The 265,004-nt window shown below is 46.5% G+C and overlaps 1 protein-coding gene across 1 annotated transcript; it reads right to left on the bottom strand.

Moving 5' to 3' along the window:
• Positions 1 to 24,720: 24,720 nt before the first annotated feature.
• On the bottom strand, positions 24,721 to 240,395 carry LOC135388190 (uncharacterized). Its single transcript, XM_064617578.1, has 3 exons — positions 239,825 to 240,395; positions 50,144 to 50,304; positions 24,721 to 37,610 (listed from the first exon to the last, which is right to left on the bottom strand). Exons 1-3 carry the CDS (start codon positions 240,087 to 240,089, stop codon positions 37,548 to 37,550), a joined length of 489 nt encoding a protein of 162 aa, XP_064473648.1. The 5' UTR covers positions 240,090 to 240,395; the 3' UTR covers positions 24,721 to 37,547.
• Positions 240,396 to 265,004: the final 24,609 nt, after the last annotated feature.

The following is a 265,004-nucleotide window of genomic DNA, read 5'->3' as shown; positions in this document are numbered from 1 at the left end:
GCATATCTGATTAGAATAAATATTTGAAGAGGTGGTCATTTAAATACATTGTTATTTATAGCCAGTTTTTGGAATTTGCATTTGGAAACTGCATTGAAATTTCTTGTTCGGCGAACAGGAAATTTCAATGCTGTCGTGATACAGCTAGTAATGTCTAAAGGATGGAAAACAATAGACGAGGCAACGTCTACGTTTTCACGTCACTCAGTCCGTTGTCATTATAGAGTTGTAAGGTCGCAGCAGAAGCTGTAGGAACTCGTATAGACGTCAGACGTATCGGAGTATTGAGCTAATCAACCTCGACAACGAACGCCAATGCATAAATATCAACGTATTGTCTTAAGAACAATCACCGACACGTTCCCACTTCTGCACGCACCTGTTGCAACATTCATGTCCCAACTGTAGTTTCTATGGCCTCGTTATATGATATGTTCCCACATTTATTATTCTTTATGTATCTGCTACCATTAAAATAATGTAAAGGTACCAGTCCAATGAAAATCACGTACAGTAGACAGCTGGCACTTCTTATTGTGCTCCCGAGTGTATGTAGATTACAGAGTTGGTGTTTTTAACCGTCTCGGGAACCTTCTTAGGGCCTCTACAAGGTCCTCGTGCCAGACAATGTTACGTGTATAGTATGAAGACGATACTCTGCAAATGGGCGGAAACGACGTTAGTAGTTAGTGTTGCATCTGGTTTAAACTGGCTTAAACATAGGCGTACCGAGATGGAGGGAAGGGGGCCGTCGCCCCCCCCCCCCCCCGAAGCTTCAACGTCACCTGTGAACATTGTGCACGCTTTATACATAGGCCGTCATGATTCTTCTCTGATGTCATTACTATTAACCTCTCAATAGCCGCACAGTCCTCAGCGTCCGTCTCCCAGGAAAAGAGGTGAGGCGGTTGCACGCTTTCCCCTCCCCCTCCACTTTTGGTCACCGGACATTTCCTCAAGGCGGACAAATGGTTACCAAGTTTTTTTTCTTCTTTTCTTTCTTCTTTTTTTTTTTTTACGTGCCTGTTGTTTTCGCAAGTTATGTGTCGTGCTTGGTGGGGTGTAGGAAGAAATGGTTCCTGGTTGTGTGGGCGGAAAGAAATGGTCCCGTAGGCGCCTACGCGGCCAAAAATACGGGGGCGTAGTTGCGGATATCTGATGAAGCACATCACAGCCGACTGAGTGTTATCATTCGCTCTTCTGATTTGGGGACATATATCTGATGGGGACATATATATGGACACATTGGGAGACATAGCGCGGATTTTTTTGTATGTTAATGAGCAGAGGTGGGGAAATTACTTTTGGGGATTGCTAATGGGGAAATTTTGTAATGCATTACCGTTACTCATTATTTTTATGAAAAACTAATGCATTATATTACTCATTACTTTAACGAAGTAATGGCATTACTCTCGCATTACGTTTTAAGGCATAATTCTCGAATATGCATGCTGCCTTGGTGTGTTGTGCTGCACGAACAGTCCCTTGATTTTCGGGAACCCATCTAACGATTCTAGGCTACGGTTTATGTTTATACTTGTTCAAATGGTTATCAACTGCGTGCCTCGGTAAACCTCACAGCGCAGCGTCTTCCTTCATGATGTTGTGTGCGTTTTGGTGACGTGAACGGTTTATCCCCTGCGCTGTGACTGCAGATCTCTTGACCGTCTGCTTCGTGTATTTGGGTTTCCTCTGCACGAAATGGTTGCTACTCGCTACAATCTTAATGAATAGCCTCGTTCACAACTCAACGCAAGATCATGTGCGTTATGAGTGATGGTGATGATGGATAGAAAAAATAAAAATAAAAGGGAGGTGAGCACGACTAAGTCGGACTGCCTGCCCTAGTCAGTACACCTACGCAGACTATAGTATGAGTCTTATGATGATATTCTTTTGTATGAGAGTACAGTATGGGTTTCTAGTATGAGTCTTATGACCGCTGTGGTTATGACTGTAATCATATGCGTCGTCCTCATCACTTTCAAACTAGATACTTCGATTTCTTCAGCTATTATTGGAAGAAACGTGCTTAATTACGCTAAAGACATATGAATAAACAACGTTTATATAGCGAGTTTCGTTGAATAGAAAATAGCTTCACCCATAGACTAACGTACGGTAGAGAATCACTTTAAACCTAACTATGATTTTTGACAGTGTGGATTTTGAAAGCGTGGATTCATAACTGCTTTATGTCAGCGGATGGATTTTGACGCGCGGAATTTTAAGCATGGATTTTTATATTTTCTTTTTACTTTTTATCATGCACCTGTCTGCATTCCGCAAAAGAGAGAGGGGGAACAGAAAGAACAGACGCAATCCGCACATTAATGTCAATAAGAAAGCATGTCCCCCAATTTCAACAAATCAGGACGGCGTATACTAGCACTTGATAGGCTATGATCCGTTTCATCAGCTGTCCCCAACGACGCCCCTGTATTTTTGTGCCCGCGGAACCCGGCGGTAGCATTATTTCCGCCTAAGCAACCAGGGACAATTTTTTCCGGCGCCAAATTTTCCGGGTCAATTTTTTCCGGAACCGTAGTAACCTAGTCCAGCCACTGATTTTAACCTTCGCGAAATGCAGTGGGAGCGCATATAAGCCCTGTGGTCGTTTGTGAAAAATTGGGTTCGTGAAAAAAAATATTTATTTGATACCCTGCGGTTTTCTGGCAGTACACGGTCCTATCCATCGAACCTGAGTTAAGTTTCCGCGCCCCTCAGTCTCTTCCGCGTTCCATGGAGTGCCATGGAGTATCCACCGGTTCCACCTGAATGTTCCCAATACTGCTATGCTGTTTCGCAAGATAGGGAAGGCGGACCCGCCCAACTGCCTTGACTGTTGTGTCCTCCAAGATTCAGAGCATATACCAGTGTTGTGCACGCGATACTCTGATGCCCGATCTAAACTTCAGCGCTCGCTCGCGGCCCTAGACAGTCGCCCTCTTGGTTTATCTACGGTTTTGGGTGCCGACCCAAATTTTTCTCCACTCACTCACTCACGACTCACTCACTACTCACTCACTAATCACTCACTACTCACTCACTCACCCACTCACTCTCAGCTTTATCAGGCTATCAGCCGACGCGTTTTTCCCACCTCTTGCCAACCACAACAAAATATAGCCTCGAACCGGTCTTCTCGTGTCGTCACATGTTTGTAAACAGAGGGTCGTCTATATCGCGGCCAGATTGCCCTTGCGACGTCAATAGTTTTCCCCACGCAGGCTCTATAAAAACCGAACTTCACCCCATGACACGCTCAGAACTAACCCTAATTCAGAATGCTGCCTTTGTTTTTTTTAGATTTGCTTCGCAGTGTTGCTATATGCGAGTAGAAATTCAGTGACGCTGCGTATTGCGGGTAAAATGCGGGTGTACCCGCATCAGGCACCGCGGGTTGCGGATGCGGGTGGCACATCTGCGGGTGCGGTGTGGGTGCTGGTATGAATTTAATTACCCGCACTCACCACTCCCTCCGGGTTTTGCCGGTCCCTATATGGTCGTGTAGTTTAAATAATTCCGTTCTTTTTTCAACAGGCTACATGAGGCTAACGCTAGCGTCACTAGATAAGCTACGCTTCAGAGTAGCGACACTGAGGCAAAAGGAGGAGTTGGAGCCGCCATGTTGTTTCCGTTTCACTTCTAGCGCCACCTCTACTACGGCAGTAGATGAAGATGAAGCTCGGCAGTGGAAGAAGGCAACACTTCGAAGAGCGCTTCATGGATGGCGTTGGAGGTCAAACGGAAACCACATGGCGACTTCAATTTCACCCTTTTGCCTCGGTGTCGATACTCTGAAGCGTTGCTTATTTAGTGGCTCTAGCAAACGCATCCCACGGGCCTCCCTTTCCCTGAAGCAACTTGCTTCTGTTATACAGAGTGTTCTTTATTATTATTATTTTTACAGATTTTCTATAAAAAGGCTGTGAGAGCAGCGCTGATGCGACTTTTGCAGGCGGGTTATGAGGAAAGGCGTTTATCTTGCGTATGTAACTATTAGACGACTCATGAGCTTATTAATTAGATATTATTTTCTAGGAAATGCGAGATAGTACAATTGGAGGCAGTCATTACCTAAATCCACCTCCTTGTTAAATACCCTGAGAAGCGGAAATACTTAAGACGAAAATTGCCAAATCTCGCTATGCAAATTGAGTGAAACCATAACTACGTCCTTCTCCAGCGCGGAAACGACTAGACCTTACTTACAGCTTATCTGTGCCGGGAGGCGGTGGTGGTTGTGAAAGGGCTCGTCGTTGTCGGCATCACAGCGGTGGGCAACGTCACGACTGACGCCCCGGGGGGAATGTGCGTCCTGGGCCGACTTCTAAGGGAACCGTGCCGACATGTGTCTGAAAGCGTCCGAGGAAAACCCAGGAAAAACCTCGGACAGCAGCCGGCACCAGGACTCGAACCCGCGTGCCTCCCAGTCTCGACGTGATATCTCCCTCCCTTTTTTGTCCTAAAGGGAATCAACGATCGGAATCCCTGTAAGAAAGCCTTCCATGTGCACTCTTCAACATGTGCGCTGACTGGTGCAGTTATTCTTCATTATTCCTTTCAGTTCTCTACATATTCATAAATTATTCCTGATCAAGTATGCATGCTCAGGAGCTGGTTGCTTATGCATCGCTCCGTATGTCCAATGTACACTCTTGCGCATATGAAGGGAAGTTCATACCCGATTCTTGTTTTGCATTCAACGTAAATCGTGTATTGTCTCAAGCTTCTTCTCGCAGGTATCCTTGAGACGATTAATCTCCTTGGGAAGCGCCGGAAGCTTGTTTTCGGCAGCTGAACACCACACTTACTCCACATTGTGGCGCCGCTTTCGTAATCTTGTGGGAATGCTCACGGGAGCAGGGTATTACAACAGATCTAGTTTCTGGATTTTTTACCTCTGCTTGTTGTCGCATTTTTGCTTTATCCCAATGGAAACGCATTTGACCCCTTCTCGCGTACAACATCTTCATTGGTTTCCTTTATTTACTTATTTATTTTTATTTGGGATACTGTTGGTTCACAGGTGGCTAGACTGCAAAACAGGTTCTAAAGTTGCAACAAAATAATACATATATCAACTGGGTTCACAATGGCCACCCGGAAGGCTGTTCCATTCACGTATTGTGGCGTGGTGTGTGTATTCCATATACGTATTCACGTATTCAGTTTTGGATAAAACGAGTACTTAAAGTCATCCGTTGGAGCTACGATGTCATTTAAATGTCCATTATGCTTGCGTCTAGAAATGTGACAATCCGGGATCAAACGCGAAGAAAGCGGGGTGCCTGTCATCGAATGAAACAAATATTTGCCATTATATTGCATTAATGGGAAGGCTAGCGATTTATACGCTTTTAACCTCACATGCATCGTAAGATGAGTATCGTAGCAGACGTTTGAGTTGGAACAACCTTCCAAGAGCCCTTTGGACTCTACGTGTTTAGTCCATGAAAGATTTGATTGAAAGTGTACACCAAGATACTTGTAGGAATTGACTACGTTTAAGGGGACATCACATATAGAATAATTATACGAAAGAACAATACGTTTTCTTGTTACAGGCATAAACACAGTTTTCTTCGTATTCACTTTTAAGAATGGAAGACGTAGGAAGCATCCAAATTTAGAGATCTATTACTAGCTTTCATGCAGATACTGCCCTTCTTCAGGTCCTTGTCACTTTTAGTTGGAATTTATTACACCACTGAACAATACTCTCCATATAGATAGGACATACTGTCCTTTCGAGTATACCCATTCGAAGTTGTCATGGCATCATGGACGGTGTTACAATGGGACTTCAAAACGGTTGAAAGGATAACCGAATTACCGAAATCCAAGCAATATTACTTGGATTGCGGATATAGCATCAGGGCGTGAGGCGAGGTGTGTGGCTGACTACCTTATTCTCTATGAATTCTCTCGGGAGACCACGCGGGACGCCCATCTTTTCAGACGGACCTCGTTTCAGTATAGAACGCCACTTCAGAACTCTCGGGCAGCCTACGGTGCCTCCAATTCTTGGACGTCCAAGTCAAGGGTCTCGCGGGAGGACTGCATTGTTGGGGTACTGGAACGGGCTTATACTGATCTGAGCGATACTGGGCTGAGCGATATTCTGGAGGTTCTTCGCCGCATCCAGGTGTTTTATATAGTTCTGCGATGTCGTTAATTCGCTATCCGTACGAGACAGAAATCAATTAAAATGTGTTTCGTTGAGCCAACTGACTGCTCCGACTACAACAGTATACTGTCGCGGCTGCAGTGACCGGACTCGGGTCATGGCTGCGTGACAACCTTCTCGTTGTGCATATCTTTGCATATATTTCGCGAAGGCAAGGACATTTTCCACTGCATGATGAGATAAGAAACACATAAAATAAGTAAACAGACGCTTATGCATCTCGTTGCCAAACTCGTATTGAGTATTGTATGACGAGTATCGGTGTATCACCGTTAAAGTTATCACATACGCATAGGACACAACAAATACTGCCTAGAAGGAAACAAATACATTTAAAACGCAATATAAGGAAACAAAAACTTTATAGCAACAGAACAGGTTATTTGTTTTTGGAAACTTCTACACTGAATCGTTGTTTATCTGTCTCTATATCGCTCATACTGAGAACAAAAAAGGCCGTCGACCGCGTTATGACGCGTATCCAAGGGTTCATCCGGCGAGTGACGTCTTCCGATGAATTTCCCTCTGACAATGTCCGAAGTTTTTATAATGCGCACTGCTAGATTCTTTTCAGCCATGCAAATGGTGCTAAAGTACGCCCGATAATAAAAACAGACAGCACTTGGGGCAAAGAACCGATGATAATCTTAGTAGGACTCGGAAAAAAATTTATTCCGTCTTAAGAGCGAATTCGCATTTATTATGCAACACGACGAGGCATCTCTTAGCCGAGCTCGCAATGTATATGACGGTAGCACTGAAAAAGAAAAGGATTCGACGTTATGCATTCCTTGTCTTGGTGACAGCTTAGCTGTGCAAACTCATTGCATTCCCAGTGAGATTCGAAACGGATTCGCAGTGTAGTGCCCTAACCCATGACAGCGAATTTAGCGGCCGCATTCTTAAAGGGGTTGGAACACTTTCATAGATGTGGCTCATTACATCATGGACGCATTGTATTGCACTCCAGAACAGAGGAAAAAATAATTATTCTTCTACGTCTCGTACCTAGCGAGATGCAAGCCCTCGAGCACACTCCCGAGGAAAGCGCTGTCGTCACAGACCTCAGAGCGTCCATTCCTGCGTCCAGTCCTATTGGCAGCCGTAAGCACGTGACTTCTCGTGCGCTGCCTCGCTGGGGGCGCTGCCTCACTGTGGTGTCTGTGATGTCAGAGCTGCGTGAGTTCCGATATTCGCGGTGCCCATTTTCTCCGCCTCTATTACCCTCCTCTCTGTGGAACTTTCAACGCAAGTTCATCGATGCAAAGAACTGCTTTTTATGTTTATCTGGAATAACTTAGGATGACCTGTCGCAACCCCTTTAAACGATTATGAGCTCGACAACCCGCCTCGACTCCTCTATGTAAAAGAAAAAAGGGAGCCATCGGACTTCAATGGCGCCCCCTGGTGGTTCCTCCAGCGGAGAGATCGAGCCTCGAGTAGCTGTCCGTCGCCCCAGCCTCGTCTCCAGAGGTCTTTAGTACCACATCGACAACGTCCAACTGATATTTGAAACAAAGTTATGGCGAAGAAGTGAGCATAATAGGTTCTTTTATTTAAGACGTCTTCGCCACCGTCGTAAAGCTATTCGTCCACATGTAAGAAGAAGTCGAGGAACTCCGCGGGAGACTTGTCGGCCGCCTTTCCGCCCCCATCCCTCCCCGCTGGACTCGACTGGAGGATCGCTCATGGCACGTTTCCCTCGAGGTATACTCGAAGAAAGCGTGAAGGATGTCCTTCTAACGGGGGCATTCCCTGTCGAGGTCGATTTGTGAAGCACGAATCTGCTCTCTAGGAGCAGTTCGGGTGGAACGTCGAGTCGTTTAGGAATACGGCCGTTTCCGTGTTCTACCGACTGAGCTAGCCGGTCCTGGTGGGCCCAGAGTGACTGAGAAACGAAAGTGATCGATGTTCTTGGTCCTTAAACGATCCTCGACTCTACATCTCACCTGGACTCCAGTGAGTCGAGGAAAGAAGCGGTCCTCCACTTGATGAACACCAACTTCAAGGACACTCCGGTGGAAGTGGTGGTGATGAACTGGTAGCCGAAGTCTGCCACGCTCAGGCGGGCAAACATCACGAATTATCGCAGGGAGGAGCGCACGTCTTGGTGGCCTGCTTCACAGGGAACTGGGCCGACATTTGTCTTGAAGCGTCTGAGGAAAACCTAGAGAAAACTCTCAGACAGTATAGCCGGCGCCGGGATTCGAACCCGGTCCACTTCCCAGTGGTGGTGGTGGTGGTGGTGGTGGTTGGTAAAATAACAAGGGGAGGTTGAATTCGCGTAAGCGAATTCTGCTACCCCCCCCCCCCCCAAAAAAAAAAAAAAAGACGGTACACCCCAAAGCAGAAAAGAAACAAGAAAGGAAACGGTACGATTGCACCACAGAATGTGCGAGCGCACCGCAAAAGTTCACCGGGGTGAGCGTCTCGACCGCGACAACGCAGGACCGAGCGCGCCGTTCACATCAAGGATCATAGTAATGTCCACGCTCCGTCTAGTATAGAGTTTCTAGCCCAGATTTCACAATGAAATTGACAAAAGCATTGAAGGCCGCGTCCCTGTGGTTAGCGTCCCATACGCCTAAGACTTTCTCTGTGCTGAAGTCCCTGCTATCGAGATTGCCAAGGGTCTGCCTCAAGATGCCTCTTTGTGCAGCATGTTTTGGACAATGCATGATGATATGTTCAGTGTTTTCCACTGTCCCGTATAGTAGACAGTTGGGCGCGTCCACCTTGCCCAGTTTATGAAGAAACTGGCGACCATAGGGCACATTCAGGCGTAGACGATGCAGGAGAGTTTCCATGTGTCTGGGCGTTTTTGAAGGTATGGTAAAATTCAGCTCCGGGTCTAGCGTGCGCAGCAGTGACGGACCACTGTCGGCTTGGTGCCATTTTGTCCTGCGGATGTTATCAGTCATAGATTTTAGGAGAGACTTCCCAGTCTTTGCTTAGAATGTCATCGTCGTATAGCCACGGGAGCTGGTCGGCCACTCCGGTACATTTATAATATTCGGGGGAAGCACGAGCGATTTTCTCCGCTCGGATGACGTTCAGAATAAAGGTTGATTTCCGAAGCGCAAAACTGGTCTAGAGGAGCAGTTCGAGTGGAGGATCGATCATTTGAGAGTTGCTCGTTGCTCCCTCTTGTACTATGGTCCATGTCGCTACTGTGCTGGTGCGGCGTCACCGCTCACGGGCATGACGGGGGCTGCTGAAATCCGTGAGTGTGGGTGGGTGGGGGGAGGTATGTTTATTAGAAGAAAAACAAAAGGAGAGAGAGAGGCGAAAAGGTCGGCCAAACGGAGTGCCCGCTTGCTATTCAATAAGTGAAACAACATAAGTGCTAAACAGGGGTGAACAGAAGACGAAGCCAAGTCTGCTCGATGCTTACTGTACACTAAAGAGACAGACACGACTCTTAGTATAGACCTCTTATGTGGGACCTTTATGGATCCCTCCGTCCATACAGACTCACAATTGAGCATGTTATGCGAGGAGTAGGACTGCATGGTTGCATTCCGCCGTCTGAATTGTCGCTCGCTAAGGTTTCTTTCAATGGAGGCGAGTTGTTGCGACAAAGCTCCGGAGGGGCTTCTTCCCAGAAGATGTCAGATGCACGTGGATTTTTTGATCTCCTCTGGGATGAAAAAGATTCTCCAATGTGATCCTATGGTGATCGATAAACACTTGCCTAATATCCACATCCTTCTTTTATTGTTGTTGTTGCAATCTTCAGGATAGGAACTTCTACACTTTCACATGTAGATGGGTGCAAGCGGCATTTACCCGTAGCATCAAAGGGAAGAAAAACAATAGAGAAAGAGAGAAAAGGGCGCACGCAAAGGAAGACGTCTTGAGGAGGGTGATAGTTTCCCTTACCATTTTCCCAGCCAGTATTTTTTTCCCACGGCAAAGAATGGGAGGTTGTAGTAGTTCGGAGCCGGGGAGGGGGACCTCCGTCGGGACCGTCTGCAGAGAAACAGAGGGACGACTTGCACTTGATCTTGCCCACGGGCGGGTCCTGTGTGCACTCGTCCGAGTATGAGTCCGAATATCAATGCCGAGACCGACATACGACATGCAGTCCCTTGCCCAGCCACCTATGATCGAAAACTCGAATTGCTGGCGCGCATAACGTTTTGGCGCTTTCCGTAACCTGACGCTGCCAAGTCTCACACATCGGTAAAGCCTGTGTGCCTTCACGTTGTTTTGTTTCGAATCTTTCTCATGGCATCTTCGACTGCCAGCCTCCGATCGCTTTAGAGCGCTCTATCTTCGACTGCTCAAACCGTAGCGTCCTCTTAGAACAGACAGATTCATCAGTTGTTTCCGAGCGCGTGCCTCGAGCTCTGGCTCAGAGCATTGGTACTGCTAGTAGAATAGAATAGAATAGAATAGAAATAGAAATAAAAAAATGGAAACATAGGTCGTACTGATGCGACCAGCTGTTCCATGAAGCTTGATGTGTGAAAGCACTGAATGATTTAAACGATTATTTCAGCACGTATGTCCTTGAGGTAGTGCGCCAGGACACACAGCGCTGGTTGCTGGTGCTGGTTTTGCCAGCTCCCCAGTACCTTCTCAACACAAAGGACGGTTGTCAAGTTTAGCAGGGGCATCCTTCAGTGTTCGCCGACTAGAGTCGAAGCGCCGGCAGGTGACCAGCACGTCCTCCGTGTTCTCCACAGTTCCGCAAGTTGAACAGTTCGGCGATCCAGCTATCTTAGGAAGGAATGCTGCTGCGAACGGGACGTTGAGTTGCAGGCGATGGATGACTGACTCTAACGGCCTTGGCATCTTCGATGGGGAGCAGTAGATGCAGCTGTTCAAGACGTCGCCTGTCCACATGGTTTTAGAGAGGAGATTACGTAAGGAGGCGAGCAAGTACTTTGCATCACATTGCGTGAAGTAGATTGCCAGTCGAAGACACCTGTAAGAAAAGGGAAGATGAAGATTCGTTCGTGACGCGCGTGACATGTACACTTCAACGGCAGTTATTCCAGTTATCGTCATCCGCACAGTGTAACATCACGGTACCGTTACTGCACAGTTGTTTTAGTCATCCGCCATTAAATGTTTCCTATACAGCTTGATTCCAGCTCCTTTCCAACATTTTGGTGCCGAAACCGGGGATGGAGGCATCGTCTTCCCTATCTACGACGAAAGGATGGCAGGAACAAGACACATGGAACAGCTCTGGAACAGCTCCAGACGCTACGTGCTCCTCTTCGTTCCTGCATTCAGAAGCTGGTGGATGACATCATGACATCACTACAAGAAACAGCTCCATCCAGGACAGAAATTCATTTCAAACTCACCTCACTAACGAAGTCATCCCTGCTCGCTGATCTGGATCATCGTAGGCGAAGAAGTCCAAGGGTAAGGTCGCGCTTTAAAGCCCGACCTTACCCTTGAATTTCCGTTGCTTCGGAAATCCGTTGCTCTCGAATATATTCAAAATTTATAGGCTTTGGCTGACTTGGAGTCACCGGTTTTTTGAAAGGGGGAATCTAACGTTTCACAGACCTCCCACCGTAATCTGGACGGGAGATCCGATGGCTGTATGACGCTTCCTACGTGTCAACAGGTCCCCGACAGCCCAGCCGAACGACAACGGGTGGAGGGCACTTCCTCGGGTGATGGCGACAATCCGCAAGACATGAATGTTCCTGGTAACGCCATGGACACTTCGGTACCGGCCGCTCCCCAACAGACAGATGGATGAACGATGCCAACAGTGCCGCTTCCCTTCATGACCCGATCACCACTGTCACCTACAGGAAGAACCGAGCTGGTGGTATTCCCGTACTGTTTCGGCCAGCATCTAGTGACTACTCCTTCTGGAAGGTCAATCCTAATGCATCGCTAGTGAGTTACGCCTGCTAGCCCAACAACAGGTTATGGACTACCGTTTCCACCGAGATGGTTCTCTCTTCGTCTCCGTCTCGTCTGAAGCGGCTGCCCGCAACCTTTTGTCAGCTAAGTGTTTAGCTAGAATCCCTGTGTTACCATCAACACCTCAATCGTACGCCAGAAATATGGGCAAGATTTATGCTGTACCTAAAGAGTACCCGAATGTCTATCTCGTGCTCTACCTGAAAGACGCGGCGGTTATATCTGAAAGGCGACAGGTTCGACATTCCACGACAGAAGATGGCGGTGATGTGTTTGATGTGTTGACTTCGTTACGCAGCGTCATCCTAACTTTTCAACCCACAATCCGGCTTCCACACCGAAGTGCCCTCGGATTTCAGACCTTCATCGTCCACGTATACATATAGAAGGTCCAATGCAGTGCTATAACTGTCAACGATTTGGCCATATTGCTCAAAATTGCCGAGGTGCTACTAGGTGTGGCATATGCGCTGGGCCTCACCGCAGATCAGACTGTAGCAATAAGAGAGAGCCAACGTGTGCTAACTGAAAATCCGGCCATCCTGCATCGTTCTCTTTATGTCCCGTGAAGACCGCCGCCACAAAAAGACACAAAGATCGGATACTACGACTAGAGCACTGCACGGGCCGACTTCTCCGGGCCCGACCCGGCCCGGGCGCATCGAAAAATGGCCCGGCCCGACCCGGGCCCGGACCTTCATATTTTTATGCGGCCCGGTCCGGCCCGGCCCGGTGACCCAGTGACTAGAGCCCGGCGCGGCCCGGCGTCTAAGCAAATAGAGCCCGGCCCGGCCCGGCCCGGTGACCCGGCGAGTAGATCCCGGCCTAGTATTTCCAGCCGCGACGTACGCGTTTCTGGCGATTATCAAACAAATTTATAAGGAGAGAAGACAAACACACAAGTGTTGGCGGTTTAACACCGTAACCGCACGAGACCAAATTAAATCCAGAACGCACGGGGCGTTATCGTTACACTATCAAGATTTTGCGGAGATAGAGCATGCTGTCGACAAACTGCTTCTCCCAGTCCCTATCCCTCTCACCAAGCTTTGCCAAAGTGATTGTGAAATATGTGAGGAGTGAGGAGCAATGTAAAGTGGCTTGGAGAATGTTCTAGAGGGTCGAATCATATGCATAATGCAGTACCCTTTGCTTGTCATTGCAAAATATGCACAGGAATGACGCAAGCGCATGATGATATGAACTAATGCATCTCCAATGTGTGGAATTAGCTGCGTGGCCCGGCCGGGCCTGACTCTCGGGAACATATTTGTCGGCCCGGGCCCGGCCCGGCCCGCGGTGGTGGCGTATTTTAACGGCCCGGACCCGGCCCGGCCCGCGGTGCTGGCGTATTTTGTCGGCCCGGGCTCGGCCCGGCCCGGAGCACACAGCCAATAACAAGCCCAGCCCGGCCCGCGGGCCGGGTCGGGCCCGGGCCGGGTCGGGGGCCCGTGCCCGTGCAGTGCTCTAACTACGACTTCCGTCTGACGCTCCCAATGGTGGTAATGCCACCGTCACGTCTGGTATAAATGAACACGGCTTTCCTGCACTCCCACCTCGGTCTGCACAAGGCGAACAAGGTTGCAGAACACTATCAGAAGCAGCCACCCAACACCACCTGGTCCATCGAGGCCACAGTGGTGACACAAACCCGCCATTGTTGTAACTACCCTCAAGCGGGTGCTTTTGGCAACACTGCCATCTTGTTCTGGTCGCACGTCATAGAAAACGTCATTTTGAGGTCATGTGACTCTGTTTACATGTCGTTTTGCCGTTTACCGACATATTTCCGTCGTCATAGCACAAAGAGATGAGCGTATTTTGCCAGCGTAAACTATGCGGTGCTTCTTCCGCAACATGGTAGCCCATTTCGCATCGTCTCAGTGAGTGTTAACGTGCGGTCGTCATCACATCTTTGGAAGTCGTCAACAGTACGAGGCCTTATGTGCGAAACTCCACGTTTTACTGCAAGATTATCGAATAAAAATAATTACCGTGATTGAAAGACATCCAAAACGTTACGCAGAAACGACAACCGCATTGTTTACAAACGGTTTGGCCGCCGATCACGAGCGCCGCCATCTTTAAGGTGACGTGTGCCTTGACGTTTGCTGTGACGTGCGACCAGGGCCTGTCCAGGATGCATTGCGCTCGCCCAGCACGTTTTCGTCTACGATGCAATACATTGGATGCCACACCTGTGATCAAGGCAGATTACCCGCACCTACGCCAGTGCGGCAGAACCAGCAGGCATAAGAAGACAGTTACCACCATCAGCCACTGAGGCTGTGCCTTCTCTGACACTCTTCTCTGCGGTACTCACGGCAGTCAAGGCAATTGTCTTTGCATTTCCTGGTGCGTCGCAGCTGCGCGGTGTTCAAGCGCTTCTGGCATTGGAGGCATTATCTTTACCTCAGCATGATGGAATCCTCGCAGCCGACGCAACAAGCTCCCTGATTTTAAATATCATCTACAGCAGTACAAGTTCCCTCTCATGGCTGTATGCGAACATGGCATGGATGCTGCACATCGCGTTAATGGATATACAATCTATCGGTCTCGTTAATCCTCTGAGAGAGCAGAACAGCACTATACGTTCATAGTGACCTCGTTGCTGTACCCATAGGGTCACTTTGTCATCGTTCTTATGATTATGCCACCTGCAAGATCCACATGCTGTTAACAGTCGTCAGTATCTATCTACATCCTGCCGTACAGGTTCCGTGGACTGACCTCGAACGCTTATTCGATTCACTGGAATCCGGGTGACTTCAATGCTCATCATACGGCGTGGGGAAGCCGTAGGACGGACAGCCGGGGAAGTAGCTAGGTTGTTGGAAGCAATGGAGAATACTCACATGCATAGCTGGGCGTCCTCACTCATGAGGACCCTCATGAAGACTCCTCACCCTCACCTCATCGTCGTGAGGTGAAGGTGAGTGAGGCCAGGCCACGCTGAATGTTCCTCGCGAGGACAGTCGTGAGGCATTGTCTGTCATGAGGCCCACGTGAGGGCCCTCACAGATGAGGCCCTTTGTGAGGAACCTCACGGACGAGGCCGTGAGGCCTTTCGTGAGTGACCTCACGGATGAGGCCATGAGGCCTTTCGTGAGGGACCTCACGGATGAGGTGATGGGTTTGGGCTCCTCTTTGCTGATACCAAACACTAACGTTGAACCTCACTGTGACAGTAACAACTGTTACCGAATTTATCCAAGCACCGCATGAAACCCTATAGACAGTTTAATGGCGCGCAGTATCATTGGTACCAGCTACTGACACAGTAGTTCAACGCCGACATGTCATGTGAACATGACGGAAAGTTCTTTTGAGGCTCATGTGCCTACTAGTGGCTTGAAGACACGTCAGGCCATAACGGTATTCACGAGGCGAGGGCTCGTGAGACCATGAGGGTCCTCATGAGGTGAGGGCACGTGAGGATGAGGACTCGTGAGGCCATGTGGGTCCTCATTAGGCGAAAGTACGTGAGGCGCAGTGAGGACATGAGGACACTTTTGAGGTGAGGACACGTGAGGATGAGGACCTCATGAGGTGAAGATACATGAGGCCATAAGGGTTGTGAATAGTGTGAGGCAGAATCATCGCCATGATCATCACTGCATCTTAGCGCGAGTTGCAACCACCCGCATTCATTCTTCCTGCCCTCATTAAACGGCTCTTCTCTCGCCTTTTCGCTATCCCACATTTGGTGGAGGTGCGACTTGGAGATCCCGCCTCTCCTGACTACGCATTCCCCAATTCCCGTTGCCTTTTTCTAACTGTACGCTGGAACTGCGCTCCGGACGTTCCCTTTTGTCTATGGCTTCCCCCAATGTAGCAACCGGCGACGCCGAAACGGCGCCTGCGAGACTGCCTCAACCTCCAGCAGCACGTCAACGAGACCCGCCCATATTTTCCGGCACCGGTACGTCCGATATTGACGACTGGTTGGCTGGCTACGAAAGGGTGAGCAAATTCAATGCCTGGGATGACAGCTGCAAGCTCAACAATGTGGCGTTTTACCTGACGGACCTTGCGAAAACTTGGTTTATCAATCATGAAACGGAAATCAACTCCTGGTCAGTATTTCGCTCGCGTGCTGTTGATTTGTTTGGACGACCTGGACTCCGGAAAGCCGACGCCGAGCACAGGCTGACCCAGAGGACACAATTGGCCCACGAGACCTTTACTTCTTACATTGAAGACATCCTGTCCCTGTGCAACCGTGCAGATCCGACGATGTCAGAAGAGGCCAAGATCAAGCACATCCTGAAAGGGATCGCGCCGGATGCATTTCATCTGCTTGTAGTAAGGTCACCCTCAACTGTTCAGGATGTTGTTGCTGCATGCCAGCAACTTTGAGAGAAATTGAGAGAAATTTGAGAATTCCTTCCCAGTCGCTGCCGTTTGCTTCAGCCATTACTTTAGCCACATCGGATAGTGAAGCTGTACGGGCACTTGTTAGACAGATTCTAAGGGAAGAACTAGCCCGGCTGAGCTCAACGTGCCAAGTGTCTTCACCCTCTCCTGATAGTCTGCATGCGCTTGTGCAACAGGAAGTGTCCGCCGCGCTCTGCGCGGTCTCAGTAACGCCCAGGCAGGACTTTGTAACAGCGCCAACCAGTGCGGACGTGACTCCCACACGCCCGTTCCACCCCCTCCAGCCGATGCATCGCACATATGCCGACGTGGTTCGCACAGTTCCTGCATATAACGTTCCAGCGCCTCCATCATCGGACTACGAAGCCGTCGCCCCTGTAACTGCTCTATATCCTCAGAGAAGCCCTTACGTACTCCGTCGAGAGCAGCCGTATTTGCCCCCGCGCCGAGAATCGCGTACGTGTTTTTACTGCGGCATCCGAGGTCACATTGCCCGTGACTGTCGCCGCCGACGCAGGGACTTCGAGTATGATTCAAGGGCCTCAAGTTCATACAGCGCCTCAGGACCCCGGACCCGCCCTACGTTTTACGACCGGCCTGACGTGTCCCTTCGCACTGGCTACAGAGACCGTCCAATGTCACCCAACGGTCGTCGATCACGATCCCCGTCACCACGGTTTCGAGACCCACGGCCGCCGCCTCGCAACCGTAGTCGCTCACCGATGCAAGAGGAAAACCAATAGCCGCGGTCCGAGGAGGGCGGACTGCGAAACGGGTTATGACTCAAAATCCTCCCCGAAACCTCATCCTCATTGTCATTGATGGCCTCAGGCTCCATGCTCTCGTCGACACTGGTGCCACCACATCTGTAATAAGTAATGCGATTTGTAAGAAACTGCGCAAAGTGACAACTCCATATGATGGACCTTCACTTCGGAGTGCTGCAGCCACAACTCTCTCGCCTACCGGCATATGCACCGCACGTGTCGTCATCGAAGGAGCCTGGTATCCTGTTCAGTTCGTCGTTCTTCCTTGCTGCCCGCATGATGTCATATTAGGTTGGGACTTTCTCGGAGACCATGGGGCACTGATCGACTGTTCTGCCGAAGAATTATCTCTTTCTGGTATGCCCTGCTATGACGATCAGCACGTCAGCCTCCTGCCCCACAAACTACACGTCCTTTGTGACATATGCATCCCGTCCCGCTCCACCGTCTTCGTTTCCCTCAGCGCCGGCCCGGACGCGCCCGGCTCGACAGATATCATTGTTCATCCGCAAAATGGCTTACTCACTGCCAAAGGCCTGATTGCTCCTTCATGTGTGTGCACCATAACAAACAAGGAAGTGGTTATCCCGATCACCAATATCTCGGAGGGTCCCGTTTTGCTCCCCACAGGATCTTTCATTGCAACATGTGACTTCCACGATGCTCCTCATCTTATTGCTGTCCTGAATTCGACCGACGACTCCTCAATCCCTTCGACGATCCCGGCTTTTCAGCAATACGATGCTATCTTTCATTCAATGATGTCGCCACATTTACAGCCCTCTGAAAGGCAACAGCTTCTTGCGGTGATAAGACGCTACTCCTACCTTTTTGACATTGGCACATCACCACTCGGGGTCGCACGACATACCACTCATCGCATTGACACTGGAGATGCCGCCCCTTTGAGGCAGAGGCCGTACCGAGTTTCTGCTTCGGAAAGGGCAGTCATTGAAAAAGAAGTGGATCAAATGCTCTCGAAGCAAATTATTCGACCCTCGTCAAGTCCGTGGGCATCTCCAGTCGTGTTAGTCACGAAGAAAGACGGGAGTATCCGCTTTTGCATCGACTATCGCCGTATCAACCGCATTACCAGAAAAGACGTCTATCCCATGCCACGGATCGATGATGCACTCGATACCCTTCGTGGTGCGAGCCACTTCTCGTCTCTAGACTTGCGGTCCGGCTACTGGCAGATCCCCATGGCCGAGGCAGACAAAGAAAAGACTGCCTTCACTACTCCGGACGGCCTGTTCGAATTCAACGTCATGCCGTTTGGACTGTGCAATGCCCCAGCCACTTTTGAACGCATGATGGACTCTGTGCTCCGCGGCCTTCGCTGGAAAATTTGCCTCTGCTACCTTGACGACATTGTCGTCTTTGCGTCCACTTTTTCCGAACACATCAAGCGACTCGGTGACATCTTTCAATGCCTCGCAAAGGCTGGCCTACAACTTAACAGCAAAAAATGCAAGCTTGGGTACGACCAAATTAAGGTGCTGGGCCACGTCGTCTCTCGGGCAGGCATCGCACCGGATCCAGAAAAAATCAGGGCTGTGTCATCATTCCCTCAGCCAACCACACCCAAGGATTTGCGCAGCTTCATAGGCCTCTGCTCTTACTTTCGTCGTTTCGTCAGAGGTTTCGCGGATATTGCCGCTCCGCTCACGTGCCTCCTCAAGCAGAATTGCAAGTTCTCCTGGTCTCCTGAGCACACGGCTGCCTTTTCCCGTCTTAAAACAGCTTTGACGTCGACGCCCATCCTTTCTCACTTCGACCCAGCTGCGCTCACTGAGCTACATACAGATGCAAGTGGCGTGGGCATCGGGGCTGTTCTTGCTCAACGCGCACCTGATGCTCCTATGGAACCCGCTGTGGCCTTCGCCAGTCGGACACTTTCACAGCCTGAGAGGAACTATTCGACAACGGAGAAGGAGTGCCTTGCCGTCGTATGGGCTGTCAAGAAATTTCGCCCCTACCTTTATGGACGTCCTTTCCTCATCCTTACAGACCACCACGCATTATGTTGGTTGACTACTCTCAAGGACCCGTCGGGACGCTTAGGCCGCTGGGTGCTGAGTCTCCAACAGTTCGACTATACTGTGAAGTATAAATCCGGGCGTAAGCACCGTGATGCTGACGCACTATCTCGCTGCCCTTTGCCTGCCTTGACTCCTTCCGCAAAAGAAAGTGACACGACAATCAATGCTCTCTCTCTGCAACCTGTCGACCTTCCCCTCCTCCGGGAATACCAACTTCACGATCCCGACTTCACAGAGATCATTCACCACCTCGACGGCACAGCCCCTTCCTCCGACCGCAAATTGCAGCGTAAATGTAAGAACTTCACGCTGCTGGATGCCACTTTGTACAAGCGTAACTACGATCCTGAAGGCCAACGACTCTTACTAGCTGTGCCTCGGCAGCTCCGTCAGCAAATCCTCAACAGCTTGCACGACGACCCCACCGCTGGTCACTTGGGATTCTATAAAACCTACGACCGTGTACGAAAGCGCTATTTCTGGCCCAGAATGTACTCCAGCGTCTACAAATACGTTTCTTCCTGTCTTCCCTGCCAACGCCGGAAGCCGCCTGCATCCCCCTCAGCCGGTCTCCTGGAGCCTCTTCAACCCCCCCATGTGCCCTTCGATCGCGTCGGCATCGACTTGCTCGGCCTCTTCCTACCACGCCATCTGGCTACAAGTGGGTTGTCGTAGCCATCGACCACCTCACACGCTACGTCGAGACCGCTCCGCTTCGAACAGGTTCTTCCGACGAAATTGCCAACTTCTTCATACACTGCCTCCTGCTCCGCCACGGCGCTCCTAGAGTACTCCTCAGTGATCGTGGCCGTCCATTTCTTGCTCACCTCCTTCAAGATATTCTCAAGGCATGTTCCGTCGTCCATCATCTAACCTCCGCATACCATCCGCAAACCAACGGTCTTACTGAGCGGTTCAACCATACGCTCGGTGACATGCTGTCCCTTTATGTGTCGTCCGACCAAACAAATTGGGACACCCTGCTGCCCTACCTCACATTCGCCTATAATAGCGCCATCCAGTCCACAACTCAGTTCTCCCCTTTTCGTCTGGTCTACGGTCGAGATCCTATCTGCAACGTGGACACCATCTTCCCCTATCATCCTTCCATCGACCACAATCTCACCTTGGCCGATGCGACATCCCGAACCGAGGAATGCCGCCAACTTGCCCGGTGTCGCACATTCGGGCAGCAGGCCACGGCAAAGCACCGCTATGACGAACACCACAAGCAAGTACATTACGAAGTGGGCGACCTCGTTTGGCTGTGGGTCCCAATTCGCAAACCTGGCCTCTGCGAAAAGCTGATTTGCCGATACGTCGGGCCCTACCGTGTCCTAGCTCGGAACTCTGCCGCCAACTATGCCATCGAGCCTCTTCAACCACCTTCCGACCGCCGCTGTCGTTCCCGCGAGAACGCACACGTTTGCCGCCTAAAACCCTACAAGGAACGTCATCTCCCAGAACAGTGTGGAGCCAGGATGGCTTCCCCTTCGCCACGGGGAAGATGTGAGGCAGAATCATCGCCATGATCATCACTGCATCTTAGCGCGAGTTGCAACCACCCGCATTCATTCTTCCTGCCCTCATTAAACGGCTCTTCTCTCGCCTTTTCGCTATCCCACATTAGCTTCATGAGGTGAAGGCATGTCAGGATGAGGATGGTGAGTCCTCTCGGGATCCCGATGCCCTGAGGTGAGGTTTGTGAGGACAAAATTTAAAATGGAATGTGAGGGTGAGGGTGACTGAGGTTTAGTTAGTGGTGCGACACATTTGGTGAGGATGAGTGAGGCCAAGAAAGTCTGTGCTTCGTGAGGTGAGGATGAGTGAGGCCGCAGGAAAATGCTCACATGTGCCTACTTAACAACCGACAGCCAAGTGATATGCGATCACCAACGTCACTCAATGTATTGGATCTTTCGTGGTGCTCAGCCGACATAATTCGCCACTTGTCGTGCGCTACCGATGTCGATACCCGAGGTAGTGACCACTTCCCTCTGTATATTTCGCCACTAGTCAGCCACTACTGGACTGATTTCTTTCACGAACTGGAGACTCTTCCGTGCCAGCCTTCGAACATCTGTGCACACCGGTATGTCCCCAGAGGCTCTCTCGCAAGCCATTCGTTGCGCCATTCAGGACGCGGTGGCCCTGTCTAACAGGGTAACAGGTCACGTCGGTCATTCTCCAGCAATTAACCAGCTTAGGTCATTACGTCGCTGAACAGAAAGAACGGCTTGTCGAACAAGGCAACTTCCTGACATTGTAGCATACCGCCGTATGAAAGCTAACGTAACACGAGAACTTCAGAAAGAAGAGTGGAAGCGTTCGCGTAAGTTTTGTCAACACCTTTCACCGTTTGACCCGGCCACAAGATCTGGAGGACAATTTGAGCTCTGAATGATGCGCCCCCACAAAAGAATGGCTGCCGCGGCATTGGCTATCGCTAAGGGTGTAGACAAAAACACGCTAGCGACAGATTATTCGGTCGTACTAATGACACCGGCGGCTGCCTCGACGACTGCGGTACACAGCAGTTTTGTCCACGGCCGAAATTCACCAAGACTGGCCCCGTCTACCGGAGGTTATGGACCGCGACTTCACTCTAATCTAGCTAAAGACAGCGTTGGAACTTGTGAATGTGTGCTCATCCCCGGGACCAGATAGTTTGACGCACTTATCAAATCACTTATGACGCACTGCGAAACCTTGACGGGGGTCACTCCAAGCTCTCCTTCATATTTATAATACGTCTTCGCACCAGGGATCCCTACCACCTACCTGGAAGGAGGTTTAGTTGCTCCCGTCGTGAAGCCAGGCAAACCCCCAAATGCCCTGTCCTCTTTTCGCCTACATAAAGTCGGAATGCCGTGGTGTGTTATTGTCAAGCGATCTGCTTGCCAGTGATGTCGTCTTCAGCCAATCCCAGTAGAGGACTCCAAACACAAGCTTTCTGTGGCTACCAGTGGCTCCCTATACGACTGCCGGCGACTCATCCCCATAGCAACGACCCACAGGCCGTCAAAGTGGCCACGTCGTTTAAGCCATCAAGCATTGTTTATCTATAGGTCGCATTGGCAAAACCAGTTGTGTTGAGAGTGAGTGTAAAAGAGACACGGGAGGCCATTGGTATTGCTTGACCGAAGAAAAAAATATAGATTTTTAATTTCTTCACTCACTCGAAAATACATACGTTTTTCGTACCTTGCCCAATAATCGACATAGACCTGGTTGCAACGGAAACAGTCATGAATTCCAAACGCAAACTCTACGAACAAACAACTCTATTTTTTATACATACACGCCCACCCTTCTGAAATAAACGGGGCATTAATATATAGAAGGTGTTGTTCCAGGTAACGCAACGCAGCGGGCTAGCACTGCTTCGACTCGCGACCGAGAAAAGCTGGAAATGTGTCGGGTTCAAATGCGCGGGCTTCGTCTCGCGGCTGCGTAAGACCTATATGGCATCATGACGTAAAGTCTCCTACACAGCGGTACATTTATTGTAAGCCATTTGCAGTCGCTGTCACGTTGTATAGAGTTTACGTATACGCGAGAAAAATTCCATGCGCATTTCCTTTGTAATTTTTGGAATCTTTTCTGTGGAGGACACGATGGGTTTCTTACGGGTGATTTCGGCCTCTTCGCCTGCCATCCTGTCGTTGCTCTAATCTAGACTTGGAAAGCGGGACGGACAGGTGACAAGGGCGAAACCTGACGGGCCGTCATTGCTGTGCTGCAATGCAAAATGGTCCAGTTTTAGCGGCACAGCGTCAAGACGCAAGTATGCAAATGGTTGCAGACCTTGAACGCTGTGAACTGAAGGAGTGCTTGTCTCACTCTCTTTTCAGTGCAAAATTTGCGACATTCATGCAAATGGCTTTGTATTCATTTATTTTTGTAATACCTCCGCTACTAGCGGTCGTTTAGGTTGTTGAGGAAAAAAACGAAAGAAAAAAGAAACGCTGCTGTACGGCGGCCGACATCAGAGCGCGCCCGGCACTTTGCACTACCTGGAATTGCCCGAAGGTAAAAGGGGAATGGGAAGTATTACAAAAAGGGTGCGCAAGCTGAGGACAAACCTCCCCATTAGTACCTTTTATACAATATGTATGTACATAAAAATGCTCTCTCGCTGTTGTCCGCCGCCCATGTGGATGTTGTTGGCCAACATTTGTTCTCTCAACGCTTTTTTCTCTCATGCGTACACCATATGCTTTTCGAGTTACCAAGCAGTGTGCCTTTGCACGAACGTGGCAACAAAATGGAGAAGGTACGCGGATGGTACAAGTGGTGGTGCAGAGGCTGTACAGATCCGGTACAGGGACGGCACAGAGCCAGTACATGCTATGCGAAATCATCCGTGTTATCGGTAACAATTTTAGAATTACTTCATCGTGAACACGCGTTCGTGCTACAAGGGTACCTAATATCTCCTCAACGCACGTTCGACGTGAGGCGTCAACATTTGACCATGCGCAAAAGTATGATATTATTCACACAGAAATTTGAAGACATTTTGAAAAATGGCGAGCCTTTCATGGTTGTTTCTGTTTCCGTTTGCTGTTTAATATTGCTTAAAGCACACGCGCAGGGCTATCCTATCCAGCAAACTGATATGAAACGCACAAACTTTCAACATCGAAGTAAAGATCTAGCTCGCCTTGAAAAACTTTGAGTGAAAGAAAGCCGATGATTGTCAAAGGAACGTACAGAGAGTGTGAGGGAAGCGGAAAGTCACTGGGGTGCTCTCCGAGACGAGCGAAAAGCAGTTGCCTCAAAACAGTGTTCCTGGAAAAGCAGAAACAACACGTAGCACACACAGAAGGAGGAGAGTGAACGAAATAAAAGTAAATGAAAGGAGAGCGTGTGTGGTGATGGTTTGTCGGCACAACACTGTCATCACCCCGACTGAGCCAATATTGGAAGTGAATATTTGAAGAATTTGACAACCGCCAAGATCCAATTGGTCTGATTGGAAAGTTCGTTTCTTTAAGTTCGTTCTATAGTGCCCTTGTTCTGTCGTTGTTCGTTGTAAAATATTGATGAAAGTGTCGCCCTTTTTGGGTGATTAGATCGTGTACCTCGCTGGGTCCGCTGTTGTCCGTACAGTTTTTTGTTTTGTTTTGTTATTGTTGGTGTTGCTGCAGATGGAAGTTCGTACAACGAGTCTTGCGCATAGAGCTCGCAGCATACTCATACTGTAGTGTACACGTGCTGACAGTACTTCACCGGCACTGTAATCTTAGAAATTATCAATTAATTGTTAATTAAAGGGACCATGAAGAGATTCCCGAAAATTTCGGTGGAAAATGGCTCTCAAAAATTTACACCCAATTGCATTCAACGCAGGCGCGGTTGACGCACGCTCAAAAAAGAAAGAAAAAGTGACAAGCGTCTGCTTGACACTGCCCCCCCCCCCCCCCCCCCACGCACACACACGAGCGGCCTGACGTCACTTGCATCATTTGCTCACTCCAAGGTTGTACGGCCTGCCAGTGGGGAACGCGTTCTGTGTCTGACGTCACATAGAGTTTATCCATCGCGCCGGCAGCGGTTGGGTCGCAGCAATCGCCGTCTTTTTAGCCGTACTTTTTAGGTAATATCTACGTTATCAGAACCGGTGCTCGGTTGATACTCGGTATGGTGAATGTATTGGCGGCCAGCAATGCATTACGTATGCCTACAGAGGTTTCGAGGATCTCTTCATGTTCTCTCTCAGGATAAATGCTGAACTCACCACATGCATACATTTCACATATATTTCATCTTCATGGAGTTTGCATTTGGGATTCCGTGTTTGCGACATTTTCCTACGTGTAGATTCAACTCAAGAGTGGGACATGTTTTCTTCGCCTATAGATTAAATTAGGGAGAAAATGAAAAATATGTGGATATTTTATAAATTCGGGTTCTTTCGGCATCTAAAATTAAGGGGCAAAGTGAATGCTGAATATATGATGCTCGTGACTAGTGACATATATAAACGGTACGACGCATCCTTTCAAACTGACATATAACACCAGTAGGGCACGCGAAGGAACCCAATATTTGGAAGAGCGTGTGCACTAGCACTGCATTAGAAATGTGTTGACATCGTCAGGTACTTGCCTCATGCTCCTCTCATCGATTTCGCTGCGCCCACATGAGAACACATTTCAAAGATGCATTCGAAGCACGGGTCTCTAGGACCTTGATTAATAACATCTCCCTCGTTTCTTGAGAAATACATATTTTTGCATTCAGTAGTTGGAGATGTCAGCTACAGCGAAATCGATACACCAATATGTCATTATGGCGGTTGTCATCTCCGCACAGTGAGCAGCGATCGTGTTGAACGAGTAAATGCTTGTTTTTGTTTCATTATGGGAAACTTAAGGAGGGGTCAGCCTAGACAAGCGCGACTGGGGGGAAATTGAGGAAATCCCGCTCACTTGGTCAGTGAACGGGAATTTAGGGAGTGCGTTATGTAGTGCGAGGGGAAGGGGACGTTATACTCGTAAACACTGCGTATTTGGAAGATTTTATCAGACATATGAGGTGGGTAAAGTCCACAGATTTCGGAACATGTCCAAAATAAGAACAAAGAGGACTAATTTCCAGGTGTTTGTACGTATTTTTCAGCAAATGCCGGAAACAGGGAACCCTGCATTATAGCTTGACAGACAACATTTCTAAGTGGCAAGTTCGATTGAAATACACAAACCGTCATTCGTCGTAATGCAATCCAATCCAATCGAACAACATGTCACAATCAATCTGACTTTATTCAGCGCCACTTGGAGTAAAGAGGGCCTGCGCGATTCAGCTCCCCCTCTGTTCGCGTCGTGGACGTTTGAAGTTCTGATGCCTGCTCCATATCAATTCATGTCAGTCATAGCAGACGATTCCAAACTCAGAACGGCTCCGGCTACGAGTGGCTACCTGTGCGGACGGTGTCGCCTAGTTTCCATTGTAGTGACTGCTAGAAGCGTGGTTGTCATAGTAGGTTATTTCGAAAGGCGATGATACGTTGATCAGTTTAAACGGTGGATGCTGATGCGTTGCAATCCGGCTCAGAGAAGCACACCAGATCGCATGATGTCGCTGTTGGCCCATTTTATACCGGCGCCGGAACAGTGCGGTGGATTCCAGTTAAACTGTAGGTTCGAAGCTCTTCTATCTCAATTTCGATACATATTCTTCTAGCGTTATTATTATTATTTTTTTCGCATTGCCGAAAATTTGACTTTTCGATTGTGGGTGAGCAAGTCGTTCATGAAGACCGCGACAGGCTGTATTTTCTTCGATTACAATTAATTGTCTGTGAATTAGAAGCGGACAACATTTGTGTGCGGACCATACTTCTCAAATTGTGCGAATGCGAATAAATAAAATGAAAACCCATGCCTGGGTTCGAGGGTTGAAGTGAACTGACGAAAGATGATGATGAGAGACGGTGATTGGGCTATAAATTGGATGAAAATATTGAACGAGCTACTGTACTATAAACTTTAACTGTAACATATGTGTTTTTCCCTCGAATAGTGTCGGCGAGTGTTGCCCAAATATATTTATTTTTGCTTTCAGTCCCTGTCGATCCACTACATATACAACTCGCCTTCGAAACCGAGCATTGTTTGTTGCCCTCAGGATAAATGATTGTCCGTACGGCTTTGATGCGGTTAAGTTTAATTAACCGCTATACGCGACCTCTCGGTCTACGACTCTAATCATTGAACACGATCACGTAAGGAACGGTAGCAAATCATTTGGACATTTCAAAAATGTACTTTCGACTACGTCAAGCCTTGAGCATTGTCAAACTATAAGGGTAATGTTGTGTTTCGGGAGAAAATGTGTTCAGTGTGCCTATTAGAACACTGGAACGCGATTTCTTTAAAAACATGTTGTTGTTGCTGTTGTTCTGAAAAAATTAATCGCATTCACCCGTGGGAGCCCATCCGACGTTTCGATAACTTGTTCTTTTTTTTTTTCTGTTTCTTTTTTTTTAGGTAGTACAAAAGACCCGTGCAAGAACTACAGCAGAGTGCATCGTGGAATGCCCAGTCACACTTGCTTCAACAACGCTTCCGCAGGGCTTATTGACTGAGCCCGCTTTTCGTGACGTACTTCCCGCCAGTGTGGGCGTTCCTCGCGTGAAGCCTCGCTAGCGGCCCAAAAAGTGAGAATGTTCACAAGGACCTTTTCGCAACGCGCTCAACGATAATAATGGAGTAATAACACGCCGTTGCTCATTGTTTCCACATTTCAAATGTGCGTTATATTGCTTTTAAATTGTTTGACGTGTTGTATTCCATATTTACTGTTTCTGTAGCTCTGCTCAGCAAGAAATTGCATCAAATTGCGGAGTAGCTTGCTTCTCGCTCTGAAGATCGATATGCTTTTTTATATGTAACATACGTCGCTATGCTATAGTTAATACAGCGACTCAGTTTTTTTTTAAAGTCATTTGTGATTGTACATACTTAATTTTGCTCTACCGAGAGTGTAGCGTAGGGTCCTTCCTCGTACGCGATATTGATCCCACGCCGCGGACATTATAATTGCATCTCTGCCGCGTTTTCAGCAATAAGCATTAAATATCAAAATGAAAATTAAGAAAAACAAAACAGCAGTTACCCGAGCCTGAATGCGAGCACAGAACGCCTCTAAGCGCAGGCCACTTTAAAGCTTCGGAAACTTCGGCCCACGCTCATTCGTGAACAATTCAGGACAATGTATTCCTGCAACAACCGAAATGATGTTAAATTTTAATTCTCGCACGGCGCTACCTTTGCGTTTGTTTCTCTTCATTAACGTCGTTCGCCGTATTGTTGGCCGTGCGGAATACGTGTAAATTGGGCTGGCTATATAGCGTTGCGTCCGTCTTGCGGAAGCGCAATTTGGAACTCATTCGACATGCTGGAAAGACCGAAGTTCATCCGTGTAATTCAGGGAACAGGTGGGGATTGTGTTTCAGGACCTGCGACCATCGGATTCAGTGAAGAAAAAAAAAAAAAAGAGGAAAAGAAGCACGGCTCATTCTTCGTGCAACACGTATTCCCTTCGCACAGCATACACAGTCTTATTCAACATACGTGTAGTTTATATGAAAAAAATGTGTCTTGTTGCGGTTCAACGTGTAATGGGATGAAAGATATAGCTCGGTGTCTCTTGCCTCGCATTTCATAAGGTTCAGAATGTAAAGATTCGTGGCTATGTTCCTTTGTCGCTCTACTCATCTGTTTGCGCCGGAATGTTGTTTTCTTCGCTGGGTGTCGTTATCGGAGCCATTTCTTTTGATGACGATCAAACGCTGGGTGTTTCTATCGCGATAGGTAAGCAGATCTTCCAAACGAGGACGAAGCATGCTTCATAACAGAAACAATCGGTTGCTTGTAGCGTTTCCCCCCCCGAGTCTGGTGAGAGACGCGCACACGGGGAGGCAAAAACCCTCTCCTCTTTCTTGCCTCCCCATGGGGGGAAGGGGGGGGGGGTGTCGTGAGACTCGAGCGATCTGCCTTCCTAGATTGGCGGCACATTTCTCCGGGAAGGGATGGAAGGGGAAAGGGGGAAGGGGAAGGCTCACCACGCCTGGTTCTACAGTTCCTTGCACTAGAACCGACCGTGAGGGTCCACAGGCTCCAGAAAGTTCACCAGGGCTTTCTGTACGGATTTGCAGCGCTGGGGGTTGCCCGAGGTTGCTCTGATGTTCCAGGGAAAATGCCGCAGGGAAAATGTTAACAACAACCAGCAGCTGACTTGCATTCTGTTCCTATGTCCTACGGAATCAATCGGTACGAAATACGTAGATATGCGACGTACTTTTTTGTTGTTTATGTTGTTGCGCAAATCTTAAGAATCACGCGAAGGGGCGACAGTGGGCTCATATAAGGACCTTATAAGGGCCTATCCCCTCCAACTCCTCCTCTCTGTCTTCATTAACCGTACATGTTCTTCTACAGAATATGTTTTTTATATCTTTTCAGCGTGTAGTAGGGACGTTTTCCCTTTCATTTTTAAATAGACGCGTTTTTTTAACCCGTGGACTGAACCGAAAAGTGCAATAATAGCGCTGGAAAAGGTGTTACGAGAACTATAATTGAATTTGAAAAAGAATAACACGGCGATGTAAGCTACATTAACTTGGGTGCTGCCGATTGCAAAAAAAGAAAAGAAAACGGGAATTGAAAGCAAATGTTAAAAAAAATTGATTAGTGCGGCAACAAAGAAAAGGAAAAGTTTCACACCTGTGTGAAACCGTGTTTTACATAGAATACGGTTTAATAGAATAGAATAATGTTTTGTGTAGAATGTGCCATTTGACAACTTAGAAATTAATAAACCCCCTTTTGTATGGTGTGCATATAATGTGCAAATTAAATTACTCTGTAGAACCGCCTGCTGTTGAATGTGAGTACGATCGAATCAGCGAATCAGTACGATCGATGCTGTAATATTTACAAATTTTCTGCACTTTTATTGGGTCGTTTATTCCCCTCATGGACATGCCTCCGTTTGGTTTGTGGGATGAACGAGCAATTGCATGTGAAAACGATAGTTATCCAGGTATAACACTATCCAGAAAAACTACTACCTGTCTCGTCAACTATACGTTAGCCGTATTCTGAAATCGAGGAAGCTAGAAACTTAAATTTAAAAAATAACTTGAGAAGCTAGAAATTTAACTTCCGGAAAGAAAGCTAGAACTGCGAGAAGCTTCAGGAGAACTGCTATGTTGCGCAGTTTTCCAACGTTTCTGTCAATGTGTTGTGTGTGTGTGTTCCAAATACTTTTTTTTTTTCAACGTTTTCGGTTTCTCCTGTATGGCGGCTTTTTGGAGAAGGTAAAAACACGAAGACATGTAGAAGGGATGGATCTCGAGGTGTCGTCTGATGGGGCTGATTGTTATGGTTTTGAAGGAGGCCTTCAGCCTATACAGAAGCCACGGAAGTTCACCATAGAATTCAGATTCATATACGAAACATATAATAATAATAAAAACAAAAAGCGAGCGAAATTGCTTTAGGTATTTTATAATCAAGAATAAGAAGAAAAACATGAAGAAAGCGCACGATGTATTTCGCCAGTATCCATTCAGCCCGAAATTTTTTATTTGTTTGCGTTATTAACAGGGCCCAAGACGTAACGCCTTAGAACCACGTGGGGACCCGATAAGGCTACAGCATACAAGCAGAACGCGTTTGGGACGATGCCCAAAAAATAAAACAAAATTTTCTCATTTCCCTTTCATTTCTTTTATTGCGTGACTAATCACACGGATCTCGTAATTTCGAAGGTCTAGTAATAGTCACACGTAGTGGCTAATAATAACGCTTGACAATCGGCAAAAAGAATTTAATAATAATAATAATAACAATAAATAATAGAAATAAAAATAGGCATTTGGATTAGATTTACACGTAAGGTGTATCAGCCAAAAAGGAATAGCTGCAGCGCGTTATGAACGCTTCTAATCTACCTCTACATGTCACAACTATGTACCGCGCGATACATTTTCCGAACCTTGTACGGAAATGAAGGACTCGTGGGACTGTAACGCGCATCGAGGAACTACGATAAACGAGCCCCGCTTAAAGAAAAATAAAAACAAAAAAGCAACGAAGTCCCGCTTACAACGCTTCCGCTTACAGCGTTCTGGTGGAAATATGGTCCCGGCAGAATAGAAATTCCTCGCAGAAATGAAGATTTAGTATAACGCTGCTTTTAGTGCGGGATCCTCGAAGACAGACACGCTCTTTTCTCAAAACGCCGTTGTATACGCGTTAGCACTTCGAGGACTTCAATTATGCACATAGAGTACGCGAGCGCATCAGCTTGTACAGAGCACTGTGATAGCCGCCTCTGCCTTTGTGTGCGACGGAGCATATTTGTTAGTGACATCGCACCTCCCGAGGTGTTCCGAAGCTAAGCTTAGCTTTTCGTGTTTTTTGTTTTTTGTTTGTTACTTTCCTCCTTTGGCCAAACCGTGTCTCGATCGGAGCACTTGAAACCTTTGGCGTCACACCGTATAAACTCGAACACAGATAGAACCTAAATGTACGTCGTCTCCCAACTTATACATTGCTTTAAAAAAAATAAGAAGAAAACGGAAAAGAACACTATACAGAAGAAGACAAAATTGCACCAATAATAAATGAGAGGGAGATTACGAAGGAAAAGGGCACTAAAGGAAACGCTGTGCAAAGGACAAACACACTGGGCAAGTACAAGAGAAGCATGGAGAAAAGTCGAAGAGTCTCCGTATGGTATTCGAGAGAACAGGTGGCGGCATCAGTAGGGGGTTAAGGGCTTTTGGCTTCTTTGGGAGTGTCGTAAGGGTCACGTTACCTGAGATGGCCAATGAGAAGGCTTCGCACACGCCACTTCACCGAAAAGGGGGGGGGGGCATTGTGAGATGCTGCGGGCTATCCAGGACTCCCTAGACTACCCTTCAAACTTTTATTGAAGCAGAAGCCCGATGTTGGCACGTCGGTTATCGGCAAATCAGAATTTCACATATATATATATAGTTTCAATTATCGGCGTCTCCCGACCTGAGGCTGCTATTTTAATCTACGCTCGCCAAATCGATGGATTTTTCCGCTTTTCGGTTTCAAAACCGCTATGCAGGCAACAATGAAACCGAAACCGAAACACAAGTGGTAGCGTCACCCATGGCTGCCCATCAGCTTCGGCTTCACGTCTTCGAAGAAACCACGCTTCTCCGCTCCTCCGTTCCTCAATTAGTACAAGAAAAAAAAACAAGATGGCGGCATCCGCTACCCATAGTTGCGGAGCTTGGTTCCCGCCAGTGGCCGACATACTTATGTGGCGAAGGTCGGTATCTTCTCGCGCAGTTGAAAAAGAAAATAGTGGACGTATATCCCCGTTGACGCGGCTTTTAGTCCCCCGAAAGGATAAGTTTGAGAAACAAAGCTCTTCGGCTGAAGTAACAGTTATTATTACATACTGTGTTGTGGATACCTGCTGGGATATCTGTTGATATCTGCGTATGAAACGAAGAAAAGGTGCCGAGAATGTTCCAGCCACAAAGAGGGAGGGAGGCATGAGCAGCCGAGTGGGGGTTTGATCGTCTGATGTTTGTACGTGAGTGTGTGTGTGTGTATGTGTGTGTGTCTGGTGCGATATAGCATAATGTGTATTCCTGGCTACACCGGACGACAAGAGGTGAACTCTCTCGCGTGACTCATAATTTGCACTTTCTCATCAGGGGTGCTCTAATGTCAGTGAGGGTGCAGATCACGTGATCTCAAATCATAAGAAGAAAAGAAGAAAAAAGTAAGAGGCACTCGCTTCGTCCTCTCGCGCTCAGAAGGCGCCCAAGTGAAACAGCAGCAGAAATGCGACTGAGGAGCACCATAAAGGGGAGAGTTCGGACAACTTTGAACGCCACGCGCCGTGTTCCCGAATTTCGATATTCTCCAGAAAACTTAGATGCTTCAGTGGTGTCGTGTTACCTAGCGTGTTTTAATAGCGGTTTCTGGTATCCTCCTGCACTGTTCGGAATGATAACCGTCGTTGAATGCAGATGACAGGATATGCCCGTAGCAGACGGGCTAACTGGGGCGCCAAGCTAGGGAAAGGGCGCACAGGGGAACTAGAGGAAGTGCAGATGTCTTGTGTGCTGTACACAGCTACACCTGAAGAAAGGAAATGTGGGCCTGCAGTAAGGGAACGCCAGGGCGGTTCCGTCGGTCGCGTCATGCAAGTTTCCGCAAGCTCATTGCGATTTTTTTGGTCTAGAAGTGCAAGATAGGTGAATATTGCAGTATTGTTGTCTCGAGTGTTGTCTTCGATGGCGGCCACAAAATATAAAGGTGTTTACGAGCTACCCACAGTAGTCAAATACCATATCGGAGGGCCCTACTTATCACTGTGGCTTTTTCCGAGATACCAAACCGCGGGCCGAGTCGCCATTTTTTTGGCTTTTCTCGTTCTTTTTTTTTTTTTTTTTCAAAATGGAATCAGTTACGAATCCTTTTGCGCACGGCACTGGCTTCCTCGGCTTATCGGAAATCAGCCAGTTGGAGTGCTGATTCCCCTCTCTTCGTTGTTCGTTCTGTTGCGTTATTCCCCAACATGATGCCCTATGTACTGCGTTACTCCTGCCTGTTGCAGTGGCCCGCTTGCACTTTGTGTTCAGGAAGCATCAGCTCTTACGATTGTCACATCGCAAAAACGTCACAGGTAGATAACGCGTCCGCAACATTATGAGACGTCCGTACTGTCCGAGCCCTTCTTTTAGGTGCCACTCAACCTAGTTATGGTATTTTTTAAAAATAAAGAATTAATTATCTATGCAGTAGGTAATATAAGTACATATATTAATGCAAAACACTGATGCGCAATAATGCTAGAATAACAGACGACTTTTTCGGCAGAAATCTGAATATTGAAAGAAAGCTTACACGTTTTTTCACATTTGGCGAAACAACACATCCTCCATTCAGCCTTAGAAAACAGCCTCGTGAACTTTGGAGAACTCTCTCTGTTTTCCACTTACTCTAATTGGCAGCACATTGCAAATGTTTCATCCACTGAGTTGAATATCCTGTATCTACGTCTCGCAAACGCTTTAAAAACGCTCTAAAAATGCGTCTCTCACCGCGGCCGAGCATTTCATATCCAACATTGCCTGTGCCCTGTAAACCCGATACGTTGTTCCGCCAACGCAGCTCACGACTGTGCTGCGTTAGAGGAAATGCGACCATTTTCGTAACGTTGTTTCGAGTTCGAAAGGGTTTGTGTGAATAACTAAGGGCTTGGAATACGAGCTCAGCGTGCTCATTTCAAAGAAACTGAAATTTTAAACTTGCGAACTTTGGAAAATGCAGACCTTTTGCGATCCGGTAACTTCCCGCACGTCTACCAAAATGTCCTAGATATTTGTGGATCATTTACAAGAACTTAAACTGAGAACGAGAAAGGTTATTTCGGAAAGGTGCACTTTAAAACACAATGCAATCGGTAGTCGGCACCGTCGAACCAATAAGAGGGAATGACCATTTCGGCAATGACCAATGAGGCTTTAGATGCGTTCCACATGCAAAATTGTATTTCAGAAGCACGTAAGATCTCTAAACACGACTAGAAGCTATGAAAAGTGTTCCAGTGTTCGGTTATAACCATCGACAAAATGGTATTGCTGTCACGATTTCTTCTTCTTTTTTTTTTGTCAAAAGTGATGTTTTTAACCTTCGTTCTCCCCATCCTATATCGCTTCCTCCTGGTTCAAAACACAAGTCCGTTCGTGTACTTTTACTACTTTACATTTTCTAATTTAATTGGAAAGATAATATATTTCCAGACTAAGGTCTTGTCGGCCAAGGCTGATTCTGCAGTACTTTTGCTTCCCATCGGAAAGCCGAATATCGACGTATGGGTTCAACTTATATATATATGCCTCTTTTCGCACCACCCTTTTCGTCGAATGTGTGTATTATATATATATAGCAGGCAATAACATCCATAGCAGGCAGCGGACATACATAAGAAAAACAGTTGTCATGCTCACCACAACAATATTTTACAGCTTAGAGAATGTTTTTTTTTCATCACACATTTATAAATACAAACAATAAGTTCTCTAGAATGGCAGCAAATGAAAAGAGTGGAAATCGTCTAAGTTTGAAGCTAAAAGCGTGAGAGAACACGATGAACACATTTGTGGACACAGTTTTTTATATATATATATATGTATATAGAATGTCTTTTTTTAAAACTCTGTCTCTCTTTCAGTGACTTTTAAGATGGAACAAACCGACCGCAAAATGGCGGCCTTGGCTCTTTAACCGATCCTTGATTGCGGGAAAAACTGTTTCCCCATTTATCACATTTGTCTTACTGTAAAATTTGCTAGCTATATCGGGACAAGAAACGCGGGGGCAAACATTTTTTTTGTTTTTTGTTTCGGCGACGGAGAACACAGGCGATAAATTCTTCAGTATTGCGCATATATTTACAGTGATTAACTGATCGACACAACCGCGGAGTCGCCAGCGATAGAACTAGTTACTCCTTCAGAACTGTTTCTAGAGAGGAACACATAATTTCTTTCTTTCTTTTTTTTTTTTTTTTTCTGCCTTGCGGACCACCCCTGTTTCTGTTGATTTCGACGTGAAATATCCCTAACCTCTTATTCCCTCCCCCCTTTTTTTTGTTTTGATTGATATTAACTGTCACCATTCCATTTACGAATCTCTGACATTTTTTTTCTTTTTTTGTTCGACAGAATGATTCCCATGCATTTTGGCATCGTCCTACGAATTGGCTTTCTCAGGCAAAGGACATGTTTTGACGGAAAGAAACACCCATTGCTTGACAGCTTTGACTCTCTAACGAGGCGAATAACAGCTGTGAAGCAATGAACGGCAGAAGACTTTTCCGATAGGTACTAACAAGAAATGCTTGGTCGTATGGAAGAGGAATATGGAAAAGAAGTTTTGTAATGGCTTGTCTGGGAAGATTTGAATGAAGCTGAAGTGAAGTGAAATAAAAAAATATATTCCTCTTTCTACTTTTTCTTCCTACGTTTTCTTTTTTTTTTTTTCAGTACTGTGACGTTCACCCACAAAAATATTTAACAAGGGCAATGGGTAAAGCCATACCTTCTCCAAAAATACAAAACTTAAAGGCATAAAATTATTTCCCTCTCCCGAATATACCATGCTTGGCAGGAATCCCTCTGTCGAGGATATACGGTATTCTGAAAAAACCCAGTTGTCCATAAATGGGGAGGTGACAGTGTATACGGGGATTACGTCCATCGTAAACGGCGGTATATATCCGAATCGAACACGCGTGGTTTATTATATTCCTGTGGATATATGGGTCCTGTGTCCTTATATTCCGGTGGATATATTCCTTTTTTGTATTGGCGTACACATTGAATCGATTATTGGGGTGTCATCTTTTTTGAAAGCAAGGCACCCATGTAACCCGTGCTGTGTGGTGGCGTTTTAGAACGCGGAATGTATGTTCGTACCGAGGTAGAAAAATAAATTTACAAATAAATATATGCGAACGAAGTAGATTGTCGTGTTGTGGGGGAGGTCGCGACGAAAGGTGGAAAGGGTTCTCGCGAACTCCAGTAAAGATAATACATATCCACACACTGGATTGCAAACTGCTTAGGACCGATTGTATCTTTTTTTTTTATCCGGTCCCCCCCACGCGAGCATTACCCACACGACATACAACTGCAATGAGCCCTTTGAAGAGTGGTCACATAGTGCGTGACAGAGTGCTTGGAATGCTGACACATCGTATATTATAATGGCACGTCCAATTTTTGACACTGTGCCGTTTAACTGCGCCCTGAGAGTTTTGGCCGAGGCAAGAACTGCGAGACCTGCCATGCCACTCGTTCCGCAAGAGTGCCTAGAGGTATTCTAATGGTGGCACCAATTACGGTACAAGAAAATATCTCTTTTGGATGGTTCTATCCGGACGAGTCGTCAAGCAGAGAGCCATTCCTACCTCTCTTACGAGTAGCCGGAGTGAGAGGAGCGTGTCCTCCAGCTCTATCAAGATTTGCTTGATAAGTGCTGCAAGTGTGGACGCGTATCAGCCACGTAAACGTCATCGTTTTCTCTTGACCGCTGATTGGACGAGGGCACGCGACTTCTGGTCTTCCATAAAAGGAGTTGACGGAAACAGGTGCCGTGGTCAAAGCACTGGCAAGAGGTGATGAAGACGACGTCTAGGTGGGAGATACACGTACATGTTTTGGGGTGAAATTAGTCTCATACCCGTGGCACCAACCGAGCACAAATATTTCTGCTCTGCCAAAGTCTACTCTTGCGAAACAGACGTATCTAGTTGTGATTTTTTTAGTCCATACTACGAAATAAACGACACTTTCTACCTCTTCGTTAAGATTCCTAAGAGACATCTTTTTTTTTTCCTGAGTGAGAGGATCCTAAGACGAACCTCATGAGGGAGATGCCCTTCCGCTGTTGGCCACATCGGTACTCTATGCGACGAGTGTTATGGAAGATTCAATAGTCACGTGCACCTACTACACTCGATTGTCGGCAACCGATGGCAGCGTGGGTACCCCCTAGCAACCGTTACGAAACATGTGGGGACTTTCTCCGTGGCCCTCGTTCAAAGGAGCTCTGACCTAGCATAAAAATGGACCCTGTTGGTTACATAGGAAATGAATGATCGCCCGATGAAACTCCGTAACAGTGAGCGCAACATCAGTTCTTCTGTGGGAAGGCTCTTGCGGGGGGGACGACCAGGCGTCAGCCTCTAGTAGCGGCCCCGGGCCCACCTTAGGAGGGCGTCCGCTAGCACGTCCAGGTGTGCCTTTGTCTGAAATGAGAAAACGAAACAAATTACGACGTGCTCGAAATGGGTGGCACCTTTCACAACACATTATAAGCACTGTGTACAACCGCCGTTCACACTTAACCGTAACGTGCGAACGGCCTGCACAAGCGCCTGCGCCGCGAAGCGTTAGCCCCTACGTTTGAGACTGCATCCAAGACAGCAGGTTATTGTACCTGCAATCAGTCCCTGCTTCACAGATAGGGTCACCACTGGCTTCGCTCCACGCGCGCTGAGTGAGACCCAGCGGCCAATGCCCAGCCGTCTGTGCGGGCCACGTGCTCTCGTGCTACGATTACGTACGACCGAAGCTAGAGACTAACAAAAATTTAGCAATCATCAGAGAGGTTAATCTATATCAACAGAAAGTTTCATGACAAATACCCAGGCAACAATGGTTCCCTGGTTCTCGTAAACGAGCATTGTCGTTGATTTTGAAACCTGCCGCTTCTGAGCAAGAGTACTGACTGTGAGCAGAACTAACAACGTACCATTGTTGCCTGTTTGTTATGAAAGTTTCTGTTCATATTGATTAACAACCTCTTTGATGATTGCTAAATTTTTGTTGGTCTCTGATTCATGGTCACCGCCACAAAGGGGGCACTAAAGTGGAAAGGTTTATCCTCGTGGAATGGAAGATGTGGTTACATCGAGACCAATACCAAAGGAACTAGATAGCGTCTGCGTGATTTATGCGCGAAGCAAACCGCAATTGGTCTCTCTCATTGGTCTCCTCAAACGATTCGGTCAATCGTCCCGGGAGATCGCTTGAGGACACCAATCTCAGTCCTCCACGTATTGCCGCGCTTCCTGAGAAAGAGGTGGCGCGGTTTCGTTCACGCATGAATCGCGAACGCCGCAACGCATGAATTCAGTTCACTTTGTATTGCTGTCAAGGTAACCACATCTTTCATTTAATGAGCAGAAGTTTTTGTAATTTAGCGCCCCTCTAAGGGCAAACAGAAATTGCAAAGCAGGCTGTGCTGAAACGGTTGACATCAATGAAACGTGTTCACAAATGTCGAACAATATTCAATTGTGCAAAAGCGCGATTGGCAAATGATGATGTGAGGATGTCACGTCGCCAACAGAAATCATGAACTCGCACACAACTCGCGCTATCACCATTGTGCATGTTGGCGCGCTTCGGATGTCACGCGAGGACATCGTGAAGACCGTTTAGGCAGGTCGGGACGTTGCGATTACCTTTGCGTGAAAGCCAGTGGCAAGACGTGGTGCGTTTATCCCGCTTTACGGTGTATTGACAAGCTGAAGATGGGTGAGATGAAAGTAGGCTAATAAACAAGTAGCGCTGTATCGATTTGCTATGCTAGACCTTAGCACTGTTGTTATCAGCTCTGTCTTGAGTGACTCGCATTTGAACGACATTAGTGATGGTAAATCAGCCCGTCTCCCCTGGGACACTGCACGCTATACTGGGAGAAATGTGCGGTCCATACCACTTGCACGACATAGCAACACACATGTTCTCCGCCTGTATACAGTGAACCCTCGTTAATATGACCCCCGATAACCTGACATACGCGCTTTACGACCATACCCCTGGGAAGCAATGCAGTGAAGCCTCTGCAAATCCCCCCGTTGGATTGGATTTGATTGGAAAAGAAAGAAAAATATGGAGAGATTAATATGACAATTCCGCATTATGACCAAAAATTTCGTGAACGACCATGGTCATAATAACGAGGGTTCACTGTACACCACGCACCATCTCCTCCGCTTGGGCGGTTCTCAAGCAAGCAACATTTTCACCACTTCACACAACACTTGACCTCACTCGCTTCGTGAGGGCAACGCAGTATTAAAAATAAGCCAAGATCGTTCCACCAGTACCTGGCAGAACTTCGCGCATGCGTACACGTGCCTGTCATCTGCCACGGACCAGTGACTGCGCGCGCGTACACAGTTTGTTCGTCGGGAAATAGAATTAATCATTCTACCTGTCCAGGTTCGTCCCGTTCTTTATTTATTCGTGGCTCCAACAATGGAGAGGCGCAGGTGAGAGGTGCGCCTAATGGAGGGCCGCTCATAACGCAGTTAGGCGTCCCCCTAATAATTCAAGCAGCGCTATTCTCCAAGGTGCACCTTATCATTCAGGAAAACAAGGCTTGTCCCGCGGGCGCACTCTGGCAACTCGGTTATGGGTAGTAGACGGTGGGAACAACGGCGGGAACTTTGCTTTTAGTCTCCATCTTCTGCGGGCCTCACTTTCAAACTTGAAGTATCGTCGTTTCCTTAGTACTTGCAGAAGAACGACCGTTGCTGGTTATTGCAGACGTTTCCCCAGCACAAATTTTATCTGCATGCAAAGTGCTAATCTAATGTTCTCGGGCTTATTCATTATCTTGGAGATGGCTTTATGTGCGTCCTATGTGTTCCACACATGAGGCAAATGTAAATTTGTCAATAGCTCTGTGCGCGACACATTTGCTTAAGACCCAATCGCGTTCACTATTACGGTGCAAAGTAGAATTTATTGGCGAAGTACTGGTATACGGGGGAATGTATCGACCATATATATATAGAGCACGTCCATGGAACCGTAGACGTACATACAGCGTATTGAACCGGGCCACACCGCCACAGAATATTCTCGTGGAAGAAAAAGCAAACTATTCACAGGGCACAGCTTCCGCCACGCCTTATGGTCAGGCATTTGCCGGTACCGCAATATTGGGAATGATCTTCTGCAAACTTAGCAGATGATACTGTCGGAGTCTTTTCCTGTCGTCTGCTATGGAATGCCCTGTGGCTGCGTCGCAGGACGTTTCCGACGCTCACCGCGCTAACGTACGTAGCTATAAGCTATTTCGCATCTTGCGTGGTAGTATTCCGAGGAATGTCGTTCGTGTGAACACACTCATACTGCAGAACTACTCATTGTAACCAGAGTACTGACGGGAAGGAGAAGGGAAAGAGACAAAGGTTTCACATTGCAAGGAATTATAATGCGCGTAGTACACGTGTCGACGATTGAGTTCGGTGAACAAGAAATGCAGCTCTAGGGCCCGCATGTTGCGGACGTCAGAGCCCTCTGGTGGGGGTGGTGCCAACACGTAAAAGACGAGGCTTACGTCATTATCATATAGCCCTCGTATTGTGTTGCGAGAATGTTATTCTCATCACAATTCTTTTTTTTTTCTTTTGCCTGCAATATATTGCTGGCTTGTCGAAGACCAGCTGCGCTCACATTACACTCACAATAAATGTTTTCTTTCGTACTATCCGTATGCTGTGCGAATAGAGCATGTAACCCGTACCCAACCAGACCTGACTACAATTAACAACTTCACAATTTTTTTTCATTTCAGCGTACACTAAACTGAACTCGCCTTTTCCGCTGTTTAGGCGCACGTTCCATCAACTGCTCACCAGTCCCGGACGGACGATGAAGTATCACGTGGTATGCGCGCAAGGCTTAGAAGGTCAGCTCCGAAATGAACAGACAAGAGACACCTCGGCGTTCAGACCCACTGTACTTCTTACAACACATACCAAAATATGTGCTCTTTACATGCACGCGGTTGCTCGATGTTCTCATGTACTTTCTAAAACTGATTGAATATTCTCTTTACCCGTGAAACACACTATGAAAACTGAAAAATAATTACTACGTCCATGCTAAATACTTTCAGAAAAAAATAAATAAAAACACGCGCAACAACAGGCACAACGCAGTGCAGAAACTGATGTATCATATGTAAAGCCCGCAGGTTTATCATGGAAGTACCCAGCGTCGCCATCCTGCTATGAATACCCGCACGCTTCTTTACTCTTTCAATGTCAGCAGGGTATTTAAAGCGCCTCTGACACGTATAACACCTGTGGCTTTCGTTGCCCATTACTTATACTTGGGCACAGGGTTCGTTCGATCGCCGACCAACAGCATGACCCAATTTCTGCGCTCCCTGGTCACGTGACGATCGAACGGCGGGGAGCGTTGACGTCAACAAGTACGTCAAGCGCCACACGTATACCCGGGACAGAAGGAAAAAAAAAAAAAAACAGCGTGCGCTGAGGTGTCGCTTTGAAGCACGACTTTGCTAATTCCGCTCAAGGTTGCTACCTGTATGATCTTTGTTTTGGCTGCTCTTGACTGCACGGGCTTCGTGCTGCGGGAATGTATCGACCATATAGAACATGTCCATGGAACCGTACGCGTACATACAGCGTACTGGACCGGGCCACACCGCCACAGAATATTCTCGTGGAAGAAAAAGCAAACTATTCACAGGGCACACGCTCTTCATCACACAGCTGGAGTATTGATGAAAGGAGGGTGCTTCAGGCGGTAGTGCAACCTCCGTCCTTTGTTTCTCAGACCATGCGCTCGACAGGTGGATTCCTTTACTACACTGTTACGTATCTGTTGTAGACCTTGCACCTATAGCTTGCCACTGAAGTCTTATCGATTCTTGTCTGTGCCTGACAACCGTAGCCGTTAGAAAAATCGCGTAGGAGGTAAAAAAAAAATCGTATTTGATGATAATGATTGGGGAGTTTGATCGCCAGGGCCGGTAACCTATACCCTGGTGGTGATGTGATGAAGTAATAAGTCGCCTCACATGAGTGCCCAAGTACTACGGTGTCCAAAAAGGTCAGAAGAGCTTTGAGGGCAGAGCGCTGGTGGGCTAGATTCGGCCATGGACAAAGCAACTTTGTCAAAGAGAGGGGACGAGAGTTCAGCTGATTGAGAGACAGAGTGATTTGAGACGTATGTTTGGAGCGCGTAATGAGATTACAGTCCTCGCTTAGGCATCAGAAGAGTGAATGGAGGTGAAAATGTGATTTTCTGTCCGCTTCTGAGTGGTGTACAGAAGGGTTTCTAATGTCCAAATTGAAACATCCATTCTTCATAAAGCACTAGAAATCGCGGAAATCTGCCAAGACATAATTTCGTTCAAATTTCGCCCCTTCGCCCCTATGTTCCGGGTTAAGCTGGGTTACAGTAACACGGCGGTGTTTCCGGCTTGCCACACCACAGCTGTGATCCTCCATATCATCCTCCATATCATCGAGGAGCGTCACCGCTACACGTGTAAACACGACGGGTGTTTCGACGCCAACTTGAGCTCCTTGACCATTGACCATTCAGCTTGTACAAAGTACTTGGCCCATGGAGTTCCCCTGCGCATCAGTGCCGGGCTCTTCACTCCTTTTTTGCTTTCATGCAAGCCACTGTACTCCTCGAAGAGCCGTCGCTTACACTATAATTAATCCTCCCATATTAACTGCTGTTAAGTGGGGTTGGGTCCTGCGGTTACCATGGGGAAACATCTCGTGTCATCATCACTTCTCCTTCATTTATTGTTGTTGTTGTCAAATTCAACACTGAACACATCTTGTTATCCTGTCCACAGTATCAGCAGCACTAACTGTATCTACAAGCTCCTTTAGCTCAGCTGGATGGCAGACCCTTCGATGTTGTTAAGGTTCTGGGCCCTTGGTCATCCAACCATCAGTTCCACGCCATGCAGGCATTTGTGCGATTTTGCGCAGACTCCAAGTTGGTGGACACAATGTGATTGACAGTGTGTGGATGTCTGACTGCGTGTCTTCGTCACTCATTGTTCTTATTGTAGTTAACCATTATTGGTTTCCTAAGTGATCTGGAGTAGCCGGCTCTCGTAATCAGTGCCCATTTCTCCATTTTTTTTTCTCTTAAAGTCAATTCAATCATTACTCATGGCGCTACGATTTTAAAAATGTGATGGGGAGTTCCACAGAGGTTGAAGGGTGTCGCTTCTCCTTAAGAACGTTTCCTTCTCTCTCTTGATTCTGTCTTAGCGCCACGAAGCAGCTGTAGCTATGAGCGGCGCACAGAAGTGCGCAGATCGCGACGGGAGAGCAGGAAGGTGTGGAAGAGAGGGGTTTAGGTTGGTGCTGGCACGACTCCAAGGCGTAGCCCACGTCTACCTGGAAACCTTCACAGAAAAGCGAAGGAAAACCCGAGACAACACATCCGATATATGGGATTGTACCCAGTATACTCCCAGTACAAAGCATGATCCTGGAATAACCACCACCGACGACGACGATGATGATGGTTGATGATAGTGAAAAAAATATGGAAGCCACCAACGAACATACGCGCTTTATAAGCTTGTGATTAAGAAGCGACGTTCGCTCGAGCTCCCCTCTTTTCAGTAGAGCCGTGTGTTTTATTTTGTCATCACGTCGGTATTACATTTTTTTTTTTTTTTCAACGCAAGTTATCTGCAGTTTTCCACGTTTTAGAATACGCATTTTATCGCGCGTGCATGTTTTCTTTTTTTTTTTTCTCTCTCTCTCTCTCTGTCTCTCTCGAGTGAGTAATGTTGAAGACGCTTTCTTCCTCTGTGTGTAGAACACTCGAGTGGTGCCATTCATCCGAAGAAATAAACTCCTCACGACGGGACACTCCTACGATGAGCGCTCGTCCTCGAAGGGTGTAGTGTACTCATCCGCTTTCTTGTATACCCACTTGTAACCTATTCGCAGCACCATTGTGTCGCTGCTGTTTCACTTGCAGGCTATACACGGCGAAGCTCCTACTTGTTGCTCAGCCGTGTTTGTTACAAATAAGGTGGTAGGTATGTTTTCTATTGAAGTAACAGGGCGCTTAAGCTTGAAGAGGAAGTGGAATGAAACAACAACGCCTCGCTTGTCGCAAAGGCCTCGCCTGTATGCCCCGTTGCTATACAGTAAGCCCTCATTATAACGAACTCAACAGGACCGGGTAGAATTCGATATAAGCGACGACGAGTGAGGATAAAAACGAAAGTGCCACGAAAACAGTGACTGTATAGCCTCGGAAGCACGCGAGAACAGCACAGGAGCTCGAAAAAATAGCACTGTAGGAAACAAACAATCATTGGTGGTGAAGACCTTTGCACACTTTTTTAATTTATATGGATAGAGAGAGAACAAGACTGTGTATCCCGTACCGTGCGGGCTTTCGCTTGCTTGCCCTTCGCACTCAACGGAGTATAGTCTGGCAGGACACTTTGAAGAACAGGGTTCGAAACGCATGCACGTCTTGCATGACAGCGGGGAACTTCCAATAAACCGATTGTTAAAAAAAGGTTCGTTTAACGACGGTTGAGTGTACTTGGTTCAGCCAATATGGATGTATTCTACTGTTCTCGTCTCTTATGCGTGGCGAATTAGCGGTAAATAAAGATAAGCTCATGTGATTGAACGTAAAAGCTCGCCAGGAATAATAAGAAAAAAAGTTCACTCGTGTGCTGCTGCTGGCGATGCTACGTTGTCGATCGGTTTGCCTGCCAGTATGGCGACATGACCCTCGAGAGAGATTTTGCGTCCACAGCCGACTGCACATTACGACGCTGGTACCTCCGACACCCATACGATTGGTCAAAGAGGAATACATACACAGTTCTTTAGGGGCCGTCTTGTCTAAAAATAACCCTATATCAGCCGCCTCCGACTGCATACCAGACGCATACGCCCATGCACTATCACATATACCCTGCCATCTCGAAATTTCTTGCACGCCGTTGCCAAACGGATTCTCGACGTACCGGATGTAAGACTGACTTTGTCACCATGGCAACGAACGCCTCGAATGATTGATGACGAAAGATTTTCTTCCAAGAGGATTTGTCTCGCCCTTTAAATCGCTTCTGTGGTTCGGTATCCGTAGCACTCCTGAAGACGCTCGCCGTAAAGTATTGGATATCTTGCTGGGGGAAAACGGAGAGATTGGCCTGGAAACGGCTATGGGGTATAATTCACTGCGGGTGCATTGAGCCCGGATTAATCAAAGCAATGGTTGACGTCAGCAATTCCTGACAGTGAAGACTGCCTGGGTTTTCTGGAAAACGGCATTGAAAAAATTGAAGTATTTGAAATGTTTTTATTTTACTTTCGTGTTAGCGCCGCGAAGCAACTCTGGCTATGAGCAGTGTACAGACGGAGAGCAGGAGGGGACCCGGGCTTAATATGCGTCCTGGACCGACTTCAAGGGAAACTGTGGGACATTTGTCTGAAAATTCTTCAGAAAACCCAGGGAAAACCTCAGAGAGCACAGCCGGTGACAGCATTCGAACCCACCACCTCCCAGTATTCAGCCTGACCTTGGCTACTATCAACTGGCGCTTTAACCCGCTCGGCCATACCACTAGTCCTCTACATGAAACGACCCTACCTATAACGGTGACTAGGTGACTGTAATCTTACAGTTAACATGATCTCGAGGTCAAATAATCTACCTGTATAATATACAGGGTGTCCCAGAAAACGTGTCATTGAATTATAATAAAAAAACTACACCACCTAGAGTCATGCGGTCAATGGCATTTGTTCTTACTGGGTTTTTGCCACCTCCTCATGTGAATGTCGTGTAACGTACGTTTAATTAAGAAAATTTTTGCGAGCTTAAGCCGTAAATTTGCCTAGTAAAGGTCACTTTTTTACCCCACCAATGTGAAGAGCGTGTCTAATTTAGTCAAATAATGATAATTGACAGGCATATTCAGGAGCTATCCCATCGGAAAAAATAGCCGAACATCATGCTCTACGGAGGTCGCACAGAATAGCGCACGATGAATTTTTCAGCCCAATCTTTGTCAGTTCGACGAAAGGAGGTTGGAAACCCAGCCCTCCACGACATCGCAGAAAGAGATAAAACAGGCACGGCTTATCGCGTTCGACTTTCGCTGGGATAATGCTTTCCCTCTCCCAATTTTAGGAACTGTTACTTTTTCTACTATCACTCTGTGGGCTGGCTTCGGAACCTCCTTTCGTCGCACTGAGAGCGATTGCGCTCAAAAAGTCATCGCGCGCTATGGTCCGGTGCTCCGAAAAGCATGATATTCGGCTATTTTTTCTGATGGGATAGCTCGTGAATATCACTGTGAATTATCATGAATTTGAGTGAATTCGGCAGGCTGTTCATATTGGTGGGGTAAAAAAGTGACCTTTACTTGGCAAATTTCCGAGTTCAGTTCGCAAATATTTACATAATTAAACTTGGAGTACATGACATTCACATTAGGAGGTGGCAAAAACCTAATAAGAACAAATGCCGTTGACCGCATGATTCTAGGTGGCGTAGTTTTTTTATTATAATTCAATGACACGTTTTCTGGGACACCCTGTGTATCATATCATATCAGAACAAACAAGCTACTTGTAGGGCTTGTGCCAGTGTTACCATACGTAACTCTAGAACTTGTGGTGGGTAATGTTGTGGTAAGATGTCGCTTTCTGATCCTGAAGTCGCGAACTCCGCGAAAGACGCTATGATTTTGGTGGAATGGCGTGACATGCTTATGGCGAATTCCGCCACTGGGAGAGAAAGTTTTGCTCCATAACTAGCGTGGGCCAACCGCCTACTCCCAATGGTGTCATACGGGCCTGCGTTCTTGCCATCTGCCTTCGGTGGAAGCAAGACACACCTCGGGCACTGCGCGGCGCTGCCAATCCATGTCTTCTTTTCGTGGATTGGATCGACCAGACAGCCTACACATCGACGTAGTCAGTTCGGAATCGCGACCTCCTGCAGACTGTATAGTACTCGTTTATGCTTTTAATGCATTAATGCTGCATTAATGTTAGCGTTACCGAAAACACAAAGCGAGACACAGGAACTTTACAGACCTCACTTGTCGCGTGCATATCTGTTCCCTTCGTGTCCTGGCCTGGTCTGTTCGTTTTGCTCTCACATCAATTGCTGGACTAAAAAAGTTTTCCACCTTCGAATACTTTGGCTCTCTCCTCCCTATGGAACATTCCAAGCCTGACTTGGTTTTGCCAACGGGACAATTTTTGCACCTTCCTGGAGCAAAACAATATGGACGTGTTAACGACTCCGGATCGTATGGAGCGCGCTCCTTTTCACTAAACGGGACGTCTCCTTTTACGGAGTGTGGCGCTCCTGCCCACAAGTTGGACTGCTTCTCGCGCTCTCCGCCCTCCTTTCCGGTTGGATCCGGCTCTACCGGAAAAGAACATTCAGTGACACCCAGAGGCCTAGAGGCGCTTTGCACGCGCGACGCGCACACATCCATAGCTAGGCATTGCGGGCCGCGAAACTCACGATCATCATCATCATCTGGTAAGGCATGAGCTCAGCCCGCCATAGCTCAGCCGCGTGCTACGAACTCACGTGAAGGTCGACACGGCGTATCCCTGAGCTCGATCATGCCGCATATTAGCGCACTCACCGGGTAACCTCACATCTGCGGACAGAGAGTCGGCAAAATAATCCATGCTCTTGTCACAAGTGTGATGTTATCCGGGGAGTGGTCTAATATGCGGCATGATCGGGCTCAGCGATACGTCGTGTCGACCTTCACGTGAGTTCGGAGCCCACGGCTGAGCTCATGCTTTATCAGATGGTTGTGATAGTGAGTGCCGCGGCCCGAAATTCCGAGACATGCACAACATCACGTGCACACGCTCCGGCACCTGTGTTTTTTAGGAGACACCATCTCCATATTTTTCTTTCAGAATTCCAACTCCAACTGTAACGCCCACACGCAACGCTCCCTTGGCTTAAAAGAAAAACAAAAAACGTTTAGCAGAGGCTCCGGAGCGAGAGGGACACAGTGGACGGAGCGCGCTCCGCGGAGCCGCTACCCTTTGACTCGCTGCACCCTTTGACTCTGTCCTTGCCGATGGAATTAGTCATTAGAGGCGTCCGCGAGGGACGTTAAATAAGGAGTGTCGCGTCCGGAGTCTTCAGAGCACGTTCAAGTTCCCAAAAAGCAGCATCAAAATTCATCTAGCGACCGACCAATGTGACGTGGTTCATGAACGTACTTATCTGGCTACTTAACGTTACAACTTGTCGTTATCAGACACGGAAGCTTGATAGCGACCATACAAAACCTTCGTGTTACATGCCGCGTCTTATCAAAGCTGACAATAAGTATCCTTTGCTATCGATGTCGCTCATTCCAGTGTCAGGAGTCACCAGTCTGCGCAAGTGAGTGTGTGCAGTATGCGACGCATTTCTCGGTGACAATTCGGCAGCGTCTGAGCAACGTGTTCCGGCACCGTAAAAATCGGTGCTGAAGTGCTCGACTGGGGTCTACACCCATCCGTCCGGCGGTTCTTCCTAGGTCAGTGGAAGACACTTGAGTGGTATTCTAGTTTCAAAATTTCACCTCTTGAAGGCGACACCAGACCAGACAGTGCGTTCGCCTGCCGTGCCGATGAGATATTGAGTGCGTGGGAGTTATGATCGGCGGCTGTCTATCAGAGACGTTGCAGAGAATGCTGGGATAGCATGAGGCACGTGCTACAATCCTGTTTGCACAGGGTCCCCGCCGACGATTCCGCAAATTCGTGCGACTTTTTTTTTGTTCCCGCAGCTGGTGAGCGGTGAAATACCGCCTGTTCTCTCGGAGAGGTCTAAGACAGCACGACGAGTTCAATGAGGGCTAATACAGAATGTCACTGCCACAGGTGTGCTCTCGTTAGTGGAAGGAACGCTCAAAGAAGTGCATACAGCTACTTTTAGGGAGGCATACTGAACGGTAAGTCTGTGGTCACTCCCTATCTCTCAAAAAACGAAGAAAGAAAAAACAATCCGTTTCTGAATTACTGATCAGTCCTCGTACGTGAGGAAATAAACTTTCGCGGTACTTATAGCGCACACGTGCACAAAACCATCCGCGGACAGTCTGGTATACGTGGTACAGGGTTAGCCTACTGCGGTTATCTTGCAATCGTACCACAAAGTAGTATGGGCGGTGATGTCTGTCTGTGGTGGGAGTTTCGTAATACCTCGTTAAGGTAACACGCAAGGAGACAGCAATTAACGCGAGGCCTAAAGAACTCGCTTGAAGACGGAAAACGTCTGCGCGGTTGTTGAGGATTTGATAGCGACTCGACGGCATCTAAGCAAGCAATAAATAAATTGTCTGCTCAGTTAACTGTGCTGTACTTGATACGTTTGCCTCATTCAACAAAAAGGAAAACCGATCTCCTGAATGCACGCAAGATTCGCTTTTCCTCCTTCAGCCAGGCTCTGCGGGTCTGCCCACGACTACACGCTCAGTCCATCGTTTTCTTGTCGTGCTGCTTGTAATACTGTTGCGCGTCTTCTTCTTCGTCCCTGCGTGGGTGCGGCTCTCCTAGCATGGATTGTAACATAGCTTTTCATTTTCGTACCTGCTATCCTTTATGCGTCACCCTCCCTATTGCGAATACTCGTAGATATCCTCCTACCAATCAATACGCAAACATGTCCATTCTAATTACACCGTCGCAGTTGCATGCAGCATATGGGACGAGGCGAACTCGAGAAGCTCGAAAGAAAAATCAATTGTATCTTGAGTTGAAGTTTGCGAACGATATTGGATTTTCCACCGGTTGCATCGACTTGTTGGGAAAGACACGCCGGTGCGGAAGGACCCTGTGATTCAATGAAGGGTTCCGTTTCGCGTGTATCTAAGCAATGCAGTGAGGACAGCGATGGAAGCGACCGATACATGTATACAATGCTTGCGACAACGTTACAATTGAGTAATATAAAGAATGCGCACCGTTTTGTAGAACATGCAGGACATGCGATCTTCGTCTTCTCCTTGTGGACAGTCGATGAATCCGTCGCAGAGGACGTGGTCGTCGATACACCGATATCGGCCCATCCGGTCTGGGGAAGGACACGCGAACCGTTCCATGCCGTCTTCCGCGCTCGGGCATTCTGTAAGAGGGCGACAACGTATGAGCAATCTCGAAAGTGGTCACGGAAGGTTAGAAAATCCAGCGAACCCGTGTCAGTAACTTATAGATTGAAAGCAAATAGGTTCATTCAACGACAACAATAAACGGAACGAAGACACAGTGAATGCCATGGGATGCTTCCATGGGATGGGATGGCTTAGAGCCAACAAAATCATTATCACCATCATCATCACTGTCATCATCGGCATCATTCCAGGAGTTTTACAACAATGCATCTGGTGCAAGTGATGTGGAGTTGCTGGCTTCACACTAGTGAAGCCAAAATCTCCACTTTTTTATTTTTTATTTTAAATCAATCAATCAATGGGATGCATCCCCGCGGAGGCGGGACCCTGCACCACTTCAAAGAGGTTAATATGAGAGGATGATGTTGATGTTGTCGTTGATGTTCCTTCAACATTTCAATGGCAAAACGTAGGTAGACAGAGGTATAGGGGCGACCTGCCGGAACTGTTCTTCACAGAGCGCTTCTTACGAGTAGCGTTTTCATGGAAGGACTGCATATAATGCTGCATATTACAGACGTACCGCATATTATGCTGCGTCTCCCGTCCATTTTGTGATCCTGTCCTTAAACTGATTAAACATAATTGGAATTATAATACTACTCTAACAGTCATAATCTGATAATATTCTAATGAGCACTCGGTGCACAATATGTCTCCCCTATTCTTGCTACATATACGGTCGTCCAGGGCTATTCGCTTGAGTTCGTGGCGTGCTATTCCTAAGCAGTCTGCCTGCTGGATATGACGACATGTTGATCGGAGAGATCGGGCTTACTGCGCCGACTTCTCTTGGAAAGTAATAACACTAGAACCTATGGCTTCTTCTCTGAACACCAAAATTGGACTGCACTAAGCAATACAATACCTAAATCTTTAACGACCACCTGTGCTCGATACCGCAAGAGCTCTTAAAACAACAGCTATCACAAACGCGAAAATAGCGTATTGGTACGAAAGGGAATCTCAGTTTATATAGGCATTGTTGTAAATACTTTTTATTTTCCCAGGGTCGTTTAGATTGTGGTCTACATTCCCTAAGTTCAAGGTGAACACAAACACTAGAGGCTCCGTTTTGCTTCACGTTTGTCCCTTCTGCATGGGTGTGTACATGTTTGACCTTCCCCCCCCCCCCCCCCCTCCCTGTCGAGCCTGTTGACGTCTACCTCGTCCCACGGGTTGAGCCACGCAAGGGTGATGTAAAATCCCTCGGACGTTTTCAGAACCCAAAAATAACGGCGTTCGTGTCTTGCATTATAGGGAATAGACGCGACAGCGTTCCGTCGATTGTTTGCGCACCCACGAATAAGAACACGCTCCACGTGTAACGGACAATCCCCACGTGGCCGACTACAATGAAGGCATTGGAGCGGTAGAGAGAGAAAACGAAAAATAGGTGCACGTGTGGTACTTCTAGCAATGTAGAAGTAGTAGCCATGGGGGGCAGGCTTCTCGGCTCGAGAACAAACACGCTGCCCTCAGGATGCCTGCCTGTTTGAGAGTGACAGTCCCATCCGGAGGTAGCCACGTTATTCTGTAAAGTGCCATTACGGCTAAAAAAAAAAGATATTTAGGTTATTTAGAAAGTTATTTATTATAGGAAATCAAATTTTGTTCTAAGACATTAGAACAGCCGTCAGTGAGACGATGGTGATGGCGATGTGATAAAGAAAAACATGGGGATGTGAGTCGCCACGAAGTTGAACTGACCACCCCAGGACGCTTACAAAAAAAAAAAAAAAATGAACGAGTTAAAGGGATGGAATTCAACATGTGGCTCAAAAGTTTCAACCAAGTGAGCGTAAAATAGCTGGGGGCACGCGCAGCACACAGTCAGCCTATCATGGAATGTCCATATATGCCCGGTTGTAAACAGAAAATCTTCAAGTGCCGTCAATGCCTTGTCGGACGACTGATGACTTAAGAGTTTCGCGATGTCGAAGGCTCGGGATTCCACACGAGACAGGTTCGCCTCTAAAACCCTTTGAGTGTCAACGTATTTCCGTCACCTGAGAAAAATGTGTGCTTGTACGTCCTCTACAACGTCACATTCCCTGCATTTGGGGGAGTCTCGCTTGCTCAGTTTGAAGAGAAGACGTGTACGGTCCATTAAACCGTAGCCTATGTAGGACAGCCGTCGAAGGAAGTATTCTCCAAAAGCATAGGTGACGTTGTAATGTGCTATCGCTACAGTTTCCTACCAACAGCGCGCGTGCGTACTCCCGGCCTCCGCCCAGGGCTTCATGAATCGTGGTGGCCGAACTGGACGCGTGCGTTGGTGCCCCCATCCATTGTCTTGACACCCCAGGAGCTAGCATTTTGGCGTAAGGCAGAAACGGGGAAATAATTGCCCATTGCAACACGTGGGTCAGGTAACAAAGGGACACTGCTTAGATATTTAACTCTACACTCTAAGGAAAAAAAAGTATGATTTTCTACCCATTTCGGTAGAGCTGCATTGCAACCACATTTCTACTCCAACCAGTTTTACCTTTTGGGTATAACTGCAGAGTAGAAGCAAACTACAGAGTAGAAACTGTCGTTCTACCAGCTTGGGTAGGAAATTCTACCATTTTCTCTTGGAGCAAACGTGAGAGAGAGGAGCAAGGGAAAGGGACGACGACGCTTATACCCGCAGGGGAGAAGTCGCGTAGTGGATTGGCACAAAATGGTAGAAGTACCGTCATGCTGCAACTGTGGGTAGGAAATTCTACCTTTTTTTCTTAGAGTGATATACTATGTTCAACAAATCGTGCTATAGTTCTGGGTCTTATGGCGCTGTCCTTCTTGACGTCATGTCCACTTACAATTGCACCGTCGGATATTGCTTCCGGGTGTTATGTTTGTGATGCCTCGCGGGAGACTAATTCATCCAATCAATCGGCGACCTCGTAAAGGTGGCCGAGACTGCGAGGATCGTTAACGGCTCGGGCCATTCCTCGTTAAAGGTCCGCAATTACCGCTCTTCGTACGTGAGACGACCAATCAGGATGGTGCAATAGATTACTTCCTTTTGCGTGCGACGCTCCCAGGAAAGCTTTTTGCCCTTCTGTCCCTCGCTTGCACCGTCCATTACGCGGACACACCATTCAAGGGCATGCAAGCAGTGGCGCATTGCTTAGGAAAGAGATTGTAGGTCTTTCATTCCTAGTTCGCCCACACTCAAACACCAACAGAAACTTCGTTGTTTGATAGGATGTCTTAGTAAGTAAGTATGTAAGTAAGTAAGTATTACCTAAGAAAAAGAAAGGAAAACAGTCTTGGAGCAGCGTGGCTGCCAACAACGGCAAGCCGGGTTTTCGTCACCACCACCACCACCACGTAATTTCACAACCTGCATTTCCATTACTTTTCTGGTCTTCTGGCGTGCAAGGCGCTTTCAGCTCGTCCCATAGATAATCTTTTCTTTGGGCACGACGCCGTTAATTAATGAAGGTTAACGAAGGAGCAAATCCTGGAGGAAATCCTAATTGTTTTTTTGCGATCGATGCAAGTGCTGCTTGCATGATGCAAATGTTGCTTTCAACGTGCGGTATCGGTCCGAGGTCCTGAACATTATGTGCAAAGCCGCATGGTAACAGAAACCATAAACCAAATCCGAAACAGCAAACGTGGTACCCCCCTCTCTTTTTTCTTTTTTGTGCTCAGTGTTGCGAGCTGATGAACTGTACTGATAAAGCGAGTGTCCGCACTGCTTTTGTATTTGAACCTTGAACAGACGGTCGGTGTATCGTGGCGCTCGGGTAAACTGTATACAAAGAAGAACAAAGTGAACTTCGGAACAAGTCAGAGTCAACGTAGCAATAAATCAAAGCCAATTTCAGAACGCCTGGTCAATAGGAACCGCACCTGTCTCCTGTTGTCTCTTTTAATCAATTCTCTGAGCCGGATCGCTTTCTTTACTGTCGCACTTCGGAGTTCGATGTTTCTACTATCCTGCAATCGCATTCTGGTTAACCGCTTGTCTCGACGTGCGCGTCATCCGTTTTGCGGTGATCTTCTGCGTGGTATCACTACTCATGTAATGGCTTCGTGACTTCGAGAACTAACTGCGATAAAGCTAATGAACATTAGGGTCTCAAGCAGCATGAATAAATTAGTGGAAAGTAGCGTATGCCATACGTCATCGCCCCGGCATCACTGGGACAGTGTTTGCTCACATCTAAAATTGTAGGGCCGCGAAAGGCGAAATGTTTTTTTTTCTTTTTTATATATAAACGATTGTCGGTACTGCTTCCCCATCTTTGAGATAATCTTATTTTCTGTTCCTGGCAAGTGCAGAGAATAGAATGCTCGTCTTTGCATTTCAGGTTGAATGTGCTTGCGCCATCGATATTGCATTGGGTGTCTTTTTCCGAGAACAGCTCGTGCACTTTATTCAATGTGCCTGTTTACTCTAGGCACAAGTAGTAGACGGTCCAAAGTGGCTCACGTACACAGAGGCCAAAGACACAATGGGCATCCTGCTCCACTGTACGCCGCATGCGTGCGGTAGATGGCGCCTTAGAGCTGCTCTGAATATTCTTTACCAGACAGTCTTTTATGCACGATAGAAATAGGATTGGCCGGTTTCATCAATGCGATCAGCGATGTTCCTCCTGGACTTCGCTTTTTTTTTACTCCTGTGTCGAAGATTTCCGGTTAAAGAACCCCAGGCGGCCGAAATTACCTGCAGTCCTATCCAGCGACACGCGTGCAGCATGTCTACACACAAGTGGGGTCGGGTTCACCTTACGAGTGGGTCTACTCCCTATTATTATTACTATTCTGATTATTATTATTATTAGTAGTAGTAGTAGTAATAATACTACTAGAAGTAAAAGTAGTATTCCTCTTATTAACATTATTCGCTTTTATTCACCATTTCGGATTAACCACGCTGTTTCACGTGGTCTGCACCTGTGTGCAGCCAGCATGTTTACTCCCCCCCCCCCCATCAACTACAGCCATTGTTGAAGATGTAAACAAAATAGCGTATATATATATATTTACAAGGTGATCGCGCACTCCCTGTCGCGGACAGCCGTTTCGGTCTGGTTGGAGATCTGGCTGGTTGGAAAAATCACAAAGTGTGGACGAGTTCTTTTCTTGTTTTTTTCTTGCATTATATTTCGCTGTAGGTCCCGATGCGTAAAACAGAGGTTCCGTAAGCGTGCGAAGTAAAATTTAAAAATTAGGATGTTTATTTAATTAGTGAGCGTATGCAAATGAGCCGCTCGCTACTCAGTTCATGGCCGGTGTCCCAAGGATCATTATCAAAAAGAAATTTCTTCGATAGTACCACCTGTTCACGAATTATTCTGCCAGGGGACTTTCGTGAAACACCCGGTGTATACACGCCGGCAAGCTGGTAGATAAGATCCATGACGACGAAGGCTGGCCTTGGGTACAACAACTGCAAGGACCTAGCATAACACAACATGAACTCGTGTTGTGTTGTTATGTGCATCCCTGTAATTATTGTGCTCAGGCTTCGTCGTCATGGAACGGGGATATAGTCATGCCCTTTTTTTCTTTTGACTATAAGGCAATGGAGGCGTTTGAGTCTCTAGAAACGCATAGATGAAGGCCCCGCTGCTTTAATCTACACATGAATTTTGTTGTTCAAGGGTAAAGTCACCAAACACACACACATACACATATGACTGTCCCTGAGAGAGGAGCGTCCCCTAGCGTGCACTTTATACGGTGCACAACATCTGCCAAGATGTGAAAGCGGTGCGTTGTCTTAGCTACGCAAGACGACGTAAAGCGAAGATTTGCTGTCCACAAGAGGGCTCTGCTTCTAGAACGCCGCGGATTTTTCACGTAACTTGCGGCCATTGCTAGTCTCGTTATTTCGACTGTATAACGCGCACCGAAAAGCCATCGTGTGAAGTTTTAAATGCCATCAGGCCATGTAACTAACAAAAAAGTGCGGGACCAAGTTTCTCCTATAAGTACACGCGTCGCTGACTGTCAGGTTTTGTCCCCCTTTCCATCAGCTGCCTCTGTGAAACGAAAGTTTCCTCTCAACAGCCACAGAAGAAATGTTCTGTATGATTAGCGTTCACTTATACGTTCAAATAAAAGGGCTGCAAGGGACGTTTGTGGGTTCTCTTCAGGGAATTAAAGCGCAGAGAATTGAGTCGGCGGACCCCGAAAGGTGAGCGGATTCCCAGGTGACTCCCGCGTCCAATTTTCCTAATGTAGCTCTACAAACACGCAGACAGGGGAAACGTCGTGAAGAAGACAAATAAAGGGACATTTTGACTCGGGAGTAAAAAAGGGGGCGCCTCGGTTCCTGGAGGCTATGTGGTACTCCATACACGTGAATCATAAATAAATATGCGGTTCCTATGGATAGAATGCTGTAGAACGTTGTTTTGTTATAGTTATCAATCATCCCATAATGACATTATGAAAGTCCTACGCAATGAGTTCGTGAAAAGGTAATCGACTTTCCCGAGTCAGAGTCCCCGTCAGACAGCACGCCAAACGTCAGTTTAGTAGCTGTTACTTAGGATAAATGATCTTTATGTCCGTGTCTCATACGGCAGTGGAAATGACCTTTAGCAATAACTGGCATTTTCGGCTAACGGCGCCCACTAACGGCCTTTAGATCACAAACCACGTGATCTCGACAGCAGAGCAGAGCGCTCTCGTGTACCCTCGCACCTAGAGTCGCTAAATAAGCTTATATAAGAGCTTATTTAGTGACTCTACTCGCACCTAGTGACTCTACTCCCACCACTAGAGATTGGTTACGCTGTTGAGCGCGAACGGTCTGCCATTCGTATTTTGCTTCTGCTCTAGGTTCGTTTAACTGTATTTGTTCTTTTCTGCTTCTGTAGACATTATTTTCTGATATATTGTAACTATTATTTGCTTGTTTGCACAAGTAATTGTTTCGACGCCGCTGCGACGCCACTGCGACGCCGTGCTTGCTGCAGACCGCAATTTTGTCGCTCTCCCACTTTACTTTAAAATATACTGCTGCGATGAAGGTCAAGAAGGATTAAAACACGCTCTGAGTAACATTTTCGCTTGACGTATAGAGAGCTGCTTTTGAGGATATTGTTGGGATATTATGTGACTTGTCTTCCACCCTGTACGCGAAATGATTGCTTGGTTATCAGTATGAACATCACTGGTCAGGAATGCCAGTTAGCCCAGTTAACTCTCGTCTGACAAGTGTCAACCGTAACGGGCTGTTAAGTAACACAAATGTCAGTTTACTAATTGACATTTAATTCGCCGTCTGACAGGGGTGCTTCGCCAGAAAATTTCACTTTCTGCTCTCTAAGAAAAAAATTGAGTAATTTGGGGAGTATCGTTACAGCTTCTAGTCCAGTTACTCGTAATTTAGTCCCCTGAACTGTACTGGCTAGCGCTGCAAACGGTCCTTAAGCTTCGCAAATGGTCCCATGAATGCATGAGTGTATGTAAACATGTGCTCTGTGGGAATTTGACAGAACAAGGCAATATAATACAACAATTTTCTTTTCTAATTTCAACTCCAACTCTGTCTACTGAACAATAAATAGTTAGTGTCTCTTTCTTGACAAATTGTGCCCTACGGATGTCGTAAAATATTTTGTAACATAATTTAATTCACAGTCAAGGTATATTTTAATTTACGAACATCGATTATGTACGTGTGAGGATAAAGCGCTAAATGTAGAGCCCTGTCTGTGACATTCATGTAGTCCCATGCATTTAAGTCCCATAGGCACAAACGGTCGTGACACTGGCAATGCATTTTGTCCCCAAAAGGATTTAAACCACTTCTTTCTCCCCTTGGAGTGCGGGTTTCCTCTATGTGTAGCAAAAGGGGCAATGGGGTGGCAAAGTGGAACGCATTTACATAGAATACCTATACTTTCACAATTTCATGAACCAAAATTATCCACGTGGAGGAAACCCTGAGCATGCACATAGAGAAACAGGAAAATAGCACACAGTGTTTCGCTGTGGCCATGCTCAGGTTTTTATCAGCGTGCTGCATGCCCATCATTTCGTCGTTTGTTGATCAGGGCAGAGAACAACGTCATTTGGGGTGATGGTTAGCTCGCAGCGCGTGGCGGTGAAGTAATGTTCTGAGGGTTCCGTTCCGTTCCGTTTCTGTTCTGCTTCTGAGGGGGTTCTGTTTCTTTTATGCTTCTGAGACGTTTCTGTTTATGTTCTGCTCCTGAGAGGGTTCCGTTTTTGTTCTGCTCCTGAGAGGGTTTCGTTCCTGTTCTGCTTCTGAGAGGGTTCTGCTTCTGAGAAGGTTCTGTTTCTGTTTTGCTTCTGAGAGGGCTGTGTTTCTTTTCTTCTTCTGAGAGGGTTCTGTTTCTTTTCTGCTTCTGAGAGGATTCTGTTGCTTTTCTGCTTCTGAGAGGGTTCTGTTGCTTTTCTGCTTCTGAGAGGGTTCTGTTGCTTTTCTGCTTCTGAGAGGGTTGTGTTTCTGTTCTGCTTCTGAGAGGGTTGTGTTTCTGTTCTGCTTCTGAGACGGTTGTGTTTCTGTTCTGCTTCGGAGATGGTTGTGTTTCTGTTTTGCTTATGAGATGGTTCTGTTTCTGTTTTGCTTCTGAGATGGTTCTGTTTCTGTTCTGCTTCTGGGATGGTTCTGTTTCTGTTTTGCTTCTGAGATGGTTCTGTTTCTGTTTTGCTTCTGAGATGGTTCTGTTTCCGTTTTGCTTCTGAGATGGTTCTGTTTCTGTTCTGTACAGCGTTTAAACACGTCCGGCGCAATGCTCAAAGATGCACTTATTTCTTTATTGTTTGCATTCCTGGTTCTGTGAAATATATTCACAATTTTACATTCATGACTAGGCGCATATTATATCTAACGCAAGAGCATATAGACAGCCTGTACGGATACTTGCGCGTTAATTTAACTTTGGACTCCAGTTTGTAGCCTCTAGCCTCCAGCTTGTAGCCCGACGGTCACAGCGGTCGGCGGGGAATTGGAAAGTTTCCGCCGTTTCCCCAGCGGGGGTCTCGCCTTCATCCAGGCAGATATTGCAGGATGCCGCAAGATTGCTTTCCAGTCGACACGTGGGCCTCGTCGAGCAAATAAGAAAAGCGGAGGAAGAGCCGTGATCTGCCGCATGCATTGGGAATGTTGCAGAAATGGAAGTAATGCATCCTGGAGGAATACACGGTCGCTCCGGGAAGCCGACGAAGGATTCATGGCCCCATCATCACGAGAAATGCATCTGTTTTTCTTTGACAAACACCTGCTTGTACTTGTTTGCTGTTTGTTTGTTCGTTTGTTCGTTTCTTTGTTTGTAAAAAAAAAAAAAACGAGGAGAAATTGGACTCCTCTCCCGGCGTGTTCTGCTACTCGTAGCAAATACCTGTTTTTACGTACAACAGGTATTAACGCGTTCCGAATGCCTCCTATTCTCATACCAAATATACCAAACCAAATATACAAAATATTAAGGCTGTGCAGGTAGGGTAGACAGCAAGGGTATTGAATTGGGCTGGTTGGTACGCATTAAAAAACGTTAAAATACCCCAGTGCTGGGTAAAAACATTTAAAAAGAGGAGGGCGAGATAGAAGATGCAACACAAGCACTGAGCTTCAACCAAATGAAACGTTTCTTTATTGGACCTGTTTTTATCATATACCGTACAGGTAGGGAGTGACTTTTTCGGGTTAAATGCCTTTCTCAAATTCGGTGGGTAAAAATCGGGCGCTATTTTTTAAATCTGTAATTCAGGGAGAAATCGGGCGATAATTGTGCCTTCGGGTGTTCTCGGGTATTTTTGTTTCTCCTCTTGTCTATTAAGTCCTTTCCTAATCTCTTTCTTCTTCTTTTTTATTTTATTTATTTGCGGGATTGTGACCTTCCAGCGGTAATCCCCGAAGGCATAGACAGTGTTGACACTCATGGGTGTATTGCTGGGAACGTAAGTGACCCTTTCTTACATTGTTACACGTAGCGACCTTTCTTCGTCTTCAGTGGAAACGTCACTTGAGGATTTCATAGTGACTAAAAGTCGGGGAGAAATCTGGTTTAGCCCGAATTGGTCGGCGGTTAGTTCAGGGGGGAATAACCGGGCGGTATCGGGTTTAACACGAAAAAGTCACTCCCTACGTATAGGCGGTTAAATTCGCAGGCTCAATAATTCGCGAATTTGCGAGGAGTCAAGACGTCTTGGGGGCCCTCCACCTTGAATTTCCAGGAAGGACTTTACAAAAGCTATCACAACTGTGTGATAACCCGTTGCATTTGTCTCCCTTTTTGAGTCCTTCTGACTGAGAGAGCTGGGATTAGGGGTCCTTACTCGGCTGGTATCTGCGTCATTGCCGATTTGCCCTGTCTCCCGTCATTCTTGTCACCGCATCAATCAGATGGTGGCGGAGGTGAAGATGAAGATGAAAACTGCTCGCCGCAGCATCAAGCACGTACGATTGGCAATCGATAGTGATACTGCAACTTTTACAAAGGCCAATCAGCGTGGCAGCGTGCTTAAACCAGTACGCTTGCTGAATGGTCCAGGCTTACAAGTAACCGGAATCACGGTAGGCCGACATCGGTGCGGGATTCGTGAAGGCTGGGCTACTGTCTCCACTTGGCAGCAGAAAAGAACATTTTGTCAGGCAATGCAGCGTAATAGCGAAAGAAACCGCGTACATAAACTGCCTCAGTCCTATGTCCTATGGGTCAAATTTCTCACATATTTCGTTCGCGTATTTTTCTGGTTCGAACATTTCACGGAACTTTAAATTTGTGAAGAAAAGAGCGCTCCCGAATTTCGCGAAAGTTAGTTCCTCGCGAGAATTCCTACTTATATACACGTTGTTGGTAACAGATGTCCCGGGACACCCCCCTTCGTCTAACCTGTTTTTCCTATTCTAGAGATTTCTTTATACTGTCTAGAAAATCTACAAAACTCATAGCCGAGGCAGGGAGCACACGTGCTAGTGTTCCTTCTGTAGATTTTCTAGATTGTATAAAGAAATTTCTAGAATAGAAAAAAACAGGTTACACGAAGGGGGATCCCCCCCCCCTACGTCTTTGAGTACGTAACGCCACCGCGCAAAGTATGCTGGTAGGCACTATCAGCCGACGCGTTTTTTCCCGCTTCTTGCACACCGCAGCAAAATATAACCTCGAACCGGACTTCTGGTGACGTTACATGTTTCTAAACTGAAAGTCGTCCTAAGAATAGGTCCAGTAGAGAAATCTTTCATGGGGTTGAAGTTCGGCTTGCGTTGTGTTCTTTCTCGTCGTTGTCTTTTTAAATGATTTGACGGAGCTCTGGGGTATTTTAACGCTTTTATTTAAGGAAAGACAGTGGGCGGCTATTAGAATGCTCTGGATAATATACATAACATGTTGTTCACGCAACTGGCTGCTTCTCGTGATGTCAGTCGCACGGACAGCAACCGCGTGAGTGAAGTGTATGCCAATTTTGTTGTCCTTCGTTGTTTTTGGTAAACGAGTTGCGCCAGCTAAGGACCGTACCACGTTCTCTAGTTGGTGCGACGGTACAGCACAGCGTGCTTAGCCGCAGGTGTGAACGAGGTGTACGCTTTTTGCGTTTTCGTTGTAAGCCGTGCAATAAAAAGCGCGTCCTTTTCTGATCACGTTGAGAGCAGAATAGAATGCTTTGCCTTCAGAGACAGAGTGAGAAAAATAAGAGGGGGAGGGAGAGAAGAGGTAATAGGGCCATTGTGAAGTAGAAGTCAGCCTGCAATGAGAGTGACTTCTTCTAGAAATAATGGTTATAGAGGGAAGTGGTCGTGAAAATCCGCAACAAAAAACCCAAGACTATGGGAGGCGATAACACACACACACACATAAATGGGATGACGATGTGGTGGGTCACGATAAGAAAGACACGTGCCTTTGTGTTTCTCCCTTACAATACGGAATGTGACCATAACATTTCACGCGCAAGTTTAACGGTGAGGAGACGTACATAGCCGTCCGTCCGTCTGTTACATATAGCGGATGCGCGAAACGTGTTTTTTTCAAAAATTTCTCGTTGAGGTAAATTCATGGAAACACAGGAGGCCTCTATGTTGGATTAGGAGAGACGACGGGTATACATGAACAGAAAGAAAAGGAAACTGGGAAACTCGAAGCTCGAAAGGGGCCCTTAGTACTTATTAAAACGCTTGTCGTCGAACCTACGCCCACTTCTCGTTCCTCACACCTCAAACTCTAGAGCTACGTCGCCCTCATTTCCACGCCTTCCTTTTATGTGCCGTGAAAACTACATTCTGCCAAAGCCTGCGGACCTGTTCCTTGAAATTCAGTGTGCAAATCTGTCGACATTCTTTCAAGTTGCCCGATTGACTATGAAGCGCATGAGGTGCGCAATGCTTAAAGGAGCGGAAGCCACCTACGTGGCGATCGAAGTTTTCTGATTGGCTACCCTTCGAGGAGGAAGACGAGGAAGCACAGGAAGTGTCTTTCCTCGCCGATAAGCCTTTCTCCGCCACGGTTCCTCCTTGCGTTTGTCGACCTTTAACGACCGGAAAATGCGAGGTCGCCAGGCGAGACCTTTTGCCGTTTCGCCAGTAACCCGGTGTTTGGGACTCTCGTATAACGGGAACAGCATTTCCGTTGTCTCGCCTTCTGAGTTTGGAAAATTAGTTTTCTTCTTCTTCTGTTTTTTTTTTCGTTCTTTTGCTTGTCAGATCCCACGTGCAGCAGGGTGATGTTTGGGAACGGCACGGTCAGTTGGCGGCTCAGTGCATCAAGGAAGGAGGAGGGGAGGGGAAAGACGATGGTGATACAGGAGAGGGATGGGCGTGCAGTCCCGCTCGCCCCGATATTCGTATAGTTACGTGGAACTACCCACAACAGCAAGTATCCCTCTTTACCCCTGCAGCATGGTAAGTACCAGGATGGGTACTCAGAAACCTTCATTGGGATTGCGTTACCTTATATGGCACAAAAACTTCTAATCCCGCCGCAAGAGTACAACGGAGCGAAACGATTTCGTGACGGTGACGGACATACTCCTCAACGACTCGCACTGCTTCTGGAGTAACTTGAAGGCACCTAGCTTATAGGACAGACATCGCTTCCTATCAAAACATTGTGTTTTTTACTTGACCTGCCGCTTCCGTTGTCGTTAGAGAAACCAACGACAGGTTCGCCCGAACGAAACGTTCGAGCCGAGTGTCGCTCATGCGCATTAGTTGTAGGACGCGTAATTCGCCCAAACTACCACCTTCCACGCTCTGAGTCGGTTCGACCGATTGGCATCGTGAAGCAAGATGGCGGCTGTTTGCAGCAAGTGTGCCAGTTGAGTTACAGTGGGGTTCAGGGGCGGCCCCAGCGAAGTACATTGAGGGGGGGGGGGCGACGTTTGCGAGCTGATATCCAGTCGCTATCCATTTGGGTGCGACGGGGGGAGGGGTTCTGGACACGGGTTCAACCTTTTCTCGCACGAAATCGTATCACTGGTAATCAATTTTAGGTCCCATTTTAGGTCCCATTTAAGTCGCTCTCCTTGAGAGTGTCACAGGGAAAGAGACGGAAACTGAACCAGGCTATGCTTTTTTCTTGGAGGGGGGGGCGACGGCCCCCCCTTGGGACCGCCACTGGTGGGGTTGCCAGGTATGTTGACTGGAACAATGTGTATCATCTGCGGGAAGTACTTGGATGTAACGACGTATTGAGCTCGGCATTTCACACGCTTCAACTCCAATCTTGCCGTGCTGCTTGGGCATTTGGTATACAAGCACCAATAGGGGTACGTCCCATTTTCCGCAGTTTCAGTCAATATGGTGTGCACACGGGCAATATGGGGCCCATACTGGCTCAAACGTTGCAATATGCGTCCCATGTTGCCAAGTTAGAACCAATATGGGAAAATCCTGGGTCCCATATTGGGGTCCCGACCGTATCGCCAACACCCAGCCAATATGGGCCCAATATTTTGTGCTGCCTGGGGTGTTCTACCTTCCAACAAAAAGGAAGTCTCATCATGGAAGTCGATACCGTAAGTTCCATCCTGTCGCATACGCTTCAAGTACCACGAATTTAATTTATATAGTATAATGACGAGTGACTAAATTTATGTCTTGATATATGTCTCATTAACCTATGGCACACCTGGATGTTATGAGATATGAAATGACGAGGTGATGGGTGTCCTAATGATACATCAAAGTCCTTGGTATGACCAGAAGCTCTCATGGCCAGATGTCAGTGCACAAAGGCCAGAGAGATCGTAACGTGAGTTCGGTTCAACTAAGGAGTGCCGAGGAGACCAATGCCCCTAAGAAATTTCAGGAAGAAAAGCAGTGTACGACGGTGCATGCATACGCTGCAAAAACAACGATGCGTATACACTACACCAGGGTCTGACAGATCTGTACCACAATAAACGTACTTAGAGCCAGGGACTGAAGCCTGAACGTAACCGGAAACCGCATGGACCATAAATTTTTGCAAGAACCGGAACGTAACCGCAATTCAGAGTCGGCAATTAACCGAAACCGTAACCTGAACGGAAAAGTGTGATTTCGGTTACCGATTCATGTGAATCGGTTCAAGAGTGAAGGCAAGCAACTCTAGATGCGGTATTTGTATCGCTTGCAACTCTGATTAGTGGTGTAGTACGTGCTTCTGTTAAAGTAGATCTCTTCGTCATGTGTTTTTTATTCAGAAGTTGTGTAGACAACCTACGGTCTTATGCGCTTGGACCCATAACCGAATGACATACGCATCGTATATGACATGTATTGCGTACGTCCCTTATGAGTTATGAACTGTATTGTTGTGATCATTTCAGATACCAAGCATTGCACGTTGTTTGTTTCCACATCTGTTTGCTTAACCGCCGAACGCACGCAGTTTTTCTTGCCTTGTAGCTTGCTACAGCACCGAGCGAAGTGAATGTGCACGACATAATAGGGAGCGTAACAAATTATTTTACAGGGAATGTCGCACGCTGCGAAAGTGCGTCGAAGAAAGGGTTCAGTCTTTCTTCGACTTCGCAGATGGCACTGCACCACCCTTTCGGAGCGCAACTGATTCTTTGATTGATTTAAAAGAAAAAAATGGAGATGGTGGTCTCGAGCCACTCGGGACTGGCTACTCCAGGACGCGTTATATACGATACGATACGAGGCAACGGATATATGTTCATAATAGGTTAATTTTTACCCGTTCGCACTTTGTAGCTCATTTTGCGACATCCTAGCAGCCTGCAGATATATCCTAGTGAAATATATGAAGAAACTGGTTTGTTGCACTACAGCAAGAGTTTGATTTGTAAAGGCCACCTGCTTTTATGCAGGTATTTCGTGTGGCCATAGGGGAACATATAAACACACAGGGGGAGGGAGGGGAAATAGACAGAATGCATATCTTCATCATTTACCGTGCTTACTATCTAAGTACATCAGTTCGTGCGATTCAGGGTTTACTGATACATTTTTCTCCCCCTTCTTTCCAAATTAAGAATGCTTCAAAAATTTCCCCTTCATCCTTTGACCTGAACCTGCTTTTTATCAGCGTTTTTTCCAGCTTTGGTTTACATCCACGTCGACTAACATGAAGGCCTAAGGTGCCGTATACAGTGCCCTTTGTATTATTCCTCTGTTCCATCAGCCGCTCACTGATGCAACTCTCCGACTGCACTCTGTTGTAGGATAACCGAATTTCGTATACTGCTGATCACTCACAATCAACTATTTTATCTGTTATATGCTCCATTTCTTCTTCATTCTGCCATTAGTCCAATTCTAATTATCCTAGTGAAAGCCGCACAACAATACCGGCTCAGCTGTTTGGTTACCGGTAACCGGAAATATTAAAACGTCTATACCCGTAACCGCAACCGAAACCTCTTTCGAAGGTCTGACACTGAAACGTAACCGAACCGATATTGGCCCCTGCTTAGAACGGTCGCAGCTGAGCAAGTGAGGCTTGACTTTCTTCACATTCTGAACGCTGTCGGAAATTGTCTCGAAGTCACAAGACGACAGGATTTTAAATTACTGGTTGTGGTGGACAAACTTCAACGGAAAAAGGCACGAGGCCTCTCCCTGAGGGCAAAACCGCATTGTCATGATCAGGAACTTTGCACATACTGCTTCGAAATGCCTTGAAGGAAAAGCTTTATTCTGAAGAAAGAAAATATCGGAAAGAGAAAAAGATAGACTTTCGAAAACGCGTTGTATTGAAAATTCGCCAGAATTTGAGACTTTCCGGTGTGGACGAAGACAATGTCAAGTTCAGTGGTAAGAGCCCCAGGTCTTCTATAATGGCAAGTTTCCCAAAGACGGCTAAGTTTTCTGAAGGCCAGTTTGGTAACCTCGGACCTGGAAGACTCGCATGTTTCCTTTAAAAAAAGAACTCGAGTTATCTTGCCAAGGATTACTTAAGGGAAAAGCCTTGGGACGAGAGCCGCCGATATTTCGAACACAGTCTTCTCTTCTTCTGGCGGCACCGTCCTCATCATTCACATGATATTTAAAGGGTAATCCCTTTAGTTTAAATACTCCCGGTGGCGAAACTCATCATAACAAAATTAAGTTGTCATTTCTTCACTGTTCGCTGGATTTTCTAGACTTCTATACGCTCCAGATCAGGGACTCCCTAGGTCCGGTGCAGGTTTTCGAAATTTTGTAGAAGGGTTGCGCGGATGTTATCTCAGTGGTGGATGAAGAATACTTACTCCAGTCTAGTGCGGTGGTAAAAAACGCAAAAAACTGCTCATGGATCGGGAGTTCCGCGGCTTCTTATGCACGGCGCCTGAAAATCGGGAGAGGCTTACTGCGCGCTAAGCAGACGACACCCTCGGCCCTGTCTTCCGCTACTAAATGTCTTGTAGCTGCGCCGCAGGACATTCCCCACGGTTATAAGAGCATGAAAAGACGTGACGCAGCGCCCTCGCTCTCACGTGGCAGCAGAAAGCCATGACGTTTTGCGTTTGCGTTTGTCGATTGTGTGAATACACGGTAAGTCCCTTCTTCTAATAGCCAGCAGAGGAGGGGAAAGGGAAGGAGTGGATACAAATAACTCATAAACGTAGTATAATGATTACTAGTTAGTTAATATTAGAAGCATTCAAACTGGGAGGGCGCGTGTATCTCTATCTATCGACATGGATCCTTTTAGCAAATGTCGATCACCTCGAAGAAATAAATTTCATTGTTAATTTCTTAGGCAAATTGAGGCTTGTATGTATTTGTCCCTTCTATGTTGTTCCAGCCTCAGAACATCAGTTCTTCCACGTCGATCACCTCGCTCTATTACCAGGAGCAATCTTTTTTTGTTATCGTTCCTATCATTCTTATCACCACCTGCCGGCTAGTCTTAAATCTGGAGGTCTACGTACCACAAACAACGCAGTTGTTCTAGGTTGCGCACATGTAAGGAGATATAATGTACTTCTAGCACTGTGTGCTGGACTATTTCCGGCGCGTCATCAACGAACCGATGTAGTCGAAACTATGCGCAGCCCCGTCTCGTGTGTCGCCACACGTACTACATGGGCTGACTCCCGTTTCGGGTAAAACAAGGTGGCCCCCTAGGACCGCATTACAGCAGTTAACGTGCATCCCGAAGCGTTTAGTTACCTGCAATTGTTTCAGACTTCCTTCAGACAAGGAAAGATAATTTAGTGTCGGTTATTGTTTGCATCTCTTGCGTATTTTTACCATAGCTGTCTCGCGACATAAACCATATAAGGTATGGTGAGCGAGAAAGATGCGTTCAGGAAGAACAACGCAAAAACTTTATTTAGATGACGAAATTAAAAGTACACAAGCGACCTAGTGTAACGTTAAAGTGGCAAGCATCACCGTGAGCTTGAGGAGGCTATAGAGGCGGTGTTCTAGTGCTGGAAACGATAGAAGAGAGGAAAAGAAATGGTACAAGAGAGGAGGATGACGAGGATGAGGAAAGCTTGATTTGTTTGATTTTCAGTATATATAAAATTGAGATTTTGGCCTCACTACTGTGAGGCCCGCAACCTCACCCCACATCACTTGCGCCAGTTACTTTGGTGGAAAACTTCTGTAATGATGATGCCAATGAAGAGGATGGTGATGGCGATGATGATGATTAGTGGTTGTGGTGGTGATTTCGACAGAAAAAAAAATTTCAGAGACACACTGAGTTGTCACGCAAACACGGTCGAACAGCGAAACCCACAAAACATTCATAGGCTAAAAACTCGTTGTCTGCGTCAATGTCCCGGAAAAATTTTGCTATGGCGGACGACGCCCGGTGTCTGACACTGCGATGCCATGGCCCAAGTACTTACTGCTCCAGAGGGTACTGCTCCAGAGGGCGCTGAGGTGGCGGCGGCTTCAGTCAGCTTAGTTAAGGTTAGGTTAGATTAGATGAGTTGAGGTAAGGTCAGGCTAGGTTAGGTTGGGTTAGTACCTTGGGGGGTGGAGGTGGGGGTATTGAAGTATGTGGCTTGTGCTCTTGGAGCGGGTAAGGCAGGACCGTGGGTTAGAGGCGGTCCACAAAACACAAATAATAATAAGCAAACCTGACGCGAGTCCCAAAAGTGTTATTTTGTAGCGAGCTGACCTTATGGCATGTAGCTAAATTTCGAAGTGAGTTTGTGTTGTTCGGTGCTGACTGCAGAATATTGACACGAGGTGCATTTCTCAACGCACTCTTTGGGAGCGCACAGCTTCTTTGCTGTCTTCTACAGGCCGTATCTGCTGTATCTGACCCTTCGCTGCTTCGTGCAAGAATGGGAGAACCCAATATTGGGAAGTTTAGCTAGGAGAGTGTGCTCGTGAGAGTGTGCTTCTGCTCAGACATGGCATGGCATTGGTGTAAATCGTGTAACCACCCTTACAACAAGTATTGAAGTATTCTATTCACGTGCATACCTCGTGCGAGATATCGTGTATTCACGCGAATACTCCAGTGTGAGATGCGTGAAACATCATAGCGTTGTCCTGCCACATAAGCGCACAACGTTATCTTTTCTAACGTTACTAACGGTCGTTGGCGAACACTATACTGAGGCGCAGCCACAAGTTATTTCGTAGCAGACGACAGGGAAGGACTCAGATGAGTGTCATCTGCTAGGTGTGTAGTAGGCCAGTCACGATATTCCGGCACCATGCGAATGCTCAGCGTAACACGCGACGGAACTTCTACCCCTTGAGCGTTTTTACCTTTTTTGTTCCTCGAGAATGTTCCGTGGGGACGTCATTCGTGTGCGTACACCGGATATTCCGTGGCGCCTCATGTAAATCTTGCCACCGAATTCTGGAACCACTAACGTCAGCGTTCCTAAGCGGCATATCACGCACGCGTGCTAAAAGCATGGCGCCTGAAAATAAAACAAAGGAACCGCTGATTTTGTGCGGCCAAAGAAGCATTACGTTTGATGGAAGAAACGCGAAGCGAAAATCAATGGTCGCGGCCGTAGCGACTCCGTCTCGTTTGCCGCGCTCGCTCCACATATATATATGTACGTACAGAGAGAAGAACAAGGGAAACAGCCTTCGGTAGGCGGCGGATATTTTTAGGCCTGGGGCCCCGATCACGTAGACCTCCTGTGACGTCGTCGTCCGCGCTCGCCCGCTTCTCCATATACGATGAGGCTGCCGCGCTGCTTCTGTGTACGCTGTATTAAGGCTAAAAAAGGAAAGGGTGGTGGCTGCAATATTGAGTGGTCCGTCGGAAGCGACTTTCTTCAGAGCCGTCTGTCATGGAGTGCTTCGTGACCATCGAAGAGGCGGTTGCTTTTAGGAAATAGGGGAAAAGGAAAAGGAGCGCACTCGAACAGGGACATGCTAGCGACGCGGCCCCTGCCGTGCTCTGCTATTCTGCTTCTTTGTGTTGGTATTTTGTATTCAAAAAGTAACTGTGTATTTTGACCCTGTTGAATCCTCTTTTTAATATACTTAAAATCATAGCTTCACCGCGTAGCACGCTCCTATCCAATCAACATCCTGAATGACATTGTGCTCTTCCCTGATTTGTGGAAAACGGGAGGTGCACGAAGTGTTGTGATACTCATGGTGTCTCTTTAAGTGTCGACGTGACATGGCCAGCACGCCAACCACTCAGTCACGCGAGCTGGTACACGGGCTCAAATCCGCGTGTCGGCTGCGCTGTCTTTTTTTTTTTTTTTTCAGGGTTTTCCTCAGACGCTGTCAGGCATATGTCGGCACAGTTCCTTTAGAAGTCGGCCCAGGACGCACATTCCCCCAGAGCGTTAGTCGTGACGTTGCCCACCTTTGTGAGGCCAACAACTGTGCTCTTTCATTAGCACCACCACCACCACCACCACCTTAATCATTGTCACAAAAGGGCGTACGCCCTGGGCGCTTTACACAAATCACGGTAATGACGGTGACTTGCTTTGACAGGCAAACCTCACCCCGGTTTCCTCTACGACACTCTACTCTACTCTACAAGCAAATCTGCCGACAAATCTTCACCGATGCCTTCGTAATGCCTGACGCATCGGGCGCAACGTTTTACGTCACCGATACAGACCATGAACAGGCCTACAAACTGCCCTACCCCATGTCGTCCACAGGAGGAGGAGGAGGAGTGTCGTTGGGAGGAACCCGAGAGGTCTGCCTGCCTGATTAGGCGGCATGTTTCTCGGGAAGGGAAAGGTGGTGGAGAGGAGGAGAGGAAAGGGTGAAGTGGAAGACCGAGCGGAATCCGCTTGGGGGGAGGATAGCTGCGTCCATGGGCCGACTTAAGGGGAACTGTGCCGGCATACGCCTATTACACATCTGAGGGAAACCCAGGAAAAACCCCAGACGGCACAGCCGGCCCGCGGATTCGAACCGCGGACCTCCCAGTCTCCAAGCGCACGCGTTACCGCTGCGCCACCGGAGCTGATTATGTCGTCCACAGAGGCTGAACTCTTCGGCATCCTGACAGCCCTGGAATACATTGCTGAATTCCAGCCTTCTTGACTGCGTGTCACTGCAGTCGCCGCGAGGAATCACTTCTACACCGCCTCCCTCTCAACGTTGCCCGCACTCCATTGCTGCTATACAAAATGGGCCACTCCAGCTCCCCCTTATGTTCCAGTTGTGGCGAGGTGGCCGATATTCTACATAATCTTCTGCACTGCCAGCAGCACCTTCCCCTACCGCAAGCCCTCCATCGTCGTCTAATGCAGCTTGGGTGCAGCACGATGTCCATGGCTACCCCCCTTGGTCCTGCCCCTCGGCCTACCCAGCCTACCTCTTAAAACAGAGCAGGAGGGGGTGAGGGTGGGGTTGTGCTTCTGAAAGGACCCGCCGTTGTTGGCCTTACAGAGGTGGTCAACGTCACGACTAACGCCCTGATGGAACGTGCGCCCTGTGCTGACTTCTAAGGGAACTGTGCCGACATATGTCTCAAAGCGTCTGAGGCGTTAAAACAGAAGTTCACCGCATGGCACGTTGAAGTGCAACCATTTCACAGAACGATATCGTTCTCACTCTTGGCTTGCGGAAAACCACGGGACGTACGCCTTTTCGTGACAATAATTAACGTAACTGCATAAGCGTCACAAAAAGGCGTACGTCTCTCCCTTTGAACAAACAGGGCGAGAGAACGGGGCCACTTTGGGACGATGTATGGGACAACAGTGGGACGCGGATGTCAGATACCCTGTCACTGCGTCGCCTCGGGCAATTTCTAATGTACCTTGAAGTAGGAAGCCTGCGTTTCATGGCCGGGCGGTTTTCGTAAGGAACGTGGCGAATTATGGAGTGTGAAGTTTGAAATAGCAATTTCGTTGAAACACTCCATCGAATGCGCCTCTATGTTGCTTTTACTGCACAGTGGCGCTACCGCTTGAGACAAGTTGACTCTTCCCAATGCATTCACTGCGGTGCTGTAGAAGATAGGGAGCACATTCTTCTCCAGTGCCCATAATACAAACCTTCCCGAACCGTACTCCGGATCCCTTAACGATCTAGACTCTCGCCCCTTCTCTCTCACAAAATTGCTTGGTCCCTGGCCACATCCAGCCCACCAACGCTCTGCCCTCAAACCTCTCCGCGTTTCTGGACACCATAGGTCTTCGATCCTTATTGTGAAGGGGTTCATTATTTCATTCCCCGCATTACCACCAGCAATGGGGGTAGAGTATCGCCCCTAACGATGAAACTCCCCATTCAGCCTCTTGCAATGAAGTTGTTGCCGTGAACACTTCCTGTGCGGCATAAACGGCATAGTAATTTGAAAAGGAAAAAAAAACCTTTATTTAGAATATGATAACAATAATAATGATAAGGAGCAGATTTACACGTAGTGAGAATATGAAGCTCATGAAAACGTGCATTTGTATGGCCCCTGCTTTTCCAAAAGATGTGTCTGGCTGGAGATCTCATGGCTTCTTTTGCAATGACCGCGTTGCTCGAGGGAAAATAACCAACGAACCTTGCCATGTGACTCCGCCTTTGTGAGAAGCGAGCATCGTGTTTACGGAGAAGTCTGCTGGATTACCATATCCAGGACGTGACCATGAATAGTATGGTCTGGAAAGCCTTTCTACCTTCTTCCGAAGCGCTTGGTATATTTTCCGTCCATGAGAAGCAAAAGGTTCTCGTTGCTGAGCCCTCCCGAGAGGTTTTCGATGCACTGTTTCATTCGTCGAAGCTTATAGATAGCTTTCTTCCCCCTCTAAGGGGGGAAGAAAGAAAAGAAAGTAAATTTAAAAGTAAGTAAAGAAGTAAAGTAAAAACGTTAAAACGTTAAAAAAAGTCAGAAGTAAAGGGATAAAGCGAAGTAAAAAGTAAGGTGCAAAAATACTCCAAAAGCCGTGCCCGATGTCCGTCGCATGACGGACGAAACGTCTGAGTAAACCTTGTTATTTTCTTATGTTAAGTCGGAGTTCTCTACTTTTTCGTCTAAAAAGTAAGGGCTGCAATGGTTTGCCGCAATTACTTTTAGTTTATCCCTAGTCACGTAAGCGTTCCGAAGCAGGGATCTTCCCAGCACCCCCTACACCCCCTTCAAAATGTTGTAACACCCGCCAAAAAGAAAAGCAAAAAACGCAAGAAAAGCGGCAAATATGAGTGTTACCCCCACCCCCTGTATGGGCCATCAACACCCCCCGAGACGAAAACCCTGAGAATATCCTTGCTCGGAAGTTTGTGCGAGGTTTAGGGAGTTCGGGAGTAAATGTCAGGGTGAGGGGACTAAAATGGGTTATATGGGGCAATCTAGGGTACCATACTCCCAGGCAACCCAAGATCTGCGGTGACAGAGCCTCTCCGCGGGCAGGATATCTCCGCCATATAGTATATCTCCGCCGTGCAAAGTATATCGGAAGTATATCTCCGCCAGGGGAGAATGTAGTCTGCATGTTGAAAGGGGAGGAGGACATACGAAAAGATACGTTGTTTTACGTGTCCGCTTTAAAAAAAATGCAAATGTGTACGTTCGCATCATGATCAGTGTACAATTAACAGTTTGAATCATACCTGCGCACCCCGTTTTGACTCGGAGTCGTTATTCGCCAGCCCAAGCCAATCACAGGCGTCTTTAGATTTGTGGACGGAATTGTCGTACAGTGTAATTGCACCCTAATTTACTCCTTTTTTTTTCTTCTTCAATTCATTCCACGGCTAGACAGACCCACATAGAACTGTAACGCCCTCCTCGGTGTCTTTTGGGAGTAAGTCAATAGATTGATTGATTCACAACTTCAATATCAGAACAGAAACACCGCCAAAACAGGCTCCGAATTAACAGAACGATATCATTTTCGTTGTTGACTTGTTGAAAACGGAAGGCTCACGTCTTTTTTGTGGTAACCTTGATACGTGTAAATTGCTACGAAAAGGCGTACGCCTAGCTCTCTCCTCAAATGAGGATCCCTAACTGTATCATGCAGCGCAATGACTGGAGCAGGGCGTGTCGTGCGGTGAAGTTCAGTTTTTCGAACACATCCTGCGAGACTGCCGAGCATACTATTCTGCGCGCGAAGCCCATCTCCCTCGCTCCACCTCGGGCACGCTAGCGGGCATCCTCTACCCCGCTGGTTCTTCTGCCGAATGTTCCGCCAAAGCAAGAAACCTCATTCTCTTTCTGCAGATGGCAGGCCTTGCTCATCGACCCATCTAATACTTTGCTCTCCCTGACGAACTCGTGCACCCTCACCGCGTCCCCATCCTTCATCCTCCTCTATCCTCCACCCGTCCGTCCTTTCTTTGTCTTTTTTTTCTTTTTCTTTTGCTATAGTCGTGATGACGCTCACTTCTGTGGGGCCAACAACGGCAAGCCTATCCTGCCATACCCTCCCCCCTCAGTTTTTTTGAACGCATATCGGTTGTATGGAAGCTACGGCAGAAAACCTCACACATGTGTCGTGACCTAGAAGGCATCATCAGCAACCATCGATCACGCGGACTTAACAATCGCCACGTCGGTTTTTACGAAGCGAAATAATTTCCTGTCTGTTGCACGTAATTACGGCCCTGCGTGGCCCCCATGCAAAACGCTTTGAGCGACTCTATTAACGACAGCACGTGAATGAAGTCTGCTGACCGGCAAGGAGGCTATCAATTTAGCCCCACCCGCTCCATTCAGACAAGCGGCAGCGAGCTCCGCCGCAAGTGATTGAGGGTCACGCACGCGTCGCTAATCTCAGAACGCTTGCCGCAGAGTGTCCATCTGTGATTATGGTGTGGCGTGCCTGAGACGCGTTTCGGCTATTTCCTTTCGCTGTTTTCGAGGACTGCTTAATGGTCATGACTGCGAGGACGCCTCGTTGAAGAGAGGATTTGCAGCTCCCCACACGGCAAGAAGGTGCTACCACCAATGCTATATATATCTAGATATCACCGTCCTTGAGCTACATACTCCTTAACGGGGGTGGACCTTGTGTTGACGCGCCCGAAACTCGGTGGCGTGGGAGTTCTCTTTTCTTAGCATGCGGCAGGCGCGAGGCTAGTAGCCTTGTAAAACATGCCATTGGCTGACAACAAAAGAAACACTGCGCTGCATTGCGCTTTCAATGAGATCGCTTCTGTGGAGCTGTCACGTCACGGGACCGGAGTGTGTCGCGTGGTGGTTGACACGATAGGATTTATTCGCAGGTTCAGGTTCGCCTCATCCCTTTTGAAGCAGGGCAGGTATCCCGGGATACCACAGGCGAAATCTATAAACAGAGGTATGGCAGGATGACGTCACTCACAGGGAGCGCCACGGTGGCCAGCAGATTTGCCGCCATGATGTAAGGTGCTCAGGGGCCAACAATCCGGACGTTTACGCTCATTGTATTGACCATCCATGTGCCGTTTCAATGTGCTTGTACTGTGCGAATATTATATTGTACCCTATCCCAGCCGTTTCCTCGTTTTCAGCGTTAATAGTCTTAGCAAATGGCACAGAACGAAAACGTAAACCAAACTTTGGCGGACGTACGCTATCTCGGCGGTTTCGCCTTTTTGGAAGCTAGTGCCCTCTAGAGGTGTGACGCCAATGAATAAACTTTACGGAGCCACGGACGTACGTACAAGGTGTGTAGCTCAACAAAGCTATGGCTAGAGGTGAGCACGGATAACATTGACAGTATCCGTATCCGCGGCGTGTCCGCGCATGTACGAGATCCGCATCCGCACCCGCGTGGATATTGTGTATGTCCGTTCATCCGCGGTCGTTGGATCTGTAGGAAAGACTCACATGACGGAAATGTCGCTACAAGCGCTTCCACTTTTCAGCATGCAAGGTAATCAGGAACATTATCAGCAAGGTAAGGAATGACACACTTCGACGCCATTTTGGATTCGCTGTGTGCTCTCAATTATGGCTCCACCCAGCGGACGCCGGCAGAAACGTTCATACTTATTTGCAGATAAAATGCGAATAATGTCTATCCGGGTATCAGGATATGGCGGGGATATCCGAGCGGATCCGCGCATAGGACCGCACATGCGCGCACCTCTAGCCATCACTTCCATATACGTAGCTGCATGTGTAAGGGGGAACATGTTTAATGAAAAAAAAAGGAAGAAAAGAGGGGATATGTTTATAGTTAAAAAAATGAACGGAACGGTAAGCCAGGCAAAGAGTCGGCTTGCTATTCCAAAGAAAAAAGGAAAACAAAATCAGAAAACGGGAAAAGGGAAATAAGGGGAAAAGGAAAGAAACAAAAAACAGTCACTATAACAATATGACAATGTCACATGCAGGAAAGAAAAGGTTAGCGCCATGATGGAGGGCATGTTGTGTAAGGCCTTGGGCTCGCGCACCGTAAAAAAAAAGAAAAAGAAAAAAAAGAACAGTAATTCTACTCACAAGCGACTGCTAATTCTGTTGCCGGCATGTGTGTAGCAACCTATAGTTATTGGGAAAAAAAAACGAATGACACTTACATTAACAGGGATATTAAACTGCGAAGGCCCAGTCCGGAACTGTGCAATGTGCACTCCAAAGGGATTTTGTGCAGCATGTAGATGAGGTATGAAGGTGTGTGTGTAGGTGTGAAGTTATGGCACATATGCCGGCAACAGCGTTAGCAGTCACTTGTGCGGTGAAATTACGAATATTTTTCTTAGTGTGTTTATGATTTACCGCGTGGAGACATGGGCCGCGGTTCTGCCCTTCTTGCTGACGAGAGTTGTCATTTTCAACCTCACCGGCCCTCATCAAAGACGTGCAACTGCTCCTGCACCACGTGCCATTCGATATCAGACCCGGATTATCGAACTCTACAGCGGTTGAAGTAACCCTTCTACCGACCGTCTCGTCTTTTTAGACGCACACCTACACCCCCACCCCCCACCCCCGAGTCCGCAGTCTCTAATTGGAGAGCTCTGCCAGTGCACACGTCTCAGTTTCCACTTCACATGGAGACACGCACTTCGCTGAAACGGCTGATACTATATACCTTTACCACGACGGGAAATTCTAATTGACGTCGGCGTCACGGGGAATATATTCGCTGAATCAACAGGCTCCTTTTTTCACTCTCCATATATTCCACATTGAGCACGCGTACGAGGTAGTCGTACGTCTGGAGTTGGAGTTAGAAAAGGAAAAATATGGACATGGTGGCTCCTACAAAATACAGGAGCCGGCTACTCCAAAACACTTGAAAATAAAAATAAGCAAGTCTAAAAAGTTAAAAAGCGCTGCAATGTCTACGAGAAATGTCATTAACTGTCGCACGCTGTCGAAGATCCCTCTGCCATTTTCTCCGATGAACTTGACTAAGTCTAGAGGACGGTGGTCCAGTCTTTCCAAGGTGGCTATGATGGCATTACGTTGGACACCGTATCTGGAGCAGTTAATTAATGTGTTCTCCACATCATCACACGTGAGGCAGTTCGGCAAATTTACCTTTCCCGTCTTGGACATTAGGGCACGGATCAAAGGGACGTCTAGTCGAAGGCGGTGCACCAATGATGCGGTACGCGGCGTGAGACTCGGAAGACAGAAGAGTAAATTCGGGTCGACTCTGGCTAGCACGCTGGACTTACGTCTGGTGGTAGTGCATTAGCTTCTTCCTTGCAGAATATTCCAATTTCTATTCGTTTAAATGACGCTGGTCATATTGATGACAGCGGAATCTCTCCCATTTGTTGATGGTAGGAGTGCTTTGAGGACACCTTGTTACCAAAGAGGGAACTAAAAAAGAATCACACCGGCGTGTGTAGTGGAAGCAACGGAGAAATCTTCCTGTCAGAAATCTGAGAAAAAAAAAAAAACTTCATCTTCAGGCGTTTGATCGAACTCATAGCTAGGGCCGTGACATGGCCATGTCATGTGACATTGTGACTGCGTCAAGTGCTCATATGGTGTCATGTGCTGAGTGGCCCTATCAAGCCACTTTCTTATTAAAGCTTCTGCTTGAAAACAAGCCGGCATAGGAATCATGGACTTTCAAAAGCGTATCCTATATCTGCTGTTGTTACTTTCTGAGATGATCATGATGGCGATGATGATGATGATGATTTGGGTTTTTCTGGCGAAGCCACGGTCTTTCTGAGAGCCTCAGAACTGTAAATGGCTGAAGAAGCCTAAGTATTCTGTTGAAACTGTTAGTTACGCGCTAGGAATCCCTGCATGTGAACGCCGTCTCGTGCTGTTGACATAACGCGTTGTTGCGGAAGTAGCGTGTGCGGGATGAAGTCTACTGGATCAGTACGTGCCGGACGTGACCACGAATCTCGCGAGGTCCGAAAAGCGCTGCTGTCCCGTCTGAAATGCCCTTTGTCCATGTAAACAAGGTATTACTCTTTGGGACGCAAAGGGTAAGCCGCGCCAGAGGTTTTCTTAACGGTAGCACGTACATGTGTTGTGCTTAGATTAAAATGCGCTTCCTTGGGAGCGGACATGGCTCACGGCGCAAGAGTACACAGTTGCAAGCGCATCTGCTACAACAGATGTACATCACCCACTGCTTTATTCTGGAGACCTAGAACGTTGAAAATAGACCAAAACCCATGTGGCATGTTCTTGTATCGATGACTACAATTGATCGACATAATAGGACAAAAATAACAAGTGAAAATTGACGTTTCAAAGCCTATACGGGCATCATCATCACGAAACGAAAGAACGGGAGACGGCTCTTCATGCTCATATCACTCATATCTAATGTCTTACATGTGGTCGGGTAGGGCATAGCCAACGCCACCTAGAGTAGAAAAAGGCCTGACCGCTTAAACAACGTGACGTAGTCATTAAGACAACGACAACCACGACGCGCTTTCGGCGGCCGTAAAGGCTGGTTTAGAGTCCGACGTAGTCTTCGCCCATCGCCGCCCGCGTTGCGCGCCGACAGCCAGCGTTCGCTACGCCACGTTTCCTCGTCCTACCGGGATCATAGTTCGACGCGCTTCGGCGCAGCGCAATGAAAACAGCCGCAGAGATTTTAACATTTCGTAGTGGGAAAGCAGTCATATCTGTATCCGCGTGCTGGAATCCGACTAAAGAAAATCCGTGCTCCCATCGTTGGCACAGATAAGTTTGTATTACAGTAATATGTTTGGTACCCCCCAAACATGAACACTGAATTAAATAAGAACGTCGCACGTCTTCCCAGCTGTTCTCGATCTTTTGCTTGTCTTTCTAGTCCATCCGTCGTTTATTATATAGGCCCGGATGTTCCTTTCCAGTTTCGATCAGAAGCTCAATGGGCGACGTCATATTAGGAAATGCGAGTCTACCGGAGCCCACGGCCTGCACAGCTCGCTGGCCACCGCCAGATGTAGAGCATTGCTCTACTCCCCCGACGGCGGCTGACGTAGTCGCGCATTGCCGCCGCGCCGCGCTTCGCCGAGTGTCGTCGAACTATGAACTCACCAGCGACGGCTCGCGATGCTTGGCGGAGTGCCGCTTGTAGTTACGCCCCGCTCCGTCGGACTCTAAACCAGCCTTAACTATGGGGACGAGCCACCATCGACCGCTGGACTCGTAGCCACAGGAATCCTGTGCCTGAAATTGCCTGCTGCGATGGCTGCCGGAAGCTGATGGTGACATCTCTGTAACGCCACCTAGATACGAAAAACCTACCTAATAGACCTCTATCCGAGAAACGTCATCGCAAGACGCGGCTCTACTTGCGGTGGACTCTCAACGTCACTCATCACTTCAACGTCAGAGTCAGCGTCACTCATTCGCTTCCTGGTTCTCTGAAAGAGGGGAGGGGTTTCTACAGGGTGTGCAGACCAACGACCTTTCAGCTACGATCATCGTTCTTTCGCAAGGGAGCGTGTATGATACCACAGTCACACGAACAGCCTAACTGTATTTGAACATGCGCATAGTGCTACCTAACCCTGTACGTGTCAACTTCTCAATCAGCATTGGATCCAAAGCTCTCTGAATAGGTTGGCCCGTTACACACTCGGTGGCGTTGCTGCTTGTTCAATGACAGTTGGTTTGAACTACTATTAAAGAAGGTCCGTGTGGCAGGGGTATCACTTGTTGCACAATACGTCGCAGTCAAAAATGAAACTTCTTTGGAAGGAGCCTTCATTGCTCCCCTAAGGGAGCCCTATTGTAGGGAGCAAACTGTTATGCGAAGTGTCGACGACTATTGAGTGGGGCCGCTCGCATTGAACGCGGATGGATACAACAAGTTTGAAACTAGCAATATCTTCAACGCTCAGCCTCGCCAACAAGTTGTTGGCCAATTGAAACGTCGATATAGGGCATTCTTGCATTCTAGAGGAGCATTTCTTTGAACGAGGGGGACTGGCGTTATTGGAGAAACATCCGGAGATAGAAGAAAATGGATTCTTCGCATGCTCGAAGTCGATCGGTTTTCCGATAACGCAAGGGGAAGTGTTCATTTTGGGCAACACTTGTTGATATTCTGTCTGTTCACTATAGGCGGACTATCGGGGGGGGGGGGGGGGCAATATTCTGAAAGAGGGTTGGTTTTTGTCCCTTCCGGAAATACTGGAGATAGGTTGCTTTGACTTTCGTAGATAGTTTGTCTATGTCCTTCTATTAATTGGTGAGCAGCATGCGCTCTTGCACAATTGTACAACGTGTTTCCCGGTTCTCCTTTTCTTGGAGATGATTCGGCAAAAAACGCACGAAGAGCTCTGGCGACAGTGAGATGAGCAGACCATTATGCGCGTGCGATGGCTCTATGAATTGTCTGAACTGGGTAAAACTTTAATGATTGAAAACACCCTTAAGGTGGAAGTCTTCTTAGTGGTTCTTGCATTCTCGCAATATAAATTGTCTTTCGTAACACTACTGGAAGAAAACTTCCCCACATAACACGTCGAAGGCCAACCATTCCACAGAATGATACCGTAATTGTCACTCCGGATTTGTGAAAAGCACGGGGCGCACGCGTTTTTGTGGCAATTTACATACATGCACAAGTTTCACAAAAATGCGTACGCCTACCGTTTTAAAAAAAATCAGAAGCGAAAACGACGTCACTCAAAATGATGGATGTGCGGTGAAATTCTCGGCATTGACACACATCTCATACATCAACCAACCAACCAATCTGTTTTGTGTATCAGATTTGTGGTCCGGTGCTGCAATAACGCTTTCTATCATACTGGATGAAAGTAGTGTAGCCACGTATCCGTTTGTGTAGCATTGTCGTCCTCTTATAAGTTCGGTCTTCACTTCGCCTATTGTAATTCGCAGTCAACAGTGCTGATTAGGCAACTGGGATACCGAATGAAAACCATTGCATTTCCAGCTCGGGCTACCGTCTCAGGTTTCTAAATGTATGCGGATCGTGTACGAGATCACACAAAAGGAACAAGAAGGCGGCTGATTGAGGCGGCGAGGCAATCGACAAGAGGCGAATGAGCAACTAAGATAAAGCCCTCACACAAACGAGTACTCGACGCTCCAGATTGGAAGCAATGGGGGGAAAAGGGGGTTGTGTTTGTAGGGTGTCCGTGGTGCAAACTGTTAAATCGAGAATAGTGACATTAGGCTTGTTGTAAGGCAGACGGTATTCAAAGTACTCCTGGTGAATTTCGCTGATCGTTTTCGTGTATCGCAGTGTACAGTGTGCCGATGTGGGTGGGCCGATGAAATGCGACTCACATTGTCCTAGAGCAACCAGTGTATCACACACACTCAAGCCGGTATAAGCTCTTGTGCACTACAACGGCCAGTGGCAATGCGTTCACCTAACTGGCAACTCCAGTTAAGTAGCCAGGTAGCAGTAGGTAGCCAGACAGGGCATCATGCACTCTTAAAGCAGAAGTTCACTGCGGTAGCACGCTGGAGGCATATCATTACACATAATGACACCGTGAATGAGATGAAGATGAGAATAGGATGGAGAGGGGGACAGAGGGGGGGGGGGTAGCATGTCCGTGTCTGTGTGACTGTCCGTGACGTCCCTCTAGATGTTATGCGAGGAATCCCACGGACAACCTCAGACTGCACAGCCACTGAAGTATTCGAGCTCATCGCCTTTCAGTCTTCAGCGTGGCCTTGGAGCAACCTTAATTCAGCGACTGCACACGTTATCCACTAGGCCATACAGCTGGTCATGTGAAGCTGGTGAAGAGGGAGGCCATAGGGAAGAAGGGTAGCCTGACCGACTTTGTCGGGTCTCGCATCTTCATATTTTTACTTCGCAATCAGGAAAGCCGTCCGATACGTAGAGCACATAAACACCGTTATTAAACTAGTCTTCACAGTAGATTAGATTAGATTAGATTAGAAATAGAAAGAAAAAATTGAAACGTAGGTCGCAGCAGTGCGTCCAGCTGTTCCAGGACGCTTGACGTGTGAAAGCACTGAATGTTTTACAAGATTGTTTCAGCACGTATATCCTTGAGGTAGGTGGTCAGTGCACACAGCGCAGATTGCTGGTGCTGCCTTGGCCACCTCCCTAGTATATCGGGGCGAGGGTCGGTTGTCAAGTTTCGCGAGTGCGTTCTTCAGTGTTCGTCGTGTTCGGTCTTCACAGTAATCAGACGTGTAATCAATCGTCTACTTGTTCAACGCAGACCTGTCTACGACTCTGTAGCGAGACCCCACAGAGACACACAGTCTTTGTACGGTATTGGACACAGAAAAGACGGAGGGGGTGAGAGCGGGTGATGAAAATCGCACAATGATCAATAAAAATCATATCTTAACTGTGTTAAGTAATTCTCAAGAAGTCTGCAAAGATCATTTTGCGACACAAGTTGCCAAAACATCTTTCTTCGCTGCGTGCCTGGACCACTTTCAGCATGCCTGTCTGAAGACGAAACTGACAGCTCTCCTTGCAGAGATCGACACCGAGAACAACGTTGGGGCCCTCGTGATAGAAGAGCTTAAAGCAACCACGACACTCTTGATTTTCAGCTGCATAAGGATACCGGCAAACTGGGTTCGTAACTTTTCTCAACAGCTCCTCTCGAACGAGCAGTTCCCCTCTCGAGTGCGTCGCTGTGAACTGCAAAAGGCCATGCGGCATGACCGTGTTCGATATAGCGGTAACATGTCCTGAAGTCCTCCCGCGCTCGCTTTTATATCAAAGCTGAAATTATATAGAGAAGAGACATTCGGGAGAAAGTGCGGCAGCCGCCCAATTGTGCCGGATCAAAAAGGAAGCCATTCCCGGGGGGCATCTGTCCGGGGAGCGCTACAAGAAAGAACACTTTGAGACCGTGTGAACCATAGCAATGCTTCGTTTTGTACGCCCAGTTCTTCTTTGGATTCTGTATTGTAATGCGTCCAGCTCATTCCTTCTCCTTGCTTTTCTTTTCTGATTTACCGGTTCTGCTAAATGGTATCAAACGGTTCTGCTACGTTTTGGGTTTGCTGTAGTCTGACGCATTTCTAGCACAAAAGACAATCTGGCGTCTCACCTTTCTTTGTACACTGCTAAACTTCTCAAACTGGCTCATTGCTCTGCAGAAGAGGTCGTGTTTTAAAGTATTAGAAAGCTATTGAGCAGACATTGGTTAGTGATGGCGGTCAGTGCCAAGCCATGAAGCACCTTGAATTTTGGGCTGCGATGGCGGCATACGTCCTTTTTTCTCTTGCTCTCATCATTGTCATCATCATCATTATTATCACTGTCACCACCATCATCGCGCAGCGTCAAACAGACACCACCAGCAGAGAACACAACACAGTCTGCGTACGAGCACACACACTGCAAGCTTGAAGATCTTTAAAGCGGGATCCCGGTGTCATCTGATCCGATCCTGCTACTAGTCGAGATGGTTGAAGAGATTACGTTGGCCCTCAGGGTCAGCTTAGAGCTCCTTAATCTTCTTTTGTCTTTCTTTCTTTACGTTGCTTTCCTTGAAGAGGTGCTCGACACATGGTACTCGAGGCTTTGGATTTACGTCAACGCTTATAGACTAATTCCCCACACGTATAGAGAAGCCTGAGCGCGTTAATAGGGAGACGCGACGCCCTCGCGGCGGCGTTTTTTTTTCTTTTTTGATGATATGCACTGTGGTAGAAACAGATGAGAACAGAGGTATTACGTCATAAAAATTGATTGCATTCGTCACACCCATCTGTCACTCTTTCCTCCTCCCTTTCGTTGCCGAGTTGCAGTATTTTTCCCGTATTTTTTTCGTATTTTCCCCGACAGAGCTGGTTCGCAGTGGCATACCCTCACCACACACAAAAAAAAAGAAAAAAGAAAAAAAAAAACGAACAAGAATGAAGGAGCCTTAAGTCGACAGCTCCTGAGCGGAACAGACACTGTAGCAGGGCAGTTCAGTAGACGAACAGTCTAGGACTTCTGCATTATCACGTCATATATTGCTCTTTTACGGCACGGTACTTGAAAAACTGCTTCTCTGAGCACTTGCTGCTCAATCGTTGTGTTTGTACATAACTTTAACTTCATTCTCTTCTTCTCACATGTTATGTTTCGCGTGTAATGGGGCAGTGTACTGCTCTCCAGCGGTGAGTCACCCCGTGTTATAGTCACGATTTATTTGTCATTGTTGTTGTTGCAGTTTAGCTACGCTTTGCGTGGCGTCGTCAGCATCATCCTCATCACCATCCTCTTATTTTCCCCCAATAGCAATGGGGTAGCATTCTGCTCAATGAGCGGAAGTCATCCCCATATCATCATCATCATGTATTTCTCTCTCTCTCTCTCTCTCTCTAGCTACGCTTTCAAGGCAGCTGATGCCCAGCGTTGAAGCTCTCATCTTACGTAAAAGTCTTTGAACGTCGCCAAACGCACCGCACTTCGTTTTCAGGTTAACTAGAGATATCGCTACGCTTCATCTAAGTAGCGAGAGTTCCTGTATACGACACCACGGCGTGACAGGAATAAGCTTTCTCCGTGGTAACACGCACTTTGCGGGCTGCGCTGAGAACAGCGCTGCCTTTATAGAGGGGACATTAACACACAGACAACGAAAAACAAAAAGAAAAAGGTGCCACCACCGCAGCCTACACGTTTAATGCAGACTGGGAGGGAGGGCATTTTCTTCGGGTAGCGGACATTACATTTACCCACTTGAGGCGTGACGGGCAGCATAAAGCGGCTGATCTCGGGAACCTAATCTTGGTGCCTTTATTAGGTGGAGTTTTTTTGTTTGAAGGCGACAGCGTTCATCGAACGTGACACGTTAGTGGCGCTGTTTCTTCTCCTTTTGTTTTCTTTCTTTTCTTTTTTTCTGGCTAACTTCTCGGTCGCAGTTCGAACCGGTAGATAGGGGTAATTTGTACTTGTCGATAAAGTTGAAAGAACACGCTGCGGGGTACTATTTTTGTTCCCGGAGAGAATAATGGAAATAAATTGCGGTTGGCCCTCGACTTTCGCGAGGACTAGAGGAGGAAGAGGAGGAACCTCCGCGAAAGACAAAATTTACGAAGAATATGAAGTGTATGCTGTTGGCGTGTCGATGTCATAAGGGTGAGGAACTCCAGAAGCCGACTCCTTCTCCTTCTTCATCATTCAAGCTTCTCCTTCTTCTTCTTCTTTTTTGTTTTTTGTAAGGTGTTCACTGTTTGTGTAAGGTTCACTGTCGTTGGAGCCCTTCCAGCAGCAGTAGAAACACCGTGTTTTCGACCCACCGTTACCGCTGTCGTGTTCCGAGAAACACTATATACTTCAGAAACAGCTTTTCACGCGTCATATAGAGGGCTTCCTTCAAACAAGCCTCTGTTCCACCTGCGGTGTCGTGGCGACCACCCAGCATGCGTGCTCTCTACTGCCCGCAAAGGCGGATACTGTGTGATGAGCTTGCCCGTATCAGCAAGAGGCCGCTCAATTTAGCTGCACTCATTGGCCCCTACGAAGATCCTGTGCTCCATCATCGGGTTCTTCGCCTGTTCATGGACTTCCCATCATCCACTGGATTGCTCCAGAAGCTTTAGTTCTTTGTTGTATTTTCATCCTTCCTTCGTCATCTTCACATTACGTTCCTCGTGCAATAGGGTAGGGTACCGCACCACCGCGGTGAAACACCCTATCTCATCGACATCATTTATTGTTGTTGTTGTTCCTTGTTGTCCCTTGACATGTGCGATCGCGACTATACGATGTTCCGGAAACAGGCTACGCAAGCAACTGTGAAACCGGAACCGGAATGATCGCGAATAAGCAGATTCGCGAAAAGTCAAGGACCAACTGTATATCCTTCCATAGGGACACGCTATTGTTATTTTTTTTCTTTACGTTCCATGTTAGCACTGCGAATCAACTGCGGCTGTGAGCTAAATACGGCCGTAAATAGAAATGGAGATAGGACATTACACTCAGGAGGAAGGAGAAGGAGAGAACCCAGAACCCGCACCACACGGGGTATCGCAGGGCTGGGCCCAAAGGTAAAGCAAAAGAAACAGAAACGGCAAAAGGCACCATTACCGGAGAAAAGATAGAAAATTACAAAATTAATAAGAAACTGGAGTTAAAGAGTTCGCGAAACCACAGTCAAGACAGCGGGCCCGACAATTCAGCGGCGTTTATTCATTAAAAGAAGGGAAGGAAAAAGATGAGAACAACAGGGTAAGATTCCACACGCAACATTACCGTTAATATTAACATTCCGCATTAACTATAGTAGATAACTATACAACCCCTTAGGTGCCCCAGGAGCCCCGTGCGAGGGCAGCGACGAAGCAGTGCTGGAGAGAGGACAGCAAGAAGGAGTGGGAGAGGGGGGGAGGATCAGTCCGCGAACGACTTCTGGGAGAAGTGCACGGGTATCCCTTTGGAAGGACAGCCAGAAAACGATACGAAGGCCTCAGACGCTGTAGACATTTGCAATGTGATTGTTTAGGGCTACGTGTTGACAATCCACACTCGTCTTGCCCTATCCTACAGTTGAGCATCCAGCCACAGATTCTTAGGAATCATCCTACACAAAAACCTGTCGTGGACACAAGAGATTCGAAAACTTCAGCAGAAGGCCAAAACCTATACCAAGATTATGGCCGGTGTAAAGTGGGGCAACACCAGCATGACCCAGAACTTTCATCACTGGTACGCCAATCACTGGGACATAGCATTCCACACCTACAAAATATCACTGGTCATCAGGAAAGACAACTGGACGCAATCCTAGGAAAGGAGCCTTAGGATTTGCCTTGGAGTGCCAAGAACAACCAGAACCTCTTTTGTTCTCGCAGAAGCACGGGAGCCCCCTGCGGTCATACTTAGGAGCCAAGAGCTAGAAAGACATCTTGTTCGACTCATCACAAGGCACTCCGATCACCAGCTCATCAAGAAAGTGGCAAATAGGCACAAGAGCAGCGCAGCACGTACCCTAAAGCAACTACTAAGAAGTCTCCCAAAGAATAGGATGCACACCATAAAGCAAGACCGATCGCCTTCTCTATTGCACGAACCTAGAGAACACGTGATCATTCCAGGAATCAGTAAGAAGGCTGGCACAAACTCATCAGTGCTCCGAACCGTGGCCCTGACACATCTACAAGAAACGTTTCCAGCCAAAACAATGATATATACTGATGGTTCCTGCTAAGATGGAAAATCTGCGAGTGCTTTTGTTGCCGAAGACGTCAGGAAAGGATACCGGCTCTCCCATGGCGCATCATCGACTATGGTCGAATTGCATGGGATCTCCAAAGCCCTGTGCGACATCAGAAAATCTTCAAAATTTAAATCTACTCTTTACTAGAAAGAAAATCTAAAAATCTAGAAAATCTACTCCTTACTACTGTCGTCAACCGATCAGGACACAGCGTAGCCTTTCAGTGGGTTCCTTCCCACTGTGAAATCCAAGGGAACGAGGCTGCGGACGAAACAGCCAGAGAAGCGCTCGCCAAGAGAATCCCCAGCGGAGTTCCTTTCAGAAAAGCTGACGGCAAATCATATATCGGACGGCGGACAGCACAACGGTCGGTACACCAGTGGAAAAGAAACCTCAGACTGTCCGACTACCTATCCAACATCGATCCAGGACTAAATGGTATCATCCCTAGAAATCAACATAAGTCTAGCCAAACAGCCGTCCAAAGAATTCGCATGGGACAACTCTACACTCAGGCGACTCCTTACCGAATGATGAGATCAGCATCGCCACTATGCGCAACATGTAAGACTCGGGAAGATGCGCTCCACGTGATCATCCAATGCCCAGCCTTCAAACAGCACCGAGAAGGACTGGAAGCCGCCCTAAGCAAGCTCGATTCGCGCCCCTTCAACTTTTGTAAGCTGCTAGGTAAATGGCCCTGCTGAAAATTGCAAAAGGAAGCGGAGAAAGCAGTCTTCGTGTTTCTTAAAGAAATCGGCATCACACACCGCTTCTAAACCTGGACTCAAAAACATGAGACCCTAAACCAAACTGTCACGTGTCATTCACTCAAGCGTGACACATGCTAAAGACTTTTCTGTGGATATCACCACCTATACCACCTACAAGAAATGCAGCTGCAGGCGACATATGAAGTCAGCACTTAGCTTCAGCAAACGCCCAGTACGAGAAGGAGGCAATGTGTTTTTGAACAAAGGAACTTAGTCAGTGACTTGGCTAGCGCGCTGTCTCATGTCGCAGTTCGTATTGCTGTTCGCACTGGTCTGAAATGTGTTAGCTACCGGCGGTACCGGCAGTTGCCACGAAACGAATGTGTTAGCTAGTGAAGTGAGCGTTCGTTTAGGAAAGCTGAACCCACTATCGTGGTCGTTGATATCCAAGAGGTCAACAACACTATTTTCCTAGACAGCTTTTCCAGATCGATAAGGCCTTCCCGTGTGTGATCTGCAAGACCTCTAACGTATTTTTGGACGCAGAGGCAACTATTTTCGCTCCGGAGATGTCCCATCCATACTTAAACATAGTGCATAGTGCATACTCTGCCCGTGGTCAGTGACCTTCTCTTGCGGACACCTGCATGCAAATGACTCGATCGTCTCGGAGAGTCACTCCAATCTCGTCATTGGTAATTCATGTGGCAACTGTTACTCAGCCCTGTTCTGTCTCTTTTTTTTCCGGCCGCAATGGTCGTCGTGTGCTGAGCTTCGGCAAGCGACTGCCATTCACTACCTCCAGGTTCATTTTGTTGCCGTGCAGTTCTTTCTCCCCCGTGCTCAACGAGGAATAAACAGCTACGAAAAAGTCAGAAAAATAACACGGAAGTGCTTTTGCAAGCTGCCAAAGGGATGTCTAACCCGCTTTGTAGAAGACAACCGGGTTCAGGCCCAGTTATAAAAGGCAGATAAGAGCTCGGAAGGAGAGTCCCGGAGGATCAAGATCTAGCAAAGGCTCCCAACAACCTCCTCTTCCACGTACCTCTTTTCCCACGTCGTGGTATTACCCATTAGCGTTAGACAGGATATGGCACGCGAGGACACCCCCTGTTCGTTTCGATTTTAGCTTGTCCATGAGAGCTTAGCTTTGCTGCCCCGGAACTGCGCAGTTTGACATTTTACAACGCTCCTTTTCAGAGGGGGTGGGGGTGGGGGAATCTATTCATTTTGACAGGAAAAGTCAGCCAGAAAGGACGGCTTACTATTCCTTGTTATTCAAGAGAGTGCAATGGTGATTTCCCGCACGGAGTTAACATATTCAATGTGACGAAGTTTCTCACGTCTGGCTCGATCGTGATTCATTTGTGCTACTCGTATATCTCTTTCCGATCATCAGCGAGTGGCGTTGGGTACCGACCCTAGATTGCGGCCATACTTGTATAGTTCAGCAGCACAGAGGGTTACATTGCCTACAGATTGCAGTACGACCTTTTCCCGTTGTTTAAGTTCACTTAAACAATGTGCCGAAGATTTTAGAATAAGATTCCATGTGGAGATCTCCAGACTCCTGTAGGAGTCATATGACAGCTTCACCTTTACACCGTCTGTTGCTATGCCCTGCCACACTTCCATGATATTGAAACATCAGCTAACTCATTCTCAGTGGTCTTTTTATTTTGGTGTCACAAACATAAGGCTTCAATTCCTCGCTATGAAGCTTACGTATTGTGCACACAGGGTCATGGCCAATACTACAAGACACAACGGCAAAGATACCCCTGATACGTTACAGGGTATCATAATCTTGTAGTATAGTCCTGTACTGTAGTATAATTATGAGGTTGTTTTCGCACGCAGTCAGAGATGCTTTTTGATGTGTTTGCCGTTAATGTGCTCGACTACAATTAAGATGGAGTCCCGCTTGAGCTTGGCGCAATCCCGAACACCGGTGCTGGGCTCCTAGATCACTTACGATTTTTCTAGAAGCCACAAGCATACTGGACGAACTTTAAGCCTTTGCCCTGCTGTACTAGCGTGTGTGTCATTCTTACGCACCAAATTATATCAACCACACGCACTTAATTGGGTAAGCTCCCGCAACATAAGCGGGTAAGCACGTCATGCTGCCTTCATTCATAATGTATTTGCCGTTGTCGTTCTCAACAAATCACGTAAACCACGTCGCCTCACAACGCCGAAAACGTAGTACGTGCGCGTAAGAAAACTGCGCAGAAGACACGTCATGTTCGGGTCCGCCGTTAAGTGGCTCCAAAGACCGCCAACAAATGCGCATTTGCTCCTTCGCGAAGGGGGAGTGGAAGAAGTTCGGGCCTCGTTTTTCGTCTCCGTCTCCCCCCACCATTGAGATGCGGCTGACGTCATTGTTGGAGTGTAGGTGTACCTCATTGAGACTCTTCATGAAAAGCACAAAGGATCGATACGGAGAGTGCCGGCGAGAGGGGCCAGCGGTCGGGATATTTTTAGCCCTGCCATTGAGAGGAGCTCGTTTTGGCCTCGGAGTGCGTAGTATACACTACTCCCTTGCCGGAACTCAGCCAACCCCTTTTGGAAATGAGGGAGGTCATTGTTTCCATCATATCCTCAAATGGTCCTCTCGCACCGTACAGCGCCCAATATGCCATGCGCGCGCGGTCGTTTGGCGGATTGAATAGCGTAGCTGGGTTCCTCGGACGCAAGGTCTTCATTCATAAGATTGTCTTCTTTCACTCAGAAACTGTTCATGAAGGGGCACGAAAGTGTAGAACTTTCTCCTCCCGTAATGGAAGATTTGTTACCTTCGCATCGACTTAAAAGGAACGGCTTTCATCCGTTGCTTCGTTCGTGATTTGAGGGCGAAACAAACCGCGGCTGAACGCCTTTCCTTCTACTCTCCTTCTCAAGTCGTGCAGCAATGTGGGGCTGCACGTCATTGGTCGTGCTCAAACGATCCCCCACGATGATTGGTCAGATTGTTTGAGGAAGCCAACGACAGGTCGCTCCGCATTACCGCCCTTCCTTAGAAGAAGGAAAGCGTAAATTGCTGTTTCGTTCCGCGTAAAGACTGCACCACGTAATGGATACATCTAGTTCCTTAGATATTGCTCTCAAGGTAATGCCGGCGGGGAGTCTTTCCACACTTCTGTTTCTTTCACTTCCACTTTCTGTGCGATGCTTGACCTTCAGCGTATCATGTGGTGGGGTACCATTCAAGGAGCAAGCAGTTCCATCATGACCACCACCGTACAGCTTGGGGCAAAAGTTCACGGAACATCATGGTGTCACATTTCTCCGTTGGAGTGACATCCTAGCAGCAAACAAGAGTGGACACAACAGAGAGAGATGGCTAGAATAGCCAGTCACCTGTTTCTTATTCGATTTCTTCCTGGTATCTGGCAGGTGACCGCTCTGATGAGGAAATGCGCCAGTGCCGTGTTCCGTGAACTTTTGTCCCGAGCTGTACAAAGTGCACTCTTAAAAAAAGGGTCTACTTTCACTCCTTTTTCTTGCCAGATATATCACTCCCTTTTGGAGAGTACAATTACTCTCAATAGGGAGTGCACTATGTACAGCTTTCCATCAATCAACGCTCTAACTCCCTACTGGAGAGTAATATTACTCTCCGGTAGGGAGTAAGGGAGCGATGTTACTCCCTTGTGGGGACGAGGAGACTCATTTTTGAGAGTCATTATACTCTCCAAAAGGGAGTGATATATGTGGCACAAAAGAGAGAGAGAGAGAGAAATACATGATGACGATGATATGGCGATGACTTCCGCTCATTGAGCAGAATCAAAAGGAAAAAAGGATGAAAGTACACCTTTTTTTTTAAGAGTGTGTGTGTGTTGCGATGCTGAATCCAGATTCTAGACTGGTTTTCACAGGTCGTTAATAATATCTAGCAAATATCTTCAGATTTCGTTCGGTACAACTGCGTGTACTTTAACGTCTTCACGTCCTGCATATCGAAGACATTTGCTTGAACTGGTCCAGTAGACATGAGCTGGGGACAGAGAGCGTTCCTGGAGCTTCCGAGCGCATGAAGTAACAAAGTGCCGATGAAACTTTCTGACACAAGAGCACCAAACGAAAGCTTCCCCCAACTTTCTCCATTCAGCTATATCTTTGCCTTAGTGCTTCTCGATATAGCAGCCGGATTTTGATCGATATCAATCGATAATGCCCATAGTTTCCTTCCCAAAAATAGAATCTCATTTGCCGAACGTTTTGCGATAACATTTTCATAATCACAAAGACAGAAAGATAGAAATCGAAGGACCCCCCATAGATATTCGTCATCGATTATCTTATATTGTTGACCGCGGTACGAAATAATGAAGACCGCAGGGAGGGCACCGCAACTTTTGTTTGCCAATCAGATCGAATGGTATAGGGGCAGACTTCGCTAAAGAAAACTTGCTGTGCTGCATTCATCTCCCTCTGGGGGGGGGGGTTTCTTTTTCGTGTAGGGTTTTGGGATTCGCGTTGCATCTGCAGGGCTGCTTACGCAACTATACGCTCGGTTGCCACCATCTCACTTCCCGTACGTTCACACCGTCACCAGCATTCCCGGGTGTGTGTGTGCGTGGGTGTGTGGAGTTGTGAATCCGACAGCGCAAAAGCAGGAAGCTCGCGCTGTCGCTTGAGCCTTTCCCGAAATTGACGTCGAACTGAGACTTATAGGGTCGGGCTTCGACCTGGCAAGTTGTAAATGTCACAGCAAACAATACACGCAGCTGCCTACTTTCTATAACGCAATATTGCGAAGGAAACAAGCGGTATCACACTATTGTAGCGGTAGCGGAAGGAATGATAGTCTGTCGTTTTGAACCTAGGTTTCTTTCTTTCTCTTTTTTTTTCGTTCTCTTTTTCCTTTCTCTTTTTCTTTAACAGACGGCCTTTACAAAGTGGTCTGTACTGCCTGAAGGGCTGCAGCCAGCGAGGTTCAGTACCTGCCACTCAAAGAAAAAAAGGAGTGAAAATGTGGTAACTTCTATAGTTACCACCTAGGTCAACATAGCGTCTGGTAAAGGGTGTAAAAGGATCGTAAATGAAATTATCATATATCCAAATTGTTACAAAAAGGCGTACGCCAGCCTCGCTCACCGCGCACCGAATCAGAAGCGATATATATCGCTTCTGATTCGGTGCGCGGTGAGCGAGGACAACGTGCTATGCGGTGAAGTTCTGTTTTGAGGGTACGGCGAACTCTTTCACCATCACCACCTGTTTTGAGTGTGAGGTAGCAAGTATAACTTTGCAGCCTTCTAGGCACAACATATGCGACAATTATTACCTCATAAAAGGTGCAACTGTTCCACCTTTTTTTTTTCTCTCTCTCTAAGAGCGTGCGCACTGTGAAAACAAAATGTCACCTCTTAACATGGTGAAAGCGAACCATTGGACATAATGATACCACTGTCACTTCTGCTTGAAACCCCGGGACGTACGCCCTTTTGTGACACTTAACATCACTGCATAAGTGTCACAAAAAGCCGTACGCCTTTCGTTTGCAACAAATCGGCGCGGAGAACGATATCATTCGGTATTATGGTTAGCTGTCGAAGCGTGTTATGCCGTGAACTTCCGTTTTAATAGCGCAGGACGTGTGGAAAATCAAGTCAAGTCAAGTTGCGGGGATTACAAGGAGCAAACGTGTCGGATTTATCCTCCTAAAAGGAAATGGATTGCACTTTAACATGTTCTTGGATATATCGTCTTGTCTTGAAATGTGCTCACACAGCCCCACACATGATAGCGCTGTCTAGTGCTATCATGTATCATGGTCTTGTACGGCTGATAAAGTCCTGTTTCCAGTTTACTCGAGTGTCATAGGTGTAATCACAAGTGCCGACTCGCTGTAAATAACGCAGTCTGTTCTTCGCTAATGTCGTATATACTCGCACAATTGATGCGCCCGTAAAATCACTTAGGAGACGGCACTGTGACATGCGTTTGCGCGGGAAATTGTGACAACGTGGAGCTGCATCCAGAATGCGTAAAACTGATCCGTTCGACATTACAGTTCCGACCAAAAATATGTTACGCGCGCTTGCATTACACTCCCCGTGCACACTGATCATGTTCCGAAATGAAGTGTCGCCGACGACGTACATGGAGAAGAAGTACGTGTTTATTAAAAAAAAAAAAAACGCATTAAATACTCGCGGAAAAAAGAGACGTGTCTTAGCTTCCACGTATCCGATTATGCACCACATTTTCGGGAGGTTCGGGAGTCAATGCACGGGCGTTACTCTCGCGTAGGTGTACGTCTGAGCGTCCCCATTTCGAGTGCAAAGCGGAGCTTATGGGGATGACTCAACCCAAGGTTCTTCTGAAGTTGCAACTGCCATGAGAATGGCGCCAACTACAAACTGCTGCTTTGCTCTTGCTCAGTCAATGGGCGACTTACCCGCAGGCCGATGTCATGCGTGACGTTGCATGAGAGTGAGAGTGCAAGGGCGTGCTTTACGGTGGATTGCTGACTACATCCAGAGCAGGTCTGTTTACATGAGGACGGAGAACGGTGCAAGCGATAATCATGCTCTCACATGGGGAGTCCCACAGGGGGGCGTACTGAGTCCTCTACTGTTTAATGTGGTCTTATCATCTCTGCCACAGCTGCTGCTAAAGAATGTGCATATTACCATCTACGCTGGCGATATGTGTTTGTGGGGCTCCGGAGTGCAGATGCCTGCGCTACAACAACGTCTTCAAAATGCGCTAGACGTAACTGAAGGCTTCTTAATGCAGAGAGGAATGGACATCTCAGCAGAGAAGACGGTCTTCCTTCCATTCACCCGAAAGAAATTGAAGCATTTTCAGTTGCATCTAAATGGGCAACGAGTAACAAGAGTATCTCACTATCACTTTCTGAGAGTAATCATCGACGAGCAACTCTCATGGGCTGCTCATGTCAAATATATAAAAGGAAGAGCCGATGCGAGAAGCAACGTGTTGCGCCATATCGCAGGTTCTCACTGGGGACTGTCGACCAGGTCCCTATTGACCATACACAGAGCTCTCATTCGGCAGATGATTGCATTCCACCTTCCTGTGTTACATGGTATATCTGACACCTCAGAGCGAACACTGCAGAGTGCACTAGCCAAGGGCCTGAAGATATGTCTTGGAGTACCGTGCGCCACTTCTAATATTCTATCCACAATAGAATCGCGAGAACTTTTGCTCGCTGTGCTGCGGACACAGGAATCAGTGCGCCATTATGCGCGGCTAAGCACGTCACACTACAAACACCAGCTTGCACGGCAATTAGTCCACCGAAAATCGAATTTTTCAAATGCCATCGCTCAACACCACCGAACAATTCCTAAGGCGCAAAGACAGGAAACGGCGCTGCATCCTCCATGGACATTTATACTCCCGGTAGTTTGCACGTCCGTACCAGGTTTGCAGAAAAGGCACATCACCCAACCTTGGCAATCCGACAGTACTGCCTTGCCGCAATGGACAATCACAAGAACAGTACGGCGGTTTTTACTGACGGCTCGACGACGACCTCAGGATCTGCATCTGCATTTGTGGTGCCAGAGCATAGCAGGGAAGGGATCGCGAGACTATCGCATCGCACATCGTCGACCATGGCTGAGTTAGTTGCGATTAAAATGGCAATATATTATATAGGAACAAGGGAGATACCGGCTCAGTGGGTTATCTACTGTGACTCCTAGGCTGGACTTGAAGTTATACAATCGTTCTTGACTGGCCGACGTATAAAAGAATATGCAAGATCGTACATCACCGGTCATGGCGTCCTCATCCAGTGGATTCCTGGGCACATTGGCATACCGGGTAATGAGGCCGCAGACAAATAAGCGGACGTAGCACATCTTTCGTCAACAAACTATGTGGTGCCATTTTCCAAGGCAGACGTGATATCGCTACTTCAGTCCATTTCAAGAGCAGGTATGGAGGAGCAGTGGCAGGAAGCTGATCGCCGATCATCTCTCCTCTTCAAGATCGATCCGGAAGTGAAATACCGGTTCCCATCCGGTGCACGGAGGCCCATTGTGACGCTGCTGCATCGTTTTCGGTTGAACGTCCCGTACAGTCAACAGTTCCTCCACAAGATTTGGCGGGCTGACTCTGCAGACTGTTCAGTGTGTGCGACAGTGGAGGACACTGAGCACATTCTCCTGCATTGTACCAAGTATGCTCCACAAAGGGCTAGGTTGAGGTATACCCTCGACCGCCTGGACAACAGGCGTTTCGACGTGGTGAAAGTGCTCGGACTGTGGGACCCAAGAAAGCGAGACACTCACTTTGCGGCACTTGAGAACTTCCTTGTGAGCTGCGGCATGCGGCAACTCATATTTTAGGATTTTGTGTGAATGCCTCGTATCAGTGTGTAACTTTGTAGTGTGTATCTTTGCATTAGTGTATATCTTTGCATTAGTGTGTACCTTTGCATTAGTGTGGATCTGTTTCTCTGCAGGTTCTAGTGAGATTTATTCACTTGCACCTAGCGTTTTACACACTAATTGTTGGGGATGGGGAATGTACTTTTGTTTGTTTTGGGTTGTTTGCTTGTTTGTTTGTTTCTTTGTTTGTTGTTTTGTTTTGGGAGTAGCAGAACTAGTCAGGAGACAAGTTCAATTTCTCCCTGGTTTTCTTTTAAATAATCAATCAACCAATCAGAGTGAAGTGCATGTTTCGTCGTCTGCTATTACGACACGTTTCGACAAATTCCTCGAAGACGGCTTCGTTATTCTGAATGAAACTTTGACTCTTGCGTGTGTACAGTACTCGTGAAGATAGTTTAGGTGAAGTTTCGGAATCGCCCCGGCTGTACGGTACCGTATGTTTAATGTAATAGGGGATACGTGCAAGACAAATCGACCGGAACACCTAACTGACTGGAATTACAGAAACCCATTCATGTCGTCACTGTGATTTTTTGTCCCAATTGGACGATTGCGCGCTGGTAGTGGTGGCGGTGGCAGGGCTCGCCGTCGTCGGCCTCACACGGGTGGGCAACGTCACGACTAGCTCTCCGCTGGAATGCGCGTCCAGGGCCGACTTCTACGGGAACATTGCCGACATACGTCTGAAGGCGTCTGAGGAAAACCCAGGAAAAACCCCAGATAGCACAGCCGGCACCGGGTAACTCTGGTACGTCCCAGTCTCGACGTGACATGGCAAGCGGGCTCTCCACTGAGCCACGCGACCTGGTGGGCGCTGCTTGTCTTTTCGTTAACCCTTCAAAGTGTACCATCGTCCGATCATCGCGGAGATATTACGGTTAGGAATTTAAATAACTGAAGGTTGACGCGTTAATAACGCTACGTCAAAAAAATAAAAAAGGAGGAGGAACAGGAGGAGAAAAAAAAAAACACTCAGAATGAAGGAGTTCGTTCTAAGAAATCTTCTATAGTGAAAGAAATCATTTATTCGCCTTATAGGGACTCGCAGTGTCAATATTATTACCATTATTATTACGTCCGTTTTTCCTAAGCTTAAAATAACTGTGTGAAGTCGCGATGATTACATCGGGGTAAATTTATTTTCCCTGTCGGCACATTTGGGAGGCAATTTACGATTAATGACGCGTCATATGCGAAGATAAGTTTTGGGGCGCATGATATTTAGCCCGCATAAGACGCGTTTGAACCGTCTCATGCCTCGAATATGAAGAAACAAATGAGGATGAATGATACCCCTGGTGACCGGAAGAAATGAAAGTCAGTGATGGGGAAGAGAAGCAAGGCTTCCGACCGGTAATAAATTTTGGCAAATAATCGACTCTTGCCATCTCGCCTTGCTAATAGATTGGAGAGCACGTGAAAAGAATCAACGGCCACATGGGATCCTTCTGAGGTGTTAAAAATGGGGCCACCCTCGTTTACATAACGATGCCTTTATTTTCTCCGCTGGGTACTATACGCCTATATCTTCAACAATGGTTTTTCATTCCGCACGTGCCTTGTTGTCTGATGCGCGGGCATTCTTGAGGAAAAACAAGCCTTGGGTAGATGGGTAGAAATCCAGCGAACCGGTAGAGATGTAGGAAGGGAGTTGCCTCAGGACAGAAGCCGCCGATATTTCGAACAGAGACTGTTCTTCTTCTGGGAACAGTCCCTGAACAGTCTCTGTTCGAAATATCGGCGGCTTCTGTCCTGAGGCAACTCCCTTCCTAAGCCTTGGGTAGAGGCCTCTATGAGGGCGGAATGACAATAGTAGAACTTATCTGCAAGGCCTGTCATGTCAGTTCAACGGCTCGAGTTTACAGTGCGAACTGCTCTGGTCCAATATGCTTTTAAAATGCTGTTATCAGTCCCAAAGATTGTTAATATCAATGATTGATGTTAACAGTCGTTGTGGTTGGCCTCATAGGTGTGGCACCCAAGGTATTGCTCCGTAGACGAAAGCCTGCTGGGAGGACGCAATGCATCCTGGACAGGTCCTGGTCGCACGTCACAGCAAACGTCAAGGCGTGACCTTAAAGATGGCGGCGCCCGTGATCGGCGGCCAAACTGTTTGTAAACAATGCGGTTGTTGTTTTCGCGTCGTTTTGGATGTTTTTCGATCACGGTAATTATTCTTATCCGATCATCTCGCAGTAAAACGCGTAGTTTTGCACATAAGGGTAAGACATCACCTGAACATAATCAGATAGTTTATCCTATGATTATGGCATCTCTAATGACCGCCTCAAGGTTTCCAATATCTTTGCTGATTGTTTCGATAATTCCATGCGCTGCCATAGTTGCAATGTTAGTTCTGGCACTTCTGTGCCCTCTACATCCCACTTGACTATGACGTCACTCACGCTTTTAAATACCACAATTTCTGAAGATGAAGTCCTCCATGCTATAAATGGGCTAGAATCATCTAAAACGTGTGGCTTTGATAACATACCGAGCTTTATTGTTAAAGGCTGTGCATAGCGCGAATTCTGACTACTGTGTTTAACAGATCGCTTAATTTATGTGTGTTTCCGTCTTTGTGGAAGAACTCTATTATTGTAACGGTACACAAATCTGGTTCAACTACATCTGCCTCTAATTACAGACTCATCTCATTACACCCTTGTCTTTCGAAGGTCTTTCAAAAATAGTACAATAACCCTTCAGCGTTTTTTAAACCATTATTGGTAGAAACCCAACATGGTCTTACTTCTGGCAGGTCAGTTGAGACTAATCTCGTCACCTATCTCAGCCACATAGCACGAACGTTGTCACGATCTTTGCAGGTTGACTCCGTCTATTTCGATTTTTCGAAGGCCTTTGACTGGATTGTTCACATGCTGCTCCTGAGTAAAACGTCACATTACCGCATATCTGATACTGTTTGCTCATGGTTTGCGTCTTACCTCTGTATGAGGCTGAAATATGTGCGTATAGGCGGTTACTATTCCAATACGTACAGGTCTTTGTCAGGAGTGCGGCAGGGCTCAGATCTCGGTCCTTTGCTGTTTAACGTTTTCGTGAACACCTATCCGCCTGTATTAAGCACTCTCACCTTCTCCAATATGAAGAGAGATATGAAAGTTTACCGTTAGATCTCCTGTACAAATGATTGTTCTCTCCTCCAAGATGACATTATTGCAGTACACCAGTGGTCCTCAGACAACTTGCTTACGCTGAATGCAGCTAAAACAATTATGATACATTTTACGAAAAAGGTGTGATTACACGTACACCCTTCAATCTTCGGCAATAAGGCGAGAAAGCGTCGTTCACGGCCTCGGCGTCTTTTTGGATTCATCTTTGTCTTTTAGTGATGGTATTGATGATTGGAAAGAAAAAAGTGGGGATTGAAGACTCACTCAGAAATGGGCTAATACGTTGCAGAAGATTCACCGGAGAGTTTAGGCTTGCAAAATACGTTCATCTCTTGGCTTTATGACGACAGAAATATGTCGATAAGCGAAAAAACGACATGTAAGCAAAGTCACATGACCTCAAAATTATGATGTTTTCTATGACGTGCGACCAGGACAAGATGGCAGTTTTGCCAAAGGCACCCGCTTGAGGGTGGTTACAACAATGGCGGATTCGTGTCACCCCTGTGGTTGCCACTCAGCAGCTAAGTTGTGAAGCTCCGTTTTAAGAGTGGCAGCGTTTCCTTTCAAAAGGCCTTGTCTCTTGTGCTAGCTTATCGTCGTGCAGGCATGGGACCAAACTCTATACGCCATCCGGCGTTCACGTTTTCTGAAAGGGAGACTTCGGAAGAAAATCGGTTGCATTCTTCTGTTGCTTTTACAATTATTGACATGTTTCGGACACCGTTACGGAATATCTCGGCAGTAAAACGGCGCAGACACCACAAAAATGATTTTTAAATTGTGAGGAGCGACGGCTCCGAGCCGCCGGTGCAAAAATGTGTTGCGAGCAACACTGGGCGGTCCTCCTGCATCACTGGGTATGCGCCCGCTTGATCTGTGCTTGATCTGTGCACCCAAGGAAGTGTGGTGTTTCTTCTTTCTTTTTTTTTTCAACACACGAGTGTCCTACCGCATATATCAGTCCATAGACGGTAGCGTTTCAGCCGATCGCAATGGCTTCTGGACAGGTCCTGGTCAGAGCAGGTCATTGTAAACGTCAAATACACGCGACCATAAACATGGCTGCGCCCAGGATCAGGGGCGAAGTCGTTTGTAAACAACTTCGATTGCTGTCTGTGTGGATCGCTGTATGGTAATTAACTTATTTCAGCGTCGACAACTTGTTCAATCTGACATCCTCTCAGTACAACAGGCAGATTTGCAGATGGGGCCTCGTATTCCTGACCATGCACTCCCAAAGCAATAGCCACAAGCCACCGCTTGTGGGGGCAGTTACAAAAATGTCTGGATTAGAGCACGGAAGAGCGGCGGGTCAAAACGCATCCGCTGTTGTAGTTCAACGAAGTGGATTGGCAACATACCGAAGTGGGCGATTTGTAGGAAACGTGTGAAATGTCCCTTTCACGTTTTCACTGTGTACGCCGCTCAGTTAATCCGAGTGGCATGTACTGGTGAATCGGCGCTGTTTATGAATCAATAGACAGATATACCCATTCTTCCACTTCGCTGGTGCCGTCTTGATGAAAACGTGCTATCGACCGAAGGGAGCGCAACGATCCCTAATCATATGAATCGAACGGTACGCCTCGCATTGCTTCTTACATTCCCTGCACTCTTCCCTTGTCGAAGCTCTCTGTGGATCTTGCATTGTGTATTGAGGGATGCGAGCTACTTACAAAGCTGCTTTCGTCACAAAATTATAACATATCCTGCCCTTAGGCATGCAATGTACCGCTACTTGGTTCCAGCACGACTTATGGAGATAGGTTTGAATGAGACAATGAAGGTGAAAAGAAAAGCCGTAGCTTATATAGTTCGCACAAAGCGAATTCACCCGGAATAATTTTAAATGGAAAGTGCGACTCAAAGGCAGAAAGGAATAGTATGGAAAAAGAGAGCCGAAAATTAACTTGCACGGGCGCCGTAAATTGTAGTTTATAAGAGAGAATATCGATGAGTCCAGACAATGAGAACAGACGACTATAATATGGTAATATACGCTCAGAAAGCAGCCCTACAGCCCAGCAGCAATATGCGCTTTTGGAGATATAAGGAATATCACGTGAAACTACGTGATCCCCATCTTTATGAAGATGGCAATCGGGAAATGTAGAGCATATACGCTCAAGTGATAAAAAGAGAAAAACGCGGAAAACCTCTGCTTATTAGTGTACAAGGTTTCATTTCATCATGGTACCTGAGGAGGGGGAAGGGGGGTATGTTTAATGATGATAAAAAACATATCCTTCTCAGGTGTCGGAAGTACGTTGATGCTCGAAGGGTTTTAGAGGCGAGCCTGCCTCGTGTGTACTTCCGAGGGTTCGATATCGCGAAACTGTTAGGTCCTCAATAGTCCGACAGGGCGCTGAGGGCAATTGAACATCTTCTACGGACAACCGGGCTTATGGACATTCTATGACTTATTGTATGCGTGCTTTGTGTGACTCCAGCTATTCCGACATTTCATACTGACTTGGTTCAAACTTCTTGAACTACATGGTGAACTGCATCACTTTAACTCTGAAAGATGAAAGTCACTGAAAAGGTTAGCCAGCTGTAGCAGTCGAACCCTCGTCGAGAGGCTTTGTATGTATTTGTCCCCTCTATGTCGTTCCAGCCTCAGAACATCAGTTCTCTTACGTTCACTTTAAATCATTCACCTCTTTGTATTTTCTGTGTGCAAGCGTCCTGAGCCAGTTCGACTTCGTCGTGACTGACATCTCCCCTCCCTCCCTTTTTTTTTATCGCATCACCATCACCATCACCATCATGATAAAAAAAAAAGTAGCAAGGGTACATGGTACGTGATGAAATGCAGACCACTGCACGAAAGCTTGTATACGCTAATAAACAGGAATTTCAGGGGGTTTATATTTTCGTCAATAAGATGATAAGGCCGTAATATAGACAGAGACAGGCTATTCGAAGTGTGCTCGGGATTTTGTGCGCGTAGCACTGTGACCGCCATTTTGTGGTGCTGATCGCCAGAATCGTAGGAAAACTGTTTTGGGGAGTTTCCCCATCGGTGCAGCAGTTGAAAGGGACAGTGAAGTTCTCCTTCCTGGAAGTGTGAAGGCCAGACGCGAAAGTGGACCACGGGACAAAGACACCACCTGCTATATAAGCGGACTCCCAAAAAAAAGACGGCATCTTCGGAATAATCCTGTGGGACAGTTCGCAAGGCTCTGCGCCTGAGGACTGCCGTGACCCACATGTGTTGTGTTGGAATTCCGTGACGTAAAAGAGGGACGCTTGTAGATTGTGTCTCATTCCCCCTCTGTAAATACCCGTTGTATATAGTCTGGGATATTAAACCCATATATATTTGCACCGTTGCTGTTCGGAGTTTTCCCTCATCCTGTGCTGATTCCCCTGATTTGGTTTTGCTCGTGTACCATCAGCCCCGTTAACCGGGCTACGTCACAGCACCACAGATGTACCAGGAAAGAAGAAAAAGTGTACCCCAACTCTTGGACATCGCCTAGAGCACGACTTGTAGATTATGGATCGTTTCTGACTCATGCGTAAACATCCCTTAGCATCAAGTTCAATATTTGCTTTCCTCATTACTTCCCTGAACGAGAAGAATTTCATTTATACACAAATATTTATGCGCACGTGGGCTTTCCTCGACTAGCGACGAATCAAACAAATTACGAGATAAATGGAGCCCGTCGAACATTTACGCTCCCATACACTTTGCGACCCGTCTGGGATGCATACGCATTAGTTTTAACAATGGCCGTCTGCTCTGCACCCTGCCCATTGAGTGTGCATGGCCACCTGCGTCGTTAACGAAATTACTGGACAAGCACTGCGTAATGTACTGTCTACGTATTCAGAACATGCCCAGTTTTCAAGCTCCAGGGACGCGCACACGACACACCCCTCCGCGCGCTCTTAAAACAACACTTCACCACACAACAAGCCGAACCATTGTACATGTTGATAGCGTTATCCCTTTGCGTACGCCTTCGTGGGACAATTTACATAACTGCATAGGTGTCACAAAAATTGCGTAAGAGGACTTCACTGGAGAATTGCGCTTGATCAGGAACTTGCACATTATCGAAACGGAACTTCGCTTCGTTCGCTCCCCTAATTTGTTGAAAGCGGGAAGAATACGTCATTTTGCGGCAATTTGGCAGTCATGATAATTGTCACAAAAAAGCGTACGCTTAACGCTTTTCCACAGATCAAAAGAAATAAGAGTGTGATTATGTGTAGTGGTTTGCCGTTAGAGTCTTATGCGGTGAAGTTTCGTTTTAAGGCTGCAGGAACAAAGAATACTTGTCACATCACCATCACCGTCACCATCGACACTCGGCAATAGTATCCGCGCACTCTGAGAAAAAGAGGGGGGGGGGGATAACTTGGGGAACAATTGCAAGATTCTATAGTTCCCTGTGTAGGTCACAAGTAGTCCCTATTTTAGTCCCCTGACGCTGATAATTACTCCCTAGCAATGCAACTTTGTCCCACGACCTACTACGACTATCTCATAATCGACAACCCCTACAAGGAGCCCGTCCGCACGATCCGCTTGGGGCGCTACTCATCGACCCACGAGATCTACGTCATGATTGGACAATGGAAATTTGAATTTTGAACGCGCAGAAGCGGACGTACGACTACCGTAGCAGACGACAGCAACAGCTCAGGAGCTGTACTCGTAGTATGATGATGATAATCAATTTTAGAAAAAGCATGTCTCGTGGGACATCCACCGCTTGTACAAAAATACTAAGGTAAGCTGAAGTACAAAGTATTGTAGGAGTTGAAGTAATATCCGAGCCGATTTCGTTTTCCCCTTCCCCCTTTTTTCGGAATAGCAAGCCGGCTCTTTGACTGGCTAACCTTTCCTTTGTTTTTTTCTTAATAACCATATCCCCCCCCCCCGGGCCGATAACAAGCGTCACCGCTAGCTTGCAAATGTGGCGCTAGGAAGGGGTGTCCGTGACATGGTCGTTATAATCTAGTAGGCCGTGCTTGTTCCTAAATTTCATGTAAACTCCAACCATTAGTCCAAATTTGTGGTTGTGACAAGGCATCGCCTCCCCAAAACGACTAAAATCACCCCCCCCCCCCTATTAGAGTGTGGATTTTCGCTCCGGCCGTTATCTACGGTAGCTTGCACCTTCTTGTCGGGTATAATTCCACAAAGTACTTTCTTCAACAGCCATTTGTACGTAGAATGCTTCCAATAGAACGGATTCGAGAAGTGTGCCTTTGACAGCTATTCTGAAAGATAAACTGCTCTACACCTCATATCGCGGATATCGTGGAAAAGAGCCGCAGGTGCGAGGAAGAAAAAAGGGAAATCCAACTCTATCTCGAGTCCATCTCGCCGTCGACCAAGTTCCTTCAACGATCAATTCAATTTCAAGTTTTCATTTCTTCGAAAGAACCGCGAACGGAGAATGGACGGAGCCGTAGCGATACCGACCACATATAGGAGGCGAAGGGTAGAAAACTCTGCAGGTAGCTGGCGGGGATCGGTCTCTGTTTCAAATATTGGCTCCACGATTTCAAAGTTTACGATTTCTGCCCATCTTCTAGAGTATTCAAGATGGGTAGACGACAATTTATGAAGACAATCCTCAATTTTAGTTTTATCAATGCAGTTTTTGCGACGGGAACAGTTGGGGAGTCTTCGTAGGTCGTACACCGAATATCAATGAAGCTTCGAATGAATACAGAGTGCTATTACTCTAAAAACAGAGCTTCACTGCATAGCACGCTCCTAACCAACCCCCATTCCGAGTGACAACGTTCGCTCTCTTGAATTGTTGAAAACGGGGGCATACGCCATTCCTTGCTCAACGACCCATCTAACACATTACTCTCCCCGACGAGCTCATGCACCCTCTTCGCATCTCCACCCTCCACCCTTCATCCTCTATCCTCGATCCGTCTTTCTTTCTTTCTTTTCTTTTTGGCTATAGTCGTGAAGACGCCCACCTCTGTGTGGGCAGCAACGGCGAGCCGGTCCTGCCATTACCCCCTCTCCCACTGCGGTGGCAATTATCAACTGCATAATGCCACAGAGTGTGTGTGGGGGGGGGGGGGTCGAAGTAGCTTGCCGTTGTTGGCAGCACACAAGTGGGCATCGTCACAAAATGCCACAGAAATGGCGTACGCCCCCCGTTTTCAGCAAATCAGGAGTGAGAACAATGTCGCCTGGGATGATGGTTGGCTAGGAGCGTGCTGTGTGGTGAGATTCGTTTTTAAGAGTGAAGACTTACGCCTTTTTGTGGCACTTGTACTCTTACATTAACGAGGCTTGTGTAGTGACGTCACATTTGGTCAAGTTTATTGGGAAAATATATTCCCGCACTGCAATCACAGTAGAAGGGTACGCCGTGAATTGTTGATTATTGCGTGATTGAGTTGCATTGTTGATTGATATGTCTGCAACCACGAGAGGGAACTGTAAAAATCCACATTGGGCCCGCAGCATGACGCCTGTGGCGCATATATCCCCATGTTTTCCCATGTCAAGTGGCTGTAAGGCTGCGCGTGACGTCATGTGTACGAGCCTTATTGCCACAAAGAGGCGTACGCCCCGCGGTGGTAACTGTATCGAGGGCGCCCGTTTGTGTATGGCCCTCAATTAAAAGGCCAAACCTCTTCATCACCGGTCATGTACGCCACACTGTCACCCCTTACTGACGACTTGCCAATGGGCATCCTTGAACGAACAGGACACGCACTCACTTTCTCTCTTACACGTTTCCCATGTAAAGTGAATTCTGTTTCGAAGCTGGAACACACAAAGTGACAGCACAACACAGACCGCAAGCCTTTCGAGGCTTCTCAGTTTGTGTATTCCAGCGCTAGAACAATTACTTTCCATCGTGCGCTAGCCAGGTAGCTACGTTTCTGACAAATGCGAACGATACCAGCTTTTGTCATTGCAAACGATTGTAGAACGAGTGAACGGTTCGCAAAGAAAACAGAAACAGTCGCAGCGGTGGCCGTACAGCGATTCGATTAGCTCGCAGCGCAACGCCAATACTGACGATTAACTGCCAGTATCCCCGTTCAGCGACGATTCATTAATTTTGCGCCTTTATTTGAGTTACACTAATGGCAGTACCCGCAACCCGCTCCCATCGGAACCGCTGGATTTGTGAAAATTGCGCCGATGACTCCGCGCAGCAGAATGCCTTTCCTAATTAACGATTTATTGGACTCGACGGGACCGATGGCCGTTAATGATCGTCCTGGGATGCCTTCGCGCACACGCGAGCAAATGACCGAAGTGGTTTGTGCGGGTTACCTGGAACAAAAGGTGTCCCAAATTAGGCCCAGAAAGTGGCGATGTCCCCCACGTATTTTTGCGGACGAGTCGAATGTCGAGACTATCGTCTCCCTCTGTACTTCGGGGCGAGTCAAACCTTGCGGGTCAACTTCGCACACAAATTTAAAGACAAATTGCCGTAGGCGGGTGCCCACTCTCCGAAAAAAGGGTGGGAAAAGGTGGTAACTTCTATAGTTACCACCTTGGTCAACATAGCGTCTGATAAAGGGTGTAAAAGGGTGGCAAAAGCAATTATCATGTATCCAAATTGCTACGAAAAGGCGTACGCCCCCCCCCCCCCCCTCGCTCACTGAGCCAGGATCGATTACCCTATCATTCGTGGCAGAGAGTGAGGTAGCAGGTAGAACTTTGCAGCCTTTTAGGCACAACATATGCGACAACTATTACCTCCTAAAAGGTGTAACTGCTCCACCTTTTTTCTTCTAAGGGTGCGTGGTTGTGTTGCTGCGCTCGTTGCTGTTGCTTGTGCACTGCCATCTGCTTGTGCATTGATCATGTTGCGAAAAACACTTGTCGGAGACGACGTACATAGAGGTCATTTGCATACAAGCAAAAACTTAAAATATTCAGGTTAAAAGAAAATGTCAGTCGGCTTCCCCCTCGTCCCGGCGTCCGCCGTCTTCTTGTATGACATTTCTTAAATCTTCGAACTACATTATTCGCTGGCGGAGATATACATCTGCGACTGTACGTCTTACGCTCTTTTGGAGTATAGTCATTATCACTGGTCGTGAGTCTGGTGTTTCCGTTTGTCGCGGTGGGCACCGGCTCAACAAGTACCACTGGGAAAAACGCTTCATTATTATTATTTGTATTATTTTAATTTCCATTGTTATCCTTCACGTCTCCTGCAATCCCATCGCAGAGCAGTCACCTTGTAGTACTATGGAGTCCGGATCTACATTTCTTGAGCTGCCCTCCCCATATTTTTATTTAAACATTCGTCTACGGCATGAAATAAATGCTGAAACGCCGAGAAGACGATTAACGATGAACGACGAACAAAGTGTTGTTGAACGATAAAACGTGCCTTGATTGCAAGAGAAAATAGTTTAATTGTGTAATAAATGTATCCGACAATACGATAACAACACAGCCAAAGAATCAGGATGCTTCTCGTTAGGATAAACTTTTAACATTCTCCTATTAACCACTCAGGGGTAACCATTTGTGTGGAAACATGAGCTTCCAAAAGGAACTGCGCGAAAAAGAAGGGAACGAAAGAAAGAGCGGTGTAAAATATTATGGTTATACAGGAGAAAGTATAGGGCGCGGGTCTATTGGTCACTTGATTGATTGATTTATTTATTTAGAGAAAAAATAAAATTGAGTAGTTCAGAAGAACTATACACACTGCCGAAAGCACGCGACTATCCCACAGCCCCCTTTAGATCCCCCCTATCTCATCCTCCCTTCACCATTTGTCAGTTATGTCCTTTATTTCCTAATTCTTTTCTTTTCTTTTTATGTATTTTATTCTTCTTTTATTTATTTTCCTTTTATTTTCTTTGCGGAATAGCAAGCCGGCGTCCCGTTTGGCTGACCTTTCTCACCCTTTTTTTTTCATTTGTTCTAATAAATATATCCCCCTTTAAAATACTCCCTGTACTGCGATAACCGCCTCGATGTTCGGTGAAGTTACATTATGAAACAATTCCGTAAGCTTATAAGCTCCCATAAGGACTTCGTTATCAATTAGATTGCAGGGCGCTACGTACGCACTACGCTCACGCAAGCTGGTTCCGCCCGCATGCACTACTGTTGCACAGGCGAAGCACGCTTTACAGGGGAAATGTTCGAAATCACAAAGTGACAAACCATAAAACAACAACAAACATAATGATGATGATGGTAAATGGAGAAATTCGCAACGTGCCACAAACTCATCATCACCGCATGCATTTATTGTCGTTGTTGTTGTTGTTGTTGATGTGGGTGAGTAACCTCGAATGTAAACACACAAGAACTCATCACCAAAATAAAGTTGTTGTTCCGCGCGAAGACCTTCTCTCTGCCAATTAAATTTGGCACGACCGTTCAAGAAGTTTTGCCGACGTCATCCACTTGAGATGCTTCCACACAGGACCACGTTCTGTCAGTTGACTGACGTCCTCCAATGACGTCCTTTTAGCCCGTTTGTTTGCGTCTCATCCTTAAAGACCCCTATGCTAGTAAGTGGTGACGTCAAAAGAACGTCGCTCGCTTTGTTAGTTGAATGCACGCCGAGAGAGGAAGCACATTTCCCTTCTTTTTTCGCATTAAACATATCCCCCCCTCCCTTCAGGAAGCGCAACCCGATCTCTGAATGCTCTCTTCAACCGGGTGCGTAACTGTTTCGATCAACTCACTTAGCGTGTTTCGCTTTCGAGTGGATAAACGCATTAACATGGGCCGCTCCACTCTATAGAGTCTCCCATGCTTGAAAGGAAACCCGGCCATGTTACTTGAAGTGGACGCATTGTTTCAACGTTTCAACGTCCGGTTGCGTCCGGCAACAATGGTGGAAGATGATGTCTGGAACGCAGTCTGTTCGGTAGCATTGAGAAGTACTCCGAGGGCAGCAAGATCCTTCTTTTACATGACGCGATGAACGGTATGATAACGAAAGTGTTCCGCTTGAATTATGGAAGACGTTCAGCCTGAAGGATCTCGTCTTACTAGTCAAGCGTTTAAACATTGAAGAGCGGCAGTCCTCTCGTACCGTCTGTTCTTTGTCTAAATTTCCCTGCTCAGCCGTTCAAGTATGTATCGACTACACCGTAAGTCCCTCGAAGTCGCGCGGAATACTTGATTGGTTTCATACAAAATGGATGGCGTAAACATGTGGATGATGACGGAAGCTTTTTTAGTTTGACGTTGTTGTATCCATGGTGACGTTTACGCCATTTTTGTGCAATCGATACTAAAGGTAGCACACTGAATATTGAATGTAGGAAGAGTAATAAATATTGAATACTGAAGGTACGAAAGATAAATGAAAAAGCTGCGCAATGCAGAAGATGCGATTTAAAATGTAAGAAATACAATCGTCCCTGCTGTCTCGTTTCTTAATAGCAACGTAGTGTTGGGGAAAACTAAAGCATTTTTGCTCAGCTAGTAGCTATCACATTCGGTATTGGCTATTATTACATTCGGTATTGGTATCAAAAACGTGTCGCCGTGCGGTGTACATACCCATATCCTTCATTTACCGCCACCGTAATCATCATCATCAACACTTGACATCAAAATGAGGGTTGCTTCTGATCGTGCACTGTTACTTGTGTGTACTACGCGATTCTGATACCGACACAAACTTTCAAACGGCAACACCGCGCCGTGCAACAACCGCATATAGCTGTCCGTCCGCTATCAACTCCAGTAAGGAATCGAAAGTGTTTTACAGCCGCGTTGTAAATGTTTTATGGGACTTTCGCGCCCGTGGTACCATGCTGAGATCGAGCACCTACCAGCTATACCTGAGGGTTAGTTCATGAAACATGCAACAGACTCGAGTGCACCGAATTGGTCTCTATAATGCAATGCGGCAGAATTCACGCGCTAAACCATTGCGTCCAATTTGACAAGTGCAGGTACCTTTCGTGCGAACGTTTCAATGTGCGTCATTCAGGTTGTAGAGCATCTCCAGTGTTTTAATGCGTGGGAGAACTTCGGGAACATTGTTTTCTAGCGCATAGTTGGTCAGCTAAAGGAGCGATGAACTGACACTTAGAATTGCTCGAAAGTGTGCTACATTCGTGAAGCAGTTGCTCAGGCGCCACCATGCAAAGTAATTCTGCTGTATTGTCATTGCGCAATTAAAGTTACAAACTGAGAAGAAAAAACTGAAACCGGGAAGGCAAACTGAAAAACTCAAAAGGCACCTATGATGGCGATGTTGGAGACTCACCCCTATCACTTGACGTGACGTAATGAGGTCTGCGTGACGTAGCATCATCCGCAGCGAGCAGTCGCGAGGTATCATTTCCCACTGAAAACTCGTCTGCCAAGGACATGGTGCAGCCCAACTTGCGACGGACCCACTACGTCACTGAATGACGTCAGCATTACTCGTTCACTTACGGGCTTAATGAAGGAGGGGAGGAGTTTCTAGTCATCGTGGTTTCTGCATATCCTACCCTTCTATGGCGCGTGCAGATCGAAGGCTCCTCGGGCGTGCCACAGGTCAGCGAGCGACGATCATTGTCCTTGCGGAAGAAAGCATGTTACTTTACTTGTTGCGCATTACAGCCCAAAAGTTTCTGAGTTCTGGTGAAGGCGGCCCATTTGAAGGTGGCTCATTGCACTATTTTGGGAAAACGTTCCAAATAAAGCATTGGAAGTTTCCCGCTCTGATAATCGTTAGATGTTTTATGTTTAGCCACTTGTTAAAAGCGTCGATCATGAGGAAGTAATGTCCCTCCGGTGTGTTCCGCAAAATCGGCATGTAGGCGTGTCCAAGGATTTTCGCCTGGTTGGTACTGATGAAGTGGGACTGCTATTTCTTCTACAGTTGTTTGTTTGTACATACTGCAACCTTAAAAAGGCTATATCAGGAGTAAGCGTACAGTGCTCCTGGAATCATTAAGAGATAGTTCCCTCACCGTAACCGGAATAGAGTTCCATTGAACAATCGAGCGAGGAAAGAACCTGTACTTGAACACATCAGTGCGCGAAAAGAAAGGTACAACGTTCAAGAGATGCGCATCACAGAGTGAGAAGCGCTGTGCGAAACTCAATTAGGAGGAATACGAAACGTTGACCTACTCATTAACTATTAAATAAAGTACCTGAGTCTTTCCAAAGTTCGCCTGTTGCTAAGGGAAGCTAGATTTAGGGTGTCACGGACAGATAATGAAGAGAAATGTCTCTCATTGCGTTTCATTATGAATCTAACCGCCCTTCACTGATCTGTTTCTAGTGTTTTAGCATCCCTGTTGCTGTGAGTATCCCAAACAACTGAGGCGTCATCCATAATTGGAAGCACGGGAGTTTTGTAGGCCAAGATCTTGGTGTCTGCGGACGCCAGCTGGAAGTCGCGCTTCAGGAAACCAAACTTTGTAAGAGCTTTAGAAGATATAGCATCGATGTCTGCCTTCCACGTGAGGTCAGGAGAGAAGTGGACACCCAGATATCTGTACCCATCACTCTACCAATTACGCTGCTGCCAACGCCGTGTGGGAATAGAAGGGGACTTCTGCTGTTTGTGAACGGCATGACTGCACATTTTGTGAAATTCACCTCCAATTGTCGTACCTTACACCAGTCAAGAAATCTTACAAATGATTGGCTAAGCGCCATCTGACCAACTTCTGATAGCACCTTTGCATACAGAACACAGTCGTCTGCGTATAGCCTAATCTCGAAAGAAACACAGTTCGCAACATCATTAGCAAATAGCAAGAACTGCAGCGGCCCCAGGACGGAGCCCTGAGGTATTCTAGATAGAATATCACACATGGTGGAGTCACTGCCTTTAAAAGAGACATACTAAGAGCGGCTTCAAGGGTAATCCGAAGTACCGCAGCAGTACCGCAAGAAGGTCCACAGACTCTCACTCGATATTCGATGACCCTATTTATGCACGGCCGCCATAAAGAGGGTAAGCATATATATCAAGGTAAACGTAAACTGGTAGCGAAGGCAAGCGATAATACCAAGTCTGAGCCATCGACACCGTCATCTTCAACATGGGCGAGCGATCCTGGGTGTTTGTTGTACAGTCACATCTCGCAGCGGACGTCCAAACAGCTGAGCGGAATATATCCCCTGTTGCGTGCTACGCGAGAAATGCTTTCATTGCGGCGAGACCGGCTATGATGTCTGTGTGAGTACCAGCAGGGATCAGGTGTGCAGCAGCAGTGTCTTGTTTGCGCAACGGACCCACTGTGACCAGTTACCAGTGAAAACATGTAAACCGCTAATAACTACGTGTACATTTAGCTCTGGGTGAGAAATGGACCTTAATTGACCTTCCTGATTTCTATGTGGTCATTCGCATGCTAATCCCGCGAAGTGTTTCAACACCTGTGATATCTGTATTCATAATGAATTGCCATGCGTCAATAAACCAGTGCCTGAACCTGGACCTGTGTTTCCTCCGTTCTCAACTGGCACTGTTGCCCTGGGTGATAGGTGGAGCAGACGCACCAGGGCTAATTATGCACTGCTTGTTATTCCTACCGATGAAGTCATCTCTGACGTCGTTAGTTTACGAGCGTAGTAGTCCACACAATGGATGGATGGCGCTAACGGTCTTTATGATGGCGTCCTTCTGAAGACACACACTTAAACAAAATACAGAAACCGACACTGAACACACACTCTTAGAAATGAGGGGGGGGGGGGCGGTGATGGCAGGATAGGCTCGCCGTTGTTGCTCTTAGAAATGGTGGTGGTGGTGGTGGTGATGATAGGGCTTGCCGTTGTCGGCCTCACGTATGTGGGCAACGTCACGACTCACGCCCTGGGGGAATGTGCGTCCTGGGCCGACTTCTAAGGGAACTGTGCCGACATATGTCTGAAAGCGTCTTAGAAATGAACTTCACCGCATAACACGCTCCTAGCCAACCATCATCTAGAATGATATCGTTCTCTGCCCTGGGGACTTAATCGCTTCATCGTCGTTACGGTCATTACAAGCTAACGAGTGGCGGGAAATTCAAAAAGGTGGGCACGTGACACATTGCGCGTGACGTGTACCACGGCCTTCACGTATCGCGCGAAGGGCGCTGTGCACGTGTTTTATCACGTGCCCACCTTTTTAAATTTCCCGCCCGCCTTTTTGACTTTCCCGCCACTCGTTAGCTTGTAACGACGATGAAGCGATTAAGCCCCCTGATTTCTTGAAAACAGGAGGAGTACGCCTTTTTTGTGACAATTTTGAACAGCGTAAGTGTCACAAGAAAAGGCGTACGCCTCCCGTTTCAACAAATTAGGGCAGATAACGGTATCATTCGAAATGGTAGTTGGCTAGGAGCATGCTATGCGGTGAAGTAGTTCATTTCGAAGAGTGCACCGTCATTCGTCGTGAGTTCTACCGCATCAATCGACACTGGTAATCCGATCGATTCAGGAAAACTGTTTATGACACTTTATCCGCATGCGGCACCTGAGATAACACTTTGGCTCTTCACCTCCATTGAAATTTTGCGCCCCCTTCACCCATTCAGGGGGTATACAGTAACCCCTGTAACCCCTCTTCCGCCGCCCCTGGTCGTATACTACGTGTGAAACGTGTAATTCATCAGTATCAAAGCCCCCACGCTTCATCGGCGAAATACAGTCGATTGAACTGGATCATTCCACTGCTTCGTTGTCAACATGCCACTGTAGTGAATGATCCAATAAAGCGGAGCCTACTTCCGGTTACACTGGGCCTACGGGCAGGAAGCGGAACATAAACGCGCGGACACAATGCACAGCCTCGCCGCCTTCGCAGCACCCCTGTGTCACCGATATTGCAAACTTACGTTTTGCCTGCCGAGCCTCTCTTCAAATGTATTGGTGGTCTCATGAACGCACTGTAGAAGAATTGGCTGAAGGATTTTCGGCTTCCACTTCATTACGTAAACCTTGTTGTTCATTGTCGAGAGCGCCGCGGTAGGAGAAAAGCACATGCCCCCTTTTTAATCTTAAATGGCTTAGCCGTGGCCCTGTCTGCATGTATACGTGTGCTGACGGCGAAGAAGGCTTAACATGTTATAACCTTCGGTAGAGGGATAATAAGGTAGAGATGAAAGAATCCACGCGAGGCAGCTTTTCCACGCGAAGTTGCACATATTGCTGCCTGAACCCTGTTTGCGCCCGCCACAACTTGAAAAATAAAAAAATAAAAATAAGCAATTCTTAGTGCTTGCGACCCAAAAAGAAGAAACAAAACAAAACAAAAAAGGAAACATAAGATTCCAAAGTATTAGTCGGCGCCGAGGCGGAAAACTCGACTGAAATATGAGAGCCTGGCGAAGACGCAATTCTTTCCACATATGAAGATAGTGAGAGGGTTTCTCAGGAACTTTAATACCCCGCATAAGAAGTAGAAGATTTCGATATATTTTTATTGCAGTTTAATATTAGCTCGTCACGGCTGCCTAACTTATTTCTTGGGAGTCGCGGTGGCTGGGGAAATTTTATCCGCGCTATTCGAATAACACGCTTAATTTGACCTTTGATCAGGAGGTGTCGAAGACACAGTCGCTGCATCTATTTAATCTATTTAGGCACGTCAGCTCACTCGTCCTCGTGAAGACTCTTGGTTGTGAATAATGACACGAGCAGCGCAGCGTGGGCGTTGAGCAACGTAGGCCATAAAAAAAAAAGGAAAAAAGATTGCGATGGCTGCGCTTCGGGTGCTTAGCATTCAGGCACGCTAGGTGTGTTCCTTCGTGTCGGACTCGCTTTCGTTTAATCTGATCGTATTTTCGTCTTATATACATAATATATGCCGACATTGTCGGGAAATTCACACGTCGGCGAACTATTTTTTTTTTTGTGTGTGTGAGTTCAAAATTTCTATGTTATATACACGTATACGTTTAAAGATCGTCAAAACGAACCGTTTGACACAGCTCCTCGGTTGAACTGCGAGACGTGTGTATGCGCGCAGCGGTTGTTGGGCGACTGACGACATTCGGACCCTCCCTTGCGTAACATGCCCCCCCCCCCCTCAGCATTGCTGATGACGCGTGAATTATCGCACGAAATTTTTACCTATTATTTTTAGATACCCAATCTCGCTCATTGCAATACTTTAAATAGTTTTTAAATTGTGAGCACTTCAAAATAACTGGGGATTTCGAGACGCGACCTTGCCCGTCATAGCACTCCATGTACCACAAGGAAAGGCGTAGTTCTGCGGCAAAAATGACAAAATACAGTATAGCAAGAAGTGAAGAAAAAAGAAAACGAGATATTTATTGCTTCCTGACTGCGGTCTAACGGGTTACTTGAATACTCGAGCGCCGAAATAAAGAAAGCACCACCAAATACATTGCAACCGCAAAAGACAACAAACAAACAAACAAACAAACAAACAAACAAACAAAAAGAATAAAATTCAATAAAAATAAGAAAGATTGGGGAAAAGAAAAGGGATAGGTGGTATAACACGCCTGAAAAGCTGTGTTATTATTATTATATTTTGTTTAGTTGTTCAGGGCGCCGGAAAACGTGGTAAAAACTTCATTTCGTCCAATTTTGTTACTACACTGTTAAGAGGGGATATCACCGAGGAGCCATCTCCGATTCACGACTTTGTCGCATGTAGATGGCGCCACAGAAACATCCGGGTCTCATCAAGGTGAAAGCTCTAATGAATACCCCTGTTACGAGTTTCTCCTCCGCGGGATTGTGTAGTTCCATAAACACGTGTGACCTCCTTGACTATTGAGGTGCAGGGATCTCCCGTCTTGTGTGGGTTGCCAAGGTCAACTGAGCTAAAGGAAAAAAGACAGGTCCGACCAAGGCGAATTCTTCTTCATTGTCTCTTTGTGGACAGCATCTCCTGACTTCTGGGGTTGATGTTATCTTAGCTTTCCTAAGCTTTCCATGTCTGAGTTCTTCGACACCAGCACGCAAAGTCGAAGTGTTACATTTCGTTCGCCGCGCTTATTTCTTTAAAATTATATTGACCTGCTGATGTTTCTTTGGCTGGGAGTTGCAAAACATTTCGCAGATAGAAGCTAGGCTTTCGTAAAGCCAAGTGCTGTGTATTCACAGAAAAAAATGTGGTGCATTGATTGATTGATTGATTACATTACCATATAGAATTTCTCCAATCTGCAAAACACACACGCAAGCGAACCTATGCTTGATTAACGATGAAAGGAGAAAGTCACTGAAAAGGTTAGCCAGCTGTAGGACTCGAACCCACATCTTAGTTCTTTCATGTCTATGCTTGATGTTTACGAGTCTCGGGATCCGGACAAAACGTCCCCGGACGAAATGTCCCCAGATGCCGTCCGGTTGCACAGCCGTTGGTACCTCAAATGTGACCAATGTTTTTCATGCTACCATGTGCAGGGTTGATTGATTTAAATCACCGATTTTAATCGCGATTTAAGTCATGAATATTAATCAAGATTTAAATCACCTCCCTTATGTTATGTTTGAATTCGAATAGTAACATAAAACTGGAGACGCTGGGGAAGATGAGACTGAGCCTGGAAATGAACCACAGCCTGAAATATATTATACTTCAGTGACTTTTAGCACAAACAGCGTCACGTGACCCCTTCAGTGGCTCTCTGGCACACTGGCAATCAATTTGGTTACACATGGCGGGTGGTCATTCTACGAGCGTAGAACTTTTCCAGTTATTTCTTTTTCCTATTACTATTCGGTGTAATTCATAATATATAGTTTTCAAATAGATCTCCATTTGCATTAGCTAGTAACTGTTAGCCGCACTGTTAGAAGTCTAGACGCCCTTCTTTGTATGTGCTCAAAAAGTGATTTCGCTACTACGAGGTGGCACACGGAAGCCATGAGGTGAAGCTCTGTCTTAGAAGACAAAAATCAACTCAGTGATTTAATCAATATTCATCATATTTAAATGAAAAAAATCTGAATAATTTGATTTTTTAATCCGCCGAACAAGAATTCAGTTGAGGACTGGCAGACGGCTGAGTGACGGCAGCTGGGGACATTTTGTCCAGGGACGTTTCGTCCGGGGACATTTTGTCCGGGGACATTTGAACCCACAGAAGAAAAAGAAAAGGCCATGGCAGTAAAAGAGTCGCAGTCGGTAAATATGTGAGCGATATCGTTGGGTGAGCTCTTGTCCGATGAGCGATTGTCGGCGCCCTGGTGAACTTCATTCCGATAGAAGTTAATTCGCAGGGGCACTACATGCGAAACGAATTGTAAATAGCTGTATTCGAAACGAATATGCGAAATTTTTCTTTTTTTTTTTGTTTGTTTGTTTGGTTTTTCAGCTGAAGAGGGGAGACCACTGGTTATTTTCATATCTTTGTCATTCACGAACAGCACAGCGGAATAGAACAGTGCGGAACAATCACGCATACCAGTAGGACACATATTGAAAAAAAAAAAAAAGACCCCAAGCTGGGAGCAACCTCTACATTTTCTGGGCACCTTTTTCATTGGTAGGGAAAGATCTGAAATGGGATAGCGATATGTGCGCGTAAGCTACCCGAAATCTGCGGGTGCTACGAAGATAATTTCGCCATGGTACAACGAAAAATAATGACTTTTTCGATTTTCGGTTTCGGTGAATCTGCGTTTGATGAAACGTTCATTCGACGTTCATTCAGCCTTAGTTGGGCCGTTCTTCTTTTTTAGTGACTCTAGTTCTACTAGCAAGCGGAGGTCATTGTAATAACGTTCTGGAATCTCAGGGTCGCTCTCCCAAATCCCTTCCTACACCAGAGGTGTGGTACATGAAGCTTTTGGGGTTTAGTGAGTCATGGGGAAGTTCCACGCAATGTTCTCCCACAATCGGGTCAATGGCTTCCGGGGACATAAATACAGTAGCCGTACAGATCTACCTCTTCCACGCGTTTGCGTTTTTTGCTGTTCTTCAGCTGTTCCGCTGTTCAACAGCTTTTTCTTTTCTTTCTTTTCTTCTTTTTTTTTCTTTTTCTTGAGGCACACAAGGACGGGTATAATTTGCGTGAATGTAGAGTAACGACCGGAGTAACGCATTACTTTTCTACTCGTTACTCAATCACATTTGGAGTCGAGTAATTGGTAACGGTAATCAATTAGCTTTTGCGTAGAAGTAACGGTAACGGTAATCAATTACTTTTGTCGAGTAACGGGCACAAGACTGCTTGAGGGGCCATTTTTTGTCGACCATTTTTTTCTACACCCGTACGCATGGTATCCACCACATGCGAAATCATTATTCAGCATGAAACGGACGTAATCTTTAAATTTCCTTATCAACTTAGCTTATCTTGCTACAATTTACCTAGACGTTTCGTGTCTTCCGTTGCTTTCCATGCTGGAGCAGCGCTCACATTATTTTATGCCCTCTAGTCTAACGTGTGCAGCTTCGACATTATTGAAATGTTTCTCCCTGGTTTTCTTTTAAATAATCAATCAATCAATTATTGAAATGTGTTTGGAAGAAACATCGATGCGATTAGGAATTCGAACGTTGAATTGCATGTTTGATTCGGAATTCAAACAGAATATACGACTACTCGCTTCGGTTGACCTTTCCTTTTTTCCCTTTTTCTTTAATTCATCTTCATATCCCCCCCCCCCCCCGTGTTTATTCACACTGTAGCAAAAAGCCGACGTCCAAAGTGAACAATCCCAGGCGCATCAATATTGGATGTCCCTCAGGGGACATTTTTTGTGTGCACATTTCTTCCAGCTGATAATTTTTTCAGTGGCATTTTGATTATTTGGGGGGTGGGGGCATTTTTTCCTAAAACCCTGCACCGGAGCAACTAATAACAAAAGCAGTGCCGATTTTCATACTCAGTGCAATTAAAAACCTGTATGCTTTCAAAGACAGCACCATATAAAAGTAGGATACATGGTCCTTTCACCGAAAAATTGGCGGCCACTGTGCACAGAAAACAAACAAGGGTGATCGACATAGCTGCAGACTTGCCTGCCGGAAAACTTGCATTGCCATACCGATCAGGTCGGAAAAACCCTAGGCAGGGAACAGACTGGGAGATTGCGACACACATACTATCTCCAACAATCCCAAACAGCAGACGCTTTTGTCATTCCCTTACCTAATCTCCCATAAAGAGCTGTTTCAAAGACTTCATAAGAGGGAATGGAACCTTTCAGGAAAGGGAATCTAGGATAGGGTGTTGGATTTACGCTGCTGTGTGGCGGAGGGATTCTTTGTACCCCTTTAGCCCGCGATATGGCGCCACAGGAAGGCGCAAAATGCAGCGCGTTACCAACCTTCACATTTTATCATATATCGAGAGAACAGATAATCGGATGTGGATGATCCCCGTGTTAAAATGCTCTAGAAAGATGTTTGCTTTGCCGCTCCAGGAAAATTTCCGCATAGGTCTCTTAGTTTTTTTATCAGAGCGTGTCAAAGCTTGTGTATCCAATTTTGGTAATTTTTTGTACTTCAATAACGCGTTTAGAAAAATGTCTTGAGAAAAGCAATATTTTTTCCTGAAGCGACAAAGCGCATTTCCGAATACTATCAAACAAGACCAGTCTCGTGAAAATCGGTTCAATATTTACCGAAAGAGACTGCAAAGTTTGTCCCATAGAAAATACATGGGCCGCCGGAGGTGGTATCCCCTCTTAAAACAGAACTTCACCACATAGCACGCTCCTAGCCAACCATCATTCCGAATTATATAATTCTGCGTATTGATTTGTTGAAAATGGGAGGAGGCGCCTATCTGGGACAGATTATCTTGTCCCAGATTGGCGCCTCCCCTCTGTTTTGAACAATCAGGACACAGAATGATATTATTCGGAATGATGGTAGGCTAGGAGCGTGCTATGTGGTGAAGTTCTGTTTTAACAGTGTATAGAGTGTCTTAGTCGACATCGTACACTCTTAAAAATGAACTTCACCACATAGCACGCTCCAAGCCAACCATCATCTCGAGTGACATCGTTCTCTCACATGATTTGTGGAAAACGGGGGGCGTACGCCTTTTTGTGACAATTAACATTGCTGCATAAGTGTCACAAAAAGGCGTACGCCTCCCGTTTTCAATAAATCAAGGAAGGGAACCATATCACCCGGGATGATGGTTGGCTAGGAGCGTGCTATGTGGTGAAGTTCATTTTTAAGAGTGTAATGCCGCTGATAACGTCGCCCTCAACTTGCCATGCCTACCGGAACCAATGACAGACAGCGACAGACACAGACAGCGGAACTCGTCACCTTATCTGCTAATAGGGTGCGGTAGACGCGGTAGCCTACTGGTCTACCGATAGCGCCGGTATCTATTGGCGCCGTGGAGCTATCGTACCTCCCGGAACCAATGGTAGCGTGCATGATATGCGCTGCGGTATATACAATACTTCCGAAGGCACGTCATCAACGATTGACTAACGCTCTCCGTATATCGGGCACTTACTCTGCATAATAGTTATTCTTTTTCTTTTTTTGCTAATTGACTTGGCATCCTTGTATTTATGTGACCTTTACTTGCAGTAGTGCTCCTGAAAAAAAAAAATCCTAATCTTCTGCCTTTTACTAAAGATGTAACCTTTGCGAGACCACTTCGGTTTATCATTAGGCAGAAGACATCCGTCGGCGTCCCCGGAGTGTACTCACGTGTCACTGCACACGCGGTAGCGACATATTTTTCCCTGCATGTCGACTAGAGGGTCGTTGATGGGGTTGCGTCATGAGGGATTAGCGCAGCCATATGTCAGGCGTGACGCTATGGCTAATCTTGGCCGGAAAACATCCCGAGGGGGCTCGACGTTTGTTGACGCAATTACGCCCATAAAGAAAGAGTAGCGACATACAAGCCGCTTTGCCCGCCGCGCTGACAGGATTTTCTCTCAGCGGTACGCTTTTCGCTTAGTTGGTGGGTCGGCTGTGCCGTTTCGTTTTGTGGTCTGCTTAAAGCGGTACAGTACTGGGGAGGAGATCATGCGTCACGGTGCGACCTCATACGGTGCTTAGTCTGGCGAAAACATTCGGTACCGGGTTTCGAATCCGATTCACCTGTCAGTGTTGATGTAGAAGGTGACTGTCTTGACCTATTCGCGCCGAGAAGTTTGGGAGTCGCCTCCTGGTGTTCACTGAACGAACCGTGTCGTGGGGATATTCCCGGGCAGTATTCGCACATTGCATTGCGTATCAAGGCATTGCACGTGTAAGAGGCTGTCCAGCATTGATATTTCCTGGTGATTCATGACGAAAACGACATATGTGTTCCAAGTAAATCGCATTTTCATTCCAATATGACAGTTTTTACTGTAAGTGACAAAAACGAAACCGAAACGAAGATCCCCACCAAGAGGCGGCACAGTGGCGTTCCTAGTGAGGGATCTCGCCGCGAATACTGAACCACGGGAGCTGCCTTTCACTTTGCACGGATTTTGAATGGAGATCGCTTCTTCTCATGATATATCTTTTTACAATCAATCATGGTTTACCCAACGCGAAAGTGACCGTGATTACCAGCGGCAACGACTGAGTGAGTTAAAACATACGCTCGTTGGTGGTGGCCAAGGTCGTGCTGAAGACTGGGAGATGGTGGGTTCGAATCCCCTACCATCCGGTGTGCTGCCAGAGGTTTTCCCTGGGTTTTTCGAAGACTTTCCAGACGAATGTCGGCACAGTTCCCCCTGAAGTCGGCCCAGGACGCATACTAACCCCCCCTGTCGCTCCTTTCCGCTGTCCTCTCTCCATATGTCCAGGTCTGTACGCCGCTCACGGCCGCAGTTGATCCGCGGCGCTAACGCGGAATTAACAGAAATGAAAACGAAAAGGTATGCGATGATGATGATAATGATAATTGGTGCTTTAATGGAGCTCGGACAGTCTAAATCCGCAATAGTTCCGTGAAATATGTATCTGTACTTCAGGACAAGTCATCTTCTAGAGGTCAACTCCGCACACAAGTCCAAAGACGTCCGTGATTGGCTTAGGCGTGTGCACGAAGCTTCCGAGTCACAACGTAGTGCGCCCGCATGCATCAAGCTGTTGCTCGCACACTGATCATGCTGAGTTGAGCACGCAGACGCCCGTCGGAGACGGCGTACTTGGAGCACATTTTCACGCTTTTAAAACAAACGGGCTAAATATTCGCGTTAACAAAACGCGTTAATCGACTGCCCCGTCCACCTGGCGTCCGCTATTTCACCGTATGCCCCACACTCGATGTGCGGACTACATTCCCTGCGGGCGGAGATATACTCGTATCTTTGTGACAGTATCTCCTATGTTGTCTCCGAGCGTGGGTGCGATGGTTGGGTATATGAAGGCAGCAGTGCGCGCCTTTGGGCCGACTTCTTCTGGAGGAGTGCTGACATTGAATGGCAACCTTCACGCCGAAACATGTAGCAACTCTCATTCGAAAGAATCCTGAAAATCTTGAAAGCTGCGTGTTTGTACAAAAAGAAAAAAAAAATTCGGGCTGCTGCACATTGGTGCATCAATGTCACATCACATTTTAAAGACACTTTTCCGGGCGAAACAAATTCAAAGTAATGCTTACAAAAATAATTTGCTCCAGTGATGGAACTGCCACGTTCAGGGGGCAACGTCGCGACTATCGCAGGGGGGGGGGGGGGGGATTATCGTGCATCCTGAGCCGACTTCATAGGGAACTGTGCCAAAATTTTTCTTAAAGGCGTCTGAGCACTCGAAAAAAAGAACTTCACCGCGTAGCACGCTCTGTACCAGTCATTGCCACGAATGATAGGCTTACGCTCGTCATTCGAAAGAGAGAGTGCAGCTTACGCGTTTTTGTGTCAGTCTGGGTATACGATGAGTGGCACAAAAAAGCGTACGCGTTCCTGTTCTCTTTCAATCATAAGCGATAACCCCATCATTCGTGGCAATGGTCGACGCAGGGCATGCTATGCGTCTGTTTTTACTTCTATGAGGAAAACCCTGGGAGAACACCGAGACAGCGCAGCTGGCGCCCGAATTCGAATCAAGATCACCTCGAACGCGAAGCGTGATAACCAAAGATTCATTAAATCCCAGCATTGCGACGGATCAGCAGCCCTCTCCAAGACATTTCCCCAGAGACGCACGCGCTATAGCAGGCAGAGAAACAATGTTTCTGCCACGTCATCTTCAGCGCATTTCAGACGCTGTGAAGTGGAACAAGTGGGGCAGACTGAATAAAACTTACCCCCACCCCCCACCCCCGGCCCAACACACAAGAATGGCTCAAAGTCGAGTACTAGTCAGTCCAGTCTAGACAGACCAACAAAGGATCTCGATGCGTCCTCTTCATCAACTTTGCTGAGTGCCTTTCTTTCCCCGACGTCCTGTTTGGTATTCCATGCGAATTTCATGAAACACTTGTCTTCTATCGTGAAATCGTGTCGCCGCTACAAAAATAAAATTTAAAAAAATCGATCCAGTCTCGTATTACTGAAAATGGCCCCCACGTATAAACACAGAGCTGCTGCCGCCGCCTAGACGTTCATTATGCACGAACAAGAAGTAGAAGAAGAACCTCTTCTTATTATTCATTTGTTCGCTGAAGCAAGAAAGACTACATGGCCGTCTATTAGCTATTAGCGCATGGCGTGATCTCTCCCGTGCCGTCTTTGTCGCAGTAATTAAAACATACGCGCGTCGCCCGAGAGTCGTGTTTCGTCTGTGAAAATGATCTTTCCGTTTATGTAACGGTCGCCGGAGGTCTTTAAGTGCCCCTCGGAGATTTCAATAAGGGCTGCCGAGATACGCCGTATATCTCTTGTGTTTTTGGATCCGATATATAGGAGCTGTTTGAAGGGACAGGGCTCTTTCATGGAGATAGGAGCTGATACAGCAGGTAATTATGGGTGGAACAACAGCTCGTAGGGTTTGCATGTTACTTTTATTTTCGGCGCACACACAAAGAAAGAACACACAGCCTACTCTGTTGGAAACAACTCGGTCCAATTTTCTCAAGGCGTTCTGCAACTTTTCAGTTTGACACTTCGGTCCCTAAAGCAATATTTTAAGAGTTCGTTAAGCAATGTCACCTTGCTTTTTTTTTTCGATTTTGTGTAAGCGCCGCGAAGCGGCTATGCCCATGAGCGGCGCACAGGCGTAGAGCGATGGAGAGGGGATAGCAGGAAGGAGCAGGAGACAGGAGGTTAATATGCGTCCTGGGCAGACTTCAGGCAGTGCCCAGGAGTGCCGACATGAAAAGTCTGCCGGAAAAACCGTGGGACACCTGAGACAGCACAGCCGGTTGTAGGATTCGAGCCGAGCACCTCCCAGTCGACAGCGCGACCTTGAAGCTACAACCAATGAGTAGATGTTTTCATCAACTCGGCCGTGCCGGTCGCATACTCTTTTCTAATTAATTAATCAGGCTCGCAGTGCGAACAATTTTGGCGGATGTGATACACGACTGCTAAAAACTGTCAGTTTGTTCCGCTAACACAGAGGAACAGCACCACCAGGAGGAGGATACCGTCATTTTACCTTAAAAATCTCCGTGCGCGTTACTTGGGATAACCTGGGTACATTTTATTTCATTCGGGGGAAAACAAGGAGTTACAGGAAATTAGTAGGGGGAAAAGCTGAATTTGCGTCTATCACCTCTATCACAAAATGCAATACATGCACTGAACCGAGGTAAAAAAAATACTCCAAATATAAGTCACGAAACAAAGCTTCATTGCGACACAGAGCACGCAGGTGCAGTGGGAGACAGCTTGCGACATCCTAACAACGTACTTCAACAAGTGGAGCGTCTCAAGTGCATCCCATTAAGTATGGAAGACCGAAAAGTAGGCCTGGACCCGAAGGCGGTTTAATAAGGCATGAGAAGAGTTGTTTCAGACGGACGGGGGGTTGTTGGTCGACTCTTTCTGGCCAGCGTTTAACGAAGCGTTACAGGGAGCTCATCGATTCCTTTCGCATCCAGCGCTTGTCCCCTGTGAGAGCCACTGAACAAGTATAACACCCGTTACATAGTAAGTAATACATGACTGTGTCCAACATCGTATTCACGGGAAAAAAATAAAAATAAAAATATCTGTAGAGTATTAGCGCATTTCCGTTTTAACGTATGGGTATGGAAATGAGGTTCATGAAAGCTAATCTGCATATAGACCTTCTGAAAGTGCAATACTGTTTATAGCATCAACCAGAGGCATGGCCAGATGGATTTTTGGATGGCTCGCCGATATCGGCCTCACTGAGGTGGGCAACGTCGCGACTGACGCCCTGGGGAATGTGCGTCCTGGGCCGACTTCTGAGGGAACTGTACCGACTTCGCCACATGACAGGCTATAGACCAAACATTGCACAGAATGATACCGATATCACTCGTGATTTTTGGAAGGCGCGGAGCGTGCGTCTTTTCGTGTGGCAAAGGCTCAGGAGAGTGTTATTACCCATAAATGATGGTTGTTATCACCGTCTATCACCAGTTGGAAACGTTGTCACCATTTTTCGCACCAGTGGGGAACCATGTTCTGGCGACAGAAAGCACCACAAAAAGATGTACGCCCGCTCATATTCATCAGGCCAGAGGAGAGAACGATGGTACTCAGGTTGGTGGTTGGTAATGGACCGCGGTTTTCACTAAAGTTCCGACGGGAGACCGCAGCGCCAGCTGCCTTCTTCTATATATAGTGTAGAACAGGGTTGCGGAGTTGCCACTCCGGAGTTGGAAAGATTCCGGAATCATTCCGGATTTAGTAGAGCCCGGAATGGAATTGGAATGGAATGGCGGAAACTGTCCTATAGGAATGGGAATGGAATGGTCTGGGTGCCCCGGTGGCAGTTTTTGTTTCAACGTGCTGGTTTCTGCCGTCGCACCCTTTGCATCGCACCTGCACACGGTCAAGAGTGAAATAAACTTGTCTTTGTGCTTTATCCGTGCTTGGTAATGTCAATCTCCTCTAGCACTGCTGGACTTGCAAGTACGGTTACCGGTCCGTAACGGAATGGAATTGGGTTGCCAAGCCATTCCAGGACTGGGAACTAACCATATATTTCCATTCCGAGGAATTGAAAGGAAGGGAATTGTCGCAAATCTCCATTCCTCGGAATGGATTTGGAACGGAATGGGAGACTCCATTCCGCAACTCTTGTGTAGTGCGCCCTTTCTAGACGGTCGTGGCCGGCGTGTAGCCTGCGTTACAGCCATAGCGGGTACGTCGTCTCTTTTGTGTAAAACCTTGCGCAACGATTTCTCAGAGCCGCAGTGTAGGTGGTACACGCCTGTGTACGGAAAGACCTCCGGCTAGACGACCACAAATGGCGCTGGAGAATAAGGTTCGGAATGCCTCAAAACGTCGTAAAACAGACCCATAGGAGTAGTGTTATGCAGTAAAGCATGCAGTGAGTTTTAAGCGCTAGCATGTTGTCACCACATGGTCGTCGTCTATTTGTTGTTCTGTTTGGCACTTGCCTATCGCCCAGTGGTAAAAGAAACTAGAAGTACCCACGCATATACGGCATATTTTCTGAGTGCCGAAATTATTCGTGCTGTTCAGGATTTAGAAAAGACGACGGAAGAAAACTTTATTTCGAAGGAAAGGAGGAGCGCGCCCTTCGACCCGTCGTCTCTGGGATCTTTCGATCTTCATGCATACCACCAATCAGCCAGCGCTCGGTCTACTTGACATTCAAAGAGGACTTTGCGTGAATCACTCTATGTTCCGCCCTTTCCCCTTTGCATTAAACATATCCCCCCCCCTCTATGTTCCGTTTTCCTTTTCTTCCTGCTCCTTTGTGTGTGTGTGTGTGTGTGCTGTTGAAGAGGTTCATGAAGTGTTTACTTCGGGGAATCCCCGACGTACTGAGTGGAATCGTCGCTTGAGATATCCCGTGGAACATTTCTTGCATAAAAAGAATTTCATGTGCACGTCTAACTTTGTCGGGCATGTTCGTTAACTTTTTCAAGGCCAGCAACCAGCTTGTATGTTTGGTGTCGCTTAAGAGCTTGTTGCTTGGAAATAGCTTACAACAAAGTACACACGTGTAGTATGCCGCTAAAAAAAAGAGGGAGGGGAAAGGAGATCAAAATAGCGATAAGATCGGTAGAGGCGACTCCTGGTGTGAAACAACTCTCATTTCAGCGGGCAACAGTGGCGCTCATGTAACCAGCATTTTTTTTTTTTTTTGCATGACGAACTAGCACTGGGAACGGGACAGAGAGAGGAGACGACAGGACACCTTGTCCCCGGTTTTTTCACCTTGACAGCAATTTTTGTTGTATAACTATGAGCGTTGCTGGGACGAAAATTGTGACATTAGAGCCCTGAGGGTCTATGCTAGAACTAACTCATTTTATGAGACTGTGCGTCAACAACTTTACGATACCTTTAATATGTCTGCAAAATTGTACTATGCGTACTATTGTACTATGTACTATCGCGAACGCGTGAGTTTATAATGCTGTAGCAGCCATGTGACCCAAGCTCATTTTGAATGACTGAAGCCACCATATTGTGACCCAGGGTTGCTCGCATAGAAGCGGTGAAAACCAGACGTAAGTGGATAAAACGCTCTAAGACAACGCTAATTCGTGCGGTGTGCTTGTACTGTTCTGGTGAAACATCTATCGCGAAACGCCCTGGCTGCTTATGGCTTTCCTGCGGCTGCGGTTCAGATTGGATTTATATATGATTCCTAGCACACTGAAATCCGCTATGAGCCAACTGCGGAGCACAGTGTGTCCATACAAGTTCGTGGTCCTGCACACATTTTGGTGGGTATTTTTTTAATGCTGATAACAATGCGTCAGCGTATGACTGTCATCAGCGTGTGATGCCCCAAATACGATAAAAGTACGTTGGAAAATTGCGGCTTGGGTCCATCAGATAGCAGTTTTTAGGAACTAATAGACCTCTACCCGAGAAACGTCATCACGACGTTGGTAGACAGACTGAAACCGAAACAATTCGGAAGGAGAGGGCTGGGTTCCAGGAATTGGCACTTGTTTGCGGCCTCCTATTGAAAGAAAAATAGGATCGAAGGTCGCGTCCTTTTCTGAGACCATCGTAATCCCCTCAAGATAGTGGCTTTCGGGCGCGACCCTTCGCCCCCTAGCTTCGAGCGTAGTTCAACTCTACCAAATTGATGGCGCTGTCGAACCCTATATACGTAGGAGCGTCATCTGTTTACAAACAGAGAAAGGTCTATATTGCATTTATTTCTCCTTTTCGTAAATACCCTTATTGTCGTCCTCACATTTCGAGTACATACCCTAAATAATGCACGTTATACTCCATCCCTGCTTACAACGTTTTCCAGTTCTCGAATACTTAAAATTGAGTGTACGAAGGGGCCTCTATAATGTAAGTCCTCTTTACAATCTTCCCGTGCAATGCCGAAAGTTTGCCCGGAGGCTTTCGTGGCAGTGGTCGATGTCTTCTCCAGCGCCCGTTTATTTCGTTCGGTATATATTTATTCGGGGGATATATTTATTAGAACAAAGGGGGGAAAAAAGGCAGTAAGGGATAAAAGATGCGCTTTCGATTTGTCGTTCTGATATCCGTATTTCGTGATGCGACACTGTCGTATGCATATACAAGACACATATAAGGGACATGCACTTCCGTTCGTGTGTTCGTTGGTTGGTCGTGCCCTTTCGTTGCCAAAGTGTCTCCCTATCATATGACAGCATGTTGCCCACGTTAGCCTGAAATCGTCAGAGGAAAACTGGGCAAACGCTGTTCTCGTTATCACATGACACGGTGTATTCTAGTGTGAAGCGCGCTGTGATATATTTAGGGTTCTGCGTTTTCGGTTTTAGCCGAAAAACACCGAACCTAATGACTATCCGAGGAAAGATGAGGGCGATAGACGGCTCTCTCAATGCTGCGCGTTGTGAACCGCAAAGAGCATGCAGTGATGTCAGAGAAGGAAGGAAGTATGCGTTAATTAATTAATTGTACTTAAAGTATAGCACCTAGCACCTGTTGTACTTTAAGTACAGTACAAACTACCATGATACAAGTACACTTAAAGTAAAGTAAAAGTCATTGACTGATTGGTCATGCTTTAAACTACTCATCAAGTACATAACAAATTTAGATCGTATCGCTAGACGTTTCAACACTTGGTTGTGATGAAAGGTGAGGTAATTGATCTTTGGATTGTTAGCTAAAAACATGGATAATTCACAGCTGACCCATTATTATGAACTGAAACAAATAATTTAATTTGTAGATTTAATTTACACGTGCACAGGGAATCAGTTCTGTTATTCTTATCAAAACTATTATTCTTTCTCAACTTATCCTCCTACAGGTGCGCAGCGTTCTCGTGCTGGTCTCCGAACGAAGGAGACTTGCTTCTCAGACAAAAGAGACAACAGGAACTGGGCACACTTTTTAGAAGGTATATAACTTCTAAAAAGCGTGCCAAGTATCAGTACATATTCACTGATACTTTCCAAGTTTTCCGTTTGTATTGCAAACTGGGTACTTGAATACTGGGAGGGAAAGTACCGAAGGCCAACAACGTCAGGGATCTCGTCACCACCACCACCACTACCACCGAAAGAAAGTACTTCAGTGCAAAGTACAGAAGCTGAAATGTACTTCAAGTAAAGTACTAGTACCGACGAATATACTTAAAGTAGTGCTTGGTACTTTAAGTACTTTCCATTACGGATGCCTGCATCTATTACAATGCGTTTAAATGAGCTATGCTTTCACGATTTAGGTACAGCCTGGGACAAAAGTTCACGGAACACGGCACTGGTGCATTTCTTAATCAGAGCGGTCCCCTACTAGCTACCAGGAAGAAATCGAATGGGAAAAGGGTAACTTGCTATTCTGGCTATTTCTCGGTATGTGTGTCCAATTTTGTTTGCTGCTAAGCTGTCACTCCAACAGGGAAATGTGACAGCGTGGTGTTCAGTAAACTTTTGTTCCAAGCTGCACCATCACTTCGCTGTGCAGCAATAAAGAGTTTCATTTGTGATGTCTCACAGGGGATCATTTTGTATTGTTTTTTTTTTAACTTTTGAGGCTGCGCTGAGACGCGCAGTTTTGAAAGGACGTTATATTCGATTTATATTCGCCGGTAACTGCAAGGTGAACCATGTGCACGCAAGAAAAACCACAGAAAAACGCCGATTCCATGAAAATAAATAAACCCCGAAAAATACACGCCAAATCCGCCCTAAAGTAAAAACTGAAAGCGCGGAACCTTAGGAGAGGGGGGGGATGCGTTTATTATATAAAAAAAATAGGAGGGAAAGGTTAGCCTGCGCTACGGCGGCTTGCTATTCCCAAGAACCCTAGATAAATATAATGGCATCCTTGTACAGAAACGCGGCGAACGCCTTACATATATTATTCAGGGCGCTGGTTCCCCAGACTTACAGCGTCGACTATAAATATTAGACCAAAAATGTTAATCCATCAAAGGAAGCACGACAAAGAATGGTAAATGCACGTTTGCGTCCGTCGTGACTATAAGTGTACGCGACAGCTTGTATAATAATAATAATAGTTGCGCACAGAGGCAGTGCCGTGTCCACCTCGTCGTTAGACTGCCATGTCCTGTTAGCGTGTAAAGGACAGTTTTGACAGCTTTGTTTTGACAGTTTTGAGCACTCGTATATTGTTCTTCAGTCTTTGGCTTTTGTCAAGCTTGGCGCCACGAGAATTTGTAATCCGGATACCAGTAATCCGGTCGCCCTAGTTGACTACTTTTCCTTAGTTCTTCCCTGAAGTACCTTAGTACCTGCAGAGCTAGTACTACTTGTCACATACCATTTACTCATGTGCGAGTACTCTAACGGTCGCTAGAAATGCATGCATTCTTTATTAATACACTTTAAGGTATGTACTCAGTTTACGGGTCACGGATAGCCTGTGTCTATCAATAAGACAGAGTCATCTTATACGTCATGAGGAAATTATAGGACGCACGATGTAGTTCCAAACGTGACTCCCTAATCCGAACAGTAGCTTTCCTGAACAAAAAGCACCCATATCGTTTACGCAGCTCAGACAGCGCATTGAACCTACGGGCTCCATCTGACATAACCTTTAGCGGTTTTCAATTACTAACAAATCGTGCACTATACGAGCCTTCGCGCATCTCTGCAGACGCTAACCTGTTGGCTTTCGTTGCCTCAGAATGCAATGCAATGAAAATAAGTATCTGGGTGATGGATGCCCAGCGCCCCCTCTTGGCATGCACCGCAAATCTTGATGAATGTGCGCCGTCGCGGAGGACGTTTTTATGAGACCTGCGCGGGGGCGAACTTTATTATCTCGTTTTCTCTTTTCTTTCTTTTTTTTTTTTGGTGAGACTAGTCGTCCTCGGTAGCTCAGTCGGTGTAGAGCTCAAGATCGCGGGTTCGATCGCCGCCGAGGGCGGTAGCAATGTGTGGGAGGTAAACTCCAGCACCGTGTGTCTGAATGAGCTCATTCAGCCACTAGCTCGCCAGCAGTGGAGCCGGGACACCACTGACAGGTCTCTAATTTATTCGGTGGATCCCACTATGTCCTTCTCAGTTCCTGACCGTTTACCACGCTATTTTACGTCCCTCCTGCACAGGCTTCGTCTCAACGTAGCCTTCACTCCCCAATTCAAGTGCCGAATCGAATACTGTGACAGCTGCCTATGCTCCAAATGTGGCGTTGTAGCGAACATTGAGCACGTCCTAATAGAATGTAAGCTCTACGAAACGGAGAGGCGGCAACTCTGTGCTCAGCTGAGTGGTGCTAGCTGACAGACGTTCAACCTGGCTGCAATTCTTGACCCATGTCACAGCCATGTTCAACACCGTCGAGGACTTCTGATGTTCTTGGAGTTCCTCTCCGCTACCGGCTTGCTCCAGACGCTGTAGGGTCCTCCCCTGCATCTCAAGGACCATTGGCGCTTCTTTCATGTGCTTCTTCCTTTTTTTGTGACGTAGCGTTGCGCAACCAGAGGACGGGAGTTCAAGAGTTGTACTTGCACATAACTTCATTTTCATATTTCACATCTCATGCTTCTCGTGTAATGGGGTAGTGTACTGCTCTCAAGCGGTGAATCGCCCCAGGCCATAGTCATGATTTAGTTGTTGTTGTTGTTGTCGGAGATTTTCGGCGCACGTCAAAAGAACCCCGGGTGGTCCAAATTATCCGCAGTCCTACCCCTGCGGCAAGTGCGACATGTCGCCACATTGCGCAGACAAACCTTACGCCTAGCATCACGGTGCCATTACCATTATGAGACTTGCCGCAAATCTCAGGGAGTTTCGCACAGCGTTGGTATAGTTCCTGATGAAAAGGATATTGATTTTTACTGATATCTCCTCGCACTAAAAGGGAATAAATAAAAAGTGGAACAAAGGGGCTCTTTACTGACTCCCGACCTGCCATCCAAACACTACACTCTTAAAAATGAACTTCACCGCATAGCACGCTCCTGGCCAACCATAATCTCGAATGATATCGTTATCTGCCCTGATTTGTTGAAAACGGGAGGCGTACGCCTTTTTTGTGACAATTATGAACGGCATAAGTGTCACAGAAAAGGCGTACGCCTCCCGTTTTCAACAAATCAGTCCAGATAACGATATCTTTCGAGATTATGGTTGGCTAGGAGCGTGCTATGCGGTGAAGTTCATTTTTAAGAGTGTAGACTCATACAGGGAGACCACCAATGACGCCATGCGAAGGAAAATTACCACGACATACGGTAAACTCAGACTGGACACCAGGTATCCATCCAGTGGATCCACAGCCACTGCACACTCTTAAAAATGACCTTCACCTCATAGCACGCTCCTAGCCAACCACTATCTCGAATGATATCGTATCTGCCCTGATTTGTTAAAAACGAGAGGCGTACGCCTTTTTGTGACACTTATGCGGTTCATAGTTGTCACAAAAAAGGCGTACGCCTCCCGTTTTCAACGAACCAAGGCAGATAACGATATCATTTGAGATTATGGTTGGCTAGGAGCGTGCTATGCGGTGAAGTTCATTTTTAAGAGTGCAATATCTCTGGAAACGAGAAGGCGGACGAGGCTGCTTTTGAAGCCCACTCCCTGACATGCAGGGAAAACATACCGCTGACCAAAGACTACATCAAAAGGGCAGCAATGCGAACGGCAGATGTGGAGATGAAGAAGCTCCTGGACAATCTGCATTCGGGACACCCCAGGCTTGTCGCCCTTAAAGGGCCACTAAATTACAAAAACAACTTGCTCTCAAATGAAAGTCTGTGTTTCAATTAGTGTCATTCAAACAAAATTAGTTCACACATCGCTAACGTTTAGAACAAAAAACTCTATGAAATGATGAAATCAGAGAAATCAGAGCTGTCTTTTGCGGCAACGAATGGGATCTCGAGACGGCAAAGACTGGCGGCATCCAATGAGACATCAGGAGAAGCGCACGCATACCTATTCACCTATTCGTGTGCGTCAGGATTTGGAACAGATCTGATCGTATAGTGTTCCGTATAAGCTCTTAGAAATGAACTTCACCGCATAGCACGCTCCTAACCAACCGAAAATGGTTAAAAATTGGGCCGTTCGGTGTAGCATACTTTAAAAGCGATAAAAACCCTGTGCCGGGAAACAAGTCAAAGGACGACACAACACACCAGCACAGACTGACGAACAAGGATTTATTATTGTCAATAATAAATCCTTGTTCGTCACTGTGTGCTTGTGTGTTGTGTCGTCCTTTGACTTGTTTTCCTGCACGGGGGTTTATCGCTGTTAAAGTACCTAACCAACCATCATCTCGAATGATATTGTTATCGTGATATCGTTATCTGTCCTGGGGGCTTAATCGCTTCATCGTCGTTACGATCGTTACAAGCTAACGAGTGGCGGGAAATTCAAAAAGGCGGGCGGGAAATTTAAAAAGGGGGGCACGTGGTAAAACATGTGCACGGCGCTCTTCGCGCGATACGTGAAGGCCGTGGTACACGTCACGCGCAGTGTGTCACGTGCACACCTTTTTAAATTTGCCGCCAATCGTTAGCTTGTAACGACCGTAACGACGATGAAGCGATTAAGCCCCCTGATTTGTTGAAAACAGGAGGCGTACGCCTTTTTTTTTTTTTGACAATTATCAACAGCATAGGTGTCACACACACACACACAAAAAAAAGGCGTACGCCGTTTTCAACGAATCAGGGCAGGTAACCCTATCATTCGAGCGTGCTATGTGGTGAAGTTCATTTCTGAGAGAGTATGTGCGGCATGATGCGCATTTTCCAATACCGATTCACGGAACTGTAGCCCACGCCAGTTTTCGCGAATGTTCCACTGACAACATTTATCTTCACGTCCTTCGGACAGCGACGCCAGTCCGATTCGCAACACGCACTATGACAGCAGCACTGACTAAAAACACCGATTCACGAGCTGAAGCGACGTTCTCAGCTTAGCGTCAAAGCAAGAAAGAGTCTGGTACATGAAACAGATCGCTTCACCACTGCCTACTGCTTGATGGTACCTTTAAGGCTCCGTTGGATTATCGCGGAATAAATCAGCGTACCCTTCGAACATGGCTGAGCTTGAATGATCGCCATTCGTTGGCCTCCGACACCCTGCCGCTTAGCAAACGGAAGACAAATTCGTTACAAATCTACTTACAATGAGAGCCCCCAAGCTACAATCAAACAAGCTGTAACGCAACCCCAAAGGCTTCATTGTGAAAAGGGGCTATGTATTTGCATTTCGACACAGATGGCAAACTACAGTGAGCGCCCTTTTTGTCCGGTTTAGTCATTGTTTTCTTTCGCAAGACCTTAATGAGAATGCTGAAATTTGCACGGTATCGGCTCGACGCGATCGGTTAATATGCATCGTTTAAGCGTGACCGGGTAGGAGATTATTCCCTGGCGTGTCGCGGCGCGATCGCTGCTTAGTATTCGTCGCGGGGCCACGAAGACTTCTTCCGTTCCTGTTTGATCTTTTTTAACCTTTGCACAATATCACGAATGATCCCTGGCAAGTTATTTTCGTCATGTAGAACAATTGTTCTAATATCACTGAACATGACGAAGGAACATATACGTCTTGCAAAATAGTGAGCAAAGTCGTTTATTTTTTCATTTAATACAAGTACGTTGACTGCCACTTGAATGATAATCGTTGCTATTTACTCTCATTTCTAGTTCTAGCTACTGTTTGAATGGTCATTAACAGGAGGTAAGAACTCCTATCTGCATTTATTTAGTTGCGGGTGTAATAGGTGTAATATTGATCTCCTACGCCTTCTATAGCCCATACACTCTTAAAAATGAACTTCACCGCATAGCACGATCCTAGCCAACCATCATCTTGAATGATATCGTTATCTGCCCTGATTTGTTGAAAACGGTAGGCGTACGCCTTTTCTGTGACACTTATGCTGTTCATAATTGTCACAGAAAAGGCGTACGCCTCCCGTTTTCAACAAATCAGGACAGATAACGATATCATTCGAGATAATGGTTGGCTAGGAGCGTGCTATGCGGTGAAGTTCATTTTTAAGAGTGTACTTCTCCTTCATAAGGTTTGCGATGTTAATACAAAAACGCCCTTTTTTCTGGATACGGCCGAGTAGACGCACCGCCATCCAGATACCTCTATCCATTGTTACGTCATGTGAACTGTAGCACCCAATCAGATGCCCTCGCGGAGGTACACACAGCGTTCTGCTTTATGCTCTTAAAAATGAACTTCACCCCATGGCACGCTCCTAGCCAGCCATCATCCCGAATGACAACGTTGTCGTCCCTGATTTGTTGAAAACGGGGGGCGGAGCCTATTTTGGAGCCCTAATGCAGTACATAATGGCTCCACCTCCCGTTATCAACAAGTCAGGAGCGAGAACGTTGTCATTGGGGATGATGGTTGGCTAGCAGCGTGCTATATGTAGTGAACATACGGTCCTATCAGATTCATCTATACAAAGGTGTCACAGCCAACAGGTTAAAATCGCCGTTTGGAGCCAGCACAGTCGGCGGGCTAGCTGGGTAGAGTTCATAGCCCCTTCAAGATTATGGTGATGGAGAAAAGAAAGGGAAATTAGGTAGTACTTAACGAAGTAGGACTGGCTACCCTGCTCTTTGACAGATATTTTCCTTGCCTCGCTTTCATGCCGAATGCTCCTTCCTGCCCATGCTACGGGGCCTTCTAAGCACACAAAGATCCCGCTTTTCGAGCAGCAATTGCCATGGACGAGTGGTCAGTAGCGTATAGCGAGACAAGAATTAACTGAATTGAGGCAAAAGCCCCAGGTCGGAATGCGCCCGATAGTATTTCGAACAGAGACTATTCTTTGACATGCACAAACCTCTTCTCTCAAACCTGTCCCCTTCCAAAACTGAAGGGAGTGCAAAGCACTCTTCGCCTCCTTCTCTGTGCGTGTGTTCTACACAACCTGTCATTGGGCGACGTTGTTCTGGAAACCATCGACGTGGTTGGCCTCAGACAGATATCGACGCAGGTCACCATGAACTTGGCCAATAACGTGACACCCTTCAATCTAGCGACAGGTCAGCCATTTGATAGTCCTCCCCTCTTATCTGAACACTATATAGAAAGAGAGAAACATGGTTCGTGACGAGCGTGTCTACCTATGTATTAGTAACAAAGGCTCATGTCCCTCTCTTGTACTGTTTGCTGAGAGAATTGGCCGACAGGATGCTATTGTGTTCCGAGACGAGTTCGCTTTAATCCCCATTCTTTTCTTCCATCACATCACGTCACACGAGTTCGCTGCAAATGGCTGCCTGCATGAGAGAGGATTTGACATCGATTTCAATTGACCCCACTCGTGTAACGGAAGTTTAATCGGATACCGCGGCTTGAGAACAAAAGACGCAAACTGTGCGCGATTAATGAATATGAATCAGGGGTGGGCAGTAATAGTAATACTTTGTGTTATAGTACTATTACTATAATACTTTTGAGTATTTGTATTATGTATCATAATACTCATTTTTGAAATGTATTTCTATACGTCCTATATACGTTCTATACGTCGATAGGGAATACGAAGAATCTACAAAATTGAGGTATTACATATATTATAATACTTTTGAATGTGCTATACTCTCCCAGAGGTCGTAGGTCCGACCTGCTAAGTGTCACCGGTGCACTTTATCAGTAATTTTTCGTATCCTGCAAACATTTGGACACAAACAAGGCCCCTGTTATTCCGCTGCCCCAAGTTATGCCAGAGGGAATGACCTCGGGGCCACAGGTTACTGGAGGCTTCCTCGATTTCCTGCCAGTTCACCGTCTGTAGGGATGAGTCATCCCACGGCAAACCCTTTGTCGTATGAAAGAGTGCGTCCAGTCCGTGGACGGCCCACATTTTGTCGTTCAGAGTTGACGAAATCAAGACTCTGCCACACTGAGAGCAAGCTGTTCACTGTGATCGAACTGATCAGCGCTATCTCATCATATTTGGAAAAGCCATGCCCTATAGAGGACTACTTCTTTGAGAACAGGCTAAAAATGTAAGCATCTGAAATAAAACGTCATTAACCTGTCTCGATAAGTAATGCGCAAATGGTATATATTTCTTAATCCCCCCCCAAGTTACGTATCAATGTATTACTAGTATTACTCGTGTAATTCACAGAAGTATTCGTATTATGTATTATAATGCCTCAGAATCAAAGTGTTACGTATTAGTATTATAATACTGGTTTCCAGGAAGTATTATGTATTATAATACAAACTATGAGTATTACTGCCCACCCCTGATATGAATTATATATAATATAATTAATAATGAATTACCATGTCCTACCAACAAGGCCAAGTCCTTGCTCTCTTCAGTGAATCTCCCCGTTCGATACGATTGAGAAGGAATGCTCTCAAAAGCTTGCTTTTAAGAAAGCAAAGCAGCGTGATGAATACGAAGCACCAAGTCCTTTTCTTTGCCTGAAATTCTGTAAACAGCGATGGATCTCGCATCAATATGTCACTAGAAATCGCCTGAATTATAAATTCATTTGATAAGAACCAAGGAGGGAGCTCAGTCTACACGTTTCTTTATCCTGTCTTTCCAAAAGACCTTTATACCCTGCCCCCAGTAGCAGGCTAGAACGCCTTTGAAGTTGGGGTCCTTTACATCTTTGAAGAACCCCTCAGGGGAAGGAGTTCGCACCCTTAACACACGATGATCTCACATTAGTGTATCGCTTAGCGCAATCTGGAATTGCTCAGTGCCTCGGCGATACGGCGAGATGACGGCGTTTCTGTTCACGCAGGTCATCTAAATTGGCTTCCCATAACTTTATTACAGCCCACGTATCCCTTTCTTGTTACTGTACCACGCGGCGTTTTGGGCGAGGGATTATCGAATTTCTTATCACTCGAAAAAGCTATGATAAGGCTCCTGTAAGTTTCGAAAACTATTTTAACGACGGATAAAAATGTCGAACATAGGCATGTGTGTGCTAAATAATCGGGATCTGCTGATCATCGGCAGATATGCTGCTATGGAGGCTACGTCTTTTCGATCGGAAAGGAGATAGTCGATCTCCTTTTTCGAAAATGCCCGTTATCTAAAAGGGGAATCTCCGTTATCTTGTGTCAGTGGGTACAAACGACGTTCCGGTAGGTGTCCTCTCCTCTGGAAAGGCCTTTAGAGTGTGTCAGGGGTATTAGTCCCTGTTTGTAGCTAGACGTGCACTAGATGGATCCTACCGACAGGTCCACGCTCCATTTTTTATTCCGCCATCTTAGAAGCACCTCCCGGTTGCTAGCACAATATCTCGTGTTAGACTGTAAGCGCTTACATGGTTGATAATGTGTAGCGTGGATAATTGCGTACCATGGGTAACATATGACAGTCATCTTCTTACTAGAGTCACTAGATAAGCTTATTTAGTGACTCTACTTCTCACAAATGCTCCCAAAACGTTACTTCGCAGCACGAAGTGCTGAACACAAACCAGTAGGATAAATTAGGCTTATTAGGGATACCTACGCAACAAAACACTATGTCAGTCCTTGTAAGTGGTAATTGGAAGATCGACACGTAGCCTTGTACATAGTTTGTATGAATATGCGTATATAGTTTGTATATAATATGTGCAAGTATAAGGATGCAGGTGCATAATTATACATACATACTATACGTTCTTGTGAATGGTATTTATTGTGTACAAATAGTTTGTAGTTTGTGGTGTGTAGTTTGTATATAAAATGTGTATGCGTATACTCTTAAAAAAAGGGCGTACTTTAACTCCTTTCCTTGCCACATATATAACACCCTTTTGGAGAGTACAATTACTATCAAAAAGGGAGTCTTCTCACTCCCTCAAGGGAGTAGCATAACACCTTCTCCCTGCCGGGGAGTAATATTACTCTCCAGTAGGGAGAAAGGTGTTATGCCACTCCCTCGAGGGAGTGAGGAGACTCCCTTTTTGAGAGTAATTGTACTCTCCAAATGGGTGTTATATATGTTGTAAAAAAGGACTTAAAGTACACCCTTTTTAAGAGTGTAGGTATGCAGGTCTATGGCATGACATTCTCGGGTAAACATAAACAAGGCCCCGCCACAACTTCCGGTGCCACGGAGACTTCCGGTCCTTCCGCGACTAAGGACGCTCGGAACCAGCCGCCATGCAGAATTATATCTTTCGCTTTCCTGGTCTGTTGTAAACGGCAGGCGTTACGCCTTTTTGAGGCACCTTGAAGTGCCACAAAAAGGCGTATACGACCATCTTTCTCCTCAAATCAGAAGCGATGTCTGTATCAATCGGCACAGTGGTTGGCGCAGAGCGTGTTCGCTGTGAAACCGTATGTCGTGAAACCCATCTAATACTTTGCTCTCTCCGACGAACTCGTGCACCCTCACCGCATCCTCAACCTTCATCCTCCTCTATCTCCCATCCGTCCTTCTTTCTTTTTGTTTTGTGAGTCTTTTTTTTTTTTTTGCTATAGTCGGTGACGACGCCCATTTCTGTGTGGCCAACAACGGCGAGCCTATCATGACATTCCCCCACCTCCTTATGTCGTTTTGGCACCAAACCGGAATCGGTGAAAACGGCATGTATAGGTATGTACGTGTAAGTGTGTATAAACGTAGGAATGGCTATCTCGAAACCCCACTATCAAGAATACCACTCTGTAAAGGTATGGCGTCTCGTCATGCCTGTGCCCTTTGTGCGTGGTTACCTCACTACCATTGTACGTGTAATTAAATTACATAATATCAAATCTTGCGCCACGTAATCTCTGTAACCAGGCGGTCAGGGTCAGTCATCCCACTGAATTCCTATGATCATAAACCAAATCCGTTCAGGCTTCGACTTTTCGACTCTAGCGCTGTTATCTCAACCACAATAACACGCCGAAGGCCAGCCATTGCACAGAATGGTACCGTTACCACTCCTGATTTGGAAAAAGCGTGGGGCGTGCACCTTTTTGTGACAATTAACATGACTGCCGAAGTGTAGAAAAAAACACCTTGGCTTCCCTATGGTACGTCCCTTATGCTTCCGGAGATAACCAAAATCCCGAGTAACATCGTTCTCTCCCCTGATTTTTTGAAAGCTGGAGGCGCACGCCTTTTTGTGACACTTACTCAGAAACGTTAATTGTCACAAACAGGCCTTTCCACACATCGCGCTTTCCACAAATCAAGAGTGATAACGGTGTCATTCTGCGATGGTTGACCTTCAGCGTGCTATGTCGTGAAGTTCTGGTTTAAGAGTGTGCGCTTTAAAGTTCCCTTTGATATTCATTTTCATGTATGATACTGACATCGCATTACAACTATACAACTTTAATTACCGGTAAAGTGGGTCCCAACTATCAGTAGAAGAAACCTCATACTCATTATGTACTGCATTCCATAGTGTACATAACCGCAGACATCTTGTGGTGGACTTAGGGAGTACTGTGTTTTGTGTATATATGAATGTGTGTACGTATGTAAGGTGTATGTCAACTAAGGTGTGAAGTAGCAGTTCTTATTCCGTTCTTGAGTTTAATAAATTTTCCTTTAACAGAAGAAACCTTTTGGTACAATTTCACGCGCACGTCTCTGTGTGCAATAGAAATCGACGACCTTCTGTTTATGAATATGTGGCGTCCCGAGAAGACCGGTTCGAGGTTATATTTTGCTCTGGTTGGCAAGAAGCGGGAAAAACGCGTCGGCTGATTGGCTGATCAAGCTGATAGTGCCCACCACCACCACCTTGCGCGCTGGCGTTCCGTATAGTCAATGACGTAGGGCTGCAGGTCGCCTACATAGTGCTACGTTTGTGTGCCTGCCACTAGCGAAGAAGTTTTCTTTCCTTCCTTCCCCCCCTTTTTTTTCGTTCAGTGGAACAGCGAGTCGACGTTGCGTCTGACTGACCTCTCCCCTCCACACTTTTCGTACAAACATGCCCACCCTCGCCCCGCTCTTGCACGTCACGTTCCTTATTCTGCAACGTGCATCACAGAAAACGCCCTGGAGCTGCTTGCGCACACGTCGTGCACAAAAACGCATTAGTGTTATCATAGTGCGGGCCGGAAGGCGCTCCGGCGAGAGTTCATATATTCAAATAGGGATGCCGGAGGGAACACATGTGGACGAACACGCCACGACGCGTGCTATTAATAGTCTCTGAGGCAAGAAGAGAAGGAGTTTTCGTTTTTGGAGCAGGATTTCGCGACACCAAAGCAGTTTTGTTCACAATGGAAGCGTTGCCGCATGCACACGGAGCATCATTTAACGTTGATGTCGATAATGTCGATTGTAGGACGTCGGTTCTCACTGTGAGGCTCATCAACATATTTTCATGAAATTTTCGCGAGCAGTGGGAGGACTATGTAGAATTAAAATACGCGGAGAGCAATATAGGGGCGGTATGTTGCGTTGTATAAACAAGGTGGTGTCGGCGATGATATGCTCGCGAAGTTGGCCACACGTGCGCATTCCGAGACATAGCAGTCAAGCACTGTGCCATCAAACACAGCCCCTTTTTCTATTACACGCGAAACAACAGACGTCGTTACCTTGATAGCAATATTAAAGTAACAGGAGTCGTCTATTGCGTCGTTCGTAACTGATAAGCGAACGAAACGGCAATGCACGTTTCCCTTCTCCCTCTCCTTCTCAAGAACGCCGACAACACGGAGCGCTCTCTCATTGGTCTCCGCATACGAGTTGTCCAATCATATAGCGCGAGAGCTTTTGAACAGGCCAATCCGATGCCCCCATCGCATCGTCGGCCTACTTGAGAAGGAGAGTGAGAGGGTAAGCGTACATTGCGATTTCTTTCGCTCTTTCCTCAATGTTCCACGGCTAGCACGTGACAGCCGCCGCACTAGGCGAATTCGACGTAACTATGCATCCCTGAAGGCAGCCTCAAAACTTTTCTCAGACCCCGACATTATTCTTCCACATTCCGGTATAAGTTCGAACTAAGTATTCACCTGCATTAGCAGTTACTCTAATATATTGTTCACGATCTGGTTTCCTCTAAAAATCCGCCAAAGCACATTATTCATATTTTAATACTTTTGTTAGTATGTTGTTACGTTTTGTGATTTGGTGAAAGCCTTATTTCGCTTCATACGGATAGATATTTTAGTTATCCATTTCTTTTTTTCTATTCTTTCTATTTTATTTATTCTGCAAAAGGGACTGAATGGACGTGGCAGATACTTATTTCTACTACAGCCTACAAGGCTATTGTTGGAGTGGAACAGAGAAAACATAGGGATGACATCGATACAGTGCTCAAGGCGCTACACGCCAGGCGTAGTATACAACAACCCATAGTCCTGTATATAATGAGTTATCTCATCCGCTTCGCAAACTCTTCAAGAGAAGTCGTTAAAGGTGATGTCCGCGAGGAATCCGGAATTCTAAAGTTAATGTGACGTCAACTTGGAGATGCCTTCCAAGTAGAAAACACCAAAAAAGTTTCGCAAAACTCGTTAGTGTTTTTTTTTTTCCATAAAACATCAAAAACATCGAATTCCAAACCAAGTGCCAGCTTCCGGTAGAAACCCCCTGCTTCGCGTCTTCCGGTGACGTAACTGTCATTGCCTGCGAGATTCTCAGTTTGCTCAGCTGACGGCGTCGCCAGGATGGTTGCGATCCGATACTGCCGAAAGCATGAACGGAGATGTTTCTATAGCGACTGTCGGGCAGGAGATTACGAGTCGGAAGACCGCATTTCGTGACGGATAGCCTGCCCTGACAACCGACTCCAGTGACATGGTCCGCACACTGTTTCCTGAATTCAGCCGGGAGAGCACAGCGGGCTACAAATTCCGATTAAATTCATTTCCTAATGTTTCCGACTGTTTCAAAACCGGATATTCCGGTTACATGCATTTCAGGTACCCGCTTTTCCGATCGCACCTTCAGTTCAACTGCGTTTTTTCTTTTTTTGTCGGGACACCACCTATAACAACATCCTATAAGAAAGGTAATTCGGTAGTATGGGTAGTGCTCGGATCCCATGATCCTGGGTTGTGCGAAATCCCGGGATTTCGCGAGTCCAAATCCTGGGATTGCGGGATAATAAATTTCGGCTATCTTGACAATGAATATACGAGGCGGCATGGAGTGACTTTTGGTTTCAAGTATCCCTTCACCGAAAAATATCATTTGCAGTCCGTAACCGAACCACAGCTGCCGACTCATGTGTACCGTGCAAGGCGTGGCCCAGAACAGCCTTCAAGTAGCGTTAAAACTCTTACGAAATCAGAGACTTCCGGTCCATAAGGCCACACACAATATTGCCAGATTGTTTCAGCTCTCTCTCTCTCTCTCTGCAGAATATATCTCTTTCTTTTTTATTCTTTCGGTCCGCACGAATATGTTTGAAAGTGAAAAGAGAAAATGGAGATAGCTTTTAAAAAAAAGCAGACGACGAGTACTCCAGACGAGAACACGATATTACTGGGGACGAATAAAAGGGGAGAAATGCAAAGCGCAACATTCCATGTGTTCTCGCAAGCGACATTCCTCTGAATACTCCAGCGGAAGACCCCAAAACGTCATTGATTTTAGCTGCAGCGCAATTAAAAGTGCGGAAGGTCATGTCTTCTCGTGCACTGCTAACGAGGAGAGGTATCCTGGGAAGCCAACAAGAAGATCCGCAGCACACGAGAAGAATACACGCATTCCAACGCAAAGTGGACATTCCGGTGCGACTGCTCATATGGTGCGACTGCTCAATATTATTCAGTATGATACGCGGTGAAACTTTTTCCCGGTGACAGCTTCTTTTTTCTCTTTTTCTTTTTTCGTTTTCTTCCACTAGAATGTTCAGTGGGGATGACAGGATGTGATGTGGTGTGATAGAAGAAGAAACGCGAGCTGTATCGCAATTTCTGATAGGGTGTATGTGTGTGCACGTGGATACAGTCCTTTATGGCATCCTGGGGACAGTTGCAAAAAAAGTCCCGATCCGGTCCCGGGATCCACATTTAGAAATCCTGAAATCCCAGGATTGTAAAAAGGGCTCGGGATTCCGAACCCTAGGAAAGAATGAAACAATCTGTGAAGCACATAGGCTGTTTATAGATGGGTAGAAATCCAGCGAACCGGTAGAGATGTAGGAAGGGAGTTGCCTCAGGACAGAAGCAGCCGATATTTCGAACAGAGACTGCTCTTTTTCTGGGCGCCCAGAAGAAGAACAGTGTCTGTTCGAAATATCGGCGGCTTCTGTCCTGAGGCAACTCCCTTCCTATAGGCTGTTTATAGATTGGCATGTCATAGTCACCATTTATTTGTTGTTGTTGTTATATATTTTTGTTGTGTTTCGCTTTCGCGTGAAAAGAAGTGTCACGCTGTAAGCTATCTGACCTGGATGTTCCAGACTGTCCATCTAGGATGTCTGTTGCAGCGGAAATTCCTCTGTGAGTGTTTCGTTACCAAATGTATGGAGCCGGTGTTGTGCTTCAATAGTCATTTCAAATGAAACGCAACCCCTTCGAATATTCCTTGCAGAGTAAAACGTCCACAGTGTGCTGGCGCAATCCATAACAGGCAGAACTAACTATTTGCATGCAGTAAGTTTCACTTTGTAGGGGGTTGCCTGCATCAAAAGTCGCTTAAAAACATACATACATATAAGGAGCACCACAGCAGATGATGCATGCTTCTAGGAGACATGCTTCCCAAAAACAGTGATTGAAAGAGCAAAACAAAAATCCCTGCTGAATATCCCTACCTAAGGGACGGACGCACGGATAGCTCGTGACGTCTTGATCCCACACCGATCATTTTGTTTCACCCTAAACCCTCATCACTCTTTGGATGCAACCTACGGCCCGTCAAGATGGGACATATCACGGTTTTTGTTTCCAAAAAAAGACCACATTATTCGCTCGGCTTTATTAAGGGCGGAATATACGCCAGGTAAATTCCATCGGGTCCTGCAGCGCGTAGGTTTGAAAGGGTGATCTTTCTTGATAAGGGAGACATGTCTCTCAGTGGATCTTCCGCCTTTTTATTCTTGCACATCTCTTGGGCGAGCTATGTTTTGCAAAATAAATGGAGCTCCTCTCTCGGAACAGGAAGTAGAAGCATTAATCTTTGTCTGGTGACGTGAGTGGTGTCCTTGTTTGTGATTGGTTGGTATCGTAGCTGTGCCTTACCCCGCCGCTGCCAGGTGCGAAAAAAAAAAAAAAAAGGAAGGACGCGTGAACGCCCCCTCTCTTCCAACGCCTGTCAGAGTTCTCGGGTGTTATCAGCGTGGTTTGCCACGATGGTTTTCCGGGTTCGACGGTCGCGGTTTACGGTTTATCGAGTTTAAAGTCTAACGAGATTGCAGGTTGTGGCGTGCGTGCATGTCGAAACGTATCGGCGTAAACAGCGTCTCTGTTGTCGCTTGATGAGGTAGTAGGCACACGAAAGCGCGGCTGATTAGAGCGAAGCGTTCAGAAGTGCCGGGTGGACATGAAGGGCAATGTTGATGTTGTTGATGTTGATGAAGAAAAAAATACTAGGGAGAGGGTGAATTCATCACACGACAAATTCGGCTACTCCCATAAAAGGGCAATGTCAATGGCATGTCATAGTCACGATTTATTTGTGGTTGTTGTTGTTCTCGAAGGGGAAAAGAAGGGGGGTAGATTTGGGATCAATTACAGCTTCTAGTCCTCTATAGGTTGCAGTTACTCCTCCTGTTAGTCTCCTGCCCCTGAAATTTACTCCCCAACACTGAAAATGTACCAACAACCTTCGGATAAACTTTGGTATATTGAGTCCCGAAGGAGGCCACACTCTTAGAAAAAAGGGCGGAGTAGTTACACCTTTCAGGAGGTAGTAGTTGTAGCATATGTTGTGCCTAAAATGGTACAAAGTTCTACCTGCTACCTCACTCTATGCTACGAATGATTGGGTTACCGCTTCTGATTCGGTGAGCGAGGGGGGCGTACGCCTTTTTGCAGCAATTTGGATATATGATAATTGCTTTTTCCACCCTTTTCCACCCTTTATCAGACGCTATGTTGATCTAGGCGATAACTGTAGAAGTTACTACCTTTTCACACCCCTTCTTTTCTTAGAGTGCACTTCATGGTTGTGGCAATGCATCTACTCTCCAAAAGAAATAAATTTATTCATTTTTCCTTGCAGTGTAATTAATCTCTTCTCAGTGGAACAACTAAACACTGTCCCACTAGTTGATGGTAGTACAGTTGCGGAGCTAGAAAACTATTTCGGGAGCTGGGTTCTCTGGGGACTTTACATGGGGGAGAAGCCCTCCTCCTCGTCTCCCTCTCCCAAATGCACTACCGAATATTTGATTTCGGGGGTTTGAACCACTGTGGTGGTGCTCGAAACTCACAAAATAACAGTCGCAATATAGGGTTTCGGGAAATCCGAGTGCTCCTTGTGCACGCGTTGCATCCTGGGCACTTACTGTCTTGTGGGAAGGAAGAATGGTCCTTCACCTTTCGTTTTCGCTGACCTTGACACGTCATTGACAATGGGCTGAGAGAGGAGAAATCGAAACAGTCTGGAGACCTTCTCCTTCTTTCCGATAACTCAATTTCCCACAGTTGAAAGCGGCGCTAAGCATTCTGGGATTTTTTGAAGTTGTCTACAGATTATGTTCGATACATGAACACACATTTTCTGCATATTTTCAGGCGAAAGTTGAACCGGGAACCTCCTCTACATGTCTGGATACTACTGGCAAGTGCGCTTTCTGAGAAACATCCGTGATAGGGATTCGGTTGCTTTGCGTGAGATAGGCGCGCACTTTGTTAAGTAATCCAGAAAAATGTGTTCTGAGCACGTTCCAGGATACGCAGGACACCGGAACTTATTTATGTATTCCACTGAACGTATAGGGGTGTGCACGAACATTTCATGTGCTAAACCGCGCGTGATTGCGGGGGAGGTCTATGCGATGGTTTCCCCCAAGGCTGCACCTGCACTCTTTGCGTCGCAACTGTGAATATTCCGTATCGATTGCGCGAGGCTCGCATGCTTATACTCATGAAAGACATCAAGCACGGAGTACACACTTGATTGATTGATTGATTGATAGGTAAATAAATAAATAATAATAATAATAATGGATGGCGTGACGACCAGTTTCTGTACGCTGTCTTTTGTAAGTGTTCTTGTGCTTGCCATACGAATCTTTCTACAGCGTCCCTCTGCGCGGTTACAGCCACTGACCATTTATCCTCACCTCATGGTGGATTCGATATTGATGTATCTACACTTTGATGTGCCTCCTCTTTTAACGATGATTGCGCGGCACGGGACAGCAGCCAGCAATCATGCTTCCATTCCGGTTTCACCGAGGGTCTCTTGTATAGGCTGTGGACAGTCAAAAGTGACGGGACATAGAAAAGCAGTTGCATAACATGTGACAGACGAGCTGTTTTCATGGGAGCACTGCCGTCTCTCGATGCCACGAATACTGCTTTTCTCTTGCTTTTTTGCAGTGAGCAGATGTCCGCGCGTCCGGTATCAATTACCTCTGCTTCTTTTATTGACCGATAACGCGCAGTATTTTGCTTTTTCTTATTTCAGGGAGCGACTGTCGGCGCATGCAGATTGTGGCTTTATTGCCATTATTGTTACGCGTTGTTGAAACAAAGAAAAGGAGCGAAAGAAAAGGAAAACGACGACAACAACTTTATTTCATGATGATGATGATGATTGGGGAGTTTCATCGCCACGGGCGCTACCCTACCACATTGCAGTTGGTAAAAAGAAAAGAGGGCAACGTGTCCATGGTAAACTTGACTATACGAGCTACTAGACCGTAGCGATCATGTCATTTGTTGACGCAATTTTGGAGCCACCGGCGCAGCAGGTCATCGGCCTGTTTAGAGCATCGTACATCTCTGTCTCTAGCCGGCTCTAGCCATTTCTAACCTATCGGACATGGGTGCTTGCAACGGTTGTACATTGATTATCCTCATCATTCTATGCGTTCCGGTGGAAACTGTAGGTCATACCATCATCATGATCATCATCATGATCATCATCATCATCATCATTGTAGGTCGTACCATTGCTGTCGTTTGCTACTGCTGCGTGTCCCAGCTTCTCGCCGTTCAAAACTGAGTTTGAACTGTCCAATCATAATGCAGATCCCGCAGGTAGCGTACCTGGATTCTATTCGGGCCGACGCATGTAGCGCCCCTAGCGGCGATCATGCGGACGGGAATCTCCATAGAAGGTTATGGTTATGACATGGGGGAGGGGTAACTTTGGGTAGACGAGCGGACTGCCTGCCTAGACTGAGGGCACGTTGCTCGGGGAAGGGCTGAGTGGGAAAGAGGGGAAGGGGAAGAGGAGGCCGGTTAAACATGGTCAGTACATATAATCTTGTATCTTGTATCTTTTGTTTGCTTGTTAGCTTTTGCGAATATCAAGCTTACATCATGGCTAACTTTCTCTTCTCTTTTTTTTTTCTTTGCATTAAAGATATCCCCCTCCCCCCCTTGTATCTCGTGGCCCCGACTGATGAAGGTAACTGTACCTCAGTACAGCTGCTTTATACGGTACTTTAACCCTTTAACGAATGCATGTGCTGAAAGACGGGAAAGTGCTCTTTGTTACGATCCCATGTGCGTTAAAAAAAATTTGCCCATTCAGCCATCGTTTTCTGCAGAGTAGGCCTAGCGCAATCACGACGTGGAACTGCCGGTACGAAATGCAATTTTCTTCGTGGAATTTCCAGATGGGATCATCTCGGATCGTTACAAGAAGTTGCCACCTTAAGATAGTCTGTCGAAACCTGTGCGTTTTGACTGATCGAAATAATGGTAATGTCACCCATGGGTAGTTTCATTTTAAATCGAACAACGTGTGAAAGTCGTATTTTTTAATTCGACCAGAAAAAATATATGTTAGAGGACAGTTCAAACGACGCTAATCGCGCCACGTGCGACGCTCGTGCGTGGAGTAGTTTCCGCGTAGGAGAGGCGGAAAGTCGGAGGCTGCTTGGGCGCGCTTTCTTCTGGACCGACTTTGACGGGATCTAGCACCGCTGACTTTATGTCTAGGAACTGGAGGATTTTTGGGATTATAGGCTGTACCATAGACACTGTCCACAGCCACCCACAGAACTCTGAGAGCCACAGATTTTCTGTTAAAAAATGCCAAACTTGGCGTAAACGTTCAAAAAGGCCAAACTTTGCTACCAATTTTCGTCATGACGGAATGTCTGAAAACATCGAGCTTAGTGCCATTCGATAGGACGTTGAAAGAGCTGTCGTGCTGTATAGAATTCATTTTTCTCATCCCAGTTGTTTCTGTGTTATTAACTTGAGAATCACACATGGTAGGCGAAAATTGCCAATGTTGCATCTCAATTTTCTCAAAAATGCCATCTTCGATTTCTTTGATTATTTTTCAAAAGGTGGCGTCATGTCTGTACTTTAGACGTCAAGTGAGACAATCTTTTATTTTTGCCTGAGAGACGCGGAGCGATTTTTTTTTGTCAGTCAGGGTGCACGAGGCTGCGGCCTTGCGCGCCCCACCCACGAGCACGCGACCTTCAACCTCTTCTTTGCTATATGTGTCTCGTTGACGGAGAAATCAATGACCACACTGCGTGAGCTTGTTGTAGTGTCCCCGGAGTGTCACTTTACGTTTACCCAATGGTCTCTCAGTTCCGTCAGGCTCATTCAAACCGTGGGAGAGTACATGAGTTGCCTGTTCGCCCTTGACGAGAAGCCCCAGTTCGACGAACATACCGACAAAGCAGTGAGAAGAAACGAAGCACTTCGTAGAGATCTTTATCCACTGGTAACATCTTAGCTTTTGTTTCAGGTTGCGGCCACTCCCTCAGGCAGTGTGAAAGGCACATCCTTTTCATTGGTAAAAGAACGAAAACCGAAAGTTTCGAAAAACGTAAAATGTGCCCATTGCGAGACCCCTGCAGGTGGTGGCTGCCACCATTGGATTAGCATCATCCGACAGCTTTAGACATGACCTTTCACATGAGATAAAGTGACTGGGTTCAAGCGCATTCTTTGTCCGCCTAGTATCGCAAAACCACGAGTGGTACGCGAAAATTTTGCATGTTCGATCTTAATTATTTCTAAAAAGCCGGAATATTTTTCACGATTTATTCCACAGGGGCAGAAGTATGCCGGTACTTTGCGCTGCTGGTAAAGTACCTTTTCTCCTTTTGATTGAGACGTAGGGCTTTCCGCGGAGCGATTTTTCCACACAATGGCGCTCTTCGAATGTTTACGAGCGCGTTTTGCTTCGTAGTCTGCTTTGTAATTTAATGCCCAGGTGTTGCATTATGGACTTATTTTGCACTTATGGTACGTATGTTTATTTTTTCCTTTGGAGACGCAGGGCAATACTTTCGTGGGCGACTTGAACTTGCTATTACGCACTTTCATGGGAGTCGCACGCACGACGTGTGCGTATACGCACGTGCGCATATTCACTATTCTCCCGCACATGTGCTTGAGGCAATGCACATACGCACGCTATGAGGCTGTCATGCGAGTTCATATTAAGAAGGCAGAACTACGGCCACAGGGGACAGAAAGTTACAACACCTGAGAATACAAATTTGTGGTCGCGCGGTTGCAGTCGCCTCTTAACTTGGGCGCAATAAGTGATAGTTCCGAAGGTGTGCATGCTCGCTTTAATTAGTTTTATGCTCCGTAGCGTTATTTCGGAACCACGACGGGTGGTACAAAACCCGTAAGACCGCTGTGATGACAGTTGCTGCTCTCAAGTATAACACGTTCGCCCTCACCGAGATGTGTCAGTGTCACCGTGGGAATCAAAATTTCCGACAGAACAACGCACAACTAAAATCCCTCGTTTCCGGTAGCCGTAGGTACCTTAAACCCTCGGTGTGGTCTTCAGTAGTCCTTCTGGCATCCATGCGCTTGAACCCATTCACCTTATATCATGTGAAAGGACATGTGTACAGCTATCGGATGATGCTAATCCAATGGTGGCAGCCACCACCTGCAGGGATCTCGCAATGGGCACATTTTACGTTGTTCGAAACTTCAGTTCTTCGTTCTTTTACCAATGAAAAGGGTGTGACTTTCACACTTCCTGGGGGACTGGTGGCAACCTGAAACAAAAGCTAAGATGTTACCAGTGGATAAAGATCTCTACGAAGCGCTTCGTTTCTTCTCACTGCTTTGTCGGTATGTTCGTCGAACTGGGGCTTCTCGTCAAGGGCGCACAGGCAACTCATGTACTCTCCCACGGTTTGAATGAGCCTGACGGAACTGAGAGACCATTGGGTAAACGTAAAGTGATGCTCCGGGGACACTACAACAAGCTCACGCAGTGTGGTCATTGATTTCGCCGTCAACGAGACACATATAGCAAAGAAGAGGTTGAAGGTCGCGTGCTCGTGGGTGGGGCGCGCAAGGCCGCAGCCTCGTGCACCCTGCCTGACAAAAAAAATCGCTGCGCGTCTCTCAGGCAAAAATAAAAGATTGTCTCACTTGACGTCTAAAGTACAGACGTGACGCCACCTTTCGAAAAATAATCAAAGAAATCGAAGATGGCATTTTTGAGAAAATTGTGATGCAACATTGGCAATTTTCGCCTACCATGTGTGATTCTCAAGTTAATAACACAGAAGCAACTGGGCTGAGAAAAATGAATTCTATACATCACGAAAGCTCTTTCAACGTCCTATCGAACGGCACTAAGCTCGATGTTCTCAAACGTCCCGTCATGAAGAAAATTGGTAACAAAGTTTGGCCTTTTTGAACGTTTACGCCAAGTTTGGCATTTTTTAACAGAAAATTTGTGGCTCTCAGAGTTCTGTCGGTAACTGTCGACAGTGTCTATGGTGCAGCCTATAATCATAAAAAACCTCCAGTTCCTAGACATAAAATTAGCGGTGCTAGATCCCGTCAAAGTCGGTCCAGAAGAAAGCGTGCTCAAGCAGCCTCAGACTTTCCCCCTCTCCTACGCGGAAACTACTACACGCACGAGCGTCGCACGTGGCGCGATTTGCATCGTTTGAACTGTCCTCTAACATATATTTTTTCTGGGCGAATTAAAAAATACGACTTTCACACGTTGTTCGATTTAAAATGAAACTACCCCCATACAGCTTGGTAACAATCGGAGGTGAAGACTGTCGAGACTAGTCCTTTTCCGGACCAGACCTCTGTCTGCAGCTAGTTTATACCCACTAAATGACTTCTGGGAACCCTTCGCTGCGGGCATAAAGACGTCTGCCATACAGCTACCACACGAAGAAAAGTGGGACTTATTCAAGACGCCACCACAACAACTTTATTCAAATGATGATGAGGTGGGAGATTCATCGCCAGGGGTGATATTGGGCCCAGGGGCCCATTGCCCGCGGTAATGTGTCTTCAAGACACCACGAAGACCAAATGAAGATTCCCACAAGCTTCCATAACCCTAAATGTACTGAAGGGGCGTGAGACCATATAGGACATGCTGTGCATGTGAGATATAGCTTCATGCGCTTTTTCTTTTTTCATTTTAGATGGAACCGAAAGTGTGTGTTCCAATACCCCAACATAAACATGGGGCCCTCTCGGCAAGCACGTGGGACCGATAGTCCTCCTTTGGACGAATCTTCGTAAATGAAATCGTGGTACGTGCAATGAAAACGCAGCAGTCGGAAAAGTCTGGCAATGATTGTCTCTTCCAATTGTGCGTCAGCTCAAAAGGACCGCTTTCTTTAGCAGGCTCTTATCATTCACCCCAAATTGGAATTACAACGGCTTCGCTTCAAGGAGGAGTAAGTAAGGGTGCAGGAGAGTGTAGGCACGCTCAACTCAGAAATGAGTTTCTCTTTCTATGGACACGTCGTGATGAATTGAGGATAGTTTCTCGATTGTGCCTCGCCAATTGCCTCGCCAATGTCGATGTGTCTTAAGGTTAGAGTGAGATATGTATGCACTTCAACCGGAGGGGGGGAGGGGGGGTGATAAGGGCGTACTGTGCTTCCGACACACACTTTTGTCGTGCTGTGAATATACGGACACTATCACACGATGAAGTTATAAGTTGTACTTTCTGCTCAATAAGTAATCAGCCGACAAACACGTGTTTTGACGTCATACATTTTGCAGCTGTACCCACAAATATCTGCCGTTTGTCGTGTAGACGCATTACTCCGTCATTTCAGATGCCAGTTGCCACACTAATGTGGTGGGTAACATGCGATCACAGGGGTGAGCACACCATTATTACATCAGCCAGCCCCAGGCGGCCGGCAGCACCGTGACATCCAAAAGCGCTAGCGGGACAGCGAACTATATGGTTATTCTTACTGTTATATCAATAATGTATTAGTATTCCAAAGCAACTGCACTGTAGCAGAATGTTTCATTGTAAATCAGATAACTATGGCTTGTCATGTGGCATGCTCCCGTATGCGTCGAGCACGTCTGTGCGGCTTTCCGTTGTGACCCTCTTCCCCAGCCATTCTGGCTGACCTTTCCTGTGAAAATAAATAGAACCTCTCCACCCCCCACCCCCCACCCGTTCTTTGTCGTACTTTATCTGGTAAGCGGACTTCGTAAACCAGCCTCTGTAAGTACTGCAAAGAAGTATTTAAGCACTGTAGTGAAACAAACTGTGCCACTACTTTCCGTGCTGCTTCATTTTACAACAGTGACTGAGTACGCTGTTGCCACTTGGCTTCCGCGTGCCGTGTTTAAAGAACGTAGCAGTCTCGTTCTCCACGAGATCGAATGAGCTTCATGTATAAGAACCAGCGGTAAATTATATATATATAAAAAAAACACGAAATTATATTCCTAATGTCAGCTGCATGCCCTTTGTTGCGGGCCACCTCATTAACAGACGATTAAATTTGTTCCATGATCCCTCGCTAGGCTACGAGTCTGCTATGTGCAATTATTTTTTTTCCCTAAGAAACTTTGCTCGCATAACAAGAAAATCGAGCTAAGCATACGTCCTCTACGTAATCTCTTTTACATATCCTTATCACTTGTGGGTGTGCCCTTCGACCACCGGAAGGAACCTCCACGCTCGGAGATCCGCTCCGAGCTAAATCTCGCCCTGGGCACTAAATCCACCGCGAGGAGTTTGCGGGGGCCCTCCTGATGACTTTAAGCCTACTTGTGTGCACGGAAAAGTACGTACTCAATTAGCGGGCCACGTCATTAATCCGCACTCTCCGAGGCTCTGTCAATAGAGGCTTTTTTTTTTCTCTTCCTTTCCTTTAGCTCTCTGTCGTCTGCGAAGAAGAAGGATGGGATGGCACAGTGGAAGGGTACGTTGATACATTTAGGGCAATGGACGGTCAGGTTCTCGTGTTGATGTGGCATACAGTGCAGTAGCTGTCGGTATTCTTCTATATGTGGAACAAATACTATACTTCTACTTTATAAATACTTCTACAGAAATGCTGTAAGACTCTTTAAAGGGGCGCTGAAGTGCAAGAATTTTTCCTCGCAGAATGCACGCAGTTTGTCACTTAAGAAACGCGACTATACGAAGCGGCGTCCCATTGGTCGCCTCAAACGGTTTATCCAAGAAATCGCGGGAGATCGCTTGAAGAGACCAATGGTAGGCCGTTCACCATTGTGAAGGAGAAGGGTAGAAGAGGGAAAGTGCACATTTATGCACTTGAATGCCCATTTAAAGGGGTTGCGACGTGTTGTCCCAAGGTATGCCAAATAAACGTGAAAGATAATTATTTTATATCAACTGTATTCCAAGTTTTACAGCAAATATAAATTGAATTGAATTGAAAAAATAAATTCCACAGGAGGTGACAGGAACCGCGAGAAAATGCCACTGCAATGACTGTGTCGACACCGCGGGCACCGAAACTCATCCTAATAATACTAATAATAATAATAATAGCGGTACCGGGATGTTACACGTAAAGATTGTCTGCCTAGTGTGGTGACATGCTGCAAGTGCCACAGGGTAGGAATGCGGATGATTTCTACCACCTGGGGCACTTTTGACGTGCGCCGGAAACCTCCGACACACGGTGTTGGCTTTCACATCCCTGCAGACATCTCCACCAATGAGGTAACGCGAGAGAGGTCACATGCTTAGATGACTACCAATGGGAATGGCCGTAGCCACACGTCAGAGCTTGACGCGTACGTGTGTTCAAAGGTTCATATCTCCCCAAGTACTACACCTAGAAGAAAAGTTTTTTCTTTCTTTTTCATTACCCTGGAGTGCGACGCCTGGATGATGTAATGAGCCACCTTTAATGTTCGCGAGTCCCTCATTTTTTTTGCGAATATCGCCAGTTTCAAGAATGAATGAAGTAGAACGAAACATTTCGAGTGATAATTGGTATAACTAAAAAAATTATGCTGCAATCGCACGCTTTCTACATATTTGGTTGTAAAAGTTACTGGTAAGCATTTGCTGTACTCTGCTGAGCAGCATAAGCGAAGTAGATACGGTAATTTATGAACGATACAGTACTGGCAATCTCGGTCTCATCCACTCAACCCAATTTTGCCACCTATAGAATTCGCGCCGATTTAGAAGACGCGTACATGTGCACTGAATAAGTGCAGTGAATAAGTAAGACATAAGCGGAAGGTTGTAGGAACGGCAGGACGCTCCTCAAGTGTTCAAATAAGCGTACTAGAATGGTTACTTACAGAGGGTAACAGTTACTTACAGGCAGTACAAAACATTATGAGAGCGCCGTTGGTGTTACTGTACGACGGTACCTTTCTCAGTACTATGTCTTTACCTCCTGTCTTTTACGTTGGAATTCCAGGTCTGACTCGTCTAAAAACCCCTGCCTAACAGACGCATAAACCAGAGCAAGCCACCAACGGAAACTTTTAGAGCGGCGTTCTAGCCTCGACGACGCCATAAATCACGTGGTCACTTTATGAAGCACTCGATTTTTAGCCACCTGTTTTTAGACGCGTTGCGATAAGCAAACCGCCATGTGTCTCTCTAGAGCACATTGTATCGTTTGGACAGTCTGGGTTAGGCCTGCACGAGGCCACCATCGCTCATATCGTATACACTCTAAGAAAAAAGGCGGTGGAAAGGTGGTAATTTCTATAGTTACCACCTAGGCCAACATATAGCGTCTGATAAAGGGTGTAAAAGGGTGGTAAAAGCAATTATCATATATCCAAATTGCTACAGAATGGCGTACGCCCCCACTCTTAAAAATGAACTTCTCCGTATAGCACGGTCCTAGCCAACCATAATCTCACATGATATCGCTATCTGCCCTGATTTGTTGAAAACGGGAGGTGTACGCCTTTTTTGTGACAATTATGAACAGCATAAGTGTCACAAAAAAGGCGTACGCCTCCCGTTTTCAACAAATCAGGACAGATAACGATATCATTCGAGATGATGGTTGGCTAGGAGCGTGCAGCGCGGTGAAGTTCATTTTTAAGAGCGTATCATTCGTAGGTAGCAGGTAGAACTTTATAACCTTTTAGGCACAACATACATGCGACAACTGTTACCTCCTAGAAGGTGTAACTGCTCCACCCTTTTTTCTAAGAGTGTACGGTGCAACGGTAACAGGAGCTAGTAGTAATAATAGGAGCAATGACACGTGGAATAGGGAGTTTGAGTAGGCCGTGAGAAGCACTTTTTTATTGATTGGAAGCATACAAATGTGGAGCAGCACTCTTCGAACACGATACGACTAAGAAAACTGTAAAATGAAAGAACAGCAATGTGATGTCAGCTTGATGTGGCTGCCAAAAGAATCGGGCGATTGTCTAATCAAGACTTCGGTACCGTTATAACGAACACCTTCCAGTCCACCGTGTTCCAGTCTATACAAAAACTCATCAATATTCCTGGGCAAATTGTTACCAAACCAAGGTACGAATGCATAGTACGCATGACAAATGCGTGTCACATTAGTGAGTTTTAGTATAATATACGCCTTTACGTACGTGATGGATAACGTTGTGGTTCTGTGGCAGTGCGCAAAGCTCTGCTTGTATCTTGCGCGTGCGCAGGACCGCCAATGCTATCCCTTACGTACGCAAAGGCGAGAGCGTACGCTATACTAAAACTCACTATTATGTAGACCCCCTCTTATTTGGTTACATGACGAAGGGAAGACCTTACCATGCCTTACGTACGGTAAATCTACTCTCAAAACAGAACTGGATACCGTTGTACTGAATAATGCCTTTATCACCCTTTAGTGTTGGGAAGCGCGGGGCGTACGCCCCTTTTTTTCGACAATATAGTATCTTGTTACAATTAATATCAACTGTATGAGTGTCACAAAAAGGCGTACGCCTCCCGTTTTCAACAAATCATGGGAGAGAACGATGTCATTCGGGATTATGGATGGTGGTGGTGGAGGTGGTGGAGGTGGTGAAGGTGAAGGGGCTCGCCGTTGTCGGCCACACAGAAGTGGGCAACGTCACGACTAAGGCCCTGGGGCAACGTGCGTCCTGGGTCGACTTCTAAGGGAACTGCGCAGACGTATGTCTGAAAGTGTCTGAGGAAAACCCAGGAAAAACCCCAGACAGCACATTTGGCACCGGGATTCGAACCCGGGCACCTCCCAGTCGCGTTGTGACATGGCAGGCGCGCTAATGCGGTGGAATGTTATTTCGCGTGTACCTCCAGTTATTATTTTATTATGAAGGGCAGTCCGCGCAAGATATTGTTACATGTAGACGACGAAGCAGGTGCCGGAGCTCTTGCTCAGAACCCCCAGTTGCCTTTGAGGCAGACAAATTATTAGACAAACCAATAGAGTTTACCCTACGGTTATCAATATAACGGAACTTCCAAACAGCGAGAAGAGTGCTTCAGCTTTATTTTACTTCATTTCAAGAAAGTGCTCAAGTTGTTTCACTTCATCGTATCACCGTTAATATTTCATCTACAACAGTTGACGCGTATGTTTCTGATGTGGTTATCAGCCGCACTGAACCAACATACTGAAACTCTAGGACAGGACATATCCGTCTCATCTTGCGTAACATTCGTGTCGTCCTACGGCGTCTCACAACAGCAGGACACACACATGTTGTGTCTGGGAAAGGGATATGTCTTAGCCCCACTTTACCAAGCATTAATACATTCTGTCCATGTCAAACACCATCTGGCGACGGTTCTACGTGTACAAATTATATGTATTGTTGGCCGGCAGCGCTTTTATGTTATGTACTCGAGGCGATGGTCGCGCCCTCCTACGCGCAGGGATACCGGAAAAGGTTAAGCAAACTGCGCATGGCCAGAATGAAACATTACGACCCTCCCACGTGATAAAAAAGTAGCACCGGGACCACACGGTAGACCGCCGACTGCGTCGTCCCAAGACTTAGGGCGATACACATGCACTTAGCCGGCCTGTTTACCTTGGGCTCATCCATTGGAACCACAACATATGTCCCGTGAAGTGCAGGGGAAGGTGTTATGAATCGTTGCACGTTCCGCCTTATATGAGTCCGTCCAGGAAAGAAGAGGAATGAGGGTTGGATTAGGCGAGACGACGTAATCCCGGGGAGTGGTTGGTGGTGGCAGCACAGCAGCGGCGTGGGTAATGTGCGAAGCTAAGCTCCACTTTTTTTATGTCACCGGAAATGGCGCCGGCCGGAAGTGACCGTCGCCTACGCCGTCGTCTCAAAATCAAGAAAGATGGAGAGGAGAGGGGGGGGGGGAGGGAAGTGGCTTGATGTCGCGCTAGACATAAAGGGAAAGGATTCTGTGTGTATGTCTCTGTGTGCACATCAGAAGGGGGTGTTTGTCTAAGTGCGGTAGTGATATGGAAAGATGATGACTAATATTCCTAGTCAGACGGCAAACTTTAGGCCGTAAACAGGAACGGCGGTAACTTCACTGGTAGTCCAACCATCATTTCGAATGACATATCGGTCTCTCTCCTTATTTGTGGAAAATGGGAGGTGAAGGCCTTTTTTGTGACAATTATGCGTTGCCTAATTGTAACCAAAAAGGCGTGCGCCCCCCGTTAAAAAAAAAAAAATCAGGGGGGAGAACTATGTCATTCGATATTATGACTTTTTTTTTTTGGGGGGGGGGGCTTATATGTTTACTTTAAAAAAAAAAGGCAGGAACGGCTGGGCTACCGGTGAAGTTACAGCCGTTCCGTTTAATGCCTTAAGTTCGCCGTCTAAGTGCGCTCTTAAAACAAAGCTTCGCCACATAGCACGCTGAAGACCAACAATTGTACAGTGTTATACCTCTGTCACACTTGATTTGTGGAAAGCACGGGGCGTACGCCTCTTTGTGACAATTAACAGTTCTGCATGAGTGTCATAAAAAGCGTCGCCTACCGTTCTCTACAGATCGCGGGCGAGAACCATGTCATTCGGGATGATGGTTGACCCGGAGCGTGCTGTGAGGTGAAGTTCATTTTTAAGAGCGTAGATTAGTATTCTTTGGTTGATATTGAAAGAAAAGAAGGTGGCAAGTGTCCGGACACATGTGATAGCCAAATATAACTTGATTTCAAATGCGCGAGCGTAATTCCTGCCTTATATATATACCACAGGATAGTCTAAACATAATGTACCAGAGTCGTTTTGAATGTCAAGAGCCATAGAGTCTGCAAGATTCGTGCAATACGAATTCAAATTGCTCTCAGTACACATAGGTTAGCTACAAGTGACGACAAGTTCGGAGCTCCCTATACGAGATAGTAAAAAAAGTTAGCGAGTCTGAAGTGAACTAAATGAGGACAGAAAGAAGCAGACGTGTCCAGGCTCAGATCGGCGAATGAAGAGTTATGTTGACGTGATCGTTCAACGGAAGGCGACGGTACGAGAATAAAACCTGGGAACGAGGCTATGTTAGGTTTGGTTAGGTTAAGTTCTCCAAAGAAAGGGGAGTGACACTAGAGCGTTTATTGACGGATTGACGGATTTATCGCGGATTTAGCGCTTTAGGCCCTGAATTTTTTAAAAAATTCAGTTGAATTTTTTCACTCTTGATTTGTCTCTTATAGCGCAAACAAAATAAAATAAAATAAAAGACGAGTATAGTGTCCCTTGACTAGGGAAGATATAGCGTCATGTCAGAAAAATAGGATATCAGGGCTAAATAATAAAAATGTCTGGCGTATACAATTTATTTTCTAGCCTGAACAGAAACGGGGATGTAGAAAAATTTACACGATGCTCATCGCGAGGTAAAACACGTAAGTGGTGCAGGAAGCACTTCTGGAACATGAACATTCCATTTTTCAGCCCCAAATATTCGCCGGGCGGCTTCTTGATTAGTTTATTTCACCACCATACATTCGCTGTGGTTTGCTCTCGAGAGCAAACGCTTCGTCTTCCTCCTAACCTGGATCATCCTCATCACCTGGATCGACTGGTTATGTGATGTAGTGCAACTATTTGCAGGTTTGGCGTGTATCAAAGGAGGCACATAAGACGCCAACACACCTGCTTGACCTCTGTGGAAGATGCCTGCGATCTTGCCAGGAGTAAATATAACACTTAACATTTTGTAGTCCTATAAGATGCGACTAGCACTGGACTCGGAAAAGAGGACGGCAACATTAATCTTCCGTGCGCACTATAGTCTGGCTGCCGCTTATCCAGGGTTTCCCGTCTCTATTGAGCTAATCAGCAGACTGTGCGAATATTCCGATTTCTCGAATACTAAATGAATAATAGTATATTCGATTCGAATTCCGAATCGAATATGTAATTCTATATTCAAATAGTTCCCAATCCCCACTCAAAAGCCTAGACAACGCCAAAAATACTGTGCATAAAGCAAAGCGAATGATCATGAAGATAGCATTATATGTTACAAACACATTCATTATGAATAAAAACATATCACGTACATGTGCTGCACAAATGTTTGTACAGCCAGAGAAGCACAACGTGACCGAGGCATGTTACATCGAAGTGTGTTGAGGCAGGGCATACGAATGCACGTCATCACTGTCTGTGTTGCTACTATTTGTTCTCTATCGTCCACTACTTCTTTCTTTATTTCTTCTTTTCTTTTTCAGAGCAGTTTTGGAAAACTATCAATCCTTGATAAACACGCATTAGTTTTCATTTCTCTCGTTGTATCAAAATGTTCTTCCATGAAAGGGAGCCCACGCGAATGGTACTGCGCTTGCCGAACTTCACCAGCTAGTTAAAGAGTCATTGTTCAGTGACTCAGTATGAGTCACTGTTTATTTTCATTCCAATGCGTTGACTCATGCAATGCATGAGTCATGCACTCAAATGTGTTGACTAAAGATTGACTCAGGCAATAATGGCAGGGTTACGACATGTTTCAAAACTTCCTGTTCCACAAGCAATTCCCAGCGTACAAAGAGTCGGTATGTCCTCTTGCCCTTATAAAACAAATGAAGTGCTTCCCTAACTCTCGGAATATTGCCAAGCAGAGACAACAGAAACAAAACTCTACTCGCTTTGAAAACAGGATAGAATTATTGAGCGACCTTCGCCATTCAAGCCTGTACCCGCAATCATCTGGAAGTGCTACCCACACATTCCCTCGAATGTTACTCGTGTCATTCATTGTTCAGATTAAACCTCCACCATTCATGACTGATGTAGATGCCCTTAAAAGCATTGCCGAAATCCCTACGCGCATCCGGGATGAGGAGTCGCCGTCGTCGCCGTCTGCTTAGCGTAGCAGTAGAAAAGAGAGCGCCCACGCAGCGACTCTGACGTCACGCTATACGACGCTGCTCCTCTACATACTCATTCATTCTGCAAGCAATGAATGGAACTCACTCGCAGAGAAGTTGTCTAGAATACAAGCGGTTTTACGACGATACCCCTCCGCTTGGCCTTCCTATATTCCTCTCACTTTCGTTTTTTTTTTTTTTTTTCGTCTCGTTCCGAATAAAGTGGAACACACTTCGGGGAGAAAAGAGTAGATAGTGTGTAAAAAGTATACCGTAAAAAATGCGAGCCGACGTCGGGGCGGCTCCATATCTAGATTTTGGAGTGGGAGAAAGGACTTGTCATATGTAGGCCTCTCTAAATTTAGTAGAAGTTACCGTCCCGGATGACGCGCTCAAAGGTTTCTCCTAAACTATTTTTGGTATTTCACAAGAAAGAGTCCCTCTCATGTTATCAGGAATGTTTTTTTTTTTTTTTCTCGATGTCGCGTACTGTTGACGATACAGGAAGGAAATAAATTGAGGCGGAGGGAACGATCAGTTTGGGGATGTAGAATAAAAAAAAAGAAAGAAGAAGAAGCTCTTATTATTATTATTATTTTTAACGGACTAGGGAGAAACTCTGTAATTTGCTCAATGTGCTGAACGTTACTTGTAACGACTTTATTGAGCGATATGCGTATACCACTTATTTACTGTTTACTACCATTTGCTATGTCAGCGCTACTTTTACGCTACCAGTAGCGCGGATGACGAACGACGACGACGATGACCTCCAGGGGTGGTTTCCGCCCTTACCGGGTCTGACATGAAGGTTGATGCGCACCTATTCTGCCTGTCTGATATGGCATCCTGCCTCCTGGGCTGGCTTCATGTAACACTAGCTATCCTGCGCTGTTTTAACAGTTTTGAGAACGACACTTTGTCGAGTGGTAAACGGAATGGTCGAAATGTTTCAATACAAATGTTTCCGCGATCACTGGAACCTGTCACGTTTTCCATTTCTACAAACAATAGGGGAAACTTGCCTATTCTGGACCACCGGATAAAATAAGCCCATGTTCTTTTGGCCAAACTGTGCGATCATAGCACCGACTGAGATGAAGTTCAGGAGCGATAAGAATTGTGGCGTTTGTCGCCGGTGCGTTGACAAGCCTCGTGGGAAACGCGTGATTGAAGTTTGTCTCTGCGGCCCGTGCGTGTAGTTTTCTGCATTGTCCTTGAAGGTCTTCTGCCTTCTGTGATGCTACTGTTTGCTCTCATACGTATATGTACGAAGAAAGATGGAAGTCACTGAAAAGGTTAGCCGGCTGTACGACTCGAACCCACATCTTCTGGATTACCGGTCCAGGGCTCTACCAATCGAGCTAAGCTAACACACCTCCCCAGCGACTTCCAAGGGCGCGTCACCTGAAGGGGCAAACCAACGACTCTCTCACTCATCCCCCTTTCACTCTTACATTTTTTCTCACTCATACAGACATTCATACGACGGGATCGACGCAAGCGGCATCTGTTGAACATGAGAAATCGATGTTCATGACGAATTGTTGTTCAGAACATCAATTTCTCACGTATCTATACTGCTGCGAAGTACAATAGAGTGATCTGAGTAGCAGTGTGCAAGGTGTACTGTTGCACACTTTTCGTTGGGGAAAAAACTTAGCGAAGTGAGCGTTTTTGCCTGTGTTGGTCCACCACGCTTCGTTTATTAGGTGGTAAGTTTGAAAAAAAAAAAAATGCCAAGAGTGCAAATCTGGTACTGTTTGTTGAGTTCGCTATTTGTAGGGCGTTTACCGTGGTATCATTGACATATTGACATATTTCGTTCTGAACGAGGGCTAAATCTGTTACAGGCTTGTCCCCAGGTTTGGGCCTGTTTTATTGTTTCTTGTTTGTTTTTCTTGTTCCCATCATCATCATCGTCGTCGTCGTCGTCGTCATCATCATCATCGTCGTCATCGTCATCGTCATCATCAGATCTTGCTCATCAGTAACTCACTTGCTGTAGACAAGCCATCAATAATTTGAGATTTCACGAAAAAGCAACGTTCTGGTGATGGACGCATACCATCATTCGTCTGTATTCGAGCACTTAATCTCTGTGCTAATCATAAAGAGCTACTGGGTTTCACACACGGTGCACAAAAAAAAGAAAAAGAAAAACGCAGTATGAACAACCCAGAAGTCCCCATTAATCCCGTTGTATCCATGTCCATGCAGTGAAATTAGAAAGTACCTAAAATGCGCGGAGAATATAAAGTATTTCATCATTTAATGAATGCTAGGCGATGCGAAAGAAGGTTCCCGTGACATCCTGAGCCGGCGCCCGATCAAAATGAAGTTGATCCTGGTCGCGGAAATCCGCGAACAACGGACACGTGTCTACCACGATAAGCTGGGACGGGCACAATGCTTCGATTGACTAATCCCATAAGGACATGTCCCTGTCGTGGCATCGTACAGTGGGTGATGTGAATGGATACATGCGGTATATTCTTTAAAGTGCATGCTGGGGGTATACAATAAAGAAAAGATTATGCAGAGAGGCTGGTCACAAAAAATATGACTTGCTGCTCTTCATTCGTTGGCTGGTTGTTAGCAAACGAATTATGTGCCGGTCTCGTCACCACCACTACCACCGCCAGCCACGAAAATAAAAGTGTGGGCTGTAGAGTTGGTGTGATGACACCAACTCTACAGTGTGTGGTGACACCCGAATGCACTGCAGCAGCATTGACGTCATATGACACGGTTGAAGACGACATGTCAATCTTGTATGAGTTTGGAAACGTCCAAGATCTTCGATGGTCAAACACTATAACGAAGAGGTGGTCCGAGAAGCACACCAAGTCACGAATGACTTCCTGTAATGTTGCCCATAGACACCACATAACATCGTCATCAGGTAGAGTTGTAGTTGTTTGCCTGTGGACAAACGCGAACAGGATCGTTGTCATTCGTGGGCATCGCAGTGGAGGAGGACATGTGTCTGTGTAAGCCGGGGTTTATAAAGATACGTTCGTTAGATGCCACGTAGCATCACAATTTCTTAAAGGCATGAAAACGTGGGTAAAAGCAGGAAGAACAACAGGAACATGAAGGCAGGAAAAGGAAGATATAAACGGCGCGGTGATGGGAGATTGTTTGTGAAGATTTATGATAGAAACTGAAAATATTGTATAGTGAAGTTTCAAAACAGATAACTTTGCTACCCATGCAGACCCAATACATAAATGCTGACCATGCTAACAATACCCATAATGCTACCCATAAGACCTACCCAATGCCATACAGACACTGTCCAGTGCCAAGCCTTGTGGAGGCGAATCATTCGACACACGAGATGAGGTGGCTCGTTCCACCGAGGACCCGCCAGTTGGCGATATAGACCACGTCCATCACTCGTCAACGTCTCGACCGTCCGGTATCCAACCAGGCACGCCCTGGTGGCATACGGAGCATCACGCCTGCTAAAACTTTCATGTCATTTTTCTTCGGGCACCCAAAAGCAGCAACGACCAAGCAACGCAAGCAAGCAAGCAAGCACAAGAGCAACGCAGCAGGGACACGGTGTAGTTAACGTCATACAGTTTCTTGTGCCACCAGAGTGAAGCCCTTGGTACACGCACTGGCTAGACGAAGTGAATTGATAAGAAACACAACTATGCTCATCGGAAGCAAAGCGAATGAACAGGATCGGTGCGTTTGGAGACGGAAGGATGGACAAAATACGACCCATGGCACGCAACGAGACTGAGTGAGTGAAAACGCACGCAGTATTCACTCCTCCTTTTCTCCTGACTCACCTACGTTTCTTAGATCTCTATGCCATACGCTGATGTTCCCATGATATGCAAGCAAGAGGATAATGGCTCCTTCAGACACGAAGCAACCTTCCACAGCAACGGAACAGCCACGCATCGCAAAAAGGCATTGCCTTGTTGTCTTCTTGTTTTCAAAGGATGCACCCGTTACGGTTAACCTTGTTGCGATGTCCGCTCTTCTGGAAAGCCACTCGTCGGTCTTTTTTTTTTTTTCTACATCAAATTCAATTGCCACTTAAAACCCACTCACTCTTTGATTCAGCCCTTGTCGTTAAAGTTCTTAAAAGCTGTCTCAGCATAAGAGAAAGGACGGCACAGAGGAGGGAACAGTTTTTTCTTGTGAGGACACGGACGTGCGTTCGCATGATAAGACGCGAAAGGATTCGCCGCCGACCCAATAAATCGCGAGAATGCGGAACGAAATGGTGGTGGTGGTGGTGGGGTGGGGAGGATGTAGGGGGAAGGTGCGGTCAGCCTGCTCTGAAGTGGCGTCTCGGTGCACCCAGGGGAAGGAGAAGAGGGGAGGGGAGGATGAAAGAAGGAGGAGAAAGATGATGGTGGCGCAGGAGATGGAGAGGTGTGTTAACCCTCCTGCTCTGGGATTTGGGTAGTCCAAAATGACTATCCACCACAGAAAACGTTACTAGCACACTTCAGTAGCCTTCATTGGGATGCTCCTTGTACCACGGCAGACCGCCAGGGTTGTTGGCGAAGTTACCCCATCGCGCGGGATGAAATCGTCCCAACAAAAGTTGTCGATAAGGGGGAATCATTTCTGCGCAAGACAATAGAGAACGTTTGTTCACACAGTGCTCAGAAACGGCGTAAAATATCGTAAAAACAGAAGTATACTGGCGTGTTCTCCTTGCTTTACCCTTATCAATGATTCATTTTGTAGAATTCCAGGACTATCCGTTGATTTGTATTGAGCCCGAATTCGCAAATATTTTAGTGTGCGACACTCTATCGAAATGGCAGCACACGTTCGAGAAGCACCAAACATTAATTTATTAAAAATCAACGGCTCAACCCTGTCCTCTAAAAAATACGTCATTGACTATAGAGAAAAGCTAAGAGAACACGCCGGTACCAATCTTATGATGATAGGTTAGAGCGTTCACGTGTCTTGTGCGAACGAAAATCACCCATAGATTTCTTAAGAAGTGATTCCCCCATAAGTCTTTTGTGACGGGGCAAACACCGTCACACACTCACAATGCTTCGCGGACGCTTGCGTAAACACTGAATATCGTTTGAAAACAAACAGGAGTTCCTGTCCTGAACTCGTTTAGACTCCGTGCATTTCAAGGTAGCACTAACTGCTACAAGGTTCATGATAACGTGGCGCAATAGCGTTAATAGCTGTAGAAGCGGCGTGTTGTTTGTCACCAGCGGATAGTCGTTAGAGTGAATTATAGGTTAGTTCATGCCTTCGATTGGTCCCCACCCAAACGGTCTCCCGCTATGGTGGTGATGGAACCGCTTGCCTTAGTCGACCACGCTCAGGCAGGCAACATCGCGACTATCGCAGGGGGGATCGTACCTCCTGGGCTGACTTCACAAGGAACTGTGCCGACATTTCGTCTTAACGCGTCTGAAGCGTATGATTGCGGTTTCTTTCGCTCATGGATCACGAAGGACACACGGAAGAATCCAAGTTCCCTTTGTGTTGGTGTCAAAGTAACGGCATGTTTTATTCCACGAGCAGAAAAGTTTGCAATTCATTGCCCCATGTTGCGACACTTTTTCCCAAGTCATTCCCAGATAGACGCACAAGACGTGATCTTGCGTCCGTGAGAACAGCAAACCCGGGTAAAAGACGCGCACCACGAATACCAAAACTCGTACGGCTCAGACGTACATTACTGTAGGAGTCACCGACAGTGAGCAGCACAAGAGAGATCACGTGCTTACGACCACCAATGGGAATGGCGCGGTAGCCTCACTGGCGTCAAAGCTTGATGCCTATACGTGTATTCGTGGGTTTTCATCTCGCCAAGTATGACGCTAAATTTTTTTTGTTGTTTCACAGTACCCTGACATGCAGTACTACATGTGATGAAAAAAGGAGGTTCTTTCATCGTTAATATGTTATTAGGCACTTGAGGCTTTCTGTGTTTGTCCTTCTCTGTGTTCCATCCTCAGAACATCCATTCCCATCGTGTACCACATGTGCATCATGTAATGAACCAATAAGGTCATAGAGAAGGTGATTTCATTGTAAGATTTTCTAGACATGCTCTGCTAGATAGATTGCTTGGGTCTAGGCTAAATGTATCCTCTATCTGCTTATTTTGTTGCCTGCACTGTCAGAGTCGCAAAAGCTATTTTCCCTAGCAAGAGACACGGTGTCAGTAGCTGACCTCTGCATCCCGCACGTTCGTTTCTGTCCTGCCCCAATACTTCCATCCCAACACCCAATAAAATGGTCATGTACGGCGCGCCGTGAAAACCGGAAGCCGTTTGACAACAGGCCGGAAGTGCGTCAGACTCGTAGCGCAAAGTGTCCACCGTTGAGCAACGTCACCTCCTTACTTAGCGTGTTCAAACATAACGGCTTGAGTGGAGTCGAGCTCAGAGCGTTGAAGGAGAAACTTGTTGTTTAAAAAAAAAATAACCCGACGCTTTGTCCATTATCGGAATGAGAGCTTTCGCTGTTTTCATTTTTATTTTTATTTCAGCTTTCGACAACAGACGATGTAGGCGCGCGAACGATTTTTGTGTTTTCTGCGTGTCCATTCAGTAAGGCATGGGTTAGATTTTTGTTGCGCAAAGTGTTGGACCAGTGATGAGACAGCGTACGCGTTGCGAAGGACGTATGCTATTTCAGGTTCGTATAATTGAGTTGATGAGAATGAAAAAAGAAAGAGAGAGAGAGAGAGAAATAGGTTCGTCTTGCGACAAGAAACATTGTGCATGTTTTCAGCGGTGTTTGAAAAGTGAAGGAAGGGTGAGGCAAGAGGAAGGACATGATAAAAGGTTGCTTCTTGGCTGAAAGCGGCACAGTTTCACATTTTTAAATGTTATTACAGTGTTGATAGTATTGTGCTCGCTTGCTGCAACTGGCCTCACATTGATGGGCAGTCTGCAACACCGGCAAAGAAGAAGAAGATGATGATGAGTAGGATGAGTTGTCTTGGGACGCGCGCTGCTGGCTCAAAAATATGTTTCTCCTTCAATTCTTCTCACTTCAATTTCATTCTCTTTAGTCTGCACTAAATATATCGCGTTCTATGGGTGCATTGTCTTCTCAGAAGCGGTCTGGGCATTGAATTGATACTTAGAGTATTAACTTCCAGATTGTACTAAGTAGTTAGGATATGGTTGCGGAACGAAATGCGTGTTGTGGTTTCTCCTGATGACGATGATGGTAGATTAAAAAATATGGAAATGTGTATTGTCTTAGTTGCGCCATATAACATCCTATCCGTACGAAAGCGACCTACCTAGTGGGCCGTCACCACAGCCCTGCCACAATTCTTGCAAGATTCGGGCCTTGCGTCCGCCCTATGACCGGACTTTCTTGCATCATGGCATGCCTGTGCTGCACTGACTGTTTTTCGTTTTTTTCCCAACTTTCCTTTATCCTTTTCCTTTCTTTTTCCAGTTCTTTCGTCTTTTTCCTTCTTTCTTCATTTCTTTTTTTCCCTTTTTTTTAACGTCTGTTTTGAACTTTTCTTTTTTTTTCATAGCAAGACGGCATCAGCTTGGCTGACATTCCATCTTTTCTTTCTTTGCTTCTCTTTCTATTAAACATAATCCCCCCCGTACGAAAGCACAGGGACTGCTTAATGTTTTGCAGGAGGTGCCTGTGACCACGAGTTTTCATCGCGTTTTCTCTTTCTCTCTTAAACCCATCCTCCCGTACATTACCTCGCGAAAGAGACGCCTGGCAAAACCCGAATACAGAGTGCGGGAAAACATGTAGCTCGGCTTTCTGCATGGCCGGAGGTGTATGCTGGAGGCCCCGGGCTCTTCTAACCCTTTAATCATTAGAATGTTCGTCGGACGTTCTCCAATGCGGGAGAATAGGGCTAGCGGTCACGTGGTCAGGCGGAGTAAGGACGGTGTGCGCCTACAGCGGTGGCGCGACTGTCGCACGCTCTGTGAGAACGCGTTTATGGTGCGGAGGCGGTAGCGTTAAGGACGGGACGCCCACGGAAAATCACTCGCAAGTAAGAAAGAAAACGCATATTTTTCGTTTTGAGGCACCGTCATTGCAAGGCCACGTAGAAGTAGTGATAAGCAAGCAAATACTACAGTTACTACGTATTGCATTACACGGCGCGCACTTCAAAGCACAATTTTTAGAAAAGAGTATTACCTTGTAATTGTGCCGACGAAATTGCAATCCAATTTAAACAACAAAACAACATTTTCTATACCAATTCCTGACGAACAGCCCATAGCGAATCATCACAAAACAGCCAGGAAACCGCACAGCTTGCGTGGTTTTGAGCGGTGTAGTAACTTTTATTGCCTGGGCTACTGAGGCCGTGTGAGTTCATTTCTTAGAGTGCATAGGTGGGACCTGGTGTATTTCTCAATTTGCAAGGCCCTATCAAAAGCGACACTTCCAACTGATTCATGCTATGTTTGTTACTGTATACTACACTAGGAAGTATTGAAGTAGGGCCAACTCCAGGGAACCTTCGTGGAACCGGGTAGGGGTAAGCTGTCCTCCTAGAACAAGATACGTTCGAGGTATGATGGGTTGAAACGAGAACAAGCATGTTGCGAGTGACTTCGCATTCTTGGACGTTGAGTAAATGATGGCTCAAATTAATATTCACCCTGAATCACAGGAAAAAAAAGGCACGTTATAGCTGTGGAATTGGAATGGGTTGTTGCACTATATGAAGTGCGAAAAATTTACTTTCCACAATAGAAGCCCATTCATCCCGGAAGTTATTTCCATGATTTCATTTCGATTTCAATTCGATATCATTTCAATATCCTCGCGATATGAACGGCATCGATACGATCCACCAACTGCCTCCGACGTAAACGCAATACCTATGCTCGGACTCAGAATGAAAGAGCGAGTGACTGAGCGACGCGCGACTATCACGTGAGCCGGGACTCGAACCCGGGTTCCTCCCAGTCGAGACTGGATCGGTCAAACATATGTCGGCACAGTCCCCTTAGAAGTCGGCCCAGGACGCACATTCCCCCACACTCCTAAAAATGAACTTCACCGCATAGCACGCTCCTAGCCTACCATAATCTCAAATGATATCGTTATCTGCCCTGGTTCGTTGAAAACGGGAGGCGTACGCCATTTTTGTGACAATTATGAACCGCATAAGTGTCACAAAAAGGCATACACCTCCCGTTTTTAACAAATCAGGGCAGATAACGATATCATTCGAGATACTGGTTGGCTAGGAGCGTGCTATGAGGTGAAGGTCATTTTTAAGAGTGCAGGCGTTAGTCGTGACGTTGCCCACCTCTGGGAGGCCGACCACGGCGAGCTCTTTCATCGCCACCAGCACCACCACCACCATCACCAATCACGTGAGCTGGGAGGTCACGTGATCTGACTGCTGCAGAACACTTGGTGTACGTGGTAAACCAAGACGCTGACCGCTTTCTTGAGATATTGCGAATCTCATAAGCAGTGCCGGCGTCTACGAGGCGGCAGAGTGGCAATTTCCTCATCTGATCTCGCATGAAGAGGCACAAGAAAGACACCCTTTGAGTACAAAGAAAAGAAAACCAAGAATGGGGGCAGATCCCCCCTCTCCCGGAGTAGACGCCGGCCCTGCCCATAAGTGAACCTCACAAGTGTTACGCGCTTCACAGTAATCATTGCTCGACTTTTGTCCTCCCTCAATCATTCAGGTTATGAACGACAAGTGAGGATGCCACTGTTAGCAGAGGGCGTTATATCTGTTACAAGAGAGCGACAGCTACTGTGGGCGTGCGCGCACTTTGTCACGTGCCTCAGTTCTCAGCTAATTTTGCGCTGCCCACCCGCACAGTAAACCTGTCTTGCTCGCTGGCATTGCCTGGTCTTTGCGTTCCTTCCTACAGGTTATGGGCCCAGGCTTCGCTCTTCACCACTAGTTGCCTCCGTCTCGTTTGCTTGCTCAAGCCATGGTCCCGATATGGAACTACATCCCAGTGGAACACACAGCGGGCTAGGACAGCGATGTCTCAGCATTCAGCGTCGTCTGAAATTGCTTTCTTGCTGACGAAAGATTCTCCGTCGAAGAACTGGGGCTGGTGCGTGGACTCCGGCGCCAGAAGTCACATGTGTAACGATCGGAACTTCTTGACTGAGAACTACAGGGACAGGACAGAAGTTGTCACCGTGGCAAACGGGCAACAGGTATCTTCCCAGGGGGTTGGTGACGGCATCCTGCACTGTAGAGTATCCCCATCAGCAGTGAAGAAGGTTCGCGTATGGAATGTGCTCTACGTACCCTCCTTGGAATGCAACCTTCTACCTGTTAAGAAGTTAACGGAGCTCGGCAACGTGTTGTCGTTTAGCGGAGAAGAGTGCACCGTCACAAAGGACAAGGTTGTCGTTGCTACAGGGAAGATTGACCGTGACCTGTACCGTCTCTCGACAGCTGGAAAAGAGAGGGCGAACCTCACGCAAGAGTCGGACCACCGGAATTGTATCCATGTGTGGCATCACCGATTAGGGCACCGGGATGCTGATGCGGTGAAGCGTTTGCATACGGATAGTCTGGCGGATGGAATCAATGTCGAAGCCTGCGACCATGTTCTCAAATGCACTAGTTGCATAAAAGGCAAAATGAAAAGAGCATCATTTCCAAAAGTGAGCTCTTCTCGAGCTCAAGCAGTTCTTAGTGCACACTGACGTCTGCGGGCCTGTGAGGGTTCTTACACCAAGTCGGAACCGGTACTTTCTTACACTCATCGACGACTTCTCCAAATACACCGTTCTCTACCTCCTGAAGTCGAAGGACGAAGTTGCCTCGAAGCTTGAGGAGTACCTGGCGTTCGTGAAGAACAAATTTGGAACTTACCCGAAGGTCCTACGTGCGGACAACGGAACCGAATATACTGGCGGAAGAACACGGCAGGTTCTGCGTTGCCGTGGCGTAGAGTTACAGACCACTGTCCCGTATAGTCCAGAGCAGAACGGCGTAGCTGAACGAAAGAACAGGACTTTGTGTGAGAGCGCACGAAGTATGCTCTTTGGGGCGGACGTGCCAGAGACGTACGGGGGTGAAGCCCGAGACTGGGATGCCGTCAAGAAGTTGTTGCGGTACCTCAATCACACTCGAGACCTCAAGCTGAAGCTTACAGCAGACACAGGCTTGCAGCTAGTGTGCTACCTAGACGCGGATTGGGCTGGAGACTTGTCGGATCGTAAATCGACTAGTGGATACCTCATACAATTCGGAGGTAGCCCCACCTCCTGGTCAACGAGGAAGCAGCTTTCCGTTGCTCTGTCTTCTACTGAAGCAGAGTACGTCGCGGCAGCGTACGCTTCACAAGAAGTCATTTGGCTACAACACCTTTTGCCAAGTTTTGGTAACCGTCTTGCTGAGCCCACTCGCATGCTTGAAGACAATCAAGGCTGCATCAAGCTTGCGCTTGGAGAAGGTCTGAGCGCGAGAACGAAAGACATCGACGCTCGCTACCACCACCTCAGAGACTTGGTGCAGCGCGGACACGTCGAGTTCGAATATTGTCAAACGGGCGAGATGGTTGCCGACGCATTGACGAAGCCTCTTCCACGACAGCACTACCAGACCATCAGAGAGCGCATGGGCCTTATCAAGCCCTAGTTGTCGAGGGGGGGGGGGGGGTTAGCAGAGGGCGTTGTATCTGTTAGAAGAGAGCGACAACTATACTGTGGGCGTGCGTGCACTTTGTCGCGTGCCTCAGTTCTCAGCTAATTTTGCGCTGCCCACCCGCACAGTAAACCTGTCTTGCTCGCTGGCATTGCCTGGTCTTTGCGTTCCTTCCTACAGCCACAATATATGTACATTCTTCAATGGTACAGAACGGTGAAGGCCTTGTAGCCAGGTTCTGAAACGCATGGCAATTTCTCTTTGGCCGACGCCGTGACCCCGTAAGAGCACTCTGACTCTATACACGTAGCGTGTGTGCACTCTTAGAATAGAATAGAATATAGAAATATAGAAATAGAATAGAATAGTTGTCGCATATGTTGTGCCTAAAAGGTTGCAAAGTTCTACCTGCTACCTACGAATGATAGGGTTACCGCTTCTGATTCGGTGAACGATGGGGGCGTACGTCTTTTTGCAGCAATTTGGATATATGATAATAGCTCTTACCACCCTTTTTGAGACGCTATGTTGACGTTGATGGTAACTATAGAAGTTACCACGTTTTCAAATTCTTTTTTTCTTAGAGTGTGCATGTATGGGTACATCTACAATGTCATGTCTTTCGGCACAAGTGCAACACGGGGGCTCTTCAACCGGCGTTCGCGTTGAACATGTCCATTCGTTCTTGGCACACACCACCGATAACGATGCCTTATAGACGTTGTACACAATGTACGCAGGGCTTCTCCGAAAAGGACACAGCGTCCGTCGTCTCAATGGTTGCCTTGACTACGTCACTCACAAGTCCATTTGAGGGCGGGTGTATTTATTAGCTGAAGCACGGCTATTTTGGGTGTTATCGCCGTGCATGGCCATTTCTAACGTTCCTACGCATCATGCATTGTTTATGTACACAACGATAGTCGAACGCTTTTTATGACACTTATGCCGTAGATAATTGTCACAAAAAATGCGTACGCCTTCCGTTTTCAACAAATCAGTGCAGGTAACGGTATCATTCGATGTGATGGTTGGCTAGAAGCGTGGTATGTGGTCAAGTTCACTTCTAAGCGTGTAGGAGCACGTCATGCAATGAAGCCCGCCGTACAAACAGGAGTCGAACAGCGCGAAATACCGACCAAATTATCATGGCTGTAAAGTCGCAACTTGCTCAATATTCTTGAAGTCCAACTTGATTGTTATTTATCGGCAGAGACTCATTTATTCGGTTGGTATACACTGTAGAAACAGGCACAACGTTCTTTCCCGTGATTTGCTAAAAACGGCGGGAGGGGGGGGGGGGGCGGGGGGGGGGACGCCATTTTCATCAAACCTACACTCTTAAAAATGAACTTCACCTCATAGCACGCTCCTAGCCAACCACTATCTCGAATGATATCATTATCTGCCCTGATTTGTTAAAAACGGGAGGCGTACGCCTTTTTGTGACACTTATGCGGTTCATAATTGTCACAAAAAAAGGCGTACGCCTCCCGTTTTCAACGAACCAGGGCAGATAATGATATAATTTGAGATTATGGTTGGTTAGGAGCGTGCTATGCGGTGAAGTTCATTTTTAAGAGTGTAGAGCGATAATGTCATTCGGGATGACGGTTGGCTAGGAGCGTGCTATGTGGTGACGTTCATGTTTAAGAGCATCTAATCGACAGCCCATTTTACAAACAGCGAGAGGCAAAGTCAGCATCCAAATAGGGATGCGTGAACTCACATAAACAGTGTAGTTCCAGCGTTGTGTACCCGTATAGAGATCCTCCTTGACATGACCCTACTTGTTCATGTATTCATGAAACTTGGTTTTTCTCATCTGGCTCCGCAGGGCGAACCTGCATTATGAGGAAACGGTGATGGCCTTCCCAGTCCCGCCTAATCTGATGATGGCGCTCTCCAACTGACGAATAAATAACTCAGGCGTCTGGGAGAGATAAAGCTTTGTTACGTGGCTTATCTCGCTATCTGAGGCAGGACGTCGCCCTCTTGGAACAGCACAAAGGATTACGCAGTCCGAAGGGATGTGCTTCTTTTTAGTTTGTTTGTTTGTGTGTTTATTTGTTTGCTGCGTTCCCGGACTTTGTTTCAGATTGCGCTATACCCTGGCTTAGGTGCAATCCCTCCTGAGGGTATCGCTGCTCGCTATCTCCGCGTAATAATAACCGGCTCTCATAATCACCGTCTAAGGACGCCCCCTTTCCTCCCTCTTTCGCACGTGAAGAACATAGGATGCCTGCGCGATGCTTCAGCAACTTTGACCTGAGTCTATCCCGATAACGTTTCTTTCCTCTCTTCCTTCTTGCCGTTTTATTCTTGCTTTCCTTTCCTTCTTTCTCTTCGCTCCTTTCTTTTGGAAATACCAAGTTGCCCTCGCGTTTGCTGACCTTTCCACTTTCTTAATTCCCCCCTTTTTCACACTCTTAAAAATGAACTTCACCGCATAGCACGCTCTTAGTCAACCGTAATCTCGAATGATATCGTGATCTGCCCTGATTTGTTGAAACCGGGAGGCGTACGCCCTTTTTGTGACACTTATGCTGTTCATAATTGTCACAAAAAAGGCGTACACTTCGTGTTTGCAACATATCAGGGCAGATAAATTCGATATCGATATCATTCGACATGATGGTAGGCTAGGAGCGTGCTATGCGGTGAAGTTCATTTCTAAGAGTGCAGAATATGCACGCATCCCCCTGTATCCTGATCATCCTGATGACGTGCTTGTTTAGCACTCGGTGGCGAGAGGGTGGCGTTCGGAACGACGATGATGGTGTAGTTGTGGTTAAGAGAAATATGAAGATGTTGGCTCCGCTTTGTGTACGTCCACCTATACAATAGGGCTGTTATGTAAGAGCACGTGGCCTGCGTAATCTTAAAATACTCTTACCCTACACTCTTAAAAATGAACTTCACCGCACAGCAGGCTCCTAGCCAACCATCATCTCGAATGATATCCTTATCTGCCCTGATTTGTTGAAAACTGGAGGCGTACGCCTTTTTGTGACAATTATGATCAGCATAAGTGTCACAAAAAAGGCGTACGCCTCCAGTTTTCAACAAATCAGGGCAGATAACGGTTCATTTTTAAGAGTGTAGTCAGACGTTACTTCACCTATGGTCCAACTGTATCATTTCCCATAACATCGTTTTCTGCCCTGATTTGCTGAAAACGGGATTGTCACAAAAAGGTGTACGCCTCCCATTTTCAACAAATCAGGGCAGTGAACGATGTCATTCGAAATGACGGTTGGACCACAGGTGAAGTAGCTGCCGTTCCGCTCACGACTTTAGGTTTGCCGTCTGACTTAAGAATGGATATGAATGAGCGTAGCGTGTAGTACAGTGTGCCGACGGTAAGCCCAATCACCCAACACTTCCATGAGATCAAAAAGGTCATCTGTCGATTCTATCCAGGGTACTTAGGAGCACTTCTTGCCGCGTGGCAAGAAAGAAATCGCATTTTATCAGTTTGCGCCTCGCGAACCTTCTCTCACGCTACAGGTGGAGCACATTGTTGAGATAGCAGCACAAATCTCACGAAAAACGAACCGCACGTCCGAATGAGCTATTCAGTCGGAGTCGGTGCAGTAGGGCTTCTAAAGGTCAGGGCCTCCGTGGTGGAAGCCATGGTCATGGCAGTATTTCTGTAGTGCGATGCGCCACGTTTTCGGTTACTGAGAGTTACGAAATGGGCTGCTTTAGAGGACCTTGAATTTGGTGACAATCTTGGTAATGTTTGTAGCGAGCACGGACAACTTAATCTCAAGACTGATAAGCCTAATTGTGTGGGGTTCTCCCCATTTCGAGTTCAATAGGCACACTTAAAGGGGCTATGAACTCCCGCCGACTGTGTCGGCTCCAACCGGTGGTTTCAACTTGCTGGCTGTGGCACCTTTTGTATAGATGAATCTGATCTCGCCCTCTCACCATTTCAAAATTGCTTGGTCCGTGGCCAAATTCAACCCCACCAATAACGCCCTAAACGCACTTGTAAACATTTCGTACACCGTAGGGCATCGGTCCTCACTGTGAAGCCACTGATTATTCCATTTCACCACATTACCGCCAGCAATGGGGTAGAGTATCATCCACTCCTCGATCATCAAAAGTAAACTCTCCAATCATCATCATTACAATAAAGTTGCTTCGCACAACATGATTCGACCTTAATTCAGTGAGTGCAACGCTGTGCCTTGTGTTCAAATGTGAAAAATGGTCCACCTTGTAGAACGTTTCGAAGAGCACCAAAGTGTAGGTTCATAACGTCGATGAAGAGCTTGACTAACCTTTATGTTAACCGCGCTTACAGTCAGATCCAGAAAGACCATCAAGGACACCCATCCAACCTCCTCCCTCTGTAGACTTTTCAGCTTGGTATCTTCAACATTAAAGAGAAACAGGCACAGGCTACTATGTGGGAGTTCTGAATGATACAGTCACGATGGTCGGAGAAAGATAACAAGGCGCTGGTGCTACAGGGCATGAGTAAAGCCACCAAAACTCATGAATCCTACGTGCCACAGCCTGTAAGTGCACAAAGCATCACGAAGTGCGTGTGCTGAACAAACATCTCAAGGCGCAGAAATATTCAGCAGTGGATTCTCTCAAGCGCTGTAATCGGCAGTAATAAGCAAGCCGCGTCCGTGCAACCTCTCCGCGTATTCCCTTTCACACATCACCCCCCTCCCCGTCCGTCTAGTACCTGCAGCTCACCTTCACTACCAGTGACAGCCATTACCGACCCTCGAACGCTGTAACAAACATGAAGTCACCATATAGACATGGGATCACGAGGAGACGGAAGATTACGCTAACACGAGCGACGTTTCCCAGAGTATTCCAGTGGAAGATACGAAGGACGTCACAGCTTTCTGCTGCGACCCGCTCAACATCATATGTGTTCGCGCAATGCTAACTGTGGGAATATCATGTTGCTCAGCCGGAAGATACATAGCATATAGCAGACACCAGGTGGGCAGATGATGTCGCCTGCTATATGTGGCGGTGCATGAACCACTCACGATATTCCGCCGCCGTGCGAGAGTTCAACATAACACGCGACGTTATTCCACAAGTTATTCCACTGTTATTCCATGGGGATGTGGGTCGAGCGAATACAGGATAAGTTACACCTTCCTACGACAAATCTCACAAGAGACACCAAAAACAGCGCTCCAGAGGTTGTCAGTCAGATCTGCACACAAAAGCAAACAAAAAAGAAACAGAAAAGAAAACTGGCTGCTACACGAGGTCAACTCCTCAGAGGGTGCAGCTTACAGGCTCTCTCATCAACCCGAGGCCACTGCGTACATCTTTGGAGACTGCCGCGCGTATGGCGGTGGCCATCGTATCCACCTTGCAAATTGCAAGGGTGGTGTGCTCCGAGTGATATCGTGCTCCCCAGAGATACGCCTTCCTAAAGACGCATGGGAACCTGAAATGTAGTACGCTTCCTACAGGGACACATCACCACCGAAACCAAGTATAGATGATGATGAAGGCATGGGACGTGTGATGCTGCAATAGATCCTGGCAATGGACCCCGCACTAGTCGTTCCAAGAGGACTCGCTGTTGGGCACGTTGGTGACTAGACATGAAGATCAAAAACAAAGCGTGAAAGGACACTGCGGTTGGTGCTCTGATTTTTATGTCAGTCATTAAACTGTTCGGTGGAGTCAGCGCCTGTCCTGTCTTCTCCTCTTCCGTGGTGTCCTTTCGCGCTTTGTTTCTGATCTTCATGAATAGTCGTTCCTTACTTCGACGCCTCGTGACTCCCCTGGCTTCCCGCCAATGGACCGCTGATAGTCCCCCCCCCCCCGCCCCTGCCATTCTGAGCAGAGTTGATCCTGCGCTCGCTTTCCGCATGTCCCGACATACCTCTCGTCAAGATTAGATGAATTAGATGAATCAATTAGATGAAACATTAGTTCATCTAATGCGCCTCGATGTGGCTCTTACAGCCCAGTGGCGTTATCGCTTGAGACAAGCTGTTTCTTCCCAATGCTGTCTCTGCGGTTTTGTAGAAGATCTAGAGCACATTCTTCTCCATTGCCCACACTACCAACCTTCCCGAACCGTACTCTCCGGATCCCTGAACGAGCTGGACTATCGCCCCCCTCTCTCTCACAAAATTCTTGGCCCCTGACCACATCCAGCCCGCAAACGCTCTACACTCAAAGCTCTCTTCACCTTTCTGGATACCATAGGATTTCGATCGTTCTTGTGAAGGGGCTCATTATATCATTCCCCGCATCACCGCCAGCAATGAGCATCGCCCCTGGCGATGAAACTCCCCATTCTTCATCTCAGAATAAAGTTGTTGCTGGCAATGGATCCCTACTTCGTTCTCATCACCATCATGATCGTCTCTTCTTCTTTGTCTGTGAATAAACCAATGTTCGTTCCCAGTTTCCGGTCCCCTCTCAAATACCACGTTACAAATGTTTCGCTGCTGGAATGCAGTACGAAACAAAGCCTCATCACTTAGGCGACACGAGTCGCACCGATTAAATGTCCGGCAATCAGGATCGCACTTTTGGCGGCATTAGATGAGTGTGACATTAGATGTGTGATAGAGAGAAATGAGTAAATTTCGAACCATTCACGGAACAAGTCAGACGCTCTGGGGCGGGTCTGCTACACTCTAAATACAGAACTAGACCACATAGCACGCTCTTAGGCAATCACCATCCCAAATGACATCGTTCTGCTCCGATTGGTTAAAAACAAGAGGCGTGCGCCTTTTGGAATACTTATACAGTTCAGAAGAGGGCGTATGTCCCGTGCTTTCCATAGATCGGGAGTGATTTCCTAGCGGTCTCTTAGAAGATTGTTTTATAACTTTTGCTTTAGTAATAAACATTATGTTGTATTGTATTGTATCGTATTGATAATTGTATCATTATGTGCAATGATTGGCCTTCACCTTGCTATGCGGTCAAGTTCCGTGTATAGAGAACAAAAGGAGGACGGGATTAAGAAAAAGTTCAGAAAAGGTGACCGAAGGCCATTGGAAAACAGAGCACAGCATTAAAGCGTCCAGAGTAAACCAAATGTCGTCAGAAATCCCATAACCATTTGAAGACCCCAGCGGTGTTCCACGGTGTTCCACGGTGTTCTGACAAGGACATATAATGGCAACCAGGTTGAATGACTTCTTGCTGATACTGTTCAACTGAACATGAAGGATCCGCCACTATACGTTTCGTATAGAGCTCACATGCTGTAAGGACGTGCCCAACGCTCCGCAGTTGCAGCATCGTTGTATCAAAGTATCCGATCCTGTGCTTGAATAGACCTCTACCCGAGAAACGTCATCATGGCGTTGGTAGACAGACTGAAACCGAAATATATCGGAAAGGGGAGGGATGGGTTCCACGAATGGGCACTTGTTTGCTGCCTCCTATTGAGAGAAAAGTAGGACCGAAGGCTGCGTCCCTTTCAGCGACCTTCGTAATCCCCTCAAGACCGTGGCTTTCGTGCGCGACCTTGTTCACCCCTAACTTCGAGCGCAGTTCAACTCTACCAAATTGCTTGCGCTGTAGAACACTATGACGTCATTTGTTTACAAACAGGCAGAGGTCTATTGTGGGGTGAAGCAGAGGAACAGAGGCTGATGTGGATATTACCTTTCGTCATTTACCGCTATTTTTTGCCTTCGCACGCAACTCTGAGCGCTATGGACTACCCGACCATCCATTTTGATGGATCTACACCTGCGCGCTTTTCTTTTTCTCTAGACTACACTGCCGTATTCTCACACGCTCTTAGTACTCTCATAATTTGGATGGTCATCCATTACACAAGCGATAAAGTTTCTCCCACCTTCGTCGCATCTCACTATACCCAGCCCCATCAGACGTGACGCTGGCCACCGTTGTAAGAGCCCAACAACGACAAGCTGAAAACGTCATCGCAACCACACGCCTCATGTTTTGGAAATGAACCAGAACTCGAAACAAGGCTACGGATGTGGCACTAGCATTGGTTCCCGTACAGGATGTCCCTGCTCTCCCTGTGGTATTCACTCTTGCATATCGCCATATCCCAACTCAGACAATCGGGAGACCTTCAGGCGCTAAGCCTTTCCCACCTCCGCTACGCATCGGCGTGTGCAAAGGAATTTTTAAATAGGATTAGGAATCAGGTGATTCCCAGCTTTATTCCCATAGTGCGATTTGTTTTCGATTGGCTTAAGTGCTTGACAAGTGTCTGAATCCGATTGTGTGACGTCATTAAGCCTCCATTGTAGCTGGCTCTAATGCTTGTACCACCGGTCAGTTTCAATTCACGCGGGAGTGGGGGGGGGGGGGGTACGTTTAATGCTGAAAGAAAAAACAAGAAGGGAAAGGAAGGAGTGGGCTTTAGGTACAGATCAACTGGAGCGCGGTGTTGCATACTAAAGGCCGTATAGCACCACATTATCCAAACACAAACAGGAACCACAACTTCAGACTAGCTTTCTGCCTTGTGATAGGGCAGGACGCATGGCCGCGAAGACACCTTTTTCACATTAGGGAAAATGAGACAGCAAATTGGGGAGAAATGAAAGCGCGCAGTTTTTTCTTCTTTTTTTTTTACTGTAGTTTCTTGTAGCTTCTGTTTTAAGAGTGCAGATTGCTATTACACCACACGTTAGTCCCCTGACACTGAACTTTGCTCCCCAGCACTGTAAAATAGTCCCTAAACTTCGCATTAACTTGCGTTTCATTTAGTCCTGGAAGAGAATAATAATTGTCGAAGTGTATCTAGAAGTGCATCTCCAAAGGTATTAAACGTACTCTTTTTTTTTTTCTTTCTTCTTATCGTAGGTGTTATTAAATAGTCAGGTACAGTGTTCTCTGTTTCTTCGCGGTATTGTGCGGAAGCTAATACGTTTAACGGTACGTGGAATACACTACATTCTGGCGTAATACTCTTTACCGCGTCACATAGTCAGCTTCCTCTCAAGGTTAATTATTGCACTTAAGCTGCTCTCATTATGCAGCTTCATTTAAGTTTTAGTTCATTGCAAGCAATTTGAGGTCATTCATCACTTAAGGGATTATCCCAGATATGCGCGGGAAGCCCATCTCCCACATTATTAACGAACAAGTACGCAATCACATTAACATTCACCCTCCTCTCTTGCATTGTCCTGTGACGGCTCAATTGGGCGCCAAAAATTGCTCTCCATGCGTTCGAGCGCCAATTGCGGTTTTGTTTGTTTTGTTTGTTTAGACAACAACTGTTTCGCATTTTTTACGCATTATTTTTATTATTGAATCCTCTCGTACTAGAACCGGAGCCCGGCATGCAACACTAAATATAGATATCATAAAAATATAAGTTGACGTTGCGGGTCGTCTATAGGCTTGCAATTGGGCTAAACGTTATAGTGAACGAGCAAAATATGTCCAGTTCGCGTCACCAGACTACTCAACAATATTCCTCGTGTACATTCGTGATGAAGAGCATGTGGCATATACCTCATGGGAGATTATACGGACACCCGTCAACCCGGCTCAACTTCTACGTAAAAGTGCCATTATAATTAGCTTCTGAGGCTTCTGATGGATTTCCTTCCCTCGTCATCCTATCATATGAACCTATTTGGAATGGGGTAGGGTCCTGCACTCAACGCAGGGAAACATCCCACATCATCATCATCCATTCATCTATGTTGAGGCTTCACTGCTACAGAGTACCCCAAAAAGCATGTTGTGTTAAGTGTGTGATCCAGATATAGATAATGCCGTTAAAAGAACGCATGTTATGCGACCTTTCCTTACGGAGGTCTACATCGACAACCTATGTGTAGCTATAGGCGCACTGTACAGTACGTCCACCGGTGTATACAGGGTGCTGAGCACACTACACCCCTTGCCCTGTTACAGAACGCACGTTTGCATGAAAACAGACAACTTTTCTTTTAAATCGGAGCAGTTTAAAGTCATCTCCCATTACGCGCCGAATTGATTGATTGTTTGAAAAATAAAAACAAATATCGAGAGGTGAGTCCTGACAAAGCCGGAACCGACTACTCCAGGACACGTGAATAGAAAAGAAAGTTGAAAAACAAAACAAATGCAACCCCGCGATGACCAAGAAGCATAACAAAGACTGAGAGAATAATTCAAATGAACAATAGACTAAATACATTAATGACCCTCAACGCACTATACGAAACGTATACCCTGTCCCTGTCCTACGCCAGGTTTTAACATATCGTGATTAGTTCAGGACCAGCTTCCCGTTCCTGAAAATTGTTTCCGTCGTGGACCCAGAGTGTTTCCTAAAAACACCAACAGCACCAAGAAATAGATGATAACCATGACAGTAAGCTCTCACTGGCCACGTTTACATGAATGCGACACATCATACCCACGTTTCGCATAAGGTCTATTCACATGATGTCATTCGCAGGGAAGCGCCACTGTCGCTATTAGATTGACCGCCATAATGTCGGTCCCCAGGTTTTGGCTGTCAAGGATCACACTCACATCGCATGCACCGTACATTTGGCGTTTCGAAGTTGTTATACAGTAGGAATATTGTTGACATCATATCTCCAAGTAATCTCCATGTTTTCAACGTTGACAAACCTCTAAATAACATATGGCAGCGAACGAAGACCGGAACAAAGAGTCGAGGGACCTACATCATGGCTGCGATTTCGCCTCTTCGAAGCTAGTGCCCTCTGGAGGGGTGACGTCAGTGAATAAACTCTATACTCCTCAAACCAACTCTTTCCGCCGGATTGGGTTGAGAGACGGCCTGGTACAACGCCAGCTAGATACAAAAGGCATGCTTATTGCCTCCTCTCCCTCCTCCGCTACATGGACATTAAGAGTCAGAATCCGTCTGCTACTGCGATTCACCGTTCTGCGAATTCGAGAACTCGCAAATGACTGCAGCTCACCTGGAACCTGCAGACCTAAACATTTAGACAAAAAGTGCAAGGCGCATTCCAGAAAACCAGTTTTGAGAAACATTGATACCTTTTTGCGCTTTATTTCCAAGTTTTCCCACCTAATACGCGTTGACGTTCAATCACAACTCGCAGAGGACTGTGGCTCGTCTTCGTGGCTACGACCGCTGAAAGCACGTTTGTGGTTGGCTGCCGCCGTTGAAAACACGGTCCTGATTTGCTGACTCGTAATTGTTACGCCACGTCGACGAGCGCGCGGGCTTTCTGTATCTATAGTCAGTGACAACATAAGTCATACACTTGACCCCGCCCCCACACTAGAATCGCTCCGCGCGCGCGAATGTAGTGCGGCGCGGCCAAGTGGGGACTGGGAGAGAGAGAGAGCCGGCACTACATGGCGAAGGCGGGGGCGTCGTGCAAGGGCCGGTAGCCAATCGCAGGAGCCTCCCACGGATGAGTGGGTGGTCCCAATTGTAGGACTTAAGTTGTCACTGACTATAGGTGGCAGAGGATCCACTGCGGTACAACACGCGCTCCTCGTGTGACTACGCCTACTGACATTTGCGATTATTCCGCAATGGGATGACGCACATGCCCTTATTATGGACTCTCGAGTTCCTACACCGTTCCCTCAAGTACAAGGAGAGCTGCCTGGTACCACATCATTTACGAATAAACGTTAATAAATGACGACCACCTGAAGTACTCGCACCAAAGTGTCTCAATGATGTACACGAGTCCATCGACTCTGCGAACGCGCAATGCAGTATAGCACATCGCTGAATATCACATTGGATGCAGGTCGCCGTAATAGCTACCCCAGCATTACTATTTCAGCACCGTTTCGAACTGCTTTCCTTCTTGTTCCCTCTGGTAAGTGATTTGCTCTCGTGCTGCACAGTAGTTTAGTAGTAGTAGTTTACACTAGTAGTTTTAGCAGTTTTTTTGTTGCAGTAGTTTTTTAGCACAAGCACGGAGGGGGGGGGGGGGTTGCAAAGAACTTGGAGGTGCAGGTACATTGTAACAGTGGCACGCAGGAAGAAAATTGGGGGTCTTGCCAAACATTTGGGGGGGCCGCGGGGGGGTTCTGAATAAATCACTGTTGTTACATATCCATCGGTTAAGGTAGCCGTCCTTTAGTAAACGCCCTGTGCTGACGCAAGGCGTGTAACTGCGAACATCTGCATAGCTCTCACACCGGTATTATTGATGAGAGCTCTATTTTTGTCTTACAATCCGCTCTGCCATCAAAAGCTCTATTCACCTTTCTGGATACCACGGGACTTCGATCCTTATTGTGAAGGGGCTCATTATTTCATTCCCCACGTCACCACCAGCAATGGGGTAGAGTATCACCCCCTGGCGATGAAACTCTCCATTCATCATCTCACAGTAAAGTTGTTGTTTGTCTCACAAACGTCATCCAGCATATCACACTTTTAAAAATGAGGGGGTGGGGCGGTATCGTTTATCGAAAGAAAGAAAAAAGAATAAGAAAGAGAGGGCGGTCTCGGGCGGCAAGTTGCCACAGAGAGATAGAGAAAAAAGGCAAGAAAGAAAGGGAAACACGAAAAAAAAAAAAAGAAAAAAAGAAACGGGACACAGCAACTAGACACACGACACACAGCGATGATACGTTCAGTGCAAAGTTCGGTGGCTGTGCCATCTGGTGGTCACCTTCGGTTCACACCATACCGTTCACCATAATAGCTTTCAGTAGGTCACGTTTGTTATAGCAGGTCACATATTTGGTGTGGGCATGGTCACGACTATATAGCAAAAAAAGAAAAAAAAAAGGGGAAGAAGAGAGATGAAGGGTTCAAGGTGAGGTACAGGCAGGATGAGCGGTACTGGTGAGCTGGTGGTGGTAGCTTAAAAATGAATGAGCGGCGACACACGAGTATGTGCAAAGAATCTTTGCCATGACACACTATCGTAGCACATGGTCACCATTCTCCTCGGCGCCGCAGTTGGAACATGAGGGGTTGTTGAGGAGTTAGGTCGTGTTCACGGGCTTTAATGAAGCGACTGCGATGTGAAGGAGGAGAAGTCATTAGCAATGAAAACGGCGGCCCTGTTCTGGATGGACTCGAGTGAGACTGTGAGGTATGTTTGAAATGGATCCTATATGGCAGCGGCCTATTCTAGCTTAGGTCGCACGTACGTCAGACGTGTTAGTCGCTTTAGGTGACATGGGACTGTTTTGAGTTTACGCCTAACGAGGCGCGGTTAGCGTTAGCTGAGATGTACTTTATGTGGGTATTCCATCTAAGGTTAGATGAAAAAATGAACGCCAAGGTATTTATAGCTATCGACAGAAGGGAGTGGGTTGTTATTAATTGAGTACTCAAATACGGGAAAACGAATAGCATGGTGACGGCAGAAGGAAACAACGTTACATTTGTGCGAGTTTAGTGGCATTTTCCAAGTTTCGCACCATTGGTGTATTAATTCCAGGTCGTTTTGCAAGATATTTGATCAGAGGCGGGGGTTATTTTCCCGGTAAATGACGCAGTCGCCGGCGAATAATCTCATTGTAGAGGGAATGTTAGCAGGTAAGTAGTTAACAGAAATCAGAAACCAAGAAGGGCCGAGCACGGAACCTTGGGGAATGCCTGAGTGAACTGGAACGTTTGAGGACAGACTGTTATTACATGAGATAAACAGTGTATGATTTCATCAAAATTCGTTTATCCAGCACAACACAGAACAATCAAGATTCAAAAGGGAGAGTTTATAAAAAACTTTATTATTGAAATCCCTACGGAAGTCTAGGAAAATGGCATCGGTTTGATTGTTAGTGTCTGCGTTAGAAAAAAGATCGTGTACAAAACCGGCTAATTTATTTAACATTAATAAGATAACTTGCTTAACGTTTATTCTGCGTTTGTCTGACTGAGGCCCGGTTTCACCAACGCGGATGAACATTTGAACCGAGATCAACTTTAATTTAACGCTTAACTCTGCTTCACTGAAGGGAGTTCTTGTGACTGAAACATTCATCACGTCACCAAATAACGTTTGTAAAAAAGAATTGAATGCTAACTTCAAGTTTTAGCAACCCTTAATCTAGGTTCAAAGTTAACCAGCGTTGGTGAAATCGGGCCTGAGTCTTTTTTCGGAGGCTTTGATATGTGGGGTTCATGTTTATTTTTGTTTCTCAGAAAACACTAATGAGTAGCCTGTCAAAATAGCGTTCCTGGCGAACATCTTCACGTTTTTCTTCTTCTTCTTCTTTATTTAATCTAATCTGCTTAGAATAGGGGAGTCCCTTTTTCGGCTTCGACGCGAATTTGTCACGAATCGGTTGTCATTAGGCGCGTTTACATGAAGGCTTCGTGTAAACCGGCCTACGTCGACTGAAAAGGGAGGGCGACGCAGTGGAGGGAGGTCGCTAGGAGGGGGTAGTCCCTTTGCCATGTAAACCGGTTCAGTCGACCTGGCGATCGGTGTCCGTTACGTCATCACCGAGCCCTTCCCATATTGCCCTCGAAATTCCTGATTCTCGGAGGAAAGCAAGCATTGCGACAGAAGCAAGCGATGTTCCCGGTACCCTTCGAACCCACCGCGATGCGCATGGACCGACGAAAGCACTAAATTAATGTTGTCCATTATTCGGGAATTAGACACCGCATCGCAGCTGGATTCGAAGCGGCAGTGGAACCAAGATATTCAGACTGTGTAATGAAAAATGACAGAGGAGACTCCGCGAAAAGCCTGTAAAATGCGTTATAAGACACTTCGTAAATAAATATATCGCGAAAATAAAATATAATTTAGTTCCGAGATAACATTCTAATGACGTGGCGGCGCTGCTGCTGGCGAGTAAGGTCGACTGAACTGACTTCGGGAGCGCTAAGGCGCCTTATCTAGTTGCCATGTAAACCGTCGACGGTCGACGCTCCCCATCAGTCGATGGGGACTTCAGTCGACGTTCGGGCCCATGTAAACGCAGTTATTCGCGTTTTTCGCCAAATCGACGCCGCACAGCGGTGAAACTTGGGACTAGCCGATCCAGGTACACACGGCCGACCCCGCGTTCTATTGCGGAGAAGTTGCTGCTTTTCGCATGGGTCGCTGACCTGCACCTGTATTTTGCTGTTGAAATCATGGATGAAGGGAACAGTGCAGAGAACGACCAGCCAATTAAACCAAACTACTTTAGTTCTGTGCCGCAATGCGACTCTGCGCGCCAAGGGGACAGCCAGTTTGTCTTTCCGCGTTTTCTTCTTTCCACACTTTGACGCATCCTCGGAAGAGATGGATTGAGTGACTCGAAATCAGCAAACCTGTTACATCAGCAATGGTTGTGTGTGTATGGCAGAGCTCTTGGAGCGGTACTGCCTACATATCTGATGAACGTTCTTATTTTTCTTTTTCTGAAGCACACTTCTGTGCAACTCACGTCAGGAAGGGAAGCAAAACCTAGTCTAGGCAAAACAGAACAATTTTTTTCAAACTTGAGTAGCCATTATGTGCAGAAAAGCGTAGGGGATAGCGCGAAAACGTATACCAAGTCAGTTTTGTAACTGTGCAACCGTGCGTATTCTTAGCTTTATACTTCGTTTGACATCTGAAATGTTAAACCTCCCACGCGTGATTATGTTGTGTATCTCACTTCTCCGTAGCAGATTGGAATTCGACTGACTGGTTTGAACTCATTGAACATATCGCAGATCTCGTGCATTGAGCGAGTGCGAAGAAAGTTTACTAGTATTTTGTACGATAGATACTTTCGTCGTGTTTGTTACTATATTTATGTATGTGTTCTTTGCAGGGTTAATATGTCGACGTTATATGTTAGAAAAGCTGCACGGGATTTTTTGTTTCTGCACAGGACTATTCACGGCAATATTGATTGTGCTGACCGTATTTCTGATATCTGCTACCATGTGCCAGGTAGACCTACGCTCTCTTCTTTACCATTTTACCCTTCTGTTCGCTGCAAGGCGAGTCCCTTAAACCGTATCCAACGTAACTTTAATGGGATCTTCCTCGAGGGTACGTATCCTGGATATTTTCCTTTCAGTGGTTTTAAGCATGACTTGTGTGACTTTCTTGAGGAGCTACCTGTTGATGCGGGCTCCAGATTTTTATAACTCTTCTTGTTTGTATTGTGCTGTTTTAACGTTATAGTTCAGTGCACAATCCTTATTTTATTTACTGGACTCATTCATCAGGTGGACCCTGCTTGTTTCGTTTTTTTTATGCGCGTGTGGTTCTTTTTTTTTTTTTAAATGCCTCTTGCTCATCCTGAGGTTTTATTTTCTATTTTCTTTTCTATGCACGAGTACTGGAGTAGCCTGGCACTTCCATATTTTTTATATCTCAATCAATCAATCAAGGTCTGTGTGACGAACCACATTATATATTGAATTCGTTCCCAAGATATGAAACTGGGACTACGACTTTCAGCTTTCAATTTTCACATAATGCTATACCAGCGTAAAATTTCAGTGGGTTGCTAAATTCCGCGTGTAGAATAGGGCTCTGAAGGACATACAGTTAACGCGTTATCTACCTTCACAACGTCTGATCTGAACACATAAAGCGAGATAATATCACCCATTTTCAACAATCCTTTATGTCAATCTTGCATCTGTTATTTCATCTCAATGCCTATCCGTTATTCCATCTATAGACTGGTATCTACCCACGCACGCCCACGCACGCGCGAGGCGTTATGTTTGAGGACGCTGTTCAAATAGGAGGAATATTTGCGAAGTTCCGCACTTCTATGAATTTCAAGCAGATCGTTATACCATGCAAGATACGGCTTGCACAGGACTCGCTCGTGCTGACGCGCTGTTGATAACCACACTTATATGATTAGGTTTGCGAAATCTGTAGGTTCCATTTGCACAGAAGCCGTATGCGGGCTGTCCGACCGAGTCCAGTCGCTTCGGAGATATACATACACGTTGGGACAGGATGGCCGTCAGGCCTCTCAAGCAGAACGCATTTGTGTTGTTGCGTAAGGGATGCTGCAAATAACGATGCCGTCATTTCTGACCGTAATTGCACATTTTGTTCGTCGCCGTGTCGATATCGTACTAAATCTCGATCCCAGTGGGCGCATGTGCTCGGTGAGCTGTAAGGCCGGCCACAACGAATAATGAACTGGAGCGGACGCTTTTCGTACTGTTACAGCCTTCATTCCACACACACACACACACACACACAGATAAATGGGATGATGATGTGGTGGGTCATTCTCCGCCGTTATGGCGGTACACTGCCCCATTGCGCTTGTGGAAGGGATGGTGGTGGTGGTGGTGGTGGTGGTGGTGGTGATAGGGCTTGCCGTTGTCGGCCTCACGTATGTGGGCAACGTCACGACTCACGCCCTGGGGGAATGTGCGTCCTGAGCCGACTTCTAAGGGAACTGTGCCGACATATGTCCGAAAGCGTCTGAGGAAAACCCGTGGGATGAGAAAGCGATGATGACGAAAAGTTGTCCTATTAGAGTTCGTTAATGTTGTAGCACTGGAAATAAATGAATAATACCCCTGCCAGACGGCGCGCTAAATGTCCGTTAATTAAGAAACTGACAGTTGCGTAACTGCCATTTCCATTCTCCTTTAAAGGTCATAGACGCCACGAAGACATGCTTAGCAATCCATGGAGTGCCACGCCACCCATATTTCTTCTTCCGTGTTTTAAGCTGTCGTGTTGCTGTGATATACCCGCAATAGCTTCCAGCCTGTCGTCAGAAGTACCCAGAAGCACCACATAATAATAATAATAATAAAATAATAATAATAGTAGTAATAATAATAATATAATAATAATATTAATAATAATAATAATACCTTTATTAATGTGCCAATAACAGCCGAAGCCTTGGTGTTGGCGCACGCAGACAATGCAGTATTTACAAATATATATACACACACACATACATATATACACATACATATACAGATTAGGCAAAACATAACATAACATATTCAGGAAGAGGAACGTAACAGGAAGATATTCACACTGATACATACAGTACAGACTTAGAGATATACAGTACATAGCACTAAAAGGGAATAAAAAAAACTGTACAACTTCGCGTGTTACTGAGTGAACGCAAGAGGAGAGTTTTAAAAACGTTTCAATGGGAGTTGAAGGCATCAACAGAGGGGTGAATTTCGTTTGTCATTTGTTGAATACGTACGATCGGATTTGCAGGCATATGGTGGGATAAGTACAATATATTCGTGTGTTGGGTTACATTGACGGGGTACGACGATATGAAGCTGATGTAATAAAGATGGTGTATCGAGAAAACTGTGTAAGATCTTCTAACAGAGCATAATATCATGAAAACGGCGTCGCGTTAGGAGTGGTTGGAGGTTAAGAAATGACATTATCTCTCTATAGACATACATTCTAAAGTGAGGGCTTTTTTTTTTTTTTACAAATACGCTATGTACAGTGAAACCTTCCTATGTTGGACACCCGCGGTGCAGCCGAAGCGTCTCCTACTTATAGAGGTGTCTGAGCTACAGAATATGACGGCAAGAAAAAATGGAAAAGATCACAGCTGTGAGAATGGTCCCCCTTCTTCAATTTAAGGTCCTTAGGGGAACCTGGTGGTGGTGCCTGGTAGTGGTACCTCTGGTAGTGGTACCTTCACTGATAATTATTACTGATTTTAGTAGATTCAATTCCGTTCAGATTCTACTCAATGGCATTACCTCTGGAGCTTTTCGAGCAGCAAGGACTTGTCTCTGAAGCGTCAGCCCGCTTCTCATAGCTTTGATGCAGTGCGTGTTCAAATGCTCTAGACAAACTGAAGACAAGTGCTCACATAAAGAATTACAATGTAGACTGACAGCACTTGTTTTTGGACTCTAAAAACTAAAGCAAAAATGCTGAGACCAGTATAGGGGAAAAAAGATTCAAAAGTCAAGGCCACTGGCTCATTTTGGGTCTTTTTGGTGCAAAGATGGGCCGATATTGAGGTAATTTGGCCAGGGTTTTGTCTGACTTAGCACGGAAAACCCTATCCTACTTGCAAGATAGGGAGGTGTCCGACATAGAGAATTTCGTCCCCATGTAGTCTCAATGGGAGCCTGCCCGTGCAATGAAATCATGGGGAGTTGTCCGAGGTAGGGAGGTGTCCGACTTTGGAGGTTTTGCTGTACAATGTGTAGAAATTTCTTCTGGACAGATTCAATCCGTGACGAGTCGGTGCAGGAAAGAGAGTTCCACACTGGAGACGCGTATTCCAGTCGTTGTAAAATTAAGGAACGATGCAGGTGAAGAAATACAGAGTGTGTGGAAAAGATTTTGCATGTACATGTGAGCCAGGAATTTTGAGAGCTGAAGAGCGTACGTAAGAGACATGATCATGAAAATGCAGCTGGGAGTCGAAAACGACCCCCAAATCCTTCAGTACATCAACACGCTTGATGGCATCGGAACACATGTATGTATTGGATATTATGTTAGTTTTTCTTGAGTAAGTCACACGTTTCGTCTTCAATGAATTAATAGCCATCCCATTTTTAGATCACCATTCAACCACAGAAGAAACGTCAGTTTGTAGCTTATGAATGTCATTTGGGACGGGGATAACTTTAGATATCTTCACGTCATCGGCGTACTGAAGAACATGATGATGACGAATTTGCCCCACTAAGTCATTAATAAAGACATTGAAAAGGAGCGGCCCCAAAATTGAGCCTTGAGGAACACCTGAAGGGGGAAAATAAGGAGAAGAAAAGGCACCGTGCACTTTTACGACACAGCATGTGTTACTCAGAAACGAAAGGAAGAAAGCAATGAGGGCGTTTCCGAGACCAGTCATATGAAGTTTGTGAAGTAAAATAGTATGGTCCATCATGTCAAATGCTTTTGAAATGTCGAAATAAATTGAATCTACTTGTCCTCGTGCTGAGACACAAGGAGTCACAACGGACATAAACGATACAAGATTGGTGACAGTGGATCTGCCTGGCATGAAACCATGTTGTTGCTCACATATCTGCGACTTGATAAAAGAAAACCTGTGATCATTGATGATTTGCTCAAACACATTTGAAAACGCGCACAGTAGACTGACAGGACGATAGTTTGACATATTTAAAGGATCGCCGGACTTGTGGACTGGTACGACAACGGAAGTTTTCTAATAGGTGGGGAACACAGAGTCACGTAGAGACAGGTTGAATACACGAACGAGGACGGGTGCAAAAAGGTCAGCGTAGGCTTTAACGAATACTGCAGGGATTTTGTCGACCCCTGGGGTCAAAGTAGGCTTTAGCTTCCGAATAGCTACGATGATCTCCTCGTGGGACACCGCTATACAAGGAAGGTGATAAGATGCGTTTGACACGGAGCTCGAATTCGCAATTGACTGTGCGTTGCCGCGCTTATATACCGAAGAAAAATGTGTAGCGAAGAGCTGAGACATCGAGGTTGGGTTAGAAGATAACCCGCTGTTACTGTTCAAAGCGTATAGACTGATTTCATTTTCAGAAAGACGCACGTGTTTCCAAAATTGTTTAGGATTACTCTTGAGATCCATTTCAATGGATTTGATGCGATTAGCATAGTCACGTGATTGTGCCTGCTTAAAGAGTGTCCGGTAGTGAGCAAATATTATGTAGTGTGTTACGGAGTTATGCTTTTTGAATTGCCGGTGAATTGCCGGTAGAGTATCTATGAACATTATGTATGGCCTGAGTGGGGACAAGGAACTTATACCCGAATGAACAATATCTGTAAATAAAACAGCAGCACTGTCAGCATCAGTGGCATTGAATATGGGTTCAAAATTAGCAGCTGCGAGATGATGATGTAGACCAACGTAATCACCTCGACGAAGATCGAAAATGTCGGATGCTACATGATGATTACGGAAAGAAGTAGGTACGGACACTGCAAAAGGGGGTGATATTTGTCCGGCGAATACTACTACTACTACTACTACTACTAATAATAATAATAATAGTTTATTTATCACTTTCGTGAATGGGAGGACTTGACAGAGGCCCCTGAGAGAGGACGTGATACACAGATGTACCCCGAAGTACTCAGAGATGCGCAAATCTGTGACACCGTGCACGCACGCTAAAAACAGAACTTCACCGCATAGCACGCTGTGTGCCAACCATTGCTGGGAATGACATGGTTATGGCTTCTGATTCGAAGAGAGAAGGTGAAGAGCGTACCCCACTCTTGGGTCTTCTTGGGTCAATTATCACGCATCCAAATTGACACAAAGAAGCGTACCCCCTCTCTCTCTCTTGGAACCAGAAGCGATAACCCTATCATTCGTGCACCCTTAGGAATGAACTTCACCGCCTAGCACGCTCCTAGTCAACCATCATATCGAATGACGTCGTTCTTTCCCCTGATTTTCTGGAAACGGGAGGCGAACGCCTTTTTTGTCACACTTATGCTGTTCATAATTGTCACTTTGCTCTCCCCGGCGAACTCATGCACTCTCCACGCATCTCCACCCGCCATGCTCTATCCTTCATCCGTCTTTTTCTTTTTTTTTTGCTATAGTCGTGACGACGCCCACTACTGTGTGACCAACAACGGCGAGCCGGTCCTGCCATTACCTCCCCCCCCTCATGTTTAACATTGTGGCAATGGTTGACGCACAGCGAGCTACGCGGTGAAGTCCTCTTTTACAGCGTCAGCAGTTAAGGGCAGACCCACGCGAGATAGCGTGATCGTCAGCAGAAAACGCTCGTCACGTGACCCCCGCAGAGTGTATAGTCCAACCGGCAGTATAAAGCGGTTTAACTCATACACGTAAGTTTTATCATTTGAGAAAAGAATAGGCTCATCTATCACACTCATGCGGAAACACGACTGGAACCGGACCGTGAAAAGCGGAGAGACCGGGTAGGTTGGGACGGGCGAGGCGGCGTATTATGCGAGGGGTGGCATTACGAAGGCACGACACCAGGTCTTCAATACAAAGCACGTATCTTCTTGTCTACATAGTGCAAGCGGTGATCCTTAATCCACTTAAATCACATGCCCCATCTTGCATTGTAAATGACATCTACGTCTTCAACTGTAACTGTGAAATAAAACGTTCTTTCAGAGAGAGAGAGACAGTCGCGTGGCTCAGTAGTTAGCGTGCTGGCCTGGCCATGTCTCGTCGAAACTGGGAGGTACCTGGGTTCGAATCCCGGTGCCGGCTGTGCTGTCCTGGGTTTTCCTGCGACGCTCTCATACACATATGTCGGCACAGGGCGCACATTCCCCAAGGGCGTTAGCCGCGACGTTGCCCACCTGTGTGAGGCCGACAACGGCAAGCCCTTTCACCACCACCACCACAAAGGCACGACGGGATTGGCCGACAGACTTCGTATGATGATGAACCATTTCAACCATTGTATTATAAGAACCATTAAGCACTGATTCACACACAGCGCAAATCTGAAAATGCTGAAAATCGCGTTACAATTGCGTAACCGTCCCTCCGTTTTTTTTTTAAGAGCGCGTAAATGCAGCAAAATAAATAATATAGTGGTCGGGTTCCTCACGGGACATTGCATAGACAGCCTTTCTGAAACAGCCCACAATTTTAATTTTCTCCTGTTCGGACGATACGTCATTCACATTCAGACATCCGTTGAACACTCTTACTGCTTGGGAAATTCTCTGTCTGGGCTTTCTTTCACCGCTGTGATCTTCAAAAGATTATTTGCCGCTCGGAGATCTGAAGGAACCGACGGTATTGTGCAGGGCGTCCCAACGACGGAATGAAAGCAAAGCGAAGAAGAATTCGGACGTACGTGCCTTTCGGGCAAACTTTAATTGTTCGATTGAGTCCCGGAGAAAACGTTGTGGAGTGCATTGAACGACCGAGACTCGCTGATAATGTGCTGCTACGACATAAATGAAAAGCAGAAAACATCGGGCGTAGACCCTGTCTGTGGGTCGGTCTCGCATTTACAGTAAGATTAAGTTCGAGAAATTGACGTAAAATAGCGGAGGTAACTGGAGTGGTTCGCCGTGATTTAAAATATGAACATTTCTCGACAGTCTGCGCCCATGAAATAAGCTTTTATGCATTTAATACTACGCCGTAAGTTTTATTTTTGTCTGCTCAAGGGTTCATTATATGGGGAGCTCTGGAAGAAATCGAATTTTCCGTGCTGCCTGCGGAAATAAACCCTGTGGGCTCTACACAAATTGGGAACAAAACCCAGCGTACTTCGGCTGTACGTTGCCCGTTAGCTGCAAGGAACGAAAAGAAGGACAAGTAGTCTATAACGGAGAAACGTAATATCGAATTCGTTTTAACGTTTGTTGTTCGTTATAACCAATTCGTTATAACGAAACGTGGTAATTTGAAACCTACACCGTTGCAGGCCTCCATTACCCTACATGACGTACGTCTTTGGAGGTTTTACGCTGTCCGCAGCAGAGTGACACAAACAACTGGGACGACATTAGAGAGCTTTTCTTTACACCAGAGGTCCTCTACGGAAACGATACCACGAAGGGAACACTCGAATCCAAGATCAGGAGCGTGTTGTTGTTTTTAAGTGTTGAGCAACGTGATGTCAGCCACTTCAACGCTCAGTTGTCTCGGGCGTAGAGCCCCGAATTATCATTGCCACTTCAAAGGACTAAGGCGATCGGCGTATCGTGTTCTCGGAACTGTTTTCGTGAATGTCGTCCATCTACTATAGAACTCCCTGTTGCTGCAGCGCTCCGTGAAGGTCCGCCGAGGCACTCAACAGAAAACGATCATCGTCAAATCGCCTGCATAACGTGCTGGGGCTAGCAAATGTCTATCAAGACATTGTGGGGCATGTATTGCAACACGTATCTTGAAACGGATCTGCTGGAACTTCCTCGCCCGGCAAGTACTGAGGTTAACGTCCTCGTCGGGCAAGCAGTTCAAGAAGAACTTGTACCATGGAACCAAATAGCTGGTGTCATTCCGAATTGGTACCGCGGCCGTGGGAACAGTCAGTGCACACGTTTAAGACGGAGCAAGCGTATTTCTGCACGAACTTTTCACAGACTGCACACTGTGTAGAAGTGCACAGCCAACTTTAGATACACTGAGCAAAGCGCACCATGAAAAATAGAGCGTATTCGATGCGCAACTTCTTTTCTTCGGCGTCACCTTCAGTAGACAGTTACAAGCCTGATTTATTATGAGCACCAGGCGATACTCATTGGGGTAGTATGATTCGATTGTAATGTATTGGATCAGATTGAAAATGATCCCCTTTCCTCCGATAAAAGTACGTCTAGCCGCAACGAGCAGGAATGCAACGCCATGTGAGGTTCGCAATTTTACTATACACTTGTGTATTGTGAAAACTCGTGTTCACTGTAACCAAAAAAAATGGCTAATCTTAGGCCTCTTAGAGTGCTTGCTATCTTACCAGAATTATTAGTCCCTTTCGGGACTAAATACACGGAAGGTTGTGCGAAATTTAGGGCCTTTTTACATTGTGGGGGAGTAAACTCCGGGGTCGGCTAAAATGGGGAGCAATGGGGACTATAGAAGCTGTTTGTGTTCCCCAACGTAGTCCCTTTTTAAGAAAGAATTTTGAAATCAGCGTCGAACATTAGTGCTATAACATGTTCAAACGATCAGCTAAAATATGCATCCATAACAAGCCGTTCACCATATAAGCAAGATTAACTCGCTGGTCCTCCTACACTCGCATCTCAGTATTGTGTAAGAAAAACGCACAATAAAAAGAAATCAAATCCAATCCAAATCCATGAAATAAAGAAAAGTGTGTAGTTAGTTAGTTAGTTAACAAATTAGTAAAATAAAGGAAACCTTGCTGCTTTCAGCAACCCACCATGCGTGTATGCGCGGTACAGAATACGCCCAGAACTAATTACAGCGCATCAGAGAAGCAACTAGCACCTCTCTAGAGGAATACGCGCAAGTGTCTGTCACCAACTAATTAGCCAGTAAAATATTTTTCGAAGCCAGCAACGCGCGGGCTGAAGCTATGTATGACGCGTTGCTTATATCCTTGCACATATAGCATTCGTGACAGGCACGTCGAAATATTCCTCCCACACATCCGGGCAAACACGGGAAAGTTTCGTGACGCGGAAGAACAACACGGGTGACTTTTTTTGTGTCATGGACCGGAGCGCAAACACACGTGGAAGAGGGGGCACGTCGACCTCTTCCCCCGCGCGGTCGATCATTATAAATCGGACGAACCTCTGGGTGGCGTCGTTCTTCACCAGTTCTCGTGGTGTGTTAGTTGATGGCATTCCACGTCAAGTCCGGGAGGCGGCCCGTTCAGGGAGGAGACAGGGTTCGAATCCGAGCGCCGGCTGTTCTGTCTGTATGTTTTCCCTGAGTTTTCTTCGGACACTTTAAGACAAATGTCGGCACAGTCCCCTGTGAAGTCCGCCCACGACGCAGCATCCCCCCGAGCAAGATGCTGCCAGGCAGGCAGTCAGATTGATAGGAAACAGCCCCCCCCCCCCTTTCTCGTTTTTCTCTATTTGTGTATGTGCTATACTGACAGACAGGTAAGGTCCGTGGGGTTCGCGAAGCATACAGGGTAGAAGATGCGTTCCTTTTACCGATGCTTCCTATTTGTCCCGCGAGCTAAGCACGGTTTAAATGAACGGTGAAAGGCCACATGAAACACCCAAGTTCTTGTTGTTGTGAAGCAGTGGGTTACTTGTGCCTTACTGGTGCGACAAAAATTATCGCGGCGAGACTATCATTTATGGACCGATGAGGCCAGTTCTAATCTCGCAATCCTAGAACGCCCTCGCCTTCCATCACAGAGGACACGCGTTGGCGAGCGCGAGCAAGACATCAGTGTGACGTAGACGTTCCACAGGAACGCATTCCTCGTCTACGTCACGGAGGTGCGGGCGTGTGCATCGCCACATCTACAGAGGGCCCGCTACTATAGTCTGCTTCTGTCAGCCACCGCAAACTCTTTCAAACAGAGGCCTCCTATGTCTACCAGCGGCAGTTCATGCAACTGATGGCGGTTCCTCTCCATACTTACTGCCGCCAAAAACACGGTTTTGATTGGCGGACACATAATGACCACGTAACGTCGTTTATGCGACCAGGCTCTGTTTACTCAACGTGGCATTGGTGGAGGCACAGATCGCGCCTCGCCGTCTGGAAAAGTGCATCACGAGAGGGTTTCTTGCTGATAACCAGTACTCGAGTACGTTCGCAGCCATGCTGTATTTGAGAATACGCGTTTTCGCAAGACGTGAAGAACATCACTTCCAAAAACATGGGCAACGCTGTGTCATCAACTCGGGATCCGCCGTCTGCGCTGCAGTAGCCAACGTAATCCGCGCTGACTCAATCTGCTTACGTTGTTTGGGACTGTCTAGGGGAAAATCGGCAAGCATGGTCAACCTCTGTTGTTCTCTCCGAATAAAGCCATAAAGAGAAAGAGCTCGTAATAGGTAATTCCACGGTCGTCGTACGGTAGCGAAGCAGTGGAATTGAATTCCGGCACCGGATGTGCTGTTTCTTCTACGTTTTCCACTGGCGCATTCAGTCGAGTATAAGCAGTTCCCTATATAGCCAACCCTGGAAGCTTCAACACTTTCGAACAGCATGCCGTCATCTATCACGCAGACTGCTTATCGAAGTCATTAATAACGTCGTGCTGATGAGCATCCGAAGCCACAGCATGGTCCTCGCAATTGCCAGGTATTCCGTAGACCGGACTCCACTGGAATATGATGGTATGATCTCGATCTTGCAAAGTCCTGTTGGTCACTGTTGAGTTAATTGCGCATGCCTATATTTATCCTACTCTGGAGAACTGCTTTAGAATCAATATAGAAAACACAGTGGGGCGTGGTTCGCAACCAGACGCCTGCTGAAGCAGAACGACTGCGTCGGCAGATGTACCGGGCGAGGTGCCATGAGAATGCCGATACCCAAGCAACGCGGAAAGAAGTGCCAACGCTGCGGGTGACGTACGTTCGGTCAGTGATTTATCCAGACTCCCCCCCCCCCTACACACCCCCTAACACGCCCCCAAAATCTGCGGGGGATAAAATTTTGTGAGATTGCGCAATATTTCGTCAAAAGCATGTAAATAAGACGCCCCCTTGCGGAGCCCAACATCCCCCCAAGGGCGAAATTCTGGGTAAACCACTGCCTTCGGTGAAGTTGAGCATCCATAAACACAGCGGCGCAATTCGCATATCTGGTGGCGACGACATCGACGACATCGAGTGTGAGCTTCTTGAGAACACCTCAGTGCGTACTCCCTTTTGCTGTTCATTAGACCGAGAGCATCAGCGCAAATGACCGGAGATATCTATTCTCTTCTGTTTTAAGTTAGTTCTTCCAGCCCAGCGACCAATTTTTCTAAGCCTGTTGGCACATCCCTTCCCGTTGCTTTCTCTCTGTGTCCGCCCTCTTTTCTTCATCCGTAAAAGGAGTTGTGACACTTTGATAAATGTGCTTCATCATATCGTGCACACATTGTACTGAGCACCACAGCACTGAAGAAAAAAGTGAAATTTCTTCCGCGTGTCGCGCTTAACGAGATACAAACCCTCGAACGCACGAACGTGTCTGACGACAGAGAAGCGAGAGTAACGCCCATTGCCATTGGTTGTCGTAAGCATGTGACCTCTTTCGCGTTGGCTCATTGGCTGAGAGTAGTGACGTCAGAGCCGGATGAGTTTCAGAATTTTCACGGTGTCGGTTTCCTATACGCCGCAGTTACCAACCCAGCCTTAGACGCCCCGTTTTTTTTTCTTAATAAACATATGCCCCCCTTTCCCACGCCTTAGATAGGGAAAGCCTGCATGATTCTTCCTCTTCTCCCCTTGCTACGTAGACATGTGGGGGTCAGGATTCAGCCAATTGCCGCTGACGATTTCAAACACGGGCTTTCTGTGGCTACGCGTGGCTGCCCATGCGGCTCATGGTGGCTCGTCTCCATAGCTACGGCCGCTTTAGCCAACGCCACCTAGATACAGAAGGCCTGCTTGTTGCCCCCTCTCCCTCCTTCGCTGCGTCGACATGAAAAGTCAGAATTCGTCTGCTACCGCAATTCGCCGTTCCGCGAATTCAAGAACTCGCAAATGATTGCACCTAACTTCGCAAATTTCAACTTGTAAGGACTAAAAGTGCAACATGCTTTCCAGAAAATCAGCCTTGAGAAAAAATATGGGCCCGTTTTGCGCTTTATTTTGTTTTCCCATTTAGTACGCGAGGGCGTTCACTGCTTGCAGACGACAGTGGCTGCCCATGCGGCTGACGATGGCTCGTCTCTATGGGTACGGCCGTTGAAAACACGATCCTAATTGGCTGACTCTTAGTTGTTACGTCACGTCATTGTTACGTCACGTCACGAGTAAGCATGCTTTCTCTATCTAGGTGGTGTTGGTTTAGCGTGGTCGTGACCGGCGGGATTCTTAACTGATTACGTCGTGTCATTTAAGCGATCATGCCTGGCATCTATGGGTAGTGTTGCTATTGCCCGCTTCACTGTAAAAAAATATCTCTCTATATGGTATCCCGGTTCACATGAATACAAATAAGTATCTTTTTCCTTTCGTCTGGGACAACTTCGGGGAAAATGTTACAACACGTTTAACGCTCGCTCCTTTATAACATGCACCGGCTTCGCAAATTCGTAAATCCCGAATCGACCCAACCAAACGAAAGCGGACGCATTCGTGTTCCCCTCTCTTCGCTTGTTTTTTTCTTTCTCTTCTTTTTTTTTTCAAACACCCTGCCTCCTTTATTTGCAGGGCGTCGGTTGTGAGCTAACGACCGAGAAAATGCGTCTGCGTCAGAATGTAAAGGGACGGCTTAAAACTCTCGATTCGTGTTGGGCCGCTTTCTGTCAACTTTGCTCCTTTTCTACGCACTGCCTCTGCTTTGCAGCTTGTTAGACTTCTCTCCTGTGGCGCTCGGTGATTTTTATTATTATTTTTTCCCCCTCTTCGTCGTTGAACCTCGCGTGCTGCCCACACAAAGGCCGTACAACGAAAGCAGGAAACAGAAAGGAAACGGTGTTCACGTCGGATGAAATTGCCTTTTTTGTCGACGCGGCCCTACTTTGCTTTCAAAAAGTCGCCAATATACATAGACACGTGTTCCGAGGGACTTAAGAAGGACGCGGAAGCTGGCGCAGTTCGACGAGTTGAGCGTCACTGTGGGCTGTTGATTCGAGCTTGTAGCCCGCATCCCAGATACGCACGAAGCGCAAACGGCGTTCTTCGCGCCTGATTACGTACGCGGCTTTGAAGACGGTTTGATGTCTGGGTCTCTCAGCGGGAGACTATCACAGTATGTTGCTGTTGTTTGAATGCGTTAGCATTAGAGTCATCGCTAGGCAAGAATCGCGGCGTGATCTGTCTGTAGCCACGGCGCAACGTGCATGCGCGGTGAGTGGAGAGGGAATGAGAGGGGCTAGACGTGGCGCCGGCGCGTCGGCGGTGCAGCTGTGGTGGTCGACTGGTTCGGACGTATCTGGCGTGGGCGCGCCATGGGTTATGAAAGCTGTGTGAAGGAGCACCCCCTACTAAGCAAGCAAGCAAGCGGCGGCGAAAGAAGGCTGACGCTGACGCTGCGAGACGGCGCCGCCAAGCTGAATCGGAGGAAGCCCGAAAGGGTTTGGCTGCGAACGCTGTCTTGCGTTAGCGTTGTGAAGGGTCGTGTGAAGGGTTGTGTAGCGTTTGCGAAGGGCCGCTGAAGGCTTGTGAAACTTTGTGAAGGGGAGTCCCTACAGGGTTTTCAAGCTTTAATGCTAAGGCATTTCCGTCGGATCCACCAATGGATCGACCATGTTTTATTTTTATTTTTTTAATGTTTCGGGTGTAAATATATTGTCTCGCGTCACACACATTTGCGGTGTGAGTCTCACACCACACTCTTTAACACGGAACGTCATCTCATAAGACACTGCTAGCTAGCCACTCATTATCGCGAATGACATAGTCTTCTCCTCTGATTTTTTGAAGACGGGACGTGCACGTCTTTATGTGACACTTGGGCATGTAGGTTAAGAGTACCATAAAGCACTAGACAATATTCCTTGCATAGTTTAACAGCTTGCTGCTCGTAAACCCAGCTCAGCAATTGTACGTGCGAGAGAGCACCCCTAATATTTGTAGCTTGCTAGGAAAATGGCGGTAAAATAGGGTGCTTGAACAGTAGCACCCTATTCAGGCACCGTACGGTAAAAGAGCCTGGCGGAAAATAATCCTGATTTCGTTAGGCAACAGTGATATATGTGCAGGAAAATGATTTGAGGTTCCTAATGACTACATAGCCTACGCACGTAGCCGACTTTTTTTTTTCATTTCAGGCTGATAGTGTTATTTCGCAACCAACGTAACTTCGCCGCCGCATCCCCATTTTTTTTCTTTATCACATGACCATCACCTGACGAGCAGGGTGAAGTTGACGACAACTTCGACACAGTGTCCCCCGTATTTTTTATATTTTTTATTTACATTTTCTATAAAAAATTATGAATGCAATTAGGACGAAAAATATGCCGTCATTAGTGCTCTGAGGCTCAGCCTTATCGAATAGATAAATTTTCCGAGATATTTACGATGCTTTTAATTTCCACAAAAAATAAAAAATAAAAAGGCGCGCGCTCCGGACATTCCACAAATCAGTATTGAGAACGGGGCTATATCATTTTGGGCAACGCTTGAGCTTCATCGTATTATGCGGCAAAGTTCCAACAGCGCATGCGCAGCTTTTAAAGCTGAATAGGTAGCGTAATTTGTGTACACTTATACCCTTGTCACACGGGCCACCCTTGTCACACATTTAGGGCCTTTTATCTCAACTGTTTTATTAGATAGGGCAACAAGTTCGATGCCGCAGAGAGCGCGAAACAGTGCTGCGTGAATGTTTTCTATTTCAATTGTGGAATTCCCAAAAGGCCTTGAGATAAGATGTCCTGAATGTGCCCGTGTGTCAGGGGTATTAAACGTCAGGGTTGTCTGCCTGCGACATGGTGCACGTACCGCAGTGTATACGACTGCGGATAAATTCGACCAAGTTCTTTTCGCATTAGCTAGAAATCTCCGACATGGCGGTGCTGGAAGCAATGGTTCAAGCTTCCAATGTCTTTAAAGCTAAGGTGGTGGTGGCGCTGCTGGTGAAAGGGATCGCCGCCGTCGGCCTCCCAGTGGTGGGCAACGTCACGACTGACGCCCTGGGGCAATGAGCGTACTGGGCCTTTAAAGCTAGACTTCACAGCGTAACACGATGAAGGCCAATCCCTGTCCCGCATGACGCCGTTATCACTCGCGATTTGAGGAAAGTGCGGGACGTACACCTTTTTGTGACAATTAACATGCAAAAATGTCACAGAGAGGCGTGTGCGCCGCGTTTTTAACGAATCAGGGGGAGGGAACGATGTCATTTGGAATGACAATGGTCTATATGAACGTCTTATGCGGTGAAGTTCAGTTTTTAAGAGTGTACAGAAGGACGTCTCGTAAAACACGCTTCTAAGCAGTTTGTACCGCAAAAAAACACCATTTCAGCGGGCGTATTCAATAGAAAACGAGCGCACAGAGCGCATTCCTGTTGAAATACTGCTTCAGAGTGTGGCGCAAATACCTTTCCGTTGAGCCTGGGAAATGAAAAAAAAAAAAAAGGAAAAAAAAGCGAAGGTCTTTCAACACCCTTTTTACACGCCGGGAGGTCTAAAATAATTACTGCGGAAAGCTCCTGATTAGATCGTTATCCTTCTTGGGAGGTTCGTAATAGCTAGCCTGGAAAATAAATCCGCCGCTTGGAACGCAACAAGGTCTTGGGTTCAAATAGGAAGATAAAAAAAAGAAGAATATAGATTCGATTAACATGTTAGCCACACACTTCTTAAAAAAGAGAGAAAAAGAAACGAGGGCGAACATAAAAAAAGTGAACGGATACTGGTCAGGTTCAAATATTCAAAATGGCATTCAAAATATCATTTTGGTACAGTTTTAAACAGTCTCATCTTTCTCCTTCTCCATCAGAGTGCTTATCTAAAGAGTGATACGTAATCAAAAACGCTGAATCGCGTGTAAAACTTCCCTTGCAGCTATCCTTACTCAGATATTTTTGATCGATTTACTTTTGTATCTTTGCCAGCATATACGAATTATTATTGTATACAAGAGTACTACAGCAGGAAATTTCAGTACGCACGCCTTCTTCATCACTCTACATGCGGTTCCTCCTCTCGATTTCGTTGCGATTCTTCATTCTCCTTCAAATCAAACTAGCGTGGCGCGCTAAAGAAGGGACAAGGCGTTACTAAGGCAATTAATTTCTCGAAATCAGCATCGCGCACAAAAGCACCGCTACCTGCCAGCTAGTGAACAGATAATGATCATCATGTTTATATGTTAGCGAAGTAGCTGCCACTGACGCAGGTCGAGTACAAATAAATAAAAACTAAACGACAAAACGCAATTTGCGAGTGGGTTCCTTTCCAGAAGAGCGAGATATTACAAAAAGACGCCTCTCTAAGGTTAATGCGTTTCCAAGCTTCAATTAGACGCGCATTTCTTCATAACGGCATTCACTAACAAGCAGTCGCTCTTTATTGAATATTAACATTTACCTTCCTTTTTTTTACTTCTTCAACAAAGGTCTTTCTTAAGAGTATTTAGTTACTTAGGAGCAACGCTTGTTCTGTTATAGTTGCGCGATCTCGTTTGCGGCCTGTGTTTGTTGCAGATGCCGAACTCTCTGTCTCTGTCTCTCTCTCTCTCTCTCTCTCTCTCTCTCTCTCTCGGCGACCGTGCGTTGCAGTGAGCTATAGCCAGGAAGCGCGTGCAATCGATTTCCCTTATACTGTTTTATTCGAGGATGAGGCGACCACGAAAAGGAATGGGCTGGAATTAGATGGCAGGAAAGAAGTTCTCTAACGGTGAGATTCTAAAAATAAACTTTTTTTTTCTTTGCAATGAAAGGTTATGCGAATGCGATTTGCTCGTGTAGTCCGTCGTAACTTTAAACTTGCGAGACGTTTTGTCAGGTTTCCCGTACATGCACTCTAAAAACAGAACCTCACCACATAGCACGGTGACGGCCACCCACTGCACAGAATGATACCTTTATCACTCCCGATTTGGGGAAAACGCAGGGCGTACGCCTTTTTTGGAACTGCATAAGTGTTCCAAAAAGGCGCACGCCTCCCGCTTTTAACCAATCAGGGGACAGAACGATGTCATTCGGGATCGTGATTGGCTAAGAGCGTGCTACGTGGTAAAGTTCTGTTTTTTTATTGTGATATGCGACAGTTTATCTCTACGCGGTACCAGATTTGATTGGACGTTGTCAAGTAGGGAGCACGCTGTTCGTTTTGTGATAAACAACAACAAGGAGAAATACATATGGCTACGATGGTTTGGGGCGTTTCACCGCTTAAGCTGCTGCATCCTACACTCTTAAAACAGAACTTCACCGCATAGCACGCAGTGGGCGCCAACCATTGCCACGAATGATAGGGTTATCGCCTCTGATTCGAAGAGATTATCATAGATCCAAATTGACACAAAAAGGCGTACGCCCCCTCTCTCTTCGAACCGGAAGCGATTACCCTAAGCGCGGGGCCTACGTCTTTTTGTGACAATTACCATACACTTTTAAAACCCATCTTCACCGCACGTTACGCTCCTAGCCAACCATCTTCCTGAATCACAAGAATAAAAACGGGATGCGTGTTTTCTTTTTTCTTTCTTTTTTTGAACACGCACGCACCTACACTCTTAAAAATGAACTTCACCGCATAGCATGCTCCTAACTAACCATCATCTCAAATGATATCGTTATCTGCCCTGATTTGTAGAAAACGGGAGGCGTACGCCTTTTCTGTGACAATTATGAACAGCATAAGTGTCCCAAAAAAGGCGTACGCCTCCCGTTTTCAACAAATCAGATAACGATATCAGATAACGATATCATTCGAGATAATGGTTGGCTAGGAGCTTGCTATGTGGTGAAGTTCATTTTTAAGAGTGTATGTTAATTATCACAATTGGGCACACGCTCCACGCTTTCTAAAAATCAGGAGGGATAACGGTACCATTCCGGGCTATGCGCCTTCTCCGTGTTGTGGGGTGAAGCCCTGTTGCTGGCGAGATGGAGTACTCCCAAGTGATGGGAATCTTGATATGGTGGTGCCTCTCTTGAAGCCTTGCAAATCACCGCACGCTCTGGACGCCTTTCGTCCAGTCCCTCTCACCAGTTGTGTTGGCAAGGTTATTGTGCGCATGGTGCACGCAGGCTCGACCGGTAATTCGAAACCATACAATACTACCCTGAGGTAATGGTCGGATTCTGCCAAGGATGATCAGCTATCGATAATGTGATAGCCCTCGTTTCCTCTGTGCAACAAACGAGGTCGGAAGGACTCCTCAGTGCTATCCTCTTTCTTGACGTCGCAAAAGCCCCCGACAGCGTTCTTCACAGCGTTGTAGCTGAATCGTTTCAGGAAGGCGGACTGAGTGGCTGCGCACTCTCATGGCTACTCGATTTTCTTTCGGACAGATCCTTGTTTGTCCGTACGCGAGAGGGCGATAGTGCTATGTATACCCTGTGTGCCGCGGTGTTCCACGGGGCAGTGTTCTGAGTCCCCTCTTGTTAAATGTCATTATGGCGCACCTGCCCTTTAGACTTCCTAACCATACCGACATCACCATATATGCAGATGATATTTGCATATGGACTTCTGCAGTGCGGCGGGATACCATATAACGCCGCCTCCAATCTGCTCTGGACGCTGCTGTATCATATCTCGCTGATCAAGGGATGTCGGTATCGCCAACCAGAACCGTGGCTCTGGCATTCACGCGGCGCTCGTTCTGCAGCTACCCCTTCTTCTTGGCAGGATCAAGATTACCTTTGTTCCCTGTTACAAGTACCTCGGCGTCATCATTGATTGGGGACTAACATGGTCTCGACAGATTACTGCCCTGTGTGCCACCACAGGCTCTTACAGTAACGTACTACGCCGCCACTGTGGATCCTCTTGGGGTCCTTCTTGCACCGACCTCCTCCAAGTACACACAACTTTCTTATTAAGGGCACTTTACGCCTCTGCTTGCTTATGTTGTACGGTATTTCCGCCTCCAAGGAACGGCAGCTGCTTAATCTTCAACCTCGTAGCCTGTGCACTTGCTTGGGAGTCCCGAAGACCACGGAAACCTTCTCTGCTATCGCTGAAGCACGGATTCCTTCCGTTGTTATCCTCCGGGGCACGGTAACCCTCGAAGCTTAAAGACGCTATCTTGTACGGCACCCACGTCGCCCCGCTTCTGCGTAACAAGGGCCGATAACGACATCATCCGCGGTTATGGTTGGCTAGGAGCGCGTGTTATGCGGTGAAGTCCATTTTTAAGGGTGCAGGGAAAACTTAAGAAAAATTAGCCTGCTACGGACGCGGCGCAGTGCTATTTGCGGCCTGCTCCATACGTCATGGACTGACGTCGCCTTCACACGTTCACTTTCGAGCTCCCTGAAGAAGTTGCGATGAGTCTAGAGGGTGTGCAAGATCAAAATGACTTCTCGCTCGCGCTACAGGGCAGCTATAATAATCGTTCTTGTAAAAGGACGCATGTTATTTATCTCAGTAAAAAAAAAAAGAAACTATGGAGATAGTTTTTACTGCTCCTTCAAGCATAAGTAGAAATACATGAGAGAGGTGGACGGAGCACCAATGAATCACTTAATCACCAGCTTTCGTATATGAAGTACATCGTACACTGTGTGTGCGTGCTTATATATATATATATATTTTTTTTTTTCTGTCACATTCATCTGATCAGATTCCTGAACGAATCTGAAATTTTCACCCGGAATCCATTACTATAGTCTATCGTTTTCTTCTTGCGTCTTTCTCCTTTGTCGCGAACTGAAGATACGCTACTTATAGAAACATCATTTTGCTCGAAGATTCCCGGAACAAAATCCTGCCAGCGTTTTTTCTTTTTCTTTCTTTCCAACCAAAAACAATTACGGACGCCGTTACTTTTGTGAATGCAGGCAATTTCGCGCGTATTCGTGAGTGATAGAATGCGTAACAAAAAAAAAAGTTTTATTCATTTCTTTTATTTTTTAAATTCCTTGTTAGCGCCACGAAGCAACTGTGGCTATGAGCGACGCACAGACGTCTGACAGACAAGACTACAGGATCGAGTGGGAACAGAGGCTTAGCATGCGTCCTATGGGGCCGACATTGTAAAAGTCTACAGGGAAAACCTCAGGAGGTGCAGGGAGTCGAACCCACGTCACCTCCGAGTCTCGGCGCCGTACTCTCGACCACTATACCACCACGAGGTGTTTTTTTTTCTTTCTTTCTTTTTTTATGGTCTACTGGTAACGTATATCCTTCTGATAACATCGCCATCGATCTGCACCTACATCGATCCGCGGACGAAGGTACTCTTAAAAAGAATCTCTTCCTACATCGTGCGGAGTCATTTATTTCCTGTCGACTCTGCCTTCCCCTTCCTGTTGCGTGCACCACTCTCTGTGTGCACAACGATCTACTTGGAGATTCATAAAGCATAATTAGCTCAACGCAGATCGGCCCTGTTTGCGCATCCACGCAGTTCCCCGATGTGTATAACTACGATTCTTCACTCCGAACATATGAGCTCGCAGCACCGCTTTGTTTTTGTTTCATTCGTTTCATTCCTTTCTTTCTTTTTTTGCCATGTTTTCGTCGTGCTTCTCCAAGTAGGAGCTTTCCCTCTGTGGATCATGCAGTAATGAATGAGCTTGGAGAGGAACACGTTAATGCTACCTCGTTGTGTAGTCGAAGAAAGGACAGCAAACTTCGTAGTCTGTAATAAGGCTTCCTACGCCTTTATGTTCAATAGCCTTCTGCGTTATGCCGTTCCTTTGATCGTTGGGCGTGAAATTGACGAGCTTTCAATGCTTACGACCGTGATATGCGCGAGGCACGCTCAAGTTCTATAGCTGCTAACTACAGGCTTTACGTGGGATGCATGAACAGAATGGACTAGAATGAACAAAACAGAACTTCGCCAAACAGACTGTCGGAACATGACGGTGCCTTCATTCGTGGCAGAGAAGTAAATAAATAAGCTGGAGTAACCGTAAAACGGGTCGTAGTCTTAATGTGGTAATTTGTTAGCTGGTAACGTAATTTATCATAGAGCACAGTTAAGCGTGATACTTATATGATGTTTCATTGAAAACCATGCTTTACGAAGTGTTTTATTCACGAGCTGAAACTTTATAGGCGAATGCTTGTGCGCGTGAGTGAGTGAGTCTTCAGCACGACCTTTGTGCTACCACCACAACCAAGCGACCACGCCTCTGGGCAGCGCAAGGTAATCAAATCGCGTGCTTAGCCGTAAAAAGAAATACGCCAAGATGTTAATTTTAGGGAATCGTGCATCTACATCGTCATTGCAGAGTGACTGATTGCATACTTTCCCGTGACGTACGTGCGCAGTTCTGACACGAAGAGGCAGCGTGATGTCTGTAATGAGCCGGGCATAATTCCTCGTTTGGGAAACTAATTTGGAGTGCATTAGCAGGCCACTTTCTACCCATTGAGCGGGGGATTTCTGCTCTCTGCGAACTGCTCTCTGGACAAGCTTTATTCAATGAGGGGAACCGGTGCTCATCCTGGTACCAAGCAGTAATACATTCCAATTAGTATAGGCAGAGTGACGTCTGCGTATTCGCTTAGAGTAAGTTATCAACACGTGTGTGGCGGGTTCTTGAGAGTGCATGAAGCGATAAGGAATACCCTAAGAGCTTGTCATCTTTGCCCCCGAGATATCGTTAGAAGAAAAAATAAAAAAATAAAAGAGAAAGTGAAGAAGCTGAAGATTTTACATTTTGGTGTGTGATATGTCTCTAAATTCTGCCCAAAGTCGCTTTTTTTTTTTTTAATGCGCAGATCCTGAGAAGGTTGCTGATCCAGTGGTGGGACACTTGACGTGATTTAGAGTGATTATCACGAGAGGGCATTGTGTCATTGTTTCTTCAATTTCTCTCGTGCCACCTCTCAGGAGGTTGTTGGGTGTTAATCCACGCTCCTGTCAAAGTGGCTCTCCGCTCGCGGTATAAAATCCTGGATTAATAACTCTAATACTAATACTACGAGTACAGCTTGGGACAAAAGTTTACGGAACGCGGCACTGGCGTATTTCTTGAAAGGAGCGGCCGCCTGCTAGGTGTCAGGAAGAGTTCGAATGAGAAACGGGCGGCCGGCTATTCTCTCCACTTCTTAGTATGTATTTCCGCATCGGTTTGCTGCTAACGTGTTACTCCAACGGAGAAATGCGACACCCCCAGTGTTCCCTAAACATTTGTCCCAAGCTGTACCAATGTTATTATTAATATCAATCTAGGTTTTTATGTCGCGAAAGGCCTCACTTTGGCGAGATCGTGGATTAACAAACTAGGTACCCAATGCAACATCCCCTCTCGTCTGGGTTTCACGAATGTCGGATATATTCTAACAATTCCAACTTCGAACCAAAGAGAATAAATACAAGAGACCAGGCGTGATCTGACGAATGAAGCATTCCTTTAGGGTTCAACACAACGGGCTATATAGAGGCTGAAGCGTTTAATGCCTACCCCGCGTGTTCAGTCTCAAGGACGCGATATCCATATGTCAGAGGCAAAATCCGTTTTGAATTTATCCGAGTGGTCCTGCTTACGATGAATTCACAAAGCAAACATTCTGACGCCGTGCGAGAAACAAACATTTAATCTTTCCAAGCGAGGTCGTGTCACCCACTGCATAGCTTCCCCTCGGGCAAACTCCATCGGAAGATGTCTCCCGTCTTGGCTGTCTTGCAGAAGGTGGTAATCGAATAACCTATCTACCAAATATTCAAGATATCGTCAGCACAGGCGAATAAGCCACAGGGCTGCATTGCTGGAAATGCTTACGGCAGAGGCGGACTATTTTGTGGAGATCTCCACCCTGGAGCTGCCTTTAGGCGATGAAAAAAAAAAAAAAAAAGACTGTTCTCTAGAAACGACGTCGACGACAACGCCGGGTCATTCGCGGGAAGGGTATCTGAGAATTTAATGTTTGATTTCTGCGATGATTTCCAACTCGAAGAAAACCTTGGAAGCTTGGAATGACAGAAGCGCCCGTTCTGACTGGGTCGGGACTAACCTCTCCATATTTTTCTTTCTTTTTCCAATCCAATCCAATCCACAGAAGCGCTCGGAGAGCCATACACATTTTTGGCCCGAATAAGAGGCGGTATACGCGAGCCGTTGATGGCGGACAACAGTCCCACATCATCATCGTCATCATTTCTGTGTACAGGGTGGTTTCACCTAGCGTGTCGCAAGATTTTATTTAAAAATATGCGTGTTCATAAAGTTTAATAATTACCCCCTAAGAAAAATGTACTTGCCTGAAAAGTATGGTGTCAACGGTACCTATATGTTCGGTGAACTCTTGCCATCACCTACGCGAACAGTAACGAATTTCCCGTCGTAAGAAATAGAATTTTCCGAATTGAACAATAAACTTGCCACGCCGACGTAACGCTCCTCTTTTTTCCAGAAAAAATAAATAGAATAAAAATGATTTACCCAAATCCACGATCCTTTCGAATTTTCTCATTTCGAATTTTTCTTATTTCGAACTTTTCTGATCTCGAACTTTTATTCTACCGTATCTCGAACGTCTTCACGTATGCACAAGTATGAGCAAAGCTTGATCACTCGATGAGACGGTCACAAACGTGTAGTGTGTGAATATAGAATTTCTGATTGGCAGTCGGAGGGTGTGGTTCCCACCGACGGTGCCTTCTCATCAGGTGCTGCTCGTAATGTGCAACCGGGCAGAGTGAGATCGAAGCGTTGGGTTCGCCCTTCTGTGTTTCATTGGTCACAACTACAACTACGTTAATGCGACACTTGCATGTGCGCGTGTGTGCTGGTGCGGGGCGTCCAGCCGCACGTGGAAGAGACGCATTATTCCACTCACGAATATCTGCTTCGAGACGTAACTTCGGAGCTGGTCTTATTTCATCGGAGCTGCAAACTGTTTGTTCAATTTTCCCAATTTCTCGGCGCAAGTGAAGTCCGCTAATGACCCGCATTCAGTTGAGCGAACGAACGGACGAAATCCATGAATGTCATTTAATTAAATACCGTAATAGATTTCCATTTCGCAGTACGAAACCTTACAAATACACCCCTACAACAAAACTCCATCCTATACCCTATATCCTAACCTAACCTAACCTGACCCAAGCAGCACAACATCTTGGTGCGATATTGACGATATTAGCCCAATATTGGTGATATTTGCCCTATATTGGACCAACATTGGACCAATATTGGCGATATTAGCTCAATATTGGACCAACCTTGGATTGATATTGGTCCTATATTGGAACAACATTGGACCAATATTGGCGATATTAGCCCAATATTCCACCAACCTTGGACCAATATTGGGCCGGCATTGTCAATATTGGTCCAATATTGGGCCAAGATGTTGTTCTGCTTGGGAACCGGCACTCTCCTACCCTGTGCCATAATTCCGAATGACATCGTTTTCTCCCCTGATTAGTTCAGGGGACGTGAGGCGTACCCCTTTTTGTGACACTTATGCCCTGACGTTAATAGTCACCAAATGGCGTACACTCCACGCTTTCCCACAAATCAAGAGTGATAACGGTATCATTCTGCGCAATGGTTTGCCTTCAGCGTGCTATGTGGTGTCGTTCTGTTGTTCTGGGGCCAACAACGGCATGCCGGTTTCGTCACCACCACAACCACCACCATCTTTTTTAAGAACGCAATTAACACGATGAAGGCCGACCATTGCACAGAATGATTTGCATAGAATGGCGAAGATTGCACAGAAGATTACAGAAGATTGCACATAAATGACCATTGCACATTGCACTTTTGGTGCCAAATATGTTAACTGCAAAAGTGTCACACAAGGGTGTACGCCTCTTGTTTTCAACAAATCATGGAAGTGAACGATGTAATCCGGGATGATGGTCGACTAGGGTCGTGCTATGCGGTGAAGTTATGTTTTAAGTTATGTTCCCTTAGAAGTCCGCCCAGGACGCGCGCAGAGTAGGGCCTCGTTTTAATGCGCTCACCGACAGTGTCCAGCTTTTGCAGCTTTTCTTTTTTCCTTTTTTTCACCAGAGGAAAGGTCGGACATCGGGCGGTGTGCTGGCGAAATATAATTGAAATAAAAAGGGACCTTTTCGAGAACCGGACGCGCAAAATCCTTGTTGTTTTCGTAAAATTCCTCAACGTTTTCCAGTTTCAGCAGATACCTGTAGGAGGTACACGCATGATAGATACATAAAATGAAATAGAGCATTAAAATCTGAGCAAACTGATGCCAAGTATAGCAATGAGGTTTATCTATATCCAGAGAAGTCACGCGTCGAAGTTGCAAGAAAACTGCGCGAGAGAGCATGTTCGCCGCTTTTTATATCACAAAGCGTTGGACCTGCGCGCCAAAACTGTGAGTCCAGACTCCTGGAAAAAGCAGACGACGATGCGAATTTTTGAGCGTCTTTCCGTGAAAGGGAACTTCACCACATAGCTTGCTAACCATCATCCCGAGTGACCTCATTCTTTCACCTGATTTGCTGAAAACGGGGGTCTACGCCAGTGTTTCCCAAAGTGTGGTCCGCGGACCCCTGGGGGTCCGCGAGAGTGTCTGTGGGGGTCCGCGACCGTCTCTCACATTTCAGTGAGGATTTTCGTCCCCTCAAACACGCGCTCGTACATGCTGCCCGATTTCCAAACACCCAGAAGTTCCAAAATTGCTACAAGCATGCTTCAACGGCTAGCTTCTAATTTCTGATAGAAAAGTCCTGCAATGCACGTTTGTGCACGTCATACACATACAAACAAGAAGAAGAAACCAGTCCGGAATCGTTTCTGAAGCTGTATCGAAAGCACGCAGCAGCTGACAAGGTTGCTGGTTATGCACTGGCTAGCATGGGAAATACAGTGCGCCATATCGTTTCGCTTCGAGTTCGAACTGACTGAGAGTGTTCCTGTGTTTAGCGCATTTATAATTGGCAGCCTGCGGACCTCTTGCAGCGATGGTGGCACTATAGATGATACCTCAGTTTGGTATTATCAATCTTGAGAGTTGTCAGAGACAGTCTGAGACAGTCACTTGACCATGTTTATGTTTGTACAAATGTAATTTCGTTCCTTGTTATACCCTGTCGCGCATATTAAACGCGGTCTGCAATGCAGTGTACACAGCGTGTATCCCGGTATATTTGTGTGTGTGTGTGGGGGGGGGGGGGGGTCCGTGAATTGGTTCTCATCGCTACCGGGGGTCCGTCACCGCCAAAAGTTTGGGAAACGCTGGTCTACGCCATGTTGGTGGCATTACGCAGTTCATAATTGCCACAAAAATGGCGTAGCCCCCCCCCCCCCCCCCCGTTTTCATCAAATCAAAGAAGAGAACTTTGTCATTCGGGATGACGGTGTGCTTGGACTCTGCTATGCGGTGAAGCTCGGTGTTTAGAGTGTACAATGAACACTTGACTTCGACGTCCGACTTGACCGACATCAGCCCCACCTCATCATCGTTTGTGTGTGTGTGTGTGTGACTCCGAAGACGACAGACGTGGTCCATCTCCAAGCGCGACGCAATATTTCGGCGTGCCTTCAATGCCCGTTGATAATGCTGATTTTACAGGAAAAGAAGCGCGATTATATTTTACTCGCCAACTTCGAAGTACAGAAAGTGCGATAAGGCGCCACACTTGCTAAAGAATGCACAATAGAGCGTTCTTCGATAGAAGGAAAAAGGAAAAGGATAACCATATTGTACGGTGCCCTGACCAGATCCAATTTACCCCTCTCTCTTTCTCTTCTAGAAACTGTTGTTCGACAAGCGCTGCAACACCGTTTCTATCCGTCGGGACAAAACGAACAAAAAATAGTCGAGAGGGAAGGACACGCTTTTGCTTTTGCGCAATACTCAAAATTCGCTTTTTTTTTTTCGGCGTTCCCAACTGAGGCTGTGAAAATTTGATGGGCCGCTGGACGGTGAATACCGCCTTCAGCGGGTGAGCTGAAATATTTATGCGCCGTGGGATTCCTCCGTGCTATACGCTAGTTGTGGAATCGGTGGCACGTGGATGCTTCAAGAATCCACGTCAGCCTTGGCTTCGGGACTCGGCCCGCTGAGAATTCCTTGCCGCGGAAAGAAGCTACGAATACCCGCATGTACGTTTCACACCGTGGAGGTGGTGATTACTCTGGGACGACATGTCTAATATCAATTTTTAATGGGCCACTAAAATGCGATAACTTCGCCTCCCGAAAGGAAAGATTCCGTTCCGTTGACAGCATTAAAGCAGGAACGCCACACTGCCGTTGGTGACAGAGCTTCGATTGATTAATTGATTTTGTAAAAGGACAAAATGGAGCGCTTTCCTTCGTGCATAAATTAAGAGCAACGCAACATATGATTAATTGCTAGATTGATCGAGAAATAAAAATATGGAGATGCTAGACCCAACGCAACGCAACAGATGGGTTCCATTCCTTTTGTATTGCTTTTAAGGTAACATAATGTTTCATTCTGCGAGAAGAATACTTTTTCAGTTTAGTGCCCCTTTAAGAATGATCTGTTCCTTTTGCAGAAATTACAACTATACTTTGAACTACTTCATTCTTTATAGAATGTAAGGCACTTCATACATTCCGTTTTATTCGAAGCCAATTTGTGCTCTGAATTTAAGCTCACGGCGCGATTTTAATTTTACGCGCGCTCGAGGTTAAGGTCGCGAAATGGCTGGTTTAAAATAGCATCGCTCCGAGGTAGGCTCTGCGACGTCTATCACTGGTGAACTTATTATGTGCGCGAAAAACGAGTTATCGCGGTGCGCGGTATTTTAAACCATAACGATTCGTTTTGAGTTCAGATCGCATTATAGAAACGGTCAGGCGAATAAAATTTTACTGCCCTTGTTGTTCAATGATTGCGAGGGACCATTGTGAGCATTTTATAGTAACAGTGTGGCGTTCTTTATCAGTGGAAGTGAATGATAACGTGTCTTTTCAGCTAGCATATAAGGTCTCAGAACGTTTTGCTGCTGAATTGTGCTGTTTGTGTGTGTAATATCAGCGAATTATCTGCGCTCTTAGAACAAAAATTTACCGCATTATCTTGACGTAGTAGCAAATAGGGAAGAAGTCAGGTCCTCGAAGATCGCACAACACTCAAAAGCGGTACGCCTTGAAGCTTTACATTTATTTACGTCACTAGATTTCCCGTGTCGAAACCACGCTTCCGTTTTGTACCTGAACAAGCGTGGTCCACCACGCCAAAATCTATTACCATAACCATGTATTTACACAAGCGACATTCCCTCAGAAGCGCAAGATGCGAAAAGCGTCATAGCTTTCTGCTGTCACGTGAGCGCGAGCGCTCAACGTCGTGTCTTCACGTACACTGCTAACCGTGGGGAATATCCTGCCACGCCGCCACAAGATATTCCGTAGCAGACGACAGGAAAACACGCTGACGGTGTCGTCTGCTAAGTGTCGTCTGCTAAATAACGCGGTGTTATCGACGACAATCTCAGCCACACATAAGAACCGCAAGAGCATCGTCGCATATAGCATGCTCTGTTCCAATTAACCGCTAGAACCATCATTCCGAATGACATCGTTCTGACATGATATCGGAGGAAAATGGGGAGCGGCCTGCTATTGGTCTCCTCAAACGATCTTACCAATCATGGCGGGAGATCGTCTGAGGAATCCAACGACAGGCCGCTCTACAATGCCGTGCACCTTGAGAAAGAGATGGAGGGGAATGCGCAAATTACGGTTTCGTTTACCGCATCAATGACGGACAGATCAAATCATAAACAGCGGTAGAAACCAATCGCTGTTTTCTACCTTCGTGTTCTCAGTTGCAAAGCAGACCACACAGCCCTCAGCCGCATCCGCAGCTCAAGCCTCGCGAAATATCAAGCCTCGGCGACGCGTGACGCAACGCCGTTTCGCCTTGTGTTATTTACGCGTATTCTACGCGGACGCAAAAGCTCAATTAGTTGGGCAAACGAGAAATTCGGCGCCATGTTCAGTCCACCACGACATCAACACAACACCGCAAGAGCCACACGATCGGAACAGTACTTCACCGCATAGCACGTTGTCTGCCAACCATTGCCACAAATGATAGGGTTACCGCTTCTGATTCGAAGAGCGAGGGGCGCGTACGCCTTTTTTTTAGCAATTTGGATATATGATAATTGCTACAAAAAGGCGAACGCCCCCCTCCTTGTCTCTCTTCAAAATCAGAAACGACAACCCTATCATTCGTGGCAGTGGTTGGCACACAACATGCTATGCGTTGAAGTTTTCTTCTGAGAGTGCAGGTGGCAGAGCAGTCCCACAGCTTCCACGATGACATGGGTAAAGAAGCGTCGTGATTGGCCATCACAAACCAGCGCTAGAAATGAGCGCTGAAAAACTCAACTCGGACAAGTGCTCGTTTACGGCGTATCATAGCTGTGCGAGGAGGAAGAAACAGCGCTGTTTTCTAGCACTGTATGTCCTTACTGTCCTCTGCAACTTGGCAGTTTGCGCCGTGACCCTCAAACCAATGTTTTACCAAAGGAAGTGGCGTAAACTTATCTAATTAGTTATGCACGGTGCCTCAACTGACATGCGCCAATGTTGACATACTCTTGGGGAATCCAGATCTATTGACTTTTGCGGCTCCTTTCGAAAATTCCTGGAAGCGCTGGCGACATTTATATGACGGCGTCACTGAACCTTTGATCGGGGATGACCTGTAATGCGGAGTGAAATAACTATCATTTTTTCGTGGTGTAACTTTAAACCAATATTTTGAAAAGTAGTCAATTAGTTTTATCTCATTATTTGATTAGGCACAATGAAAAAATACTGCCGGCTGCGATAAAACGACTCCGTGCGAATGTTGCTTTTAAATCCTCGTGAAAGGTAGCCTGGACATGCTGTACACAAGCACCACGGCAGCCGTTGACACTTTGTTGTTAACAATACATTTGAACGATACTTTTCTTTGATACCATACTTAATCGGTATACAATACAATGCAGCGATTCCATTATATGCTCACCATCACACTTTCGAGCACACCTGAAAGGGCATAGCAAACGGGTAAATACGTAGGTTCCGTTTTTGAAGGAGCATTTCAGTTATCACGAATTCGCGGCGTAATGCTTGCTAGAGCCCTTCAAAAAATCCCGTTGAGAGCGGTCCTTGAGCCGACCGAGACGTTCTGCTCATAATCCCGCGCACGTGTTTAGCGCGGCAGCACCGGCTACTGTAGGCTGTAGGCGCTGTACACTAGGTGTCACCGCCATCTGCTAACTCCGGTCCGCGTAATCCAGTTCTCATTGTTCCAAATAAGACCCCCTTGTGCGGCTTTGTCTCTCTGACCTTTATAAGGTTAGCCGTCCTTGGGGTAACGAACCCTCAGCTGGGTTTCAAAAGCAATGTTTATATCGCTAACGTGTTATGTTTTCCTCCGGTGTTTTATGGTGCAGACTCTGTGCTTCATGTGTTCCTCCTCAGAGTCATTACTGCAGACAGGACGATTAGATTAGATTAGAGTTAGAAAATAAAAATATGGAGACAGGACGATATACCGTAAACTGACGGTCCCAATTATATCCGACTGAACGCAGGCGCGGTGTGGAAGCCGTTACGGTGTTGGCAGCGATGTTCACTTTCGAGCTCAGCTCCACATGTCATCACTTAATGTACTTTGTTCGTCGTTACGTGTCATAATATTATTGTGCAGGAGTTGAAAATTGCGTTGAAATAATTTATTTGTAGCCGCTCTTGAATTCATAGCCGAGGTGCAATGTGCATCTCGGTCACAAGAAAATGTTGATGTTGATGTTGGGGGGGAAACAAGTAAAAGGAAAAGCAGTTACAAAGTACGACAAAAATAGGACAAGTGTAGTACAAATGCTTCTTATAAGTTCAGCACCACTAAACTTATTTCGCTTCACAAACCATAAAACTGTAAACGTTGGAGAAAGGTCATTCTACGTAGCAATCAGCCATTGACGACGAAATGTAGAGGCAGCACCTTGCACGCCATCATTTCTGCTATACGCGCTAAGGACAGAAATTCACAGCGTGACACGCGGGGAATGATACCGCTATCAATCCTGATTTGTAGAAAACACAGGGCACTCGCCTTTTTGCAAGACTTAACATAGCCGCATAGGTGTCACAAAAAAAAAAAAAAAAATAAAGCGTTCATTCTATATAAAGAGTGTACATCATGCTATCGTTCTCTTTATTTTTGTTTAAAAATGGGTACTGGAAACTGACACAAAAAGGCGTACACCCCATTCTCCCTTCGAGTCAGAAGCGACAACCCTCTCATTCGTGCACTCTTAGAGATGAACTTCACCGCATAGCACGCTCCTAGTCAACCATTACCTCGAATGATATCGTTATCTACCCTGATTTGTTGAAAACGGGAGGCGCACGCCTTTCTTCTGTGATAATTATGAACAGCATAAGTGTCACAAAAAGGCGTACACCTCCCGTTTTCAACAAATCAGGGCATATGATAACGATATTATTCGAGATTATGGTTGGCTAGAAGCGTGCTATGCAGTGAAGTTCATTTCTAAGAGTGTGGCAATGCTTGGCGCACAGCGCACTATGCGGTGCACTCTTAAAAATGAACTTCACCGCATAGCACGCTCCTAGCCAACAATCATCTGGAAGGATATCGTTATCTGCCCTGATTTGTTGAAAACGGGAGGCGCACGCCTTTTTCTGACACTTATGCTGTTCATAATTGTCACAAAAAAAAAGCCGTACGCCTCCCGTTTTCAACAAATCAGGGCATATAACGATATCATTCGAGATGATGGTTGGCTAGGAGCGTGCTATGAGGTGAAGTTCATTTTTAAGAGTGTGAAGTTCTGTTTTGGCAGTGTGGTATGCGGGGAAGTTGCTTTTAGAGTGTAATGGAATATTACGCCGTTTTTAATCTATTACCTTTCGATATTTTTGATTGATTGATTGGTTTTTGTTTTTACACACACATTGTATACACAAATACATAGGGTGGAGGAGACAGAGGGAAACACTACCCTCCTGCTTGAAGAAAAAGAAAGCAAAAGAAGAGATAAAAAACACTGCAAGGTATAGGATCGAAACAAACGCCTACCCTCGACAAATCACGGATCGATTGGGGAGGAGGAATATGTAGGAACATGTAAAGTTGTAAAACGAAAAACATGTACAGAGTTAGTATACAAAGCACTAGGAGATTTTTGATCGAGCGTTTCTGACACGTTTAATGTCGTCGGCAGATGATAGCGTTTTCTGTCTTTGCATTTTTGGAAGCGGGAAAGGAAGGAAGACGGCGAATGAATAATGCATAAGATAGGTTCATGAAAGTTCGGCATTCCGCTTCCGTGTTGCAAGAATTGCACACTCTGTACTTCCAGCGTATTGACGTGCTAGGCTCAAGGTGCCCTCTTTCGTGGTCTTCTTTAGTCCCTTTCTAACTCTAAAGAGTGTAAATTTACCAACGCAAAAAACTGCTGTTTCTAAGGGAGTAATAACTCACTTATATCGAGCAAACATCGCTGTGACTTTTAAATGACGAGTGAATCACTCGAAGTATAGCTTATTCAAAGGAGTCTACCCTAATCTTTCATGCAGGTTACCATCCAGAGCGGATGCAGGAATTTTTTGGATGGTGGTCCGGTCTAGGGGGACAGTACACTACATGCACTGCCTATAATATCAACTGAAGCACTCGGTAAGCATTGAAGCATTGAGGGGCACGGGGCAGGACATCAGGACCCCTGGATACCGCCACGCATCGCATGCGCTCCGACTACTGGAAGCACTACTCCCATTCGCAAATGCAGTTCTCCATAAAATTGGTGCTGCAGCCTAGCCAATGCGCGCAACTACACTAGCTCGCGTGGCTCAGTGGTTAGCGTGCTGGCCATGTCACGTCGAGACTTGGTATACCCGGGTTCGAATCCCAGTGCAGTCTGAGCTGTCCGAGGTTTTTCCTGGGTTTTCCTCAGCCGTTTTGGGACATATGCCGGTACAGTTTCCTTAGACGTCGGCGAAGAACGCACATTCCTCCAGGGCGTCAGTCGTGACGTTGACGTTGTTGTTCGACTGTGAGGCCGACAACAGCGAGCGGTTTCACCACCAATGCGCTCAATTTGCGGCGTGGGAGAAGATTTCGCAGCATATTCTGGTAGAATGCGACCGCTGCGAAACCAGCTGGCACTCCGAAGGAGCTTTTTGACCTTACGAAAGTATTGGGTGAACTGACGTTCACTTATATACATATGTTCTCAAGGTCGTCAAGAAGGGCACATCGTGTCGACACCTTACTACCCATATGCTTTGTCATAAGCGTTCTGCAATAGCTGGCCTCACGCTACGTGAGGCATGTACATTTTTTCTCTCATACAGGTATTTTTCTCTCCCACCATCAAAATCGTCAATCAAGGTAATTTTCATCGTCTTGATCTTTTTTGTTATGGGAGTCATGTCCCAGCGGACAAGGATCAGCACTACTTCAACGCAAGCCCATTCATTTATCTGTGCGTGCCTTTATAGAGAATCGAAGTTCCGAACCGAACCTTGTCCATGCGTATAAGCCTGTCGTACAAAAAGTGCGAAAATGATGAAATCAGATTGTGCTTTTCATTCTTAGTTCTTGTCATCTTCTCCTCGATTTGTCTTGCTCCAGTACCTCTTTTGAGCTGTCGTCAGGAACTGTAATGGGCACAGACTAAAAATAAACGCAAGGGCGTGATAAATGAACAAGAACGGGATTTGTACCGGGACGAATGTCCGACCTATATTGTCTTGCTTCCAGTACGCGCGTGGATTGGATTGAATTGGATTGGATTGGAAATGAAAGAAAAATATGGAGATGCGTGGAAATATAGTCTGCTTTTTTCAAGCTCTGGATGAATGTGAAACCAGTATATGGGGGTCTCTCCGCAAGCTTTGTACATATTCCCCCCTCGGTCTACGACGAAGGATCTTGAAATAATGTGCATATTATATCATGTAAGGTTTCTAGTTTTCGGCGGTTATATTCTCCGAAATCATGCAGACAAAAAAAAGCAGTTTTCTAAAACCTGGAGAGAGAGGTTTTTCGTCAAAAGAAAAAAAATCCCATTCTGTTTTCGCGAAACAAAACTAGGGGAATACAGAAGTGTAGTACCTGATATTTGAAATTGTTCACATGTTCAAAATACAGCAAGTAAGCGTAGTAATATAACAATCAAGATACGCATATCCAACAGTTTGTATACTAGATTCTCAAGCGCATATTCAAGGACTTTCATGACATAGTAAATTTTATCTCGTAGAAACATACCACTTCTTCTGTATGTAGACGTGAACGAATTGGAAGTTATTCTGTGTAAGACGCCGCAGATGCTCAAGGCTCAACTAACGTTGATTGCTCATCGTGATTATTGTCTGTTTTTTTATTTTATTTGTACGTTAATTTCCCTAATACATCGTATTATCTCCCTTCTTCATCTTCTCCTCCTCAAAATACCGATGAACTTTATAATGGACCACTTCATACTTTTCGAAGGCGACTTCATTCTCCGAAAGAATAAAACAACGACGTTTTGAAAAAAAAAAAAACTGAAGAAAATAAAGGTAATAAAACGTCGCGTTCCTTCAAAGGAACAACGACGCTCAACAATGTGGTGAACTCCACGCTGTGTCTGACAGGTAGTACGAGATTCTTTGTAGCCACGTATCACTTTTATGATTTGCTTCAATTCGCGAGGCAGGGGAATGTGTCACGATTTTGCCGCTTGGACTTTATTGACATGTATGACAGCTCGCTACGTTTTACCTCGCCTGTCATCGTGTGTATTTTGTTCATTTCGTATTTCTCTTTCCATTGTCTACTCGATAGTTTTTTGCGCGTGGATACCACAGACACTGTGGGATTTGTTCCATACCGCGGATTCTTTTATTTTTTTTTTCCTTTTCTCCTCTTTTTATTGGCGCGCGAATTTTTCGCACACTTCGCCAACGAACTAAAAATCAACCCAAAACAGCTGATAAACTGAAAAGTAACGGAAGCGGCCCTTTCTTTTTATTCCGGAAATATTAGAGCGTCGCTGCCAAGTAGAGGTAGCATCGCACCGCATCGTACGTAGTGCGAATCGGTCCAGGAGACACACGGCATGTTCTTAGGTCCCGTGCTCCTTAACACTGTCCCTTTCGTGCTTTGACGGTTTTCGACGCTTGGACCGTAGGCGGCGCACAATGGGTGCCCCCATATCTTTTCTGCTTCAAGGTGTCGGGGCGGAAAATGTATTTTGGTTGCTTGGGTTTTTGGGCTCCTGGGTTCGCACTTTCTCAAGTGACTCTTTGTCAGCCTTTTGGCCCTCATCTGTCTCTAGAGTCGCATACATCTTTCTACGCTTGTTTCTTGTTATTTTTGCTTCATTAACTTGCATTAACATGCAGTGCGCAGCTGTACAGCTCTCGTCAACCTTCCAACAAATTACGGGAGAAAATGATACCATACGGGATGATGGTTGGACAGGATCGAGGCATGCAGTGAAGTTGTGTTTTGTCACCGTCTCCAGACAATCTATGTTGTCGAAGCCTACACGCTCAGGACAGATATATAACGTAATATAATATCATCATATAACATAACTTGACGCAATAGCACGGTGTCTGCCAACAATCATCCCCGATTGACGTCATTATCTCCCCTGATTTGTTGAAAACAGTAGGCGTCGCCTTTTTGTTACACTTATCCAGTTGCATTAATTGTCACAAAAGGGCGTACCCCCACGCGCTCTCCGCAAATCAACAGTGATAGTGCTCATCATTCTGTGGAATGCTTGGCTTTCAGCCTGTTGTAAAGGTTGCTCTGCCTCATCAAGTCTACACTAGCTGTGAAGCACGCTTTACAGGACGCAAGCAAAGACGCTGTTTCATTGCGTGTTGCTAGACTCTTAAAAATGAACTTCACCGCATAGCACGCTCCTAGCCAAGCATCATATCGAATGATATCGTTGCCTGCCCTGATTTGTTAAAAACGACAGGCGTACGCCTTTTTTGCGACACTTATGCTGTTCATAATTGTCACAAAAAAGGCGTACGCCTACCATTTTCAACAAATCAGGGCAGATAAGGATACCATTCGATATAATGGTTGGCTTGGAGCGTGCTATGCGGCGAAGTTCATTTTTAAGAGTGTATGACTGCATTATAACTGCTGGTCTCACAGCTGCGGGTGACAAGCAAACACACTCTTAAAAATGAACTTCACCGTATAGCACGCTCCTAGCCAACCATAATCTCGAATGATATCGTTATCTGCCCTGATTTGTTGAAAACTGGAGGCGTAGGCCTTTTTTGTGACACTTATGATGTTCATAATTTTCACAAAAAAGGCGTACGCCTACCGTTTTCAACAAATCAGGGCAGATAACGATATCATTCGAGATTATGGTTGGCTAGGAGCGTGCTATGCGGTGAAGTTCATTTTTAAGAGTGCAGTTAATGAACGAATATTAACTTCAAAAAATAAATAGGAAAGGGTGTACGTCCTCACGTCTCTTTTCATTTCTCTTTCCCCTCTCTTTTTGCAAATCAAATTTAACTCAATTCTGTTGAAGCCGCCTAAGTATGCCTCGTTCAACGTATGCGTCATTCACCTCCGGGAAGTTCTATAACTTCGGGGGGGGGGGGGGGGTACCTTTAACAGAGAGGAAACAGAAACGGGGGAAATGTCAGCAAGGCTGATGCCTACCAGCTCCCGTGGCATAGTGGTTACGATGATCGCTTTCCACACCGAGACTGGGAGGTGTCACGCGTTCGAATCCTGTCACCGGCTGCGCTGTCTGAGGTTTTCCCTGTGTTTTCCGAATGCTTTCCAGACAAATGTCGGCACACTACCCCCCTGAAGTCGGCCCAGGACGCATGCTAACCCCCTGTCCCCCACTCCTTCCTGCTGTCCCCTCTCCATCTGTTCACGTCTGTACAGCGCTCCTAGCCACGCGGCGCTAACACGGAATTAAAAAAAAAGAAAATGAAAAGAAAAGAAACTGGAAAGGAACCCTGAATACTCAGCAGCACGTGATGACGGAATACGGTGCGCGGTTATTGACGGTTCAATATCGAGGCTGGTTGCTATGACGTCAGAGAGGAAATGACATTATTTGCGACCCTCGGAGTCTATTCCCGTCCTGAATAATATTGGCAAACGTGCCAACCCAATTGGCCCCCTTTTGGCGTGGTCCGTCGTCAAGAACAGGACGGTAAATAGAGGAACAATCTGCATGATGTATCGAGAGCTGCATTTTTCCTGACATTTTCCCATTTGGGAGACCCAACACGTACATACATACATGTTGCGGGCTTAATGGAAATACAGATATAGCGGCAGGAATATCCGGTACGACAATGACGCTGAGACGTGCAGCAATTTTTATGACGTGCAGTCCGGTATATTGATCGCAAGTCATTGTGATTCTGACGATGAGAAAGATCTTGTCTGTGAAAGATGGAAGTCACTGAAAAGGTTAGCCAGCTGTAGGACTCGAACCCACATCTCCTGGATTGCCGGTCCAGGGCTCTACCAATTGAGATAAGCTACCACAACTCCCCAGCGAATTTCATGTTCTCTCTTGTCTGTGTCAGGACGACATCCGACCGTAAGAGTGATTGATTGGTTCAACTGTTCAAAAATGTGTCTAAGAGACCTCTCAAAATTTTCTGAGAGGTCTGAGAGGACCTTTCAGGAAATCCTGAAGGGTCTGGTAGGACCCTTTAGCACTTCTGGAGGGTCTGAGAGGACCTTTCAAGAAATCTTCAAAGGTATGGTAGGACCCCTTAGCACTTCTGGAGGGTCTGAGAGGACCTTTCAGGCAGCACAGAGGGGTCTGAGAGGAGCTTTTAGAGAAAATCTGGAACACGTTGTAGAATCATTCATGTAGCCCTGAGGGGTTTGGGGGGACCTCTCAGACAGCTTTGCGACAGTACGTCGTGCAACACCTCCCAGAGCAAGTTGCTACATGTTTTCCGCGCCGCGGGACATGCTACCTCGTCCGCTTTGTAAAATAGTTCGCAAGATGTGATGTGATGTGATGTGAATAAAGAAAAAAATGGGGATGTTAGTTTCGACGAAGTCAAACTGGCTACCCCAGTACACTTAATACAGAAAGTTCAAACCGATGATATGATGAAAACACAAAGGGATGATGTCCAGAGACGAACAGAGATGATAATGGAGTTCAACATGTAGGTCAAAAGTTCAAGAGCTGCGCCCAAGTAAGAGTAAAGTGGCGGAATCGCCGGAGGCACACACAGGACACATCACACATTCACCGTGTCATAGGATGTCCATAAGCCCGGTTGCATGCAAAAAGTCTTCAAGTGCCCTTAGCGCCTTGTCGGACGAAGGAGGACCTAACAGTTTCGTGATGTCGAAGGCTCGGGAGTCCACACGAGAGAGGCTTGTCTCTAATGTCCTTCGAGCATCGACGTATTTCTGACACCTGAGAAGGAGTTCGCAAGATTTCACATGTTTGTGCATTATTCCTGGCTTGTGGGCAATACCACCACGAGCGTGCACTAATGGAAGTCTCTATGCAACGCATTGACAAGCGGCCGTTCAACCTAGCGAAAATCCTCGGTCCGTTGTCGAACGCTGCCCACCAGACGCAGGGCCTTCGTCTTCTGGCGGAGTACTTGTGCTCCACCGGTCTAGCGACGGCTCTTTGAAAGCCCCCATCATCATCCCTTCATCCTCTCCCAACGCGAAATAGGGCAGTGTACCGCCTCAGCGGCGGTGAATCGCCCACCCCATCACCATCCAATGTATGTGCGTGTGTGTATGTCCTCCAAGGAACACGTGCCGTGATAACCTTGTATTGCCGTTCCCCCTTGAAGCTATTGTTCTTGCAATCCGTGCATTATTGCACTGCACGTAAGTGGAAGCGTTTCGGCCAGTCGCCAGCGGTTCAATCAGTCTGTTTTGAAACGTTGAAGTGTGAGGACGTCGGCCGCGGACCTCAAGTTATTTGATTTTGTCTTCGGGATTCTAACTGTTTTTGAGGTATGTAGACGATGTCTCAAATATGCTTTTGTGAGTGACAGGCATTCCTGTTCACTTTACGCTTTTACCACTGTTCGCAGACACGCATTATGAGCGCCGATAGGAAGATTACGAACCACGTTACGTTACCAACGGCGCTTTGGGCCAAACGGTATGTTATATATTTCGATGCCTACACTCTGACTTGCATTGACATTTTGAAATTGTATTTCTTACAGATGAATCTCGTACGAAGCGACAGGTGGTGAGAACCCAATCTCACCAGTTAGTTGGCGTCTTACGCAAGCAAGGGAAACTAGACGGTGCATCGCGAGTCCCTAAGTATACGTAAAACAGACGAACTTGATCACCGAGAAGCAGAGTTCCTCAAGAATACTTTTCATCGCCGCTATACGGACATTGCGAATATGTGTCCCATGAGTTCACGCTTTGTGGAATACGACTGACTTGATGATGACTTGTATGCTTTCGTAGACATGTAAGTGCTAAATCTAGTTTCTGTTGCTGCTATTTCCCGTTTCGTGTAGTTTCTTGCAAGCGATCCTTCAACAAATATTAGATATTCACAATTCTGTAAGACAGGTAAGACATTTGAAATAACTGTTACGTAATCTGATAGCCTTAAGTGTATCTGTACAGTCGAAGGAACTCAATATATGTGGAGTTTTGTGACATGTACTTGTCTGTATCTATCTGTGGTGCATCATAGCACTGTATGATTGTACCGCTCCGACGACAGGTGCAGCGTAGACAGCGAAATTGAACATTGATGTTCCGATGTCAGATCTGGGCATTAGCTGCTGAGAGGTCCTGAGAGGTCCTGTCAGCCTGAGAGGTCCGCCAGCCTGAGAGGCCCTCTCAGGCTGAGAGGACCTCTCAGTCCCACAACACATTAGACCTGAGGGGTCTTTTCACTCGACTTCACTGATTAGCGGTGCAGTTCTTGAAGGCAGTCTTGGGTAGTAACTAAGTTACTAGTAAGTAAGTAACTAGTTAAGTTACAAGTTAAAAGTAACTTGTAAATTAACTAGTTACTTTTAACTTGTAACTTAACTAGTTACTTTTAACTTGTAACTTAACTAGTTACTTTTGGGAGTAACTAGTTACATTTTCAAAGAAGTAGCTTTCAAGTGTAACTAGTTACTATTTCTGTGAATGTAACTGCAAAATGTAACTAGTTACTCGAATAAATGTCGTTCCTTTTTTCTTCTTTACCCTAGCTTACCTTACTTCCCCCTAACAGTGTCTTCCTTCCTTTTATCCGTAATCGGTATGTGCCCCGTACCTTGGGCTCTTCACCAAGCAGGGAATTCCAGCTTTGCGAACAGAAATTAGTTAAAGATAGTGACCCCTCAACGGACTCCTCGGAGTGAGTCCTAAGTGAGTAATAGTGTCACTGCCCGTGCACGGGATCCTGCCTCCTGCGGATATGGACAAGGGAATGATTATGCACAAAGATAAACTTTCCGGTCAGCTCACTTGTGCTCCGTCCAGTGCAATGGCTAATCCTACTCCGGTTGCTGCTATCATAAGGCTTCCGTGGCCGCTCTATGAAGCAACCTTCGAGTTTTTATCATGGAAGGACGAGAATAATTTTATTGTAAAGTGCAAGCTATGGAATAAGACGGACTTGGCAAACAGGACGTCAATTTCCGACCTGAAAAAGCATCTTGAGGGGTGTTCCTTGTTCTAGTGTATGTCTCTCTCTCTACACGCTACGAAACGCGTGCGTATCACCGTGCTCTTCTTTTTCACCGTGATGCGTCAGGTCGCATGCACATGTCGTATTTTCCCGTGTGGCATAACCGCATATTAACTTACACCGCTTCTGGTAAAGTGCAAGACTACTTTTGTCGCACTTCAGGAAATGTAAATAAATGTATGTTTTTAACACCCTCTCATTGTCATTTTTGTAAAAAGTAACTGTAATGTAACTAAGTTACTTTCTCTCAGTAACTGTAACTGGTTACTCGACCAGGAAAGTAACTAACTGTAACTTAGTTACTATTTTTGGCAGATTAACTGTAACTGTAACTTGGTTACTTTTTAGACGTAACTTACCCAAGACTGCTTGAAGGTACGTGAATTTCCGAACGGTTTTGTCGAAGCGTCTATGGGCTGCCCCCTGGTGTCGAAACCGCGTGATGGTCGTCTGTTGTACGCTGCGTTGTGCTTGCTTTGCTTCTGCTGCGTTGCTCCCCCCACCCCCCACCCAAATTTTGTTCCAGTATATTTTAGTTTTCTGATAACTACGCTGGCTTCACTATGGGACGTGAATTCCGGGATTTGTCCTTGTTAGTCCATTGTTATAAGATAGTTCTTCACGCCACTTCCTTCTTTTCTCTCCCTTTATACTAAATATAGACCTCTTCTCCTTCTTCCCTTCTTGCCGTCCATCCGCTGCCATTCGATTGTTCTGGGGACCACCATTGGCAACCTTGGAGCAAGGCGGCGTAATCACAAACTACAATTATAGGCCGAAGACTCACACAACTCGTTTTTTTTTTTTTTTTGCTTCATTTTCATCTTCTTTACCATTCCTACCGATCTGTTTCAGACACGTTCACCACAATACGCTGTCCAAGTAGGTCGGCTGTCCGCGCAGCTTCAGTTTCCCTCTCTCCTCTGCTGCCCGTGAAGCGAACTCACTGGTCCCTATCCCAAATAAGGAGGCTACATTTCAAGGTTGAAGCGCACGTGTCTTCCTCTGTGGACCAATGCCGGTCTACGCATACCCCCATATTGTCCTGTGAGCGGACAAAGACTTGGTCACGCGGTTTCCCCAAGCTTTACCCTCTTCCCCTACGCAGCGACAAATTGTCGTAGCGTGTAACGAGCAGTCCCTACTTCAGGCTTCACCTACACTCTTAAAAATGAACTTCACCGCATAGCACGCTCCTAGCCGACCATCATCTCGAGTAATATCGTTATCTGCCCTGATTTGTTGAAAACGGGAGGTGTACGCCTTTTCTGTGACACTTATGCTGTTCATAATTGTCACAGAAAAGGCGTACGCCTCCCGTTTTCAACAAATCAGGGCAGATAACGATATCATTCGAGATGATGGTTGGCTAGGGGCGTGCTATGCGGTGAAGTTCATTTTGAAGAGTGTAGCACCAAGCTCGTTATGTCCTTTTAATAGGGATGTGCCAACCGAATTCGCGAATCCTCGAATCCTAGGCAGGGATTCGAGATTCGCGAATACGAATTCCAGTGCCCAAATTGGCGAATCGAATTTTTCGAATCCACCAACCACATTTGTTTGTTTCTTTTTCAAATTGTCGCCTCAGGAGTCCGCCGAAAGCCTCATTGGCCGACAGGTGTTTGCTTGTTTGTTTGTTTACATTGCTCTGGACTGAAAGAGTTCAGACAGGAACTGTTACATTACAAGTCTAAAAGTAACCTGGTTTCGCTTGTGATTATTGCTTAGTTTTATTGAAATAATTCAGACTCGAGAACTTATGCATTTCTTATAGTCGATGATCAACGTGTTAAATACATTACATTTAAGAAGAAGTAGGTGGGTATATTTTCTCCTGAAACTGAGGCATTATATGTTTTTCGTTGAACAAAGGTATCGTATTCTGCTTCAAAACAGTTTTCACTAGAAGTGTTTTTTTTTTTTTTGCTTTTTAAACTCTTTCGCTAAAGAAAGGATTCGAATGATTCGAGATTCGTAAGATTTGTGGGTTCGTAGAACCTTCCATGGATTTGAATTCGAATTCCGAGATTCGAAAAATTTTGGATTCGTCCCATCTCTACCTTTTAACGACGGCGTGCTTCGACAACGGTTATTACTGGTTCATTACGAGCTATTGCTACTAATGTGACTTCTAGTTACAACGTACTCTCAAAGAACAAAGAAGATACACTCTCCTGCAGGAGCTCAGGATAAAGGGCCGGCAGTAGCTCTCTAATGTCTGACCCGTAAGGCCTACGCATTGGCCCATATCTAAGTTTATTTTTGAACGACTTAGTGCAATTAGCGGTGATTGGCTTTTGTCTGTGCCCTACAGTTGTCCTTTGTCCCGTCACGCCGCCGACCTCTCTTCATCATTTGAACGAAATCCTAAGTGCGCTCTTTATCTTTTCTTGCGCACTTCTCTTGCGTTCATTACAGCACTAGCCACTCGTCGTCTCGTACAGGAAAAGCACTATTACCGTTTCTCTGCGCGTTCAAGATCAGTGGTGAGAGACGTTCCTAGAAGAAATGCTTCCAAACTCTGACGCGAAACAGGGGGGAATATGTTTGTTATATAAAAAAAAAGAATAGGACGGAAGGGTTAGCCATCGCTACGGCGGCTTGTTATTCCCAGGAAAGAAACGAAAGGAAAAAAGGAAGGGAAAGGCAAATAAAAAGAAAAACAAATAAACATAAAGCAAAGAAAGACAGAACGCGAAACCGATTTGGTCCTTAGTCTTTATCGGAAACTCGAGTTTTTGTTATGGCTCTTTTGCACGCGAGATTCGTGCGTGTGGAATCCGGTTTAAGGTATATATATATATATATCGCTATTTTTTATTTATTTTTTTTGCCCACTTCCAAAGATATGTTTTCGGAACGGCGTTGAACGGCATGGAAACTGTAGTCGTAGAAACGGAGGTGTTCTTGTAAAGGCTGCTCTGCCTCATCAAAGAAGCTATCGCCGTGAAGCACGCTTCACAGGAAGCTATGGCGCTGTCTCGCGGTGTGGTAGCCACTGGTCTATTACGGCATTATCATTATCGGCCTCATAATTAACAACCAATCGGTTGATTAGTGGTGATAACCAATCAGTTAATGAACGAACAATACACAGCCTATCAGTAGGTCTACATTCTAGTAACAGAACTTCACCACATGGCACGGTGAAGCCAACCATTGCACGTAATGATACCTTTATCACTCCCGATTCGTGGGAAGCGCGGGGCGTACGACTTTTTTGGAACTTCATAAGTGTTCCCAAAGGCGTACGCCTCCCGCTTTTAACCAATCAGGGGAAGAATGATGTCATTCGGGATGGCGTGCTGTGTAGTAAAGTTCTGTTTTTAGACGCTTCCAGACGCTTCAGACGCTTTCAGATATATGTCGGCACAGTTCCCTTAGAAGTCGGGCCAGGATGCGCATTCGCCCAGTGCGTCAGTCGTGACGTTGCCCACATCTGCGTGCCCTACTTTCACCATCACCACCACCATCTGTTTTTAGAGTGTACCTTTGTAGGCGTAAGCTCGTGCGACAGATGCCTAACTGTCCAACTGTCCAGCGCAGAAAGTTGTGCTAGTTGGTACGTGTACATTGGAAAGGCAAGCATAAACACTCAAGACAAAATGAGACGCGCTAAAGGGCGTGGAAGCTGCCACTTTGTGAGCGTCCCGCCTGGGATTTTGTGTGTTTATGCTCTGTGTATCCAAGGTACCCCCTGTAAAAGGTACTTTACTGCTGGGACGTCCTTAATTAGGTGGAGCATGCATTGCACGAAATTAACGAAGTGAGATCAGCGAAAGGCCAACGTCGACGGGACCCCAAATGAACAGCGAAGCGAAGTGACCTACTTTACTCTTATGTTAGCTAGAAGTAAATGTAGCAACTCATGCAGAGATGTCCACAGTTCAAGAAAGAAGGAGAGCATAGTTTAACCTGCATAGCATACGTTGGTATCCAGTGTGTTTCACTTAACACGTTATTTTTTTTTTTAAATCAACTTTTCTGAAAACTAGCTGGTCAATGATATTTACGTTCGACGAACTGTTGTGCTCGCTTACGAGCACATCGATCATACTGGAAATACGAGAAGTCAAATTTTCTGAATTGGACTCCAAAATTTGCCAAGGCAAAGTAATGCGCGCGTGTGTTTCTCGTTTGCCAGAAAAAGAAGGCGTATTTACCCAATTCCACAACAGCATACGCTAATTAATGCAACTCTAAGATTTGATTGTCAGAAAAGGTTAGATTAAAGGTGCCAGACACAGGAAAACTTCTTGAAGGGAACTCACAATACCTCCCTTTAAAAACTCCCAACAGGGCCTGTGTGACAAAACTACAAAACTTCATTCTAATAAAATGAAACTAAAACAAAAACAATAAACTAATAAACCGAAAGTACTACGCACAATCTAACAGAAAGTTCGCACAGAAAAAGAAAACAAATGAAGAACAACCGAAGACGTCACTCCACTGCAGACGTCTTGCGCCATTTAAAAAAGAAAAGAAAAAGAAAAAGTGATCGGACGCTTCGAAGAGCATCTACGACTGTCGGCCATTGAGCGAAAGTTATCGTGAGATCCCACGAGTGATGCGCCCTCTTGTGTACGAGAAGCGTTTGTACAGACTTTCTGCCGCTGAATGGAAGTTTCTCTCTTTCCACTCCTGCCCCGCTCCAACATGTCTCGAGGAGTGGGTGATCTTGCTTTCGCTCTGGCCAGCTGTTGGCAGGCTGCCACAAGGGGACTTGTACAGAGCATCTCATCCTCTTTTGCTTCCTCTTTGGCGCAACATCCATTTGAAGGAAGACGCGTTTCTAAATGCAGAGGCACGTGTTGGTAAGTAACGAAAAGACAGAGAGAGAGGAGGAGGAGGAGAAAGACGTCTCGTAGGCGAGACGAGTACAAAGTGTTCGAAAATGGTGCTCCAGGAGTGATTCGGCAACAATGATCGTGTTGCATACAAGTACATGTATTGTGAAATTGCTTGCGAAATTGCGCTTTGCTTGATGCAACATGACGGAAATTGACTGTTCTGCGGCTGGAGCACTCGGCAAGAAGTCGGTATGCCTTACCAGCGTGGTATAATGGTCAGAGTACTTGTACCGGTAGTCAAGATGTGCGGTTTCGATTCGTGGCGCTGCATGCCTTTTTCGGTGACAATCATATTTTAATCTCTCGCACTGCTGCGCTCTTCTGTTAGAAAAAAAAAAAAAAAAAAGACGGAGAGTCTTAGAACGAAGACTCCGTCCTGATACTTGTTCTTTGCCCTGCCACAGACGTGAACACCCGACCGAAATCTTCGGAAACAGAAGCGGATACTAAGATCCGTGACTTTGGCACTTTGCATAGTCCAAAGTTCGTCTATGCATAGTTCGAAGTTAAACGTGTTTGACAGTGTAGGTTCAAGCACACTCAGCGCTTACTTCTCAACACGTTCGTGATCTTTGCTTTTGCTACGAAATTGCCATCAGTTTCATATCTTGCCATATCCCTTGTTTTCAACCCACACATGTTCTTTCAACAATATTTCACTTTCTCTTTCTGAACCCCTTCATTATTTCAGAAGACGCTTCAAGAAGAACGAATATGGTTTCGGATGCAGGGAGCTCCCATGTACTGATTCTCAAAGGCATCGTGCCGACCTGCGGTTACCAATAACCATTCCTGGGTTCTACGTAAATACATTTTCTGCCCCCGCCTTTCCTTCGCTCGAGACTTCAAAAGGAAGGACATCGTAAAAAGAAAGCGCGTATTCGCGCAGATATATCGCAGCGTAATCGATCCGAGGGAAGTTGTAGGTTGTTGCGTGTCGTAAACGGTCGCCCTTGTTCTAGTTGCGACTACGCCGAGGGCGACGTCAACCGGCCCGTAATTTCTGCTCTCAATTTGCATAATTTACTCGTTGTCCGCGTTCCGTTGCCGCAACGAAAATCGTTTCTCAACGTGCGCTATTTGAAGCGTTCGCACGCCAAGACTAATCTGTAAGCGGGCCACATTTGATGTGAGCGTGGGTATTTCGTTCTTGCCTCTGGTGGCTTGGACGGGAGGAGCTCTGGCGTTGCTTCTAGTGGAAGTGGAGAACATCTAGTATATTTTTTACGACTTTGAAGAACGCTGCAGCCTCGTATACGGTGTTAAAGCAGAACTTCACCGCTTACCACTTTGAAGGCGAACCATTACACGTAATAATACCGTTATCAGTCTTGATTTGTGCAAAGTGCGGGAAATACGGCTTTTTTGTATCACTTACGAAGTTGTCTTAGTTGTCATAAAAAAGCGCATACCCCCCCCTTTTCCAACCTTTGCCGCGAATGATAATATTATCGCATGCGATTCGAAGAGAGAGGGAGGCGTACGCCCTCTTTTTTTTTTGGGGGGGGGGGCAATTACCATATATCCAAATTGCCACAAACAAAAAGTCGTACGAATCAGAAGCGATAGCTCTATCATTCGTGGCAGCGGTTGGCGCGCAGCGTGCTATGCAGTGAAGTTCTGTTTTTAGAGTGTAGGGGGCGCGTTATGCGGTGAAGGTCAGAGCCGTATGGTGAAGGTCAACCATTGCACAGATATGCACCGTTATCACACCTGATTTGTGGAAAGCGAGGCCCGTGGCTCTATGGTTAGCGTGCTGGCCATGTCACGTAGAGACTGGGAGATACCCAGGTTCTAATCCCGGTGCCGGCTGTGCTGTCTGGGGTTTTTCCTGGGTTTTCCTCAGACGGTTTCAGACATATGTCGGCACAGTTCCCTTAGAAGTCGGCCCAGGACGCGCATTCCCCTAGGGCGTCACCTCTGTGAGGCCCACAACGGCGAGCTCTTCCACCAGCACCACCACCGAGGGGCGTACGCTTTCTTTGTGGCGCTGCCCACATGGTTGGGGCGAGCAACGGCAAGACCGCCGCATCACCGCCACCTCCATCAGTTAACATAACACAACTGCATAAGTGCCACACAAAGGCGTACACCTCCTGTTTTCAACAAATCAGGGGAGAGAACTGTGTCATTCGGCATGGAGGTAGGCTAGAGGGTGGATGCGCTTTGGAAGTCCCATCAGAAATGTTTTCCTTAATAGCGCGAGCTGAGACGAATCGTGTCGGTGATGGTGATGTGATAAAGAAAAAAAAATGGGGATGTAAGTTTGGATGAAATCGAACTGGCTACAGCACTACGCTTACACACAGAAAGTACAAACAGATGATGAGATGATGAGAAAACAAAGAGATGGTGACCAGAGAAGAACAGAGACGATGATGGAGTTCACCATGCAGTTCGAAAGTTTCGACCAAGTGAGAGTAAAATGTCGGAATCGCTGAGGGGCACACACAGCATACCTTCAGCGAGTCATAGAATATCCATCAGCCCGGTTGTATATACAAAATCTTCAAGTGCCCTCAGCGCCTTGTCGGACGACGGAGCACCTAACAGTTTCGCGATGTCGAAGGCTCGGGTGTTCACACGAGAGCGTCTTGTCTCTAATGCCCTTCGTGCATCAACGTATTTCCGACACCTGAGAAGGATGTGTTCTACGTCCTCTACAACGCCACGCTCACTACAGTTCGGAGAGTCTCGCTTTCCAGGTTTGAAGAGGAGACGTGCGCTGTACGGAACATTGAGTCGTAACGTATAGGACAATCGTGTGTAGGAATCGTGTCAGTATAACTGTGCTTTCGCACAACCACACTCTTAAAAATGAACTTCACCGCATAGCACGCTCCTCGCCAACCATAATCCCGAATGATATCGTTATCTGTCCTGATTTGTTGAAAACGGGAGGCGTACGCCTTGTTTGTGACAATTATGAACAGCATAAGTAATGGATGGTATGGAGTAATGGATGGCATAAGATGGATGGTAAGAACAGAACTTCACCGCATAGCACGCTCTGCGCCAACCATTCCCACGAATGATAGGGTTATTGCTTCTGACTCGAACAGAGAGAGATGCATACGCCTTTTTGTGACCGTTTGGATATATGGTAATTGACACAAAAAAGCGTACGCCCCCCTCTCTCTTCGAATTAGAAGGGACAACCCTATCATTCGTGGCAATGGTTGGCGCAGAGCGTGCTATGCCGTGAAGTTCTGTTTTTAGAGTGTAGGAGCACGCAATGCGGTGAAGTTCATTTCTAAGTTCACTCTAAAAACACAACTTCGCCGCATAGCAGGCTGTGCGCCAACCGTTGCGCCATGAATGATAGGGGCCCCTCTCTCTTCGAATTAGAAGCAATAACCCCATCATTCGTACCAATGGTTGACGCGCAGCCTGCTATGCGATGAACTTCTGTTCTTAGAGTACAGTAGCTTATTTGTAACTTCTGTTGTAACTTATCATTGCACGCGCTCTTGAATGAGTGCACGTGCCAACCCTCCGTTTTCTAAGCCTAATATGCAGATATAATATATGTCGAATATTATGTCATAAGGAAGGGGGGGAGAGCTCAGTAACGCACCTTCTATTCACTTCCCTACGTAACATGGTGTCGCTCGCTTTATATTATTTAATGATAGTGCTAGTTTTTGTAATGATATTGCTTCATTATGTTTGTCTTTGTTTCTTTCTTCTTGACATAATATTGGACGCGTGTAACTCCCGCGAGATACGCTATGTACAGAGAGGAAGTTCATTAGAAGTTCGGAGAGGAAGTCAATGAATCTCCATTCCTCAAATGTTGCCACGTCACAATTGAGTTATGAACGCACACAAAGAATAACACAATGTCCACCACGTCAATCAAATGCAACGTGCACGCTTTGGAGGCGGGGGCGAAACTTGTAGATCCGCCCTCGAGTTTTCTTACCTATTTGCGGAACGTCGTACTGTGGTGCCCCCCTCGGGGCTCTGACCGCTGACTGCTCCCCAGCACTGTGAACGGGTTTTTCACCGGGAGACTCTTTTCCTTGCTTGGCGTTGGGCTGTCCGGCCCGCACCTGCCTGCGGGCCATGCCGGGTGGCCACCACAGGGGCCTCATGACGCGGGCCAGTCCGTGCGCCCCTTGGTTGCTGCTGGTCGCCCATCCAACCGCGAAACACAATGCTAACAGAAGAAACAACACAGGCCGCATCGCCGCCGCCAAACAGTTGCTTTACCGACGCGAAAAAGTAGGGCCAAGTTTTCGTAAAGCAGAGACCGGTCACACGCAAACAGCACGACGGGTTGTTGATTGTTTCCCACACAAGGATGACTGGGAGGCCTTCTCAGAGCAATTGCCGCAGGGCTATGGCCCGAGCTGATCGTAGTAGCATGGCGAGCACTCGCATCCTCTGGCAATCCGAATTCTTCCTTACGGCAACTGTTCTCTGTAATGTCGCTCTTATTAAAAGGCGTCGCGCTTATTTCATTGTTTCTCGCGCTAGCGCTCCAGCCAGTGTCGTCGGCCGGCGCGAGCTCGACGCTTCAGAGGCGGCGACATGCGCTTCGGGGGACGCACCTTCTGCGCATGCGTCGTCCATGAGTAGACCAATGGCTGCGAGCCTTGCCTCATGACGTCATACGCATGCCGAGCTTTCTTTCCGCTTCCCCTATTTTTTCTTTTTTTTTTTTACTCCCGCGCGCCAGCTAGCAAAACTCTCTCTCCTTGTTTTTTCTCTCTCTCTTTTTTTGTCGACTGCCGCTGGACCCGCGCTTTTTTGAAGCGAGGGTAGAAAAGTTTGTTGGGAAAGAGCCACAGCTCCTTAAGCGCTTTGGGGAAAAGAGGGAAGGTCAATGTCAAGTCGTGCATCCGTTGAGCGATGCTAATTCCGGATGTGTTCCGGCCCACCTTTTCTGTCGCCCCCATGAACGCCGGTCACTGGACGTCACCCCCCCCCCCCCCCTTCGTCTCCTTCGCCGCCACGGGATGATGCGTCCATAATTTGATCAACGCTCTTCAGCGTGGGCTGTTCTTTATAACATTTAACTCGATTCCTTTGCGCGTCTTCCGCGGAAAATATTTCTGCAGCTCGCGCGCAGAGATACTGAGCTCCTCCGGCGTTGTTCTTTTTCTTCCTTCTATGTGTGTGTGTGTGTGTGTGTCTGCGTGTTTTCGTTCTCCGTTCAGCATGTACGACAACCCACTATAGCCCAACTTTCCTCTGTGAATTACGCAATATTTCCCGAAGAAAGCGAAAGGCCATTTGGAAAAGGAAACGAAAGGTTAGAGATATATGTAGGTCACACTTAAATTTAAGCGGTGTCTTTTATGTGCAACGACAACATTGAGCCGGTGCTTTTCCACGGTCGGGGGATGTTCTGCGCTAGACAGAGCAATGCCATACTTTGAAATCAGTGTGTACGCATTTGAGTGCGACGCATGTATTTGTGAAGTATATGATAATCGCATTCTATATACTGGGAGCACGCAGGAAAAAAAAAAAAAGGTGCCCCCACTGCTTCCATATACCATGAAGGACACGCAATAATAAAGCCAATCATGAAATGCGACCACTTCAAAGACGGTAAGCGAATCTGGTTGGATCAATCGATCTAATCAAACCACATCTTCTTCATTTGCGTTGCTTAAACACACATTGAAGATACACGTGTTGCGATACGCTGCGGCATTGCGTCGCACTTTTGCGTCGCTTACATTCGCTTTCGCTTATATCGGAAGCCGCTCTTATATTCATTTCAAGGGATCTCTTTAATTAATCATCTCTTATTCACGTATATGCATGCTAATTCTGTTTCGGTGTTCATCCCGCGAGCCTAATGAAGTATAAAACAGACGAAATCCGAGAGAACCCATGATTTGCTCATCGCGAGTTCCAAAACTTCCTGCTAATATAGAATTGCTTATTATTCCTGGCAGCTGTAACGATTTCTGTCGTTTGTAATGCTCTCTAAATGAAGCGACGCAGAACACACTCAAATGAATGTGCATCGCTTCATTTAGAGATATGCACCAACCTGCCCGGTCTCTGCTACAATGTTTGCAATGCTTATGCGTAACATTTTATAGGGATTCGAGTATTCGAATTTAGACATCATCCCCCGACGTGAATAAGCATCTTTTTTTTTAATGTATCGTCAATTAATGGCAGTTGTAGAGTCACTGATAATTAATCTAGATCTAGAGAGTAAGATAATTTATCTTACAAGCTTTCGCACGGAGTCCGTCCTTCCTCAGGTGCGATACATTGAACACTGTTGAACTGCGATACTCAATGTATAGCACCTGCGCAAGGACGGACTCCGTACGAAATCTTGTAAAATAAATTATTTAAATGTTTCAATCTCTTTAAATACTTATCTTATTCACTTGCGAGTGCTACACTTTTCCCTTTTTTGCCTGTTAGTTTCAGTACATTATTGTACAAAAAAAGGCGAACACCTCCTATCTTCAACAAATCAGCTAGGGTCGAGAACAATGTCACTAGGGATTTGTAGTTGGCTAGGAGCATGCTATGCGGTGAAGCTCATTTTTAAGGGTGTGCGGTTCCACTGGCGCGTCAACAAAATGCCGCAGAGTTGTAGATTTTGTCCGATGGGAGAGCGGCGCTCTCAATGTTGCCAGACGGCTGTCGGCATAGTGCCGTGGTAAACGAATGCAGTACTCTGAGCGAAGTTATTCGGTGACTGTATAGGCAGCTGTGCTGTCTGAGAGTGTTTCCTGGGTTTTCCTGTGACGGTTATAAGGCAAATGTCGGCACAGTTCCTTGTGAAGTCGGCCCAGGACGCACGATACTCCCTGCGATAGCCGTGACGTTGCCCCCGCCTAAGCGGTCCGTCAACTGCAAGCATTTCCATCATCACCACCACTACCGCCACAATAGTAAAATGTAACTTCACCGCATCGCACACTCTTAGGCAAACATTATCCCGAGTGACATCGTTCTCTCTCCTGATTCGTTGAAAACGGTAGGCATACGTCTTTTTGTGACACTACCACCGAGCCTTGTTACTTCACTCCCTCGTCCTCTTGTCGTCATCATCTCATCACCATCTTCAGCTACAGTCGTGACGATGCCCACAGCTGTGAGGCTAACAACGGCAAGTTGTTACCGTCATCACCACCCACCACATTGTAACCCTACGCATTTACGTTAATTGTCACCAGAGGGCGCAATGACACGAGCAGCGCAAATCTACTCTAATTAGGATAATTATTATCACTTTTAACCGTGTACGGTACTACAAGCGACCGGGATACAAGCAGCGAATGCAAAAAAATAGAAAAATACCGCACTTTTCGGTGTATAACACGCTCTCGACCTCGAGAAAAATGGGGGGGGGGAAATGTTTCGGTGTATAACACGCACTGATATATAACACGCACCTTATGCATAACACGCACCTTACAGATTGCTCGTGTCGCACACGGTATTAGTGTGAGATACTTACAAACTCATTAATCGAAGCAGAAAACACACCTAGACATCGTCTCCAGCTGCGGTCAGCACGGTCAGGTCTATATACCATGATACCCTATATTGTTCATGACCTACGTCCCGTTTCTTTTTTTTTTTTTTTCTTCTTCTTCTTCGGGACGAAGCCTTATATTGTAAAATCGCTCCGAATTCAACGGTTAAGGTCAGTTGCATGCTCTCAAGAACGCCGGCGTCAACACACTGCGTGTTCTACAAGGTCACTAACCGTACTATGCGGAAGTGCATTGATGTATAACCCACTAAGACATAACAAGCACGGTCTATTTTTTTTCAAATTCTTTCGTGTATAACACTCGCGTTGTACACCCAAAATTACGGTACACACGTTGAAAGTTCACCAAGTATGATTTATTATACAGCGGGATGAACAAAGTAATCTGCAGAAGCACGTTACATTCCATTTGATTGTTCCTGTATAGAAGTTCAGTGCGTTCTTTTGTTTCTCTGACCAGCTATGAAGCAACATCATTTTTGCGGCACCTTCATGGACAGCCCACCAAGTGGACGTGGCACAGGCTCCATCATGGCCTAGTGCAAACTGTGTGCTCCCTAACAGGCGACTTTTAATGTGCACTGCCCCCGAGGGAACAATAATTTTCGTAGGTGTCACGGACGCGAGTCATTGGACTGGGCTGTGTTCAGCACCGCAGCAGAAATCAGCTTCCTAGCATCTATGTTGGAGTCTTCCGCCCTGGATATGCTGTTTGCCAGTGGTAGCCCTGAGTGGACTCCCGATTCGCTAGCATGATGATGATGATAATGCAAAGAATGGAGACGTAAATCGCGATAAAGTCGAGCTGACTACCCCGTACACCCACACACAGTTGGTTAAAAAACGAAAAACGAAACAAAATGGTCACGCAGAAAAGAGAAAATGGGGGAAAACATAAATAGGGGAAGGAAACATAGCGGTAGCAAGTTAAGTCATAGTTCTCTAGTGCCTCATATCGTATGGGATAGAGAACATAAGTGTCGTTATCTTGATAAAAGTGCTAAAAGAACAACTGGCAAGGGCAGAGATGAAACACACACATGGAACGCAATTTCAACTTTACGCTATAAAGAAAAACAGAAGTAACGTTAGCTCTTTTGGGGACTAAATGCACGGAAGCTTATGCGATGTTCTGAGGGTCTATTTGCAATGCTGGAGAGTAAGTTTCAGCGTCAGGGGACTAAACTGGGGAGTAGTTGCATTCTATATAGAGGGCTATCAGCTGCAATTGCTCCGCAGTTTGCCCGTTGTTTTCTCTTAGAGCGTGGCTTATTTGACAAGCCACTTTATGGAAACCTTGATAGGCCCGTTGTTCTCCTTGTAGCGCTAGAGATGGCTCAACTTACACGTCCCCCTTTCCTGAAAATCAACATGGCTGCCATATCTCTCTTTCTCTTTTCCCTTTAAATTCGCCCGTTATGTTAACACTATATAGACCTTGTTGCGTTACTCTGAAACCACTAGTCTCCGTGCGCTGCTTAGCCTCGTTCCCAGCGACGACACAACAGGGGTGGACTGCCAAAATCGCTCTTCCCATTGCGATGAATACTGGTGGCCGCCGTCTTTAATGAGTATTACTGACGATAACGTAACATTCCATATATCGAGTTATCTGGTAAACATCTGAGTAGCGTAGCAACGTTCGAGTGATCAAGGAAAAATGAAGATTGCTTGCTTCCGCGTGCGATATATGCACAGTTCTTCACGTGAGGAGTGCTGGCCGATGCGATACGTGTTCTACACCGGTTTCCGAGCGGGAGAAAATGAATCGGCATGAAATGAAGACGAACGGACACGAAAATGAACGAAAGCACGCACGAGAAAATGAAGGAACTCGGCAAACGGCAGTCCTGTGTCCTGGTCAACGGCAGTCCTGTGCAAACGGCAGTCGGCACAGTTCCTGTGACTACCACGGCGTGGCAGCACTAATGGCGGCGCCCATTCCTTGAATTGCGTTTCTGTGTGTATGGCAGGGTTGCGGAGTTGCCACTCCGGAGTTGGAATGATTCCGGAATCATTCCAGATTTAGCAGAGCCCGGAATGGAATTGGAAGGGAATGGCGGAAACTGTCCTAGGAATGGGAATGGAATGGTCTGGGTGCTCCGGTGGCAGTTTTGGTTTCAACGTGCTGGTTTCTGCCCTCTGCGCCTTTTGCACCGCACCTACACACAGTCAAGAGTCAAATAACCTTGCCTTTGTGCTTTTTCCGTGCTTGGTAATGTCAATCTCCTCTAGCACTGTTGGACTTGCCAGGACGATTACCGGTCCTATTCTTTTCTTGAGGGAATTAACGGAATGGAATTGGGTTGCCAAGCCATTCGAGGAGTGGGAATTGATCATACCTTTTCATTCCGAGGAATTGAAAAGAATGGAATCACCACAAATCTCCATTCCTCGGAATGGAATTGGAACGGAATGGGAGACCCCAATCCGCAACCTTGGTGTATAGTATAGTAGTAGTATGGTGTATAGTAGTAGTTTTTCCATTCACTCTAAAAATAGAACTTCACCGCATAGCACGTTGTGCGCCAACCATTGCGAAAGAATGATAGGGTTATCACTTCTGATTCGAAGAGAAAGTGAAAAAAATGTTCCAAAGGCCGGGATTCAACACGAGTATAAAAAGGGGTATACTCCGACTTGACAAAACAACACAAAGCAATAATGCAGACGTCAAGCAGAACAATTTAATGCAGACTCGAAGAGAAAGGGAGGCGTACACCTTTTTCTCCCAATTTGGACATATGATAAGTGACAGAGAAGGGCGTACGCCCCCCTTTCTCTTCGAATCAGAAGTGACAACCCTATCATTCGTGGCAACGGCTGGCGAACAGCTTGCTATGCGGTGAAGTTCTGTCTTTAGAGTGTTGGTGAGGAACGTGCGCGCCCTTCTCACCAACGCTGAAATGCCGATCATTGTACAGATTGATACCGTTATCACTCCTGATTTTGAGAAAGCGCGGGGCGTACGCCTTTTTGTGACACTTAACATAACCGCGTAGGTGTCATAAACGGGCGTATATTTTCCGTTTTCAACAAAGCAGGCGGAAGAACGACGTTATTCGGGGTGGTCTGGCTGGGATCGTGTTATACAGTGAAGTTCTCTTCTAAAAATAACCTCCAATATATAACTATATATAACTAAGCTACTAGCGCCACTCTGGTTGAAATAACCTCATATAAATTGCCTCGTGGACTGGTCACTAAGTACAATGACATTGCTTTTACAACGCTCCATTTTATACAACCCCAAAACGTCTTCCTAAAAGGAAACAGAAACGACTAGATGTCACCTCGACGTCCGGATTTGTCCCATTGAATGGACTGTGCGTATTTGGCGCATTAGAGTGAGAAAGAGAGAGGGATGAAAGTGTCTCGGAGGAACGCTTTGCGTCACAGCCAAAGTATCTCGCTTCTTTGTGTAATCTACTAAAGACGGAGGGAGGACTTAGCAGGCCGCGAGGAGAATACCAAAAAGGAACTAATGTTCCTATTCCCAACACGTACCGCTCAAGCGGAACGTGGCTGACGCAGTCGTCGCATTCACGTTGGGCTCCCTTTCTCTTTTTACGTGTTGTACGTTACGTGAAAACTGGATGTCGTTGAGTCTCCGACTGAAATCTTTTTTTTTTTTTTTTCAAGTTCGGTGCGAAATTCGCTGAATGGAGGGCCATATCGCCATGATAGTCTACGATATGCGCACTGAGGAAGTGAACGTGACGACTTCGAAGGGTTCGTGTCCAAGACTTGTTTCAAAATAAGAAGAAAGAAAGACGTTGAAGCGATTAATTCAGAGATCGGAGGGCCTGGTGGTGGTGTGCTATTTGCTAGCGATCTGCCTGCCGACATGTTGCTCTGGGGGAATTGTGCGTCCTGGGACGACTTCACAGGGAACTGTGCCGACATTTGTCTAAAAGCATCTTAGGAAAGCCCAGAGAAAGCTCCCATACAGCGCAGCCGGCTCCCGGATTCGAACCCGGGTCACCTCCCAGAGGGGCTCGGCTCGCCGTTGTTGGCCGCACCGAAGTGGTCGTCGTCACGACTATAGCAAAAGAAAAAAGAAGAAGACAGATGGAGGATGAAGGGTGGAGATGCGTAGAGGGTGCGTGAGTCCGTCGGGGAGTGTAAAGTGCTAGAGGGGTCGTTGTGGAAAACCCGCCTCCTGCAGAGAGAGAACAAGGTTTCTTGCGCTCACCCGCCAGAAGTTCATCGCATAAGACATTTCTAGCCAACCAGCACCACGGATGACATCGTTCTCTTCTCTTATTTGTTTGAAACGGGTGGCGTACGCCCTTTAGTGACACTTATGAAGTTATATTAATTGTCGTAGAAGGACTTGTTGTGTGGTAAGGATGTTTTTTTTATAGTGTACAAGGTTAGGTTAGGTTGTGTTAGGTTAAGAGTGTGTAAGGTTAGGCTATGACCGTAGAAAGATGCCACTAGAGGACGCGCAGATAAGACAAACAAAATTGCATCTGTGCCACGTCATTCTTTAATGTTGTCGTCCCAGAGTGCCTTTTACGTGGAGTGTGCGTTATTTACAACGTACTTAATAATAACATGGCAGAAGTTAAAGTGAAGTTTAGAAATCTACATAATTGATTGGGTGTGACGAGTGTCCACACGGACACTTATAGCCTTGTTCGAGTCTGCCATCTTTTCAATGAATGCTAAAACATGTATGTCCAAGACCAACGGCTATAAGAAAAATGAGAAATCTGACCGCTGTACAAAAAAGTAGCAGCCTTTCGAAAGAGACGATGCAGTGGACAGAAGTTTTACAACAGCATCGATAAACGACGTACAGCAGAAAATAACTGTCCCCTGAGTGGACGTAAATTAAATTACAGTTACACTTGGTCATTCATGAACATATTTAGGCACCGTAATTAATTACTCTAAAACTAACTATTAATTAATACCAGTAAAGTACTTACTCGAAATTAATTCTTTCACAGCGCTGACCACGAGTGAGTGTTGTCTGCTAAAGGGCACGGTCCCAGGCCGTGGGTGAAAGCAATTTAGTGGAAGTTTCGTGAGGTACGCTGTCCTTCGCTAAAGTTCGCCAAACAATATGTGCTTTGTTGTGAGATTTCAGCGCCCTCAGGTGAGAAACATTAATTCGTAGTCCGACCACTCGGGTAGTGTTTAAACAATAGACGAACACGAGCGAACTCAGCGGTTGTGTATAGCTATGGCTTCAATGGTGGTGCCCTCTTGTACAGTGTTGAGGGGCAACTCGTTACCGTAACCAAGTTACTTTCCTTTCGATAACTTCAAACTTAATTCGTTACTTTTAAGTTCCAGCAACCCCTCGAGGAACTCGCTCGTTTTTAACTTTGTAACTTGGAGGAAGTTCCAAGTTCCTTTTGTTCAATTCTGGTACACAAACAACGCTAGCTGCGTTCTTCCACTCTAATCAGACGGCAGCCATGTGGGAACCGATTGCACGTACATGGCGCCTCTTCGTAAGAATTCGCTCCCTTGTTGATGGTGATGACGATGATGAAAGGAAAACAAAATAAAACAAAATAGAGAGGTTGTTATAACGCAGTGAATGCTACAAATTCAGTTGCGGCCATAAGGAAACGACATGTTTTATCATATTGAAGACTGATATAACGTTGACTTATGGGAACTGTTCCAAAACGTCTTGCACCGCCCGTTGTGACATCAAGACCTGAACCAATTGCAAAAAGTTCAAGGACGAAAGAGAAATCATTACCTTTCGAAAGTAACTTGGGTAAATGGGAGCTTCAAGTTCAATTTCTTAACTTGTAAATTCGTTAGTCGAGTTTAGTCGAGCGTAATTTCTCACATATATACCTGCTTCGTCGTCTGCGACCGCGCATAGCTTGCGGACGACACAGGTGAGGGCACACCTGTCCTGATGTATCGGTGACATGAGGCATTCTGGTACGCAGAAACTTCTTACAAGTCTCTGCAATACTGTAAAAGTGGTTAAATTCGCGGTCTTAATAATTCGCGAATTCTTGTGGGAGTGTGTTTCGGGTATATTTCGCGAATTCGCGTGGTAGTGTACGGAAGCGGAAATCGCGGGATCGGGGAGATGGGGTTCATGACACTGCCGACAGTCAACAACAATAAGTAGCCCGTGTCTTCCCACTGCGCCTTTTTCCCAGTTCGCGTAATACTTTCTAGCGGATTATCTCGCAGTCCCTTAGGAAGTTCACCAACTTTCAACTCAAGGGGGTCCCATTTGGCCTAATGTATGTTGCAGACAGTCCCACTTCGCCTACTGATCAGTGTCACGTGATGAAAGAAGGCGGTCCACTGGCGCGCTGTCAAAAGTCGCTTTCGCATCCTCACATAACTTGACAACCTCGTTGGTTTTATTGAAGCATAGAATTGCGTTAATTGCATTTTTTAGTACCTCCTGAAAAGTAAATGACAAATTTTTTCTTATTTGTCGGGATCGAAGTCAAAGTTAATTACTCATCTCCACCTAACAACTTTATCCCTGTGCTAGTTCTATTCAAGCGTGCTGCCAAAAGTCACTTTACCTCTTATATTTCCTATCTCTGTGCTAAACCAATGAGGTCTGTCACAGGTCACGTGCACAGGGACCACGTCACGACCACCTGGCTGGACACTGCGTACCCTTCGCCATGCCTTCGTGTTCCCTGCGCTCTTTTCACGGGTGGAGTTTTCTTTTCTTTTTTTTTTTTTTTTTGAAGTGAGGAAAAATCCAAAAATCTGCCTTTTTTTTCATTCTAAGTCCTATTCCCTGAGCCGTAAGAAAAACCCTGTGTTCCTGCTAGTGATTTTGCAAAATGGTAGCAGGTCCACTTCCGTGTCCGTGTTACTCGATAATAATCGATTCATTTTATTTATTATTTATTATTAGTGGTATCGCACACACCTTCGTTTGCAAATGTGAAGGGTCCTTGTTTCGGGCGACGTAAGGTTGTCGTGGGACGAGCGTATACATTTCTTGCAAACGTCACTATCGGGGCGGGGCATGTAAGTTACGCCCACTTGTCGACAGTTCCGTTTCGCCTAATGAGGTTGCACAGCTGTCCCAATTCGCCTAACGCCAGTCACCCCTCCCGCGTCTTTAATCCAATATTCCGGATTAGGCGAAATGGGAATAGGCAAAATGGGATGTAACCAAGTAGCCGGCTTCTGCATGCCAGCCTCTACACTCTTAAAAATGAACTTCACCGCAGAGCACGCTCTTAGCCAACCATCATGTCGAATGATATCGTTATCTGCCCTGATTTGTTGAAAACGGGAGGCGTACGCCTTTTTTGTGACAATTATGAGCAGCATAAGTGTCACAAAAATGGCGTACGCCCCCCGTTTTCAACAAATCGGGGCAGATAACGATATCATTCGAGATGATGGTTGGCTAAGAGCGTGCTCTGCGGTGAAGTTCATTTTTAAGAGTGTACATGTCGGCTGGCTTACAGAGGCTTACCGTGAACTCCAATTTCGTAACAATAACACACGTGCTAGTTTCGTGAAAGCAGGTCTCCGTAATGACAAGTGATGCACTATGTGAATAAACTGCTGATGCTGAAGTGGCGTTTCAGTTATAGAAATGTTTGACAAGAACAAATTTCTGAAAATATAGGTCGTCAAGTAAGTCGATTTGTCTTTGTGGAGCTCATGTCGTCGCGAACTCCAGTGCCCATACTTTTTCATCCCTATATTTTCATACCTCTATTTCGCGGAACCTTAATTTCGCGAAAAAAGTTTTATGCCGAAATTCACGAAAATTCAGTCCTCGCGAAAATTTCTACGTTTACAGCATCAGTTTCAAAGCCTAAACAACCTTTCCAAGAAAAGATACTTTTTAGGAAGGCAGACTTCAGTTTTCTTTCCTCCTCACTAACGCCGTAAACATATCGTTACCCCCTCCACGTGCACCCGCGGTTAAGCCCTTTTTCTGCGTCTAAGTTAACGCCAGAGGTCACTCCAACTCCCATATGTCATTGTGGCCAATAAACACACGATCAAGCAAGTATCGGAGCGTCACTAATGACCCGGATGTTGCTTCAAAGAAACGTTTCGATCACAGCGTTTATCGCAACACAGGCTGCTATTACACTATCAATGAACTGAAGGCACGATCGGCGCGCCCCTAGTGTTACTCACGAAAAGCTTACACGCGGGACAAAGCGCCCTTTGTCTTGTGCCCAGCTATTGGGAGTCAGCGAATAAAAGGACACCGGGCCCAGTTCTTGAGTAACGCTTTGAAGTTGGGAATTTTCCGCTGCTATGTCCTTTCTAGTCTTAGTGCTATTTACGTTAAATGGACTGGAATCTCCAAAAGCACAAAGGAGGACAAGAAATCAATTTCGCGCGACCTTTTAAAGGAACAAGAGGTAACCCTCGCATTCAGAGACGAAATAATTGATTTCATTTGGCCACTGTAGTACCCCCATCGAGCCCCCCCCCCCCCGCCTTTCTCGTTTTATCTGCCTGAGAAAAGCGCTCTCAGAGTAAGGGTGGGGGGAGCAGTCATTATTATTCGAGATCTGCACAAGGAGAATACTAAAACGTAATTAGCACTGTTCCGTCTCGAATCCATTATAAAAAAAACGAAAACACTTAAGGCTAATTAACACGAATATTATAACGCGTTCGCTCTCTGTGCAAGCGCAGTTGTTCTAACCGCTTTGCATAATTGTGGCCCTTCAGTTTACTTCGGAAGGACGATTCTACATGTTGTTCTCTCGTTGAGACGGAACAGTCGTTGCGCCGTGTTATTTTCTCGTCTGAGTCGACGGAGCGGGTTCCGTTACCGGCACTCGCTGACTCTCCGTCAACCGCCGTCTTTGAGGTCATTGCTTGGGCGTTGGTCCCAATTGTTGATTCATGGGCGCGGCGAGGAACGCGTAAAAAGATTACACAGAAAGGTTGGCCACAATGCCAGTAGGACCTGCAATATATACTCAGCAATGATTCAACCTCCGTAATAGTAACGTTAATAATAAAAAAAGAAAGAAAGAAAGGAAAGGAAAGAAGAAAAGAAAAAAATGCTGCCTGCCTTTGTTCGTTTGTCCGTGTATGTGTGAACACGAGGAGTGCATTGAGGGAGGGAGGATATATGTTTATTATGAAAAAAGGAGGCAAAGGTTTAGCCTGCAGTACAGCGGCTTGGAATTCCCAGATTAAAAAAAAAACAAAAACAAATGGAAATGGTCACAGTTCGCCCAGAAAGACCACAGCCTCGCAGGAACCGAAGAAGTGCCTTGGTCACCTCACTATATGCTACGCGGGGCCTACAGCAGCGTAGCTAGGGAAAAGCCTGAGATCCTGAGGCGAGCGATGCACGACCGCAGGAGAAGACGGTGTAGGCGGTAATGGGTGCAGTGGAGGAGCAGGTGTGGAATGTCTCGTTCAACATGACAGGTGGGGCAGATGGGTGATGGAAGCTGGCCCATCTCAAAGAAGAGCAGTGAAGTCCGTGCCACGTTTAGTCGAAGTCTGTGGAGTGGAGCAAGGACTCTTCCTCCCTGGGGTAGCGGCCTACCAGAGTGTGTGGGCTGTCGTCGGGTCAATCGAGCGCCCTTAGCGCCATGTCGGACGACGGAGGACCTAACAGTTTCGCGATGTCGAAGGCTCGGGAGTCCACACGAGAGAGGCTCGTCCCTAATGCTCTTCGAGCATCAACGTAACGAAACACAACTTTTACATACTCGTCGACTTCAGCACGATCACAGTTTGGTTCACTGAGGAGCAGAGGAGGGCGGCTCTTTAACGCGATTACTTTCAAAGAGAAAGAACGAAAGACGGAACGAAGGGAATCCTCTCTGTACCGTTGTCGGGAAAACGCCCCATCACAAGTAGACAATTCCATCGGTATTCAACAACCATTCGTTTCATTCACTCTACTTTACTTTGTCATTTACTTTGGCCCACGATAAGATAACACGTTGAGGACTTGTACAACATAACTGCATTGATAAGTACGTTGTAATGATACCCCTACAGCACAATGTATTAAAAGTGCGATTTCATAGGGATGACGCGGTATTTCCTCGTCGGCAGCAAAGACGGCACACCCAAACTCCACCCGATACGGCTGAACGTGCTCAGAGCTGTACGTAACGCTTTACAAGGAACGCGTTACTCGGTAACGCGTTACTGTCTTTGGTAACTACGACTTACTTACTTTCTAAAAAATGTAGCTAATAACGTACTTCGTTACAAAAATTGGTAAATCGTTAGTGCAAGTTACTTGTTCCCTTTTCCTTTTTCTTTTTGCTCACTGTCACCAACCACAACCGCCAGTTATGGTCTTCCCAGCGCACATGGCGGTATTCCACGAGGCTGAAGTGCACGCGGAAAAATCCTCACTGAAGATAAAAGGATACCAGAGAGCAACGCCTTTCTCATTGCTCTAGTGTCCACAGTGTTTCAGTAGACTCAAGGTGTTCCTCCTTTCAAGTATTCACTGCGTTCAGGGCGTTTAGTGCTTTGTCTCTCTGTCCCCTACTCGGGAACTCATGTCAATGATCATGTGAAGACCTCCTTGTTAATGAACGCCGTTTTTTTCCCTGAAAATCCCCCTTATGGATCACCGCCTTCAACCCTTTTTCCTTAGTGTACATTTAACCTAGGGCTTATTTGATGGAAGCACGGATCGACAGTGTACATGAGACAATCGGATATGTAGGTGATATAGATAGACAATGCTTTCGTATTTCTGCTATCTGGTATGCAAATGTAACGTATAGAAGTAACTCGTTACTTCCAATTGACGATAACGCGCTCCTTTTATTTGTGAGTAACGGGGGGGGGGATATACATTTATTAGAAGGGAAGGTCTGCCAGTGTGAGTAACGGGTAACGTATTTAGTTACTATTTTTTTGAAGGAACGAGTAACGTATTTAGTTCCTTTTTTGGGGGTAACGCGTACAGCTAAGATGTTTCTATCTTTAGTAACTTGTTCGAAACGTTATATAAACATGCATTGTCGTCGATTAATTCGGGTCGTTTATAATCCACGATCTGTTTGACTCTACGGGCTGGGCTGCTATACAGATTCCTCTCGCGTTCGTAAACACAAGATGACACAATATTGTTAACAACAATGTTACCAAAATATACCGCCCTTATGGTACTACCATTAATGGTACCATCATTATGCTACCAGTCTAGCTCAACATAATGTAGGGGGGGGGGGGGATCTATTGCTTTTGGCAGGAAAAGTCAGCCAGAAAGGACGGCTTGCTATTCCTTGCTAAGTAATTCTTTTGGGGGGTAGTCAAGTTCCTGGCGTAGTTAGAGTCAGGCGATGTGGGGTCAGAGGTCAGAGTCTTCCGCCGTCCTATACCCACGATACCACAGGCCGCTGAGGAGACCGGTATCCCGCAGGTAGTGCAGAAGCGCTGCGGTTGCACCACCGCTGCGTCTGCCAAGTAATGTTGCAAGAGTAAAGGATGTTGCAAGAGGAAGGAGTACTCGGATACTCCAACACTGTTGGAGTATCCGAGGCTGCACTCTGAAAGCAGATTGTGGTGGTGGTGGCGCTGAAAGGGATATCGCCGTTGTCGGCCTCACAGAGGTGGGCGTCGTCACGACTGACGCCACTGGGGGAATGTGCGTCCTGGGCCGATTTCTAAGGGAAGGGGAAGGGTGAAAGGGAAGAAAGAAAGAAAAGGGAAAAAGGGTAGAACTTCACCACATAGCACTCTTAGCCTTTCACCGTCCTGAATGACATCGTTCTTCACCCTGATTGGTTAAAAACGGGAGGCGTACGGCTTACGCAATTCCAGAAAAGGCGAACAATCCGCGCTTTCCACAAAGTGGGAGTGATAAAGGCATCATTTTGTGCAATTGTTAACTTTCACTGTGCTATATGGTGAAGTTCTGTTTTTAGAGTGTGGTCAGGCGAGACTTAAGCGTGTCGCGGGTGGTCTTGGAACTGCGGCAATCGAGAAGAAGGTGTCGAATGTCTGCCTCAACGTTGCAGGTACAACGTAGGGGGTGTGGCTTGCCGGTGCATTACCGTGCCATAACATACTGTACCATATAGCGAATAGCGTTCATTACGAACACACCTTCTTCGCCTGACACGTATCTCTCATCACACTTGTCACAAACGAAAAAATGTACGAATTCCAACTGGATACTATAAGTGCTTCACCGATTCCTTTCCTTCACGCATTCGTTTCTCGATTAAAACCACCTTCCCGCTTGTCTGACATCAATTCATCCGCTATATTTTTGTTTTTCAAAAGTACCATTTATGATTCTTTCACGGTGTACATATTTAGTTACCTTTTTTAGTTTAGTTTAGTGTAGTTATTTAGTTTTCTGTCGCAAAAGCTTGTTACTGCTCCTCTTTAGTAGGCTAAGTTTAGCGGCAGCAGTTAAGTTTCGGATGCTTCCTTAGATCAATTCATTCTCCCAAAGTATACTAATAGCCTACGAAAGCTTTTTACAGTCCTGCCTAAGCGTGCGAGCATCACATTCGTAAGCTTTCACGTTTAACCGCAGACGGCTGTTTCCTCGAAGAAATCATTTATTTGACGTACCCGCCCCATATTGCGCCAGAAACCAACGTATAGGGCTCTATACCGGTAGCTGATGCGAAGAACATATTGGCATGCTCAATACTGGAAGGCGGCAGCAAATATTGATCGAGGATTGTACATGCGGTGAGAGTGCATCTCCTTCCGCAGAGGACGTCTGTTCCTCGCATTAACGTGATCGTATCAGTCACCACGTATGTGAGATTTAGGGAAGACCCATTTTTATGGGATAACGGCGGCCGCGTGAAACTCGTGCCGAAAAATCTGCCCCCAGGCTTTCCCGACTGGGTGCGAGAACAAACACGCCTCCGACGGGGTGGAATTTGTTCCCGAGGTTTGGCAACTTCGCGTTCTGTACATATACAGGGTGTGGTTCTTTTTTTTTCTCGCTCTCTCCATCTTCTTCTTCTTTATTATTATCCGAAACAGATTTTTCGCGCAAAGAGCTATTAGAGCTACGCAAATTTCGCTTTCGGAAGTGGCTTATATGGCAAGACAGACATCCTGCACTTTAAAAACTTCACCACATAGCACCTTCAAGTCCAGCACTCTTAGAAACGAACTTCACCGCGTACCACACTCCTAGCGAACCATAATCTCGAATGATACCGTTATCTGCCCTGATTTGTTGAAAACGGGACGCGTACGCCTTCTTTGTGACAATTATGAACAGCCTAAGTGTCACAAAAAAGGCGCACGCCTCCCGTTTTCAACAAATCGGGACATATAACGATATCATTCGAGATGATGGTTGGCTGGGAGCGTGCTATGGGGCGGAGTTCCTTTTTAAGTGTGAACCACTGCACAAAATGATACCTTTATCACTCCCCATTTGTGAAAAGCGCGGCGCATATGCTTTTTTTTAACTACATAAATGTTTATAAGGAGGCGTGCGCCTCCGGATTTTAACCAATCAGGGGCAGAACGATGTTATTCGGGATGGTGATTGGCTAAGAGCGTGCTATGTGGTGAAGAAAAGCGTATGCAGCTATTGGACGACGAATTAGCTAAAATTCATTAATTGACCTATTAATTGAATGATGTCTGGGAAATGCGAGATAGCAGAGTTTGAGCCAGTCATCATTCAAGTACACCGACCTTGATAAACACCCTGAGAAGCGAACGTACCTCGAGATATAAATTGCCAAATTCCGCTATGCAAATGAGCCGACACCAGATCTACGCCCTTGTCGAGCGCCGAAACGACACGACCTTCGCCTTATCTGGGCCGGAGAGCGATCTTTCAGTTCTGGCCAACTCATTAACGCCCACTCCGATCGGCTCCATCGCTCCAATGCACTGTGGTTCACTCACGTGGAATGCCTGTCGCTCTTTCTGCACTGGAATAGTGCGTAGTTTTGGCTTCGGCTCATTTGCAAAGCAAAATTTAGCAATTCACATCTTCCAGCCTCTCCTGTTGTGCATATTCTCTTAACCTAACTATCTAATTACCCAACTAAGTAACTGACCTAATTAAGCTTTGCTTTCACTAACACCGTAACAACCGTCAATGTTTCTTTTCTTCTCCACACTTTCAGTGTCTCAAAGTAGGCGGGATTCCTGTCCTTTCGCTACGTCAAAGTGGCTTGGTCCATGATCAAATCCGGCCCACCAACGCTCTGCCCTAACAGCGCTTCTAAAGTTTTTGCACACTCTAGGACTTCAGTCCTGACTGTGGGGCCACTCACTATTTTCCATTTCACCCCATTACCGCCAGCGATGGGATAGAGTACCGCTCCCTGGCGACGGACCTCCCCAATCATCATCATTTAAATAAAGTTTTTGCTGTTTGTATCTTTGCTTTGTTTGTTTGAAAAGTATATGTTCGCTTCACGGCGTGTTCAACAAGGACGATGGGTTTCAATAATGGCTGCCTCCAATTCTGCTGCCTCGCAATTCCCAGAAACTATGTCATTAATTCGTTAGTCAATGAACTTTAGCTAATTAAGCGCGCACTCTCTAAAAACGAAGATTGACCACATATAGCACGGTGAAGGCGAAGAACTGCCAGAATCATACGAAGGGTGTTCAAGTCAAACCGGGACTTTTCATTTTTCGATTTCTCAAAAGCGATTTCTGGATAATTTTTGCAAACACAAAAGTTATTTGATGGGCCGTAAACATCGATGCTCATCTTTGCTCACGACCTACCAAATGCTACGGATATGAAGTAACAAAGAGACAATCAATTGTGTAACTCAATTCTATCAGTTAATGAAGACAGTCGTATTAATGAACTAACACGGCCAATTTTCCGCGAGGTTTTGTAGTTACGTTGGTTAGTTGACAGACCACGTACATTTTGTACCCACTGTGCATAATAAGCGTGTGCGAATATTCGGATTTTGCGAATACTGAAGCGAACACTTGTGTATTCGAATCGATTCCAAATAGAATATAGAATTCTTTTCGAAGTTCGAATCGAAACGATGTCTCTTCCAAACCGAATAAACGAGGGGTGTTCAAGTCAAACCGGGACTTTTCATTTTACGCAAAAGTAAAATTAACTTACAGGCGAGAAATTAGTTTTATTTTTCAACGTAATCTCCAGCTGCACTAATGCACTTGTCCCAGCGTTTCACTAGGGCTTGGATGACAGCAGCGTAGAAATCGTTCCCGGCGCGTAGCAGCCATGATCGGACCGCATTCTTGACCTCGTCGTCGCAGCAGAAGTGGCGGACCCCAAGGAACGCCTTCAGTGGCCCGAAGAGATGGAAATCGCTGGGGGCAAAGTCTGGACTGTAAGGGGGATGTGGCAGAAACTCCCAGCCAAGTTCCTGTAATGTGCGTGTCGTGAGATGCGCGGTATGCGGGCGTGCATTGTCCTGTAGGAGGAGGACTCCTTTGGTGATGAGGCACGGCCGCTTTTGCTTCAGCGCCTTATGCACATCCCTGAGAACCTGGCAGTAATATGCATTATTGACGGTGGTACCACTGGGCAGAAAATCAACGGGAACAACGCCAGCCTTGTCTTAGAAAACCGTAGCCATGACCTTACCCGCAGACGGGTTGCTTCAGAACTTCTTGGGAGCTGGCGAGCCCGGCCGGAGGCTTCCACTGTTTTGATGTGCGTTTAGACTCAGGAGTGAAATGGTGCACCCACGTTTCATCGCCCGTGATGATCCGATCAAGGAACGGCTGTCCTTCAGTGTCGAAACGGTACCTTAGCTCTTGGGAGATTTCCAGTCTTCTTTGCCGGTCAAACACGGAGAGCTGCCTCGGGGCCCTACGGGCACTAACTTTCCGAAACTGGAGGTGTTCATGAATGATAGTGTTCAACGTTCCCACAGAAAGGTCTGTCTTTCGAGCCAGTTCGAGACATGTTATCCGTCGGTCCTTGACGATCGGGCGCTCCACAAGTTGGATGTTCTCAGGAACTCTGACACTGGGTTCTGAGCCGCCCCGGCCGGGATCGTCCTGCACTGATATACGGTCGTCTCGGAACCGTTTGCACCACTCAAACGCTTTGTTGCGGCTAAGTGTATTGTGGCCATACTGAGCCTGAAGTCTTCTGTGAACTTCAGATGACTTTACGCCTTCATTCACGAGAAACTCCATGACAATTCGTTGTTCGATGTGCATGCACGATCACCTCGTTGTCGGCCATCTTGTCCAGCACGTGTGTTCTGTTTTGCACAAACTTTGGACCACCACGTAGTGAACGCGGAGGCCTGTCGCGTGTGGAAAAAGAAGTAGCGTGAGCCATTTGTACATTCAGGAGACCGAATGTCCCGGTGTGACTTGAACACCCCTCGTACTTTTATCACTCCCGATTTGTGGAAAGCGCGCGCCGTACGCCTTTTCTGGAACTGCATAAGTGTTCCAAAAAGGCGTACGCCTTAGAGCGCATGTAACATATATGCAGCATACACGTAGCATATGTAACATCACGACACCATTACCATTGCACGCATGATACGTATTAAAGGCGATGAAATATTGAGAAACACGCTGTTTAGGTCTGACAACCCCCAGTGGAATCCGAACCCGCATGCTCCTGCTTCCGGTCAGCTATGATGGCATTTCTACTATGCTAGCTATCCTAGCTAGTCTACTTAATTTAGGTGCGCGGTACTATTTACGGTCCACAAGTTTCACAAGACGTCGTCAATCAGCAGAGTGACAAGAGGAAGCGTACTGGGACTGTAACCCAGAGGTCCGAAGACCAAAACCACGTTCTACTAACTCGCTTTTCTAAAATTCAAAGTGTACGCGGCCGGTAATGCGCACATATAACGTATGTCACGTTTACACAACACAGAGAGTACGTTCGCGGTTTATATGTAGAGGAGAGGGGAGGTGCGTAGTACAGCTTCAATTAGGGAAGTGTGAGGCGAGAACTCGGTGGAGAGGATATGTAACGGTGCATTTTGTAACTGATAAAACCACAGCGAGGAATAACAGTATACGTAAATCACGTTTATGTCCTGTGCGCAGTGACTATATAGCGCTCTCGACTACTGAGGGACCAAGGGGGCTCCTTGACGCCAAATCGGGACCGTGGAAGGCAGTGCTGTTTGATAGGAGAAGAGGGGGAACGAGCTTGATGCCAATAAAATACAGACCTAGATGCCTTGCGAACTGGAGGGCTGGTGGCTGTTGGGAGAAGGTGAAATGATCGAATGGGAAGAACGCTGCGGGAAGGTTCAAGCTCATCCCGTACACAGGGTCGAGTACAGATGGTGCCCTGGCCGGAGCATAAATGAAACGACGCGGCCTCCGAAAAGTTGCAAACGGCTTGTAGTCAGCTTTAAACTACCAGGAAGCAAAACACTGAATTGCGAACAATATTGCGGGAGAGTTTCCGCGATCATAACATGGATACTGAATATAGCGGCAACAAGATAACACGAAGAAGAGAAACGACAACGCAATACCAACAGATTTGGCGTCGTGTTGTCCTCGCGCCGTTATTAAGTAGTAGCAATGTACCAACCACCCCAAGTGTCTACGTTGATTATTCGTAACATGGCAGGCATACCCTAGCGACTGTGGTCAAAGACACCTGAGACTGAGACATATTTGAGTCTCTGCATCGTCGTTTCTCATGTATTTTTTTTCTAGCTCAAAGAAGTGCATGCCTTGCAACAAACTTCCACTTGCTTGAATCCCAGCTCGTGGCTGACCTAGTTTACGCTTCAAATCAAAACACTCTTCGTTAACTTGGCCCGATGAAAACGTAGCTATACCCAAAACTCTACATGGCGAGCAGCATAACTCTCGGGCTGCGTCAAAAATTTCCTTGCGAGGGCCCATTACGTACTGAGATACGAAATGCAACGCGGAGCCGCCGTTTCATTTTTCCCGAAACGATTTCGTTGCATATGCTCCGACATTGGATCGTTATTCCTCGGATTACGATGGAAAACTGCCGTTTCGCCCACGTTGCAGGCTCTTACCGAGAGCAAAAGGGCCGATTCGATACATGTGGAGCAGCTGCTCCCATTGTCATACGAGATGTCTGTTCATGTTGTGCGATTCTGTAAGAGAAGAAAAAAAAGTTTAATGATCCGTGAGGCTTTAAGACCGGACCCATTAATGGGGCCACCCACGACTTTGGAAAACGACTTCCAAGTGGGACGGGCACTCGTTGGGTAAATCGCATGGTGCCCAGACAGTTGCCAGACGGTCACCTCCTTTTGTGGCCCTGCCTTTCATCTGAAGGGGGCGCTGCGTCACAGTGGTTATTAACGTTGCGCGTTTCGCTATACAGGGTAATTAGACGAACACTGTATGGCGGCTGACCGCTTTGTCCTAGACTGTTACGTATGTCCTTTGATGGTTAATTACATGGTAAGATTGGTTTTCCTGTGGCTTGAGAAAAACCGGGAATAGAACGGAAAGGCGTGATGCTCTCGTTCGCATAATTGGAAGAGAAAAGAATATAAATACACCAACAAACAGAAAAGCGACGTACACGGTGACCGCAAAACAACAACAACAACAACAACATAATTATTGGAATGATGATGATGATTGAGGGGTTTCATCGGCAGAGGGGGATAAATCGCAGGGACCGCTGACACATTCATGGTCACAGCAATATCCACCAACTTGGTGTTCATCGAAAACGGCGCGAAACCCTATACGGTCCTCGGGGACGTTTTATCGTGTCGGCCAAAGATTCGCGGTATGCGCCGCGCCTACTGCCTGAATCATAACCTTACATGCAACCGAAATGCAATCGTAAATGCAACCTTACCATTTACGAATACAGGTGAGACGAATATCCCGAAGAATAACAAAACAACTTTATTTGAAGATGATGGATGGGGAGTAAAGTTTGCAATATGCGAGCTACTCCTTCTCGTAAAACGCTTTCAAGCTTCATATCCATCAGGAATACTTGCGGAAGATTTCTGTATCACCGCTGTTGTGCATGCGTGGGAGCGGCAAAGATCAGTCGGAGTGCGAGTGCCTGCGGGACTTTTAAACGGAGACCGTTGGTTTCTTCGAGCTCTGTATCCTGCGTCTGTATGAGACATGGACATCTTCGACGTGTAAGTGATATTACGCAGCTCTAAAACCAACCACCTCTCACCCCTGTTACCACTGCATATATAAAAAGCCCGCAGGGATCCCGTAAACCTATGTAGGGCACTTCTCAATAGCCTTCGCAACGCTTCCTGTACGTGTAGCGAGAGCGTGCTCGAGGAGCCCCTGAAGGTGGAGCAAGAGTACGGCGGTATCCTATAAGCAATACTCGTAGTCCTATTCTGACGCAAATCCGGCTTCGCCTCTGTTACTCTTTTCAAAGGCGTCGTGATTCGGCAAATACGGATGTCGCCCGCAAAGGGTACTTCGCCGCGCTAGACCTCTTTCGAAAGACTCGCGCGCGAAGTCAGGATGTTTTGAGAAGAGGTGCTTTCCTGCCTTCACGCGGCGCACTGTGTCGTCGTGCATGTGCTCGGAGTTTATATCCCTCTCAAGAAATCGCAGGTTAAAGGAGATGTCAATGACATATAAAGTCAATGGAGCTGTGGGTCGTGTGGATGCCACTGCATGCGCGATGTGCAAGTGTGTGCAAAGGACGGGCTCTTATTGGAGGATTGTTAACGCGTTGCAGATACGGCTCTGAAATGGATCACGTTGTTAACCAGCTCACGTGGCTCCGTGGTTAGCATGCCGGCCATGTCTCGTCGAGACTGGGATGTACCCGGGTTCGAATCCCGGTGCCGGCTGTCCTGTCTGGAGTTTTTCCTGGGTTTTCCTGTGACGCTATCAGACATATGTCGGCACTTAGAAGTCGGCCCAGGACGCACATTCCTAAGAGCGTTAGTCGTGACGTTGCCCACCTGTGTGAGGTCAACAACGGCGAGCTCTTTCATTACCACCACCACCACCATGTTGTATGCAATAAGTGATGATGAAAGAGCTTTTCCAGCAGAACTACACTCTCAGAAAAAAGGGTGTGAAAAGATGGTAACATCTATAGTTACCACCCAGACCAACATAGCGTCTGACAAAGGGTGGTAAAAGCAAAATTATCATATATCCAAATTGCTACAAAGAGGCGTACGCCCCCCTCGCTCTCCGAATCAGAAGTGGTAAGAAGTGGTAGAAGTGGTATTCGTGGCAGAGAGTGAGGTCACAGGTAGAACTTTGCAACGTTTTAGGCACAACATATGCGGCAAATATTACCTCCTAAGAGGTATAACCGCTCCATCTTTTTTTCTGAGAGTGTGTGCCGGAGGAATGTGCGTGGCTTGTGTAAGCTCCGCGAAATAGGTTTTCTTTTTTTTTTTTTTTTTTACTCTTTTACTTCTCTTTTAAAGATATACTGAAATGCCCGTCAACAAATTTTTCGTTTTCGGCTGCGGCGTGTTGTGTAACAAACAATGACGACAACAGCTGACCTGTAGAGCGTCCGAGAGATTTCCCTGGTCTGCAGACCCTCTAGAAACCCTTCATTCCTTCAAAGTGCCCGTAAGTAAGCAAGGGAACTCGAAGGAATGACCGATCAGGTGACGCGTGACGTAGCCCGTCGCGGACGAAGCACCGCACTAGCAGGCGAATTTTCGGTGTCCAAAGAGTGCATTAAGCTGCTCGCAGGTCTCCTGACGTTGTAGTTTCTGATGCCTGTTTCAATTGAGATCTGCTGACGTCACGCGAGAAGATCGGGCCGTGCTGATGGCTGCACTGTCCAGACGTTTTCACAGCGGCAGCTGTTAGCGGGAGGGTTTCAGGAGGTCGCAGTGTCTGTGGAACCAAAACACTCCTCGCCTCTCTGCGCCAGAGAGGTGGAAAACAGAGAGTGTCAGGTGCCCGCGCAGGCGTGAAAGGGCAAACCGTGCGAGAGAGCAGTCGCAGGGAAATCAGAGGAAAAGGAAGCACACATCAGGCAGTTTTAGTGGATCTAGCGCATCAGAACCGTTCCATGGGTAAAAAAAAAAAAAAAAAAGAAGCCTTCAAATACAAGACCAGCGATGTGATGCCAGCCACTTCAAAGAAATCAGGTGCTTGGCGTACCACGTTTTCGGAACCGTTATCGTAAAGGCCATCCAATCTCCTAATCTCTTCTAATCCTTCTAACCGGCGCCGCAATAATAAACATACGGGGGTGAGCAGTGTGACGCCACGTCATAGATGTGGATCTGGTGCCTCGATCATGCCCTCATGCACAGCGGTGGTCAATACGGCATTAGGGGATCATAGTCCTTTAATATAGCTTATTATGAAGAGTAATTATTATAACCTTTAATAACCTTGAAGGAGATATATGATGTAGGTTAGGTGGTTCTAAATAAGAATAATAATAATAATACTCTAAAAACTGAATTTCAGAGCATGGCACGTTCTGCGCCAACCATTGCAGCGAATAATAGGTTTATCGCTTGTGATTCGAAGAGAGAAGGGGGCGTACGCCTTTTTGTGTCAATTTGGATACATGATATTTTGCACAAAAACGCGTCTGCCTCCCTTTCTCTTCGAATCAGAAGCGATAACGCTATCATTCACTGCAATGGTTGGCGCAGAGCGTGCTATGCGGTGAAGTTCAGTTTTTAGAGTGAATGATGATGGTGATGTTCATTTCACCAAGTGATTGGTGGGAGGTGGAGGCAAGAGACCTCCGAGAGAAGGACAAGACCTACCACGAAGTGACGTTGTT

Source organism: Ornithodoros turicata, chromosome 3 (genome assembly GCF_037126465.1).
Source record: "Ornithodoros turicata isolate Travis chromosome 3, ASM3712646v1, whole genome shotgun sequence".
Classification (NCBI taxonomy): domain Eukaryota; kingdom Metazoa; phylum Arthropoda; class Arachnida; order Ixodida; family Argasidae; genus Ornithodoros; species Ornithodoros turicata.
Note: the sequence above shows the minus strand (reverse complement) of the source record. Positions and strands in the feature narration are given on the sequence as shown.

Bases quoted from the DNA above. Each gene is read 5' to 3' on its own strand.
- LOC135388190 (XM_064617578.1), bottom strand. From the start codon at position 240,089: ATGCGGCCTGTGTTGTTTCTTCTGTTAGCATTGTGTTTCGCGGTTGGA. The intron at 50,305-239,824 runs GTAAGAAAACTC...GCCCTCTTACAG, and splicing joins GTACGACGTTCCGCAAATAG to AATGCCCGAGCGCGGAAGAC. The intron at 37,611-50,143 runs GTGCGCATTCTT...TTCTCATTTCAG, and splicing joins CCTGCATGTTCTACAAAACG to ACAAAGGCACACCTGGACGT.